General features: G+C 41.3%; 1 protein-coding gene, 1 long non-coding RNA gene and 1 pseudogene across 5 annotated transcripts; all 3 read left to right on the forward strand.

The window, feature by feature from the left end:
* The first annotated feature begins 15,205 nt into the window (after positions 1 to 15,205).
* Positions 15,206 to 15,669, forward strand: LOC119238281 (60S ribosomal protein L23a-like; annotated as a pseudogene).
* A 27,540-nt stretch (positions 15,670 to 43,209) lies between these two features.
* PELI2 (pellino E3 ubiquitin protein ligase family member 2) lies at positions 43,210 to 206,104 on the forward strand. Of its 4 annotated transcripts, none has more exons than XM_037503406.1 (6): positions 43,210 to 43,557; positions 95,944 to 96,073; positions 189,748 to 189,849; positions 200,546 to 200,743; positions 202,586 to 202,774; positions 205,305 to 206,104. In XM_037503406.1, exons 1-6 carry the CDS (start codon positions 43,481 to 43,483, stop codon positions 205,869 to 205,871), a joined length of 1,263 nt encoding a protein of 420 aa, XP_037359303.1. In that variant the 5' UTR covers positions 43,210 to 43,480; the 3' UTR covers positions 205,872 to 206,104. The 4 variants fall into 4 exon arrangements, with proteins under 4 accessions (XP_037359303.1, XP_054546620.1, XP_037359304.1 ...); XM_054690645.1 differs by lacking the exon at positions 43,210 to 43,557 and adding an exon at positions 70,054 to 70,499; XM_037503407.2 differs by lacking the exon at positions 43,210 to 43,557 and adding an exon at positions 81,066 to 81,664.
* Positions 206,105 to 218,693: 12,589 nt separating this feature from the next.
* On the forward strand, positions 218,694 to 225,960 carry LOC129145062 (uncharacterized). The gene is made up of 3 exons (XR_008550100.1): positions 218,694 to 219,428; positions 220,180 to 220,340; positions 225,569 to 225,960. It is a non-coding gene; the product is annotated as an uncharacterized LOC129145062 (long non-coding RNA).
* Positions 225,961 to 288,358: the final 62,398 nt, after the last annotated feature.

A 288,358-nucleotide genomic window follows, 5' to 3' on the forward strand; every position in this document is an offset into this window, starting at 1 on the left:
ATTTAGATGATGTTGCAAGATCAAGAAAGTTAAAGTTTACACTCTCTTTCTCTCTCTCTCTCTCTCTCTCTCCCTCTCTATCTCTCTCTCTCCAGGTCAGCTGTGTCTTCGTTCAGGAGCAGAACATATATTTAACTACAGCATCTTGTATCTTTCTGACTGCATCTTGTATCTTTCTGTCTCACACTGAGAGCTAATTCTCCAAATGCCTCTCAGAATAAAGCCTCATTTGTGACCCCACTCTCCTATTACTGGACCTGGCAATCCCAAAGCAACCTGTGCAGCAGCAAACCCTGCAGTTCCGAGCAGTGCCTTCTTGGCTCAGCCAAGTGTGGTGAACGGGCATGGAGAACGCGGAAGAAGGAGGACAAGAGGGAAGTGGAGTGAAGGAAGAAAAAGAAGAGAAGTTCCTGCAAAGAGGACTTCAGATGCTGCTGTCAGGTGTAGAATCACCTGTATGTTGCTCTCTCCTATGTAGGTAGAAACTATGCACTATCGTAATCTACTCTCATGTGTATTGCACTCTCACGTGTACCGCACTCATAGAACAGAGGTGGGTGATGTAGGAAAAACCATGCAGATGGTGGGTCTGAAGAGGCCCTTAAATGAATCCCTTCTTTGTCCCTTCCTTCATCTGCTTCTGATATTGAGAGAAACAGCTATGGCTCGAAGCCCTGCTCAGATCACCAGGATGAGGGCACAGACTCTAGAGGGAGGAGCTGTGGGGAAACAGCTGCCAAATTAGCCCTGGATTGTCTGCCCCCAAAGAAATAGTCCTCACTTGTCTAAGACACTATGTTATTTGGGGGGAGGGATCTATTATTATTCTCCAATAAATCCAATCCTATCAGAGACCAAACTTTTTCTGCGACAGCCTGGTTTCCTTAGCAAATTGAAATTTGAAAACCGATTACTAAATTATTACCATTATACATGATTAGAGCTGATGGGATCTTTCCTTCAATTGTATTTTAAATCTCAAAAGCAATTTTCTGCTTTCGAACAGTATAGTGATATTAGTAGGAGTGAAAATTTCTCTTCGAAGCTCTCATCTTTAGCTGAATTCCATTCTCAGCCTCCAAAAATGAACACTAAGATCAAGAATCAACTTTTGGGGACTTCTCTGGACCTTTACAAATGTATGCAAGGATTGTGATAATGTGATCCTACTGTGCATGTTATTCCACATTGGTTTTTTTCATTTAATAATGTAGTATATCCAGCCATACTGTTGTATTCTTTTCAACTACTTTGAAGCTCTCCATAAGTGTGAGTGAACCATAAATAATTAACCAATTGCTTCTGGATGGAGTTTTAGTTGTTTCCAATGCTAGGTATTGTAAGTGAAGTTTCAATCAGCAACCCTGTGCACATGAGTGAGATTTTGATAGGACCCATTTTTAGAAGTGAACTGACAGAGTTTTGACTTTCTGCCATGGACTTTTACATTTTTTAAGCATTGAAAGTCACACAGCAATTTTGTTATTTTGTTTTCCCAAAACAGCTACAAGATACAGAATTAAAGAATGAGAGAGTGTGTGGGAAGGCTGGTCTCCAGTTCAACCTCTTGTTTTCAGCCTTGGAAAACCAGAGGGAGGCGATGGGAGTCCTGTGAAAGGACAAAGGCTGTGGTTACATCTGACCTGTGGCCAGATGAACCCGTCACCCCCAAGTTTCTCCTTCATCCAACTGCATGCAGTGTTCTTTGTAACTTAATGACAATAGGGGTTTGGACTTCAGAAATCCCTCTCATCACAACTGAGTTTTACAAACAATTCAAACTCTGCTGAGTGATGTTTTTGCTAAGAGTTCCCTACTCGGGGATCAGTCTACACCATCACCTTGGCTCACGGTTCTCCTCTGCACAATTTCCCCCAAGCTCAATAAATGAAATCAACCCCAAGCACACTTTGAACAAGAGACTGGATCTATAACAGCCAACTATGTTGGGAAAAGGGCCAGAGGCTTTCTAACCAAACTGTACAAACTTCGTTTTCTTTTGCAGTCAACCATTTCCTTTTGGTCCCAATCTATTTATGGAGCCGCTGGAATAGGTCATATCCTTCTCAGCATATCATTGCTCAGCAGAAGTCTGTGAATTATTGACCAGTCCTGAACCTTCAAATACTGGATTGGAGATTCTTGACCTTTCGTTGGTCCATGGATATATTTGGCAGTCTGCTGAAGCCCATAAATCCCTTCCTTGCTGTTAAATATTTTATATAAAATACATGGGATTCCTAATGAAATAAGTCATCTTATTGAAATATTAAAAGTAAATGTGTTACATTATGCTTATGCTTTTTTGTTAATATGAAATAACTATCAGCACTTCTAATAACTTCTATTATTTTGAAGCAGTGATACAAGCAGTGATACATGTAAACAATATTTCAAGATGGCAATGATAACTGAAAATTGATATGAATGTATCTATGGTTTCTACTAGTAACAGAATTAGGGGTATTGTTAAAACCTGTGGTGTGTTGCCTTCATGCATAAAGAAAATATGAAATTTAACTTAAAAGTTAGGGAACATAAAATATAATTTTTTCCAATGCAAGCTCACAGATCCCTAAACTCTTTCACATAAGAGCCATAGATACTGCCCTAAAGTCCCACAGCAACTTCAGTTTAAAAAGTAGACTGAGGGTCTCCCTGGTGGCTCCAGGGGTTAGACACAGTACTATGAAGCTATCAGCAGCCACTGCAACTTGAGATCAATCCCTGGTCATGCACAGCAGACCTCTCCTAACTCACCCACTGCTCCCCTCAGCAGTGTATTTCAGTCAGTCTGCCTGTTCTGCTCCCCACTCTGTCTCTGGTGAATCCTCTCACTCCCCCACATCTCTGGCCTGCACCCCAGTTCTTGTATGCATAAATAAATAAATCTTTTTAAAAAATGAAAAGTAGAGTGAACTTGTTGTCCATCCCCTGCTCCTTCCACACTCTCTCTCTCCATAGCTACACTACCCATCGCCTAAGCCCCATCACCTAAGCTACACTACCCATCACCTAAGCCTGAGTTAACCCCAAGGCTACCTAGCCCTTCATTCTGGGTCATCCTCCTCCCTGGCATCCCTCAAACCAGACTCCTCTCCTCCCCTTCTGCTCCCATTCCCTTCATTAGGGAGACCCTGGCAATAGCCTGCCTCAGCTTTGCCTGCTGGCCCCTTCCTGCCCATCTACCTTTCACACAGCTGAGGGAGTGACTCTTCAGATACCAGTTTGTTCACAGTGTTAATGTGCTTAAACCCTCTGTGCCCATAGGATAGAATCTAGCCTTCACTGTGGAGCACAGGCAGTCTTTTGAAATCTGGCCCCCAACACTGTTTTGTCCTGTCACTTAATTCCCTCACTAATCTTCCAGGTCCAACTGGAAGGAAAAGGTGATACCCTTCTCTCTTCTCTCATGTTCCAGGGTGCTCTGTGCCTCCATGGACTCCTCCCTGGACTGCCTGCTTGGCCTCTGTCTCCAGGTCAGTACCAACTTGTCTTATCAACCTACACCACCTGCCTTTGCACACTCATGCGCACACATGCACACACATGTGCACACACCTCTATTGTTAAACACTGGCCATTTTCTCCTTGGTTTCATCACCACATCCAGGAAATACTTCCATCAATAGCAACTGTTAGATTTTATTTGGCTGTTTTGGTTTTTTTTTTAATCTATTTCTACTGGACAATGAGAGCCCTTTAAGGGCTGGTTCCATGGTTTTGTTTGGTCCTCTGATTCCTTAACATCAAGCACAAATTCTAGCTTCTAAAATATGCTTAATTGTAAGAGATTTAAAAAAAACATAAACCGAAGAATGAATGATTTAATGAAAATAAAAAATGTACCTACGATTTCTTGCATTAAAATAAAGTGTCAATTTTAACACTGATTCATATTAAAGAATGTTGTGGAACTGAGAACAAGGGACCTCTGTAATCCTATTTACTCCAGTTGTTCTATGGGGCATGCTCATCAGAGATAAAGGCTCTAGGAGATGGAGGGGACCTATATTCTATTTTATGTCTGAAATTTGGTAGAGAGTATCCAGGACTCCATCTCTCATACAGTTTCTGACTTGCTAGGAAATATGTTCTGAGAATTACAGGCATTGCTAGTCATAGGAACTTAAGTTTTCCTCAAGATGAGTGGGAATTCCAATTCTTATTTGGAATAAATTCCAAGTTTGGAGCTCATTGAGCAAAACTCTCATGAGGTCTCATGGAACAAAATCATAATTTTGGCTTTTTGCTTTCTTCGGTTTATGTTTTCTATTTTTGGGGAACCAAGTACTTAACATTCTCCTATAATGACCCATCTCCTCACTCTGAAGATCTGTATTTCTTCTTAAAAATGTATTTTTATCCCCATCTACCACACTAATTTGTAAGTAGCTGCTAGACAGTACTGACCTATTATGCAATTATCTACTGTTGCTGCAGAGTTTCTTTCTCAATGGTGTGTGGTAGGGGTGGGGTAGTGACAATTGGAGTTTTCTAGAATTCTTCTAAATGAGGTAAATTTGACCTTTTTGCTTTGTTCAGTTCTGGGCTCAGTATATAGTGTTATATGCTCAGGCACTATATATTCAGGGACAGATATCTTCCAAAACTTTACTACATTAATACTCTCTTACTATGTGCCCCTGATCAGCAGGATTCCTCTCTGACTAACTGTATGTGAAATAAGCAGGGGGAGGCAGTGGCCTTCAACTAGCTCACTAGAGCACTTGACTTCCTTGTTAGGAAGACCCCCATTATCACTAACTTGAGAATCACTGCCAGTTATAAGATAAATGTGTTGGTGCCACAGTCATTCATCAAGCGTAGGGAGCAAGTGACCTTTGTCATCCATTAGGAAGAGATGAAAACTCTGGAGTTAGCTCAGTTAAAATGGTACATATGCCCATGCCTACCCTTTCCAGTCCAGAGCCCAGGCATTGCTGGAAGCCATTTGACTGAGCTTTCTGCACCTGCACAGAGGAATAGGTTATATAACCCAGTCTGTAGTTCCCAAAGTCTAAATCCTCTCATTGCTGCCTGCCTGTGAAAGAATTCTCAATCAGTGATTTCTGTACTTTAAGGAGAGGTGGCAGCTCTCACTAAATGTTGTTGGAGTATTCAGGCATTTGACTACAGCGTCTTAAAAAAAAAAAAAAAATCTCCTAGCTCTCTTTAGTGAGGCTTTCTTTTTTTTTTTTTTCATTTTTTTGGAAACACAAGCACATATTTCAATGCAAGCTCAGAGATGAGGCAAGGAACCCAGAAAAATTTTAATTTGTAGAAATGTTTTGTTTTTGATGTATCCAAGGCAGTTTAAACACACACTTATCAGCAGCACGAAGGAGGTTGGGAAATGTTGCTGAGTTCCCAAAAATATTTGAGTGAGAAGCTTTCAGAGGGCCTAAAATCCTGGTATAGACATAATTATGGGCTAATAATAAAGATTCAGCAAAGGATATCACAGGAGTGGAGCCCATCACTGGACTTCACATTCAACTTGTTTGCTCCCCTCCTGCTAACCTATCCCCCACACCCACCTTAACCCCACTATAGGGACTGGATGACTTCTAAGGGCAAAACTAGAGCAAGAGAAAGCAAGGATGCCAACTGGGCTAAGGTGTTGCCTGCTCCCAAGGGAACAAAAATGGGTATTGCCACAGGCTGGGCAAAACCAGCGTCAAGAGTCCTGTGCCAGGGAGAAAGTCCAGGAATGCAGGTTCCAGAAGCCAGAACCAAGCATGAAGAGCTGTGGCCAGAGATGCCAGGCTGAAGGAGGGAAGGACAGGCGATCCCAGGCCACTAACTCCAATATCCAAAAAGGCAAAGCCTTATCCATGAGAGGCTCAGAGAACAGTGTAGGGGCTAAGATGAAATTGAGGGCACTTACTATTTTTCAGCTGTACCCTGCATATATTTTTTTATTTGCTTTTTTTTTTTAAGATTTATTTATTTTTATACAAGAACCGGGGCACAGGCTAGAGGCGCGGGAGGGTGAGAGGATCCACCAGAGACAGAGTGGGGAACAGAACAGGCAGATGGGGAGCAGCAGGCAAGACAGGAAAGGTCTGTCCCACCATGTGTGTTTCTTTCCGGCCAGCCGGGAATCGAACCAGCACTGCAGAGGTGAGGACAGCTTCACAGCGCTGCGCTCAACCCACTGTGCCACTGGAGAAGCCCTATACCCTGCATACATTAGAGTAAGGAAGGGCATTCATGAGTAGACTCCAACCTTCTTTCTTGTATCAGAAAGAGACCTCTCTACTCCAAAACCAAGGCCCACTTTGATGTGCTAGATTCCATGTCCTGCCATCTTCCTTCCAACCATGCTCTATAAACTATTCTCAATCTCTCTCCACAGACTCCTTCCTATCGTCTTGTAAACCCATTCCACTTTTTTCCCACCCCAGCAAAAAAAATGCCTCCCTAAATTCTGGCTTCCCCGTCTTCACCATAAAAGAAGAAATGAATGAAAGAGAGGAGGGAGAAAAGAAGGAAATAGTTTACACAGACTGGAGACACAGGTTGTAAAAAGTGTCTTTTAAAAGCCAGGAAATGATAACAACAAAGGTCAAGTAGGAGAGGAGGGAGACAATACACAGTAGCCTTCTGAGGAGGTGATAATATTCTCTATCTTGACCTGGGCTGTGGTCATTCAGCAGTTTCTTATTATTTCTTAATTGAACACATATATTATGTGGGATTTTCTGTCAATATGCTACATTTTTTAAATGTTATTTTGGAAATGCAAAACAAATTCTGTGCCAGAGATTCTGTCCTTTCTCCAGCTCTATTTCCTCCCATGTGGTTTGATTTCCCCCTTAGATAGTTTTATACACAACAAGAAAGCCTGATAAGGACACACCTCATGGTTTGCTATCCAGAATGAAAAAAGATACCTTTTCTCTAAAACCAATATTAAATCTCCAGGAATCCCTGCATGGGTCTGTGTGGATTTATACCCATATCTAGCAGTGAACCAGAAAACTGACTTTTGGTGGGGATTGTGAGGCGGGGCTGATTTATAGTGTTTGCCCATTTCTGCAGTGAACCCCCTCTCCCTCCTGCTGCCCCAACGCCATGGCTGACTTTAGGCTGACAGTATGATCCCACTGTGAGCTGAAGGGGCCAGCACTGGCACTTCCTGCCACATTGCTGACCAAAATCACTGTGGCCAGAGCGATGACAGGACATTCTACCCATCTTGGGGGAGGGCAAGCGAGGCTGGAATAGGACATCACGGAGATTTGCTTCTACAGAATTGCATGGAGTGGGGAAGGGTAAATGACTAAAGGATAGAAGACCCAGACCAGAAAAAAGAAAAAGCTGTGCAGTAAAAACAAAGCAGGCCCAGTGGATTCGTTTTTTTTCCTTTCCTCTTCTCATTCTGTGGGTTTCCTTTTTGTGATCTCTTCTATGGCTCTGGCATTAATGCTGGTAAAATAGTGATCTCTGAAATCTACATCTTCAGCCCTTACTTGACTGCTGAGTGCTAGCCTCATATTTCATCTGTCAATTGGATATCTTCATCTGGGTGGCCCTGGCAAGTACAAGCTGTGGGTATTCATAACTGAATTCATTCTCTCACTCTGCAATCACATTTCTCTGGTTCACAAGTTGGACGCTTCACAATCATCTCAAATTCATTTCACTCTCTCTGACTCCCCCAGCCTCATACGCAGCAGGTCAGCAAGCCCAGGTACTGTTGATTTGTGCCCTCACAATACCTTCAGAGTGATCTCTTTTCTCAGTGTTGCAGCAGAACATTGAGTGCCATTGCTCTAAGTCAAATCCACTGTCACTACCTTGACTTAATAATAATCTCTTACTTGGTTTCCAACCTTCCTCCCATCTGTTCAAATTTCAAACTACATAGCCTTTCAAAAATACAATTGTGTTTATGACCCATGCCTGGGTCTGACTCTTTCTAAGGTCCTGCATAGCCCTAGAGTAAAGCTCCAATTCCTCAGCCTGGTACACAGCCCTTTGTTTGACCTGCTGGTCAGTCTCCTTCCCTTGGTGGTAACAGGCACCCTCATATGCCTGGGTCTTCACATGAGTTCTTCTTTCTGTTTAGAATTTCTTCTTCCATTTGTGTGACAATGAACTCTTCTTCATTTGGCAATGCCCAGCACAAGTGTGAGTCTCCCTCATTACCACCTCTAACTCTAAAACTAATTGCTGCTTATTCAGTGGTCCCAAGCTTCTGGTCTAAACCTTAATGAGAATACTCACACTATTGAGTGTTTACCAATAATGGTTTTGAATGAATAAATCTAGAAAGGTATATGGGTCATATTCACCAAGCTCTGTGGTCCTGGTCTTTATTTCAGTGATCTAAATCCCTGTTCTGCCTTACAAACAATGTTAAAAATAATAATAATAAATCATCCATTCAGAATCTTGACAGTTAGGGCCTTACTCGCATCAAACAATTGTCTGAAAAAATGCTGACAGCTCAAGATCATTTTTCCTTAAAAAAAATTCTGGTTTACATCTCAGGTCCAATGAATACTTTTCCTCTTATTTCTTTTATAGTAAAATATATTTAATATTAAAAAATTATTTTTGAGACCACCTTCTGCTGCAACCATCTGTTAGAAGGCACAGTGCCACATGATATACCCAGGGAGTTTTTTTTGTAGAAAAGCTGGAATTACCGGGAATCCAGAGGCAATGTTAGCTTTTCATGTGACTCAGTTTCCTAAAGTGCAAAGACATTAGCCTCATTATCTCCCACTTTGATGAGAGATAAATTAAGGCACAAAAACTCAAATTTGACTTAAAGGGAAAGAATTTAATAAACACGCTCCTGTTCCTTGCTTTGGTTTCCAGGACACACTTGCTTTCTTTGGGAGGATTAAATAACTTCAAGTGGAAAATTAAGAGAGCTGATTACTAAAGCAATAAGCATCTTGTTGCCATATAAATGGGAAGATTTAAGGAGAAAAGCTAAAACACAGAACGAAGGATAAACTGCGAAGCAGAAAAGGAATCATCCTGGAATGTTGCCAGTTGTAAATCCTGTAGACAATATAGTTTTAAAGTTTAAAATGTCATCCTACTTATAAATAATTCCCTTTCTTTATATTGGCATTAACATTTGAGTATCTGCAACATGAAAATGAAAACCATCAATAAGCCTTGACTAAATTATAAGATCAAAGACTTGGCGGTTGAATGAAGTGACTTATGGCCCAGTCTTTGCCCACTATGATAAAGGCCTTCAGCAGGAATAGGAAATATATGGGGCTCTTTCTGATTTCCCCCTTCCTCCCATGCCCAAGGTCAACAGCAACAAAGAATTACAGCATTTGTTAGTGTAATCTGTATACCAGTCTTGGAATCTTCTGTACAGTGTTATTGGAAAAAGCCACTGATAATCCATCACTCTTGACTCATATTTCAGTCAGAAACCTGGCAGGGAGGAGATGATGCATGCATGGGCTTTGGGGGTGTTTAATTTGGGAACTTTTGCTCACCCTTGTCACCCCTAGGCTTGAAGGGACAAGTGGTTTAGGAAATCCAGAAGGCGTGGCTGTATGGTGAAAGGTTTTGACAGGAACTGTGATCTGTGGCAATAAAGCAGCCATGTCATTGCCATCGCAATCTGGCAGGGAAGGGCACCTGGGGAGGTAAATGCCAGGCCTCACTCCTCACCATCCAGCCTCCTGCCTATGTGTCCCATTAATCAGGCCCATTTGATGCATCTGTACAAGTCACACCCTGTGCCATAGGACCAGCAGGACAGAGTGAAGGAAAGACAGGAGTGGGTCATGGAATACATCTGATTGAGATCAGATTGAAGGCATTACAGAATCTATCTCTCTGTGGGCACTCAGACCAAACAGAAAGGATGGACTACCCATGCCAAGATGTTGTTGGACTTCACGTCTTCATTTCCCCACTAGATAGGCAGAAGTGAGTCTGTAAACCTCTGCGATGGATGGTTGCAATTCCCCAAGCTTAACATTCTCAACCAATTGAGCTGTTGGCGAGAGTATCAGCCCATGTTGTTAGAAGGATGTGATAGACGATGTTGTTTCTAAGCTGTCTCAGGCAAAGCACCCAAGGAATTTTCCTCCTCCTTTTCATCTGTCTGCAGATGGGATCCTTGTTTCTCTGGAGTCAGCTGCAAGTGTTACTGATCTTCCCATCTGGAAACCCAGCCAGTAGGGAAGTGTGAGCTTTCGGGAGAGGGTCTTTAGATCCAATCTGTATTTTTGATTGGACCCTGTATGCCGACTACAGAGCCAAGTTTTCTTGTGATCTGCCATCACCCAAATGTGTTTCTGAGGCTCCATCCCAATAGTGTTTTCTTCTGCTGCTGCTGGGATGTTGCTGGTTTCTTTTCTGTTGTGGAAAACGTTTTGTATGCCAGTTTTCAAAAATAAGAATTCTAAAACTTCTAGGAGGTGAGGAGATGGTCTTGTCCGGCATGGTTTCTGGCCAGTGTTTAAATGATTATGTTAGCAGAGCAGCTGGGCTTGAGCTTCATTAATTAAAACATATGTGGTCAATGCAAGGAAAAATGGGGAAAAAAGAGAGAACAACTGATATTAAAAATGAATTGAATAGATTGCTCTCCTTCCTTTTTTGGTACTAGGGTAAGTAAAGCAAAGAGGTGCAAATACACATGCTCCATATAATTTATCACCACTTATCAACAGGTCATTTAAATATTTATTCAATAGATAATTTATAGTCAGCTTGGTCAGCGTACCCTATTTGCAGTGTTTCATCAGGAAAAATAAAGAAATGTTCTATGGTTTTTTTTTTTTAGTTGTATTTAAAGATGTTTGTCACACTTTAATATTTAAAGACTACATATGAAACAATAAAATCCTTCTTTCTTTTTATTATATTTCATGTTTGAAGAGTTTCCAAACTTTATACATAATATACTTCCAAGCATATAAAATGCTTGGAATGCATATAAAATGCATATAAAGTGCAACCTTATTCTCTCTGGGCCAGGAAAATTGCATGAAAGAAGTAAAGACCCAAAGCTATGAGGCAGGATATAGGACCCCCTCTTTTCTATTACCTGCACCCCAGTGTACCTGCTAACTGTCCTTGCTCCCTGTTTCCCCAAGCAGTACCTGGCCTTTCCTTTTGCTGTCCTGTCTCAGTTCTCTCCCCTGATTCTTTAATTACTTCACTCTCCTCCCTTAGTTCAATTTTATTATTTCCTCCTTTGATTTCTCTTTAACACATGTTCCCTGCCTTTCCTGAGCTATCCCATAAGCAGTCAAGGTTAGAGGTACTTGGTGTCTGAATACTCACAAGACTCCACTTGCCCTTCCTGTCAGTTCAAATGCGTGCAGCATGCCATGAGAAATATACCACACCCAGCATGTGGGGGGGTAAAAAAGGTAATTAAATGGTCCCTATCTTGTTGAACTTAGAGTCAAATGAGAAACATACACACATACAGTAGTCCAAAGGATAATACACATAAGAGTAAGTGCAGATATGGGAATCTTTATCAAGAGAGGACCCCCTTTTCTGGCTAAGTAAGACTGGAAGGCTTGCTGAAGGAAGTAGCATTGAAGATGGGTCTCCACCAGATGAGGAGTAGCTGGGTGACCTCCAACCAATCAGAATAGTCATTGTGTGGGGACAGAGATGTAATTCTCTCCCAATAGGGTCTGGGAGGGAGCGTGGGGAAAATTACTGGAGACTGGAGGAGAACCAAGAATTCAGCAGAGGGGAGCTAAGAGATGAAAGAATTTCCAAAAGAGGTGATGGCTAATAATTATTATGAGGAATAACAACTCACCTTTGGGAACTATTGACTGACTTACAGGCTTTATTTGAAACTCCTAGCAAAGCTAAAAAAAGGCATAGTTAGGTTGCACCAAGGCCTGACTGAGGCTAACACTCTTAACTGCGGATGCTGAACAAAATGAAGACCTAGACCATGTCTGTTACCAAGGTGATTAAGAGGCCACTGACAACATTCCAAGTTGAGAGATTTTAGTAGGATGGTGGGACACGTTGTAATAAAAGGTATCAAATTTAATATCTCTTCCAAAAACTTGGCAGTGAAACTTAGGAAATGGGACAGTAACTTAGAAGATAAGAAGACATTTTTTAAAAGGGTGCTGTTTAATATTAGGTTGAATATGAAAGTGAAAATATGAGAGGAGATTCCCACGAAGAAGGAAGGAAGTGGGATTCTAGTCACACATAGAAAGACGGTCTTGGGTACAATGAGGGGCACTGCTTTGTGTCTCTGAGATAAAAGAAAGAAGAGGATGAGCACCAAACAAGTGAGCTGCAGAGGCTAGAGGAGGTCAGGAGCTTCTCCGGCACGGCCACCATCTTCTCACCAAGGATTGCTAATGAAAGGGGCAGGGAATTTGGAAAATAGCAGAGTGACCACATATTCTAGAAAAGCTGATCTGTTCAAAGTAGTAAATGCCCACTTGAAATGCCCAAGAATGATGTGTGGGCCACAGAGAGCAATGGTACTGTGAGTTAGGATGGAAGTTAGTTTTGAAAGTAAGAAGCCCAAAGACAAAAAAAAAAAAAAAAAAAGGCAGCTTCGCATTCCAGTTGATTGCCTTGACATCTTCCCCTGCTGAATTTTTTGGCTAAGAAAATAGTAACCAAATAGCTCTGGCATCTATATACCAGAGATACCTCCAATAAATTAAAAGTCACGTTGGCAGAAAGCAGCACTCTGAATGCCATGGCATGACAAAAGGTTCTTTGTAGCATAAACCCCATGAACAGGGCCTGAAGGAGCAGTTTCTGAATTACCTGATGAGCTAGCTTAGGTGCAGGGTGGGGCGGGCTGTCCTTTCTCACTTCCTGGTGTTAGCCTTTCCTAATTGATTATAGAGCATCATGGAGTGAAAAGATTACGGTTCAAGTTCAAGCCTGGATCTTCTACTGACTACTTCAAGGCTGTGGCAAGTTACTTATTCTTCCTGAACCTCATCTTCAAAATAGAGATTATAATCACATACATAGAGCTGTCAGAGCTGCATGACGAGACAAATACTTTCTCTCCTTTTCAGTGCCCAGACATTAAAAATCTCAATTCTCAGTTGTGGAGAAAGTTTATTTCTTATATCCATCATAGTTCTTTGGAATCCCCTCTCTAAATTTTAAGCTGGTCTTTTGATTTTTAATAAGTTAATTTATTTTTCTTAAGCCAAGAAAGAAATATCCAAATCTGTACAAATCTGAGAAAACCACTAAGCTGCAGGCAGCTGCCTGGAATTCCCTAGAGGGTTTGTTTTTTTTTTTTTTTTTTTTTTTTTTTGCATCTACTACCCACTACTATCGCCCCCATCGCATCCTCTCCTGAACATCTGAAAAGAGATTTGACAGAGGGGAACCCCACAGAAGAGAGACAAAATCAAGATAATGGAAGGTTTGGTGTCTCTCCCCACAGGAATGAAGCCTTAGGGATGTGAGGCTTCCTCAGAGTCATCTCATCTGGGTGTCAGTAGTTTGCTTATAAAAAGACAGCCTAGTTCTTAGAATAGTAGAGCTCTCTACTCTTCAGAGGTACGAAACTAATAATAGCAGCACAACCAACCATTGTTAGACTTTCCATTCACAAAATCCTTGACACCGACATTCCTCAGCTTTGCAAACATGTTGAAGAGCAACCTCTTAGCACAAGTGCACACTACTTCAGCAAGAGAAGCGCTGTCACCAGGTTCTACCTTACATATACCAGCCCACCTGTCTCTGGCCTCATCTCCACCTTCTCTCCTGTCACTATGATGAACTGTCCATGACAGTGTCTCTGCCTGGGCACTATCCTGTCCCTCAGTCCTGCCAGAGGTATCTTGCTCCATCGATTCTCCCTGACCTTCTCTCCTGTGCCTCCAATCTCTCTCTGCAGGACTATCCCCAACAATATACAAACATGCTGTTATGCCTAACATCTTAAAAATAACCCTCCTAGCCTGACTTCCTCTGATGTTTATACTCCTATTTTGCTTTCCCTTTAAAGAAAAGCCTCTTGAAAGAGGCATCTGTTCTTGTACCCTCCAGTTGCATCATTTTTGCACAACGTATGAATTTTCATCTTGGTTATAGTCCCCATACAATTCCCACCCCCCCTTATTTTGACCCTACTGACCCCTCCTGCCCCCGTAGTATGTCTCTGTCTTATAGTTGCTTGTTGATTTTGATTTTTACTTTATTATAATTAGTCTTTCTCCTGGTCCCTTATTTAAGCTGTGTTGAGATTCCTCAGTCTACTAAAGTTGGAGCTTCCATATGACCTGGCAATTCCACCCCTGGGTATTTAACCAAAGGACACAGAAACATTAATTCAAAAGGGCACCTGCACCCCTATGTTTACAGCAGCACTATTTACAATAGCTAAGCTATGGAAACAACCCAAATGCCCCAAAATAGATGACTGGATCAAGAAGGTGTGGTGCATATACACAATGGTATACTACTCAGCAATCAAAAAAGATAAACTCATGCAATTTGCAGCAACATGGATGGAGATGGAAGGGATCATGTTCAGCGAAATAAGCCAGAAAGAAAAGGAAAATTACTGGATGGTCTCACTCATAGCAGGAATTCAGTCCTCATCTTAATGGACCTCTAAGCAGCACTTGTCTCCAGCTTCTACCCTTGGTCCCCTGCAGGTTCTTTTGAATCCAACAGCCAGAGCTATCCTATTATAACGTAAAGTCCAGTCATGACACTCTGCTCAAAACCTTCCATGAGCTCATGGAACTGGCTCCTGACTATTCAAAATCAAAACCATGTCTACATAATGATGCACTGTTATTACATGATCCCTTTTCCTACTGATCTCTTTTACACAGTTACCCCAGTGAAGCCACACTTGTCTCTTTGCTGGTCATGCACCTGAAGTTTGCACTTGCTGTTCCTTCTGCTTGGATTTCTCATTTCTCAGTTTTTTCTTAATCACCCGATGCCTCATTTCCTTATTTGCTCAAATATAATCACCTCAAGAAAACTTATCCTACTTGTATGCTTCTATTCTTTTCCTTAACACTTATCTCTCTCTAACTACATATTTTATTTATCATGTTTACTGCTCTCCCCCACTTAAATATATGCCCTGCAGGATCAGAGATTTTTCAGTTTTTCTCACAGCTGTATTCCAGCACATAGATCAGTGCCTGGCACAGAACATTGCTTAAAAGATTGAATGAGTGAATTTTTAAAAATTGAATCTACTTTCTTCACAAACATGGCAGTGAAAATAAAGAAGGAGCCTCCGTCTCTCCCAAAGCTGAAGCAAAAGCGAAAGCTTTGAAGGCCAATGGAGCAGTGCTGGAAGGTGTCCACAGTCACAAGGAAGAGAGGTTCTGCGTTCCACCCTCCTTCCAGAGACCCCAGACACTACAATGCTAACAGCAACCCAAATATCCTCAGAAGACCACCTCCAGGAGAAACAAGCTTGACTACTTACTATCCATCATCAAGTTCCCCCTGACCACCCAGTCTGCCTTGAAGAAGATAGAAGACAACAACACACTTGTGTTCATAGTGGATGTCAACGCCAACAACTACCAGATCCAGCAGCCTGTGAAGAAGCTCTATGACATTGTCATGGCCGCAGTCAACACCCTGATCAGACCAGATGGAAAGAAGATGATGTAGGTGCAACTGGCTCCTGACTATGATGCCTTGGATGTTGCCAACAAAATTGGGATCATCCAAACTGAATCCAGCTGGCTAATTCTAAACAGAAATTTTTTCACCATTAAAAAAAAAAAACAGTATTTGAATAGACGGAGAGATTATCATCAAAGTTTTAAAAAGGCCTTTGGAGGAAAAGGTGGCAGAAACCTAGTGATCTGGAGTATTTGAATTCATGCCAGGGCTGGATAAGATATTACCCAGTAGGAACCTCACCCATGGTAATCAAAAATGAGATGCTCAGGGAGCATTTTCTTAGATGAGTGGTGATGGCAGGCCTCCAGTCAGAGAGCTTTCTGCACCCAATAAAGAACCAACATTGTGGCTGTAACACTGAATAAAACAATGACGATCACATTTACCAAGCAACGAATCCTGGGCAGAGTGGAACCACTCCAAATGATTTATAATATCAAAGTGATGGGATAACATCTCGGGGCAGTGAGGAAAGGCACCATATTACAGTCTTGGTTATGGTTGGGAATATGGATAGGATTTTTTTTTCTGTCAAATTTGTGACCCAGTCACATTTCCAAGCCTCAGAAACATGAACTGAATTGCATTTAATGTTTTGTGTGTGAGTGAGTGAGACATGGCCCTTTTTTAAGGAAGGAAGCCATATTTCAACATTTAAGGTTTAGAGATTTGTGGGTAATAAATCTAATGGAGCAACTGAACTTAAAAATAAATTCAAAAAAAGATTTCTTCCCTCCAAAATATTAATTAGATGATTATCTGTGGGATGTTAAGTAAGTCACTTGTGTTTTTAGATACACAGTGTCTGCATCTGTAATATGGAAAGGTGGGCTATATGATCACTGACATCAATTTATATTCTTAGATTCCTTTGCCATGACATTATCTAACCCTTTTCCTGTGAAATAAGACACTAATTTTTTTCTATATATTTCATATTTTGATTGTGAAAAACAAAGTAAATAATAGTTCCAAAGGCTCTTGGTAAATTAAAACATATGCTCCTGCAAAGCATTTATTGTTAGTATTCAATGTTAGTTTGATAAGATGTATTCACAATGTTATTGTCCCCAAAATATTTTTAGAAAATATAAAATTCTAGTAAAGAGCAAATTTGACAATACAAATACATAAAGTACTAGAAAATCATCCTTAGAAATAAAAAATTAAATTTAAAGCTATATCAGTTATGATTGTGTGGGTTGTATATAATAGGTAATATAACTCAAATCATGTAAAAACTTGAATAAAAATTGGAGAGTCCAATGGGTGTTAGCTTTATCAGGCTCCAATTTTATCACTATAAACTAATTACTCTCTTTTCTTCATATCAGTATCCTCCATCCAAGGTCTTAGATTCATGTCATCATAAAATGTCTGTAGCAGTTGCTAGGGTCACATTCTTAAGCTTAAATACAACAGCAAATCACAAAGCCTTTATATATGCAGGCTTAGCACCCTTCCAGTTAGCAAACATCATCTACAAATCTCTTGACTCAATTTCTGTGACCAGAGAAATATTACCTGTTGATTAGATTAAGCCCAGGTATAAGCTCTATCCTAAAATCATGGATAGAATCTTGCCCTGCCCTTCTGGACTAGGTGTGAGTAAGAGGCAGATTCACCACCTAAAACTGATCCACTGACCCAAAAAGAGAGTCTTTGCTGAGGAGTCAGGTCACATGTGTACATTTCATAAGAAAAATGTCAGCATCAACTCTTCCTATTGCTGCCGTACATTCTCCAGTTGCCCAGAGAGCAGCACATCCTTTTACTGTGTCAATGAGCAAGAAGACTGTTGGGACACCATATTAACTTTTGTTAATAGAGAGCTCTAGGTTTGCAGAGTAGAGCCAAATCTTCCTCAAAAGCCTGTGCAGCCAACTATGTTTTATCTTGTTCTTGCTTTCAGGTAAAGCTGCCTGGAAAAGATCAGCCATCCACCAATAACCACAAATGTGCTATTTGGTTCACAAGCTCTGGTACAGATGTCATCCACAGCACTGCAGTTCAGCCTCTCTTGCAAAGTTCAGGAAGGACAACTCACTCTATCCTCCAAGAGCAAATTAAACACAACTTTGTGGGTTTGGTGGTTAGCTGCCAACAAGAAGAGTGATCTCTGAATTAATAGCTCCTGACAGGAGGACTCTGGAGTTCTTGGCAAAAAAGCATTGTTTCCAATACTAATGCTCCTTACGGCAAGAAAAGGCATCTACGCTAAGTGGCCCATATTCACTGGTAGTATTTGCATGAAGGATCAGTTCCATTATCGTATTCAGTGCCAAGATTTCCCAGGATGAAGGAGACGGTGGATACTCCACATGAATATGGTAATGTAGCTGTGCCACTTCAAACCCTATAAACAGTTTAACTGTGGAGGATGTACCATCAACGTGACAGGTTTTCACATGAGATTACAGTCTCCTATGAATATGAATTTCCCTCTGTGGCATATGAAAACAGAAATCTTATAATGGAAGCCTTGCTACAAGGAGATTTGGTTAAGCTGTCAGATTGTTAAATAAATGGTCTCTTACAATTTGTTTATACCTCTACTGAGCACATTTCAATAAAGAGGGAAATTTTAACAGCCTGAAGGGAGATGGGAAAGACATTATTGAGTCTATGTTGGTGGCTGACCTTCATCTCATTTCAGGGACTTAATTTTTCTGAGCATTGAGGAGAAAATAATAAGAAAGTTGCTTCTAAAGATTTTTGGGGAAACACACATCTGTCAAAATAACTAAGGGAGTCCTCATTAGCCAAATCTGGTCTTTCCAATAATTTGTATTGGAAGTAGAAATCAAAGATTATAATATCAAAACAATCTTGTCTTTCTCCTATCTTCACTGTGCTATCTCTTGATTAATGTGACACTAAACCATCCCTTGTGTGAAGGCAAACATAAAGGACAGGAAAAACTATTAAGTATAAGGTTTGAAGGTCACATTCTTTTCCTTGCAAACTGTTTACCTCCTTAAAAATTTTACTTTTTTTGCTTTGAGTCTTACAATATTTTGTTCCAGGGTATTTGCCACCAGAACTACTACAGAAAAGCTAGGTTAACAACAAAATCTCAAGAGTCACTGTTCTGGTTAATTCTGATTTGTCCAACAGCCAGAACCGGTCGCTCTCCCTGAGACTCATCTCTGGCCATGTCTATACTCCTGTAGATAAAATTTGGGGAAGGGGTTGGGCAGAGGCATGTCATTGTAGCTATTTACTTATTTATAGTGGGACTGACAAACATACCTAAAGCAAACTTTTCCTTGAAAACTTCTAGGGAGAAAATTATTTGCCATTTATCAAAGGCAGACAGATGAGTGTCAGGGTTCAGTGTTCAGATCCTGGAGTTAGATGGACCTTTCTAAGTCATCTACTAGCTGTGTGACCTTATACAAGCTTAGTAAATCTCTCTGATCTCCAGTTTTATCATCTATAAATGAAGGTAACACTAATATCTAATGCAGCATTATCTTGATATTTAAATAAGATCATGCACATTTTTTTGCATAGTTGAGGTTCATAAACAGTACTTGATAAATGCTATTACTATTATTATTACTACCTAATTTATCTTAAATATTTGTTTTTGCTCCTATTTACTAAAGTCTATAAAGACAGAAAACCACTAGAATAATATTGGAAGATGCTTATCTGTATGTTTTCAGAAATGAAGGCAACCTATCTGTTCTTCTTAAAAATAAAAAATATTAGAAATCCAGGATTTTAACCAAAGGGGTAGTAAAGGATTTTAATTTCAGAGATTACATGAGGCTTATTTTAGGATTAGCCAAACAGAACCTATCATTAGTTTTTTGCTTTGTATATGTTATTGAAGAAAAGCTTCTAAAAATTGCTGGACATAACTGTGAAGATAGATTTCATGTGCAATATCTTCCCAGTCCTCATACAGACATCTAAGGGAGAACTGAATTTTCTTTTGACCAGAACAGCTACCTCCTTGTGCTACTTCTGGATTTGCTAAAATATTTCTTCTAATGGTAGTACACTTAAAAACATAAAAGTTTGGTTGTTATAGACTTAACAGAGCCAGTCATAGCTAGGGAAGGTCCACGGATCTATGTGGCTAACATGAAACCCTGAAGGTCCCAGTTCCCAGCAATCCACCTGCCAGCTCCCGCAGTCGGTGGAGAAGGTGAGGGAGAAGCACCAGGTAACTGCTGTGGGCTGCGCACCTTCCTTTTCACTAGCAGATGGGTCCTCCAACTCTCCTCTCCCTAAAGTGGTGTGGAGCAAGTGAATAGCAAATTACAAATACATAGATGCATGCTTGAAAGTGATTGTGTTGACACAGAAAAAATAAATAAGTAAAAATTCCCCTTGCCCTTAATGTAAGAGAAAAACCTCTCGTGTTTCCTTTCTGTGTGAGAGAGACGTAAGAAATATAAGTAGGGAAAATAGAAAGTGAGACAAAATTTTTTTCCTTGGTGTTAAAATGGACTTAAAACATAAAAATAAGTAAAAACTAAAGCCTACTTTGGCTTCTTTTGTGACCGCACACACTCGGAGTTACTGTCTGGTGGCCTCTGCAGGAGGATTTACAGGCGGGTCCTGGTCTCAGGTGGTACCTTGCAGGTCATGGAGGCTTTGGCCCACAAATGGAAGGAGACGGCCATTTCTCAGTGTGGCGCTTTGCTAATTAGTGGCAAATTTGGCTGGTATCTGCACGCGGGGAGGCCTGAACTACTCTGGCCCCATCTGCTGTGAAAATAATGATGACCAAATTTTGAGCATAGGCTTATTTTCACAGGGAAATTTTATTTGGCCTTTTACAGGAAAACAAGTTAGGAAGGTTTCGTACTCCTATCCTGGCAGGGTTTTGTTTGCTTGTTTGATTTAATGTACAAGGGCTGCTCCTCTATGGTGTTTTCTGTCACTGGGCTGGTTAAAGAGTCTCTCACATATGAGGAGTCTTCTGTTTCCTTTGTTAAGCTGATTCTCCCTCAAACCCCAAACCTTGCAGAAAATATTTTAGAGAACAAGATCTCAACTCTGCAGGGTAAAGTAGTTTCCCTTTATTGCATCTACCCCAGTTCATCTTTTCCTGCTGTAAGGGAGTCGTGCCTCCAACAGCTGATTTATTGGAGACCGACTTCTTAGAGAAAAATGTCAGGAGACCCTTCCTATTCTAATAGTGGTTCCTGAACTGGAAATATTTCTTCTTGAATCTACGTGTGTGTTTATTTTTCAGTCAGGCAGCAAATTTTCACATTTTCCTATTTAATTATATTTACCTGGGATTTAAAACTAGAAAAAAGTAAATAAACAGAAACCCCCCCCAAAAAAAAAAGCAAAACTATATATGGCTTTTCTCAGACTCCATATATGGATCCTAAAAATCAGTATGTAAGCAAAGGTGCAGACCCTTTCATTTTTTCTCCCTATTCCTAACAGACTGAGCAGAGAAATAGCCACTTTTTTTTCTTTTTATTGTTCTTGTGTTGTCTAATCTCTTCCTGGCTTTTCAAAGCGCTTTCATGCATAACCCTCATTAGCTGGATGCTCCTAATAACTCCCAGCAACTCATTTTCAGCAAGTTTTTTTTTAATCCAGTAAGAATGTGAGAGTCTTGTACCACTTACAGCAGATAACCATTTCTGTGTTAATTAAGTCATTATGATCTTATTGCTATGAGAAGGACTTTGTCTGTATATCCGTCCACTCTGTAGTCCAGAATAATAAAAACTCTGCAAGAACCTTCGCTGATGGGTGCACCTTTGAGTTTACAAAGATTAATGATTTTAAAATTGACTCTACAGACTACTAGTAATGAAATTGACCATATCCAATTCTGAAAGCCCTAAGACTTTGAAAGAAACTGCAAATTAGCAGGGAAAAAGGTACTATGTTCTTGGTGATGTGAAGCCCAAGCTGACATTGGTCCAGTGAAGTGTGGAAGAATGAAGCAGGTTAGGTTAATATTGGAGCACTAGGTTAAAGGTTGACCTGAATATGAAATCTATGGCAGCTCTAGGAAATACTCATTTGTAATCCTTGAAGAACTTGAAGTAGTAACAGGACAGTAACCATATGATTATACTAATTACAGTTATTAGTTATTATGGCCTACCAGCATGAGATATGAATGACAAAAAAAGGGAGGAAGTGGTTTAGGTTATTATCTTGCTTTTGTCAAAATAATAATAATGGTAACAACAATACTAGCTAATGCTAACATTTTCTATGTTCCAGACACAGGCTTAAGCATTTAATACACATTACTTCACTTAGTTCTCACCAGAATCCTAAGTGGTTCGCAGTATTGTTATTGTCCCCATTTTACAATGGAAATTAAATCATAGCAAGGCTAAATAACCTACTTGGTGTAATCAGCTGTCAAGTAGTAGAAACAAGAGTTGAACCTTCCTCTTTGATTCCCAAATAAAGGCACTTAGTTGATCTCTTTCCCTGCTTCTTGATAGAATACTAGTGTTCTATTTTATAGAATCATATGACTAGGCAGGAACTGCAACATGACCACTATGGCCATTTGAAGGTCTTTTAAATAACATCTCCTTCTTCTGATGAGAAAGTTTCTCTTTGCTTAATGACCCACTGAAGTTCCTCGTATTGTTTTTCAAACTCTTAGCTGTCCCTTCCTTCCCCCTGTAAATTAGAAGTGCAAACAGTATGATCCTCTTCCTTCTTCAAAGAAAATAGAAGCAATGTAAGTGTCATGGTCTCGACACCGCCATAGTTAGCATCTCCAACCTCTCACCCAATTCTCAGTGGGACTTCCTCATTATTGTATAACATTTGGGCACCTTCCTGGTGGAGGGTGTTGAAACTTACCTATGTGGAACTCAAAAGACTGGACCCATCAACAAGTGACTTTAAGTGAAAAGGTGCAAATCACTGAGACGTGATATGTGTAAGTTACTGTTCTTAGGTAAATTAATTTTCAACTTCCCCCTCATATATTGCAACACAGCATTTGTAAGTCAACTGAGAAGGATTTATTTATTCAAGTATTTTCTCAAGTACAGGTTCCCCTAGTCATAGTGGGTTAAAGGGAAAATGCTATTATAAATAAGTATCTTTATGAGATCTGAAACTTTTTCTGTCCACCTGTTTCTCTCCTCTCCTGTTCCCCATCCTATTTTAGCATTCCTCAGTGGCTTTATTCTCATCAGTACCACTTTTGTATTGAACACATGCTTTACAGTAACAGAAACTAAAGAGTGCTGTGTGTACTGTATTGATTTTCAATTGCTTTTCAAGAAAAACTGAGACAGCTTTGGCAGAAAAGAAGGACAACCAGAAATAGAGCATTATGCCCTTTTCTCTCTCAACACTCTCAGTGTTTGGTTTTTGTTCATTACTGTTTTCTTCTGGGACTCTTAGTACACATTTTGGGCTACAACCTCACTGCTACTGCTTAACACTCTCAGCCTTGGCTAGTGTCAAAGTGAATTCTACTTATGTGATAGAATATTAAAAAACAAAAGAAGTTTGTCAACTCAAGCACAAGAAAAGTGTTTCATGCCCGCTGTTGTAAACCTGTCTCTTCTTTCCCTCCCACTCCATCAAGTTTCAGAGAAGCTCGAAAGCCCAAGACCAAGTCTTCACAATAAATGAAGATCCTTTAAGTCCGGAGAACATAAAATGGAACAGACAAATGATTTCCTCAGACTTTACATGACAGCTTTATCAATTTAAAGAGTCCAATGAAACTGCAGGTTTGGATTTCTATCTCATGGAAGACGGCATAATTTCTTTTTTGTAGCCATGTCACCATTCATCTGAATGTGAATATGTGAGACATAAGAACCCAGAGTTAGATACTCTGGCTTATTTCTATAGCAACTGGAGTACAGAGCTATATAAAGGGAACCACTCGATAAATATGTGCCAACATCAGCACCTCTCAGCCTTACGAAGATGCTGGAATGCTTGAGCAGCTTCAGAGAGGTGGATGAGAATGTTGAGCATGAGGACAAGTGATGGGCGCTTGCTGATAGCTTAGCAGCCTGGAGTCTCTGTAAGTTATGTGGGTGTGAACTGATGTCAGCTTCTGACTGCTGCGGAAAATTTAAGGGGAATGCAGCGAATCCACCAGAAAGAAAACCTGCCTGAAACACACTGAAATATGTAACTGGAAGCATGATTGTTATTGAAAATTAGAGGATGGGGAACTGTGACCAAATTTTGATAATATCATTTAATTAAAAATACACTTAAGCACAGATGACAAGGATGGAATTAACAGCACTAATAAACTGTTCATTCACAGATTAGACAAGGACTAGGCTATGGTAGTGGCTCTGCCTGGAGGAAGGAAAACAGAAAGGGAAATAGGAAAACTGCAAAAGGCGTGTGTTTTTTTATTCGATGGTAGTTCAGGTGGCCTTGCCTCCTCTCTTTCTCAGATTCAGGTATGAAAGCTGGGGCTTAGAGGTCTGGAGCTCTGGATACAAAGCGGCAGACTGAAGGAAGTAGATTTGACCAATTATGCATTTGAAACCATAGGGTCCACTTGAAAAACAACATCAACAGCAAAACATTCCTCAGGGAAGCTGGTGGAATGAAAAGGCACAGAACTGTTTGAGTCCTAGCTCTGCGGCCTGGGTGAGTTACAGAACCTTTCTGAATTTCGAGGATTCATGTGTCAAGGTGAAATCTGATAACTACGCCTGCTGGCCTTGGGAATATTCATTGAAGTAATATACACAGATATACTCTGTGCATGGAAGGGCTTCTGGGCTTGTTGAAAACAAAGACCTCCCCTCCCCCACCTCAGGGCGCCAGTGCCTGGCCCTAGAAGCTGCTTGCAGGCAACACAAGTGGCAGTGGGTGGTGAGGATTTTACCACTGGGGCTCAGGCTGCAGGTGGAGGCCAGCAGTGATGGCTAACAGCAGTGTTCCCCTACTACACCACCCCAGAGCATGCAGCCCCTGGGTCCAGGCTACTGGGAGGAGAATGGGGCCCCACCGGGGCTCCTCCAGCTGCAGGCATTAGAGAGGCCAGTGCATTTGGTGCCTGGATCATAGAATGGACCAATCAGGTGCGAGTTGTAAAGTGATTGGAACAAGGGTCAATCAGCCATAGGATTGAAAATGGTCCCGTCAAACTAGTGGGTTGGAGGATGTGAAAGAGCTTATAAGGTAGGGCAGGAGCCATCTTGGGACTCACTCTATGCTTGAGAAGGACTCTGGCCTCCAGACAAAGAAGAAAGGAGAAAGAAGCATCTAGCAGCTGACCTCTAAAGAAAGAGGAAAAGCCACAAAGTTTTGCAGAGAAGCAAAGAGCTTCACAGGGGCTGGCCACACCTGCCGCCAGCCCTGCCTCTGACACCACCTGAAAAGAGCACCAAGACCCTGCACCTGGTGTCCCAAAGAGCTGTTTGCTGTTGTTGTGGGCCAGCACAACATGGTGACCGTCCGGCACCATCTTCCAATGCTGCGGCTCTGTTGCTGTCTGGCCCAGCATCTGGTGCTGTCCATCCCAGCCTTCAGACAGTTACTGTGGGCTGCTGCAGAGTCGTCTCAGGAGCCTGGCCTGTGAGCATGTCCAGCTGCAGTGAGGTGGGTCCTGGCCCGCTGCTGCCAGCTGCCACGAACTCCCTGCCCTTGTGCACGGGAGAGCGCCATCTTGGGTGAGTTGCCTTTTGTTTAGGACTTTTGTACTCTGTGGACAGTATCTGGGGTGAGAGCTGGCTACTTGTAGACTTGAGAACTCTGTTTCCCCTGTTTGTTAAATTAAACCCATTGTTTTGTCCCCTGAATCTGAGTGGTCTTGCAGTTGTGCATGTAGGTGAAAATCCAAGGACAGTGGCCTGTGCTCCACTGGGCACTGTCCTTTGAAGCTGTAGCCCCTCCATGGTCCCCCCATAGCACCTTTTCAGTGTTACTGGGTGTACACATTTCCTGGAGCTTTCATAAGAAATTATCACAAACTGAGTGGTTTTGAACAACAGTAATTTACAACTTTGAATGACTCTCACATTTCTGAAGCCCAAAATCCAGGTGCTGGAAGGCTCAGCTCACATTGAAGACTCTAAGGGAGAATCCTCCCTGGCCTCTTCAGCTTCTGGTGGAAACTTCTAGCTTCCAGTGGCTCCAGACATTCCTTGGCAGTGGCTGCATCACTGTGTGTGTCTTCACACCTTGTTCTCCTGTTTCCCTACCCTCTCTTTTTACAGACACTTATCATTTGATGTTGGGCCTATCCAGTTAATCCAGGATCATAAATCTCAAGGGTTTCCATATAACTCCTTTAGCAAAGACCCTTCTTCCAAATCAGTCCACATACACAGGTACAGGGTACAGACCTGGGGTCACAATTTAATCCACTATACTGGATATCGAAGTTTCAAGATTTGTCGATCATACATAACTTCCTGTGAATTTACCTAACCAAATAATAAATTTAGGTAAGGAATAATAAGAGGTATTGTTTCTCTAAAAAGTGGAGGAGAGCCATCTTGAAGTTTGGAACATTTTGGAATATGAAAGATGAGAATGGAGTAGCATGGCTGGTACCTCAGGATCTTGGTCGATTGTAATTGTGTAAAACAAACCATTTTGTCATTGAAGGAGGGAATCGGGTGAGAGGGGAATGGGAACACAGAACATCATCCTTAAGTTCATTTTCAGGGCTGGTGGCTATGGGTATAGCACAGAACGTCCCATCTGTGCTGCTTTGGCTCACCTGTGCCACCTGAATCTTAGATTTGTCACTTAAATGTGAAATATTGGTGTCCCTAAATATAAGTGTACATTTGAATGAGGCAGGCAAACCCTGGGCAGATGGGAATGTTTGTGCACATAATTAACATACCATCAGGGGAGCTCCTCAGTTTCTCACTATGATGAGCAGAAAGAAGAGTGTATTCTTGAGCCGATAGGAAAATGCTCTTTGTTAGCCCCCCATTATCACTGCCTATCCATTGGAAGCTGCAGCTAACACGTAGCACCTTTTAAACCAGTAACCCATGACTCATTAGGGTCCTCACAGGCAAAATGATTAGCACGTCCCTAGGTGATCTCAGGGAGGATATTTTCACCGACTTCCCCAGTTTGCCCATTTCTAACATTCCTGGAATAAGTCTGAAATTGAAAGGACATCTAAAGAAGATGGGACTGGATTCTAAGGCTCTTTCTTGTTCTAATATCTGGGATAGACGGTTATGTATTATAAATAAGGGCAAATATGCAGTGACTATACTGTTATACTCTAAGTTTGTTGTAGGTGCTTAGGATGCACTAGTACTTTAATTCTCATCAGAATCTTGTAAGGTAGGTGTATTGTGTTCTCCTCTTTTCAGAAACCAATGATCTGAGAATTTCAGTAACTTGCCTGAAGTCACACAACCTGTAGGTGGAGGATCCAGAAATCAAATCCAGGTGTTTCTAACTGCAAAGTCCTTGCTGAAAGCCACAGCCCCCAGAGGGTGACTGACGCAAGCAGTTTGCACAGTCGAAGGAAGTGGCGTGGGGTCCAGGCAAAAAGAAGTTTCTTACAAGGAGCAAGACTCCAAAACCTAAGAAATGAGCTCAGAGAATATTTAGAACATGTGGCGGGAACAGCTGTGTCACTGCTCAGCTTGGTCCTCTGCAGGGAGCACACAACCGCGCTAAGCCCTGAAGGCAGGGACGGTGTAGAAGCTGATAGTCAGGAAACATTCAGGTCAGCTCTTGCAGAACTTCCTGTTCAAATCTAGATAGCCCGAGGGAGGAGGGGACGGGAAGGGACAGATGGTGGTGCGCAGGAAAGCGTCTTTTGAGAAATGAGATTCCGTGTCCTGATGTAACACAGGCAATCTGATCTCTGGGTGTCTTGTATCTCTACCTCACTACAAGCATTCCGACGTCACAAATCTAAGACTGGCCTCTCCAGAGCGATGTTGCACAGAGTAGGCACCACTGGAGAACAGAAATTCCAGTGCATATATAAATGCTGCTTGATAGAGACCCTTTCACCACTGTAACAAGCTGCTGTGAATAATTCTGAATGTAAGACCACTAGCTATTTAAATGCTCGGTGATAATTGGATACAGCTGTTTGAACGTTTGTAAATGATTTCTATTTCAGAGTTAGGAAACACCAGAGAGACTTTTGTTGCTCCAGCTACAAAAAAAAAAAAAGATTTTCTTCTTGGGAACTCTAGTTCTAGCAAAATAGTTGTACACGTGTTGGAGGAGGAAAACCATGCAAACCTTTCTGACATGTAATATATAAACACCAGTTCCAGGCCCTGCCCATCAACTCATAAAAGAAAACCATAACTTAAAATGTCTATTTTTCAAATTACTTCCATAAATTATTAGAAAGAAGGTCATATTTTCTCTTCAACAAAATAAATTTTTTTCACGTGCTAACTCCAGAGAAGTTTAAAATAATGGACCTTTCTCCTTAAAAGAAAGTGTTCCAGTTACTACTGCTACATAACAAACTACTTTAAAATACAGCAGCTTTGAATAACAACCTTTTTAAACATGCTGATGGATTCCATGAGCAAGAAATGTGGGGAGGTGGTAGAAAGGAAGCATTAGTTCTTCACCATAAAGGGTGAGGTCTCAGCTGGGAAGGCTGGCAGCTGGAGGTGACTCCAAGACTGGGAACGGGGTGTGTTTCTCTCCATGTCCAGCTCCTGAGTTAAGAGGACCTGACGAGCCGGACTGCTGACCTGCACCACCCACACGTGGCCTCTCCACGTGGTTTGACTTTCTCAGAGCAGAGCACCTCGGGTTCTGAGTGCAAGTGCTCCAGCAAACAAGGCATACACTGAATCCCCTGTATCACCAACCGCTGCATTCCCACCACACTGCATTGGCCAAAGGAGTCAAAGCCCATCCAGATGCAAAGGACAGGGGACACCACTTGTTGGTGGAGAAGTAACAGACCACATTGTAGAAGAGCGTGTGAGACTGGAATTATCATTACAGTTGTTTTTTTTAAAAAACACAATCTGCCATAAGAATGAAAAAAAAACTTAACGTGTGCACTATATGCAGACACCGTTCCAAGTATCTACGTTTATTCAGCTCATCCTCAGTGGAAACTGAGGTTAAGTAATTAGCCCAAAGTCACGCAGCTAGAAATAAATAAAACCAGGCCTTGTACCCTGTGATTCAATCCCAGCTGCCATGTTTTAACTACTCCAGCTATTGCCTCTCCAGCCCAATGGAAGAAACAGGTAAAATGTAATGAAGGGCAAATTATAAATTGACATTTATTTCTAGGCCATCCAAAGGAATTAGGGACGAGTCTTTACTGATTGTTCACCACAGGACCAGGAATTATACTCCACATGCATAACCTCTCTCTTAATTTGCACAATAGCCCTATGAGGGGGTGTCACTACTGCCATCTCACAGAAAAGAGAAATGAGGTTCAGTGGAAAGTAGCTTGCCCAAAGTCACAGAGCTTGCAAACGGTGGCCCTGGGCTTCAAAACCAGATCATTTATTCAGCTAATCTGCTCTTTCCATATTTTCATAGCTTCATTTTCTCTCCTCTCAAAAGTCTTTGTGCCCCAGGGTCCATTTGAAATAATTCACCATTCGACTCTTGTTTTTCAATAACATGGCATTTGAGAGACTTAGTTGAGTGATTTAGAGCAGCTAAACTCCCTTGGTTTGATTATAGAGTTTGGGGGAGTAATATTGCAACATTTGTGTTTATATTTAAAATTCCTCCTGGACATGAACCTTGACTTTTTTCTTAGGAAGGTTCTCCCTCTCTCTCTCTCTCTCTCTCTCTCTCTCTCTCTCTCTCACACACACACACACACACACACACACACACACAGAGACTCACACACACACACACACACAGACTCTCTCTCTCTCTCTCTCCCACAAAATATGACTTATTGAATACCAGACATTTTCAAGAATTTATCCTTTGCCCTCTCAGATCATTAAAAGCAGTAACTGCACTGACAAGGTGTGTGTTTTGCTTGGTCTTCAGCCATAATTTGATAGGCAATCAACCATAACATGATTATGAAGCATTTAGGGAGGAGTGTATATCTGCAAGATGCTTCCTAAATTTTTTCTCATCTGCTTCTCCATGTCTCAGTCCTAACTGTGCTAAGGCCCTTAACTTATTCTATGAGAGTTCTTGAGCTCCATGAAAGAAAACGCAGTTTGATTTTGGAATCCAAAGATATGTATAAACTCTTCTTTATTCCATTAATGTGACTGACAGCTTCCTCTCTTATACCAGATTGCTTTCTTTGACTTGCTTCCTGTGCTGACAACTGATGTTTTAACCATCTCAGATCTGTGGGTTCATAGTGTTATACTGTTTGTCCTTTTCTTCAACAACAAAAATGGCACCAAATTCATCATTGCTTAGAGGCAGATAACATGCTGTCCAAGCTAGGACTTGGTGGGTTTCCTAGACCTTATCCACAAAGCAAGTTGGGAGTTTTCAGTTATCAATGCTCTTACCAAGTTATAATGACATTTGGAATCACGTCTGTTCCTAATGGGAGAGAATTTAAATTAATAACGGGAGTCCTGGAGAAGTCACAAAGATCTTAAATGGTTACAGAATCTATCAACACAACATTCAGGCATCAATACAAACAGGGATCTAATGGGTGAATGGTTTCTCTTCATCAGAATAGAAAATACATTTGAATGTGTTTGTCTTCATTTTCTAATACAATAGCTCCTTGATGAAGAGTCAAGGAGCTTTTAGTTTATGTTTGGTGCCTAGTGCACAATACATTTTTAATTGATATCTGCTAACTTGTTCAGAATCATGTAAAAAACGCTCATAGGACTTTGAACTTGAAAATCATTGTCAGAGAAATTTAAGAAAGGGATGAAATTTTAATTTGTGGCTCAAATCCCAAACTTCTCCAGCCAAGCTGTCCCCATTTGAAATCACCCTTAACATTCAATGGAGGAAGGGATATTATGCAACAACTGTAACTTATTCATAGTCCCACTGGAAACCTTATTTATAACTCACCTGATCTCCTTGAGGGTTCTGAACTGTTTGCAGTGCTTAGCACAAACAGTGGACACTCAATATAATTTGCTGAATGATTACAATGACTGAGTCATCCATCTTATTATGAAAAGCTTTTCTATTAAGTTCCATCTCAGTCAGAGGAGTTACTCATCTCATTCTGGAGAAAAGTGCTGTTCTTTGCAAATACTTAAGATATGCATGCTTTGGTGTCTGCCTTCGGAGAGCACTGGAAGGGTTGTAGCCAGCCCCTCTGTCTTTGAGGTATACTAAATGCAGTCTTCAGATTAAAAACATGCACATAAGAAACAGTTATTTTAATCTCATTACAAGAAAAAGAAACACTCTTAAGCAAGTCACAGTAAAGAGGAATTTATTGTAAGGATCTGAAGAAATTCTGAGTCTAGTGATATATTGAGGGACTTATGGAAACTCAAACATCGTCAGGCAGACCTCTTCTCTTAGTCTCTCTCTGAATATTGTCTTTACTTCCCTTTGCATATTAGCTCCATCTTCCTGGTGGAAACCAGCTACATCTACAGGCCTCTAATTATCTGCTTCCCCATAATTTCAGCTGCATTTAAATTTGCATTTAGTTATATTTTAATTTAGCTGTAAAGCCAATCCTTGCTAATTCTATATTACCTTATAGCTCTGGAGCCTAAAATGTCAATTGATTCAGTCTCTGTGTTTTCATTTTCAAAATTTCTAGAAGAGAGAGTTTGAATAGCTTGGTTTGAAACACATGCCCACTCCTAGTTCCATTACTGATAGCAGAAAAAGTTTCCATAAAGAGGGTAGGGGCAAGAGGAAATGACGGATAGATCTAGAACAAAAAAGCTAAAAATTACCATTAAAATCTGGCTTTGGAAGAAGAGATTCTTTGATTAGATTAATTGTCTTGAGACCATTAAATTAAAAATGATGCAAATTGATTCTCATTCTTTGTACCTAAGAGTACTTCAACTTTTATTGCTAAAATATATCTTCATCTTTGAGTCTTCTATTTCTCACCCATAAATTAACTTGAGAGGATAATTTTGTGAACCCTGACCTTGTAGGTCCTTCAGATGTTTCTTGTTGCTTCTGGGAGTTTCATTTTTAATGACTATTTGGCCTAAATTAAAGTGAGGCTGGAGAGAGTGGAAATCAAACTCCAGGGAAAAAAAATGAAAATGTTGGGGATACTTTTGAAGCTCAAAAAGATGAAAGAGATTGTAAGTAGTCTTGAACCTTCCTTTGATAATTTACTCATTTAAAAATCTGCTTTCTTCAAACATAATTCATGAATTTATTGAAGAATTAATTTTGTAAAATTTGGATATTCTTAACATCTTAACGATTAAAATAAACTCTAAAGTTTAAGATTTAAAAAATTATAATGGTGCCATTTTAATTTAATTGTATAAAACTTATAATGCTGATACCCTATCACCAAGAGCTTGCTTCAGTTTGGCCTCAAATGTCCCACTCACACTAGACATGTTTAGATTTCCTGTCAGTCCATAGAATCTTCTAGTAAGACAATTTCTATTTGTGAGAGGGAAAAAGCCATTGGCAGTCATGTTTTCTATTTGATCCTTTCTTACTACCGCAGCAGACGACCTGAAAAGATGACCCTGCCCACTGCTGACCTGTAACCTTTGACCTGATGTTCCGAAAGGATGTTGAGCCAACCATGGGGTGTCTCTCTCAGCAGCATGAACTTCTATGCCAGGAGAAGGAATTCAGGGAGTATTAAGAGCAGAAGCTGGACCATTATGGTATAGAGACACTTGATGTATTTACCCAAAGTCAAAGGGGGAAGAACATACAGATCAGCAGGGGAAACCGCTGGAGAGAAAAAAGAAAGGCAGCATTACATTAGAAATCAGGCATCTTCTGAGGGTTGAAGAGCTTGCTGGTCCCCAGAGCTGTTCCAGTTCCACTTTCAATACACATGTAAATGTATAGCAAAATCTCCCTTTTCTTAAAGTATCATGAGTAACTCTGTTTCCTATAACCAAAAGACCTTATCCAACACCATCTTATGTAGGGGCCAAGCAAAAAGGCCAAGGACTGCCAGCTTACATTAGGAAATGAAATGTGATATTTTGATATTGATGATTTTGACATTGATCTTCTCAGTAATGAAATTTGAGAAAATGTGGTGTTAACAGCAAAGTAAATAAAACATTTGCATGTTAGCCTGCCTTTCCAGAGCCTCCTCTGCAAGTTGCAGGCACACTTAACCCCTGAAGGCTCGCCCATCAACAGGGGAGTGCACACTCATGTTGCCCAGAAGTGATGGGGCCATTCTGGTCCAGGTTCTACTAAAGTCAGATTGGACGGTGAATGGGTGGCCTGTCCAGTCCTGAAAAATGCACCGGGGGCTCATTGGCAAAGCCATGAACTCCCGTCCTGGGAAGCAGCAATCAGAAGGGCACTGCTGTTGAATTATGCTCCTAGCCACCCTATGTAGCGTCGTCACCAGCAGCTGAGGCAGAGGTGAGGTGGGGGAAGCTGGATGTGCCAGTCCTTCTGTGACAGGGAAGAGAATGGATGTCTTGTCCCCCTGACTATGTTGGTGGGGCCTGGTACAGACCAGTAGCTGAACCCTAGCCCCTGACTTCTGGTGACTCCAAGCTGGAAGAAATGCGGCCTGCACAGTGCGTTAGTCAGAGCTCCATCCGGATCCTGAGCAAAGGGGTTGCTGGGGAGGGGGAAGAGCTGAGCATGATTTTGGGAACCTGTAATGGGATGATGCACATGAGTTTGCTCCTTTTTCATTGGAGCTGATGCAGATGGCAAACACCCCATCAGCGGCTGGTAGGTAGGTCTTGCTGCACCCTCTAACTTGTTGTTCCCTCCTCTCCCTTTATCTTATTGGTTAGAAAAAATTGGTGGAGTTTTTTTCATTTATATTGCAGCTAACTTTTATTTGCATTTGTGACAGTAGGTGGCTAGACCTGTAATCAGTGAGAGATGTTTTGACCTATGACAGCTTTTGGACTCCTTGCCAGGTAATAACTGGAGTGTCGTGTGTATTTGTATGTGTGTGCACTTGCGTGAGTACTGAGTGTGTGTGCATACTCAATGAGCCTCTAGCCTGGCATCCTCTGGGGGAGCAGTGAAGTTTCCTGCGTGCTCAAGGAAGGTGTTGGGTAGCTCTAATGGCAGCAAGAGGGTCAAGCTCTTACTGGAGGGTCTACCCAGACAGCTGTGGTTTCTTCATACAATACATCGTGAATAGTATGTTTGGCCCTTTGTTTTCGGTCACTTTGGTGCAGGGAGGTACATCCATAATGGAAGTGTATATATGACAAAAAGTGCTGCTGTTGATAGACATATAAGTATAGGTGTAAATTAAAATCCTTTTTATTTAAAAAAGCAATTAAGAGGCACCATAGCATATCACATGAATTCTGGAGCCATGTGTTTTGAATCTAAAGCCTGCTTATTATTACAGCTATGTAACCTTGGGTAAGGCACTTAACTTGTCTACACCTCCATTTCTTCATCTCTATAATGGCGATGATAATCCTAGTACCCACCTCATTCATTTGTTGTGAGGATTAAATGTTCTCATTTGTATGAAACCTGAACAGTAATTCCTGAACATAACAAACATTTGGTCAGTGTTAGTGGTGTTCTCTATTCCACCTCAAGTATAAGGCAGAAAGAGATAGGGACTTGTTAAGGCCGCATAACAATCAGCCACAACGGTCCTGTTTTGACACTTGTCCCTTTTTAGCCCTCCACAGTAAAACCAAGCTTTGCATTTTTCATACCTCTGTGAAGAAAGGATAATGTTACCCATACTTTGTTGTTGTTGTTTTTTTTAAAGACTTATTTTTTTTATATAAGAGCCGGTATAGGCCAGAGGTGCAGGAGGGTGAGAGGATTCACCAGAGACAGAGCAGGGAGCAGAACAGGCAGGCAGACCGAGAGCTTGCAGAGGACAAGACAGGAGAGGTCTGGCTTGCCATGTGGCTATCTCCCTGGCTGGCCGGGAATCAAACCTGCACTGCAGAGGCTGCAGACAGCCTCAACCTGCTGCATCACCAGGGAGGCCCACCCATACTTTGTCCTCTATTTAGGTGGCAAAAACTAAAGGATGAAAATTTTGCATTCAAGGTGATGTCCCTACCTAATTTGGTGACTGAGCTGTTTGGACTTTGTTGTCTTCCTCTCTGAAGAGCATATCATTCAGCAAAACTCACAGAAGCAGAATTCTTTGGCAGCCCTCCAGGTGGTAGAGAGTGCGTCTCTTTCAGATGCTCCGGAACTACACCATTAAAATAATCCTTGGGCTCAGCACCGGCCCTGGCACACGGGCAGCATTCACAGTCTGCTCATTTATTATAAGTGAATGAATGTCAATTTCCCTCCTGCCTTTTAGCCATCATCACCTCCTGTCTCAAAATCTTCAACAAGGCCTCTCATCCTCCAGTTTAAATTATTCATCCTTTCAGTGATCTCACCTGGAATGAACCTCCTTATCTCCTTTTAGTTGTCTTCAATGTTCCTCCCTTACTTCCCATAATGTTCCTTTGACTATGCTCTTCTTACACATTTTTATCCCACACGTATTACTAAATATAACTCTTTCTATACTTTGACATTTTGTTTACACTCAGATTTTCCTACTGGAATTACAGTTGTAGTAGACAATTTGGAGGTGTTCTCCCAGCCCACATCTTGTCTTCTCCAAACCTTGCTCCCATAGCAGCTCTATAACCTTCGCCCTTGACCCTAAGTCACTATGTTTAGAGGTATTTTTTGTTGTTGTTTTGCAGTTCTAGATAACTGATAATGACCATTATCCTCAGAAGTGCTTAATAAAATCTCTTATTGTGAATAAAAATACTCTTATAGCTATAGACATGTCAACTTAATAGTCATGATTTTATTGTAAATGATTATCACCAAATTTTTCCACTGTATATGATATATAGTACTAAATATATGGTGAATATGTGATAAATAGCAAAAAGATTATGAACTATAAAATGCCTAAGGGCAAAGGGAGAGGGCAAGGAATTTAGTTTTTGAAGCTTTTTTTTTATACTAGCTTTTAGCATCTGGTGGTCAGAACACAGAAGAAATCACAATTAAAGTATTTAATAGTTAAGAAAATGACATAATTTCATAGAAGATGTAAATTTGGTAATTCAGTTAAGATTTTTAACATCCCTGTTATATATTTGTGGCCTTGTTTTTGGCAACTGCACTTCTTTCTGGCAATATTGACTTTTATGAAGCACGACATAAGAACTGAGCAGAGATAGGGAGAGACCTCTCATATAATTGTCAGTGACCAAGCAAAAAAACACTAAGGAACTTAAATTTTCCAGGCTGGAGGATTTCTTGTGAATGAGCAGTTTTGAATTTATGAGTCTTAAACTGTATAATCCCCCATTACTGTGATGAAGATGTAGCCTTCGTTTAAGATCATCCTAAAGAAATGAAAAATGTCATTTTGTTTTATTGTTTAGTTTATGGAAGTGGTTATAATTCCTACCTGCTATCTGGTGCGCATTCTGACTTTAACTGTTGATAGTAGGGTAATGGAGATCAGGACACTATGCGTCATCTGCTGATTTTGCAGTTAAATACACCTTAATACTTCACATATGCAACTGTACTGGCTAAATTGAAAAGATTATGGAAAGGTTAGAATAAAATGAGTGCGTCCAGTATAATTTAGGGGCAAATGGATATTCATAGGCAAGTTGAAGATGGATGAAACATTAAAACAAAAATTTAGATCTAATTTCCTGATATCAACTCATCTTTAAGTACTTCTAGTAATAATGGACCTCACAGTTTAGAAAGCATTCTCATTTGGGATCATTTCTTATTTAGATTCCAAGGTCCACATTGCTACAACTAAAATATTTCACAACTAGCAGGAAAGCGACAGATCGTGTGGACTCTCTCAACCTGATTTCCACACCTTCCCTTACTTTTTCTCATTCAAGGGTCAAGATTTTACCTCTAAAGTATGAGCTCTGGGACTCTTGGCTTCCTGATATCTTACTTGCAATTGTGCCACTTGCCATATCTATCATAGGACCTTAAAGAAATAGATTCTAAATGAAGGTTTATCAAATAGACTTAATATTAAAGGACTGCACAAAACAAGTAGAGGGAGCTTTCAACACATCTTTATTAATTCATTATTATTTAATATTTCCACATCTTCCCACCCACAAAATCCTATTATTTTATTTAGAAAGAAAATACTGTAGGTATTTTAGTACTTCACGGTACAAAAATTATTGTGACATGCATTAGCTTATTTTATTTTCTCAAAAACATATGAGATATACAGATAGGAAATTTTTATTCCTTGTTCACAGGTGAGATAACCAAGGCAGGCATTAAAAGATTAAATGATACAGAACTAAGGTCTCTGTCTCCTGATCTACCCTTTCTTTGCTGTTTTAGCATGTCTGTCTCCTGCCTCAAGTTTAAATCTTTCCTTGACTCCATGTCTCACTTGTAAATGAGAGTAGAGAGTTCTTCTTACTGGAACCTCATTGGTACAAATTTCCATCATTGTTTGTAGTAATTTTGATCTTGGGCTAATAATGTAAAAATGAATTCTTTTATTCAGAAGTCATTTACTATGTAACTTCTAAAACATATGTATTGTCTCTTATGATATCTATGTAGGCAAAATTGTTAGATGATTTTTTTATTGCAATTATACCCAACTCTCCAGTGTTTTCCTATATCAAGGAGAAGTCAATTAAATATTCAAATCATTTCCCTGAGGTCTTCTATGCCCTGGCTCCTATCTACCTTTCCAACTTTATCTTAACCCCCTTTCTTGCCTATTCAATACACATGGATTACCTTAAATTTCTAATATATGCCAAGTACATTCCTACTTTGCTATACCTTCTGAATGGGATATAGTTTTTCTGAAAATATTTTACAGATCTTAGACAGTTTTTTTTCCTTCAATTAGTTTCATGTTCGGAGACCTCTTTAAAGAGATTTTTCTTGGTCTCCATGTTAAGTGAAAAAAATGTACATATTGAATAGTATGTTGCCATTTCTATATCAATGGTGAAAACCAGAAAAATTTTCCTTTAACATGAGGACTAAGTCAAGAATACCTATGCTTGTTGTCTCTATTCAGTATGATACTGAATGGTCTAGCCAGAACAATTAGGGAAGATAAAGAAATAAAGTAAAAGAAATAAAGGAAATGAGAAGTAAAATTATCTCTGTTCACAGATGACATGATTTTATATGTAGAAGATGTTATAGATTCTACAAAAATACTGTTAGAATAAACAAACTCAGTAAAGTTGCAGGAGATAAAAAATCAACATACAAATTTTTGTGTTTCTTTATATTAACAATCAACTATACAAAAATGAAATTAAGAAAATAATACCATTTAGAGTAGTATTTTTACTTAATATTGTTAAAATGTATACTACCCAAAGTAATCTAAAAATTTGGTGCATCCTCTATCAAAATCCTAAAAAAAAGACTCCAAATAGCCAAGAAAATCTTGAGAAAGAAAACTAAAACTGGATATCTCACACATTCTGGTTTTAAAACATATTACAACGCTACAGCAATCAAAACAGAATTGATTTATGATACACATAAATCAATGTAACAGAGTAGAGAGCCCAGAAACTAACCCAGGTACATAAGACAATGGATCCTCAACAAAGTTGCCAAGCACATGCAATGGGGAAAGGATAGTCTCTTCAATAAATGGTTGGGAAAACTGGATATCCACTTGCAAAAGATTGAATCTATACCTTTTCATATCAAAATAAAGCCAAAATGGATTAAAGATTTAAATACAAGTCCTAAAATTGTGAAAATCTCAGAAGGAAATAAAAGGAAGAAGATTCATGAAATAGGTCTCCACAATAATTTCTTGGATATGACACAAAAGCAGCAAAACCAAAAATAGAGAAATAGGAGTTCATCAAATTAAAAAGCTTTTGCACAGCAAAGGAAACAATCAAGTGAAAAGCAACCTACAGAGTTGGAGAAGATTTCTGCAAACCATTTACTGATAAGAGGTTATTCAAATATTTATAGAATTTATTTAACTAATTTAAAAAGCAGGCAAGCAGACTACATATCTCTCTAAAGAAGACATGTAAATACAACAGACATATGAAGATCGATCTCACTGATCACTACAGAAGTGCAAACTAAAACCACAGTGAGGTTATCACTTTACACCCATTGGGGTGCTCATTATCAAAAAAAGCAGAAAATAGAAAGTGTTGTTGAGGATATAGAAACATTGAACCCTTGTGCCCTGTTGGTGGGGATGCAAAATAGTGCTACTACTATGGAAAATAGAATGAATATTCCTCAAAAAATTGAAAATAGAACTGCCATATGATCCAGTAATCCTGCTTCTGGATATTTATTCAAAATAATTGATACCTGGGTCTCTAAAAGATATGTATATTCCCAGGTTCATTGCAGCATCATTCACAATAGCCAAGAAGTGGAAACAACTTAAATGTCCATTGATGGATAAACGGATTAAGCAACTTGGTACATACATTTGATGGAATATTATACTGCTATAAACAGAAGGAAATCTTGTTATATACTGCAACATGGGTAAACCTTGAGAACAATTTGCTAAAATTAAGCCTGTTACAGAATGAGGATAGATATCACATGATTCCACTGTATCTAAAGTAGTCAAATTCATAGAAGTAGGAAGTACAATGGTGACTGCCAGGGACCAGGTGAGGGAGAAATGGGGAGGTGCTGTGCAGTATGTATGAAGTTTCGGTTGTGCAAGATGATTTGCACCATTTGCTGTATGACTATGCTTATAATTAATATTGTACTATATTCTTAAACATTTATTGAAGGTAGTTATCATGTTATGTATTTTTGCCACAATGAAACAGGGCACCTCACAACAGCAATCAAAGAAATGCAAATGAAAAATTATCCCCTGTCAATTAGAAAAGATTTTTAAAATGCTGGGGTGAGTTCCCTAAGGCAGGCTCTCTTATCTCAATTTATACTGCTAACACCAGTATAAATTGGCACATACAATTGTTTTGAAAAACAATTTGGAAATATGCATCAGCGGGTCTTAAAAATGTTCATACCTTTTGATGTAATAATTTTACTTTCAGGAATCTGTTCTCATGTAGCAATAACAAATGTAAATATGTTTATTACTTATAAAGATCAAAAATTAGAAATCTCCCAAATATTCCAGAAGAGAGGAATGGTTAATGAATGTTGACACATATTGTGAAGCAATAAAAATAGTTTATGAAGTTCTAATGACAAAAGAAAACTACTCACAATATGAATTAAGTTTAAAAAGGGCAGGACAACAAACTGTATAAATGGTAATTATCACAATGGTAAAAAAAATACTTTTTCCCCATGTCTTCTCAACTTCTGACAGAGTTGTATAATTTAAAAGTTAAGTGGAATCTCAGATTTTGTGGGAAGAAGAAAAGATCAGTCTGTCCAAAACATGTTTCTGAAAGTATCATTTTACTCTTTCGTCTTTACAAACATAAACATGTAAGATAGAATGCAGAGTGACCAAAAATTAGACTCTTGAATTCTAAAAACACTAGGAAGTATTTGATTGATTTTATTTAAGGTATGGTTAAGAAAAAATGAATTTTTTTCACTAAATGTTTTAATTCTAACCTATTGGAGGCAGATATAAGAGGAGGAGACATCAGTAAAAAAAAAAAAAAAAAACCTTACATTTTTTTTTATTTGTGTAGTAAACATATGGCCTTTGGTAGCCCAAGAAATACAGGTACTCCCTCTGGGATGCAGCGGGTGGGTCTCCCTCCTCAGGAGTGGTTTAGGAGAGGCATAAATGGAAAGCCAAGTAGGGATGGAAGGCAAGGGTCTGCCCTGGCAGCCCGGTCAGCCAAACCCACCCTGGCTGTCAGTGGGTTGGCAGATGGCACAGCCAGATTGTCCCACCAGCCTGGAGCTTCTAACTAAAACAATTATATTCAAGAAGAGATAAATTCACGCTACAACCAGATTCCCAGTATTAGCTGCGGATGATAGGGGTAATGTTCTAATTGGCTTAGGTTGTGTGCAGAAAACTCTAATAAGAGACAGGCAGAGAAAAGTGCAAGCTGGCTTCCATAGAGACATAAGCCACCAGCTTTCAGAGTAAACCAAGTTTATGCAACTCTCTCCCCAGCCAAGTTTATGCAGCTCTCCCCTTCCAGCCCTGCTGTTGATTCCCCTTAAGAAGTGGTCTTTTGCCTTCACTAATATGCTTAATTAAAATTAGAGAAAGCAAATCTAGGGAACTTTGGCCCAATCTAGAAAATAGGCATGATTTGGGTGGGCCCACCCTGTATTAAAAAAAAAAAAAGGCACAAAACTTGCAAAAGTTGTCAACAGCTAAAAATGGAAAGAGATGGTGTAAGGTTTGGGGTTTAAAAATTAATTTAATTTAGCAACAGAGAGCTGGTATTGTCACAGGACAACTATCACCTAGTGGTGAGCCGCAGATGCCTGTTTTACATGGCATAGACTCACCAATTTACCACAGTCCTTACTCAGCCCATTTGTACATTTGGATTTCTAATCTTGTTCCTTATATGCATTCCTGAGGTTTTCAGAGCTTAGAACTATTCATGTAATTAGGACCTCTAGTCCTGAACTGCCTAGGGTCAAAAGCTTCACTGATATAAAAAACTCATTCAGAGCCACACTTCCTGTAAGCAATTCCAATAAGGATAGGCCTGATGAAGCATCCTAAACATGCCCAAAGACATGCTGGGGAAGCAGACAGAGAGAGATGGCCCTGTGGAACTCAGGAACACCATGGGCAGACAGCTAGAAAGGAGGGCCTTCAAACACAGGACATTCTAGGGAAAATTCTCAGCCTAGTGTTTGGAGCTTAGTAGGAGGTTAATAAATATTTGTTTCCATCTTCCTAAGAGCAGATGCAGAGCACAGCAAGGAGGAAATGGAGCCAGAATAGTGTAATGCAATACACAAAAGCACAGCATGCTTAGAAAAGGGAGGAGGTAATTGTAGTCTAGAAAGCAGTAGCAGCAACAGAAGCAGTCTAGAGAAATTAGAATGACAGAGCCAGGTTCTATAATAATGGGGGAATACCATACTGTGACATGATCCTGGTCTTTGCAGGCCGTACGTTTATTGTAAGTGGGAGCAGAGTAGAGATTAAATGAAAACATTTAATTGTTCAGAAATTCAGACAAATTCACACCAAGACAGTGGTGATGAGAAAGACTCAACCTTTTACTGAAGGATTCTTGGTTAAAACTGTGACACACTATGTCAATATGGGGACTATATAAAATATCTGTACTTAGTTGAAATAATTTAACTGTTTTTTGTGTTTGTGTTTGGCTTACCAATGGTGTGACTTCAGTTACTTGGGAATAATTTATGTCTGAAGTCTCAATTAAAAAATCAGTTACTCCCTGACACAAAGTGTCCTGAAGCATCATGTCACTAAGGTAAGAGCCTGTCAGGGAATGTTATACCACGGGGAAAGGGAAGGTTACAGTTGCAATTATTTTTTTCCTAGCTCTTAGGGTTATAGCCAAGCAGACACTGTTTAGACACATGTCAGCTTTTGCAGTATTTATTTCTTTAAATATTCAACAGTCTTGAGAGGCAGTGACTGGCAATCATATGTAGCATTTCTAGCATGTTATGACTACTTAAATGGTAAAACCATAAAATTCTGCATGATGAGAAACAGCAGTCAATAAATCTATTCTAAAATATCTCAAAACCAAGAACAACAGAGCACAATGACTAAATTCTGGTAATAAAGGAACTTAGTTCACTAAAAATTTCACCTAGTTTATTTCCCTTTAAGTTCCTGAGGGAGTTGAGAGAAGGTATGGCAAAAGTGGATAGACTATGGATTAAAAAAAATCCAACTTAATGTGAACTCTGCAGAGAACAAATCAGGTAGCAGGTAGCCACATTCTGTATCGGCTGCTCCAAATGCCTTCTCTCCAGCACCGCATAGCAAAGCCTCCAAAATCCTAGACGTCCGTCCCTGGCTCTGCAGCATTAGCTTTGGCGGAAGAGGCACCCAGGTGCGTGTGCGCGACACCTCCAGATGTGCGCCCCGAACTGGTGACACCGGAAAAGCAAATGGTTTTGTACCCGGGTAGGGTTCTTTACCTCCACCTAAACCCCTGACCGCTAGGGTCGGCGCAGGGACCTCGCCCGGGGCGCCTGCGGGCTCTCCCGCGCGGTCTTCGGCGGCCCGAGCTCGGGGCGGCCGGGGCTGGGGACCCCGCGCAGCAAGTTTGGGGGAGGAAGCAAGAAAAAAATAGAGCTGCTCCTTTAAGAACTTCCTTTCCCTTTTACTCTATGTTTACATAACACGGGGGCCGAGCCACAGCGGGGCCCGCGGGGGGCGGGGAGTGGGCGCGGGCGGCCCCACGCGCCGGGGGAGGGGACCCCGGGGGCGGCGGGGCTGCGCGCGGGGGGCGGGGCGGCTCCACCTGCCCGCGCGCCGGCCGGGCGGCTCCGGCTCCTGCCCCTGCCCCGCCCCCGCGCGCCCCCGCCCCCGCCCCGCCGGGTTCGCCGGCTCCTTCCCTTCCTCCCGCCCGCGGGGCTCCTGGCGGCGGCGGCGGCGCTCGGCGCGAGCAGGTCCCCCTGCTGCCCGGTCCCATTTGTTGCCGAGTCCGGCTCGGGGCGGTCGCGGCGCACGGAGCTCCGGGGAGCCCAGCGGGGCAGCCGCGCAGCCACGACGGAGCAGCCACGGGACTGGCCGCCCCGCGCCCCCTTCGCCGCGGTGCCCTTCCCCGGGGCGCTCACCCCCTTTTCGGGATGGGATTGTAGCGGCGGCGCGGACTCGGCGGGGTTCGCGGCGGAGGCGGCGCCGGCGGCGGCGACCGAGCGGGGCTCCATGTTTTCCCCGGGCCAGGAGGAGCACAGCTCCCCCAATAAGGAGCCGGTGAAATACGGGGAGCTGGTGGTACTGGGGTGAGTACGGCGATCCCTGACCCTGGGGCGCTGAGGGGCGGGTGGTGAGCGCTCCGGGCCAGGTGGCCGCGCGCCCGCTTCCCCCGAGCGGGGCCGGCGGGGCGGCTCTGGCTCCCTGGGGACCCCCGGGGCGCTGGGGGCGGCGGAGCAGCTCGGAGGGCCGGGGAGGCGGGAGCGGGATGCGCCCCCATCCGCGCGCGGGGCGCTGCGGCGGGCGGCGGGATGCGCTGTCCGCGCGGAGGACGCCGGCGGAGGAAGTGGCGGCGCGCCCGGGGCGGCGGCGGGGACTGGGGCGACCCAGCGCCCCGCGGGGCGCAGCTCTCGGGCACCGATCCCCGCGGCGGGCGGGCGGCACCGCCGGGGGCTGAGGCTCCACTTCCCGGCGCGCTCCGGCGGCGGCGGGCGGGCGGGCAGGGGGCGAGGCGAGGCGCCGCCGTCGCGCGCACCTCCAGGGTCGGGGAAGATCGCCCGCTCGGCGACGCCGGGCGCCCCCCGGGTCGGCCGCCAGGGGCCCCGCGTCCCCGCGCACCGCGCGCCCGGGCCCCGGAACTCGGAGTGCCGCGCCGCGGGCCGGCGGCGGGGCTGTGGCGCGCGCGGCGGGCGTCTGCGGGCGGCGCGCGGCGCATTGTTGTGGGGACCGCGGCGGGCGCGGGCCGGGGGCCGTCAACTGTCTGCGACCCGGCGGCCCGCGGCGCCCCGGCCCGCGCCGCGGCCTCGCGGATGCCCGCCCGGCCGCGCGGGGCTCGCCCGCCTCGCCCGCCTCGCCCCCCGCGCCCCCCTCACCGCCTGTGAAAACCACAGTCTGAAGATAGTAATTATCTGCGATCGTTAAACGGCGGCAATTAGAGACTTCATCTACTTCCTGAGTTTCCGTGTGACATTTCTATTGTTTACCCTTAATAAGCCGGGAGAGAGGCTGCGCCGGCTTAAAGCAGGATAAAGTGGGCAGTGAAAGGGGGAGCGGGAAGGGCAGCAACTCGGGCTTGGGGTCCGGGGAAGGGAGCATTATTTTTTCCCTTTGGATGTGTCCCTCCTGGGAACCCGCGCTTTTGTCCTCTGCGGACCTGTGTGGAGGACACCCTGGGTGCTGGCAGCCGGTCTCAGCCCACCCAGGAGGGATCGTGGGTTTGGAAAAACACAGGGAAGTGAGAAAAACGTGTTTTGATAACGGAGTCCGTGGAAGTAAGCGCCAACTTGAAAATCATTTTAAAGAGAAGAGTTTTTCAGAGAAGCTTCCAGACAGTTCAGCCCAGAGTTGTCTCGCCCTCTTGTTGCTACGGTCTTAGTGGAATATCATTGGAAGTCTCATCTCTTTTAAAGCTGTTTGCAGACCAGCCTTTCTCTCACTTGGATTGTAAATGCACTTAAAAGACAAATGTCCGTGTGCTCTGCAAGGAGGGAATGACAGGAGAAAAGCTTTGAGTTGGGTCTATCTTATGTAACCTCAGCCCAACCTAATTTTGAGGAGTTTGGTTTTGTTTGTGTGGCTGGCTTCAAAGTATGTTGAACATTGTGAACCTGACACGAAAGATTAACTTAGGCCAGAACTTTATTTCATTATTTCCTTTTGAGGAAATCATGGTTGAGTTGTTTGAGAAAAGCAGTGTGTGAGTGGGCCTGGAGAGGTTTTGTGTTCATAGCTGGAATCACAGGGCATTCCAAGGGCCCCAAATAGGATTTCTACTCTGAATTGTCCTGCTGTCCTAGGCTGTGAATGCATTACTAATTGCACATGCCTCCATCCTTTACTGAGGCTTTTCCAGGAGACTATGACATAGTTGGCACTTACTTGAATATTTTGGGTCAGCCACTCCACAGTTTTGTGCACCTACTATGTGCCAGCAACTTAAGGCATTGAGGAACCCAGCAGAGAACAAAGAGCTTTTGTTTTAGTGTGGAGTGGCAAGTCTAAACAGAAAGAAGCATGTAAACAAATGAATAATAAATGACAGTTTCAGGTGTTGCCAAGTTCTGAGCAGAAGTAGGTTAACTTAGGAAATGTCTTTAGACAGGTATTGCTTTCTTTAGCTAGGAGGTCACTTCTCTGAGGAAGTGATATGTTAGTTCAGAACAGACTGCTGAGAAGATGCTAGTCTGGTTTTTGAAAACTTGAGCAGTCTTGTGGTCTTTTTCTTTCTTTTTTGAGGGTATACTAAGATTCTGGCAATATTGACCACATTGAAGATTGCAGGGGAAATAGTGAGAAGGTAGGTAGACTTTACCTACTTTTTATTAATTCATATCTCACCCTCAGGACTTGAGACACTGCTCTCCCTTCTTCTTAAAACAACAGTAACACTCAAATAAAAATTCCTACCAGCTTTGCATGTCTGACCCTCTAGTACATAAATGTTGGTAGGAATTTTCATATTGGTAAAGTTAATCTTGAGATCTAAAAATGTCCAATATTGATATTGATAGAAACTTTTGCTTATAAAATACAGTGCTTAAAAAAATAACTCACAAAACCGTTGTGTGACTCCTTTTTGCTCTTTTCTTAATTTCATAGTAAAATATTACTGAGATATCTTGGGGAGCAGATGGAGAAACCAGATATGTACATATGTAGGTATGTACAGATGTAGGTATGTGAGGAGCTATCTCTGCCTGTCTACTTCCATATACAAATACTTCTGCATTATTTATGTGTTACACAATATTAAGGGACCTGCCAAGTAGTTAGGATTCTAGTAGGATCATCATTTTCTTGGCAGATCAGTGGAATTTAATTATTTCATGATCCTAATCAGTGACTGTATTATGGCCACAACTCTTTGTTGTACCCATTATGTAATTGAAGGTAGAGAAAATGACTGGTCTAACTGTCAGGAATTTTTTTTTTTTTTTCTATTTAAGTCTGGCTAAAATGTTAAGGTTGGGGGGAAGTGGGGAAGTGTATCATGAATTGAGAGGCATTTCAGTTTAGTAGAGAGGGCATGCATGTGCTGTCAGGAGTCCTGGAATGAATTCCTCTTTCCTTATTGACTGGCTTTGTGATTTTGGCTTAGGCCCTCATCCTACCTGTCATTAGCAATAATGAAATATATTTGGATTACAGGGGGCTTTGTAAAATCTGTAATAATCTCCATCAGCTCAAATGTGGAAAATGTATAATTAACAAATTTTAAGTAGCCCAGCATGGATTGATTTTGTATCCAGATGATGATGCTAGAATTCTAGAGGGAATTGTGTTTTAATAACAAAAAAGCCCAATGCTGTGGTTGATTTTTATGATATTAGATAAGTGCAAAAGAGGCTTTTGATAAAAGTTGCAGTGGTATACATATATTTGAGTCATCAGTGTTAGGTTGCACATGCTGGCATTCAGATTTGATAAAACTTTCTGTTCGAAGATGGTGAAAGAGGTTGAGGTTTTGAAATAAAGCTAAGCAGGCAGAAAGAAGAGAGAATCTGATGGTAGAAATTTAGAACTGGACGGGAACTAAGAAGTCGTGGCCCATGTTCAGCACGTTTATTTATTTATTTTTGATGAAGAAATTGAGGCTCTGGGAAGGAAAGATATTAGTTCAGCTTTACAGTTGAGCTGGATCACTGTTTCCCCACTTCAGGAAGATTCCACAATGCTGGTAGTTCCTCAAACCTTCAGTTTGTTTTTTGTAACTTGCGTGAGGGGGAGCTGAATCCCTTTCTGGATTTAATTTGAAGCTCTCTTGCTGACTAATGGCCCTTCATGGTTTTTGGAAAAATATTGCTTACTCTTAGTTACCCTCACCTCACACTTTAATGGATAATGCATTTTTGCAAGGCTTAATTTTCATTTGATGCTTCACTAAATACAGTTTTATTGGCTCTCTCAACCAAGGGTTTTTAACTTAGTGTCCACAGATGGGAGTTCAGGGAGTTTTTGGACTTGGTTGGGGAAAAATACATCTTTATTTTTACTCTATTCAAACTGAAATTTAACATTTCACTCTAAGTGTAGACAATAAATATATTTACTGACTCATATTATTTAATATATTAATATAGAAGTACATGTATTAATGAATCGCAGTTGGAAACTGTCGTGATAACTAAGTGTAATTGATTTCATTGCTCTTTTATGCATTTAAATGTATCTTCTTATATTTAAAAACACTTTTCTGAGAAGGGCTCACACTTTCCAGACTAACACAAAAGAGTTAAGGCCCTCTACAGATAAGACTAATAAATGAAGTATTTTAGTGGAAACTGATCAAGGTCTACAACAGGCTGAAGGTCAGGGGGTAACCTGCCTTTTTTTTTCCATTGGAGTGTACAGCTTTCTACCAGATAAGACACCAAGGACTGTTGCTTGAAGAGGTTATGGTCTTAATTTTTTTTTAAAGAAGCAGCTCCTTATTTCTGTAGGCTGTTTTTGTTTTAACCTTGCCTCTTTGCCTTGACCATCCTAGCCCCTTGGTAGTAATGAGAAACCTTAAAACATATACTAATGCTTTTCCTTTTCTCATCCTCTCTAATTTGGGACCAAAGACATCAAACACTTGTATTCTTTATAGACTAAAAGGTCTTTGAACTTTTTTTTTTTAATAAAACAAAATCTTTACTGTTACTCAGCATGTGGGGTGATCTGAAGACCTCAGATCTGTTTGTGTGCGCGAAGCGTCTGGTTCTGTAGGGTATTAAGGGTCATGATGCTCCTGGCTTTGGGTTGCTGTATTTTCCTTTACTAACTTTAGCCTGGGTTGGAGTATGTGGCTGGCTGTGTGGTTTCTCATCTGGCTTTCCCAGATATATTTGTTTCTCTCTTTAACACACCAAGACTGAAATCTTCATCAGGGCTTTTGATTTTGGGTTATATTTCACCATGTGATCAATATTTGGGATAGTTTCATGTAAACACAAATAAACCAGGTTGATCCAGGCCCCAGTAACTTTACTTAACATATTTTATCCAAAAGAGAAAACATATACAGAAAAGACCAAAACCTTCAAAACACACTGGTTGCTGTATTTAAAGATACCAGTCTTGTCGCTGTAGGGTTGTGGTTTCATGTCTGCTATCCAGGGGTCAGCGATGTGGCCTCCCTAAGTAATTATGGGGGGCCTTTGCAGGTTGGCTTCTGACAACAACAACTTGGTGGACCTTATTGGTATGGGAGAAAAATAACTGAAAGGAATTTTGATTTAAAGGCCTTTTGATTTAATTAAAGCTTTTTCCTGAGGTCTACAGAAATCTACTTTATAAAAAGAAAAGTTTGAATGTTTTAGTTACTAGTTTTTATTGAGCTTAATGTCACCTTTATCTTCTGGAAAATAAAATAATAAGAACAGAACGTGCCTCATATTTCTTCCCTTTGTCTAAATCAGCTATTCTCAACCATCATCTCAACCACCACCTCTGTGATGATCAATTTTGAGGTACGTGGTCAGAAATTTATGACAAGTGATAGAGTGTGGCTCTTTCAAATGATTCAGAGATGTCCCTTTAATAATGTCATTTTTCACCCATTTGTATTCTAATGTTTCCTTAAGTGCAAGAGAAAGGGGAGGTGTTACATCAGTCCAGCCAGGAATTTATTCATTCAAAAGATATTTGTTGGGTGCCTACTATCCCAGGGCAGGGGATGCAATTAGACAAGACAGTCGTGTTCCCTGTCCCTGCGAATTGCTGTCTTATTCTTGTCAAAGCACCTTAGTGAACAGCCATTACCAATATATAGTTCATTTGTTTTTTTTTTTTCCCCTACAAATATTTGCTCATCTATTGCATGTTAGATGCTGTGCTCAGCACTAAGGGTGTAGTGGTGAGGGAGACAGCTAGGTCCCTTCCTGCAGGGCCTACAGTCTAGTTGGGGGAGATGGCAATTTACAGAGTATAAGCTACGATGGGGGCTGAATTAGCAGGACCACGTGGCCCTGTGTCAGGATGAGAGGAAGGCGGCCAGGAGGAGGTAAGACGGAAAGGGTGTGCAGTGATCCAACTCACACAAGTCACAAGTGAGCTCTTGCTCCTGAGAGGAACAGAGAAATCCCCCGTGCCTAGAAGAGTGGCTGGATGAAATAAGGTAAGATATAGGTTGTGAATGGTTTTTAAATTATTGGAAGGATTTTGGACTTTGTGCTAAGGGACATGGGAGATCATAGCAGGGTTTTCAGCTCTGACACCCCAGTGGAGAAAGCTCTTTTGCAAAGGGGGGTGCAGTGGAGGTGGAGGTTGAAGCCGTGGCTGGAGCCCAGAGACCTGCAGTGTGGAGAAGGAGTGCGAGCAAGCGAGTCCTAGTCCCAGTTTCTGTTTCCTGTTCCTCCTGAGACTTAACTGCATCCCCTCCACCCTTGCATCTTCAGTCTTTCTTTCAGTGACTCAAAAACATTGCAGACTCAAAAACACAGACTGCAAAAACCTTGCTGTAGGCAGTGGGCTACCTGCAGAAGCAAATCAGAGACAATGGCCCTGCTAGTGGAGAGAAGTGACAGTGGCAAATGAGCCACAAAAAAGAAAGCAAAACGTCTAACTTCAGAGCACACTCTAAGGAAAATAAAGCCAGGATGGGGAGGAGAGTAATTGGTTGGGCAGAGGTGAGGCACTGGCATCGTGAAGTGCTGGTGAAAACGTAGGGATGCTGAAGGGGTTGGGGATGGCCTTGAAGGTTGGGGAGGCTTGTAGATAGCATAATCAGGAAAAACTTTTCTGGGAAAATATCCTGTGTCCTCTGAGAGCCTCCTCACTCCCCTACACCTTTTTCAATTTCTATGTACTTTTTTTCTGTCTAATCTATCCTGAATGGATTCTGCTCTTAGTGCCAAAGGATTCTGAGTATTCTATCAGTTAAGGAGGCAAAGTAGATAAACAGTTTACCAAACGGAAGACAGAAGTGTAAACAGATAGAAGAACACAGATTCAACATCCCTAGACTCAAGCACAGTTCTGTCGGCAGTGCTGCCTGCCACGTGCCCGGAGTGGTGATTGCATTCCACTGGAGTTCATGAGACTGTCTGCCCTCCAAGTTTGCCCCTTGAGGGTGAGGCTATGGACTTCCAGCCTCTTGGGAGTAGTGGGGTGCCCCTTTTCAGGTGTGCTGTAGGTACTCACCCCGTGTCTTGACGGAGTGGATTTCTATGGCACACAGAGGTGTGTCTGAGGCTGCGTGAACGCTTCCATTTGGAAGGGACATTTTGATTCTGTCACACAGCTGCAGTTTTGTAAACAGTCCTGCCAACCTTCAGGGCCCAAGTTAAGGGCTCCTTGGGATACTACCAAACGTGTACTTTTCTGCCATCAGATATGCCAGTTTCAACTTCTGTTGGTTTTTCTTTTTGCCAGTCACCTAACAGTCATTTTGTCACCTGCAGAAAGTTCTGCCTTGAAGGGAAGCAGGACATCTGTTCCCATTCCACCAGCTGCTTTGAGCTGCATTGCAGTGCGCCACAGTGGCGTTGAAAGCCTGTGGTCATTAGTGCCTGTTAATGATGGCTGAAAATACTATGGGATACAAGCCTCGTGGATGACAGACCTAATAAATATGCATCAGGGGGGTTTTCAGCAGCAGGTTTAAGACTATTGCAAGTCATTCTCAATTGAGGTTTTATTTCCAGTCATCCACATAATACTGCTCACTCTCAAACACTTAATTCTGTTTGTTCCCTGCTTTTCTGCTCATGCAGAATCTGGTTTTAGGATAAGAATCATTATTTCAAGCTTTGTGCTTCCATCCTAATTAATGCTGGTTTAACAGAATCCAACTGAAGCAGGCATTTGTGTGTTTGGCTTCTAGGCTGTTGGTGTAAAGCAGCTGTTTACCATTACCAAGCGTTTTGAGGAGCCTCAGAGGCACTGCCTCCTTTTTCACCCATACTTGGCCTTCTCGTGCATTCTGCTACCTGGTTATAGATACTCTCATGATGAGAACTTTGGATGAGTGAGCAATTAGGGATTTTTGGAGTGATTGATTGATTGATTACCTGGAGGAAAAGGGACTTTGTGGACAAGACCATAGACGCAAAGGAGTGTGCTTCTTGCCAGAGTCCAGAAAATTACCCAGACCAGAAATTCTATTAACATGGGTGTTTTTGTTATTTTTATTAACATTACTTTTGGGTGGAATTCAGAACGGAGTCTGTATTTTTGCTCTCTAGCAGGTATACAAGAGAATTATAGTACAGACAACTGGGCTGTGTTTGCTAGCATTTTCTGTTCTCAACATATTTTTCAGACTTGGACTATTTTTTTTAAAGAAGTTGTTTTTAAATTTTTGCATGGAAGAACTAGGTATAGGCCAGAGGTGCGGGGGGTGAGAAGATTCACCAGAGACAGAGTGGAGAGCAGAAGGCAAGACAGGAGGGGTCTGCTGCGCCATATGGGTTAGCTCCTTGGCCAGGGATTGAACTCAGGCCGTAGTGGTGATAATCCTGAGACTTAACCCCAGGCCAACAGGGAGGCCCCAGACTTGAACTATTTTCACTTAATCAGCATTTAGTTGTTTGACTCTTTAAACTGTCCAGTGAAAAAATTGTACAGAAGGGCCTTGCCACTTAGGTGGACATCACCCAACTTTCCATCTGGACCTTCAGTCACTGGTGATTCGATAAGAGAGCTTAGGGTTCGACTTCATCCCTTGGTCTTCCTCTGCTGTCTTAAATGTGCAGGGCAATAGTGTGTGGCAGCCCCTTTGTGAGGAGAGTCCCCTCCCCTCGAATCTGGGCTAGTTTTTTGATTTGCTCTGCCTGGTCCAAGTGACAGAAGTGATACTCTCTGACTTTGGAATGTTGCCTTGAGGAGTGGTGGTAGCTTCTGGTTTTGCCCTATGTATTAGACAGCACTGCCAAACAAAATACCAGGGACTTACAGCTTATAGCTTATACAACAAAAATTTATTTTTCTCACAGTTCTGAAAGCTGGAAGTCCTGGGTGAGGTTGGGTTTCTCCTGAGTTCCCTCTGCTTGGCTGGCAGGTGGCTGTCTCTCTGTCTTCTGATGGCCTTTCTGTGTGTGCCCATCCCTGGGCATGCTTCCTTTTCTTAGAATGACACCAGTCATGCTGGGTTCGACTTACCCACGTGACCTAATTTAACCTTAATTACCTCTGTAGAGACCCCTGCTCCAAATACAGTCAGGATTCTGAGGTGGACTGGGGTAAGAAGTTCAACTTATAAGCTCAGTGTGTAATTCCCACTCAGACAGCAGCTGCCATATTGCAAAGTCCAGCTTCCTTGCTGGAGGGAGTAGCTCAGGAAGATGAGAGATTCCAAAAGGAGAGGAGTCTGTCCCCAGCCATTCCAGCTGCAGAGAAGCTGTTTCCACCAAGTGCAGAAGTTGAAGAGTTGTGAGTGTCAGTCACTGTGTTAAGTCACTGCATTTTGGACTGGTTTGTTATACAGCAGTGGACAACTCACATCGTAGAGCTACATTTGTGTGGGGTTCAGTTCCCAGATCTGACAGACTAATATGAAATAAGCCACTGAGTTTTGCTGTTTTTTCTTTCCTTCAGATTAATGGTTATTTTAATAAGCACAATTCCAGCCTTTTAGATGAGTTACTCCAAACATTACATACTGGATGGTCTGAAAATGTTAGCTAAGAAAAAGCCTCTGTGGAATAACTTTATCACGTATATGTCATCTGTAAGTATCTTTGCATTTATTAATCTCCATAATCAGTATTATCTCCTGAAATTCATTGAGAGCAGGGCAGCTGAGGAATGCCTAGCTTAGCTGATAACAATCTCTAATATAAGCAGCTTTAACCTAGGGCAGAAAATGCATGACACAGATCTGGCTTTTACAGGCCACCTGACATGAAATAATAGAACTAACAGAGATTTGAGGAGGGGAGGTTGCATCCTGCAGGTATAGGGTGATGCGCATATAGGGAGTGCATCAGAAGACACAGAGAGAGACAGCCGCCTGCAGCTGGCCTATGAAATGACAGGATGAATGCTCGTTTATGTTGTGTTTTTTTTTTTTTTTTAAGATTTTATTTATTTTTGTGTTGAACTGGGGTGTAGACCAGAAGTGCAGGGGGTGAGAAGATTCACCAGAGACAGAGTGGGGAGCAGAACAGGTGGACTTACTGAAATACACTGACAAGGGAGCAATGGGTGAGACAGGAGAGGTCTGCTGTGCCATGTGTGGCTCAGCTCCTTGACTGGGGCTTGAACCCAAGCAGTCGCAGTGATTGTGCTAAGACTCAACCCCTAGGCCACCAGGGAGGTTCTTTTTTACATAGGGTGTAACTGTTTGTGACTGTTAGCAGTAAAGGCATACAGTTCCTGAAATATTTTACATGTCTCAGTCACACAATGGAGATCCATTATGTGTGGGTATGGAGCAAGCGAAGGGGGAAAACTGCCCTTGTGTGGCATGGTTTGGGGTGGGCCTGGGTGTGCAGGCAGCCCAGCTGCCAGCCAGCCACCTGCAGGTACTAGGGTGGAGAGAAGAAGTCACAGGTGTAGAATCCACAAAGGGGTGTAGAATCCACCACCTGCAGTCTGCAAACATTGCCTTGTAAAGTAAGAAAAAGATTCCTAGAGTATTGAAGTGAATGTAGCTCTGAAATGTTTTTGAATTCTGTTTGTCATTTTAATCAGAGGGACTAAAACATGAAAAGTAAAAACTTTGCATTTAAAATTGATAGGTTAAAAAAAATGTAAATGAGCTCCTGATGGTGTGTTTTTTAAGTTTGGAGCTTTTGTAATTCTGTAGCTTTAAAGTCTGAAACTACAATAAGACTTTTGACGACCAAATATAGAGATAGATATATTTTATTGCATGTGTATGCTGTATGGATATACTTAATTGAAAATGGAATCCTTTGTACATAGAAGAAACTAAGTATTATCTACACATACCCAGTATACATGAATCACTCAATAAGTGTCAGGCGATGCTGTTATTGTTGCTGTTTTGATGATGATGATGATTTCACATTGAGGAACCCACATAAGGAGTGCCCTCTAGGGGCATACCATCTAAGGTCAAAACATAACTTAGCAACACACCATATACGTGTAGAGGCGGTGTGGATGAGGGAGCTGTTATTTCAGGTGCACTGTGTGCCAGATTCTCTTGGGTGTTTTACTGGATCAGCCTCAGGCATTAGGTTTTATTATTTGGGAATCCGAGGCTCCTGTTCAGGTTGCTCACCTTGTCAGTGGTAGAACCTGATTCGAAAGTAGGTCTCTGTTGCTCTGAAGCTTGACTCTTTCCTCCAGAATGAAGGTTAGAGGCCTGGGTATTGCTAGGAGATTGGGAAAGCGTTTTTGGAGGAGGTGGCCTGTGAGCAGAGTTTCGAAGCGTGACCTGGGTTTTTGTAGGGCAGTAGCATTAAGGTAGGGGATATGTCCAGAAGCAGAAGTGCTCATGGAAGAGATGAAGTTGGGGTGGGATTAGTCAGTCAACAAAGACTTGCACTAGGAATTTAGTGGGTAATAGCAGAGTAGTCCTTGCCTGCATGGAGCTTACAGTGGAGCAGGAAAGAGGGACTTTATTCAAATTAAGCCAGTAGACAGCTGCCAGGAAGGACGGGGTATTAATTGTGCGAGGGGTACAGTGGGGGACACAGCTTGTTTTATATGGAGGGAAAGAGTCCATTTAAGGTGAGATGGGAGAGGGTGAGTAGGAAGTGGCAAAGGTCATCAGGGAGAAAGCAGTGCCCAGGAAGGTACTTTGAGAGATTACAGAGCTGAGACACCTAGTCAGTGTGGCAGAGGAGGGGTTAGAGGGCCACTGTAGTGGGAGGGCAGTGTGGGCGCTGTAAGGGTTTAGGGCTCTGGGTTTGGGACATCTTGACATTTCAAGGAGTTATTCTACCTTACCCTGGAGATAGCAGGCACAGTTTCAACTTTCAAACTAATCTTGTTTGATATCTCCAAAGGGGGCTGAATCTTCTCTGTTGTCATTCATTCGCCACCCCCCCCCCCCTTGAATCTTGTCCCTTCCCCTGCCAAGGGCCAGGGCTCAGGCTGACTCTGCTCTGCAAGAAGGTGGTGGTGGGACAAAGCGAGCATTTCTTCCATCAGTTAAAGTACATTCTGGAAACTTGTGCTGGGACCAGTGAATGTTTTTGGGTTAACCCCTGGAGCCCTTAGGGATCAGAGAATTCTTTCACACACACAGGCCACTGCTCTCAGAGCCTTGCTGCCAAGTGATGCCCAAGTGATTATGCCCATGCGCACCGTCCCCCGGCAAGAGGTGCGGCACCTGGTGCTCTCCTTTCCCTGCCTCCAGGATGGCTGAGCGAGCAGACCATGCAGTGAATCACCCACTGGGAGGAGTACTGGATGTTCCTGCTCTGGGCCATTATTGCAGGCCAGGGTCTTGGCTGTCTCATTGGCTCTGTTGCTGTGCCAGCAGCACACATGTGGGGACATTGTCCAGAGAGCAGCCCCTCTGGTGCTGTATTGATCCTGTTGCTGGGAGAGTAGAGCAGATTTATGTTCTTGTGATGTTTGCGGCGGGTGTGGGGTCTCTCATCACTGCCATTTGCTTCCCCTGCCCCATCTCACCCTCTGCATTGTTTCATTGGGGTGATCTCCACCTTTTGAATGGAAGTGGAGGTTCCTGGTCAGAAGCCTATGGTTTATTTTTTGATTTAAAGATCTATTTATTTATACATACAAGAACTGGGGTACAGGACAGATGCGGGGAGGGTGAGAGGATTCACCCGAGACAGAGTGGGGAACAGAACAGGCAGACTGACCGAAATACACTGCTGAGGGAAGTAGTGGGCAAGATAGGAGAGGTCTGCTGCAACATGTGGGTATCTCCCCAGCCGGCCGGGATTGAACCTGCACTGCAGAAGCTGTGGACAGCTTCACAGTGCTGCACTCAACTGCCTGCACCACCAGGGAGGCCCAGAAGCCTATGGTTTAAAGAATATGCATCCTCCTCTAAGTCCTTTTTCTTTTCTTTTGTGCAAGGATGTGGAAATTCCAGCTAGGCTGCTTCTAAGTGACCAGATACTATGTCTTTTGGGGCGGTGCAGAGAGCTGGCACGGGGGTGCAGCTGAAGATGCCCTGGTATCCTGTGTCCAGCGCTCATGCTCGGCCAGGTCCTGTGCGCAGGGCTGCCCTTCATGGCCACTTTAATCCTCAAGCAGGGACGTGGGTGCCATCACTCACCATCTCATAGAAGAGGGACCCAGGCCATGGTGCACGAGACCCTGTCCCTTGTCCCAGGACTGTTGTATGCCGAGCTCTGATTCGAACCCAGGCCTTCCTGACTCCAGCACTTGTTCTTAAAATCTGGCCACCACTGTGTGTGTGCTCACAGGCTGTTCTGCACAGTGTTTACTTATTTACCTACCGTCTTCATCATTTTCCATATTGTCATTTTCCTTAAACATAGGACACAAAACTTCATTTGTTTAATGAAGTTACCAGTAAGGTAAAAAAAAAAAAAATTAATGTTTATAACACACATGGGCTGTTTTGGGAAACGACCTGCACGTGTGCTTTGTCCACCTGTGTGATGTGTGCTTCGTATATTTTTCAAAATCAGATGTAGGATGCCTGGGAACCAAAAACAAGAAACTTGCTCATATCTATCTTCTTACTTTTCCTGAATCTATTACAGCTGAATTGATGCTGCAGGGGAAGACCTGCCTTTATAATCCAAAATAATTCAAGGCTCATCTACCTAGTTTTGAAGCCCATTGCTTCCTGAAGAGACTTTCTCTATCCTATCAGCTGTGGCTGGCAGCCTGTGCCCCAGGAGGGAATTCAGAGGAGCATTTGCATTGTGTTTCTAGCTTTGACAAGGGCCTTCAAGCTCTTTCCCTTTCAAGGGAAGGTCTGTCTTGCCTGGATACTAATGCCACTGCATGTTGATTTCTCCCCACCCCGCTTCCTGTCTCTTGCTCTTCCTGTTAGTATTGATTAAGGCAAAAGATCTCATAGCTCCTCTTCATCGCCTCACTAACAGTACTTAATACAGCTTGTTCTAGGAATGGTGCTAGTTGCACTAATTCAAAAAACTTCAGGCCAACAGCAGTTCAGATTAGTACCTTCTCTCTGCTTATTCTAAGTGTTAACTTAGACCAGATGTCAACATTGAGGCTTCACTGAAACTGTTGACTTAGACCCTTCTGGAAACCAGCGCAGCTTTAAGGTGTATAGTATCGGCCTCCCTGTGAGGGAGGCCTTTGGTTGCGTATGTGGTAAGGTGCGCGTGACCCCGAGTTCCTGAAAACACGTTCTTCAGGCATCCTGAGGTCTCACTTGGTAAAACACCGAAGGACAAATGTAGCATCTTGATAAGCGATATTAGATGTTATATGGCAAAAAATGCAGTGACTTGGAAGCTCTGCAGTGGAGTAATTCAATCAGGAGATTCTAATAATATAATAAACGACACAAGGGTGAAACTTGAGTGCTCTGCACACGCTGGAATGCCCTTCAATTGAATTATTATCTTATAGTGGTTGTCTGCCTGTGCACTACTATTTTAAATATTTTAAAAAAGCCCCAAATAGCGCAAGTTATTTTTCCCCCAGATGGAAGAAAAAAAGATACAAATTTTCATCACCTTAATCCTTTGTATGCGGCCCCCATGTCCCTCCCACCCTCCACATACACACCCCTACACCCAAGCTCATGTTTTGGGTTAGTTTGAAATCCTGTCCCAGATAATTAAGCACACAGAGTCCATATGTAATAAATATATAAAACTGCTCCTCCACTGTGCTTAGTACAGTTTGCTGTGGGGCAGGCCTGCATGGGGCTTGGGCTGGGGGTGGGGTGGAAGAGAAGAGCCTAGCTTGACTTTTGAGGAGCAACTAGGAGATGCTTCTCCCTTTGTATGTAGTGAGGAGGTGTGAGCTGAGGGGTGACACCCCCCCTTTCTGCAGGCTCCTGAGGGCTGTGCAATTTACCGGCTGTAGGAGGCAGTGCAAACTTGGGGCCCTTGCACAGCGTGAGAGGCTCGTGAGGGGCTTGAGCCCCTCTCCTGTGCCAGACACTGGATTTCAGCAATCCTCAGAGGACATGATGTCATCTCCTTTGGAAAAAGGAAGAAGCAGAGGGACTGGAGTTGAGTGACTCACTAACTAGCCTGTGCATTGAACAAAGGATTTGGAAGTTTGGGATTTGAATTCAGGTCGCAGATGCTAAAGTTTACACATGTACTACTTTTCAAAGTCTATAAATCTTATACCACCATCAGTGGAATTTTTGATGACAACGCGAAGGGTGTAGCTCTTAATGTTTGCCATTAGGTTCTGAAGTCATGATTGTCACAATAGAAATGCTGGCAATTTCCCACTGGACAGGCTGGGTTGGGGTGGACAATGGCGTGCAGACAGCGCTGCGGGAGCTGTCCCCTCCTCACTGCTTGATGGCTCTGCCTGGGAACACTTCCCTTTATGTTCCTCTCCTTGTCGCCCGAGGAAAGGGTCAGAGGATGCCTGCCCTTGTTTTTCCTGTTGCCTCCATTCAGATCAAATTAGACAATAGAGCTCCGTTCCCCCAGGAGAAGGGCTTTCGGTGGCCCTTCAAGCTCAGTTGAAGTGAGTCTTTCTCTGATCTAATTGGGTCTTTAATCCACTTGAAGACTCACTATGTTAGTATAATACATCACATACTCTCTGAGTTTGCTTGTGACATTATTTCACCCCAGTTTCTCCTAAGGCTAAGCCAGTTTTGAATTATGTGTCATAGATTCTTAGAACTTGTAGATATTAACACTAATTATTAGCACTAATCATTTGGCTTTCTTCCTCTGGTAAATTTGTAAATAGAAAGAATTTAAAGGCACACCATTTGTATGCATGTAATATGGTATTGATTTAAAAGGCTGTCTGGGAAAAAGATGATGCAGAAAGAATTTTTGAAAATTTTGGAAGGCAAATCACACAAGAGGCTAATATTGGTGCACACTCACTTCTGGGTACTGTCCATGCACAAAACTATTTTTATATACTTCATTTTACACAGTGCATATGCTGCTAATTGACCTTCATTTTAAAGACATTTAAAGCAGGCCAGGTAAAATTTTTCTTGAACAGAGCAAGTATGTGTTAATAGGTTGTCTAACAAAATTTTGCTTTTGATTTTGAGGGCAGTTTTGCAGTGTCAGGAGTGGCCATGTGATTTCTATGGTTTCTGTCCATTACATCCACTGTTGAGATCTTCAAAGGATCTCTGACCCACTAGTGGGATGCGAAGGGCATGGTTTCTGAAAGTACCCAGGTCTCTTAGGTAAAGAAAAGGACACTTTCCTGGACACTAAATTCTACACAGCTATCCTATCACCATGTGTATCCTGGACCGCTTACTTTCTAGCCCTTGGCGCCTACATCTGCCCTGTCCCCTCCTAACCCCTATAGAATTTTCCTCTTTTTATCTTCTGTGTTTTTTTTTTTTTTTTTTTTTCACACTCAGTTCCCTCTGCCTGCTGCCTCCTGCTCACCTGCTGGGGTTTAGCTTGGGTGTCACCTCCAGCTTGATGCCCTTCCTGTCTCTTCCTCTTTTTCCCTCCAACCAGAAGCAGTTGTTTCTAGGGAGCCCTCCATGCCTTGTAAAATAGGGAGCCTCTTCAGAAAAGGGTTGCGCTCACCTGCATTGCTTCTGCATCTCATGTGGTACCTGGAGCTTGGTGGGTGGTCAAGAACAGTGGTCAAATAGATGTTTAAGAAGTGCTGGCCTGGAAACACGAACAGTCTGCTGTGAATGACCTTTTCTCCTGTTCTTTGCCTCCTGCTCTGGTTTTTAAGAAAGGATTATTTCCTTTTAAATAGGTGTTTATCTACTTTTTAATTAGCTTCTTAAAAGTATTCTACTGTTGACATTTTTCAAGGTAAATTGCAAAGTACTTCAGCACATCACCATGATGGGCTCTCTTTGACAATTGACTGCTTGGCCCTGAAATGAGATGGTGGTGAATTTAAATTTTTTCCTGTTAAATTTTAGGAAAGAGAAGCTATTAAAGTGAGTTAGTAGTGGGATGTGATCTGACTCTGACAAGTAATGTCAGCTTTCAGCTTCAAATGATCTTTGTGTGAGTATTAAAAATCTCCCTAGAAAAGCCAACAAACGCAAACATTTTGACAGTGATAAATCTTTATTTTTACTCAAAATTAGTTGCTCCGGTTTCTTATCTCTCCATTCCAAAGTCGCAGAGAAATATTCTTTCCATTATTTTTTCCAGATACTATCTCAGCTGACTTTTGTGTTTGTATGTTGATGGGATTTGCTTTTTCATTCTGTATCGTCTACTTTCCAACTTCTTTTCTTTGATTTTAGAGAGCCTTTTGCTTATAATATATATGATATTTGCTGTTCAGCCAATTTTGATGTGTTCTTTTTTTCACATCCCAATAAACATACTTGCTATTGATTGACAGTCTCTATCATACTATGTTGAAGACAGCTGTTGTTATATATTTGAAGCAAGCAGCTGGATTATTCTGAAAGTCAACTTCAGTTGATTTTTTCGCCTACCTTTTCTCTCTCTTTCCTAAACAAATGATCACGTGGAACCAGAGATCTTGTCATTAAACTCTATTACTTTTTGCTGGAGAGAGTTGTGTATCACAAAGGAATATGAGCGCTCTTTCTTCCCTGATTTTCTTTTATTCTACCTTCTCCCTTACCCCTTTCCAATTTCCCACCCGCCTTATTCATCTCCTTTCTCCATCCCCACTCCAGTTCTTTTAGGGACCATAATAGATAATTAAATGTCTAAAATTCAGTTATTTGTGGGATTTATACCAGATAAAAAGGGAAATGTTGTGATATTAAAAAAAATTACTAACACATTGGAGAGCAGTGTAGTTGTATAAATTATTCTGAATTAAGTCCTTATTCTTCGTGGTGTCTCTGCAACCCCAAAGCTGTATTCTGGGTATGAAATATACACAAATCTGGTGCTATAAGCGCGTGCCCACCTCTCCACTTGTCAGCAGGCAGAAGGGAAATGGCCTGATGCTCAGTGTGTGCACACACATCTTTGGGAGTAAGCAGCAGTCCATGTGATATGTGAATTGCAGTTTTGTAAAGTGGCTTAATGAATTTGTTCATTTAGTTTTGGTTGGGTTATAATAAGAGACAGTCTTATGGTGTTTATTTGGCTGATTAATTTTGACTTGTAGATTTTCTTTCTGGTGTATTATGGGCACCTGCTCTCAATAAAATGTGATCCAGAAATTGCAGATTATTTTCACAAACTGAGAACCAATGTTCAGGAATGGGAGCCCAAAGATCTAGGTGGAATGTTGGTGGTTGATGCATCAATTTATTACTTAAGATCTCTCTAAAGTGAGATTTCTCCCAGAGCTAACAGCTTTGGCTTTCCATTACAAATGCATTAGCTTCACACATGGTGACTGTTATTTAGTGGGAAACAGCCTTTATTGTTTCGATAGAATATATTTCAAAAGCTGGAACTCTTGTCTCTCTGAGCCAGAAGTAACTGGGTAAAAAATGACTACATTTTCAGCTCATTAAGAAAATGTAGCTATTAGCAACATCAACTGTATACAGTAAAGATCTCAGTTAAACAGCATGTTTCAGGAGTAGTGTGCTTGTGGATTGTCAGAGTTCTAGGTTAGCTGATGATTAAGCAGAAATCTCTGTAGAGGGTTAAAAAAAATTCAGTTTATGATTATTCTGCTTTTTCCAAATATAATATGTGGGTCCTGCTTGAGCCCTTCTTTGATTGCCTTAGTCTAGGGAGTTAGACTAGCCTCATCTGTCCTTCTAAACATTTAGAAACCATTAGTAACACTGTAAATTTAAAAGGTAGAAAACTAGAACCCAAAGTAATCTCTGAAAATCTTTTACTAACATTTAAATATACACACACACATGCGCACACACAAACATATTTATTTATATGTAAATAAACCATACGTTAAAGGAAACTTATCTCTGTTAGAGCAGACTGTAGGGGAGGTGTTTCTGTTGGTTGCGAGTTCCCTTGAAAAGTGTCTTCGTATTTGGTGTTTCAGCCTCTCCCAGGAGGTGGGGTGGAATGTTGAGGTATGCAGTTTCTTTGGCCATATCCAGAGGCTCTGGATTTATGGATAATATGGTGTAGGGGCAGGACTGGACACAGTGCAGGTTTTCTAGGATCCCATGCAGACCAGGTAAAGGAGGAGTCAGAGTCGTCAGTGGCTTTTGCAGGTCTTTTATTGGGATTACCAGGTACACGGCAGGCAGGGGTACTGGGGGGCCGGGAGGCTGGCAGGCCTCCCAGCCCCCAGCAAGTCTTTATTCTTTCTGGGCTCTCTGCCGTTCTCTCTGCTTCTCTGCTCTGGGCTTCTCTTTCAGCTTCTTTCTCTGCTTCTCTCTTGGCTTCTGCTGGCATCCCCGTGACGCCCCCCTTAAAAGCCCAGTCTCAGCCCAGGTGAATCCCATCTACCTATGCCCACACCCTACTCCAGGTGCCCGCCATCAGGCATGCATTCAGGAACACAAGGATCCATCATCTATCCTGATGGCAGGAGGGCAGAAAAGCCTGACATTTTTTCCTTACCCTACAATGGCAACAAAAGAAACCCACTTCTGTGGAGCACATAATTTGGAAGCATCACTGCTAATTGCCAGATTACTCTTTTTTAATAAACATTTTATTTTTTTTAAAGATTTATTTATTTTTATATAAGAACTGGGGTATAGGCCAGATGCGCGGGAGGGTGAGAGGATTTACCGGAGACAGAGTGGGGAACAGAACAGGCAGACTGACGAAATACACTGCTGAGGGGAGCAATGGGCGAGACAGGAGACGTCTGCTGCACCATGTGGGATTCTCACCAGCCGGCCGGGATTGAACCTGCGCTGCAGAGGCTGTGGACAGCTTCACAGTGCGGCGCTCAACCGCCTGCACCACCAGGGAGGCCCTCTTTTTTTCTTTTAAAGATTTTTTTTATTTATACAAGAGCTGGGGTACAGGCCAGAGGAACGGGAAGGTGAGAGGATTCACCAGAGACAGAGCAGGGAACAGAACAGGCAGACGACCGAAATACACTGCTGAGGGGAGCAGCGGTTGCGACAGTCAGAGGTCTGCCATGTCATGTGGGTAGCTCCCTGGGCAGCTGGGAATTGAACCCGTGCTGCAGAGGTTGGGACAGCTTTACAGCGCTGTGCTCAACCCGCTGTGCCATCGGGGAGGCCCGCCAGATTACTCTTTTAACCTTTTAAAACTGATGGTTTCTCTTAATGCATTGAGCTCTTGAAACTGAGAGCAAGCGTTTTGGCCAAGGAGAACTAGGACCAGTAAGTGAAACTAGAGCCGTGGTACATGATATGTCATTCTGCAAAGCTGGTCAGTTAGAGAGCTGCCTTTTGTTGAAATAAGAATAAAAATAATTGACTATTTCAGCCTACATCCTCTCATGGAATTTATTGAGAGCCAAGTGTTTTTAATTGATATATATGAAACATGGAATTTATACAGGTTCCCTGCCAGTGGTCTCACTCTAAAGTTGAATGGGTGTCTTTCTTCTTTTCCTTTCTCTTCTCCTTCTCCCCTTCTTTGGCTCCTCCTCCTAACTTCTCTTCTTGTGGGTGTGAATGCACTTCATTTCTTTCCCAGGAGACCTTGGTGATTTGCCTCTGGCAGCTTCCTCTAGGGGTTGATGTGGAAATGAACCAACTATGTAGAATTGGTCTGTATTCCAGCCTGTACCTCTTTCCCCCACTTTAAAAGCTGCTTCATACTTCCTTGCCTTCTGGGTGGAGGTGACTGTGTTATACTGGTCTAGTGTCTGGTCCTGCAGAGCTGGGAGTTTGGTGGGCATTAGTTTATCAAAGTGAGTTACCCTCCTAGTAGAAACTTGTTCTCATTTATTTACTGTAGGAGAGTGGAGGAGTTTACACCTGAGGAGTCAAAGGTAGGTTTGTAAACCTCTTTAGAAAGTAGGGCCTCCCAGGTGGCGCAAGGGGTTAAGTGTCAGTACTATGAGGCTATCTGCAGCCACTGCAGCACGAGTTCGATTCCCGGCCAGGGAGGTGACCCACATGGTGCGGCAGAGGCAGACCTTTCCTGACTCGCCTGCTGCTCTCCTCAGCAGTGTGTTTTGGTTGGTCCGCCTGTTCTGTTCCCTACTCTGTCTCTGGTAACTCTTCTCATCCCCCACACCTCTGGCCTGTACCCCAGTTCTTGTGTGCTGTAGGGTAAGGTAAAAAGTATCAGGCTTTTCTACCTTCCCGCCATTAGGATAGATGACAGAACCCTGTGGTCCCAAATGCATGCCTGATGGCGGGCACCTGGAGTAGGGTGTGGGCATATGTAGATGGGATTCACCTGGGCTAAGACTGGGTTTATAAGGGCGGCTTCACAGGGACGCCAGCAGAAGAAGCAGAACGAATGGAAGAAAAGAGAAGCAGAGACTACTAGAGAAGGCCGGAGAGCCCAGATAGAATGAAGACTTGCTGGGGGCTGGGAGGCCTGTCAGCCTCCCAGCACCCCAGCACCCCTGCCTGCTGTGTACCTGGTAAATCCCAATAAAAGCCTGAAAACCCACTGAGGTCTCCAGGACTCTCCTCCTTTACCCGGTCTGCTGGATTAGAGATCCTGCCCTGTGTCCTCCTGCCGTTACATGTGCATAAATGAAATAAATCTTAAAAAAAAAAAAAAGTTGTTTATGGCTTCTCATGAACAAAAACCCATAGCAACTTTCCTATCCTTGGGTGAGGCTGCTGGGTGTGCACATGATTTTCTCATGATAAATTTCCTTTCAGTCATCAAAGTGGGTAAGAAGAGAAAAAAGCTTTTGGGGCAATGTAACAAGTAATTATTCAGTATTTAGGTTAAAGTGTTACAAAAGAAGAAGCTAAGCTACCTAGAGATCAGTGGGCCATTGGATCCTGTTTTGAGCCCGAACAAGTCTTTTCCACATTGATTCCCTCCAGAATGTTATTGATCTAAATGTCTTCAGTTTGATTCTTTTGCAGAAGATAATGTGCCTGTGTAGAAAAGGTGGCTTTGTGCATGCCCCTCCCTTTACAGGATATTCAGCTGTGTACTTAATGTCAGAAAAAGGACTAATCACATTCATGTGTGGTCTCTATCATCACTGGTTTGGAAAACAAGATTGCCTATGTCCTCAAATCAGAGGCTAGTCATTTGGTTTTAATTTAAGATTTTCAACTGTTCTAAGTTGCTGAGGTGCATTAGGGAGTTAAACACTGATTCATCATTGGAGGAGAGTTTAGAACCTGCTGTTCTCATAGCAATGTTATTTGATTGCAAGGAGTTTCAATTTGAAGTGGGCATGAAGAGCTGGTGGCTCTGGGATGCCTTTATTGCCCACCACCACTTTTCCTGTCTGGTTCTGGGAGGCTGCAGGGGTGCAAGTGTCCCCCTGGCTGCCACTGGCTACAGGCATCTGCTGGAGGAGCTGCTCTCTATGTTCCTGAGGAGAACAGGCCATGTGCTTGGCCCCAGCTGCCCCCCACCGCCATCCTGCTGCAGCCCTTCTGTTGCTATTCAACAAGGCATTAAGGTGTCAGAAAATTGCTTTCACCAAGAACTGGTTGTTTTTGTTTTGAATCACAAGGAGATAGAAGTAGTTTTAGGAGTAGTCTTTGAAAAGTGTGCATATAATTAGAAAAGGTGCTGAGTCTACATAGATTTTTGACACAAAATTCCTTCCATTTGGAGTTTTAGTCCTTCCATGGAGTTAGAAAAGGCATTTTTCAGGATTTAATCATTTCTTCCCTTTGCAGACCCCTGCAATGTTTTAATCAAATCAAAATGCAGGTGGTTCTGTTGTTCTTTTGTCTTGCAAAGACTGAAAATATTCATGAATTATTATTTCCTATGATAATTTGTACAGGAAATGGCAGCTGCTTAACAGGAATATTATATAATAGGGTATTGGCCAGATTTGAATTTGTAAAACTCTGATGAGAAACTTTGTAGAATGATCCATTTGACACATTTAAGAAATAGTCAGGTCTCATCATTAAAGATGTGTGAATAATGATGGAACATTAAAATTTTAAGGATTGGGTCGACCAATAATGGCATTTAATTTATTTCAGACTGTAATTGATTTGTGGCATAACTAAAAGATAGAGTGAATAAATTGTTTTCAATATCTTGTCAGCCTAGTAATGTCTGTTCATTCTTTCAACTTGTTTGAAGTCTCAACAGCGTGATTATGGGAATACGTAGTTCACATTGGAACAATTATTTCTCCTGTGTTGTTAGTGTGTTTGTTTTCTCAGGTGCCTTTCCCCAGCCTTTCACTTCTTTCCTGCTGACAAAGTTGATGAACATGGGGAAGGAGGAGGTTACGAGTGATTCAAGCTGGTCCTGCCAACAGGGAGCTGGAGGGATTTCAGGATGTAGGCGACACAGCCGCAGGGACAGCTGGGTGGAGGTGGACTCGTTGGATATGCCACAGAATCCTTAATTATTTAACTGCATGCCTTGCTTCTTGGATACCCTCAATGACAGGGCATTTCATACCCAGTCATATTGCTGGGTTTGGTGCTGGCTGGGGGGGTGGGGTGAGGACAGGGATATAGATGGGGTGGGGAAGGTGGAGCAGAGAGTAGAGACGCAGGCTGCTGACCAGAGTTGGGTCAGAAAAGCTTGGGTCTTCTTTGTATTTGGTTGTCTCATGATTCAACTCCTAGAGTAATTATGAAGCAATATGAAAATTGATTGGCATGTCTGTAGTTTATATGCACTTCTTTATTTTTCCTTATTTTCTAAGCAGAGTACCCTGTTTTGTTTTTTGTTTAGAGATATTAAAGTTCATTTCTCAGACTAATTATAATGTAAAAATCAAAATCAACAGGCAACTATAAACCAGGGGGGGAGAAGGGACTAGGATCAAAACAAGGGTGGTGGGAATTTTACAGGAACTATAACCAAGATGAAAATGCAGACATTGTACAAAAAAGAAAAATAATGTAAAAAATATATTGGAAAAAAGTTCATTTCTCACCAAACTGACTCCTTTCCCCCTATCTGTCTTTTCTTTTATCTTTGTCTACCATTCTTTCCTTTTCTTTGCCTCTTCTTTGGGAGCACATTTCTATATTGGTTCTTTTTTGAACCTTAGATTTCCTTTGAGTCCAGTGCCAGAGGGCAGCTATTTATGTTTTTTGCCTTTGCTATTCCAGCTTGCCTTTGTTGTTGTTCTTCCATGATGCCAATTGGGTTTTTTTAAGATTCATTTTATTTATTTATGCATGCAAGAACAGGGGTACAGGCCAGAGGTGTGGGGGTAAGAGAATTCACCAGAGACGTTGTGGGGAGTGGGGACCAGAACAGGCAGATCTACTGAAATACACTGCTGAGGGGAGCAGCAGGCGAGACAAGGAGAGGTCTGCTGCACCATGTGGGTCAGCTCCCTGGCCTGGGATCGAACTCAGGCCCATGCTGCAGTCGCTGCAGATAGCACTGACTTTAACCTCTGTGCCACCAGGGAGGCCTGATGCCAATTATTTTTTATAGTTAATTTTCTGAAAATATATTTTGGTAACTAGTGAGACTGAACTAGCACAGATAAAAACCAGGAAACTGAGAGAAATCCTGGCAGTAATCTTTATCACCCGCTACTCCATGTAGCAAGCTTTGAGTTGGTAAAATCTGACTTCTTTCTTTGGAAAGGGTGGTGTAAGCAACTTCCTCATTCCAAGGAAGAGTTGGGATTTTAGCATTTGAGGCTTGTCTTGGATGTGGCAGTTCGCTGATACTTAAATTGGTTTACATCAGAAATTAATAATTGTTTGAAATGGACCTTTTCTCCTCCTTCCTGCCTTACTTTTTCCCTCTCTTGTTACCCCCTTCACACATGTCAGAATGAAATGAAAATGCAGCCCTTTTGATTATGGCAGAAACATGCATCGTGCGTCAACGTGTGTCATTCAGAGGGGGGAGTCTCAGCTGCACTAGTATCTGAAAAGTTTTAATAACAAGCAAGGTGAGCCTAGCTGCATGGGAAGTGGCCAGTTAGGCAAATAAATGCCTGTGTCTCTTTTGTTTGTTAAGATCTTCCTGAAGTGGAATTTGCCTCACGATTTTTAGAAGGTAATTTGTTTCAGGGACCATATTCATGGATTTGAAGTATTTCATTACAAGGAAAATGCTTTGTATTGTACAAAGGTGTTGGCAAAGCTTCAGCAAATGCGAGGTATATTGCACGTAGCCATTTGTACTACTTAAGTGTAATTCTGGCCTTTTCCCATTCCAGAGAGGTTTCCCTGGGCAGTGATCTATAATTTACCGTCACTCAAGCTTACCCATTCTTTCAGGGCCCATGAGATATCTATGGGCTCATGAGCCGAACTTGAGATACTGACAGTAGCCACTCTTCTACCTTACAATTTTCGCTCACTCTTTTAATTTTTCTTCATGTCAATAAGCACCAAATATATTGCCCGCTTACGCTTCTGTGGAGTAGTGTTGGGACAGGCTACATCCCAGATGCTGCTGTCCCTACACTGGCTTTGCCCCTCCCAGTATGGGCCTCCCCTGCTGCCCCCACCCCCCAGTCCACTGGAGATGTGTGTCTTGCTCTAGCATTGGCTCCCCTTTATTTCCCAGTGATTGCCCTGGGATGTCTCACCATCTGTACATACTCAGTTAGCAGTTTATGTTTAGAAGTGACAACTTCTCAGCTAATCCTGAGCTTCGTTGCCTACAGATAGTAGAAACTCTTGGAGTATGTTTCAGGTAGTGCCATTTCTCCCCAAGAATGGAAATGAAATTGTCTCCCATCATTTCCTGAGCACAGTTACCAGAAGAAAGGGTTACAGTAGACCTTCTCAAGGTTAGTGGAGAGTTACAGACACAGCAGTGATAAATGGAAGTTCTTCCCTAATTTCTTTTTCCAAAGAATTGCCTTTCTTAAGATTTTAGCATGTGCGTTTTTGAAGGTGTGGAAAATGCAGAAATGTTCCCAAGGGGGAGATTAGACTCTCACCCGGGCCCCCACATGGAGGAGACAGCTGCAACCTATTCATTGTCCCCTGTCTGTGCCCAGATGCCTCCAGGCTCCTCTGCTGGCAGATGCACAGCAGTGGGGGGCTGGTGGGGAAAGTGGGGGGAGGGGTAGGAAGCATCACCTCACTTGACTGCTTGAGCCAGTCCTGACTTCACAGTCCTGGTGAGTCCCCTCCTGAATTCTCCTGTCCCCCGCACCCCACTCTGTAGTCTGTCACAGCCTCCTGTGTCCTTCATAGACCTTATCTTAGTTTGTATCTAATTTGTGTTTGTTTCTTTGGGTTTTGTCTTTCTCTTCTGGCAAGCCTCTGTGTTATGTAAGAGCTTAGTAGAGATTTATTAAGCAGTGGGCAAATGAATGAATCCTTCAGGCCCTTCTCTTTGCACACTCATATAACATCATTGCGGATACATTTGTCCCATACAAAATTCTTCACAAAATTCTCTTCTCCCCCCTCCCATCAGTAGAGTTGTTTTTCATTTGAAGGCAGAGGATGAGATTATGACACACTTAAAAAAAACTAAAGATTGATATTTATGTTACTTATTTTTAGTAAAAATAGCAGTACATAGTATTCCTGATTTAAAATAGAAAGGTCCAGACTACTGCATTATATTTAAAACTTTAAAAAAAAAAAAGTGGACCAAACTTAGATTTTTTTTGAACTGTAGCTCTTGTTGTCATGCTTTTTATTTTGAATGATTTTAGTCTTACATCAAGATTATAAAAATAGCAGAGAGTCGGTGTACTTCACCCTGCTTCTGCAAATGTCCAACAGCTTTCATAACCAGGAGAGTGAAAAACCAGGAGACTAACATTGATACAGTGCAGGTGGCTCCATGACAGACCTGGGGTGAATTTTACCATATTTCCCTTTAATGTCTGCTTTCTGTTCCAGGGTCTAGCCCATTAGCGACCTTGTCTTTTCCAGCTCTGACAACTCCTCGGTCTTTCCTGACCATGGCTGTCCCAGAGTTCTGATCAGTTATATTTGTAGAATGCCTCTTGATTTGGGTCGGTCTAGTTTGAGGAGGTGCAGGTTTTGTCAGGAGGTGGAGTTAAGTGTTCCTCTTGGGGTATCCGATCAAGAGAACATGAAAAGGTAATGTCTTGCCTTGATCACTTGGCTAAGGGGTATCTGCTAGCTCTCTTCTCTGTAAAGTCACTGCTTTTTCCTTTGTAATTGACAGACATCTTGGGGGAGACTTTGAGACTAGTTTTCATGTTTCCCCTTAAACTTTCCCTCACTGATTTTAGCCTCTGTCAGCATATCCTTTGATTCTTACTGTGATTCTGCTCAGTGATTTTGTATTGCCTTCGTTTCTTTTGTACTTACTAATCAGAACTCTTGCAAAAGGAAGATCTGTCCCTTCTTTATGTATGTGTTATTCACATCAAAATGAAGTTATGGATATTATATGGGTTCTAATTCACAGGTGTCACTGCTTTTTTTGCTGGATTTGTTATACTTTTGGCCTTTGGCCATAGGTCCAGGTTGGCTCCTGTGTCCTTTCTACAAGCCCCATCTTTGCCCAGCACTTCCTTATTTATGGCACTGCAAGATGCTTCAGGCTCATCTTGTGTTTTTCCTATCAGCACTGGAATCACCGCTTTTCCAAGGATCCTTGGTTGCTTTTATTGGAGGATGGTTTTAGAAACCAAGATCTGGGTGTTGAGTGAGCTCACTGCTACTACAGAGCAGTGCTCAGAGGTGCTTTCAGTGGGCAGAGCTAAGAAAAGCTTGCTTATGTGCTAACTGTGCCTGCAGGTGCATCTGTATTTACTTCTATATGTATCTATTCGTAGAAATATATGTTAAAACCTTTAGTTTCTACTGATACCTGTGATTCCAATAGAACACCACAAGTCTTGTTCTGGCCTGCCCTCCTTTCTTATTTATAGCTGAAAGCTGGTTCCCTTTATATTTACTTTGTTCAATCCTGTTGTGTCATTGAGGGCTCAACCAAAGAAATAGAACTGGTAGAATATATTAAACAATTTATTTCAAGGAATTATTGCATGTGATTGTAGGGTGGACTAGGCCAGTCTGAAACCATGTTGCAAAGGGCAGAGTGGAGCTCCTGGGTGTGAGGTGACTGCTGTCCCCAGCGGGACCTCTGAGAAACCTCAGCTCCACTCTTAAGACTTTTCAGTTGGTTGAATCAGGTCCACACTGGTTATCTAGGATTATCTCCCTTTAAAACCACCTGGTATGAATGTAATCACATCTAAAAAATCCATTTACAACAATACCTAGAGTAGCGTTTGATTGAACACTTGGTGACTATAGTCCAACAAAATTGATACGTAAAACTGACCATCAACACGTTGGCTGTGCATGAAATAGTTATAGTTATTAACCCATTCTTTGAGAAACAGATGTGGTATCCCAGGGTGGTTTCCAAGTACTTTGATTTCTTATGTAAAATTTATAGACATGATGGTGAATATCACAAGTGAATAGCACTTGTCAGAATCTCCAATTATCCCTGTTATTTATAATCTAGTTTATTGTTTGTCTTCCTCACTGGACCCTATTCAGTCTTGCCCTGTATGGCCAGGACTTGGTGCGGTGCCTGGTACAGTGATTAGCTGTTGAATGAACAAAATGAATGAGGCCATCCATCCTAATGTGTATTCATTACCAACTTTCCCCTCTGCCAGTGTTTCCATTAAGAGAGCAGAGTGAAGCAGAAGACCCAGCTGGGAAAGGATAGGAAGAGACCAGGATTCCAAGGAAATGTTTTACAGATACTCTCTTTATTTGAGTTAATACTGAAATTAGCTGAAAGAAAAATCCAAGCCTCTCTTGGAATGGCTGCATTCTCTCCGTCCCCCACCCCCCACTCCTTCTGCAAGTTTTGCTTGGTTGGTATTTGAACATTTGAGAAAAAGATAACTTCCCATAGTTTAAAGCCTCAAAATAGGTTAGTTCAGGACATTATCAGGCAGTAGTAATTCATGGTTTTACTGTTCTGGGTTATTAACATAATGCAGACTCTCATTTATTCAGCCATATTTCATGAGTGTTTTCTACTGTGCTGTGCATTTGGGCTACAAAGAGGAAAAGAATTGGACTCTGCCACTGAAGGGTATATGTTCTAGTGCACTGTTTTTCTAACCTGCATTCCCCATGTTGACACACATTACTTTTGAAATCATATTACTTAGGTATGTACAAACATAGAACTAGGAATAAACACCTGATGTTTATATCTCTTACAACTATGAACTGTAACCAATTTTCAGTAAAATGAAAAACTACAAAGTCACTGAAATTCAAATTAACTGTATTAATTTTATCTGACAGATGATATTGTTTGGCTAAAGAGAAGCACCCCCTTGCTATTTGGAGTCATGCACTGACACACGAGGGCCAAGTGTTCTGCCTGCCTCCACTGCATGGAGTGACTCAGGCTCCTGCCCTTTGAGACCCACTGGGTCTCCTGCCACTCATGTGCCATGTGATTTCTTTTTTGGCCTTCTGTTAGCCCAAATGCAACATGGCCATGGTAGCCCTGCCTCTTTTGCTTTGTTTTTAGTGCTAGACAATTAAATTCAAATTGCCCCTTCCCAATTCTCAGTGTACAAACTGGGACAGTTGAAAAGACGATAGAAAAGACACTTCTTGTTGTTTGTTCACATCGGTTCAGTAAAGAGGGGGCTGTGTAAACACACGGTTACTGTGTGATGACTCATTCCTGTGCCCCAGGTGCATGTACAGGTGTATTGGGGTGGTAGCAGAAGGGGTGAGCACTTAGGATGAAACTTGAAGCATGGGGATGGGTTAGAGAAGCAGCAGCCTGTAAAAGGTCATGGGGCTTAGAGGCCTGGGTCATCTGGTAGGGTTGGAATGTATCACAAGGGAGAACTTTTGAAATGGAGGGTACATTCTAATATAGCTCATCATGGAAGTCCACTGCTTACATGCTTGAGAAAGTTTGCTTATAACATGTAAGTTCTTCATTAAGATTAAAGTCTTCATTTTTCTGTTGATGAGTAACCTGTTCTTTTTTTATTGCTTCAGTGAGATTTAATTTGTGTGCCATACCCTCTGCCTATTTCACAGTACAGTTCAGGGGTTTGTCGATTTATACGTTCATTTGTAACCCCTTCTTCACAGTGCATTTTCAGAACACTTCCATCACCCCACCCTGTTCCTTTGTGCCAACTGGTAGTGAATTCTGGCTCCCAATCTCAGCTCAGGGCAATCACAGATCTGCTTTTTCTTTCTATAATTTTTTCTTTTTCTAGAAATTTCATATTGGTAGGACCATACAGTGTATCTGCTTATTTCGCTCAACAATGTTTTCCAGCTTCATCTGTGCATCAGTACTTCACCCCTTTTTATGACCAAATGATGATTCATCGTATGGGTGTTTATCCACATACCAGTTGATGGACACTTGGATTGCTTCCTGTTTGGGGCCGTTATGAATAATGCTGTTTATAGACATTTGCATACAAACCTTTGGGTGGACATATGTTTCAGTTTTTCGTTGTAGATACTTAGGAGTGGCATTTGTGGATCCTTTGATGAGTGTATGTTTGTTTAAGAAAATGCCAAACTGTTTCCCCAGAACGATGCACCATCTTGCTGAGCCTGTAGTCTTAACAGGTGAGAAGCCGGCGATGGTGGTCAGTTACAGTTGCAGCGCATGCGGCACATAGTGGGCAGAGGGGGGGAGATGGCGGTCACACTGGTGAGATGGGTTGTTTCTTTGTCTCCCATTTGAAGTTCTGAGCTCCTGCACCAGCACCAAATTGCACAGGATGACATTCTGAAGATACTGCTTTTTCCAAGTTAAATGGTGCTATCAATTTTTTTTTAATAAGTGAAGGAATGAAAATGAGTTTAAGGGGGTCACATGGTACAAACCTTCAGCTGTAAAATAAGTCCAGGGTATGTAATGTACAGCATGGTGACTATAATTAATAATGCTCTTCTACATATTTGAAAGTTGCTAAGAGTAGATCTTGAATGTCCTCGTAATCATGTATGGTGAGGGATATTAACCGCAATTGTGGCAGTGATCATTTTTGCAATATGTATAAATGCTGAATCAATATATTGTATATTCAAGCTAACATATTGTTACATGTCACCAACCCTCAGGTTTTATGCAAACTGTATTTCAGATACAGCAATCTGGAAAAGTAATCCCAACTAGGGCTCATCATTCCTTCCCATAACGTCATATCTTGCAGTAGAATACCTTGGCCCAGCTTGTAGAAAGACAGGGGGAAGCCAGAAATGTGTGGGAGGATGAGTAGATGTTTTAAGTGTGTGGTTTGGGTGTGTGGAGAAGGAAAAGGAGAGTGTGGTTACATTATTACCATGTAGTGTTTCCACGGCAGTATTATCAGAGTGACAGGTTGTCTTGGAATCAGATTTGGTCCAACACTGAATGTTCTGTCTGTCAGTGGCTGTGAACTGACAGCTTGAGGTTTAATGTTTTAAGAACATTAGCTGGGATGCACAGGTCACTTCCTACCTTTTGATCTTGACCTTTAAGACAAGTATCTCTCTTCCCTTTTAAAATCTGCCCCTTTCCCCTCGATTTCCTCTCTGGGTAGTTGGCACTACAAACCAGGCAAACGAGAGCCTGGAAGTCAGCCTACATCCTCCCCTCATCTGCCATATCAGATGGGTCACTAAGTGTTTAAAAACTTTCTTCTGTGCTTCTGATCCGATGATTTGTATCCCTGCCATATCTGTCACCTCCTCATTCCTTTCATCTTCCCCCCATTCCAGGCCAGCCTTCACAGTGCTGCTAGAGACATCTGTTAGTAATGAAAGCAACTTAGGTCACCTTTTGAGGATTTATATAAAAATGTGTGTGCTTGTGCGCACTGAGCACAGGGTAAAGTATGGACTTTCTGGGGTGACCCCTTTATTCCCCACGGACGGTCTGCAGCCTCCTGGACCTGCTCACAGATGCATCCCTGGCTCTTGAGCTTCCAGCCTTTTCCAGCAGATCCTGCTCTTGCCATCTGGGAGAACCCGTCCTTCCCCCCCATGTCCACTCTTGACATGTTAGTTTCTTCTCCCAAGACTTACCTGAAACCTTCCCAGACAGCTTTGCGACCCCTACCTTTCTCATCCTGCAGCCTCCCACGACTCTTCCTCTTTGTTCCATTTTCGTTCTGCAGACCAGAGTACAGCGACAGCATGCTTGCTTTTCTGGCACCCTGCGGGACCATGTGGCTCTTGGTCGTGGGCACTTTTCTGTTTATGGCCCTGGCATCTGTACAGTGCTTGACCCCCAAGCGTGCACTCAGTAAGGCCTTGCAGGTAAGCCTTATTGTGGGCTGAGTCTGGCCTAAAAGTGGGAGGGCAGCAGGTACTCTGAGAACTGAGACGGTGTCCCAGTGCATCAGGAGAAGGGGCGTTGGGTCTCTGTGCCTTTTAGGCAGGTTTAGAGCCAAATCTACCTCCTGATGGAAGGCAGTTCAGGAGAGATACCCCCTCCTCATATAATGACTTGTTCAGTAGTCAGAAGCCCTCATGCTCAGAGAATGCAGACTCATATTTTGTCCAAATCCCTTATATTTGGGTTTAATTACCTCCCTTTCATTCCCTCCCCTCCCCCCACCAGGATATCAGTCCTTCTGTGAGGGTAAATGAAACATTTAACCAGAGTTATAATAAAAATGAAACAAAAATTGTGAAATTTGATGCCAAGATATGTGACCCTATTTCTTTGATAAGCTTTACACCACTTATCCACAACTATTGCAAAGTCAGGGCTCTCTATGCGATGTACTTTCTCCTGTTTAACTTTCTCTCCAGGCAGACTCCTGCTCTATTCTGATTAGATATTCTGGATGCCACAGCTCCTTCTTTGTCCCTTTTATTTCTACAACTTGCCAAGTGTGATCACATGTAGACTCAGATTTTATGAAAGTGTCTGCAGGAGCCTGAGAGCTGCTGAAGGCAGCGCTGGGGGCAGAGCACGTAGGATGTCTGTACGTACCCACCTGTTTCTCCCTTTGTCTTCAGCAGTTCAGTTTCCTGGGAGACCAGAGCCCACCTTTTACTTTTTAAAAAGTGACATCACAGTTTTAAGACTCTTTCTGTCATTCTGCTAGGTTAGTTTTTATCTGACCTCCAGGAGTTAGAGTCCCTTCAGTTCATTTCCAGATTATGTCACTTTTCCCGCCTGGGCAGCAATAAGTGTTAAGATCTAGGAATAAGGAATAAGTGTTAAGATCTCTATTTAAAAATTGTGTGCTCTGTGTATCTGTTCCTGCTCTGAGAACACAACTGTCTTTGAGGCGGGAAATGCAAACATTTGGTGTTTTCCTTTTATTATTTTTAAAGGACATTGCATGTCCATCTTCTCATGTACAGAAGACACAGTTTCACTGCCTCTTCCTTTCTTGGCAGTGGTAGGAGATGTAGCAGGCCCTTCTGCCCTGTAAATTTCTGTGCTGGTCTCATCTTCATTATGGACAGGACTGATGGCTTATCTAGAAGACTGCAGGATAGACATAACCGATATTGTTAAGAGGACACTTGAATACCTTAGCCCTCTGTATTTATGCTTGCTACTCTCCCTGCCAAGGGAGGTGTGAAGACATTTAAGATAAAGTGCTTTGATCCCCTTGGAAAGCAAAACGGTTTTAAGAGGAAATATTATGGTAATTAGGTCCCTGGTGAAAGCACTGTGTTGCTGTCAGGTGTGTCTGGTGGTTAACATTAAGGCACTGTGTTAGCTGCCAGGATGCCAACTAGAAGGAAACCATTTCCCCATGTGGAGCCAAAGTAAAGAAGTTCATTTAAACAGTGTTTAAGGATGAAGATGGATTTTGATGAATGCCATGTGCGTTTATTGATCTGATAGTCTAGTAATTCATCTTATTATCTGTTGCTCTAAGACAGTTGTTTTTTTAACCATTTTTAAGTACCTTCAGTTGTCACCTTGAATAATTTTCTCAGGTTGACCTGTATTTGACACGATACTGAGTAGAATATTTATTTAATGACTTTGGGGTAACAGAGACTTAATTAAGAATGTTTAAATATCTGTGCCCATGTGTTATGAGGTAGTTTCCATGCTAGGAATATATCTTACAATCTTTCTATTCCCACAATTCTAAATATTTGAAAGACTGTCAGGTAGAATAGGGGCAGACTCATTTGCTTTGCTTAAAAAGACTTGAAGCCAATAAAACACTGGGTAGATGTGGTAGAGAAGCCAAATTTAACTTGACACGAGGAAGACTTTTATAGACACGTGGCTCCCCTGTCACCCTGCCTCCCCTGTGGCCCCGCTCCCTAGGGGACGGCTGGGTGGCATGGTCTCTCGGGAACAGAGTAGGCAGCCTGAACCTGGAGATACCCAGGCTTCTTTCAACCCTTAGATCCTGAGAAGATGAGAAGACTGAAGTGTAAGGAGATGAAAGATTTGCTTTTACATGTTAAGAACTTAAGAAAGTGAAAGGTTCAAGCACCTTTGTCATGTTTATTAGAAAGAAGTGTGGAAAATGAGACTGAAGGCAAGTTGGGTGCTGCCCTACAGTACTTGTAGCCTCTTGGAAGCATCTTTCGTTACTCCGGGAGCAACTGCAGGGCTTTATTGGGACATAGCCTTTTCATAAAGAGTCCCTCCCATGCCTCCCTGTTCCTGTCCCCAACCCCTGGGGAATGTTACTTCCACCAACGCATTGCTCTACAGCTTTCTCCTCTGTGAACTCTCTTTTGATCCTTGTTTCCCTTTACTGCATACGTAATCGGCTCCAGGCACACTTTTTAAGTGTTCCTTGACCTTGATAATACCTCAGCCATTGGGCATTTCTGTATAACTGGGACTTGAAGTCAGAAAGTTTGCATCTTCATGACAGCTCTGCTATTTCATAACTCTGATGGCGGACATAATCAGGACCCTCAGTTTCTCCTCTACTGGATGAGGATTTTAACTACTAACCTCCCCTTCCCCTCATAGGTGTATTAAGAAGATTAAACTAGTTAAAACATAGAAAGTGTCATAAGTATTTAACGAATTACAGTTATTATTTGATTCAAAGCTGAGAACTAGATTATTAAGAAACAATTATTGGGGCCTCCCCGGTGGCCAGCTGGTTGAGCATAGCGCCTTGAAGCTGTCTGCAGCCTCTGCAGATTCCCGGCCATTCAGGGAGATTCCCACATGGTACAGCAGACCTCTCTTGCCTTGCCCGCTGCTCCCCTCAGCAGTGTTTTCCATCTGTCTGCCTGTTCTGCTACCTCCTCTGTCTCTGGTGAATCCTCTCACCCTTCCTCACCTCTGGCTTATACCCCAGTTCTTGTATAAATTTAAAAAAAAGTCTTTAAAAAATGAGAAACAATTATTAGTAGAGTTGATTTAAGAAGAAAAAGCAGGTTTTGTATAAAACAAAAGTTTAAGTTCCTCTTAACAAAGATACTCCCCAAAACACCTAAATGACATAGACAATATGTGATAGCTGTTTCCTTTCTGCAGAAATTGCCTTCATGCTGCACCTCCTGGGGAGTTGGTCTCACTCAGTACAGTCTGTCCTGTCTCTCCTCTGTGGTCCAGCCCTCAGGGAAGAAAAAGTTCAGGGAAATTGTTTCAACTTTAAGTAGAGGAACCAGAAGTTGTGTGTATCATTTATGGTCACATCTCATTGTCCCCTAGATGCAAGGGAAACTAAAGGGGTTCCTACTGAGATGGACAGGTTAAATTTGTGGCTTTGTCATTGAATGGCTGTGGTACTTCGGGAAATTGGTTTAACCTTTCTTTGTGTATTTTCTTGTTCTTAGAAGCAGGGTAGTAGGAGTCCTGCCTCATAGAATTACATTAATGTACATAAAGCATTCAGGACAGTGCCTTGCTAAAGGGAGGCATACACATATATGTGCACACATACATACATACACGTATGTGTACATACATGCACATGTATACACACACAAGTGTGTGCCAGTGATTGGGGTTTTAAGAAGGGACGACTGACTTGGATATCAATGAATGGTCTCTTCCATGGGAGGAAACCAGAGAGTAGGGCTCTGTAGTCTGCCTTTATTAATTGAGGTTTCTGGGTATCCACAACTTTATTGTAATTGCTTTAAGTCCCAGAAACCAGTGCTATACAAGTTTTGTTTTAGGCCTGCTTTGGGTCAACATGAGGAAACCTTATGAATTATGTTTCTAGATCTTCACTGTAGCTTGTCATTAATATACCAAGGAAGTAGATTAAAGGAAGGATTCTATTTATAACTATATCAATCTATAATTATATTATTCATTTCTATAGTAGATCTGTTAGTAAAAAAATGACTGTAAAGTGAAGTTTCATATATTAAAATCCATTTCTAGTTGATGTCAATTAGAACATGTACACTAATGGGATCTACTGAAAACAACTGCAATCTGATGTTTTTAACTCCTGTTTTTTTCTTCAAGATCTTACCCCGTGTGTTTGTACACCTACTTGTAGGTTTGCACACCCACTTGGCAGTTCCCAAACTTTGCTGCATAGAGCAAAATTTCAGGAAATGATTCTGTGCATTCCACCATAGGGGGATATTAGGTCAAATCAATTTGGGAAATAATGCATACTGTGTCTTCCACTTGGAGATTCCTGAGGAAATTAGCATATTAAAAGCTATGAGAAAGACAGGGAAGACAACCTGTTTAATTTTCTTCAGTTCACTTGACAAACTCATTTGAAAATGGGCTTTTCAATTTATTGGTTTGTTTTTGAGTGACACTGCTGTAACTGTTCTGGAAAGCAGGATTCTGCAAATATGGGTTCTGGCAGTGTCGCATTCCCAGCCTACTTGAGTGTAGTCCTTACCAGGCCGCTAATTCTGTGAACTGCTGGCAATTTCTGCTCTTATTTGTCATAGAGTCAGGGTGTCAATACTTGTTTATCTGGAGAGAAAGTAATGAGAAGATGGTCTCGTGTGAGAGAAATGGAAGTTTGACATTGCCTGATGAGAGGTGCTGAGAGTTAGGAATTAATCCAGCAGCAGACAGTTCAGTTTAAACATTTCAAATGTCAGTGTCTGTGGGGTCTAGAAGCCAGTTTTGTACTCTCACAATAAATTGTTTGAGTTAAAACTTTGACTAAGATCCTGTATAAGAGCAGTATATCCATCTCAAGACTATCTAGCAGAAGAGAAAACTTGGAGGATTTTTTTTTTTTAGTTCAAGAAGAAATAATAGATGCAAAGATTTTTTGGTAAACCTCTCCAGCTGAAAAACCTAGTACTACAAGTGTGCCAGAGATAATCCACATGTAAGTGGTATCTGTGAATGTGGCCACTGAACAGTTTAGACAGATGGTGGTCTCCCGTTGTGTGTAAATTTAAATCCTCGTCCCATTCTGAAGATTGATTTTATTTCTGGGTCTTGTTTCATATCTAAATTGCGTAAAACTCTACCATTAGAAATAAAAACAAAACTGCTGTATAAACAGTCAAGCTACCCTATTCAATAAAATGTATGCTTTTTTAAATGTTTCATTCTGATTTTAAAATGTATACTCAGCAGACATTTAGAATATGCAGAACATCTTAAATAATAATTAAATCATGTAATTATACTGTATGGCAATAATCAGTTAATATTGGGTGTATTTTACTTTTTTCAGTTTCTCCTATCCATATTAATGTATTTTGATTATATTAGATGTGATACTATATGCACATTTTGCTTTCTGTTTTTTTGTAATCCTTTTTCATCACTATTAAGAATTCATGGTATAGCGGGTGGAGTCATATTTTATTACAAATCCTCTTCCCCACCAACATGTAACTGACCAATCCGGGATGCCCCTTCTTGGTTGGAATGTTAAGGGTGTGCCTTGGAGTTTGTTGTGATTGGTGTATCCATGGCTACTGGGCAGAGCCCTGTGGTGGATCAGTGCCATGGAGGGGCCGCCATTCTCTGGATCTTGGCTATAGGCTGATCCTTGGGAAGTTGGGTGAGGTGGTGATAGCACTGCTGTCCAATGGCTTGGGTCCATCACTCATTTTTTAGAGTCCCAGTGGGAAACAGTGGTGTGTCCACCTTTTTATCAGCTTAATGGCAAGTCTCTTATGTATAGACTTGTTCAGTCTGTTAGAAGTTGACTTTATCTAAGAAGTGAAAAGCAGCAGGCGGAAACACTGGCTGCGTGGATTGGGGGAGAAATGCCAACTTGTTGACAAGGTTTATGCTGCTAAAAAGAAGTGTATGCAGAGATGGAGACTTGTTTAGAAAGTGCCAGACTAGAGAAAGAGTCATTCAACACAGCCAGCCTTGCAGACACGGAAAGGTGATGAGGGTCAACTTAATTTTCCTGGAGGAACTGAATACACGGGTTCAAGAATTGAAGGAAAAGAGAGAGTTGTATAGTCAAAGCAAGAAAAGGAGATGGTATGGATCCTGTGCCCAAGTCTCTGGAAGAGCTTCTGATAAACACCACATCACGCCGACCACTTCTAAACTGCCAGGGGCAGGCGCGAGTCCTGTAGGCCCTTTCCCCAGGAGGGCACCTGGGTTTCAAAGCAGCACTCTTCCGGCCTTATGTTAGAATGCTGTGTCATTTCAACAAGGTGGCAGTTTTATTGGCAAATAATGAAATTTTGCTTTAGTTTGTATTTTTTTTTAAAGGCTATCTTTTTTTTTTTTTTTTTAAAGATTTATTAATTTATTTATACAAGCACTGGGTACAGTCAGAAGCGCGGGAGGGTGAGAGAATTCACCACAGCCAGAGCGGGGAGCAGAGCAGGCAGAAGGACCGAAGTACACTGCTGAGGGGAGCAGCGGGCGGCAGGAGAGGTCTGCGCGCCATTTGGGACCCTCCTCCGGTGGCCGGGGAGCAGCCGGGGATCGAACCGGCGTTGCAGAGGCCGCGGGCAGCTTCTCAACCCAGCGCTCAATCGGGGAGGCCCTAGTTTGTATTTTTTTTACTGATGAGATGGAACATTTTTCCGATATGGTCTCTAGCCCTTATATTTTTTCTGTGAATTTTCTTTGCCTGTTTTTCTGTTGTGTCGCTATGGGGATGTCTGTGTTTTTTTCTGTTACTTATGAAAACATATACCTATTAAGGATACCAAGTTTTTGTCATATTGTCAATATTTTCAGCAGTTTTGTTAGATGTGTGATTTTGCAGTTTTTGCTATGCAGAAATTTCAGATTTTTTGAAGTATGTGATTCCTTTTCATTGTTTCTATTTCTTTTTTGTTTAAAGCATTATTCCTGATTCATGGAAATGATAATCAACTTTATTTCCCTTTTTAGTTTAGACTTGTTCATATTTATTTCTGGAATGTTTTGGGACTTATTTTGTGATGGGATATAAAATGTAGCTCTAACCAGTCTTTTTCTTTCAAAGCAGCAACTCAGTTTCCCCACACAATTGATGAAATAATAACAATTTCTTTCTCATTGACTGGTGGTCCTGTCTTCATTTTATATATTGGGTTGTTGAAAAAGTTGTGACACATTTTTGCTTGAAAAACATAGAGAAAATACATCACGACTTTTCCGACACCCAATTCTTTCTAACATAGTCAAGGTCTGTTTCTGAATTATCTCTTCAGTCTCATTGGTTTATGGTTTTTGTTCTCAAGTAACACATTGATTTAATTATTGTAGCAACAATGCTAATTTTATATTTTCTTTTCCAACAATTAGTATTCCTTGTTTCTAATTCATGACTTTACTTAAGCCAAGATTTCTAGAACAATGTTTAGTAGAAGTGGTAATAGTGAACTTGCTTGTTTTGCTCCTGATTTTAGTATAAATGTTTTTGTTATTTTATAATAACTTTACAATACTTTAAAATAATTAAGACAGAAATATTTAACCCTTGGCTCTTAAAACTATTAGTCTGGAATGGATAAAGAGTTTTACCAAGTGCCTTTTAGGACCTATGTTATCTGAATTTAGAAGTTGTTTATGAAGTGAATTTTTATAAGTGAATCATTCTTAGCCAGTAACTTTACATTGCAGATTTCAAAACGTGTCTTTAGAGAAAATGCTTCAACCTTAAGCAAAATATATTTTTTGATACTGAAATGTTTCCCTCAAAAGGCAGTAGAACGTTTTCTTAATTACTAGATAGCAAAACATCTTCTTCAAGCAGAATGAGTTGAGAATATCTTCTTGGCCCTGGCATTATTCCAAGGGGCTCTTTTCACATTGTGCAAAAACTATCATTTTCTGCACGTTCTGAAATCAGAATTGCCCTGATTCAGGACACTACTACTGATTGGCTGTGTGACCTTGAAGCTGCCTCCTGCTCTGACTTGCTTGACTATACAAGACCTCTCCACTTGAACTTTTTATGGTGGAAGGGTTCTCTGTCATCATGGATGTTTGCCATTTACCACACGTGGCTGTTGAGTACCTGAAATGTGGCTAGCATGAAAAACCACACTTTAATTTTAACTGAACTTAAACAGTCCCAGTGACTAGTGGCTGCCATATTGGACAGTGCAGATCTGTACAATGATTCAGTGTATATCTAAGGTCATTTGTTTGTAACTCTCAAACTGTGCCTCTCTGAATATGGCTAGAAATTTTCTGAGAATCTTCTTATATTTCAAGACATGGAACCAACCTAAATGTTAACCATTCATTGACAGAGGAATGAATTAAACAAATTGTACAACATATACTCAGTGAAATACTACTCATCTATTAAAATAAGATGAAATAGTACCTTTTGGGACAAAATGGATGGATCTTGAAATGGTTATGCCCAGTAAAATAAGTCAGAAAATAAAAGACACTTGTCTGATGGTTTCACCCATTTGTAGACTATAAATGACCATAAAGAGAACAAACTAACAAAACAAGAATAATTCTTAAACTCTATGAGAAATTTACTGATTACTAGCGGCAATAGGGAGTGGGGGAGGTGGAACAGGGGTGAGAAGAAGATAGGATTGTGGCACTGGAGCTTGGTGGTGACTGAGTGAGGCATAGAGGAAGATATGAAGTTGTGCTCCCCAAATTAAACAGTTATGTAAATTAGTGGCAGCTAAACAAAACTTAAAAAAAAAGACATGTTAAAAAAAGAATTTGTAAAACAGGAGATTTTGGGAGGAAACCTGTATTTTGATTATAGAATTCTTAATAACATACTCCCTGTTTTCAGATTATGTACATAGCTATTGACTGGCTACTAATATCCATGTAAAAATAACTATTTGTATTATTTGTGGTTATTGACCAGTTAATGTGTTTTCATGGTGAATATCAAGATTTTTTTTTTCTTTTGCAGATGGTGAATTAATGCTCCAAGCCAAAATTAACTTCTAGATCATTTGCTTCTATAATGCTGAAGGATTGATTGGTTGTTCCAAAATCATATTAAGACCTTTTGTGTAACTGACCTGATTCACCTACTACTTTAGTATTATAAAGGGTTTTAGAGAGTGCTTCCACTTCTTGAAATAAATTTGATTTTGTATACATTTTTATTTCTAATACCTTCTAACCTTGTGTTTCAGCTCTTAGTTAATGTAGGTGTTCACATATAGAAAAATTATCTTTAGAAAAGTTATGTGAAAGCGAGTGAATCTATTTTGTTCCTGGTTGTAGTAACATCAGTGTGCGTGACATAAAGCCATGAATAATTTTATGCTTTGTAGATCATTAAAAAGTATTTTTATTTGGTATAAAATCATTCTGTCCCCCCCATCATGGATAATTGAATAAAACTAATATTTTTTATAAGAAATTGCTTTGGGAATGTAATTATTGCATACAATGTCAAGTACATTTCTCTTTGGTAATTAATTTATCATGGCATTACCCAGTGATGTTCAAAAGTTGCATTTGCTTACTCTGCATGTCTTTATTTCTAGGAATTTGTACAGATTCCCTGTACATACTGTACACGTTCAAAGGAAACAACATTAATAAAGTAAAGCATATATTAGTGTGTTTGTTTTTAGTAGTAAGCAAGCCATGCCATGAAAGTTTGAGGGAAAAGAGATTGGAAGTAATCATTTTAGTAGTTAGGAATAGTTATAATTAGGTATGATGCAGAAGCGATTCCAATGATGGTTTAAATTTCTGACTTTAATACTTAAACTTTGGACCAGTAATCAAATACCGCCAAGCTCTTTATTTGATATACCAGTAACTTGATGCATGCTTGGTAATGGACCCCATGCTGGAGTAAGATGCTTCTCTTTCAGGCAGCCTTTGAGTTGCTCACTTTTCAGAGATCTTTTACTATAGTGCATTTAAAGAATCAATACTTTTCCAAAGACGCAGTGTTTTTTCCCAAATTCTTTTATTTAAATTTCATTTTTAGAGATTAAGACCTTTGTTTGCAAATATACACTCATTATGTGGCTTCTTTGAGGGACAACAGATGTTAAATGACATGTTGATTTATAAAAAAACAAAAGAAAAATGAGATGTACAGTGGATATTACACCTCCTCTTGAAGAAGTATACACGTTTTAAAAAGTCCCATTTTCTTATAATGAATTTAAAAAGGGACAGATTTGACATTATCTCTAATTTTAGACTTCTTCCTCTAGAATGAAAGGGTATACTTTAGATGTGAAACTCCCTATATAGTATTTTGTGTTTCTTTAGTCCCAAATCTTTTTAAGTATTGATGAAGCTACTTAATTTGCTTTTGAAATACACACTATCACTTAACTTGTGTCATATGATGCAAACCCTCCCCAGACCAAGTGATTTTGCTTTATCTGCAGTTACTTTTGGGGCTCCTTCCAGTGTCTCAGCAGACCAGCTGTGACATATTCTTCCTGTGGCCATGACGGTGGGTGCCAGTGGTGATCTCAACTACCAAGCACCTTTCAAACTACTGCTTGGGTCACACATTTGTTAATTTCCTAGTGGCCCAGGCAAGTCATAGGGCCCAATACAAAGTCACAGACAAGGAAGCCAAGGAACTAGAATGTCTTGTAGAGGCCATGATTCAGGGAGGAGGGAAGAACTGGGGCTGATATTTCAATCTACCACGGACATTTGATGTGTCTATCTTAATTAAGGTGATCAAAGACTAAACTAAGCAAATGTTAAAGCAATGCAGAAAGAATACTAAGATTTAGTCTGCTTTGCAAAATTATTAATTGGTGAACTATGCAAAGAAGTGTGGAGTGTAAGGTGTTACTAAGTACAGAATAAGATTTAAGAATGTCTATCTAGTTCTTGTATTCTGCAAATCTTGTACTAGAGCAAATTCATTTCTCACTATCCTTTTTTTCTCTTCATTTGATATTTTCTTTTAGCAATCAAAAATTACTGCAGGCTAATACTTAAAAAATAATTTTCACCCATGGGATAAAAAACATTCTTTGATGTAAAGCACTACTATTATATTAATTCATACCTCAATGGAGATATTTTGGACTGTTGGAACCAATGGAAACATCAAAGAAGTAGTAAATATTTTAAGAGTGACACAAATAGCTTTCTTTATTCCTGATATTTTCCGTACCTTAAGGTATTCAGGGGAAAATGCTGTGCTGTTGGCCCTCCAGCAATGCTTAAAAATCAAAGAGTCAGCACAGTATAAACCTTTTCTGTTGTGATTCAGTGGCAGTGCCAATTTGAACTGAAAAAGGGAGGCGAAATATTTCCAAGAAGCAAGTAGCTAAATACTAGATAGTAAATATTATTCTTTTCATAAACAGTTCCTTTGTTTTTTAGGTAGCCTGGATTTGCTTGCTTTTTGCCTTATATGGCCTGATTGGAGGAAGAGACAAGTGGGAAGAACAGCGGTTGCCCAGGGCAGAGTAGAAGTGGTGCTGAAGAGGCTGCCTTATGCAGCCAGGGAGCTGCTTCTGAGCTAACTGGCTTTGCCTCATCTCCCAGCACCACCAGGCTCCAGAACCCAAGCCATTGACTGTGCCTTCCTACTTTGTGGGGAAGTGGGGTAAGGTTCTGAGAGGCTCAGAGACTTGTGCAGTCACATGTGGGGCAGGGTGCAGGCTAGGACCTGTCTCCCTCCCCCTCCACCTGCCTACCCTCTGGCTGCAAAGACTGGATGAGAGTGTGTGCATGTAAAAAAACCCAGAGCAGGGTTTAGAATCCTCTGAGCACCAGTGTTGTGCTGTGTTTCTGCTCTAGAAAACATTTTAACGTTGTCTTGGGAGCTATTTTGGTATGGGATAGCTGGACACCCTCACCATCAGAAAGGGGCAACCTGCAAGCTTACCTGGCTTCACTACCACAGCAGATTGGGAGCCTTTTCAAACTGTAGTGGCTTAGAAAAGCCCATAGCTAAGGGGGCAACCATAGCCTTCATCTGTGGACAGGATGCTGACATTTTAGTTGGGTGATCTTTGTCCATATTGAATTGAAATGTTTGCAAGGGAGTTGGGACTCTCTTTTATAAAACTGAATTTATAACTTTGTGTTGCCATCTGTGTAGTTGAGGAAGCTGAAGCTCTTCTTGGGTCTGAGTTCACAGCACCAGCATAGAGTTTGAGCTAGAACTCTTATCCCTGGAACATTAAACACACCCACACCAATATGGTGATTTTAGTGGGCCCCTCCTCAGTTTGAGGGGAAGGAGGGTATGAGAGGGAGTAGGGCACTTCTCAAAGGGCATCCAATCTAAATGGTGTCAGGTCAACAGAAGATAACCTGCATTGTCACAAAAGTCTGGTATAGAAACTAAGGTTCCAGCACACAGATCGCATGAATAGGGCACGCCAAGACACGGTCCTAATTCAAGACTGTCCTGATTCAAGATTAACTGTCTGATTTATTTGCTACAATTGTTTTCTAACTCACAGAGGGACAAGGTGTCTTTCTTATATCCTCAGCCCCTTAGCACCCAGCCCTGGAGCCTGACTCAGCCCATGTCCTCCACATAATGCCTTATTGAATGATACATGTATTTTTGCATACTCAGTAGATGTTAAATGGCTATTCAGAGCAAAGACCTTTTGAGCAAAGTCCTTTTCCAGCCAGAAATGGGAAATGGAGAATTTTTATTTTAAAGCCAAGTCCAGGAAGATTTTCTGAATGAATTAACGTTGGAAAGTTGCAGCAGGTTGTCACCGAAGGGAGTATACGGATATGATATTCCCATAATTAGTTCTCTGGCTAGAAATCCAAGTCTACTGTGTATTTTATGTGACCCTACAGCATGCAGTGTTTCTCAGGCGCAGAGAAATAAGCATTGCCTGTCCCTGGGCTTTGTATGTGAAGTTCATCCTGGCAGGGCAAGTCCAGATGTGTATGATAGACTAAGTCAGAAGAAGTTGGGACGTAATGATGTAAGCCATTGTCAGCCACTTACAGGTTTATGTGTGTTTGTGTATATACAGTTACAATAGTGCATTCACTGTTGTGGGGAGTTCTTGCAAGCTGCCTCAAGACAGGTGCCCCGGGCCTTCCCAGTGGCGCAACGGGTTGAGCACAGTTCTGTGAAGCTGTCCGCAGCCTCTGCAGCGCCGGTTCGATTCCTGGCTCGCCTGGGAGATTCCCACATGGCATGGCAGACCTCTCCTGCCTCGTCCGCTGCTCCCCTCAGCAGTGTGCTTTGGTCCTTCTGCCTGTTCTGTTCCCTGCTCTGTCTCTGGTGAATTCTCTTACCCTCCAACGCCTCCGGCCTGTACCCCACAGTGCTTGTATAAATAAATAAATCTTTAAAAAAAAAAAAAGACAGGTGCCCCTTTGCAGGGGTTTATCAGACTCTGTCCTGGCTTTGTGGTTTCTGTCCCATTCATTCACAGCACACAGTCTACACTGGTTGTAATTTCTTGTGACTTAGCAGTGACAGAGATGTTACTTTCCAGGGAGAGCCATGCCTTCAGCCGCAGTGGCGCCGCCATGGCCTCTTTCTGCTTGGCTGCTGCTGTGGGGCTCAGGCGAGATCACGGTCCAGTGTCATGCTGCAGAATGTCACTGGGCCTACTGGCGCCCCTCTGCTGCTGCTGTTCCCTATTGGAAATTCTTTTTGACAAATGCCTTTTTTGGTGGCAGGCATCTTCTCAAGGATATATCTTTAGTGTTACTCACCAAGAAATGCCTTGGATCAAAAAACTGTCAGTGCTGTCGACTGGAAAGAGGGTGATGTTTGGAGACAGAGCCAGTGTGGTTTTGCCTGCCCTTTCCTAGTTTTGCGAGTGTGTGTTAACCATTCACGCTTTTCATTTGTCCTCTGGGAGTGATAATATTTCTTTCACAGGATTTCTTGGCACATAGTAAGTGCACAGCAAACACTATTAAATTAACACTATGTCAATTCAAAAACCCATTATAATTATGTGAGGTTTTCTATACAGGTTTTTCATTATCCTTTGCAGCTTCCAAATGTCTTACCAATTAAGACCTACTATCGGGCATATAGACAAAAAGTTCAGTTTTCATCATATATTTCCTGAATAAGTGGTTGTTTTTAAGTCTTCAGAATTTTTGTTTTTAATGTGAAGTTTGAAATGTAACTTGTGGTTTTGAATCAAAATACCCCTGTTCAGCAGCTGAGGCAGGTGTATCAGCAGCATTTAGAACTCTTCTATAAACTTACTAAAAAGCTTGTCAGGTCAGGGAATGTTCTGACCTTTTTGGAAGGATAGCTTTCCTTTTGTAAATAAACCCTCTTTGCTGTCTGAGCTTTACTATACAAAGGTCAGTCTTTCCCTCATGTGGTCTACTGGGCGGCTTCCATGCCTACTGTGTGCACCACTCAGGTGCTGGAGAGGGACAGTGTGCTCCCTGGGAGGAGGTGGAGTCAGGTGAGGGAGGGAGTGCTGGAAGATTTGGTGATGGAGTTTCAGGTGCTTGACTTGAATTAGATTGAATTAGATCAGAGGACAAAGAAGTCATGAAGCAAGGGAGAGGGAGGGTGTACTGAAGGATTGTTTCAGGCATTTCTTACTGTGTAACCAACAACCCCAGGCAGGCTTAGTGACTCACAACAACCATCTTATTTATAGTACAATTCTTTGGGCCAGGAATTCTGGCCATGCTCAGCCAGGTGATTATGCTTCCTGTGATAGCAACTGTGGTCACCTGGGGGTGGGCTGACGGATGGGGGGTCTGAGACAGCTCAGCACACATCTGGTGCCTTAGAGGGAAGGCTAGCCTCAGTGGGGACCACCGACTGGGATGTCACTGTGTGGTCTTCCCAGCACTGTGGTCCTAGGTTTCTTATACATGGCAGCTGAAGGCTCCTCAGATTCAAGCCGAAGCTGTAAAACTTTCTCAGATCTGGCTTTGGAAAGGTCAGAACATCACTTCCTCTCCATCCTCTAAGTGAACAGGTCAGTAAGGCCATCGCAGGTTTAGAGAGAAGGGAATTAGACTTACCCCTCAGTGGGAGAAGTGATGTGGCTCTTTACCACCTTGTTCCCCGAGAGGACCGTCATCAGGAAGCTCTTTTTCGGGGTCAGGCTGGATGGGGTGGGGGTTCATGAATGGAGTAGGGGGCTGTAAAGGCAGGAATGGACGCGGTGCAGGTTTTCTGATCCCATGCAGACCGGGTAAAGGAGGAGTCAGAGTCCTTAGTGGGTTTTTGCAGGTCTTTTATTGGGGTTCACCAGGCATATGGTAGGCAGGGGTGCTGGGGGGCCAGGAGGCTGGCAGTCCTCCCAGCCCCCAGCAAACCCTCACTCTATCTGGGCTCTCTAGCGTTCTCTGCTTCTGCTTCGGGCTTCTTCTCTTTCGGCTTCTTTCTCAGTTTCTGCTGCTGCTTCTACTGCTCCTGCTGGCGTCCCCGTGACGCCGCCCTTAAAAGCACAGTCTTAGCCCAGGTGAATCCCATCTACCTATGCCCACACCCTATTCCAGGTGCCCGCCATCAGGCATGGATTCAGGACAAGGATCCATCATCTATCCTGATGGCGGAAGGGCAGAAAAGCCTGACATTTTCTTTACCCTACAGGGGCTTATGACATGTGGCCAAGTGTACTTTCAGATCTGAAAGTGAAGATCAAAGGGCAGTGGATTGAAGAGTTGGCAGTGCTGGGAGTGGGCGCATCCTCTTTCAGGATGCTCTACTGTAGGATAAAGTGGGCATGGCAGTGGAGGCCGAGAGATGGAGGGGTTTGCTTGTTTTTACTTTGTTTCAAAGATCACTAGTGACCCACTGTTTTCAAAATCAGTTGTGCTTTTCTGTGCGGCTGACTGGCCTCTTCACTTATGAACATCATTGAAATGCTCTCTTCTCTTGCTTTGGCAATATCACTCCTGGTCTTAGCCCTTCCACCTGTGATCAGGAATAGGTTTTTTTTTGTTTTGTTTTGTTTTTTAAAGATTTATTTTATTTATACAAGAACTGGGGTAGATGCGCTAGATGCGCGGGAGGGTGAGAGGATTCACCAGAGACAGAGTAGGGAGCAGAACAGGCAGACTGATGAAATACACTGCTGAGGGGAGCAGCGGGCCAGACAGGAGAGGTCTGCTTGCCATGTGGGTTGCTCCGAGACCAGCGGGGATCGAACCGGCACTGCAGAGGCTGTGGACAGCTTCACAGCGCTGCGCTCAATCGCCTGCACCACCATGGAGGCCTCCTAGGTTGTTTTTTCAAGTGGCTCTATCTTCCCAGGCCTCTCCTTGCTTGCTTTTCTCCTTTATTCTGAACTTCTTTTCTTGAGAAATCCCACTGCCCTTCATTTTAACTGTCATCTGTGTGGCTAGAAGCCTGTATGAAATTCTCTTTCTCTGTCCTGTCCTTTGTGATGCCAAACAGGTCATAAAGTACTCTTGCTTTTTGCCCTGCAAGCCAAGGTTCTCCACTGTGGCAGCAAGTAAGCATCGCCGTAGAGCTTTTAACAAATGTACACCGGAGTCCTGTCCCAGAATCAGTGAATCAGAATCTCCTGAGACTGAGGCATGAGTATTTTTATTAGGCTTCCCAGGTGATTGTGATACTCATCTAGCATTGAAAACAATTCTCTAAAAATTGTTTCTAATCCTCCAACTCATTTCCACCATTGCTCTTTTGGTTGGGACTTTCAGACTAGCCAAAAAAGCTGCAGTAACAAATTACCACAAACATAGGCTTAAAGCAGCAGAACTTATTCTCTGAAGGCCTCAAGCAGGAAGCCCAAGTGCTGAAAAGGCCCTGCTGCCCCAAGCGCTCTAGAGAAAGAGCCAGCCTTGCCTCTACTGGCTGCTGGTGGGTCCAGGCATACCCTGGCTTTCGATGGTCTAGCTGAAGTCTCTGCCTCCATCTTTACACGGTCATCTCCCCTCTTTCCCACGTGTCCTATAAAGACACTCGTCAGTGATTTAGGGCCCACTAGTAATCCAGGATATTATCACCTTGAAATCCTTAGCTACAACTATAGAAACCCTTTTGCCAAATAAGGTTGTAGTCACATCTTCCGGGGCATGGACATTCAGCTTGTCCTCTTCCTCTCTGGTTCTGCCCTCCCCTCTGACCATCTTGCCTCTGTCTGGATGTCCGTGCTCACTGGCTGCCCTGAAGATTATTCCCAATTATGTTAGTCCTTTGCTTAAATCTTGCCAGACTCCCTTTTCTCCTTGGGGTAAAACGCCCTGCCCCTGGCCATGGAGGCCCAGGCTGTTGTAATCTGGCCTCTTCCTGGCGCTCTCCTCCTTGCCTACTACTTCTCTTGAATTTTCTGCTCTCCTCGCCTTTGTGTGCACTGTTGCCTGCTCTTTAGTCTTGTTCAGATTTTAAGACAGTTCAAGCAGTGTCTCCTCCACGAAGGCGTCCCTAATGTCCTCTCTCTTGGGCTTTGTGCTCCTAGTGTATCTTGTTGCATGTGTCTTATCGTACTTGTTTTTGCATCTCTCTCTTCTTTTTAAGCAGGGAGCTCTGTGAAGACAGACGAGCTAATCCTGATCGTCATAGCCCTAGTGCTCGATGTTATAAATAATGAATGGCCATGTGCTTAACCTAATTAGTAACTTGTCTCATCATGACAGTGGTTTTTCCACTGTTATCTTAATTATTTTCAGTTGGATTGTTCACTGATTGTCATCTAGAAGTATCAAGCATGTTCTCTGCAAGCAGACTGGTAGGTTCCTCGCTTAACCAGCAGTAATTTCTGCATCTGTGCTCAGCAATTTAAATTAAAATGTTTCTGCATATGTTAAAGTTGACAGTTTTGGGTTTTGTGGATTTTCCTCCCTTTATATTAGATATGGCTTTGGGACTGTAAGTAGCAGAAATGAAGCTGAGTTCGCTTCGCTTAAATTAAAAAGAATTTGATCAAGGGGCAGTGTACATCTGGGCCAGTAGAAGCCCTTGAGGATTCTTCTTTCCATCTCTATTGCTTGTCTCCCTTCATCTGCTTCATGCCTCACTTTCTCTGCTTCTTCATCCATATAATGGACTGTGACAGCCTTGCAGCCCCCGTGCTTAACCCCAGCCTCCCACAGGCTGGTTGCTTGTTTCTCAGTTCCAGTGTTGTTTTCCAGGTGAGAATGTCATTGGCCAGCTTGGGTGGTGTAAAGGGGCAGGACTGGCCACAGTGCAGGTTTTCTGATCCAGCAGACCGGGTAAAGGAGGAGTCAGAGTCCTCAGTGGTTTTGCAAGTTTTTTATTGGGGTTCAGCGGGTACGTGGCAGGCAGGGGTGCTGGGGGGCCGGGAGGCTGGCAGTCCTCCCAGCCCCCAGCAAATCTTCACTCTATCTGGGCTCTCTGGCGTTCTCTGCTTCTGTTTCGGGCTTCTTCTCTTTCGGCTTCTGCTGCTTCTGCTGGCGTCCCCGTGACGCCGCCCTTAAAAAAAAGCACAGTCTTAGCGCAGGTGTACCCACTTCAGGTGCCCGCCATCAGGCATGCATTCAGGATCACAGGGTTCCCTCATCTATCCTGATGGCGGGAGGGCAGAAAAGCCTGATTTTTCACCTTACCCTACAGGCAGACGTCCACCTCTGGTCATTCAACCCCAGGATAGTGGGGAGGGTGCTGGCAAGGCCACTGCATTCAGTGTGGTGCTGGGGCTCACTGTAGGGGGACCAGGCATAGATTCCTGGGAGGGATGTCATGTGAGTGTCCCCCGCGCTCTTTGTAGTAGGTTAGATTCTGCTGACCAGGAGCAAGTGGTTGAGAGCGAGGCCACAGAGTCACGGACAGGAGCAGCCCAGGAAGCCCTGCCAGGTATTTTATAGTTGCCCCTTTAAATGTTCCTCTCAGGTGTATCAAGGCCTGGCTCTAGTTGATTCTCATGTATTGCTCAATACAGAATATTCATCTTGATTTCGGGGAATCTTGTGAGTGCAAAGTGGGTTTTGAATGGCTCCTCACCCATAGTGTTCATTATAGTCACCATCATAAATATGTTTCAGAAAATAATGTACCTTCTTCTGATCTTGTCTCAGAAAAAGGAGATGACTAAGACTTGAAATAAATCGCCTCTGTACTCTGGAGACACTTTTATGTAGCTGACATTCCTTTGTGATGGAAATGGAAACATTAAAAACACAGCAGGAATAACTTGTGATGATAGTTTAAATCCATTATCGTGCTGTAGCTGCTGGATTGTAAAACAAACATACAAAAGCCCTTCATTCTAAGTGAACCTAGGGTTCTCAAGTGACCCTCATGACCCCTCTTTGCCAAATGGGGGAAGCTTCCTCTTGGGGTGGGACAAGGGAAGTGGCAAAGGCCAGGCTGTTAGGAGAGAAGTAGTCACCAGATACGCTGCCCCTAACATTGATGTTCTGGGGGAGCCTAGAGCTGTCCTGTTTGTCCATGGAAATTTTAAGTGATTCCCTCCCCGTCTTTCAGTCCTCTCAGTTACTTCTTTCTGCCAACAAGGAGGTGGACTGGAGTCGTGGTAACGTGGCAACCTGGGGCAGTGGTCAGAGTACGTGGGGACCTTTTAATTCAGAGTTAGGAGATACAGTTGGAAACTGAAGTGTTAACTGACATACTGCATCACTTTCTAATGCTGGTATTAGCTTAAGATATGAATATAGAAAAGCTGCCTAAAGATGTGACATGGTGTCCAGGGGACTTAAAAGTAGACAATTTGTGAATTAATACTCATATACTTTTGGGCAACCCTCTTGTAGAGTCATAGTTTACATTTGATTGTTGCAAGGTGTTTGTTTTTTTGGGGGGTGGGCAGGGAGGCTGGCTAACCTCACAGTGTAGAGCTCAAATGGAAATGGGAATAAATGTAGAGAATTAAGAATTTTTAAGAATGCAAGTAACTAAATTTGGTCTTCTTACAAGTAAAGATCCTGCAGACATTAACATGATTTGAGAGTGAGAGATGAGGTTTAATTAGTATGCTATTTTCTAACTAGTTCATTTAAAAATATTTCTTGAGTGTTTCTCTGGGGTCCATTAGAATGACGTTTGCTGAATTGAGCCAGCACTAATGTGGCCTCTGCAGAATTCTCATTTGCTTATTTATACTCTGTCCTTTTTCAAAAAGATTTGAAGAGTCTGACTTTATAGAATGGGAAATGTGTAATTACTTTGTACATCACTCTTAAATTAAGTTTCTGGAAGTGATTTGAATTGTATTACAGCCGAAGTCTGTTTTGCCTCTATTCTTCTGTGGGGTGTTTAGCGGACAATTTTGAGTGACCTTTCCTGTCCCTTCCCTGATCCACCTACCTTTTGTTCTTAATGTGTAAGATTTGCTAATGAATTAATTCTTCCACCTCCATTTGTAGGTACAATGGTGCTTTACCCAATGGAGACAGAGGACGGAGGAAAAGCAGATTTGCTCTCTATAAACGGCCCAAGGCTAACGGTGTCAAACCAAGCACTGTCCATGTAATCTCCACGCCCCAGGCATCCAAGGTAGGTGGCTCCTGCAAAGGGACAAGGCCCTTGGCATACAGACAGGCTGTAATTATTTCCTGTCAGCTCCACTTCCTTTCAGTGTTGTTTCTCTGTGGGCCTCCACCATTTGAGGACAGATTGTTCTCTGTTGTGAAGGTTGTGAAGGGCTGTTCTGGCCCCTGTAGGATGTCTAGCAGCTTCTTGGGCCTTGACACACTAGATGCCAGTGGCATCTCACTTGCCCTCCACCCCTAACTGCCAGCTCCCTTGTGACAACAAAAATGTCTGTAGACATTGCTCAGTAAACCCTGGGGGTGAGATGGGCAAATCACCTTCCACCCCCGCCACGTTATGAACCACTGCTTTAGTGGAACAGGCATGTGTCAATTTAGAAGAGTTGTGGTTTAAAGAAGAATGATGTTCTTTATCCTAAATAGTGTTTTGGTATTAAGTCTTGGTAAAAGCCTCATTAAGATTTGTTGTTTTCCTACTGTTAATTGAGTTCAGTGGCTGTTTTCAAATAATCTACATGTACACCGAATTGAGTTTGTATGGTTATTAGAAAGACTGGAGGTAAGCAGAGCTTAGTGCTGTAGTAAGTTTACACATTTCCACTCTTTGAAGTAAATAAAATGTTAATTTTTAATGATTATTAATGTCTTCTGATTTTATATCTATATATAAGCATGTGTGTGGGAAATCTCAATTTCCATTTGGGTTTGATGTGTTCTACCTATTCCTATTAGATTTATGACAACTTTTCTTTTAATTAAATAGATTCGTTAATGTTTAACAGTTTCTTTTCTGTGAAGTAGTTATTTTTACATGAAGGACTTCACCACTAGCTCTACATGTTTATCCTATTGGGTTGGACCTCCTGGAATAAATGAGACTTGATTCCCATTTTTTTTACTGAAAACCCATGTTCAAAGAGGAATGCATAGTTTCACAGAAGCACATGTGGTATTTCTACTCAGCCTTAAAAACAGATCACCCCTGCTAATGTTTTTAGTAAAAAACCTCCTGTTGTTTCCGAAGCAGTGCCCCTAAGAAAAAACTAGAATACACCAGTTGTCTTGTATTAATAATTGGACTAGAGAATATCAAGGAGACAGGAAAGACTACTAATTAATGGAGAAGTTTTTGACTAGAGGAAGGGAAGTAAAGTAAAAGCTTTCAAAAGGGAAGGACACTTTGTAAGGTAAACAAAGGAAATCAGCTTTGCAAAGTCTGAACATAGGAGGAAGTGAAATCGCAATAGAATCTTGGAAGGTCAAGGAAATACAAGAACCATTTTATGATCTGAAAATATTTGGTAAAGAAGGGTACCCAGACAAATGTTTTTACACATATGGTGCATGCCAAAAATATTCTGGTATTACAGTTTTGTCTTGTGTTTACCTTTATCTTTCCTTCCTCTAGCTTTCTGTACCTCCTTATATTTAATTGTTATCTCAGATTTTATTTTAATACACTAGTTTCAGATACTAAGGCTTTATAGAAAACTTTGGTTACTCAGGCTTCTTATTAGAATATGAAAATGAGGTACTATGGATGATCACTGGCTCTTGAGTCATTATCCACTTCTACCTGCTTCATTTTTTTTTAGCCTTTGAAAGTTTTACCTTTTTACCTAGATTTTACCTGGAGTTATTTATATTCTATATCTTTGGTCTTTGTCTGTCTAAAGCTGTGTTTAAAGGGCCTCCCTGGTGGCGCAGGTGGTTGAGCGCAGCACTGTCTAGCTGTCCGCAGCCTCTGCAGTACGGGTTTGATTCCCGCCAGCCATGGAACAGCCCACATGGCAAGCAGACCTCTTCTGTCTCACCCGCTGCTCCCCTCAGCAGTATTTTTCAGTCAGTCTTCCTGTTCTGTTCCCCACTCTGTCTCTGGTGAATCCTCTCACCCTCCCGTGCATCTGGCCTGTACCCAGTTCTTGTATTAAATAAATAAATCTTAAATATATATATATATATATAAAGCTGTGTTTAAAAATGTTTCCCACAGTATTAGTATTTGGGCAAGTTGGGTTTTGGTCTTGAGACATTCTTTTTCCTCCCTCCCTCCTCCTGCCCCTGCCCCCGCCCATCTTGTAACCTGGGAAAAATATATTCTTGGCACCGATTTCCTCATTTATAAAATAAATGAACTGGCTAAAGGCAGATACCATATTGTGTCAGATAAGGTGCTTTGGTTATGAGTTTCACAAGTGATTCTGACTTTTAAAAAAGGCAAAATGGAGAAATTATTTAAAGATATGGTAGAAGCACATCTCAGAATGGGGGGAGGGGGCGGGGAATGAAGTAAACAGCTGTTGAGAACCAGAGGATTGATAGGGGTTAACACAGATGTACTTTCAAGTGTGTACAAAGTGACTTGGCCCCAACTTTCTTCCATCTCTTTCAAAGGTTTTAAATTTTCAGGAAAGAGAATCTGATTGGCCTAGCCTGGGTCAGTCAGCCATGACCAAAAGAGATGAGTAGACACAGTTGTGTTGTGGATTAGGGTAGCTGATTAGCTGCTCTTTATTGCCTTTCTGTCATGCATCTTATTTATCTTTGTACTAGTAACACAGAGTCTCAGACATAGTATGTGAGTCTCCTAGGATGTGAGTCACAGTTCCCTCACTCACTCCTGTTAGCAGGCAGAACGAGGGGCACCTCATTGCACACTCTCAATGGGGTCTGCCATCTGCGACATAAAAGCAAAATATTCTCTTAATGTGAAAGAACTTTAATAGGATTAGAGTGCATAGAGAAAGAAGGGAAGAAAAGATGTAGTTTTCCAATGAAACACCCAAAGTTACTCAAAGCAGGACCACTGAGGCCCAAAAGCTTGCCACAAGTCTAAGGTACCTTTTGGCAGGGAACCATAGGAAAGTGGTGGGAGGGACATGTTAAGTGTGGGATAAAAGGATCAGAATTAAAGTACAAATCAAGGTGATGGTTACCATTGTCAGCCTCCCCACAGGTCTCAAACCCACTGTCTCTTCCAAGTGGCTCTACATGTCTTGACTCCACGTGTCTCCTTCCATGCCCCCAAGTCCCTGGTGCAAGTCCAAATCCGAGAGGCAAGCAGGCCCTTTTCCACATGTCTCTCTGCTCCATGTGCCTCCTCCAAGTCTCTTCTCCCTAGTCTTCTTCACTTCTGGCTCAGCTCCACCTTTCTTTAGGTGGAAACATGGAACCTCCCCTTTTATGGTGATCACACTCTGTAACATTTCTGTTACCTCTCAGACTTCCATCCCTGCTCAGTTTTCCCTGTCAATTCTGCTAACAGTTCTGTTAGCCCCCTTGACAAGAATCTGTTGCATAAATATAACACATATGTTTAACCCTCTCTTAAAACACTTCTCCAACTGCCTCACTTGTTTTGTGTTGGTCTTGGGCTCAGCCTGTTGAGAGCGATGCTCTCATCTAGAAATTCATGGTGGCAGTCACCTGGACCCAGTGCATTTCCAGTGGCTGTTTCCTTTCATAAGCCAGTATTGTGACTGGACCAACCTTTAGGGTTCTAATTATGATTGCAAGATGCCCTTTAGCATTAAGCATCAGGAAATTGTTTGGTTAATGATTTATTATTTAAAAGATCTGGAAGTCACACAGCACACCTGGCCACAATGAGGTTATGGAGGTAGGGATGGGCAGGGACAAAAGCAGAGCAGGAACTGGAGTGGGCACAAGTACCAGCACTGGCCTGGGTTCCTGCTTTTATTGGCATTGAGGATGGTGAAGTCTAGGGTTTCCTGGGCTCATTCTTTTCGGGTGAATTTATATTATAAGAGGGAATTTGAAGCTTAGGCAGAGAGACAAAAAAGAAAGGAAAGCGGGAGAAACATAAAACATCAACATCATCTGGTTAGTTATCTAAATCAACTAAGAGGTGTAAGACCAAAGAGCCTCACTGGGGAAGACAGCTTGGCTCTTCGTGGCATCCTGTGACTGCCCAAGTGTTTACTCAAGTTAACCCTCCTTGAAGTGGACACTTCAGCATCAAAACCTTAGTCAGGCATTTGTATGACAAAAACACTTTTGGGGTTTACACTACACTTACCTTAAGTAAATCCTGGTTTTTATTTTTTCCATCTCTTCTGGCTTGTGAAACTAGAAATTATTTAATTTGGTCTTCAGTGTGGTCTCTTTTAAAACCCTACATTATTAATGTTAGCCACCTCTTTCCCTACTTCTCTTGATCTCACTCACCTACAGGTCATCCTTCTGCATACTGCAGTGACTCAGGCCCTAGCACAATCTCTGGTTCTTCCTAACTTCTGTTAAATTACATATCAGCATCTGTAGTTCATGGTGTTTTTTAACTCTTTCATTTTCAGAGACTGTCATCTCTCATCCACTTTTCCCACTGAGGTAGTGGTCCATAGTCACTTAAAAGTGATCCTAATCTCCAGTTCATTTTACTTTTGTCTATGAAGACATTGTTTTCTAATCTCCTCAAGACCTCCAGCCCTTCAGCCTGCCCTTGTTGCTACGGTCTTTAACCCATGTGGCTTATCCAGTTCTGTATAGACTTCACCCCAGAATCCCTTTTTCTGATACCTTTTGGCACCTTCTCTTTGTGTGCCACAGGCTCTGGGTGCCCCCAGGCCTTGCTGGGCTGTTTTTCTTCTTACTGACCTGGGGGCATCAGAACTCCAGGATATGTTGTGGGACTTGTCAAAAACTGTTTAACTTGAATCAGCAGTGGCTTGTCTGCTCTGAATTTTCTGCTTCTTCAGTATTGGTCTTGGAAGGGTCATCTTTGATTCGAGTTGTACAAGTGAAACCTAGGTGGACAGGTGTGGTATCACTAGTACATTTTGAAGCACTTGAGTTATTTCTTCTCTCTGCCATAATCATTCCCTCTGCTCCATAATGTTGGGGCAGAACAGGGAGTCCAGGATGGTAATGGCATCTGGGAAATGGCATCTCTTCATCTTCCTGAATGTTCTTGTCCCAGCCAACTCAGATGAGGATGGCAAGTGTATGCTATTGTTGTGTATTCTCTGTGTGTCTACACTTTTGCTCTTGGAATAGTAATAGTCAAAGATGCTTTTCTTATTATATAATGTGCTTTTTAAAAAATCCTAAAATCCTGTTTTGTTTTTGACCATTCGGTTACCTAGAGAGAGGGTATTTAGCAATTTATTGACGTTGTGAAAATTATGAGGGAGAAAAATAAGATGCTGTGAGAAGGGGTACAGAGTTTAACTTGGGTAGATAGGGAAGCATCTCTGAGGAAGGGGTTTGAGCTGTCAGCTGAAGGTGTTTGAAGCTGTCAGCTAAAGAAGAGCTAGTCAGGATAGCAGACAGATGGGGGCCTCTTCTGGTCTGGTTGAGGAATTTGGGTTTTTTCCTAAGGGGACACACTGAGGGGTGGTAAATAGGAAACTAGCATAGTATGAGAATTTAAGTAGATTCTTGTTTGCTTATTTACTCTTTACTGTGTGGGGCAACTTTGCTCTTAACCAGTATATAATATGATTATGGTAGTGGTGGCAATGGTGCTATGCCTGCTAGGTCAGTATTTTGCTAGCAATATGGTATAAATTTAGCAACATGGAAAATTCTTTGTGTTGGCTTTCCTTTCTTAGATTATGCTTTATTAAAATTTTTGGGGGGCATTTTTTTACTTCTAAAAAGTAACTGGATATCACATTTTTCAGTTGGTTTATTTCAGAATGGAAAATACCAGTGGTGTTGGAGGGCTAATTTAGAGAAAAGTTTGGGCTATTTAATGGGATTGCACAACTAGGACTGCTCTTCAACTGTTTATACTACTGGTTGATAAGATACTGGTATTCTTCCTTATCAGTCAGTGAATAATAGTAACTGTGGGAAGTGATGATAGTTCAAGTTAATTTTGTAGGCTAAGTGGGGCTGCTTTTGAAGTGCCTGTTGTTGATCTGTATGTCCAGCATGGGTCTTGGTGGCAACGGGTGATATGTCTTCCCTATGCATTCATTATGAAGCTGGAACTTTCTGTGCTTTAGGAGAACCATCAGTTTATAATTTTCATTGGAGACTACTTGCTACATTGTTATTGCATTTTTTGGGTTAATGGTGACTGGTCTTTTGTTATTTATATGTTCAAGAATGTATTTTATTATAAATGAAAAGACAGCAAAGCTTGGATAAATTTTACCCTTTCAGATGTTATAAACATGACTATAATTTATCAGAAGAGAAAAGAGAAATAATTAGTAATAAACTATAACCCAGAATATTTTTTGGTAATTTAGGAATGTATACCTAAAAGAAATTATATTTCTAGATTGAAACATAACTCATTTATTTCAACACAAAATATAAACATGAACAACTTAACTTTATACCTCAATGAACTAGAAAAAGAACAGACTAAGCCCAAAAACATGGGAGAAGGAAGGAAATAATGATGATCAGTGCAGAAATGAATGAGAGACCAAAAGTATAATGGAAAGATCAATGAAAATTAGAGTTAGTTATATGGAAAGAAAAACAAAAATAGACAAACCATTAGCTAGACTCATCAAGAAAAAAAGACTCAAATATACTAACAGGATGGTCAACCTTGAAGAAATGGATTTATTCCTAGAAACATATAGCCTGCCAAGACGGGATCATGAAGAAAAAGAAAGTCTGATTAGGTTGATTAGTAGGAAGGACATTCCATTAGTAATCAGAGACGAGGACCTAACAAACAAAAGTCCAGGACTAGATGGCCTCACTGATGAATTCTACCACATAGGTAAATAATTGGACCAGTCTTTCTCAAAGCCTTCCCCAAAAATGGTAAGGCAGGAACCCTTCCAAATTCATTTTATGACACCTGTATTACTCTGATACCAAAACCAGATAAGGACACTCAAGAAACAAGCTTAATCCTCAACAAAATATCAACAAACTGAGTCCAACAGTACAGTAAAAGGGTCAAACACCTTGAGCAAATGGGATTTATTCCTGGGATGCAAGGATGTTTCAGTGTCTGAAAATCAGTCACTGTGATAGAGCACATTAACAAAATGAAGGACAAGTATCCTGTAATCATCTCAATAGATGTTCAGGAAGCATATGACAAAATTCGAAGTGCATTTTATGATAAAAACTCTTCAAACTGGGTATAAAGAAGAATGTAACTCATCATAACAAAGGCCATATATGACAAACCTACAGCTCATATCATAATTAATAGTGAAAGCCTGGAACCTTTTTTCTCTAGTACCAGTAACCAAGCAAGGATGCCTACTCTGGCCACTTTCTAGTCAACATAGTACTGGAAGCTTTAGCTAGAGCAGTTAGGCAAGAAAAATAAATAAAGGCATCCAAATCGGGAAGAAATGAAGCTATCTCTATTTGCAGCTGATGGTTTATATCTATATAAAACCCTAAAAACACCACCCTAAGTTTGTTAGAACTAATAAATGAATTGTCAAGTTGAAGGATACAAAATCAGTATGCAAAATCAGTTGTATTTCTATATGTTAATAACAAATTAACAAAAAGCAGGTAAGAACATAATTCAGTTTATAATTGCATCAATGAGAATAAAATTCTTAGGAATAAATTTCACCAAGAAGGTGAAAGACCTGTACCCTGAAAACTATAAGATATAATGAAAGAAGTCAAAGGAGACTCAAATAAAGTGAAAGATACTCCTTGCTCGTAGATTGTCAGAATTCATATTGTCAAAATGTCTGTACTGCCCAAAGTAATCTACAGATTTAATGTGATCCCTGTAAGTACTTCTGTTGCATTTTTTTCACAGAAATAAACAATCCTAAAATTCATATGGAAGCAAAAAAGACCTTGCATAGCCAAAGCAGTCTTGTGAAAGAAGAAGAAAGCTGGAGACACCATGCTTCTGGGTTTAAAACTATATTACAAAGCTATAGTAAGAAAGTGTTATGGTATTGGCATAAGAAAGACCCAAGATCAGTGGAACAAAACAGATAGTCCAGAAATAAACCCACAATTGTATGGTTAATTTACAATATAGGAGCCTGGGATATGGAATGGTAAAGGATAGTCTCTTCAGAAAGTGATGTTAGAAAAACTGAATAGAGGCCTCCCTGGTCGCACAAGTGGTTAAGTCTCAGACCTATCAAGCTATCTGAAGCCACTGCAGCACAAGTTCGATCTCCGGCCGCGGAACTACCCACATGGCACAGCAGACCTCTCCTATCTTGCCCACTGCTCCCCTCAGCTGTGTATTTCAGTCAATCTGCCTGTTCTGCTCCCCACTCTGTCTCTGTTGAATCCTCTCACCCCCCACACCTCTGGCCTGCACCCCAGTTCTTGTATGCATAAATAAGTAAATCTTTAAAAAAAAAAAAAAAAACAAGAAAAATTGAATAGCCAGATGTAAAAGAATGAAACTGGATCACTATATTATACTATACATAAAATCCAATGCAAAATGGATCAAAGGCTTGATTGTAAGACCCAAAATCATTAAACTCCCAGAAGAAAAGATAGGAAGTAAGCTCCTTGACATCAGTGTTGGCATTGATTTCTTCATTTGACCCCAAAGCAAAGACAGCAAAAGCAAAAATCAACAAATGGAACAACACCAAACTAAACGGCTCCCGGCCAGCAAAGGAAGTCATCAACAAAATGAAAAAGCGAGAAAATGTTTGCAAATCACTTATCTAACAAAGGGTCACATGTATAAAGAGCTCAAACCATCCAATTAAAACATCCAATTAAAAATTGGGCAGAATATCTGCATAGACTTTTTAAAAGAAGATATACTATAGGTTAGTAGTTACACAGCAGGTGCTTCATATCACTGTCCAGGGAAGTGCAAGTCAAAATCACAATGAAACATCATCTCACACCTGTGAATAGCTATTCTCCTAAAGACGTGAGGTGGAAATGGAGAAAAGAGAATCCTTTTGCACTGTTGGTGGGCAACTGTGTGATGATTTCTCAGAAAATTAAAAATAGAAACATTGGGCCTCCCTTGTGGCATAAGGCTTAAGTCTCAGCACTGTGAAGCTACCTTCCACTGCAGCACGAGTTCAACCCTCGGCCAAGGAGCCAACCCACATGGCACAGCAGACCTCTCCTGTCTCGTCTGCTGCTCCCCTCAGCAGTGTGTTTTAGTCAGTCTGCCTGTTCTGCTCCCAACTCTGTCTCTGGTGAATCCTCTCTCATCCCTTTGCACCTCTGGCCTGCACCCCAGCTCTTGTATGCATAAATAAATAAATCTTTAAAAAATAGAACTATTATAGGATCCAGCAACCTCATGTCTGGTTATATATTGAAAGGAAACAAAAACAGGATCTTGGAGAGAGAGCTGCATTCCCTTATTCATTGCAGCATTATTCACAATATCCAAGAAATGAAAACAACCTAATGGTTGAATTGATAAAGCTGTGGTATATACATTGTGTTGCTTCACAATGGGGATGTGTTCTAAGGTATATGTCATCGAGTGATTTTGTTACGAACTTCCTAGAGTTAGCTTATACAAGCCTATGTGATATACAGCCTACTACACACGTAGGCTATATGTAAGCACCTCTGCCCTTTATGTGATCCATGGTTAACTGAAACATTTTTAACCATGCATAGCTGTATGTACACTGAAATATTACTCAGGCATGAGAAAGGACAGCCTGCCATTTGCCACAATATGGATGGAGCCTGAGGGTATTATACTATTTGAAATGTCAATTAGGGTAGGACAAATACCATATGGTATTCTTTATGTGTAGAGTCAAAAAAAAAAATGCTGAAGCAGAAACTAGAATGGCAGTTACAAGGGGTGAGGGATAGGGAAAATGGGGAGATTTGGTCAGAGTACAAATCTCCAGTTATAATTTGAGTAACTTTTGGAGCTCTAATAAGCAGCAAAATGTTTATATCTATTAAGACTATATCATGCACATGAAAGTTGCTGAGAGTAAATCTTAAATGTTATCACCATCAAAAAAGGTAATTATGTAACGTGATGGAATTGTCAGCTAATGCTATAATCATTTTCCATTAAATAAGTATAACAAACCAACATGTTGTGCACCTTAAATTTACACAGTGTTATATATCAAATCTCAAAAGTTGTAAAAAAAAAAAAAACTAGTTTCCAAAAAAATTGAAATAACAGCTTCCAGAAATTTTATTGCGTTTTTTAAAGGGAAATGTTTATGAAACACCAACATAATACATTGTATAGTTTTAAATAGTTTTTTGACTTACAGTATTTATTAAGGCTTCAGAAAATAGTTTTTATATGGATGCATCAAGGCAGTTTAGAGTTATATTCCTGATTATCACAAAAATGTATCTACTAAGATGAGAAAACGATTTTGGGAGAAACTTACAAATCAGAGCAGCAAAATTTTAGACATTATTGATAAAGCTCCAACCATTACACATAAAAGTGATTTAATAATTTACTTACAGTGCAATAGTCAAGACTTTAAAGATAGGTGATGGTTTTGTTGATTTCATGGAGCTGGAGGGAACAATATCTGATGTATATTACATTTTATTGTCATATTCAAGAAGAATTGTTCCAATGAGAAATATTTTCATGAAAACCTTATGAATTTTATACAGACAGTACAGTTTGCTAGGAAGGAAAACATATCACAGTTGAAATTGCAGAAGAACTTTTGGATATTTCATTTGATGCTGTCTTCCTTGTTATATTTAGTTATCTCTCTTGGGATGATGCCATAGAGAGATAAAAACCAAGTGAACCACTTAACATTTTTCTTGTTATTTTTATATTTGTTACTTTTGGTTAAATACCAGAGTGTTAAATAACATATGTAAAAACTTGGAATTGAAATAATGATGTGTTTGCCTTTGGATGGGCATCCTTTAGTACTGATGCAGGCTCAGTTTGGAAATCATATAAAGATGTGAATATTCACTTTAATAGGGATTGTGAGATAGCCTTTGGATAACTCAGTTGTTTAGAGATTTGATTTTGCTACATATTTTTAACCGTTCTTAGTTCTTTGGTTTTAGAAGAAAATTTCCAGTTATTAAAATGAGTAAGTTTATTTGATAAATAATAGGTGGCTGAACATATAAAATCAAATACTGGAAATAGTAATAAAGAGGCAGAGGATATTAGAGAAATAAGTTGAAAGAAAGCAAAAATATTTCCAAAGGAAAACTATTATCCAATAATCCAACTATTATTCATGAGTTGCATGAAAGTATACTTATTTGATAATGGATCTGAAGATATAATTAACTTTTAACAATCTCTTGAAAAGTAATAATTCTCTTAACCTATTGATTCTTGGAATTTGATCAATAGATGTTTTCAGAGCACTCTAAGTTGAAGGTGAACAGAATGTTGTAAAAACAAACCTAGGCAATTAAATGATTTTCATGATTTAGGAGATACTAGAAACAGTGAATATAAAAATTTCAATATTATAGCTAGAAAAAAATAGAATTGAATTTAATTTATTAGTTCAGCAGAGGGTAATAGACGGTTTATTATGTTATGGGAAATCTGTGTATCAAGATTCAATTTCTCTATTGTCTTTCATTTAAATTGGGGAAGTTATTGGAAAAGTTTGATTTGTTGTACTGAATCATAACTCAGACATTGTTTAGCTTATGACAGATAGAGTAAATAAAGGATCACATCAGTAAGTTATTATGTAAATTGTCTTTTTATTGACATAATTGGCAGCATTTTATTAGTTTCAAGTGTACAATATAATGATTTGATTGTGTATATTTGTGAAATAATCACACAATAAATCTGGTTAATAGCCATCCCTATACATAGTTATAAAAAATTCCTTTTCATGTGATGAGGACTTTCAAGATCTGTTCTCTTAGCAACTTTCAAATATGCCATACAGTATTAATTAACTATAGTTACCACACACTGGTGGTTTCTAACAACAGATGACTTGGAAATTTTTAGCATGATTTGATGAATGATTGATGCTCTCACTTGTTATCACTTGGGTATAGTTTTATACTATGGATATGTCATATTATTTAGAGAATAAATAGGAATGTTTTAAAGTTTTTGATTTATATATTTAATAATTCTTATAATTCTGATTGTTAAATTGTATCCTCCAGAATAATTTTTATAACTATATCTGTGATTAGGAGAGTAGCCCATTTTTTAATTTCACATAATGTTATAACATCAAGAATTGGTTAGTATTAACTACTACAGTCTTACTAATCAATACGTATTTTTCTAAAGTTTTTGATAGTTTTGCTATTGCAACTAGTGTAAATTATTTGTGAGCTGTTCTTTTCCCTTAATTTTTGGTTTAGCTTTGACTTCTGTTAAGAAAGGAAACAATAATAGACTTTCTTGTATAAATACATTTTCTTTCAAATCACACTTTAAATAAGATTTTCAAATCACACTTTAAATTGAGATTTTTCACTGCTGTGTTTCACAAGCAGTTTGACTTTTACTGGTTGAAGAGCTGAGATAGCATCATTATTTATCACCACTTCTCCATTCTGATTTGTGGGAGTCTTTTGAATAGGTTTTAAGATATTTTATAGAATTTTCAAAATTAAAATTTGAAGTGTGATTCATGGTACCTGTGTTTGAAGAGTTCATTCAGAATACCACATTTTTCTTAGTTTCTCCCATTAATGTAGTTCAACACTAATGTTTTTGTTTTCTCTAATCCTTCTAGCCTACATAGTTTCAGTTGCAAGCACTAACAACTAATGGTTTTTTGTGTGTATAATAAGCACAAGGTCATTCATTGCTGTCTCCTTTTCTGTTTATTGATATTTAACATAAAATCTCTGCTGTGCACTGGGGGCAGAAGAATTATTTATTATCCTCTAGCAAAAGACATTTATGTGTTTTCTGTTTCTATTGCAGAATAATTCATACCCCCCCCTCTCCCCAAATGCCCTTGCCTCAATTTCTGTGATCTGTAAATAATGTTACCTCACATGGCATAAAGAACTTTGCAAATGGAAATTAAGGTCATTGAATTTAAAACAGAGAAATTAGTTTGGATTATGGGGGGTGACCCCAATGTAATCAAGAGGATCCTGAAAAATGGAAGAGGAAGGTAGAAGACTCACAGAACTTGGAATGTACCATCATTTCTGAACTAGAACTGCTGTAATGATAAAATAAAAGAATATGATATTTATTAGTAAAAATGGAACTTGCTGTGGATTTAAGGATTACTAAGTCGTCCAATCTGAAAATCAGGGGTTGTGTAGAAAAAGTCCTTGTACAGAAGGAAAATGAGTGAGGCCTGAATTTAAGGAGCTGTTTTGTTTGTGCTGGTAGTTATGACAGCAAGTAGTAAAACACATTCCCAAGCTGCTGTGCAGCTGAAAAGGAGTCACAGCCCACGAGGAAGGGTCATAGCCTTATCGCTGACAGACTTGAATTTTCTGTGACCATTTTGTCACACTTTTGCCTTTCCCATTCAAGTGCACAGTTGACCTTTTATGAGGAAGCACTTCAGTCCCTTTGAAGTCCTAGGCTGCTGACTGATTCACAGGGATCCTGCAGATGAGCTCCGTGTTCTCACACCCAGGGCACAGGGGAGGCTGGGTGAGCTACTTCAAGGCCCTTATCTCTGTCTTAACCAAGTTGGCCTCTTGGGCTACACGGAGCCTGGGCGCAGGCGCTCTTGGCCCAATGGCTCCTTCTTTGCTATTTGACCTTCATCTAGTGCTCGGGAGTCCTGCTGGATCACTGCTCTCTTCTCTGCATTCCAGCCTAATTTCAAGTTAAATTTCCCAGGTGGTCATGCCTTTCCTCACTGCCAGGTTTTTTATGGAACGTGCCGCGCCGCTCCCACATGCACTACCCCAGACCCCTCTGTCCTTTAAAATGGCTCGACATCATTCCTCCTAAAACTCTTCTGACATGCTCACTTTCAGCCTCAGTGAGGACGAGGCCTGTAGTGAACTCTTTTTTTTTTTTTAAAGATTAATTTATGCATATAACACTGGGGTACAGGCCAGAGGCATGGGGGATGAGAGAATTCACAGTGACAGAGTGGGGAGCAGAACAGGCAACTGACTGAAATACACTGCTGAGGGGAGCAGCTGGCAAGACAGGAGAGGTCTGCTGCACCATGTGGGTCACCTCCCTGGCTGGGGATCAAACTCATGTTGCAGTGGCTACTGATAGCTTCACAGATTGTGTCTTAACCCCCTGAGCCACCAGGGAGGCCCTGTAGTGAACTCTTAAAGTTCAAAATTGTGTGTCCATCTCTGCAAATGCCCCCCACTGTTAGAGCGTTCACTGACTATCCTGTCACCCTAGGCAGTAGGCTCCATTGAGGTAGGAATGTCTTTCACGTCTGTATTGCTACCGCCCAGCAAGTCTTGTCCAGTGTGTGACCAGGTGTCGTGCCTGGCCCTGTGCGTGTGCTGGGACAGCTGGTTGTTCTCTGGGGTCAATAACTGATGGGTCGGTTTTCTGAAAATCCACAGGTGTATGCACAGGCCAGTTTATATATTTCAGGCATATTTGGTAAATATCTGACACATTTGATAAATTAAAATTAAAGTAACCTTCCTCTGTGTCCGTATTTTCTCTGTTATAAACAATATCTTGATAACCAGCTTTGCCCAAAAACTTAAACTCTTTCTGAGTTCCCCGAATCCAGCTGTAGATTCTTGAGCAAAATACTTTTCTGTGATTTTCTTTCCACTTTTTAAATCAGAGAGTTGTTCCAGTCAGAGTACTGGTTAGGTTGTCCTGCAATAACAAGTAGCTCCCATTGGATTTACAACAACGGCATATTTATTGTTCACATTTCAACCATCATGGATTAGCCTGTGTAGGGTAAGAAAAAATGTGCTTTTCTGCCCTCCTGCCATCAGGATAGATGATGAATCCTTGCGATCCTGAATGCGTGCCTGATGGCGGTCACCTGGAATAGGGTGTGGGCAGATGTAGATAGGGTTCACCTGGGCTGAGACTGGGCTTTTTAAGGGCGGCGTCACGGGGACGCTAGAAGAGGCCAGAAGAGAAGCCAAGAAGCAGCAGAACGACTGGAAGAGCAGAGAACCAGAGAGAACACCAGAGAGCCCAGATAGAGTGAGGACTTGCTGGGGGCTAGGAGGACTGCCAGCCTCCCGGTCCCCCAGCACCCCTGCCTGCCGTGTACCTGGTAATATAAATAAAAAACCCGCAAAAGCCACTGAGGACTCTGACTCCTCCTTTACCTGGTCTCCTGGATCAGAAAACCTGCTCAGTGGCCATTCCTGCCTTTACAGCGTGGCACTATTTTCATCCCGGAAACTCAGGGCCTCAGGTGGAAGCTTCAGAGATCACAGTGGGGAGGTAAGAGAGGAAATAAAACTCTTAAAGCTTCTGATGGAAAGTGACATACTTGCATTTCATTGACCGCAAGTCTCATGGCTGAGTTCAAAGGTTGGAGATGCATAATCTTTTTGCAGGGAGAGGTGTCAAATGTTTGCAAAGAAGAGTGCAATTTACCTCCAGTTAGTGACTAATAAAGGGAAACACTTGGAAGATATCACATGCCTAGTCTTTGGTAGCAATTGATTAATATTAGCTAATAATGTCAGTAAAGAAACCAGTTATATGAATTATAAATTGGCTCAGGAAATAATGAAACCTAGCATCCATACTTATTAAGTCTGATTATGTAAAAATTTATGTTTAAAATCCATCAGTAAGTTAAAATGAAAACTAACTTCATGATTCAAATATAGGTTTCCTCTATAAACTTTACTATTTTAATGTGTCATTTCCTCTAGATCATAGCATTAAAGGTTTAATAAAAATGAGTAGTTTCTGAATTATTGAACCCTTGGACTTTTAAAATCAGCGTAGAATGTACTTATGAATTAGAACATTTTGATAAGCATTTTTATGTGAAAATGCATCTGACCTAAACTAGTTTTGGTTCCTCATGCATTTCTTCAGACTGCCAACATTAGTTTCATAGGAGTAGTTCTGTATTTTTTCGATGATGAATTAAATCTTTGTTTCACATGGTTAGATAAAATAACTTAAAAACTCTGCAGTGCCTGGTTGAAATTGTTAGCATGAATATCAGTGATTTTTTTCCCCCAGCATTTAAAATAAATCATTTTTATTCTTTTACTTTGTAATCCGGTATGATAAATCCAAGAATACCAACTGTTTTTCACTTCTAAATATCGCTGATACTTAGATTTTATAAGCTAGGTAGAACTAGTGTTACATTTGAATGAGAATTCTGATAAACAGATCTGACAGCATTTTTTACTTTAATCATTATTTTAAAATACACAGTAGAACAGTATCCAGATCAAGAAACAGCATTAACAATACCCCAAAAGACTTGACACCCCTCCCCTCCAAGCAGTAATCAGTTAACCATCATTGAGACCTTCCCCCAAGGGGCACTTTTCTGGTGTACTTTATATAAATTGTTTTTGGTTCCTTTCATTTAGCGTTATATTTGTTTCAGACTTCCTTCATTTAGCATTATATTTGTGGATGAAATATCTCTTGTTGGACTTCATAGGATGATCACTGCTATATAGTGTTCTGTATGTGAATATTCATCCTATTATCCAATATGATATAAAGTTTTAATCAACTAAAAGCTCAGGTGAGTTTTGTAAATTATTATAGTTACTATTTTAAAGTTAACCATTTTATTTAGGATGTGAAATCAAAGTAAATGGAAGTCAGTTATAGCTGCTGACATTTACATTTATAGCTTGTGGAAGTTAAAAACTTCCTTGCCTAAGTGTAAACTGTGTCCTCACTGTCCAGCCTGCTAAAACAGTAATGATTTTATAGAACTGAGTATTTGGGGGGGAAGAACCAACTTTATGTTAAAGTTTGAATCTTGTGGTGTGCTGTTTTCCTCTCCTGAAAAACATATACCTTTGTCACAGCTAGGCCTCCGCACACCAAATTTACCTTAGTTTTTGTGTTTGTGAAATAGGGAGGCGGCTGGTACAGGAGGCAGGCAGAGCAGAGGCTAAGCCAGATGACGCGGACTAGAATCTTGACTTTTCTTTTTGCTAGCATGTGACAGGGTCAAACACAGAGCCCCTCAGGGTGGCTGTGAGGGCTCAGTGGGTGGGCGTGCACACCTCCTGGCCACGGTTGACTCTTGGGAATTGGTGACAGGTTTTTGTTACCTCAAAAGGGTATTTACAGATGTGATGGGATCATGGGGTCTCTTGAAAGCCACTCCCTGTGCTCCTCCAGGAAAGCAGTTTTTACTCAGCACACACTGACTCACCAATGTAAACACAGTCTAGTCAACTGAGAAGACTTTAGAGTGATGTCCTTTTTCAAGTTCCATGGATACTCACTCTCGTTGGCTGTGTAGTTGGAGTTCATCCTTTAAAAATGTAAGCACATCCTTAAGATTTAACTTCTTTCTTAATTGCATGTGAAAGAAATTAGCGTCCTTAAAACTTTATTCTAAAGATAACTGCCTTTTTCCAGGTGTCCTCTCCCTTGACATCTCTGTTCCAGTATCATTTCCCGACTTGAAGTAGCCGAGTCCTGGTAGCTGCCCTGAGCAAGCCCACTTGGGCCCGGAGGTGAATGTTCAGTAGCCAGGGAAAGAGCCAGAGCCATCTATGATTTTTAGGATCTGTTGTTTCCCACTCAAGTTTACATGGTTTCATGAAAGTGCAAAAGAATTTAATAACCTTTGCTCCAAGATAGATGCAAGCATGTCTTAGAAAATATATGTCTTTAGCATTCCAGAGAGTCAAATTGGTTGAAATGTTTTATTTGTCAAAGTTAATCTTTACCTGACATCCAAATGGAACCCTGAAATGGGAGAACGAAGTGTAGCTGGTTGGCAGCAGTGAGTCTTGTGGGTAGAGAGGATGTGGGGGAACAGGGTAGGGTTGGGGGCAGAGGTGGGATTGTGAGATTTGGGCAACAAGGGCTGTGGCTCTGTAGATGTTTGCACCTGCAAGAGTGGCTTGCCACCTCTGGGTGGTTTGCAGTAAAGGGTAAGAAAAGTCCTTAAGTGCTGCGGGTCAGGCCAGGTGGTCTGCAGCCAGTGGCCTTAACCTAGCATCCCGAGTTGCTCCTCTGTGCTGGCACCCTCTTGTCTGGGAGATTAGACAGATGATTTGGATTCCTCTGGCAAAGTCACTTCTCTACTGTAATCTTCAGAATTTGGCATGCCAAGCTCTGATTTTCAGACCTTTTCTACTTGAGCTGTGATAACAAATCACTTTTTATAAGATGTTTTAACTCTCGTTGCTACCTTTGTTTTGAAGTAGAAAACATTTATTTCTATTTAATGGGAAGGTGTTTTTGAAAAAATGGAATAAAGCTTTTAACACCAATTTACTGAATTATCTTCCACTTAGTCTTTATTACACTAATATATTTCTAGCATTGTATTTTCTTGTTCTTCATTATTCCCTGAACTGTGCCCTGTTTCCCACAGTGATAAAGGAGAGAAAGGTTGTTAAGTTTAGGAGTACTGTTGTTTAGATCAAGGTTTCTTGACCTCAGAAGGGCCAAATCATTCTCTCTGTGGGACTGCTGTCCATTGTGGGATGTTTGGCCTCATTCCTGGCCCCTACCCACTCAATGCCAGGAGCACCCTCTGACCCTTCTTGTGACCAGGCTGCTTCCGACACAGCCCCATCTCCTTTGGAGAAGAATGAGCCTGATTGAGGACTACTGATTACGATTCTGAAGCTCTGGGCTGTGTGGAATCTGGTTCAGACGCAGGCTCTGGAGTCGGGTTCAAATCCCCAACTGTTCTTTGGGCAAGGGCAACTCCTCTGTGCCTCTCCTCACTTATCTCTCTAGTGATGGAAGCATTACTCACCTCATTGCTTGGAATAAATGCATTAACAGGCGTTAAGTTCTTAGCACATTGCCTGGCACACTGAAGATGCTCAGTAAATGTTAACAGATTGTTACTGCTGCTTATAAGAATACTGGGTATTGTAGTTCCTCTTTCCTTTCTTCTTTTACTTCCCCCGCCGCCCCACTGTGTCACAGAATGGAAACCTAAGGGAGACTGAAATTGCAAAAGTTTTTCAGAGAATTCATCTTCATTTTTAAAAGCTGCATTGCCGCCTTTCTGGCAGGCACGGTGGCAAAGTGAATTGATGCCCGAGTCTCCCACAGTTTCCCTTTCCTTCAGTGATGGCTGCTGCTTAGCAGAAACCACTGCTCCGCGTTGGACTCCATGGAGATAGAGGGGGATGCTGTACAAATGACTCTCAATGTGGGGTTAATCTGGTTTTGGCCTGGGTTAAGAAGGGCTGGCTTAAACTCTGGTTTCTCTCTTCTCAGGGCTGGAGGCACCTTGAGAACCTTTGGTCCTCAACCCAGGATAGAGCATTGGGGGGGAGGGGGAGCACTCACTACCTGCTGGGAGCACAGAATGGAAAGAACACACTTTTCTCTATTAGCCTAGTTGTATCTCCCTCCTCTTTGAATTTAACTTGTTATCTAATCTGACAAAGACAAGTTGCAGCAGTGGTTACTAATTTCATAGAATTAAAAAAGCAGTGTTGGGCAGGGGGTGGGGTGCAAGGTTGACTTGGAGTAAAGGAGAAGGAGCAGCAGAGTTTTTGTGGGAAAAAAATTTCTATAAAATCTGAGACCGGAGAAGGAAGAGGAAGAGATGTAAACACATACATAGGCGTCCATTCTAACAGTGCCCGAAATAACTGAAACCAGAGAATCTCCTCTGATGATACATGCAATTGAATACACTGTTTTTAGGTTAAAAAAACCCATGAGAGTTAACCCTAAATGTGTTAATGACAGTTTTTTTTTTAACATTTTATTGAGTTTCTGATCTTTAAAATGTACTTTTAATAAAGAGTAGGAATTTTCAGTTTGGAAAATTTTTTCAGTTAATGAGATTGCATCGGTTAAGTCAGCTTCCTTTTTTGTCAAAATAAAGGTTTATATAATTTGTCTCTGGTTGTGATATCATTTGTCTGGGTTGCTTTAGGAAGATCCTAGTTCTGCCCAATCACTTTTCCCAGCTCAGAAACTGAGGCAAGTCAGAAATAAGTCAGTCTAGAGTGCCAGGCTTTTCCTGGGATTAGTTGTGGTTTGAGCTACAGCTCTTATTCTGTCAATTTGTTTGCTGTTGAATTCTTAATGTGGTTTGAGATGTTGATAAACATCTTTTACCACCTTGTTTTGTTTTTCAGATGATGTTTATGGAGGTAAAGTTGATCTATATCATTGTATCTGCTTTAGTGGTTATAGGTTTAAAGCTGTACACGTGCCCAAGTAGTAATTGTTTCTGAGCTTTTTGGACTCTTCTTTGGTGGCTTAAAAAAAGAAAGGCAAACCCTTACAAAAACATAGCTGAGCGTAATTTTTTCTTTTCCCAAAATGTGGAGCACTTACCTGGAGTGTTCCCCTGCAGCGGTGGCTGCATTTTCCAGCATGTCTGTGCCTCTTTCCCTGCAAGAATAGCCTTCATTCTGAAGCATCTGCTTCTCAACCTGCTTTCTTGCCCTCTGACTCTTCTTATAGTTACCTCACCATCTCCTTTGTAGTCTAAGTGTACGCAGTACATCTTGGTATTATACTTAACTTCCTCTCTCCCATAACACTCAGGCACTACATCTGACCACTGAACCCTGATCCTGCAAGATTTATGTCTACACCAGCCTTTTTTTTTTTTTTAAGTCTTTTTTTTTTAATAGAGGCATGTTTTATTTATTTATTTATTTGTTTGTTTTTTTGTTTATACATGCACTGGGTACAGTCAGAAGCGCGGGAGGGTGAGAGAATTCACCAGAGCCAGAGCGGGGAGCAGAACAGGCAGAAGGACCGAAGTACACTGCTGAGGGGAGCAGCGGGCGGCAGGAGAGGTCTGCGCGCCATGTGGGACCCTCCTCCAGTGGCCGGGGAGCAGCCGGGGATCGAACCGGCGCCGCAGAGGCCGCGGGCAGCTTCGCAACCCAGCGCTCAACCGCTGCGCCACCGGGGAGGCCCTACACCAGCCTTTTGCCCCCTCTTCCCCATTCCATTGCCAGCCTTGGTATTGACATTTGCTGTGGTTCTTGAATGGGTTGGTGGATAAAGCCCTTATGGTTTCCCCTTATGCCAGTATACAGTGTCTTCATGCCTGTTAGATGCCACTCGAGTGCTAAATAGGCTTTTAAGATAATGTGCAGCACCTCTCAGTCAGACTGCTGAGTCTGCCCAGTGACATCCTTCACCCAGATGAAACCTCGACTCATTCTCTCATGGGACCCCCACGTCCAGAGAACGGCACAAGGAGTCTCTCACAGAGCTGCTGCCGAGCCTTTCGGATGCCTTTTCTCCAGTTTTGTCCCTTTTCTCTCATTCAAAATTTAGTCAGTGGGGAATTGTAAGTGATTAACACATTGAAGATCTATGAAAATATGGACTTAAGTACTGGTCCAGTCATTAGATTCAGGGGCTAGCCAGGCGGAATGGAGACCTTCCTACAGTCTTGTGCGGTGAAGAAGACCTTCCGCATGGGGCTCTGGAGAGACGCCACGCCCCACAGATGAGATGTTTCTACCACTATAAACTGGATGCTCTGTAATTTTGTGTTATTCCTTGACTTGTTTCTGCAGCTTTCAATAAAGACATTTCAGGTCTCTGTAAGGTGGAAGGTTGCTTGCAAGTCAGAGATAAGTAAGCCTAGGAAATGAACATGGTTCCTTTTTAGTATTCTTTGTAACTATCCATTAAAAGCAGGAAACCCCCTTAAAAATAAAAGCACACCTCTAAAAGTTTTGTGGGGCTTACTTATACTGTTTATCGCAAGGCTATATCATTATTTGCTTCTTAACATTTCACCATTGCCTCGTTTTCTAGTTGTTCCATGAGTGTGGAAGGACAGGCTTGAGGAGACAGGAGGGAGCATTGCTTCTCTCCCCCACTGCTCCTGAGGAACCCATTCTTTTGTCTTCCCCACTTCACCCTTTCTCACCTTGTAACTGGCTTTGCAGCTGAAGCAGTTTCTAGAGCATCTGTTCACTGAAGCAGTTCTGGAACCAGTGGCCCTTTTAATGGCCATAAAACAGAATTAGTGTGCGAAAGACCTTCCTGTAATTTTGCTAAAGGCTATAGAGACAGCAGAGATATTTTCAGTTATGAAAATTATCACTAATGAAGCATGTGGGGGGATATCTTTACTCTAAATGCCCCCATTTTCTGTATTAAAATACTGCTGACTGGTCAGAAGAAACAGCTCCATGTTTACTGTTTTTTAGTTTATATTAAACTATTTCGTAGATTTTGGAGTGGTTTCACGAAAATTTTTTGTTTTTTAAATGTGAATCATACACAGAAAAATCTGCGGATTCAATGTAAGCTCAGATTCAGTGCATTCCTTATCAGAAGTATAGGTTTAGAAAAAAAGAATCCTAGGATTTATATTTAACCACAGATGACCCCAAATAGCCAAAGCAATCTCAAGAAAGAAGAATGAAACTGGAAGCATCACACTTCCTGATTTCAAACTGTTTTACAAAGCTATAAAAATAAAATCACTATGGTATTAGCATAAAAAACAGACACAATGATTAATGGGACAGAAGTAGAGAGCCCAGAAATAAATTCATGCCTAGTGGTGAATTAATTTACAGCAAACGAACTAGGAATTTTAGTCTCCTCAATAAATTGTGATGGGAAAATTGAAAACCACATGTAAATAAATGAAACGTTAGACTACTATCTTAAACCATACGCAAAAATCAACTCAAAATGAATTAAAGATTTGAACATAAGACCTGAAACCATTCAACTTTCAGAGAAAACAGGAAGTATACTCCTTGGCATTGATTCTAGCAATGACTTTTTGGAGTGGACGTAGAAAGCAGAGTTAACAAAACTAAAAATAAACAAGTAAATTATATCAAACTAAAAAAACATCTGGACAGCAAAGGAAACCAACAAAAATTAGAGGCAGTCTATGAAATGGGGGAAATATTTGCTAATCATATATGTGATAAGTGGCTAGTACCCAAAATACGTAAAGAATTATATAACTCAATTTCAGGGAGAAAAAAAATCTGATGAAAAAAAATGGACAGAGAAACTGAATAGATATTTTTTCAAAGAAGAAACACAGATGACCAACAAGGTACTCGAACAAGATTCTCAGCATCACTAATCATCAGGGAAATGCAAATAAAAATCACAATGAGGGCTTCCCTGGTGGCACAAGGGGTTAAGTCTCAACACTGTGAAGCAATCTGCAGCCTCTGCAGCAGCACCAGTTCAATCCCCAGCCTGCCAGAGAGAAACCCACATGGTGAAGCAGACCTCTCGGGCCTCGCCCGCTGCTTCCCTCAGTAGTGTATTTCAGTCAGTCTGCCTGTTCTGTTCTCCACTCTGTCTCTGGTGAATCCTCTCACCCCCCATATCTCGTGCCTGTACGCCAGCTCTTCTATGAATAAATCTTTAAAAAATAAATAATAAATCTTTTAAAAAATCATGAGACATCACCTCACACCTGTTAGAATGGTCTTCATCAAAAAAGACGAGATAAGCATTCGTCATAATGTGGAGAAAAGGAATCCCTTGTAATGCTGATGGAAATATAATTTGGTGTAGCCACTATTTTTTTCTCTCAAAAAATTAACTAAGATAGGATCCAGCAATCCCACTTCTGGGTGTATGTACAAAGGACGTAAAAACATGGGGAAGAGATATCTATACCCCAGTGTCAACTGCAGCATTAGTCACAAAAAAACAAGATATAGAAATAGCATATCTGTCAGTGGATGAATTGATAAAGAATATATGAGGTCTACACACACAGAGTCAGCCTTGAGAAATAAGGACATCCTGTCATTTACGACAACGTAGATGGACTTTGGGGGCATTATTCTAAGTGAAATAAGTCACATATAGAAAAACAAATACTGTATCATCTCACTTCTAAATGGAACCTAGAAAGGCCAGTGTCATAGAAACTAGTCGAATGGGAGTCTTCGAGGGGACAGGGAAATGGAGAGAGATGTTTGTCAAAGGATGGAAGCTTCCAATTATGAGTAAGTTCTGAGGATCTGTGTACTGCACAGTGACTATTAAGTAACAATACTGTATTGTGTCCTTGAAGGTTGCTAAGAGAACAGATCTTCAGCATTCTCACTACACAAAAGAGATGGTGTTATGTGAGGTGATGGTGGTGTTAGCTAATGATACGCTGGTAATCGCCTTGCAGTATAGGTGTATCAAATCAACCTGTTGTATACCTTACACTTAATGTTATGTGAATAATGTGATACATTAGTCATATATCAATGAAACTAGGGAAACAGCCTGACTCAGGTCAAAAAGCCTGATCTGCACAACTGGCTGGACATGCTGTGAGAGGTTAAGGACTGACACAAGCTGTGGTTTGCACGTGTAGTTGTCAGACAGAAAATGACTAACGCTCCTGACAGGAGAGAGCCGTTTCCGGAAGCATATTCATCTTACTGGGCAAGTAAAAAAGCATACAGAAATGCCTAAAATACAAACTGATTTTTAAATAGTTTTCAGGATTGTAGAGGTTAAATGGTATAAATAGAATTAATGGCAAGGGAATTTTAAAGCTAAAAAGAGCAGGAGCTTTCTTGGGAGTCATTGCCCTCAAAATAACTATGATTGTTTTCCTCCCAAAGATTTTTTTTTTTTTTTTTTGGCACAGATTGTAAATCCTGAAACTATTATGTTTGGTATTCATTCCTGAAGAAGGCACCTCTGAAACGTCTGTGTTTACTTAGAAATTGGAGCCATAGGAAAATGTCAGTTCTTGTTACCTTGCTATCTAGTAATGAGAACATAATTATGTCACTGTCTCTGGGTCGGCAGTCTTTGCTTTGGAAAATGTGTAATCCTCTACTTCAAACAAACTGGACTCTTTGCAGATGTGGCTGTAAGGAAAAGTCCTCTTCAGCCTTTGCTTCCCCACATCCCTTCCTGCCCCGAAGTTGCCTGCCCCTCTGCGCTGTGGTTGTCCACTACTGAGCATTTGAAAAAGTGAACAGTGGAGCCATTTTTGAATCATTATTTCAATCTTTGAAAATACTTTCCATTTTTATTTCAAAAATGTCAGTTTCAATTTTTGCCAATCTGATGGGTTAGGATTGGAATTTCTGCTAATCTCCTGGCATTTATTAAATGCTTAATGTTTAAATTCCTTGCCTAAATTTTGAATTGACTTTTTAAAAAATTACCAAGACCTTTGTTAGAGAAGTTATATATATTTTCTTGGTCTTTTAACAGGTCATGGTATCTAATCCCATATTTGAGGTTTTTAACCTTGACATAATCAAATCTAAAAAATTTTCACTTAGTATTGATTACTTTCCTGTTTCACTTAATACTTACCTATTCTGAGATTTTTGTTTTCCTATTTTTAAGTACATTTATGATTATACTATTTATATTTAGATATTTCTTCCATTTGAATTTTTCTTGAGTGAGCATCTTCTGTGTGCCTTCCCTGGGCTCTCCACTGGAACACGTAGAGCAGACATGGTTCCTGTGCTAACGGAGGCTGTCATGGCAGAGGCAGGCAATGAAAAAGGACCCAAAAATGTACATATGTGATTTTCATCTGTGCTCAGTGCTGTCAAACATGATGGGGAATACTGTGTGTGTCATGCTCACAAGCTTAAGCTAGGCCGAGTTATGGAGGGATTTAATCTTGCAAACAGAGAGGGAGTGTCAGCAGCAGCATATTCCAGTATCCTGACTTGAGGACTGGTTGGCACAGAGTTGGAACCTGGAATGAGATCAGGGTTTTAGAAGTAATGAACCCTTCAAGTTTTGGTAAGGGACTTTGGCTTTAATGTAGGTACAGTAGGAAGCTATGAGGAGTGAGCAGGGTGAGATACATGAATGAAGGAGTTCTCTGGCTTTGAGATGGAGGGTAAAGATGGAACCAGAGACATCACTTAGCAGCCTGCTGTGATAGGTTAGACACAGATGAGAGAGCTAAGACTGGTGTGATGGTTAATTTGACCTGCCTGAGTAGGCTTCAGGAACCTGTTTGTAGTCAGGCATTATTCTGGATGTTTCTTTGAAGGTGTTTTTGATTGAGATGAACATTTTAAATTAGTGGATGCTAAATAAAGCAGGTTACATTCCCTGAAGACTGGACCTCATCCTGTAAGTTGAAGATTTGAATAACACAAATTCAGCAGACAGCCTTCAGACTTGAATTGCAGCTTCAGCTTTTCCCTGGTCTCCAGCCTGCTGGCCCTACCTGTAGATTTTGAACTTGTCAGCCTCCTTAATTACGTGAGCCAATTCCTAACAACAACGATGAAAGACAAAAACAGAATTACTTTACACACATAAACACACACACACACACACACACGAGAGTGACCAGAAAAAAAAAAACTAGGATGAGAACAAAGAGAGCTTGGCATCCTGGGAGACAGGAGTGTCTCCAGAGCAGAGTGGAGTAGCTGACAGCTTCAGATACTGCAGAGTGCTAATACAGTAAGAGGGCAATTAGGAAGCAGCGACTATTAGATTTGACAGCCTGAAGGGTGGTGGTTACACTGGTTAAAGCACGGTTGGTGGGGGAGCGGGGAGCAAGGTGGAGAATGAGCAGAGGAGTGAACTGGAGATGAGGAAGTGACTCTGGAGAAAACGTGCAGTGATGGAGAAGAAGAAAACTAGGGGAGGGCCTTAGGAGTCAAGAGGGGTGGTGGTTTTCTCTATTAAGACTTTTTGATGGTGATAGAAGGGCAGGTTCATAAGTTGACGGAGATGGCAAAGTGGAGAGGGTGTAACTGAAGGAGCAGGTCCTTGGTAAAATGAAAGAAAATTCTCAGAGCACATGTAACTGCAGAGGGGAGTCACAAGATTGAAGGGGAGGGAAGAAAGGGGGCCAGCTGCAAGCAGGTGGGCATATTTGTCTCTGTGGAGGACAAAGGACCTCCCAGTTGATGGACATTTGTTCTCACCCCTATGAAAGGGAAAGAAAGTTTGAAGAAAGGGGTAGGAGGTAGAGGGTCCTGCAGGCACACGTACTGCCCTCTCTCTAGACCTACACCTGAATGGAGTTGCCTGGCAAAATGACAATCACATACATACTTGTTTGTGTCCTTTTTTATTGCCTGCCTCTGCCATGACAGCCTCCGTTAGTGCAGGATCTGTGTCTGTTGACTAAAAAAACCAAATTGCTAGAATAGTGTCAAGAACCCACTTGAGGGCCCAGACTGATTTAAGGTGATGCTGACCTGCTCATTTTTTTTCTTTTCTTTTTTTAAATTATTTTTTAAAATTTTATATATTTTTATATCATTTTTCATTTTTGCACACTGTATGCATTTTCATCTTGGTTATAGTCCCCATACAATTCCCACCTCCCATTGTTTTGATCCTGTGCCCTCCTCCCCACCCCCTGTAGTGTATCTCTGCTTTATAGTTCCATATGATCCAGCAATTCCACTCCTAGGTATTTACCCAAAGAACAGAAACATTAATTCAACAGGGCATCTGCACCCCTATGTTTATAGCAGCACTATTTACAATAGCTAAGCTATGGAAACAACCCAAATGCCCAAAAATAGATGACTGGATCAAGAAGATGTGGTACATATACACAATGGAATATTACTCAGCAATCAAAAAGATAAACTCATGCAATTTGCAGCAACATGGATGGAGCTGGAAGGGATCATGCTCAGCGAAATAAGCCAGAAAGAAAAAGAAAAATACTGGATGGTCTCACTCATAGCAGGAATTTAGAAAACCTAAATAAGGGACCAGGAAAAAGACTAATTATAATAAAAATTAAAATCAACAAGCAACTATAAACCAGTGGCCGTGGCCTGATCTTTTTCCCAAGGTAAATGCCGCGCTGCTTGGCTATCGAGTGGAAAAAGAAGACAATTAGGTTAGAGTCTGACAAGCAGGGCAGAGAAGGGAGGCTTTTGACAGGACCGATTAAATTAATGGCTGGAATTTCAGTTTGATGAAAACGATACCGATGGATAATTAAAGACTTCCAAGAACTGTGGTGAGAGGATTTGAGCGCGTAATCTGTGACAGTGAGGGGTTTTGTATGTTGGTGTGAGGGAAGGGGTCCAGCTGTGTTTTCAGGAGATGCAGCTGTGCCTCAAGTTCTTTTTGAATAGTCCTTCCTTTCTTCACTGGCTTAACTGGCCACTGATCCCTTCAATTAAATTTCCAAGTAAGACTGGGAGCCCTGTCTGGCTTTCTGTTCTGTTCCCCAGAGTCCTTGCTGGGTGGGCACACACATTTTTACAGTGGGGCAGAGAGTCCTTTGGGCTCACGAGCTGCCCTTGCTCCATATCTTCTGCCAGGTGTGGAGTTGCCTGGCAAGACGTAGTTCATCCTCTCTGGTGTTACTGTTGTCAGATTATTTTCCGAAATGTCTATAGCATTTTGCATTCCTACCAGCAATATGAGTTTCTGTTTGTCCACATTCTTACAAATAGTTGATGTTATCAAGTAGTTGTGTTTCAAAGAGATTTTGTTGACGACCTCTCTCCATCATGCTGGAAGCCAGAAGTTTGAAGGTTTTACATTTTGATGTCATCAGACAAATCTGTTTATTCCCCCTCTCCCCACCTTTTGTGTGCTGTGTTCTTGTGTTTTCCTTAAATCTTTTTCTGTGCTAATGTCATGGACATTGTTTCTGATAACAGTTTTTTAATAAGTTTTAAAGTTTTGCGTTTTGTAGTTGAAACTTTCAGCCATCTGGAATTTATTCTGTGTGGGCTGTAAGCTAATTAAAGATCCAGTTTTGTTTTTCCATGTGGATAACCCATTTTGTCTGCACTTTCCCCCTTTAACTTCCTCAGCCATATACTAAATTCCTGTATAAACACTGGAACCACATATACAGATGTATTCTTTTTCATGTGTCTGTTTATCCCTCTTCTAACACCACACTCCTTAGATTCTGAGCCTGTATGGTAAATGCTCATATCCAGTAAGGTAAGTTCTGTTCATCTTGTGTCTTGGTTATCCCTGGCCCTTTTCTCCTCTATATGAATTCTAGAATCAAATTCCAAAAGTTCCATCAAAAAGCAGGTTAGAGTTTTCACAGGAATTACATGTAATTTAATATGTTTCTATTTACTTAGTTCATTTTGCTTCTTTTAAAAGTTACATTTTGCAATTCTTTGTCATTAGTAAATTGGAGTGATAATGATTTTCTATATGCACATAGTTTTCTGCTGGGTCTTATTTTCTACTTAGTCTGAGGTCAAACTCAGTCATTTCATTTTTTTAAAAAAATTTTATATTTTGCTTGAAAAATCTTCCCTTTGTTGTGGATTTACTAATCAAGTTTTACATAATGTAAACCTATTTCTTTTTAATCATTTATATCTATTTCCTTTTGTGTCCTAATATTGGGTATTTTTGTTTTTGTTTTTCTTTTTTCCCCTTTAGATTCCTATCTTTTATTTTACTCATAGTTTCAAAGAGCCAGAGTTTGGTTTATTTTTTCTACTGTTATTTTCTTAGATTTCATTAATTTTAGCTTAGATATTTCTTGTCTCTGGGTCTATAAACAACAACAAAATTTATTACTGTCACGTGGGAGCCAAATGTTTTTATCTTGCTTCTCAAGGCCTTTCTCAGGGGAGTAATCACATGGCTTTTTCTGAATCATCCATAGTGATCATCCTCAGCATCTCCACATGTCCATGTTTGGAAACTGAATGTCTCAAATGCTGTTTGGACTCCCACAGAAGCCATTTACTGCTGTTCCATTTTGTGTTTATACAAGAGAGGTTTAGTCTGGGTCATTTCTTCTCTTCATGTGTTGCTGCTGAGATGAAATCCAGTTGAAGAACTAATCATGATGAGAATTGAAGAGTCCAACTAAACACAGATGATGGATTCTCAAACTTAATGAAAAACCATTCTTTATTATCAGGAATATTAAAATGGAAGACTATACTTAAAATAACACACTAACGAAATTCACCCAGGGCTTCAAGGTTCTTCCTGTTGACTTCTCAGAGCATGGTGAGCCATGAACCAAAGTTTTCTAACTGGCAAGTGTGAGTGAAAACCTCGTTACAAATAATTAAGCTTATTGACCAATTTGATACATTTATTCTGATCAAACCCAAGCCCTTTTAATTTTGCTCAGTTAAAACATATGACCATACATGAGGAAACCCGTCTCTTAGCTCTCTTCCCAAGATTCATCCCTATTTGCATCCAGCTTACTGGAATCCAAGGGTTGCTTTCTGTTGAACCCACATTCTGGTAGCACCACATACACAGGTGGCGCTTGATGGGTCGTGGGGACTGGATGTGTGCCCTGTGGACCTGTAGTCTACCTTCCCTGTATACTCCACCTTACCAGTGTGGCAATTCTTGCTCTGTCCACCCGGTAGACTCAGGACTATACTAAGCGAATGTTTTCTGGCAGTCTTTAAGTGTGTAACAAGGAGTTTGTGCAAAACTGGAAGCAGTGATTTAAAACCAGAATTCAACTGGCTTGAAATGTAGCGGTGTTTATATTCTTTGTAATCGAGTTCATAATTCATTTTCCAAATGTGTGGTGGTGTTACTGATGTTACTTGAGGAAAGCAACATGAACTTGTGGTCATTCCCCCTCATAACTACTGCCCACACTGCCAGAAGAGCTCAAATCTAGAGTTGACTGCTTGCAAGATACTGTGCTAGCAGCTTTTTGGTGTTTACTAATTTTCAGCACAACAGCCTCACAAGGTAGGGCTTTTCTCAGGTCATTTTCAGATGAGGCATCTGAGGCAGACAATGATTAAGAAACTTCCCCTAAATCCCACAGCTGATGAGAAGTGGTGTGGAAGCCTAGTCTGATGCCCCAAATCTGCCTTCTGGGTGACCACACTCTGTGTTGTTACCATATAGGGTTGGATCTGGGACTGGTAAATAAGAAGGAAAAGAAAACCCTATTACAAGATGTTAAAATAATAAAACCGCCATTTGACAAAAACTGATTGCTATGTGTCGACATATTGGAGTTTAGATTTGGGGAATGTTGATGCTTGTAAGTGAACAGAGCATAGTTCGGGCAACAGTGATTCTCAGGTAGCCTCCTTAAGTTCCTGACTTGGGTCCCTCCTGATCAGAGTTTCTGTTAGACTAGTTCTATTAGTGTAGCTGCTTGAGCATTTCAGACATTCTGATTGTTTGGCATACACATTTTTCCCTGGTCTAGAGGCCATTACTAGTTGTTATTAAATGAAACTGTCTAAGGATTTCACAAGAACGTTGAGATTTCACAGGCCTCCTCTTTTTTTTTTTACATCAAAAAAATTGCGTAGTCATCTAGTAATAAAACACTTCTGAGCAAGGCATAAAACACAATTAAAATAATACTAAATTTCGATATTTAAATGTGAACTCAAGAAGGAGCACTGGCCTGTGATTTGGAGGTCTGGAACTTGCTGCCTGCTTGGGACTCTCAACAAATGGTTCATGCTTCCTAGGCCTCAGCTAGAAAGATGTAAAATGTGGACCTCCCCTGATGGTGCAGGCAGTTGAGCACAGCCCTGTGAAGCTGTCCGCAGCCTCAGCAGTGCTGGTTCGATCCCTGCCAGCCGGCAAGGGTCCCACATGGCGTGACAGACCTCTCCTGCCGCCCGCTGCTCCTCTCAGCAGTGTGTTTCGTTAGTCTGCCTGTTCTGTTCCCCGCTGTGTCTCTGGTGAATCCTCTCACCCTCCCGCACATCTGGCTTGTACTTGTATAAATAAATAAATAAATCTTAAAAAAAAAAAAAAGATGTAAAATGAAAATTTATCTGAGTTCCATCTCCGTGCAGCTCTTCAGTTTTCATTGATGAGTCTGGATTTGCTGGTTATTGTTCCACAAGAGTGTTCACTTGGGAGAGATGTAAAGATAGAAAGAAAGAAGCTGGAACTATGACAGAGTTTCTCATTTTTAAGTAGGCTTGCAAGGTACCTCACCTTAATGTAACATAATCCTTCATCCTTGAGTCTTGGATAGGAACAATCCAGTGGTGACAGCCAGAGAAGGCTTAGAAATCCTTTCAAATAGCAGTAGCACTCCACTTTTAAGTTCATGTTCCTGTGTACAGTGACTTTTGCGTGTATTCAAATAACATTTCTTAAGGGCCTACCACAGAGCTGTTAGTATTTTAAGGAAAAAAAAATTTCTCCCCGTATAATTTGCTTGAATTGTTTTGTTAGACTCCACCTGTAACTGTTCGGTTCTCATAGACTCTTATCCACTTAGATGGCAGAGTGCTGTGAAACGGAGTGATGCGTTTAAACCGCTAAACACACGTCTCTCTGCTGTTCAGCGGGTGGCTCAATTGCTCTGCAGTTTACCGGACGCACTCAGGAATGTTTAACCAAGAATTCAGCTAGCTGGTTATTTACAATAATCCCATGAATTCATGGTCAGTCATTACATATTCTTTCTCTGCAAAGGCTGGACTCCTGTTACTGAGTCATTTAAAGTTAAACTAGACTTCTGAACCACAGGCTTACAGCAAGATTAACAATACTGTGATTACCAAAATGGGTTGAACATCTACTGTCATATGTATGGGTGGTGTCCTAAGCATACAGCGTGTATTAACTCATCTTATTCTTGTAAGCTCTCTCACAGCCATTTTCTAGATGAAGAAACTGAGGCAGAGGACACAGGAACTAATCTGCCAGTATCACACAGCTGGGAGGTGACAGTGCTAGGTCTCCACAGCCCATACTCATAACCATCTTAAAGTCATCCAACTGGGAACATTGAAGGTATTTTTATGAAGAAATACTCTCTTACTGTCACTAAATAACAATGGGGATGATTGTAAAAATGAAAGGGAAAAGTAGAATATCATCCCTTCAGAAAAAAAAAAGCTTTTTTGGGAAGTTTTGCCTTTAATGTAAAAATAACCCTGTAGTTAATAATTGCTTTTTTCTTTTTTCTCCTTTGCTTAGTTTTCAGTTTTTCCATAATGACCCCATACCTCTCCTCTTCCCAAAGAAGCATATGTCTCTCCCAGCATCATCTGATTCATCAGTTCCCTGTCAGTTCTGTTTCTCTTGGTGGTGAGGCCTTCCTGGTATCTCCACTTGTTAACTTCATTCAGAATTTGTTGCTGTCAGGATGTACTCACCACTTGCATCCTGCTTGCTCTGTCCATGTATCTATCTCAGAGACTTTTTCAGATGTCTAATTATACTAGATCGTCTCTTCTCCTATAAGGCTGGGGTTGGAGTCTGGGTATGGAGCAAGGATGGGGGGTCCTGTAGAGTCAGTTCAGCGGCAGTACAACTGAGTGAGGACAGAGCCCTGTTGTCTGGGGGTGTCTCCTCATCTGATGCAAGGAGAAATCCACAATATACCTTCTGGCACATGTTCTTGACTATATCTGTAACCTGAATTTGATCACTAAGAAACAGCCAGGCAAATTCATCTCATGGGGCATTTTATAAGACCCCGGTCTGGATTCTCAATAAAAGTCTATCATGGAAGCCTGAAAAATTAAGAATATTAAATTGCAGGGATGCTGTTCTTTTTAAAGTATATTAAAGAGACAGGACAACTAAATGCAATGTGTGATCATTTCATGGACCTGGATGGACCCTGGATTAAAAAAAAAAAAAAGCAACAGGTTTGGGGAAATTTGGATATGGAATATAAAGTAGATAATCATTGTATGAACAATAGTTTCTTGGGTGTAGTAATGATGTTGTGATTATGTAGAAAAATGCTGAAGTAACTGGAAGTGTAATGTCATAATGTTTGTAGCTTACTCTGAGATAATTCAGCCAAAAATGTGTGTTGGTACATATGGAGAGAATGAAAGGTTGAAGGAAGAGCTCAAGTGGGGAGGGAGGGAGGGAAGGAAGCATAAAACAAGTTAATAAACAAGTTAATAATTACAAATCCAAGTGTTTATTGTATGTAAGACTGTTTAAACTTTTTGCCATGGGACAAGGTGGCTTTGTTGGGGATTAGGTGTGCTGATCTCAGCCCACCGCCTGTGGATCTTCCCCTCAGCTCCAGGGAGGCTGGCTCTGGCTACGGGCTCCCTAGAACCAACAAGCTCACAAACCTGCCCTGACCTGAGTGCAGGCTGGGCTGGGCTTTTTCCCATTTTATATCTGGCTCTAGAATTCTGAATGGACCAATCAGGTGCAAGCTCAATGGACAAATCAGATTCTAGCTCACTTTTTTTTTTTTCATTAATTATTTGAGTTGAAAATGGAAAATGAACTGATTGGTGCTAAATGGATGAGTCAGAGGTTTAGAATTGAAAAATGTTTCAATCCGTCTTGTAGAGTGGGGGACCCTAAAGAGAGTATAAGACAGAGCAAGAGCCAGCTTGAGTCATTGTGCTCTTGGCCTCAGAAGAAAGAAGGATTCTGCTGCTCGCCTCCGAAGACAGTCAGCAGCCAGCCTCTGAAGAGAGAAGAAAGATTCCTTGGCCCACCTTCAAAGAAAAGGGATTTTGCTTTCAATCTCTGAAGAGAAGAGCATCGAGCACTCGACCTCATGGGATTCAGCAGACCTCCATAGGACTTCAAGACTCCAGACCTCCAGGAGTCCATAGACCTGTGTAGAGATTCAGCCGCTGCACCTGCCTCTGATGTCGCCTGCAAGAAGCGCCACCGTAGAGCTTAGCCCAGTATCTCAAAGAGCTGACCTCAGCCTCCATTCTCTACCTCCTGTTGCTAGTAAGTCTGTTGCTGTTTTGAGGCACTGACCCTGTAATGAGACAGGGCATCTGGCCCAGCCTTCAGACAGCTGCTGTGGGCTGCTGAAGCATCACCTCATCTTCCACGAGTGGCCTTTGTTTGGAACTTCTGGACACTGGGGTGAGATAACCGGCCACATGTGGCCTTAGAAATGCTTTCCTTTTCCTCAATCTCCTATTTGTTAAAAACAAACAAACAAACAAAAACACCCTGCTGTTGTTGGATCCTGAGCCTGAGTGGTCTTGCGGTTGTACACAGGGGTGAAAACCCATTAACAGAGGCCTGTCCACCACACTGACACTGTCCCTTAGTACTATTTAACACTGTTTGAGAGTCTTTGTACTGTTTCAGTTTTGAAAGTAAATAAGATCTTGTACCTTCAAATAACAGTCAGGTGGAGCCAAAGATGTGGCAGATACAGCATCTGGCTGGGCCAGTGCCACTCCAGGGCGGTGCCACTGGGACTTTTCATGGCTGAGGGAAGATGGCACCTGTGCTTAAAGACACTGCCGAGCTGGATCTTGGGGTTACGAAGTAGTGGGAAAGCGGGGGTGGGGGTGGGGGCTGGGCAGCTCATTAAATGCAGTTCTAAAAGGCTATACTAAGTTTCATAGATGTTTAAGGGGGTAATTGAGAATTGGATTTTCTTAGGGACTACTCAGTAACCATTATTTTGATACATGGAAAGACCACATGTAATCTACCAAATAGCAATTCGCTTTTAAGCAAATGTTTCCCAGCAGGAAGTGTGGCAGCTATTCAGACATTTCCTCTCTTTTGCAAAGGTTGAATACTGAAGTGACACACCTCATTTAGTAGGATATTTGCTGTAGGAAGGTGACCTAATTAGAACAAATGGTATAACATCAGGAACTTTTTGATTATAGGGTCAGTGCCTCAAGTTACTTCCCTTTACTTGATTGAAGCAGATTAGATGTTCCTTGTTACCAGAGTTCATCAGGGAAAAGCAAAAGTGGTGTTAGAATGTAGGATTTGCATATCACCTCTGCAAGGAAATGTTTTTAGAAGTTTATGAAAAGATCTCTTCTGCTTGGCCTCATCTAAGAACATTCTCTTTCACCAAGTGCATGATACTTTGTAAACATTTCCAGAGCTCCTTCCAGCTTACCATCATTTTTAGGCCTACCAAGGGCTCCTGTAAATTGTCATTTCAGAGTTCCATAAATGACCCTTTTTGTGTAATAGGCCGATGTGGAATATTTCCAATATTCCATTAGTGTTCATTTTGTTTTCTAACGGTTCTACGTTCCTAGAACATCTAGAGTGGTTTCCCCGCAGATGTTTTAAAATAACATAAAAATCCTGGAATTTATCATCAGCTTATGTAGTATTCTGTGACTTTGCTCTTTCCTCCTCGAACATTTTCTTCGTTTCCTGCTGTTCAGTGTTTTATCAATCTAATACCAATTTCCCTCTCCAATTATGGCTCCCATGCACTGGCTGTTAACCTTTGATGTGGAACTCTGTCAAGTGCTTTCTGAAATTCCAAGATCACTGCCACTCCTTTTATTAAATTTATCTGTACTATCCTCAGAGGGCCTGGCTGTCTGTTTTGTGAGAATGACTGGTCGTGCCTGAAAGCACATTGGCTGTGCCTAATCAAAATGTGCTCAACAAGTTATCAAGTAAGGGCCCTTTGTTGTCAGCAAATACATGGCTATTGAATTGTGAGTCTACAGTAAAATCTGGGATGATGGTAGAAATTTCGTAACAAAATTACCACCCAAGAGCTAAGGAAATAAAGGGTTTAAAATTTCTGAACTGCATCATTTCTCCTTAGACGCATACTAGATGACAGGATCCTAATAGTCTTTGCACATTGCCATCTAGACCAGTAGAGTAAAAAGTTACTGAATAATCTCTGTGTGAACCCTAATACTCTGTTCATCATATCAAAATATGTTAGAACAGCTTCTACCGTTGGCCCCTGTGTCCCAGTCACAGTGCTAAGAACCTCATTTACATTTTCTCATTTAATTGCCTCACCACATAGATTTTGAACACCCACTGTGTTCTAGGGAATGAGGTGAGTCCTGGGAATATTATGCCACTGCCCTACAGAAATGTATAGTTTCATAGAAAATTTCAGCAAGAAAATCAGAAGTACCGCTAGTATAAGCTTTTGCTGGGGTGCATTAGAAACAGAGCCCGATTTTCTACCAGGTTTATTTTCCTTTAGCAGATTGTATTTCCACAGAAACACAGTATCACATGGTGTGGATAAAGCACAATTAAGCTTTAATGTAACCTAGACCCTGTGGGGGAAAGAGGTGTTGCAGTTACTTCCAGAAAAGGGCTGATGAGGGCTGGAGTGCCATCCCTTCAGTGAGCACCAGCTCACTGCCAAAAGGGAAGCAGCTTGCGGGACATCTGAGACCTTTCTTGTCTGAGCAGAAGATAAGGCCACCTGCAGGGCGAGGATCCACTGGTATAGACAAGCTAACCCTGTTTCAGGGAATTACAGAGGGCTTTCCGGTGGGGATGACATTTATAACCTGAAGGATAAATGGGATGGGGAGAGGACTAGGAGAGAGGAAATGACTGTTCAGAGAGGCACAGCCTGATCTGCTTCAGGAATTAGAAGTATTGTCATTTGAATGGAAGTTGGTGGGAGAGGTGTCATTTGAATGGAAGGGCTGGGGGAGAGGTGCTGTTAGGGTAATGGTACATTTGCCCCTTCCCCCCATGTTGACATTTGCACTTGTGCATAACCAAACGTGGGTCAGACTTCGGGCAGCTTAGCAGGAAGCAAGGCAGCAGCTCCAAACTGGAGTCATTTATTCTTCATTGCACAGAGCACCTGCAGTCTCACTTGTTGTAGCAATAAACATTTTTATTAAATCTTGACCTCTGAGTGCATATTGTTATTATGCATGATGAAATGGGAAGTACATTTAGAGAACTTCTGTCACATGCCACAGTACCATAGTTACCTCTAGGAAAAGCACTTGTGCAGTTTGACTTCTAGCTTTTTGAGTGGAACAATATTTTTACTTAAAAGAATAACATATAAAAGTGGCATTTGAGGTAAAAGTTTGAAAAGATTTTTTTTTTTTTGGGCCAATGTCAGAATTCAAGCTTTCAAACAAAAATTAGAATCTTGGGCAACTTCAGTGTTGGAATGTATATTTCTAAGAATTTATCCATTTCTGGTCAAATTGACATTTGTCATACTCATGTAATCTTTTGTATTTCTGTAGTACCTGCTGTATTTGCTCTTTAGTTTCTGATTTTCTATCTACAAAAAAGGCTTGACAGTTCCTAATGCTTAGGACTTTCCTGGTGGTAAGCCCACATGGTTGCTCTGCGATGAACAAACTCATGAAACCTGGAAGCTGGTGCTGGTCCTGGCTGGATGCTCCTCCAGATGCAGAGCTCTCAGGGCGACCAACACTGATGATGGCCTTTTGGCCATCCCCTCCACCTCACTCTGGTGGCTGGAACTGACCTCAGTCTCATAAAGTCACAGCTGCCACAGGCAAGAAAAATATCGCCCGAGTTCAAAGACTAGGTCCTTTGTGAAAGTTGATAAATACAGTAACTTCATGCCCACCAAGTACTCAGTGAATATCTCCTCGGTCAGGACTGTCACCAAAGTATGGTGACCCTGTTTTTAAACACAAGCCCCAAAAGAGTAGCCAAGGTCAAGTTCAAGAGAGTTACCAGACTAGCAAGAGTACATGGTTCTTCCAGAACCTGTCAGTTTTAAACCTGATTTGTTTCAGTGACTAAAGATACCCCCTCAAAAAGAAAACTTTTCTGATGAGCTTAATGGTGATGTTAAAAGTGTGATCTTTAAATATATGTAATAAAATACCAACATTTGGAAGCTCTGCATAACTCAGTGAACTAGTATTTCCCAAATGACCAGTGTATGAAAAGTTAGACCAATGGATTTTAATGTAACAGAGTATAGAAAAAGCTCACTGATGTGATAGCAGATTCCACCTTTTAAGTAACCTTTAAGAAGTGGCCAGCTTTTGAGTTTTGGTGTCAAATCAGGAGAGAAGTAAGATAACAGTATCATGATTATATAGAGTAATCTTATAAGCATTCTAAAAAATGTTCTTAAAAGCATTCTAAAGAATGTAAGGGTGAAATGTCACATTTCAAGTAGTTTAGCAAAAGAGAAAGATGTATACATAAAAAGAAAGGGTGCATGCCAGTGTCAGCAGTGGGCAGCTACCTCTAGGTGAAGAGTGGATGTAGAAAGATCCATTTACTATTTTTAAAAATCTTTTTATGTAGCCTTGAAGCTTTTTAAGAAATAAAATGTTGAGGGAAATGTAGAAGATAAAAAAAAAAGATTTGGAAAATAAAAAATATCTCAGTGTATAGGATGGAAATTAAGAGGGATAGTAAATAAGAAATTAGGGGACCAATCTAGGAAGTCTAACATTCAATTAGTATTATATTAATCTTAAAACTTTAAGGAAAGGAGTTAGCAAAGGAATAATGAGATAAAAGAGCCCAGAACTGATATAATGAATCTACAAATTGAAAACTCATATTGTACCCAATATGGTAATGGAAGAACAGAACAAACACATCAAGGCCTATCACTGTAAAATTCAGAATTCAAGAAAAGAAAAATCCTAACAACTTCCTCAGAGAAAAGTCATCCCATGTGAAGGCCCAGGAGTTAAAAATGTAGTGGTCTTGTCAGCAACTGCACAGCCAAGCGATCTTTTCAAAATTGTGAGTGAAAATGATTCCAACTCCAAATTTTATTTCCTGCCAAACTATGATTATATATGGGAATATCTTCAAATATAAGAGGGTGCAGAGATGAACTGCCCTGTATCCTTTTAACAGGATGTTACTATCTAAATGAGGGATTAAATAAAGGGAATAAAGAGGAAGGCTTGGGATCCAGGTGTCATCCAACAGGAGAGGGAGAGATTTCCCAGGATGACAAAGGAAATCCCAGGACTACAGCTACAGAGCAGACCCAGAGTACACTGTCCAATTTGAAGCAAGAGGCTAATCCCAGAAGAAATTTGGAACCAACAGATTATGCATATGACTACATTGAGAGATTTATACACTGAGAGTCTGGAGATTCAATAATGATCAATACAAACAAAATAAATCAAAAGATAAAGCCCCAGGGAAAACAAGTTGAAGAAAGGCAATTTATAGTTCACTGTGGGGCCCAACTTTAAATCATGTTAACATAATCAAAATAACATCAACCACGGGTATTGATTTAATCAAAAATTTAGTGTGGTCCTGTTGGGAGAATGAAAAGTATCTTACAGTGAAGGGGATGGACTGAGGAGGAAGAGGGAAAGACATCAATCAGTGGATAATGTCTCAAATTGGAAAGCTTGCTGTTTCGAGCTAGAAAGTACTTAAGAAACATCCACAGACATTGAAAGCAGTTTTCCCTGGGATGAGGAAATCGATGTTGAGTATGGGGTGGGGCCGGCACGTCGGTGTTTTGTTTTAAGCCTTGTGGAATAATTACATTTTTAGGCTATGCACATGCATTTCTTAAACAAAAATTTAAAAAAAAATAAGGGGAAAGCGCTAGAGACCAATAGGGAGGGCTTGATAAATTTCAAAAGCAAATGTTGTGGAAATAACCAAGTGAAAGAGCTGAAAGAGGAGTTTTGTGATCAGATTGGTTCAAATGTAAGATTTCCATATGTTTATAAGTGATGAGGTTTCAAGGATGGCCTTGGGAGTAGGTGGATAGAGTAGAAAGTCTCTGCAGTTAATGAGGTCAGAGAATTGAAAGGCTAAGATTCCATCTGGCCACCAAGTGTTCTGGAGTTGCCCATGATAATGGCCAGATGTGGGATGCCAGACCGCCAGTGAGTAGGGTCCGGTCTGAAGCCCCATGATATAATTAAGGGATGAGAACACAGCTATTTCTCTTACCTTCTGAGTTTTCTCTTTATGTACATGAGAAATACACCTTTTTTTCTTCTTAAAGAGAACAGAATAAAGCATTTTATTGTTTTGGTAGAAAGTATTGCTCATTTCCTTGGTTTTAAGTGCCTAGAATGTTTGGGTACAACTAACACTCTCTGACCATATTGTGTATGCAATATTTGTGAGTCACTCAGAACTTTTTACAAACCAAAACAAAAACAAAAACAAAATCCAGCGTGTGATTCTTTATGAGGACCACAGTAAGGGAAGATGAGAAGATCTTTGCACATTTGCTCCATCCCAGAGCAGAGTCCTGTGCTCCTCCCTGGTGCAGAGGCAGCTCCCACCCTGAACCACTGAGTTTTGATGATTGCTACGATTGCATCGCACCGGCTCACCAGGTCTGGGCACAAGGAGGGTCATCGTGGCATCATGAAGTGATGGGACTTTTTTGTTGGTGATGGGTTGAGACCCGATCTCTTGTGAAACCTGCTTGAGTTTCCACCTTCTCTCTCCTGATGCCCACACGCCTGGCTAAATGCCCACCTGGTACATAGTGTGTGCCTGTCATAGGGCATCTCATATTTTGTGTTGTATATATTTTCAGAATCCTTATTAGAGTAGAGAGCATTTCTGAGTGATGTATCTTCAGCTCTAATCACAGTCCTTGGCATCTAGTGAGAAATAATTCTATTTTGGGTAGATGGATGGGTGACTGTAAATAAGAGACATTTGACTTACATCAGAATTTTAGAGAAGTTTTAGTACAAGACCATTAAACAGGCCATTTTCATTTATGTTATTTCCAGCTGACAGTGTTGCCAGATGGCTAAATTCCAAGTCAGTGGGGGGGGGGTGAAGGTACTATTACTCAATTTTTTATATTGACTATTTAGCTAAATCAATTCTTTTCCCTTTTTTAAGAGGAAAAATTCATACTACCACAACTCAGAATCCATAAAATGTAAACATGTTATCTCCTCCCCAGGAATGGGAGTGTTATTCTGCAGGATGTTGAAATCAAACCCCTAAGTCAAATAGTTGACCCGGACCTTCATTTGTTCAGCAACAGTTTATTAAGAGGAGCTTGGGGACTCCCTGGTGGTGCAGTGGGTTGAGTGCAGTGCTGTGAAGCTGTCCACAGTCCACAGCTTCTGCAGCGCGGGTTTGATTCCCCACCAGCCAGGGAGAGGAGATACCCACATGGAGTGGCAGACCTCTCCTGTCTCACCCGCTGCTCCCCTCAGCAGTGTACTTCGGTCCTTCTGCCTGTTCTGCTCCCCGCTCTGTCTCTGGTGGATTCTCTTACCCTCCCGCGCTTCTGGCCTGTACCCCAGTCCTTGTATGAATATAATGAATCTTTAAAAAAAAAAAAAAACAAAAACACGAGGAGCTTGGTATATGCTAGGAATAGCCCTGGTGGTCACTGCAGCTAAATAAAAAAATAGCTAGCCAACTGTAAATTATCACCAGAGAGCAAGAAAGTGATATCAGCTGGAGGACGGCTGAGACAATTTTCTTCGGACATTTAAATATTTGTCCAAAACAAACAATCCAAACTCCATAAAATAACCCATTTTCTCATATTGTCAGGTCCTGAGAATAATTGATTTGTTAAATTCTGCCCTATATTAACTTGCTTTCATAGTGTAGGGTCAGGAATGGGCCACTGAGCAGGTTTTCTGATCCAGCAGACCGGGTAAAGGAGGAGTCAGAGTTCTCAGTGGTTTTTGCAGGTCTTTTATTGGGATTTACCTGGTACAAAGCAGGCAGGAGTGCTGGGGGGCCGGGAGGCTGGTAGGCCTCCCAACCCCCAGCAAGTCTTGACTCTCTCTCTCTCTCTCTCTCTCTCTCTCTCCCCCTCTCTCTCTCCCCCTCTCTCTCCCCCTCTCTCTCCCTCTCTCTCCCTCTCTCTCTCTCCCTCTCTCTCTCCCCCTCTCTCTCCCCCTCTCCCCTCTCTCCCTCCCCCTCTCTCCCTCTCTCTCTCCCTCTCCCCCTCTCTCTCTCTCCCTCTCTCTCTCCCTCTCTCTCTCCCTCTCTCTCTCCCTCTCTCTCTCCCTCTCTCCTCTTTCAGCTTTTTTGGCTGCTGCTGGCGTCCCCGTGACGAAACTTATAAGCCCAGTCTTAGCCCAGTCAAATCCCATCTACCTATGCCCACACCCTACTCCAGGTGCCCGCCATCAGGCATGCATTCAGGACTGCAAGGATCCATCATCTATCCTGATGGCGGGAGGGCAGTTAAAAGCCTGACATTTTTCCTTACCCTACAGATAGATATTCCTGTGATGTATTTTATTTTTTCATTGAAAAAATTCTATTTCCTCCTGAAATCTCCTCCCACAGCTCACTTTTAGGAGATCACATACTCATAACCGCTGCTCCTTAAGAAGGAGCCCATGTGTCCCTTGTTTCAAGCGGATCCTCCTCAGCTAGCCCAGCGCCCTAAAGGGAGAGGCTCTTGCAGGGGAGTTAGTAGACTCTGCATACGTGAGGAGGAGGAGGTGGCAGGCAGCAGACTTCTGAGGACAAACAAAGCTACTGGTGCTGCTGCCTTGATCTTTTGGAGAGGATTCCAACCTTGAAGTGTTTTGTCACAGTCACACCAGCTCCCGCAGTGGCAGTCAATGTCTGAAGCTGTCGTGGAGAGTGGAAGCTTCACTGTAACTCTTAGCTCCCTTCTTATCTGCAAGTATCCCAGAGGCTGGAGCAAGCGAGGGCCACATGTTCCAGAGGCCAGTCCAGGCACCCACGAGGGGCTGCCCGGGAGGAGAGGGAGGCATGACCCATGGCTAAGTAGTCTGGTTGAGGAGTGGCCAGGTGCACCCAGAGGTGCCAGGGTGAAGGGGCTGGGAGCAGAGTCTGGAGGAAGTGTTTTCTGTTTTGGGGAGCCTGGCTCTGAGTTAGATGACACGGGTCTCTTCCCAGACCTGCAGTTTTCCCGTCATTGCCCTTCACTCTTCTTATGGACTCTCGTCCATCTTCACAATTTCTAAAACTAGAAAGTGGCTGTACAGGCAAACTGCCTGGACGATCAGATGGTTAAGAACGTCAACTCTGATCTTGGGAAACATCCTCATCACTTACCCAGGAAGTAGGGAGATCTCCTGGGCTGTTTTTCCTCCTCCACATGTGGATGAAGTTACAGTTTGTGTCATTAAGAATTACTTTTATCTCTAGTGTGCATCCTGCCTTTTGGGACCAGGCAGAGTTTTGCACAGCACAGGAGGAAAGAGATGCAGAAAGGAATTAGCTTATGGAAGCTCAGGGAGCGGCACACTCCACAGGCATAGGGGGCCACAGTCAACATTAGTGGCGTGGGGGTTTGGGGCGGTCTGTGGGGCAGCTTAGGCAGTATCTAGAGAGGGAGGGGACAAAGGCCAGACTGCAGAGGACAATGGAAAGCTGGGATTGGAGCAGCGGGTAATCTTTTCCCTAAGATGTTTGATAGTTTGGTGTTGAAGGGAAAAATAATGGTGGTGGTGCTTTAAGCATGGAGGGTGCAGAAAGGATTTTGGGGTGAGGTTAATAAGCAGTGGTATAGAGAGGGGATTGAAGTAGCAATAAGGGGGCTCAGAGTGAGCTTTTCTGTTAATGGGTAGGAAGATGCTAGCACAAAGCTTGGGTTTATTTATTTAGTTGACTTTCTCCTGTGGGCCCTATCAGTTTTCTGAATGATAAATATATGCCTCATTGAAGCGGCAGGAGGACACAGAGCAGGTTCTCTATGACCCGAGCAGACTGGGGAAAGGAGAAGTCCTGGAGCCCTAAGTGGCTTTTGCAGGCTTTTACTGGGATTTACCAGGTACACGGCTGGCAAGGGATGCCAGGGGGCTGGCAAGCCTCCCAGCACCCAGCAAGTCTTCACTCTGTCTCTGCTTCCCTTTTGTTCTCGTTCTCTCTGCATCTCTGCTCTCGTGGTTCTCTGCTTTTCATGGTTCTTCTGGCATCCCCGCGACGCCGCCCTTATAAGCCCAGACTCAGCCCATGTGTACCCACTTACGAGTGCCCACACCCCACTGCAGGTGCCCGCCATCAGGCATGCATTCAGGACCGCAGGGATGCATCATCAATCCTAATGGCGGGAGGGCAGAAAAGCCTGATACTTTTTCACTTACCCTACACTCATACAGTGGTAATTTTTAGGGACTCATTTACAAGACTTGTCCTAATTTCACTATAATACAATTCGGTAAAACTCATAGATCCCAAATTGGGAACCACAGGGAAGTATATGCTTAAATTAATTAGGATGCAGAAGTGGAAAATTGTTTTTGCTATGTCGCCTTGGCTGAGGGACAAGGAAAGCCAACGGAGAGGTTAGTCTGTATCTGGGAGGCAGGGAGCTTTCGGGGGAGAGGGGCATTGAGCCCTGGGCTGAGGATGAGTTTGAATAGGAATTGATGCTAGTTTCTGAGTTCATTTCTGGATGTTGCTAGAGCTCACAAGTTGCATTGATTGGGTCTGATGAGTATCACAAATGATACTCCATGTCATCCACAAATAATAACATGTCCATGGTCATTGCTTTCATAGGAAATTCTTATTTTTAGGCTCTTTTTTTCTTCTTCTCAATCTTCTTCCTGGGCAAATTCAGTGGGATCTTCTTGGTTCTCTTAGGAGGAGGAGGAGTCAGACCCACATGTCCCACAGGAACAGAACTTGGGTCAATTGTGATTCTGCGTCAGGGGCAGCCTTGGAAGGGGCTAGTGGACACGGCAGTCTCTGGAGTTTGGACGGTGGATATTCAACTTTTGGAGTGGAAAGCTGTATGTGTGGTGGTGGTGGTGGTGGTGTTTTCATCTGTAAGTTATTTAGACATCGAGGAAAACAAAAACAGCATTTTGAAGTACTTTGATTAGCAGGAGAGAAGGATGTTGGAAGGACAGACTTGGTGGGGGACACTGAGAATGAGTTGAGTGCCACACAGAGGATCCCGTTTCAGACATCTGCTCCTCCTTGTGGGGTATCAGGGACCTGGTCAGAAACGCTGGGGAAAGAGACAGACAGGTCTCACCCTCAGGGATATCATAGCCTGGGGAGAAATGGCCGAGGAGATAAACAGCACCAGCCCTGGGACAAGCTTTACTGGGGGGCTCATGAATGGAGGTGACTGCATGGGGCTGATACTCTACCTGAGCATCTTCTTTTTTCTGTCCCCCCCCCCAATTTAGTGTTGTTGGGAATTTCAGTCTCACTTTAACTTATATTTTGGGATTTTTGAAGTCAATAGTCCCACAGTCGATCAGTAGTTTGAGAAGAGAAGTGAGCGGAGAAAACAGCAGTGAAGACCTGCTCCTTGCTGAGCCTCACGATGCTGGCGCTTCTCACCTGCGAACCACACGTGGTGATTATCTGTGAACAGCCTCACCTGGTAATATAGATGATGGCAAAGTAGAGCTTCAGCTTTCTTTAAGACTCAACAATGGAAATTGTTTTTTCTTTCTCTCTTTAACCCTCCGTAGTATATTTACGCAATAGAAAATGATTCTCTAGTGATAGAAATCAATGTGATTTGCAGGCTAAATCCCCTTCACACAGCACAGAGGGGATTAAAGAGTGAATGTGAGGGTGTACACCCTCCCCTGCAGTTGCTATAGCAAAACACAAGGAAAAAGCAACTGAAGGGAAATGTTGCTCATTGCATTGTAAGTGAATATACTTCGGTGGTTTTTTTTTCCACCTGATTCTGGGTTTCCTCAGACAGGTAGAGGAAAATGACAGTTTTAAATATTTAAGATTTCGTTACAGCTTTTTAGAAACATCCTTAGTTCTTGAACCAAGACTAAAAGGATTCATCAGAATCAACATCATTTAAATCACCTGTTGAAAATTCATGTTTGGTATTAAGCTGTAATAATATTTTGATTGACGTCTACATTTTTGCAGAACAGGTGAGTTAGGGAGCATTTTAATTTCAAAATTAACAGGTCTTGAGAGTCACAGTCTTGAAATGTAGCCCATTTTTGCAAATACAAGTTTTAATTGAACTTATGGTTGTTAATTACACCTGTCAGGTCTTGTCACCCTCTCCAGGGGTGTGGGATTTCAGAACCTAGTATTTGTGAGTGTCGGTTAGCAGCTTAAAACATATGTAGTGTGACTGGACCACACCACAGCGACTTGCCCAGGCCATGCCATTTTACCTCGCAATCACACTGCATGTTATGCTGTGGAATACACTTATGTGTGTGCTAGTGTTGTGACTTTATTGTTATTGGGGAAATAAATGTGCATATACTAGGGAACTTGCTCTATTAGACCTATAGTTTACAGATATCATGGCTAAGCTTCCAGGGTAGCATTTAATTTTGTTTGCTTGTTTCATCAGCAAATATGGAAGAATAACCCACGGAAAACGCTGTGTGCAGTTGCTGATGCTCATGAAGCCATTCATTTGGTATTTGGTTGGGTTGCAGGTTCGGTGGATTCCTGGCTGCCGGCTGGGGTGGGGGCTGCAGGAGGCCTTCTGGTCACACTCAGGTGGACTTGTTTGCAGCTGTGTTGTTGCATCCCTGTCTGCCTTTGTTTTGTCTTGGAATTTAGCTGTGGAGTTGTGCTCTCCTCAGTCTTCTCTAGAAGACTATCTATTTCTTCATTGTAAAAAAATCTTAAGCTACTTGTTCAGCATGTGAGCTAACCTATAGTATAGTTGAATGTCAGGCAGGACTGTTATTTTATAAAATACATAGATTCAGTCCCAACAAAACATAGGCTGTTTGCTGCTGCAAACAAACAGAAACATTGGTGCTCCCAAAGGCAGACATTTCATGTCATTTGTGTCACTTTTGTCCAATGTATAATTCTGTGTCTTAGTTGCAGTCTCTGAGTTTTCATACATTCAGTGACAGTTTTTCAATGAACACTGCTAGGCAGTTATAAACCAGTTGTAATTGCATTCCTTTTAAATCTAATTCAGAGGAAAGGAAGAAAGAAAACTCTGCAGGCAGGGGCTGTGTTCAGAACTCCAGGGCTATCAGGATTCATGTCATCGGGGCTCAGTTTTCTGGCTCCTCTGAAAAAGCTAATTCAGTTTCTTTAGGCATTTATTTACCCAGCAAACCATTGGCTCTTTGCCGTGAGCTGTTGACAGTCACTGCTTCTCTGAAGGCTGATTAGCATGCTCTGTTACAGTGTCCCTAACAATAATTTTGCTTACCTATATAATAATTTAAGAATTTAATCATTTCCAAACATGTCCTAAGTTATTCAGTCCTTTGTCAGAATCTCAATTCAGTGCTAGAAGTTTTCTTTTAAGCAACCACTGTGGGCGTAATAGAGTGTTAAATACATTAAGGGAAGTGTTTTCGAATAGATTGTTGTTTCTAATAATAGAACTCCTTACATGCTTCTGCTGCTCTGAAGTCTCACACATGGCTCACTTGACAGCAATAATGGTCCCAGGAGGCAGAAATATTAGCAGCATTGTCTCCCCTTTCCACAGATGAGAAAACCGAGGCCTTGAGAGAGTAAGGGGGTGGCCCCAGCACTCACAGCTTATAAATGTTACAGGTCAGTCTGCAGGCCAGCCTGCCCTTCTGCCCCCCTGAACTTGACAGATGAGATTAGTGTTGTGGGAGGAGGAGGACCAGGGGTCCCTCAGCTGCCACTTTCTTAACAGCCTGGGCTGGGGTCATTCCTTCCCCTCCCTCATGCGTCAGGAGCCTTTCACAGAGGACGTTTCTGGCATTTGCATTTAACAAAGCATGTGATGCCCTTTTATTCTGTGCCACACTGAAAGCTGGACACACATTTCATTGCAGGAAAAACAAAAACCGAAAACGCGTGTACTAGAAAAAGGCAATTTATTTGTTTTATCGTAGTCTAACCTTTGAGATTTTAACATTTCATCAGGCTCCTGTCTCCTTTGCTGCTATTGTTTTGGGCCAGCGTGGTGTGCTTTCTCCTTATAGGTTTGCCTCGCGCTGGGCTCGCCCTGTACCAGCAGCCGTCATCAGCATCCAGTGGATCTTTTGGCAAATGCTATCTGTGTCCGCAGGCTCACACTCAGCTAGCTCAGAAAGAGCTATTTATTAAAGGGTCATTTGCCAAGCAAGCATTTAGTTAAACGTTTTTTCACGCAGTATCCGAGATCCTCCGTCCTACCCATGTATCGGTTGGTTTTCTAGCTACCCCCATTTCCTAAAGGGAAAAAAATTGAGTGTGGTAAGGGAGACTGCTCAGCTTTACACAGCCAGTGAGTGACAGCTGGGACCCGGCCCCTTTCATCTGCGTCCTCAGCCACTGGTCTAACAAACCTGCAGACTGACCCTGTCCCTGCCTTGGGCAGTTTTAGTAGCCTTGCTTGCTCATTGTTTCTGGGACATCTCTTTTCAGAGAATGTCATCTGTGGTGTTTTTTTTAATAGCTAGGTGAGTCTGGTGTTTAAAATATAAGCCAAGAATTTAGTTTTCTTCTTATTTATTCCTTTATGGTTGCTGAACAGAGAAATGATCCCAGGTGGATCTTGTGATCGTAAAAATGATTGGTGTTGAAACCAACACTGCTACTTCTGTAGAACTTGCCAACTTGGACATGTTCAAGGACTGCGTAGAAACCTTCTGTTGTGTACAAGTTAATATTTTGTGCCAAATTTTAAGGCTCATTTGTTGCTGCCTACTCTTCTGCCTCTCAGAAGTCTTCCTTTGTTTTCCCTAAAAGATGGAAATGTTGTTCTGCTTTGTGTTTCTGGGTAATATGTTTAGAAAAATCAGATCCAAGACTGTGTATATGGGAGGGAGAGGGGCATTAAAAAGAAAGAGGGAGGATTTGTTTTATCAAGAACATTTTAAACTAAGATACAGAGAGCAGGAGCCCTAAAATCATGCTATGTCTGTAGTGTGCATTATGGTTCACAAAAAGAAAATTTGGTCCAAATTAAATGTGATAAAAGTTTAGTTTTTTAAAGATGATCCATGTGAAGGGTTGTATGCATTGTAAAGCCGTGGGCTTTGGCCTGGACTTTCTAAGAAGCCTGATTTTTATGATCTCTTAGCCATGACCAATTGATTTCTCCCTCTTTTCCTTCACCTTTTTTGCTAATAGTTAAGATTCTTGAGAAATGAAGATACCTTCAGTATTAGCCATTCGGGGCATTCTTATCTCTTAATTCTTCATAGATTTTTTTTTTAATTAATGTTGACTTGCCTAAAGTTAAAAACTTTTCACTTCGTCAGATTCTAGTTGTTTTTAATGTTCAGATCCATATTCTTTAATCATCTATTCCTCTTCCAGTAACTGCAGATGATTTGTTTTGCCCATTAGCCATCAGCAGTTATCGTCATCTCTCACCTTCTACAGCAACCTCACCGTTAGTTTCAAATAGGCTGGAACAGCTGGACCTAGCAACGAAGGTTCTCAAAGGCCTCTGTGCAGGAGAGGCCCCTCCTCTCTCCCATGACTTATTTGCTGTTTCTGCACAATTCTGAACTACTGACTGATTATTCTATTTCCTTTCCTGTAGCCAATTTAAAAACAGAAAATTAGATGGGGAAAAAATATACTTACATTGGTAAACTAAAAAGTGATATGACATACATTCATTTTACTCACTTTGTTTCATTTGTTTATTCCTACATGTTTATAACTTGCCCTATTCCACAGCGGATTCGAGCATCATCCTTATAGAAAGAGACCCTTGTTGTGTCTTTAATGGATACTGGCTCTTTAAAGAAGCACCGGATTGAAGGAACTCCTGCTGCAGAACAGATAACTGAAGTGTTCTGCTGACACTTTTTGTTGCTCTATTAATGCTTGCCTTGGGAATCCTATCACAAACCAGCCAGGTAAACAGTACACTTTTAGAGCAGGCACTGAGAATCCTGTTTCACCAAACACGTTCCTTATCTGCAGGCTGCAGATACTTAGAGTTGTAGCATGTTCCTTGCTCCTGCATAGGACAGGAGTCACACCACGATGTGTCCAGGCTGCTGACTCCTGCCACAGAGCCGGGTGAGTGTAGTGAACCATGTGGTGGGCTAATGGCTTAACTCTCTGCAACTTTAAAATCAGATTAATTTCATTTGTGCAAAGGTGCACGGGCAGGGAATGTTTCACTGTTTGACACACAGATGACAGTCTGGCTGGAAGCTAGTATTTGAGGGAAAATAACTGAAAACAAAATGATAGTTTTGCAGCCATTTAGTTATAAGACAGCATGTATTTATCATTGTCTTCTGCAAAAGTAAAAATTTTCACCCTGGAGAAAACACCCAGAAGCCAAGCAGTGCACTCCCTGTGTTTTGGCATTTATATGACAGTTTGTATAAAAGGACAGTCCCTTATAAAGTGATTCCAGTACTTCTTGCTGATTTTGCCAACACCATGAGATGAAACAATTAGTACTTTTGTTCTTTTGATTTAAATTTTTAAAGAGTTTGACAGTGCAAAGGAAAAAATGTGGTATGGGAGAAATCTGCCTTGTGACTGAAGAGGACAGAGTGGTAGCATAGCTTGGAAATCCCCATCTCTGCATAAATAATTGGTAGAGAGCCCACCAAGGAGGGAGCATGAAAATGAAAACTAGGCAGGATGAAGCGTCACCAGATGGTCCCAGCCTTGGTGACCAAAACCCAATATGCTGTAAGATGTTGTGAAATATTAATACAGTTGTAAAGTTTGAGTTATGAAGATACTACATTTATTCAGAATTTTCAGAAACACACGGTCCTGTCCTTAAATCAGTGCTTTGAAGGAGATGAGGCATCTATAACATGGTTCATCAGTCAGAGGACATGTTAGGCCCTCTTCAAACAGCGGAAACACACCCCAGATGAAGCCCATTCTCACAACCAGCTGTGTGTTCTGGGAAGCTGAAGTTGCATTTTATAGACTTACCCTAGGACTTGAAATGTCTGATCCTTAAAAGAACAAACATCATGTGGAACACTTAATTCAGGAAGCTGAGAAGGTGAGGAGAGGCCTGCCTAAGAAGACTCTACCAGAAAGCGTGTCGCTCAGTCCCTGAGACATTAAGAGGAACAGCTTGAGTCTCCTGGTTAAAGACTGATGGAGCAAGTTGAGGTGGGTTGACCTGAAGTCACAGGGGAGAATGTCGAGAAGTGGGTGTCCATCTTCCTGGCCCCTGAACTATTGGGTTGGCAGCAACCTCAGGGATTGCCTGCTGACTGCTGCAGCCACAATGGAAAATAGGCTCACATTTTTTTTCAGTGTCCCAGTCTCCCCTTACCACAGTGCTCAGGAATAAGCATTCTACTTGATAAAACAAATTGCAAATGACTTTTGTTAGCCAGATCCCAAGTTTGGATGAGCATTTTCTCTGAAATATCTCTAGCTGCCGTAACAAAACCTTTAACAATTAAATTGTGAGACTAAAACACAAACCCAGAGGTGCCAGAGGTGTGATTTCTAAGAGTTCTGCCCTCTGTCCTTTTTCTTTTGTGTAAGTAAGCAAGGGAAAATTTGAAACAAGCCTTCTGCTCTCTGAAACCATCAGTGGATGAGTGATTCTGACTAGAAGACTTTATAAATAATTGATGGGGTAAGCATTCAAATTTTATTTTAAACTTCTTTTGGGTAGTTATGAGACCCTGTGTGTGTGTGTGTGTGTGTGTGTGTGTGTGTGTGTGTGTTGGGGGGGAAGCGGGGGTATGAAAGGGCTAGCAGTGCACAGCTAATTGTGATGCGTTTAACATACAGATCTTCGTAACAGGTAGTACCTAGGGGAAGCTCCCTGCCTCGTCCCACCACAGAGAATATAGAGCTAGAAGTCACCGCAGTGATGATCATCTTATAATTGGTGTAGTTCCTTTGCATAATGGCCCAGGGCTGCTCACCTCTTTTTAGGTTTGGAGCTTTTCAACCCCTTCCCCCTTCTTAACTTTTAAAAACGCTGAGCTCCTGCTGTATTACACTAGATGCTTTCATCTGTGTCCCCACATGTAATTTTAACAGCTAGATATCCTTTTCATCGGATCTCATATGTTGTGGCCTAATTAAATGCATTTTGCAGCTGTGATACATTTTTTTTAAAAATTCCAGCAGTTGTTTTGTTGCCTATAGATCAGAGGTAGGAAAGAATTCAGTCATCTTAAGTTTTTGGAGGTAGATTTCCGCTCCTCACCCCATCACTACTTAAAATAGTCAAGTTCTAGGTGAACCCAGCATTGCATGGCAGATTAAAAGGCAACAATAACATCTAAAATTTAGTTTGGAACTCACCATGTAACTGCCACATTATTCAGAAACCTTTTTGTGTTCACCTATTCCAGTTAAAACAGTTCTGTTTGACTTAAAGAGGAACTCTGCCCATGAGAAAAGGCATACTAATGTAACATGCCTTAAAGTGAAAAGTATTTTTATCAAGGAAACTTTTAAAACTTGTTTCAATGGAAGAACTGTCCACAAGGATGATGGCATAAGGAGGCAGCTCCGTACAAAGGAGAAACCGGTGCCCTCTCTGGGCAGACACCACTACTGGGCTCAAGACTGGGTGAATGGGTGGCGCTTTTGTGCAAAATAGACCCCCCCCCCCCCTTCTCTGGGTGGACACTGCCCGTCAGCAGGGCGTGCAGCTCAGGAGGCTGAGTGTAGGCTGGGTTTCAACTCCTGGATTTCCCGGTGCCTTGCAGGGCCTGGTCGAATGCACACCAGGTGTGTCGGCAGGGGGAGGTGCGGTGGAGAAGACTGATTTCACAGGAATCTTTTCACAGGATGATTTCAGAAGGGGACCATACAGAATGGGGCACATACAGAATGAAGTGGTTGCCCTCTTGTAACTGGGGGTTCAGTGGCAGCACTGAAGGATTTAATACAGATGATGGGGTTGATTGAATACCTAAGTGTATGAGGATGATAGGAGCCAGATTTCTCACTTCAGAGAAGGGATTTATAAATAGGTAACATGGGCATCCCTGGTGGTGCAGCACTGTGAAGCTGTCCACAGCCTCTGCAGTGTGGGTTCAATTTCTGGCCGGCCAGGGAGATACCCATGTGGCGTGGCAGACCTCTCCTGTCTCACCTGCTGCTCCCCTCAGCAGTCCTTTCAGTCAGTCTGCCTGTTCTGCTTCCCACTCTGTCTCTGGTGAATCCTCTCACCCTCCTGTGCCTCTGGCCTGTACCCCAGCTCTTGTATAAATAAATAAATCTTTAAAAATAAATAGGGAACGTGAATGTGTGGTACTGGGTTGGAATTAGAGAGGTGAACTCAGGACTTACCATAAGTATAGAAGCAAGTACACTGTGTCTGTACACTTGTAGACAGTTGCTGGCCCTGGCTGCTGACAGCCGGTGCAGTGAGAACACTGGCATACAGATCTCAGTTGCTGGATACTATTTTTCAAAAACAAGCGATTCTAGGGTTTGGGGAGGGAAGGTTCAAGGTGAGCCTGAATATGATGTGTGCTGAAAAGCAAGGTTGTGGTCAAAAATGATTGAGGCCTGTCAAAAGGACTCAGAAGCCAGATTGCAAGTTAGGACTATCAAGGAATCAAATTAAATAAGGAAATGCAGCTCAGAACCAGGGTTCCTTTCTATTGTGTCTATGGATCTAAAATGATTTATCACTCCTGATGTTCATGCTGCAATGTTTTAAAAGTCTGATCTGAATTTAAGAAGACCCTGCTTTCATGGATATCCCCCCATCCTGTGAAACAGTTACCTTTCAAGAAATAAAAGAGAAATCAATAACTATGTACCAAACACATTTTTATTTAAAATCAGTATTTTGACACTTCTAAATGTGACAGGGACATTATTTGATTCTTGCTAGAGTGATCGGTCTTGCTGTGACCTATGATCGGTCTTTTTCAGGATCATGTAAGTACTTGTTAAAGCCGTGGAATCTGTGGGTAGATCCACATATACGAGAAGGAAAAGAAAAAAAGGTAATAGGGAAGAACTAGGCTTGTTTATGTCTAAAATAATCTACATGTTTTTCTAAGCATGTGTAACATTAATATCCTTTATTCTTTAACCTTGTCAACAGTTAATCCTAGTTTTGTTATTAAGTGATTAAAATACTCAATAACTTTCTGTATTACAGGAAATGACAGAATTATAAACTTAAATTTTGAAAAGAGGGACTAAAAATTCTATTGAATTCTCATTGAATTAAGATGACAAAAGTAAAACCTGGTCAAATCTGCAAGTGTGCCAGCTGGCAGGAGGATGGAGAGTGGAGACTGGGGTGTGTGGAGCATGTGAGCTGGAGGGGCCCGTCCTAGGGAGAACTCTGGGGGAACCTTGGCGGGAGCCTGTAATTGCCAAGCTGCTGTTAGCTACTAGGAAGAATGATTTTTCCAACAGAGATGAGCACATGAACGTCCTCCCTCTTCTACTACTTAACTTCCTTTTCTGAGGGTATCTTGTGTGTTTCACATCTCAGAAAATTGAGACAAGACTTAGAAAATTATGCCAGGAAAAAGTGATAATCTCTACCTCAACGTTTGGTTGAAAGTTGCTGAACAAAAGCTGATGTAGTGAATGAAATGTTATCTGCCTCAGAAATAGTCATTGTCAATGTCTTAGGAAAAAATACTATAAATATAGCATCGTATATCCCCCAAATACTCGGGAACTGGCTTTCACATAAGGCTTTAAAAACCCATATGGTTCTTAAAGAGGCTATGAAACCTTAGTGTGATCTATAATTTATGACATGGTCATCTCTCTGTGGTGTGCTGGTTAACTTTGATTAGGCAGACTACTTTTATTTGTTTTTTAATGCATTCATCTCATGTATTCTAAGAGGGCTTTTCCCAAAATCAACTTGCTGAAAGATAACGTGACTGTTTGCTTTTGTCTTCCAGCAGTTGATAATTTCCTGCATTCTCTGAATGAAATATCAGTGGGTCCTTGTGAGTGTTTGAGCCTTCACTCGCCTTCCTTTAATTGAATCCTCTGTGTATCATGCCAACATCAGTTAATGATGATCTTGGCCTTGCTGCAGACACAAGTCAAGACTCCAGGGATGGTTGATGGTCACTGTGTTGTGCTTAGCATTCTCCTGATGGAATTAGGCCAGGTGAGGCTGGTAGGGGGAGGGGCATGCTGTCCCTGGCAACTTGGGAGAACTCAGGTACAGCTGGGCCTCTCTAGGTCCTGCCGATTCCCTTTGTGGATCTGCTCAGACTTCTTTCTCTCTGTCTCTGCTTGTGAAGTTCATCTGTGCACTAAGGGAGGGCATGTCTGTGTGACACTCCGGTGACTTTTTACAACCAGGCCTAGAGCCACTGCCAGCCCTGCCATGGACACCCACGTGCAGGTCGCGCCTGCCCCTAAGCAGTAGTGGTCTAGAGCGGTCTGTGGAGGGTTGCTTCATTCTGATGTGAAGGGAAAATGGCATCTCATTTCCTTACAGCGCTCCTTGTATATAAGCTTCTCTCCTGCGGAAGAGGGCTAGCTGGACCCTCATGAGCTCCCAGGTGCAGGTAACCCACCAACTAGGCAGTGCAGGGAGAGGCAGTTCTACATGCTTTCAGGTACAAAGGCACATCCTACTTCTGGATGGTGAGATAAGATCTCCACGCTGTGTTTTTATTCAGTTTCATGCACTTTATGAACAAAGTGCAAGGAATCAAATTTAGGAAACCCTTTAATACTTTGTCCTCGGAATTTGCTTTTGCTTCTGTTTTGGTGCCAGTGGGATTCTGCCCCTTCCCCCAGCACACGTGGGCACAGACCCACTTTCCTTTGTTTTTCTAGATGCCTAGTGGGCTGTGGAGAGGGTTGCTTGAGGACCAGTAGAAGATAACCTTTTAAACTCAGTTGAGCATTTTGATAATCTCGAAGTGCTACTTTAATTTTCGTCCCCATCCTAGCAAACAAGTTGTCTAATAAACCTGCCATCATTCATCTCTCTGATTCATCACCATCAACTCTGAGACTCATAATTGTGTTAGAACCATGATAAACCTTTCTAGAGAAACTCCCAGCCTCCTGAATTTCTAGCAGCATCAGAGACCTTTTCATGAGGACATTAAAACCAGTGAAATGAGTAAGATGCTGCCCTGGGTTGCCAGGACACGCTGTGTAAATGCACATTAGCACTAAAGTGTGAAAGTAAGGAAAGATTGTTGGGTACTAGAAACTGAAAGAAAAAGAGTGCAGATTTATTTTTTTTGTTTGTTATTTTCAACCTTGGTTAGCCTCTCCACTCTGTAGTGAAATTTCCCAGTGTTTAATTTTGGTTTAGTCCCACAGTCACTTAGCTTAAGTGTCTGACATGGAACCCATCCCAGCAGGACCATTTTCCACCTTTTTCTCACTGGCTTTTTGCAGCAAAGGTAACAAATGGGTGTAGAGCATTACAGTGGCTGAGTGGTTGTATCTGCTGCAGAATTCACAGAATTCATGTATCACTTTAACAAATTTTGTGTTTGTTCTAATTTTTTAAATCAGTTCTTTGTGAGGTTGATAAAAATAACTTTTTAGGGTTTATAAATTTGACCACTTTTAACTATGCTGGTGTGTTTCAAAATGAATATACTTGGTGTTGACACCAAGGTACTTACGTAGAAGGTCTAGCTACAGGTTTTTGTATCCTGATGAGCTGTGCATAATGAATAGTAAGAAAAGTCTTATTCTCAGGTCTTAATTTTATTTTCTGCAGCAACTTTTATGAAACTCTAATAGAAAATTTTGATGGAATTGGTGACTGTATCCGCAGTCTTATCTTCTGGTAGGTGTGGGGTGTGTAGTGCATGTTTCCTAGACATGCTTTTGCCTCGGTTTTGTTTTTGATAAATACAGTAGCTTAAGTGTTTACTGCTACGATGCTGTTCTCCTGTTTTTGCTAGCTCTTAATTGGTGTCTTGCTTCTTTGGGTGTATTTTACTGTTTATGGTAGGTTCATATTTCTTAGACTCTTATCTATGGAATCTTTGAGACCAGAGTTGAGGGTGGGTTCCCCCAGAGAGGAATTAATTGCCTGTACTTCTCCCAGATGACTAGAGTCACTCCCAAACCCCCAGGAACACTGGAAACCCAACACTGAATTTGAGGGTATTTTTGGTCCTCAAGTTATATCTGGCCACAAAGTTGTATAAAGACTAGCTTGTGGCTCTGGATTCTCGAACATGGAGGGATTGCCTCCATTTACTAGCACCAGAATTTGAGACAGGCTGTTTTCTTTGCCATTTTGAGGGGCCCATTGAATTCTAGTTTTCCTAAATGCCAAAAGCGTGGTCCTTTGGTGTGTCCTGTTGGATGCTCCACTTTGGGCAGGCCCTGGGCTTGCCCTGCTGCTTCTAGCACTTGCGTGAGACAATAAGCACAAGTTGAACTCATCTTGTCCAGCAAATGCTTCCATGGAGGAAACCTCCTTGAGTCCCCCTGCTGACCTTTTAGGAGTCCTACTTTTGCTTAGATGTTTGCTCCTAGTATTCCATGCTAATAACCAGGTCACATCTAGTTATCTAATTTTAATGTCTTATCTAACATGTTTAGTTTTCATTGTGAAGATTAGTCAAAGTACTTATGAGACAAACCCCCCAGAATGGAAGTCCTCAGTTAATTCTTAATATTGCTCATAACCTTTTTCTGTTTAGTGAATCTACCCTGCTTAAACTACAGGGCTGGCACCCCTGTTACAGGATTCGTGTCAGAGAGGCATCCAGACCCTGCTTCAATGTACAGTGCCCACTGTGCAGGGTCCCATTCTAGTCAGATAGCTCTGATTTTTAGATCCTTTTTTCTTCCATGAAACTAAATTCTAGCTCCCTTTAATTTCTCCTAGTTTTTCAATATTCTGCTCCTTGAAGCAACACAAGATGAACCTCCCTTTTCCTTGGGTCATGATTTGAGATCTCTGTGCCCGTACATCAGGATTGCCCGTGCTTTCCCTTTGCGTGGAGTCTCAGCTGCCGGCTCCTCAGGCACTGCCTGTCAGAACTGCATCCCATGTGCTGGATGTGGCCTGGCCCTGCCAGAGGTTGCAACTACATAGGTGTTTCTTTCCAGTGTGCTCTGTGGTTTTCTGTATTGATGACGGTTCAATGAGCTAATCTCCCCACCCCCAAATCTTGTCTTTTTCATGTGAACATTTTAAAGCCAGGTTTCTATTTATTTTGAAACTATGGCTAATCTATCTGTAAAAAAGTAGATAATGTGTTGTTACCTGATGCCTAGAAGAGGTGTGTTAAGCCCCTGCTATAATAGTGTTTATCTTTCCTTGAGAATAATTTGCTTGAATAAGAACTAATCTAGACTCTCATAACTACTAAGTTGTTGGTTTAAAAACCTAGCATATTGACTTGAAACACTGTCAATTCTGCAGCAGAAGTTGATAGATTTTTGGTTATAATTAATGATAACTAAAATCTATTGAATTAATATGTCTTTTGCAGTTACAGTGACTCTTAAAAGATATTTTAGAGGGATTTCATTTACTATCTTTAATTTAAGGGAAGAGATTAAAGTTCTTAAAATCTCATTTTATCTGGCATTTGATGTCAATTGCTGTTTTATATTGACTGCATTAATTAGATTTCCTGCTGATCTCAGTCTTCTAGTACATAATATATCAAAAAAATCTATTAGTTATAATTTAGATTATTGTCATAAATATTTTTAGAAGGCTGTTTAGCAGTTGTTGTAGCAGTTAAAGTTATTGGGTGATCTTAATCTATTTCTGTAATGATTTTGTTTTTCTCAGAATAAAACCTTGTTCCTTTTTCCTGACTTTTGACTGTGAGGCTCACTGTTGACTTACTGTGATTACATTTATTATAAGATTTGTTCTAAATTTCAGACAATAAATTTGGTGTGTAATTAATCAGTTACTGAGATGATTCATGAACCTAATTGCACAGGGACATTATTAAGCAAGTGTCTCAAAGCCAAATGAATGGCAGTTTTCGGTGCCTGAGAATGTATTTGACAAAGATGTTAACCAGGAGAATTTGTGGGCTAAAGTTTTTTTAAGGTTCACGTGAAAGGATTTTGCTCAGTGAATTAGGGGGAAAAAATCCTTGCCTAGAGATAAAAGAGGCTTAGAAGAGTAACAAGTTAGGAAGGTAACGGAAACTTCCTTGAAATGATTAAAGCAGTTCAAGAAGTAAATTAAACCTTCTTTATTTTTAATGGTGAAATGTTTTTTTTTATTGATTTTGATTGGAGTCACGAATGAACACTTTTATATTTTTCAGAGAAACAATATTAATAGTGACTTAGAGATATTATTTTAAAGTACAAATTCATCTTAATAAAATGGCTAAAATAAAGGAAAGCATTAGTTATTAAACCACTCATGATATTTGTTGCCTGCCTTGGTCTCTGTCATTTCAAATTGCAAAATAGTTATCTTTATTAGTTTTAGATGATCTAGAAAGATAAGAATAGTTATGCATTCGTTCTTTGAAATTGAGAATAAGGAAATACTCTTTAAGAAGAAAATATTTTAGAATATCTGATTTTAAAAATTTCTTGATGGGGCCTCCCCTGATGGCGCAGTGGTTGAGCACTGGGCTGCGTACCTGCCCGCAGCCTCTGCAGCGCCGGTTTGATCCCCGGCCACCGGGTGAGGGTCCCACATGGCGCTCAGACCTCTCCTGCCGCGCCCACTGCTCCCCTCAGCAGTGTATTTCATCAGTCTGCATGTTCTGCTCCCTGCTCTGGCTCTGGTGAATTCTCTCACCCTCCTGCACTTCTGACTGTACCCAGTTCTTCTATAAATAAATAAATAAATAAATAAATAAATAAATAAATCTTTAAAAAAAAATTTCTTGCTGGACTAATCGGAGAAAACCTGACTGTGTCTAGCTAAATTTAAGTGATTTTCTCTTTGACAGGTGAGAACTGTCTTTTATTACAGGGTAAACGGGAATGCTGCAATGCTGTCTTTGGTTCTGCACATTCCAGACTTTTACTTTAAAACCTGCCTTTATGAGTACTGATAACAACACATGTGGGCCTCCCCGGTGGCACAGCGGTTGAGCGCTGGGTTGCGAAGCTGCCTGCGGCCTCTGCGGCGCTGGTTCGATCCCTGGCTGTTCCCCGCCCCCGGAGGAGGGTCCCACATGGCGCGCAGACCTCTCCTGCCGCCCGCTGCTCCCCTCAGCAGTGTACTTCAGTCCTTCTGCCTGCTCTGCTCCCAACTCTGGCTCTGGTGAATTCTCTCACCCTCCCCATGCTTCTGACTGTACCCAGTGCATGTGTAAACAAAAACAAACAAACAAAACAAATAAATAAAACATGCCTCTATTAAAAAAAAAAACACATGTGTATATACTACTTTGCTGTTTTTTCCTCATTTGATTGGATTTGATTTCCATAAGAGTTCTGAGAGGTACACAGAGTATTCTGTTTATCAGGTAATGGATGGATTTGCATCTCTGAGGTAGCTCAGTTGTGAGTAGGAGCCCTAATCCCAAAGGCTGGCTGCTTGGATTTGAGTCCTGTCCTCAGCTGATTAGTTTCCTTTTGTAAACTAATGATCCATTTGTAAATGGATCATTAAAAGCAATACAATGTTTATTATTGTTATCATTACTATTACAATTATTTTTTATTCTATAATTAAAGCTATAATTTTAAAATCAACATGTTTCTTAAAAGTAATGAGAAAACAGAAACCAATAAGGGTTTTTTCTAAGTCACTGCTTGCTTAAATATTTTTCAGATAACCTATATTGTAGCATGGCATGTACATTTATTCATCATTGACCTTAATGGTTGGGAACTGGGCCCTCATAGGACTCAACGTGAGTAGCAGCATCATTTGTACCACGCAGCTCTCCTTTGAAATTCTTCTTAAGATTCCAACATATTCCACTCACTAGATGACTTTGCAGTGGTTCTTTGTAGTAATACATCTATAAGTCTTTAATTTTAAAAGTAATGCAAAACATGTGCATATTCTGTAGCAACAGGAAAAAATCTCCATAGCAAGACAGAGAGAAGAGGCTAAAGAACAAGATTGTAAGCAATCTGCCATCTCACAGCACAATGTGTAGTTTGTGGACAGTGGTGTGTGTAAGTCCAGGTGTTTCAGAGTGTCAGGTGAGGCAGAGTGTTCTACCTTTTTGCAGGGAGAAATACTGGTATTTGGAACTTGAAGGTCGTCAGAGAAGGGGTGGACATATTTTGCTTATTGTTTCTAGAAGATGCTTGCAAGAGAAGGGACTAAGGCCTTAGTATATTGGTATACTAAGGGTGGTGACCACTGGCTATGGTCAGAGTACATTTGGGTAATGACCCATTTTCAGGGTTTACCTGGGTGGTGACCACAGCCCATAATCATTGAAGGGAGGACTAAATATGGGTTGACAGCATGTCCTCCTTTGGGAATGTTTGCTGAGAGAAGAAAAATGGTATTATTGAATATAGGGGACCATGTGAATGTCCATAAGTTGAATAATGAGATCTTCAACTCTCTTCCCCCACTTGGTTCCTGGAACACTGGAAATCAGGCCATTAACATCAGTTAGGAGATGTGAATCAGACCTTGAGCAGAAGACCTCACAAATACAAGAGCTTGGGATTCTTTCCTCTTCATTGAAACAAGTGGGACTCTGTTGATTACTCAGAGTAGGCCTGCAGGAAAGAAAAAACTCAAAGCTAAATATTTGGTAACCAAATTAAATAGCGTTCAATGATAGAAAAATAAAGGTGAAAGAAATCTCCTAGACCATAGAACCATGAGAATATTTGGGCATCTGTTCAAGAATCCAGTGCACAGGCCTCCCTGATGGCACAGGGGCTAAAGTCTCAGTGCTGTCAAGCTATAGCCAGCCACTGCTGCATGAAGTTTGATCCCCCGGCCAGGGAGCTGACCCACATGGTGCAGCAGACCTCTCCTGTCTCACCCGCTGCTTCCCTCAGCAGTGTATTTCAGTAGATCGTCCTGTTCTGCTCCCCACTCTCCACTCTGTCTCTGGTGAATTCTCTCATTCTCCACACCTCTGGCCTATACTCCAGTTCTTATATGTATAAATAAATAAAAAATAAATCTTAAAATAAATAGAGAATCCAACACCCAGCTGAGGTGAGGTCTGGAAAAGTAGTGGGGAGAAAGTTAAAAGGAGTAATTTGGGGAAATGCACATGCATCTAGATGAAAAGGGCTGGGCAAGTATAGGCATGCCCGACTCTTTCATTCTACCTGGATTTGTTGAGCACCTGCCCTAGGATGGACACTGTTAAATGCACCAAGGTTCACAGGGGAAGGCAAACCAAACTGGTACCACCACAGAGTTCCATTCTCTTGGAATCATATTAAAATTTACAAATGACTCAGCCTTAGGTACTTCATTATGAAGTTTCAAAATACCAGAGATAAGGAGACGATAGAACCAGTTTCTGGTTCTTTGTGACTTTGAGCAAGTGAAGTCACATCTCAGTAGCCTCATGTATAAAATGAGGATAATAATAAGGTGTTGAGAAGAGTAAATAATTAAAATATGTAAAATCTTCCAATCACAGCATGGCACATGATAAACTTGTACCTTCTTTTCATTTTATATTATTCTTAGGTTGTTTTCTTTATCCAGTTCACAAAAATGGATCAGAAATTCAGAAGTAGTTCATTGAAGCATTAAAGGAGCTACAAAAATGCCAATAAGTATTATAATTTGAAAGATCATAAACATAAATAGTGAACAGAAACCCAGTGTCATTATAGAATGTGAATCTTACTGTCCAGGGATCAGTGAATCTGCCAAGTTGATAATTTCACTCAAGTGACAGAAAAAGAAAAATATTAACTAAAAAGTACTACAATGATGCTCTGAAAATTGGATTTTGCCTGACAGGTGATTATTTGTCCTTGGTCTCCAGTGCTTTCTCTGTTATGAAGCTTTGTCAAATGGTAGCACAAGACCCTCAACACCTTTGAGTCATTTTGAGACAAAATACAGTGGCCTTTCTAGTAAAGCACTGGAGTCTTCCCAGATCAAGTACAAATTTTTGTACTTGAATGAAGGCAGACGTTATGAAGAAACTGCTCATTAAAGATTTCTCTTGGCATCTACCAAAACCCAAGTCATCCAAAAAGCTGGGAGATGGAATGTTTCAACTTGGTATAAAATGGTGAATGGATTGTTCCTTCATGTTTTTGTGTGCATTTGCCTTAGTTTTTACATATACTTTTCCAGGGTGAAATTGATGTATTTGGTCGCTAAGGGCCCAGAATAGAACAGAGCCTCAGAGGCATCCTTCAGGTTCGCATTCATCATAGCAGAAGCAGATTTGCTGAGAAGTTTGCAGCATCAACCTCCCGTGGCTGATGGCAAACACACTCAAAGGGAGAGGGGAACAAGCTGTTGGCAAAAATCCCTTTATCAAACGCTGCTGTTGCAAGTCACATATTACTACGGGAGAGCAGTTGTGGGTGTGAGTGAGTACTTTATAGTTTGTTGAAATCACTGATGCGCAGAGCGTGAATCAACTCTTAGCATATATCTGGTAACATACATTGGAGAGAAGTTTTCAATGACTTTTCATCGAAAACCTTTCTTTCAGAAGGAGAGACTTTTTGAGCTGCTTATTTTGTGAGCTCTGAGGTGGATACAAAGATGCCCTGACATTTCTCATGACAGAGTGCCAGCTGAGCAAGCAGCCTCAGAGGCATTGCTGTGCAAATGCTTATCCACACCCCACCTTTTCCTCCAAGAGGGTGATGAAAACTCTGTCATTGAAAGTACATTTTCTACTGGGCTGTATGAAAAATTATTCAGCAAGTAAATAACTCAGCTTTCCTGCATTGAATTTTGCCAGCTGTCGAGAAGGTCTGTTTGAAATGGAATATAAAATATTTCTTCATGGCTCCAGTGCGAGTAGAGACCACTTCTGTGATATTACTTGGCTTTATCAGGTGATATATCACATAGATTTTTTTTTAATCTTTTCTAATTTAATTTATCTCTTCTGGTCATTGTCAGAAATAAGACACTGAGAACTTTTTAAAATTGATAATGCTGCCGACAACCTGATCACCAAGAATGTGGCATCTTACCAGCATATGTTGATTTTCCCCAGGACAACAATGAGATGTTGGGTATATGTAAAAACGAAGGCACAAATGCACGCAAAAACATGAATGAACAACCCATTCACTACCTTATACCAAGTTGAAACATTCCATCTCCCAGCTTTTTGGAGGACTTGGGTTCTGGTAGATGCCAAGGGAAATCTTTAATGAGCGGTTTCTTCATAATGTCTGCCTTCATTCTTAACACAAATATAAGTACTACTTAGTGGGATGAGATATTACAGCATTGCCAGCTGTCTGTATAAACCTCATTGTTACGGTTTTCAAATTTACTTGAACTAGAATATATTCATCAGGTTAGATTTGAGTCCATGCTGTTGTTCAAGCTAAATGTCATCGAACCCAGATGTAAGAAGAGCTGATAATGGAATACGTAATATTAACTTAAATATTGTTTTATTGATATTCAAAAGTTAGGATGAACATATAAAAATTTATTTCAACTGGTCGTCTGCATGTGTATCATATACATGTGAACTTGTAGTTGGCAAAATTGAAGAGTCATTACCTGAGAAGTTGGAGAGTTATATTCTGGTCTAGTGTTTGATGGGTATTACTTGACCTATATGGGAAAGTTTCCTTCTATTCGGGACAATTTCTTCATCTATAAAAATGGGACTAGCCAGATGATTTCACTCATGAAAATTTACTAAACTGGTAGGCCTTTTGATCTGAAAATCTCCTTTGAATGTCATAGATCCTATAAATCCTGAAGTAACAAATTTTAGGAATATTCAGTCATCCTTCCTCAAGCAATAGGAGTCTGCTCTGGGTCATACCTGGAACATTCTCTCTGTGAACTTTCCCCCATGCGGTGAGCAGAGAATGGGAAGCTTGCTATGACTTGGGAAGGATGGCAGGTCCAGTGCTAGGCAGCTGAGTTCTATTTTCAACTGCTGTAAACTCTTATAAGCTTTATAAATTTTTACCTGAATTTGGATCCTCTTTCCTATATAACTTTTATATATTGGTTTTGGTTCTGTGCATTAAAATCAAATAGAAAAAATAAACTTTTCTTTGAAATTAATAGCCTTTTAATTATTTAAAGTCAACCATTAATCTTTAGCTAAAACATCACTTTTAGAGCAAATTGCTCCAGTCCCTTCAACGCTTCTTTCTGTCTGACTCCCACCTCCTTCTTGGTTCTAGCCACTCTCTGTGTCTGTGTTCAGGACAATTATGGTCTACCTGTATTGATTAGAATGATTTTCTTCTGTTGTATAAGAAACATTGTTTGCTGAGGCAGGTTAACTTTGTATCAGGAAGTGTATGCTTTGGCACACACCTGTGTTGTTTAACCATGTCACTTTGCAAGTAGGCTTCGTTACCTCTGGTATGCCAGTAATGAAAACAAGACTGAAAATAGACACAGCCATATAAAGAAGGAAATTCTGCAGTGTGAAGCAAAATGGTTAGACGTTGAGGGTGTTATGCTGAATGAAATAAGTCAGAAAAGACAAATACTACTGTGTGATTCCACTTACATGTGGGATTTTTAAAAGCTGAAATCATAGAAACAGAATTGTGGAGAAGGGAACATGGAGAGACATTGGTCAGCGTGTGCAAACCTGTAGTTAAAAGATGAGTAAGTTCTGGGTATATAATGTACAGCACAATAACTTGTCGCTAACAATATAGTATTATCTACGTGTAAGGTGCTAAAAGGGTAGATTTTAAGAGTTCTCGATGCAAAAAATTAGTAGGAGTTAAGTGATGATGGATATGTGATATGTTAACTAACATTACTGTGGTAATTATATCCCAGTGTATCAAATCAACACACTAATACCTTAAACTATACAATGTTATATTTCAATTTAATCTCAATAAAACTGGGAGGGGGTTCTTTATAATGTCAGGCTAATAAAATCCCCTCTATTTCCTCCCTCCGCCCCCCAAAATACAACTTACTGGATGAGGGTAACACCACTTTAGAGATGGGTAGGCAAGAACCACTTTGCTGAAAAATAGATCAGAAGAAAATACCCAGAATAAAAAGAAATAATAGAATAACTTTAAAATTGCTTAATCTATTCAAAATAAAGTCTACAGAGTTACTTAAAATAGGGACATACCACAGGTGAAACAAATAGGAAATGTAAGACAAAACACACTATACAAGTAACTAAATGAATTAAATGTTAATTGTTTAGATGTTCCAATTTTTTAAAAAGATAAGAAAACATGTATGTGGAGTCCTTTAAAAACAAGAATGGGAACAGTTTGTGTATAATACCATCAATCTGATTTTATCACCAAAATCTGTCATAGACATTCTTCCACCATTGTATTTCAATCCACTATAGATTTTTTGTTTGTTTTTATAGCTACAAAGTATACTATATCCAGTTAATTTATTTCATGACACCCTTGTTGATGGATGCTTAGGTTGTCCCCATGCTATTGCAAATAATGGTGTAGGGACTAGTATTGTATATATATCTATATTGATGAGACTCAGTTGTCTGAACCTACGCATAGAAATTTACACTTGCCTCTTGAACATGTTTTATCTGGTTAGATTTGGGCTGCTTTTATGTTGTATTGTCATTGTATAGATTTTCACCCAGTTTTCCAGTGGATTCACTATCTGTGGTTTAACTTCATTTTTTAAAAATTGTGATCCCCCTATTCTTGACATCTTGAAAATCACTTATTTTGAAAGGCTCAATTCAGTAAAGTTTAGGACAGAATTTTTTATTTTCCATCAGAGAGTTCCTGTTAGGTTGAAAATGATTTTTTTTTAGGTATTATTATTCATGCAGATAGACATTTACTTTAGGTTGTTGTCTTCTAACTGTATATCTCCATTATATGTATAAAAATGTCACAACAGACCTACCTTGTCAGATGTCTTCATGGAATCTTGTTAAGAAAGTCATCATTCAGTGAGTAGGCTTTGCTACCCAGTCTGGAAGGATGATACATTATATATGGGGAAACTTGAAATATAAACAACAGATGTCTATAGTTTGGGAAATGGCTGAAAAAATGTTTAAAAATGGCCACAGTTTCACTCCGCATGTGCACGTGCATGCCTGTGTGCTCTCACACACGCACGGTACAACTGATGTTTGGATTCTGTGAGGCTCATCGCCACGTAATTGGCATCAGTGTCAGCATTACATTTGGAAATTTTTTAACAAGATAAAATGTAAGAGAATCCACTAAAATATATTTTCAGAATATTGGGTTGATAGAAACCATTAAAAGTGGTTGCATGAGTGAGAGCAAATTAGACACGAAAATAGTCTTCTGTGTCTATCACACTCACTATTACTATGCAGGGAGCATGCCTTAGGAGCCAGCTAAGTGTGTGACTTCACTGAACATGGTAAACAACGAGAACATTAAGTTGTGTGCACAGTTTTATTCATTCTTCAGCTCTGTAAGATTCCGGGCATTAGAACAACTGCATTTATCACCTCTTTTGAACCTTTTAAGTCTGAAGTGACAGAATGCAGATCATAACTCTCCTTTTTAGTCAAAGGAATGGAGGAAGCACAGAAATAAAATAACTGCCCAGAAAAAGGAGCGACGCATTCCTCATCAGGAGAGGCATGAAGCCTTCCCACAACAGGTGCTTTCACCGGAGCTCACCTTTGCATTAAAGGGTGAATGTGAAAAAGTTCATCTCAGCTGAGCCAAGGAAGAGAGTCCTGAAGAGCCGGTAGGGGTGGAAAGTAAGGGACAATTAGTCCAATGGGGTGAGGACAAAACCTAGTCTTTAATGCCAGGCCTCGGAATTTGGGATTGAGTTTGTAATGTCTCAAAACCAGCTGAGAGGATTAGAAGAAGGGAAATGACCTCAATCAGGGTCAGAAGTAGAACCCAAGAGTGTTGTTGCTGCTGGTTATTATTCAGAGGCTTGATTGTTTGAAACCCGTAAGTGTGTGTTAAGTGCCCGTGGTGAAGGACATGCATGTGCTCTTTGTGTTAGGTATTTTCTAAGGGACACAAGTCCCCTGCACCTATAGGCTTTACAGAGTCCTGTCTTCCTTTTTGAGGAAGCATGGGGCAACATGTCCCTCCTCTGTATGGCACCATATGTTCTCCCCAAATTTAGGCTTCTGGCTCTTTACTGTAGCCACCAGCATTGGCTAGACTGTTCTGTTCTCATGCATGCAAGCCCTCATGAAAGCCTGGGCCATTGTAGGGGGCATGACTGGAACACAGTGCAGGTTTTTATGGATCCAGCAGACCGGGTAAAGGAGGAATCAGAGTCCTTAGTGGCTTTTTGCAGGTCTTTTATTGGGATTTAGCGGGTACATGGCAGGCAGGAGTGCTGGGGGGCTGGGAGGCTGGCAGTCCTCCCAGCCCCCAGCAAATCTTCACTCTGTCTGGGCCCTCTGGCATTCTCTGCTTCTCTCTCAGCTTCTGCTCCTTCTTTCTCGGCTTCTCTTTTGGCTTCTGCTGGCGTCCCCATGATGCCGCCCTTAAAAGCCCAGTCTTAGCCCAGGTGAATCCCATCTACCTAGGCCCACACCCTATTCCAGGTGCCCGCCATCAGGCATGCATTCAGGACCTCAAGGATCCATCATCTATCCTGATGGCAGGAGGGCAGAAAAGCCTGACATTTTCTTTACCCTACAGCCATCATGGAAACTTTAGCATTTGCTGGTGGTTTTAGGACTTTAGCTAAGTGGGTCAATAGTGGTAAACTAGTGGTTTCTTAGTTAGGGTTGCTAGAGCAAACTTATGTATGGAATTTATTAAGGAATTGCTGTCAGGGGAAACCAGGAAAGACATAAGGGAAACAGCATAGAGCTGAAGAAGAAGCTGGAAAAATATTCTATCAACAGAGTCTCGCCTCAGCCTAATCCTCAGGAATTTCTGAAGCACGGGGGAACACAATTGTGCACCTGGAGGCTGGGACTCGGCCTTTCTTCCTTAGTGATGGGCTGCAGCTGCTCCTGGGGGAGACCATCATCTCCCAGGCATTTCAGCTGTGAAGCATTAGTAGCAACCCTCTGCTCCCCCATGCTCCCCAGAGCTGGCATGGGGGTGGGGGTGCTAGGCGTACTGGGCCACATGAAGGGTCACTGACAGAGGCTCTCTTCATAAACAGAAGCTGACATCTGTACTTGATGTGCTTCTTTCCATTCACAAGTAGTATTACCCTTCTGGGAAGTTAGTGGCATAACACGTGTGTATCACTTTAAACTTTAAAAGTCAAGATTATCTTATTTAATTTCATCCCTGCAAAAACCATGAGACCTGAGTAGGCTAGTTACTGATGCTTTACAGTTGAGAAAATTGTGACATTTGAGGGTGAGGCGACTGGCCTGATGACGACTGAGACCACCTTTGTGACTCCATACTCTGCTTTGGTCCCCCCACACACTGTACCCTCTGCAAGTGTTAGGCCAAACCCCAGCCCCCAAGACCATGCTTTAGACACCTACTGCTCTTGGAAAGAGGCCTCTGAGCATAAATGATGGGGACCCTTTGTAAAGGTCAGGAAGACACAGTGCAGGTTTTCTAGGATCCAGCAGACCGGATAAAGGAGGAGTCAGAGTCCTCAGTGGTTTTTTGCAGGTCTTTTATTGGGATTACCAGGTACACGGCAGGCAGGGGTGCTGGGGGGCCGGGAGGCTGGCGGGCCTCCCAGCCCCCAGCAAGTCCTCACTCTATCTGGGCTCTCCGGCCTTCTCTGCTTCTCTCTTGGCTTCTGTTCGTTCTCGGCTTCTTGGCTTCTGCTGGCGTCCCCGTGATGCTGCCCTTAAAAGCCCAGTCTCAGCCCAGGTGAATCCCATCTACCTAGGCCCACACCCTACTCCAGGTGCCCGCCATCAGGCATGCATTCAGGACCCCAAGGATCCATCATCTATCCTGATGGCGGGAGGGCAGAAAAGCCTGACATTTTTCCTTACCCTACACCCTTACAGATAAAATTTTAATTGTGTTTATTGTTTAAGCGAGCACAGCATATCAGTATGTTGGTAAAGCTCTGGGGTGGCCACAGGAGTCAGCACGTAGATGATACTTCAAGTCTTCAGTTTATATTCTTGTATTTCTGTCTAGTTTGACAAGACAGCTTGAGACTCCAAGCATTGTGTACCACAATTTTCTTCACCGCCCCCACCCCCACCCCCGCAGTGAGGTGTAAATGGATTAGATCGAACTTTGGGAGTTTTTGATTCATTTGAGAATGACACAAGGTAATAATGTCTCGGGCATTAAAAAGCTTGAGAGCATAGGCTGTGCTACGTTAACAATTTCCCCATTTTGCAAACACTGATTGAGGGCTCTCTCTACCTCAACAATAGGGAGCTGACAATTTATAGACAATAGTCAACCACTGTAACCCGGGACAAGGTGCTGTAACAGTAGTAGACTTGAACAAAAGATATTTTAGGCCTTTAAAATGATTTCCTTAGTTAATGGTAGCATAGGCCTGTTTTAGAAAAAGACTGCTGCCCAGAGTAATGACCCTTCTAATGCTGCATTTCTGGCAAAGTCTATTGGAACACCTGTCCTGTGTAAAGTACTTTCACCCAGTCCCATCGTTTCAGCAAACTTTGAAAAAAGTGTTGGAAAATGCAGTGGCAACGTTTCTGGAAAGCACATCTAATCTCTAACATATTATATGTATTCCGTGTGACCCTGGAAGAGTCAGTTTGGTTGGGAAAGACAGAGAAAATCGTTTCATTTTAAAATAAAAACTAATTACAAATGTCAGAAGCCAGTTGCAATTCTGGAGAAAGGGGGGTGGTATCCAGAAAATAGCTATTGAAATCTGATTGAAAATATACATATACATAAACCTCAGTTTGCTCCTGGATCTTTTAACATTGATTTCATGTTAAGTCCAAACCTGCTTTTCTTATTTAACATAAATTATGGTTAGAAAGCAAACATTTCAGAACTTCTTGAGATAATATATAGAATAAACAAAACCAGTAGTTCACCTAGTATATAACCTTTTAAATAGCAAAGAATTTTTATCCAAAGTAGATTTCAGACAGGTCTCTTCCTTCCATTTCCATATGCTAAGATTAATAAGGTCATACCTTTTAAGTGACAGCTGTTGAGAACTTGCACTCCATCCTCTGTGTGTGTCCTTCTATCTCCAGAGTCACACTAGCCTGTGCTCCTAGAACAGATGCCTGAGTGACTGGATAGATGGCCTGCATTGTTACATACTATTCACTTTGACAAACATTAAAGTATATAGTGTTGTTTTCCCTTTCAAAAATATGAATATGAATTCTTCTCTTTTTCTTAATATTGCCTGCATATGTATAGGAACCTATTTCAGTAATATTTCGTAGATATCAATGACAAGTAGGACATTAACCAAAGTTAGCATTTTAACAATTAGGTATATTTTTTTAACATGAGAGAAGCACCCTCCAAGTCAAAGACTCTATGTACACAATTATTTTTAAAGTGGTTATATACTGTTTGTGCCAGAAACTGTTCTAGATACTGGAGATAAAACAGTGTGCAACATAGAAAAAATTCCTGCCCTCTCTGAGCTGGAAGACACTAAACAAGTTAAATAAACAACTGTCAATCATTAAGAGCTTAGATAAAATAAAATTAGAACTAGATTGGAGTACTACTTGATATTTAATATTACAGGCAGTTTGAGTTTAAAATTACTATTTCTCTCCTTTCCCTTCCTTTCACCTTCCCTACCGCCCTCACCTAAAAGATTCTCTAAATGTATGTAAAACTGTTCTGTTTTGAACTGAAGAATTAACTGCTAGAGAAATTCCTTCCCTCTCCCTGCTATAAACAACTGAAACACTGGATAAAATTTTATTAACCATTTTCAGACATTGGACAATAGGCAACTCAGAGCTTTGATCCCCTAAAAGGGAAATGAATGATACAAACCCCCACCCCATCCCATTTTATTGCCTAAAGGCAGTTTCCAGTCCCAGGAACATAGATGAGGAACTAAATAGTCTATGATCTCACTGGGTTGAAGAAACAGAGATTACAGCTGAGGTAGCTAGAATTTGTAAAGGCGAGTACCAGAGATGAGAGGGGCTTCAGAGGCAGAAAGAGCTCTGAATAGCTGCAAAAGATGCCCAGACCCTACTGCTTTGCCCATAGATGGGGTAAAATGCTACAGTGTGGGAAAAAGAACCACTGGGAAGCAGTAAGCTGAGTGATTTCTGCATTCACAAAGGACTGGAGATTAGTTCGTGTTCCCACCTGTGGAGTGGAAAGATCTCATAATACAAGGGGAATAGGATAGAGTCTGCAGAAGAATATCACGTAAGTAATGAGAGTAAATTATCCCTAGATCAAAGTCTGCTCTGGACTTGCCCCAACAACACTTAAAAGCAACCCTTGAGAGAGAAACCTGATCCGAAGTAACTTACCTGCCTGCCAGAACAAGCCCAACAACTTTTAACAAAATCCAGCACCCAAAAACGTAAAATGAACAGCATCTAACATTCAATCAAATTAGCAGAAAGGCAAAAAAGCTTTAAAAAATTATCTGTTCTGGAGGACAGTGGATTAATAAGCAGAAACAAATACAAATTGCAGATGGACTAGTAGACAGGGTTAAAATAACTGCTGCAGTGACATCTCTGTGATCAGGACTATAGAGTAACATGTGAATATGTTGATGAGACATGAAGAAAGCACAAAGAAGACCCAACTAACACTCCCAAAGATGAAAAATACAGTGTCTGAATTGAAAAATTACACGGGTTGAGGTTAAGGGCAGATTAGAAAGTGAAGAAGAAGAGATTGTTGAATTTGAAAACATAGCAATAGAAAATATGGATATAGGGGCCTCCCCAGTGGCTCAGCGGTTGAGCGCTGGGTTGCCAAGCTGCCCGCAGCCTCTGCAGCACTGGTTCGATCCCCGGCTGCTCCCCAGCCACCGGAGGAGGGTCCCACATGGCGCACAGACCTCTCCTGCCGCCCGCTGCTCCCCTCAGCAGTGTCCTTCGGTCCTTCTGCCTGCTCTGCTCCCTGCTCTGGCGAATTCTCTCACCCTCCCGTGCTTCTGACTGTACCCAGTGCTTGTATAAATAAATAAATCTTAAAAAAAAAAAGAAAATATCCAATATAAGGCAGAAAGAAAAACCACTGGGGGAAAAAAATGAAGTGCTACAGTAAATTGTGGGAAAATATCGAGTGGTCCCAAATATGTATAATTGGTGTCTTAGGGGAAAAATGGAGGTAGGAAAGAAAAAGAATGGTCATTTTTTTCCTCAAATTTGATCTAAGATGTTCAGTGAGCCCCAAGAGAAAAAACAGAACTGTCACAGATCTATCACATTTAAGTTGCTGGAAACCAGTAATAAAAAGAAAATCTTCTAAGTATCTAGAGGAAAAAAGAGGCAGTATGCACAGAGGAACAAGAAATGAAAAAACTAACAAAACTTTATTAGAGCCTGCAAGCCAAAGACCAACATCTTCATCTTTACGACGAAGGAGGGACAAAAGGAGGGAGGGAAAAAGGAAAAGATTGTTAACCTAGAATTCTGTGTACTATTTAAGTATCTTTCAAAAATGAACGGAAAAACCTGTTTCAAACACACAAAACTGAAAATAGTTATCACCATCAAGCCATCCCAGCAAGAATTGTTAGTGTTTTTCAGGCAGAAGGAAATACCAGACAGAAATTTGAATTTACACAAGGTACCTCAGACATTGCAAAAATAAGGATAGTTACAGAACACATTTCTTTCATATTTTTGATCCCTTTAAAAAATAATTAATTGGTAAGGCAAAATTAATAATAATGCATAGCATTTATGACATTATGTAGAAGATGTATGACTCAGCACAAAGAATGAAATTGTAATAATCTTGATTGTTTACTCTGGAAATGCAAGGTTGACTCGCCATTTAAAAGCTAGTCAATATTACTCATCCTACCAACTTACTGGAAAGAAAACCATGATTGTCTCAGTAGATGCACAAAAAAGCATTTGATAAGTGAACACTGACTGATCATGAAATGTCTCAGGAAACTAGGAGAAGAGTAAACTTCCTAACTAGATAAAGGTAGTGTTTGAAGGACTCTCTTAGGAGAAGGAATTGTAGTATTTTTCCCCCCTGAATGTTCTGGCTACAGGAAAATAGATTTCTACCCACCACAAAGCTTCATAGTTTATTCAGGTATGACAGATTCAGGGAGTGGATGATAGTGACTAAGGTGGTATGTTGTCAAAGAGAGTCAAAAAACTTGAATACTATGTGCCAATTTCAACTTGTGTTAATACTTTTTAACTATATACTGTGATTGAACAAATTACTTCAGTTTATTGGTCTCCCTGATTTCTTCCTATGCAAACTGTCTGCCCTGCTGGCAGTTTGTCATTCTGACAAAGATAACTTTTTCTATGCTTTGCTTTTCTGGTTCTTCTCTCTCTCCTCTTTTTTTTTTTTTAAGATTTATTTTATTTATTTATTTATTTATACAAGCACTGGGTACAGTCAGAGCACGAGAGGGTGAGAGAATTCACCAGAGCCAGAGCGGGGAGCAGAGCAGGCAGAAGGACCGAAGTACACTGCTGAGGGGAGCAGCGGGCGGCAGGAGAGGTCTGCGCGCCATGTGGGACCCTCCTCCGGTGGCCGGGGAGCAGCTGGGGATCGAACGGGCACCGCAGAGGCTGCGGGCAGCTTCACAACCCAGCGCTCAACCGCTGTGCCACCGGGGAGGCCCTCTCCCTTCTCTTAAGGTTCTTTCTTTCCCAGGATGGAAACAGGATTTAATAGATGAACTGAACTACATTGCTTTCAGAGTGATTCCCAAAAGTATGATCTTGTACATTATAAGTGATTATGAAAGTTTTTATAAATCCCCTCCCCAAACCAGGGAATTCTATTGTAAAAAAATGGTGGAATGTAATGAGAGTGTGGAACACAATGCAGACTGTCCCCTTTACTAGGAAAATCACTTATCCTCCCCATCACTTTCCTTATTTCACAAAATGGGGAAATGTATATCCACATTGTGGCTCTTGGGGGAAACAAAAGATTATAAACCAGCACATGAACTTCTGTACTTTGGAAGAGCATCACATATACGGAGATAATTACTAATTTGGTCTCACTGCTGTGGCCCCACGTGGTTTTACTCTTAAAAGTTGCTTTTATATGTGGTATCTTTAGGGTTTACCATTCAGCATAGGCTTCATCCAATAGATAGCAACATATTTATTTGTGGAATTTATTTATATATTATCCCTTTCTGAAAATGCTGGAAGCAGGTAAGGCTTATTTTAAGTTATAATTTACAAACAGAGTCCTAAGGCAAACATGCCCTTCCAATGCCTCCCCAGTGGCGCAGCGGTTGAGCGCTGGGCTGCAAAGCTGCCCACAGCCTCTGCAGTGCCAGTTCGATCCCCAGCCACCAGCGAGGGACCCACATGGTGCACAGACCTCTCCTGCTGTGCCCGCTGCTCCCCTCAGCAGTATATTTCATCAGTCTGCATGTTCTGGTCCCCGCTCTGGCTCTGGTGAATTCTCTCACCCTCCCGCGCTTCTGACTGTACCCAGTGCTTGTATAAATAAATAAATAAATCTTAAAAAAAAAAAACAAAAAACATGCCCTTCCATTTGTCTTCCTTTAGCTAGGTAACAAGTATAATAATGCAACATTGACCCCAGTCATTTTTAGCTGCAGTTCTAGATGTTTCGCTCCATAGAATCACCCATGGAATAAATATTGTGTTATCTACTACATGGGGAGAAGCTTCTAGTCAATAGTAATACTGTAATTGTCTTAACAACCAAATCAGATCTGAATTTCCACTGTACCCAACATCAAGCCATTTTATTTTCCTATTGATTTTTTATGTACTGATGGGTTACCTACGGAGTTTCCATATCAGGCTATTTTCTGTGAGTTGTCCCTAACCCTAGTCCTGTTTTTCAGCCCTTGATTTCTTAAGGAATGTAATCTAATTTTAATAATAGCTGAGGTTAAGGAGGGTATGGTTAAAAATCAGTCTTTGCCTTGGATGGAAGGTACTTTATAATGGAAAATAGTCTTCAAATCTGTGCCACTCCTTTCCTCTTTTACCAGATTTGTTAGTATTCCTGTTGAGTTGGTGTTAGGGCAGAGCCTATTTATTTTTAATGGGCAAAAGATATGAATAGACACTTCACCAAAGAAGATACCTAGATGGCAAATGAGCACATGAAAAGATTCTCAAAGTCATTAGGAAAATACAAATCAAAACCACTGAGATATCACTACATGCTCAAAAAGATGGCTAAATTAAAAGATGACTATACTAAGGATTGACAGGATATGGGTAACTGGAACTCATTCTTGCTGATGGGAATGTAAAATGTACAACCAAATTTGAAAATTGTTTACAAAAAGTTAAAACATATGCCTACCATATGTCCAAATATTCCACTTCTAGATATTTATCTGAGAAATAAAAACATATGTTCATAAAATTACTTCTCCCTAAATGTTTGTAACAGCTTTATTTGCTGTAAACAAAAGCTAGAACTAACCTGAGGCCCATCAACAGTTGAATGGATGAACACATTGTGGTATATCCTTATAAGAGAATGTTACTCAGCAATAAAAAGTCATGAACTGGGCCTCCGTGGTGGCGCAGTGGTTGAGCACTGGGCTGCAAGGCTGCCCACAGCCTCTGCAGCGCCTGTTCGTTCCCCCGCCACCGGCGAGGGTCCCACAAAAACAAAACAAAACAAAACAAACAAACAATCAAACAAAAGTCATGAACTGTTGATAGACTTAACTTAATGAACCTCAAAATGATGAAACTGAGTAAGAGAAGCCATGCCAAAAAAAATGACACATAGTGTAAGATTCTAATACTATAAAATTCTAGAAAATGTAAATTAATCTATAGTGACAGGACAGAAATCAGTGGCTGTTTGGGCATGAGGATGGGTTGGAAAGGATGAATTGCAAAGAGGTATGGTGAGGAAGCTCCTATGGGTCACAGATATGCACATTCTTTTAATTAAATGATGGTTTCATAGGTGTGTAAACATGTCAATACTTACCAAATTGTACATTTTAAATATATTTTATTGTGTATCAGTTATACCTCAGTGAAGCTGTTTTTAATAAAAGACAATAGTAACAATATAAGCAGAAAGTATATTACATATTTTATACCTGTCAATAAATGTATGTGTCCTAAACTTACATGTTAAAAGAATTGGGTCACATAGAAAAAATACATTTATAGACTATATGTAAGACATATGATTTTTAGATTGACAGTGTAATTATGGAAGGGGTGCATACCAATGAAATACAAACAAAGCAGAAGCTATAATTTTAATATTGAATAAGATTGAATTCAGGTCAAAAAAGGTATTAAGAACAGTTCTATAAAATGCAAAGGAATGCAGGAACCTCCCCCGGTGGCACAGAGATTAAGTGCTGGGCTGCGAAGCTGCCCGCAGCCTCTGCAGCGCCGGTTCGATCCCCGGCCACCGGCGAGGGGCCCACATGGCTTGCAGACCTCTCCTGCCACGCCTGCTGCTCCCCTCAGCAGTGTACTTCGTCAGTCTGCCTGTTCTGTTCCCCACTCTGGCTCTGGTGAATTCTCTCACCCTCCTGCGCTTCTGACTGTACCCAGTTCTTGTATAAATAAATAAATAAATCTTTTACAAAAATGCAAAGGGATGCAATCTAATGAAGTTCTAAAGTGATTATGTAAGAAATAAGTACATAACTTTCGTTAAGCAAAATGCATGAGAAATACAAGGAAAAATAGAAACAGATTTTGTGTAGTATGCATGTAATATGACCTTTATACTGAAAACAAAACTATCTCTTCTTTACAAGCACTCAGACCTTTCAGACAAATGTTCAAGTAATATTTTTAAACATAAAAAGCAAAATCACAAATCTACTAAAGAAAGATGGAAAATTCTTTGCCTTGTCTGGGAGTAACCTTCTCTAATTACAAGGGAAGATCTGGAAACCATAAAAAAAAGCAAAACTGATGTTTCACTTCATGAACTTTGAAAGCATCTCCATGGCAGAAAAACAAAAAACACTTTGAGTCAAAAGAGAAATGGAGGGAGGGAATTTGCAACTCGTATCACAGAATGAGGAGGACCTGTAAAAATTTGATCTATAAAGATTGTCTGCGCATCAATAGCAGAAAAGAACAATAACCCAAAAGAGTGGGCAAAGGATATGAACAGTTCATAGTAAAGGAAAAGAGATGATTTTTTTTTAAAGCTTTTGAAAAGATGTGCAGCTTCATTCATAATAGCAGAATGCTATCGGGCCTCCCCAGTGGCGCAGGCGATTGAGCGCAGCGCTGTGGGGCTGTCCGCAGCCTCTGCAGCGTCAGTTCAATTCCCGGCCGGCCAGGGAGATTCCCACATGGTGCAGCAGACCTCTCCTGCCGTGCCCGCTGCTCCCCTCAGCAATGTATTTCTGTCCTTCTGCCTTTTCCGTTCCCCGCTCTGTCTTTGGTGAATTCTCTCACCCTCCCGTGCCTCTGGCTTGTACCCATGTTCTTGTGTAAATAAATAAATCTTAAAAAAAAAAAAAAAGCAGAATGCTATCATGTAATGTTAGAAAACAAAATGGCATTTTTCACATATCAGACAGTATACAGACAGACCATAATACCTAATAGTTCCCTATTTAATGAGGGTGGGATAAATATTCTCATACATCTGGTGAGAATTTAAATTCATGTAACTTCTATGAAAAGTATTTTGACAATAGCTGTCAAATTATGACATATGATCCAGCATTTTCATTTCTAGGAATTTATCCCATAAATATAACTCCCTATAGCCAAAATGAATACATGGATATTTGTTGCTGCATTGCTTATAAAACAATTTTTTAATTAATATTTTATTTTATATAATTCTTAAATCATTTTTCATTTTTGCACAATGTATGCATTATCATTTTGGTTATATTCCCCATGCAGTTGCACACCCCCCCCCTTATTTTGACCCTAGTCCTTCCTCTCCCCTGCGGGCCCCCCGCGCCCCCCCGTGGTGTGTCTCTGGTTTATAGTTGCTTGTTGATTTTGATTTTTACTTTATTATAATTAGTCTTTTTCCTGGTCCCTTATTTAGGTTTTCTAAATTCCAAAACAGAAAAATATTTATTAAATGGTTATTGGATCAATCAAGCTATAACCCTTTGTCAAAAAGAATGCAACAGCTCTAATTGCTAGGTGATACGTACCATTCTACAGGTTGGATTGTTATGTGAAAGAAGCAGGGAAGAGAACACTACCATTGCATATATGTGTCCTAAGCTAGTACAGTATAGACTTTCCCTGAAAGGATTAGCAGTAAAGTGATTCTCTCTTTGATAAAGACCATCCCACTTCCTGGTAACATTTGGTACATTATGCTTATGTTACCTATTTTAAGGTATTCTTTGTCTCACAAATCATTCAAGAGCCTTGAGGATCCTATAAAATTAAATTATCTGGTGAAGGTTATTAATGTCTTATTGATCAAAAGCTAAGTATAGCCATGATTATTCTATATTGGGCACTCTGGGTAGTTTACAGTCATTATCTCAGTTTTTCCTTCAAGGTAGTTGTAGTATTTTTAAAGGTTAGGAAATAGATTCAGAATATGACCCAAAGACATATAGATCTAATTGGAACCTTTTAAGAAGTATTGATTTAATGAGGCTTGAGGAGTAATATCCAGATATATCCAAGTTTCTACCAAACACCTTTATGAATGACTGTGTGATAGCAGGTACACATGTATATCTCCTTATATTTACAAGGAAAAACAGCCCTTGTTTTACTAAAATTTTGTATATTAGGATTGGAATTTGCATGATTCCAGCAGGCTCAACATCTTAAAAATACCAACTGCCAAGATCAATGTTAACTTTTGAGAATAAATATTTTCATATTTCTATACAACTGTGGTGTGGCCTTATTGAACTGGTTTTATTCCATATAGAAAATGAGATTCTTCAGCAGATGGATAAATTTTATTTTTTTATTATAAATTTTATTTTTATATTCCCCATACAATTGCAACCCCCTTATTTTGACCCCAATCCCTCCCCTCCCGCCCCTTACCCCCCATAGAGTGTCTCTGGTTCATAGTTGTTTATTTTGATTTTGATTTTTACTTTCTTATAGTTATTCTTTTTCCTGGTCCCTTATTTAAGTTTTCTAGATTCCTGCTGTGAGTGAGACCATCCTGTATTTTTCTTTTTCTTTCTGGCTTATTTCGCTGAGCATGATCCCTTCCAGCGCCATCCATGTTGCTGCAAATTGCATGTGTTTATCTTTTTTGAATGCTGAGTAATATTCCATGGTGTATATGTACCACATCTTCTTGATCCAGTCATCTATTTTTGGGCATTTGGGTTGTTTCCAAAGCTTAGCTATTGTAAACAGTGCTGCTATAAACATAGGGGGGCAGGTGCTCTTTGGAATTGATGTTTCTGTGTCCTTTGGGTAAATACCTAATAGTGGAATTACTGGATCATATGGAAGCTCTATGTTTAGTAGGTCAAGAAGTCTCCACACAGCTCTCCATAGTGGTTGGACCAGTTTGCACTCCCATCAACAGTGCAGGAGAGTTCCTTTTTCTCCACAACCTCGCCAACATTTGTTGTTGCTAGTTTTTTTAATATGTGCCATTCTCACTGGTGTAAGGTGGTATCTCATGGTAGTTTTGATTTGCATTTCCCTGATGACAAGTGATGTTGAACATTTTTTCATATGCCTGTTGGCCATTTGCATTTCCTCTTCAGAGAAGTTTCTTTTTAGCTCTTGTGCCCATTTTTGGACTGGATTATTTTCTTTGTTGTTGTTGAGTCTCATCAGCTCTTTGCAGATTTTTGTGATCAGTCCTTTATCATTAGTGTTGTGTGCAAAAATGTTCTCCCAGGGCCTCCCCGGTGGCGCAGCGGTTGAGCGCTGGGTTGCGAAGCTGCCCGCGCCCTCTGCGACGCAGGTTCGATCCCCGGCTGCTCCCCGGCCACCAGAGGAGGGTCCCACATGGCGCGCAGACCTCTCCTGCCGCCCGCTGCTCCCCTCAGCAGTGTACTTCGGTCCTTCTGCCTGCTCTGCTCCCCGCTCTGCCTCTGGTGAATTCTCTCACCCTCCCGCGCTTCTGACTGTACCCAGTGCATGTATAAACAAACAAACAAACAAACAAATAAATAAATAAATAAATAAATAAATAAATAAATAAAACATGCCTCTATTTAAAAAAAAAAAAAAAATGTTCTCCCAGTTGGTGGGGTTTCTCTTTGTTTTTGTTATTGTCTCTTTTGCTGTGCAGAAGCTCTTTAATTTGATGTAGTCCCAGCTGTTTATCTTTGCCTTCGCTATCACTGCTTTGGGTGATGTGTCTGTAAATATGTCTTTGATGTGCATATCATGTAGTCTTTCGCCTATATTTCCTTCTATGTACTTTATGGTTTCAGGTCTTATGTCTAGTTCTTTAATCCATTTTGAGTTGATTTTTGTGTATGGTGTGAGGTAGTGGTCAAGCTTCATTCTTTTGCATGTAGCGACCCAGTTTTCCCAGCACCATTTATTGAACAAACTTTCTTTGCTCCAATGCATATTCTTTGCTCTTTTGTCAAAGATTAGTTGACCATAAATCTGTGGGTTTATTTCTGGATTTTCTATTCGATTCCATTGGTCTGTGTGTCTGTTCTTGTTCCAGTACCATGCAGTTTTGATGATTATGGCTTTGTAGTACAGTTTGAAGTCTGGGAGTGTGATGCCTCCATTCCCTTCTTTTTTTTTCAGGAGAGCTTTGGCTATTCGGGGTTTTTGGTGGTTCCATATGAATTTCATCAATAATTGTTCTATTTCTTTGAAGAATGACATTGAAATTTTGATTGGAATAGCATTGAATCTGTATATTGCTTTTGGTAGAATGGCCATTTTAATAATGTTTATTCTTCCAATCCGTGAGCAGGGGATGTCTTTCCATTTCTTTGTGTCTTCTTCTATTTCTTTTAACAGTGTTTTGTAGTTTTCTTTGTATAGGTCCTTTGCCTCTTTTGTTAGATTTATTCCCAAGTATTTGATTTTTTTAGTTTCGATAATAAAAGGGATGGTTTTTTTTGATTTCTTCTTCTTTGGATTTATTGTTTGTGTATAGGAAGGCTACTGACTTTTGCATGTTGATTTTGTATCCTGCCACTTTACTGAACTGATTGATGAGTTGAATTAGTTTTTCTGTGTAGTTTTTGGGGTTCTCTATATATATTATCATATCATCTGCAAATAGTGATAGTTTGACTTTTTCTTTTCCTATTTGGATTCCTTGTATGTCTTTCTCTTGTCTTATTGCTCTGGCTAGGACTTCCAGTATTATATTGAAAAGCAGTGGTGAGAGTGGACATCCTTGTCTTGTTCCAGATCTTAATGGAAATGCTTTTAGCTTTTCACCATTGAGAATGATACTAGCTGTGGGTTTGTCATATATGCCTTTATGATGTTGAGGTATGTTCCTTGTATCCCAAGAATTTCAAGGGCTTTTGTCATGAATGGGTGTTGCACTTTGTCGAAAGCTTTCTCGGCATCTATTGATATTATCATATGGTTTTTATATTTCTTTTTGTTGATGTGTTGGATAACATTGATTGATTTTTGGATGTTGAACCATCCTTGTGTCCCTGGAATGAATCCTACTTGGTCGTGGTGAATTATCTTATGGATACATTGTTGGATTCTGATAGCTAAAATTTTATTGAGGATTTTTGCATCAGTGTTCATTAGAGAGATTGGCCTGTAGTTTTCTTTTTTGTGTTGTCCTTGTTCGGTTTTGGTATTAGTGTGATGTTGGCTTCATAGAACGTGTTTGATATTATCCCTTCCTTCTCAATTTTTTGGAAGAGTTTGTGAAGGATAGGCACTAATTCATCTCTGAATGTTTGGTAGAATTCATTTGTAAATCCATCAGGTCCTGGGCTTTTGTTTTTGGGTAGGTTTTTGATTACCATTTCAATTTCGCTACTTGTAATTGGTCTGTTTAGGTGCAGATAGATAAATTTTAAATTTAGGCCAAGTCTTAAAACTAAAAATCCAGATAAAATGGGGGATAGGGAGGAAAACATCCCACCCTCTTTTTACCTCTTTTAAATGTGGACTTCTGTTTCTATCACTATAAACAATAGGGTTTTATATTTTGTTTTGTTTAAAACAAGGGTACATTTCAGTCTTTTTATTCTTCAGGACTGAAGGGACCATTTTGACAGCTGATCAGCTGGCCGGCATATTAAAATAATTATGCAGCAGCCCTTGGGTATCTTAGTATAAAATTGATTTATGTCAGATTCAGTTGATAGCATCTGGAAGTTTGCCTGCTTGTGGCAACAAATTAGGGTTTCCATTTACTGTTGACTCTCTTCAACATTCAGTTTATGGTGGATACATGTGTAGTATTTATCCAGTGCTCTTTAGAAACATGATAGACCTTGTTTTACATAGTAAATGCATTATTTTTAAAAAGAAGTATGTAATGGAAATTATTGAACAATGGACTTTACTTTCAACTTATTTTGAAAAATGCTGTATTTTTATTTATAATTCATGTGTATTTGGGTTTATTCTTTCATTTAGCTTTGTTTCCTATAGAAGTGGCTCATATGTATGCAAATACTTAAATATTCAGATAAGGAAATGTAAGATGTTATAGACACAAATTCACATGTATCCTTTAAAGCATTGCCTAAATACATTAACTAAGTATCCTCCTTTAAGTTTACCAGCTCCTGTTATGTGAGACTATTTAGGTCTCTCTCTCTCTGGCAATGAGAGATCCTATCATTGTTTTAATTTTCACTGAGGTTGGTAGCTTCTTACATGAATATAACTATTATGTTGTCTTCATTTCTTCTCTTGTCACTTCTGTTCATGTCTAGAACCACAAACTATTCAAACCCAGATGCACTGCTGTCTTAAAGAATGAATTTGTTGTCTAGCAAGTGTGGTTTCTCCCATCTTCTCCAGGTGAGGGTGGTTCTGGCTGCAGGGTTGGAACCCAAGATTGCCTGCTGTTCACCCCTGCTGTGTGTACATTGACATTCTTGAGCTTTGCCTTATACTTTGAGAACTGTGTCCCTTGCTCATGCTGTCTGCTTTGTGGGAGCTGTCAATGTCGAGAGACACCTCCAGGATCTGCATTTAAGTGAGGTGCACTTTTGAAGTCACCATTAGAAAGAGTTAAGTTGTTGTTTGTTATGACTAGTAAACAGAACGTGCTTGGTAATGTGGACATGTTTTGTGACTAAAGTTGTGTCTCCAGGTCATGCCATTCCTATGTGGAAAGATTGCACATCATCCTTACTTTCCAAAAGAAAGGAACCCAAACAACAGCAAGAGGAGATTTTACATTGGGTTAACTTAACATGTCCTAAAGTTATGATGAAATAACCCAGCAGACTTGAATCTGAACCTTTCACTTGTTGGACACTTTGTTACAAACTGGCTGAATATAGAGGCTGAAGCATCTTTGCCCTTAGACAGCAGTGGTCTTTCTGGACACAAGACCGGTCGGTACCTGTAAGATGACCAAACCGAGACATGGAGCACTGCGGATACTGGCCCAGAGTCCTCAGCCAGTCAGTGGCGGGGATTTACCCTGGTCTGGGCCAGTCACCACACAGCATACCACCTGAGTTAAAGGGCGACTTAAAAAGACAGGAGTTCCTGCCCTCAAGGAGCGTTTCCTCTGGCCTCAGCGGGAGAATTCCTGGGACAGATCCTACAAAGCACATGAACATGTTCCTGCCCAACTTTACCTCTGCCTCTCTTAGTGTTTCATAGTTTCTAAACTTTCTCAAGCTAGGCTACCTCTTGTGACTGGTACCTTGGACCAAATCCAGCCTCACCGTAATTAAAATTGAGTCCAAATTAGAAAGAGTTTCTTCTCAAACGTCCTGACGTTCCCTGGCATCTATGTTTGCTGAACTGACTGGCCATATCTGCTACGTCCAGGTCTGTGCGTGCAGTGGATTCTCTGCCAAGGTTATCGAATGGCTCACTGGGCCAGTCCCAGACAGGCGTGGAAGTGCCCAGTGCCAAGTTCAAAACCGTTGCCTCTAACAAATAGGCTTATCACTGTGATTTATTTACTGAGCAGAACACTGTTGTTTTTGATGAAATCCAAGTGAGCCGTCGGTGACTTTCTAATCGCAGCCATGGTTCAGGCACTTGTTTGAAATATGGCTCCTTGAAAAGAGACTATATGTGAAAGAGTGTGTTTATGCAAAATAAATTATGAATTCCTTAGCCACCGCCTCTTTAGAAATAGTGCTCATACATATTTTATACATAAATTGACAAGGATGGCAGAGACCTCATCTTCCCTGTAGCAATTTGAACCACACTGATTGAGAATTTATAGCCTAATTATACTTGTCAGCCTGACATAAAAGTCATTAGTTCTAGAAAAACATGTTTGTCATACTGGGATTATCTCTAATTAATACAGTCAATAGCTAACATATATTTAAAGCCAAACAGAAGAGTAACCTGAAAGCAATTGTTATGGACGGCGACGAACTGACGGTAAACCCTCTGGGTTGCAGACCAGGGCTCTCTGTACAGGTTTGAGAAGAGAAGAGAAAATTTGAGAAGAGAAAATGCCAAACAAGCTGTGCATTGTTCCCTGAGCTTTGAATACGGCAAAATTGTGCTACTGACATAAACTCCCTGTGTTGACGAACTGTAAAGATGTCAGCTGAAGACTCAGATTATGTGGTTTGGTTATCGATGGTGAGTGACTGAACTAGGATTCAAAGCTGGGATCCAGTGTGTTGTTTTCTCAGCATCAGAGTCCACTAGGCTGTTGGTCTCTGCAGTGTACACATTGTCTTATTCGCCTTTCCTAAAGTCCATGTAAACCTGGAGCTCAGTAGGGTAAGCCAGATACATTGGGACAGCGTGTGGCATAAATGTTTTCTTCTGCCCACTGTTCGGTCATGTGCTGGGTTATTAGGGAGCACTGCAGCGAGGGGATGCTCCACCAGAAACCCCAGGGCAGCTGTCACATGCCTGTGGGTGCTGACACCCTCTGGTGCCCCCCACCCTGGCCCAGCCCCACAGGCGCTCCCAATGGTGAAATCAGTCAGCAGTTATTTCCAAGCTGCTGTGCAGTTCACAGCAAACTCATTCACTTGCTTGTAACGCTGCACGTTTCTGCCCTAAACATAAATACCAGAAGTTGTTTTCAAACACCAAAAAAAAAAAAAAAAGACTCATTGTCTCCATTCAGTCCTACCCCCAATCAGAGTCCATTATTATGTTTTACTGTACCAATAAAAATGTTGTTTCTATAGCAATACACCCTGTCATTGGATGCTTGAATTTAGTAACCAGAATGACCCTGAGAGGTCAATGTAGTTATTTTTTTTTTAAAGAGACATGTATTTTTATTTATTTATTTACTTGTTTGTTTGTTTGTTTGTTTGTACATGCACTGGGTACAGTCAGAAGCGTGGGAGGGTGAGAGAATTCACCAGAGCCAGAGTGGGGGGCAGAACAGGCAGAAGGACCGAAGTACACTGCTGAGGGGAGCAGCGGGTGGCAGGAGAGGTCTGCGTGCCATGTGGGACCCTCCTCCGGTGGCCGGGGAGCAGCCGGGGATTGAACCGGCGCCGCAAAGGCCGCGGGCAGCTTCGCAACCCAGCGCTCAACCGCTGCGCCACCAGGGAGGCCCCAATGTAGTTATTTTTCCATGCCATCAGGTCCTTGCTGCACTAATCACTTTGTGTAGCTATTTAGTTAAATTGTATGATGGACTGAAATTTTAGCTTACAAGTTAGAATTAACAAAGTGGCTGAAAATAAACTTGCCTGAAATGTTCGAAATAATCATCCGGGGAACTTGTTCTTACTCTACTATGCCTTAGCAAAGACTACCAAGTGTGACCATCAGTAAGAAGGCTTTTGAGAACCCAGGCTCATATTGTTTCTTAATGGAACCTAAAAGACTGAGAAGTCTCTGGCTTCCCAAGTAGAGGGTACAGGGCATTTCCTGGGTCTGTCCCCATCAGGCAGATTCAGGGTGATCTCTGACTTCTTCCTGATGTTTCATTGGAAACTGACAGGAGCTGGTGCAGTGAACAGCTTCACAGAACCTCTCCACGTCTGGATACATAATGCAGAGATCTTCAGGGCAACTCTGTGAAAACTTGGTATTTACCTGGAAAAGGTTTCTTCAGTGTAGGATGGGAGCTACACCAGGTGTTTGGACTTCTCTTCTGAGAGGTGAAAAATCACTAGTTGTATCTGCTCCCAAGGGAGGGGAACTATGCAGGGTGCTGTTTCCAAAGCCCCATGCATTGGATCTAACCCGACCCCACGTGTTGGAGCAGTAAGTGAGGTTCTCTGTGAGGCAGCTTCCGGGCCGTCTAGACAAGAGGGATCATTGAATTCTTGAGTCATTTGGTTCCAAGACAGATGTAGTAATAGAAAAAATAGGTGTGGATTTGAAGAAATGGAATTTCATTTGAGACTGGGATTTACAGGCACAGTCACAAACAAAATACTGCATTCCTTTAAACAAGGTAGGCCCTAGGTTAGTAAGGCGTGCCATGTCGGTATTACGCATGTGGTTTGGCCCAAGTTTAGCTTCTGACTTTACTATTATTTTTTGCCTCTGCCCTCCTGGTATCCCTTTTGTTTCTCTCCAACTGTGGAAAAGGATTGGTCCATGTAACATCCTGGGTGGCTTTTGCCTCCTCTGTGAATGCTTTGACTGCTCTACAGATTCCTTTTATATATTAATCTGTAAATGTAAAGACTAATGTAAGCTTTTCTTCATGTTTCAGTCATCTAAAAGCTGAAGATGATCACAATAAAAATATATGTTTGCTGTAAGCACAGGCACCCTTTCCGCATGCATTCAGGAGAACATGGAACTTCAATTCAAAATGTAGCCCCTGCTCTGTGTGGAGCTCTCAGGCCCCGTGCGGTGAGCACACCTTACAGTCCTAACAGCTTATATGTGACAGGTCATCTAACACAGGAAAAACGTCTGTAGTTGGGTAGCAGACGATGACAAAACTTGGCTGCTTGGCAAAAACCATTTGCTTTTGTTCACGATTTTATAGGTGAGGAATTAGGGGCGGGCACAGAGGGGCTCTGTCTCTGATGCAGTTGGCAAAGCTGGGGCAGCAGGAAGTGCAGGCTCCCCCAACAGGTGTATCCTTCAGCCATGGGCCTGGGTCTTGGTAATGTGTGGCCTCCCATCCCCTCGTAGCTTAGGCTAATGGGCTGGGGGGAAGGGGAAGGGCGGGCCCCGAGTAGTTAGACTTCTTCTGTGGTGGCTCAGGACTCCACGAGTGAGCATTCAAGGACAGCAAGGGAAGCTGTGAGGCTTCATTTGACCCAAGTCCCATATGTCACTTCTGCTGCCTTCTATTCCTCAAGCAGGTTACTAGAGGCAGCTGAGCTATAAGGGAAAAATGTATTAGATTGCACCTAATACTCTCCAGAGTAGCAAGTTATGGACTATGAAGGAGCTGGTTGTAAAATTCCTTTGGGGAATAAATCAGTCTTGTAATTGCTGGTTGCCTAACAGCTACTGGGTATTTGAGGAGAGGAAATGAAATGTTAACACATTGTTCACTCCACTTTGTATTTGACTTTTGCCTTATTACAGTAAAATCAGTGAGCCTGGCTTTGAGTCCCCATGGCATTAATTTTGATGGTAATAATGCTAATTATGTATGGACTACAGTGGCAAGAGAGGACTCAGAGATGACACAAAGCTTTAAGGAGGAGTGGCTGGGAATATGGTTTTTTTATCTAACTAAAATAAGAGACCCAGGAGGATAAATAAGTTTGAGGCAAACAGTATCATTATGCTTTAGACTGTGAGTAACAAAACCAGAAGTAGCCTAAAGCTACTTTTTCTCACAGAAGTAGTCTCGGGACAAGTAGTTCTCAGTTGGATTCTCAACTGTAAGCTATTGGGACCCATTCCCCTTCCATGAGAGTCTTTGACCTTCCTCTTAGATTGCAAAGTGAACACCCAGCTGCAAACATAACATTAATTTTTACTAACAGAGGAAGGAAAGAATCTCTCCTGATGTCTCCCATCTGAGGACCATCACCCCAGTTTCTCTTAAATGGTCAGATGGGGCCACATTTCCATGTGCCAGCCTTAGGGGAGACCAGGAGAGCCAGTCTTGGTATTTTCAGGCTTTTCCATGGAAGCCAGCCCAGCTTGCAGGGAGGAAGGCATGGGGTTGGTGACCAGCAGTGTCTGTCACAGCAGCTAATTCTGTTTTTCTCTCCCTGCACAGTTGATAAAGGCTGACTTAGCTTGGATTAAATGAGCTAAATCATAAATAGGAAGTTTGAGTATTTCCTCGAAACGAGTTAGTTTCTCAGTGGGCTTTTTCCCTTTTTACTTTGTGACTGGAAGCTAACTCCCTTGCTTCTGACAGCTAAAAAACTTGCTTCCGTTATACTTTTAAAGTTTGAGTGAAAGCTGTTTGGTTGCCATAAAGACTCATCTCCATCCCATTCTCCATTTTGCAAGATTGCCCTTTTTGGTAACAAAGATATTCTGTCCTTTTAAGCCTCTAAGTGTGTACCTAAGAATTTATAAGAGGGGGAAAATTCCAGAGACATTATGAACTGTGTTTGTATTGGAGTCTGGACCCTCACAGAACTTCTGGAACACTTGGTTGCAGTGGAACCAGGACAGCCAGGTCTCACTGTTCCCGGAAGAGGCCGGGGAGGGCAGAGCTGAGCAAGCCTGTGATGCTAGGAGTAAATCTAAGAAAGTAGATCCTCAACTGAGAAGAAACTGTCTCGGCTCACAAGGGCATTGGGGATTGACGGGAAGCTTTACTTGTTAAACTGGATAGAGTTGGAATCCTTTGCTCTGGATTTGTAATGGTCTCATCTATAATTGTCTAATTGTGAATTTTTGTAACGCAGTAATGTCCACACTTGTAATAAATTTGAGCTGAAAGTGTCACTGCTGATACCTGTGCTAGTCCAACACCCAAAAATAGAATCCAAAAACCTTCTCTTGTATCTGCAACATTCATTCATTCCACTGCCTGCCCTGTCCTTGGTGCCGGATGGAGGAGTAGCTAAAGCCAGTGTACCTATAAGTCACTCACAGTTGTGAGAGGGAGTGAGCAACCGTTCTGCCTCACACATAAGAAAAGAGAATGGGGGAATCAGCATTGTCTGCCAGGCAGGCTGGTTGGGCTGGTTTCCTTATAATTGCCAAGTGTTTAATTTCCAAATTTGAGTTAGTGTTGTAAAATCACATTACATTACAGTAATTGTGTTGGAACTGCATTATAGTGAGTGCAGAAAGAAGCCTTGCCTATTGTCCGTACTGATATTTTACAAATAGATTTCAAAATAACTTGGTGTCTTGGGAAAATTCTTATTTCAAAAGTACCTGAAATGATTGGTTTAAGTCAGTGAATCCCTATTGTACTGGTAGTTGTGTTTCTGAAAATCCTATTTTAAATGTTAAAAAAAATCATTCAAAAATGGATACTTCTAACAACAAAGTAAGTATAATGTCTCTATTCTTGCCAGAAACATAGCAAAACTCTCCTCATGCTTCCCCCAGTCAGCCAAATCTGACCTCTAGGCTCTAATGGGCAAACAGGACCATGGCAGCCCAAATCCATGTCGTTAAGGAAAGTAGGCCCCTCTCCGTTTATTTCTGAGGAGTGGCCATGGGTGTCCTGGTTTTGTCTGCCACCTTTTGCGCCAAGTCCCAGTGCTGGCTTCAGTCCCAGTCTCCAAGTCCAGCTCATCACCCTGCTTCTCCCCACGGGTGCGGACTGTTTGAGTTCTAGCGTGCAGGGCCCCTCACTGGCTAGCCTCCTGTCAGCCTGGCATTAACCTGTCTGGCATTAACCAAGGTAAACTGCACACCAAACTGAAAGTGACTTAAAGGTAGATATCACTCAGAGGCAAAGTTCCTCTGCCATCTCTGCTGTGGAGGGAGTTTTACCTGCTGGCTCAGAGCCATACACCACCCTCCAGGACTTGTTTCTCCCATTAGAATCTCTCTCTCCACTTCCTGTTTTCTCCAGATCCACAGGCATCCCGAGCCAGCCCCTGGCTGAGACTTTCTTAATCCACCAGCCTCAGAGAAGTGTCTGCCTAACCCAGAAGCATTCATCTTTCCTAACCCTGGTCATTTAGACTTCACCACATTTTTAAAAAACTGGCAGAAGTTCAAAGGTATACATTTTCTTTAAATGGGCTCAACATTCAAAACCTCTCGAGTCAAGCATTCAAGGCTTCAGAATGTCAGCACTTTCGTCCTTGTTTGGGGTATGGGAGGTCTTGTGCCCCGCTTTGTTGTGGGCAGTTCCCAGGCATGGTACCACTTTCCCTATAAATAGCCTTTTTCATGTGTGGTGCAGGCTTCCATGATAGTTTGGGTCTTAAGAATAGTTTTAGAATAAAACATCTTAGAAAAATTGTGTCTAGTTACAGTGTAGGGCCTATAAAATGACTATTTCCATTGCTTCCCAGATGTCTGGGGCTCCAGCGCATGGGGTGAGCATAGAAATTGTTTCTGGGCATTGATGTCCCAGAATTTTTGCAAGTGTTTATGTGTTCATGCCAGCAAGCATGTCGCTGAGTAGATTGTAAAATGTACTGTTTTAAGGTAAAGGGGTTTAAGCATGAGGGATTTCACTTCCAGGCTGTTCTATTCTGTAGACGTCTCCAGGAAGTTAAAGCAACTTCCATGGAAGTTTGAGAAACTGTAGTTAAGAAGAAAAATGTGTATATTTTTAAAAGGCATTCTGTTACAGCGCTTATTCACTCTTTTTGGGGATGATTAGTACACCACAGACTTTGTCACATTGTGTAACACGTGCCAAGAAAGTTGTGTTTGAATTTGCTATATTTGTAAATTGAATGTTTCAATGTAATAAGTACTTTTAAGGAATCCTAGGACAAGTTATAAGTAATCATCTTCTGATTATTAGGTTTTTTTGCTCGAGTTTACTACAATTATTTTTCTTCAAGTGGGTTCCTTTAAACATCCACTTAAATTAGTTATTTGCTTTCAAAAATTGTCACATATCAGTGTCATTGAATTGTCTGACAAAGACCGATGAATAATTAAGATTATATTTATTAGTGGAGTTGTGTAGTCTTAAGAAGTATTTTCAGATTCCATCCAGATTAAATATCTAAAATATTCTTATTTCTAATACTCATGTTAATGAAGCACATATAACATCAGTTCAATCACGAAGTTCCTCGGGGCAGATGATTAAATAACCATGAGATTAAGCAGGCTAACTTCAAAGTTCATTTAGAGTGCTGTACTTTATTCCTGTAAGCAATTATATTAGTCAGATGAAATTGCTTAGAGTACATTTTCATTAACATGTTCTGTATGTCCAGCTACTTCCAAATGCTTTCTTGATCTTCATACAGTGTCATCATTCAATGAATGTTTAATAGATGAAGTTATTAAAGTTTTATTTATTATATTTAATATAATAGTAGATGTGAAAATAAATTAGAATGGGTGAGGTATAAGTGAAATAACTTGGAGTACAATTTAAATACTCTTTTTTGTTAATATGGAAATTTAAAAGTATGTGACCACAACATAAGATATGTTCAGACACTTCATTGGGGAGAAAATAAGAATGATAATGGTATTACTATACATTTTCTAGATTATTTGAAAAAACTATTAGGTTTAGTCTAGGCTACAAATAGAAAAGATAAAACTAATTTAGCTACTTTATTAATTCAGTAAATATCTGGCTTAAGCAACTGCATAAATAAGATTTAAATAAGAGGCAGAACAGAGTTTGAGTATGATTATCATTGGCTAGAGTAGTACATTTTACACAGTATAGAAGTCTTCATACAGTATTTATAGGTCTTTTTTTGATGATTCTTTTTCTATGATCATCATCTCACATAGTGAAAGTATGATAGCAAAATGTTACCTGTTGTGTGAAATAAATTTTAAAATTTTAAATAAATCTTATTAGTCTAAAAATTCTATCACTAGATTAACATGTTAAGATTAACATGGAGAAAGTATGTGTGTGTTTCTAAAAACATGATACAAGCAACCTTGGAAACTAGTAAATTAACTTTATTTTTGACAAGTAAAATATTGTTCATACTGAGGTACAGTCTTTGGTAGAACCAGGATCGTGAGTGTCTGCTCTGTAATTCAATGCACAGCACAGGGCAGGCTGACTGTTAGGAAAACGCTGGCTTGTCTTGGGTTTTGTGGGTAGATTGATGTCTCTTGACTACAAATAGAATTGTGGTTCAGTTGCTGAAATGACAGTTTAATGAATTTTTGTCTTTTTTATCTCATTCTTAGGCTATCAGCTGCAAAGGTCAACACAGTATTTCATACACTCTCTCCAGGAATCAGACTGTGGTGGTCGAGTACACACATGATAAAGACACGGATATGTTTCAGGTAACACCATTCTTGTTTTAATAGAAACTAGCTCATTTTTCTTTCAAATTCTGATTTTGATAGGTAACCAGAAATTCTGGCACAGAGGTACTTAGTGAGGTCTAAGGAGGAAAAGAGTGAGGATTCCTATTTCATTTTTGAAGGATTAAGAAAATGCTTGATTCTAAAATTGCAAAAATAAATTATAAAGGTTACGTTTTCGGATCTCAGTGCAATAAAAATAGACTTTAATTAATGAGAATTTAAAAAATTTAAAATCTGCCACTTTTAAAATCCAGTATGTTTAAAATACTTCCAAAATAATACTTGGATCACAGAGAACATTAAAAACTACAGTTATAGGCCTTAAAAAAAATAACTCTGGGAACATTATATAGCAAACTCATGAGAGGTGATGTAAATTATACTTAGAAGAAAATGTAAAATCTTAAATGCTTTCATTATTTGTAAGGAATGAAGGGAGGAAGGACATAAAGAAACTAAAGGAACTTTCCAAAACATTCTTTTTAAAAAATGCTAATAATTAGAACAGGTTCAGGACTAGATTTAGTGGTATATAATAGAAAGACCAGAAATACATCAAAAGAAAGAAGAATAAAGTGGTAAAAATCATCAATTAACTATAAAAGAAAATGATTAATAATATATCCAAGATTTGTCACTTTAAAACAATAGAAATTTGAGATTGATGCTAATAAAGAAAACACAAAGCAAACAAGTTGGGATTGAGACCTTGGATTTCTATATGAAGAGTTTTTAGATATTAAATCAACAATGCTGAAAATGAATAATGTTAATAATTAAATAGCTCTTAAACATAAGAGAATATGCTCAACCTCACATATGAAAAAAGAAATATAATTTCAGATTACACAGGAATGCTATTTTTTATTTATCAGATTGGCAAAAATCCAAAGGTTTTGTCAGAGATGGGGGAAATAGATACCTCCTAAGTCCTATAATTGGTGCCCTCTGTGGGGGAGTAGAGCAGTGATTTGGAAATACCTATGAAGAATATAAAATGCTTCTTGGACTCAGCACTTCTCTTTGTGAAACTTTTCTCTTGCTAGAGATTTACTCCAGAGACATGCAAGATGACATTTGTACCAAGTTACTGCTTATAGCTTTTTTTTTTTAAAGATTTTATTTATTTATTTATTTATTTATTTATTTATTTATTTATTTATTTATACATACATACAATCATTGGGTACAGTCAGAAGCGCGGGAGGGTGAGAGAATTCACCAGAGCCAGAGCGGGGAGCAGAGCAGGCAGAAGGACCGAAGTACACTGCTGAGGGGAGCAGCGGACGGCAGGAGAGGTCTGCGCGCCATGTGGGACCCTCCTCCAGTGGCCGGGGAGCAGCCGGGGATCGAACCCGTGCTGCAGAGGCCGTGGCAGCTTCGCAACCCAGCGCTCAACCACTGCGCCACCGGGGAGGCCCTGCTTATAGCTTTGATTAATAGCAAAGATTGCAATCAACCTACGTATCCTTTCATAAGCACTAGTTCAGTAATTTTGGAATAGAGGCCTCCAAGACTGTAAACCAGAGCAAGAAAAAGCTCCGTGTACAAATATGAAAGGAACTCCAAACATTTAAAGAATTAAAGTTTAACATTATTAAATATATTGAGTCATTGATAGTATTATATTCAATTAAAATTACTTAGTATTAAATGTCAGTATATTTAAAAATCTATGTTTTAAAATATACTAGTGTATTTATTAAATTGGTATTGTTAAGTGATTTAAGTTGTGCTTGTGTGCATTAAAAATCCCTCAAAAGGTAATAAGCAAGGCATTAATAAAGTATTGACCTTTGTGGGAAGGGTGCTAAGCAGATGTACATAGAGAAGCATTTCCCACTTTCAGATTTTTGAATCATGTGAATATGTTAGCTGTTTTAAAAAATATGAGACAATTCTAGATAGAGCCATAGTCCTGTAGTTACATAGTCCTGTAGTGTCAGTTTGAAATCAAGTAAGATGTATCATCCTGAGACAAAATATTAAGTGGTTGTACTCTCCATGCCATTCTATTACATAATCTTTTAAATGTCCAAAGAAAATCTCTACCTACATAATTTCATACATATACTTCCCTGTCAATATTTGAATGGGATTTTATAACTATTTCTTTTTTTAAACTTTCCCAAATGATACATCTTCAATTTGTAAGATTTTGTAGTATAGTTTTAAATAGGGAATTCCCAGTGCTAAAAAAAGAGAAGCAAGAATATTTTACAGTTGTCAGTGGTACATTTTTTACCACTTAAAACCTAGTAACTGTGAAGGCACATGTAATTTTATGTAGTGTGTTTAGTGGCATGTTGTGACAAGGTACGTTCTTCACTGTTACGTGATCATACTCTGCTCAAATCGTTCACTTTCTTCTTTCCCGTCTCTGCAAATGCAAAACGAATGAAAGATTTAGCTGGATTTTCTCTGCTTCTGATTATTGGCTTTTTGTTGTGGTTGGTGGCAAAAACATGTCACCTAAAATGTACTCTTGACAAATTAAGTGCACAAGACAGTTCAGACAGTGTTGTGTGGCAGCTTGCTAGCGTTCGTTCATCTTGCATAATAAAACTTTCTACCTGCTGAACAAATCCCCCAACCCATTTCGCCTGACAGCCATTTACTGTTTCTATGAGTTCGGCTGTTGGAGGTACCTTGTATAGTTAGAATCATGTAGAATTTGTGCTTCTGAGTCTGACTTATTCCACTTAGCATTGTGTCCTCAAATTCATCCATGTTGTGTGTTTCAGGATTCCATTGTATGTACATACCACGTTCTTTTTTTTTTTTTGCAACTGCAATTTTACTTTCTTTTGTGAAAATAAACAACTGGGAGTTTAAATTGCTCCCCAAAAAAACCCATAAAAACAAAAAGAAATACACACAGAAGCATGTGAGGTGCATACCACATTTTCTTTGTCCATTCATCCGTTGATAGACATTTAGGTTCTTTCCATAACTTGGTTATGGTAAATAATGCTTCAAAGAACATGGGGGTAAGTTGGGGGTGCCATATGTCATTAAGATCCTGGTTTCTATTCTTTTGAATTAATAGTAGAAATAGGATTGCTGGATCACACGGTAGTTTTTTCTTTCTTTCAATTTTGTGAGGAACCTCTGCAGTGTTAAGAACTTTTAAGTGCTTTATGAATTCTTTCCATTTCAACACAGAATATTAAAGGACTCAGGATTTTTTATTGCTTCATCAAAAGCACACTTACATAAAATTAATTTTTTAACTACAAATTCATGGTCATGAAGAATACGGTGGCCATTAGGACAGTTCGGTACCACTGCTTTGATCCCTGCTAAAGCAACTCATTGCTTTAGAAGCATCTGGGCAAATGAGCATGGTGGGAAAGGCACATGGCCTGCATAGAAGTGGGCCTCATGAGAAGGTCTCAGGCACCTGCTTCAGAGATTCCTAGACCAGGCTGTGGTATACTAATCTCACAGTACAGCTGAGAAACCTAGTTTTGAAAGGGAAAGTAACATAAACTAAGGTCAAGAAGGTTTTAGTGGCAGAACTAAGATATTGTTCTCATGAGTTATACATTCTATACCAGTTCAACTTTTTTAAATAAAGTGTGGTAGTTTAAGAATGTATAGATTTATTAAGAGAACATATATTATTTATATTATTTTTACTAAAAGAGTCTGTTTCCATTAATGCCAGATCACTCTGATTAGAATTTTAAGCAACTCTTGGAAGGCTGAGAAAAATCAAGCTTGTTTTAAATTTTTCCTCCTTTCAACAAATGTCCATGTCTAAAACATATCACTGACAAAAATCTCTAGGCAAAGGCACTGTAGCATTCATATTTCTCAAGTTAGGGACCTTGGTGTTCAGGGCTATTCATTTTGGCCATTATCCTTTAAAATGATTTCTAGCTTAATTGAGCATTTAAAAACAGAACATCAGAATGAACCAAAAAAGAGTCTTGTGCTGCCTTTCCCACACTGGAATCAGGTAGCATCCTCAGAACTCTGAAATATGACTGCCTGGGGCTGGGGGGGAGGCAGGGGGGATCAAAACTAGATCTGAATTAGGAATGGATTAAATATGAGAAAGTATGAATTAATAATCAGGAAAATATCTTAGTAATTAGAATTAGGATGGGGTATTTAAATAGAGAGGCAAGAGAAAAGAGTAACTTGAGAATGTAAACTATAAAAGAAGAAAATAGTTTATGAAAGGAATCAAGAAAAGGGTGCTATGTCATGGAGAGTCCCTAAAGGGAGGTGTGATGCCCAGTAGTAGTACATTGTCATGATGGGGTCATGGAGCTGCAGGTCCCCTAGCCTGTGTTAAGGGTCCTTCCTACCCTGGTTTGCACAGGCCTCCAAACTGGGTTCCACAATGCTTTATGTTTTGGGGGTTTGGCTGTTTTTTTCACTTATTTGGTGTACAGTAATTTTAGGTGGTAATATTTCTTTAACATCTTATTTAAGAGAAAAATTACTAAAGAATATCTATTTTTTCAGTAGCTATTTCTTTAAACATTATACTTGTGCACGCGTGTGTCTGTCTGTCTGTCTGTCTCTCACGGGTCAGGCTCACTGTCCTAGTCCTGCATTCATCTGTCTCATTCCTTAGGCACCTACTATCAGCTGCTTGTCTAGTTACTGGGGAGAGAGAGCTAAGGTTCCCTTTCAAAGAGCCTGCATTCTAGAAGAGGCAAACTGACCACAAATAAGCAAATTTCCAGGCAGAAGAACAGGTCAGTGCAAAGACTTCAAGGCAGAACGGAAACAAATTAAGAAGAGGGGAAAGGGTAGAGCCTTTATGCCAGCTAAAGCTGTATACCTTTGGATTTAATTTTAGGAGTTTGGGAAAATTGTTGGCAGATTTTAAGTAAGGGAGAAGTATAATCTGATCTGTATTTTTGTAAGAAATCTCCAACTACTGTCTGGAGAAAAATCTAGGAGGCAAGTGTAAAAAAAGTAGTTTGGAACTAAGGTCATAAAATCCAAGTAAGAGTCGATGGTGATAAATGAACTAAGGTGGGAAGAAATGGAAGAACTGAAGATGTAGTCTGAAAGGTAGACCTGTCAAGCTTCGTACAGGGTTAAATGGGTACAGAAGACAGTAAAGAATCAAGGATAATTCTTGTGTGTTATTTTAGCTAGAGTGAATTGGATGCCAGTCATTGACATAGGGAGTCTAGAGGTTTTCTGGAGGATCTGGGTTCTGTTTGCAATACGTTACATTTGATGTGCTTATTAGACATTCATTTAGAAGTTGGGGGTGCTAATCTGAGGTTTGGGAGAGATATCAGGGCTTTGTGCCAGCTAATAGCATTTGATGAGATTACCTAGGCAGAGAATGGAAGGGCTACCAACAAGCCTGCAAGAGCTTCATTATTTTATTTCATGTATTTTTTACATCATTTTTTCATTTTTGCACAATGTATGCATTTTCATCTTGATTATAATCCCCATACAATTCCCCCTTATTTTGACCCTAATCCCTCCTCCCTTCCCACCCCGCTGTAGTGTGTCTCTGGTTTATAGTTGCTTGTTGATTTTGATTTTTACTTTATTATAATTAGTCTTTTTCCTGGTCCCTTATTTAGGTTTTCTAAATTCCTGCTATGAGTGAGATCATCCGGTATTTTTCTTTTTCTTTCTGGCTTATTTTGCTGAGCATGATCCCTTCAAGCTCCATCCATGTTGCTGCAAATTGCATGAGTTTATCTTTTTTGATTGCTGAGTAATATTCCATTGTGCATATGTACCACATCTTCTCGATCCATTATTTTAATACAAGTTCATAGATGTACCAGGATATTTTAACTGATCGTAAGCTCTGGATCAGGTGGTTCAGCAGAGCCGAATAGAGAGCAGCTGAGTTGGAGTGGGTTGAGAGAAGTTAAGGAGATGGGTAAGGAAATGGAGGGTGCTAGCTAGTGACAGGTTTTTAAGAAGTATTGCCATTTAGTGCATCAGAGAAAATGAGGCAATATAGCTTGGAGGCGAAGGAAAGCGTGTTTAAAGATGAGCAACTAGTCTAGAGCACGCTTCTCAAACTGTGCTCAGCCAAGCAGTGAAATGTTTAACAGTACACAATGAGATAAGTAGGAAATGGTGAGGAGGCGTTTGGAAACTAAATAGCACTTTAGCATTGTGGAAACATCCAATCAGATAATCAGTTTCTAATTCTCCTTTTTATTATATATTTTTAAAGTATCAGTGACATGTTTGAGAAGCTCCAGAATGTGTTTGCGAGCTAGTGGCACGAACCCATATGTAAAGGGCAGGAATGGCCACTGAGCAGGTTTTCTAGGATCCAGCAGACCGGGTAAAGGAGGAGTCAGAGTCCTCAGTGGTTTTTTGCAGGTCTCTTATTAGGATTACCAGGTACACGGCAGGCAGGGGTGCTGGGGGGCCAGGAGGCTCGCAGGCCTCCCAGCCCCCAGCAAGTCTTCACTCTATCTGGGCTCTCCGGCCTTCTCTGCTTCTCTCTCGGCTTCTGTTCGTTCTCAGCTTCTACTGGCGTCCTCATGACGCTGTCCTTTAAAAGCCCAGTCTCAGCCCAGGTGGATCCCATCTACTATGCCCACACCCTATTCCAGGTGCCGGCCATCAGGCATGCATTCAGGACTGCAAGCGTCCATCATCTATCCTGAGGGTGGGAGGGCAGAAAAGCCTGACATTTTTCCTTACCCTACACCATATAATAAGTAAAGTTGATAATTCAGGAGAAAGGGACAGACAAGATCAGGAGCCAAATTTGTTGGAAGGCTGGAATCTCAGGGTCCCAGGCGTCAGTGGAGCAGTGAGTCCTGTGTTCGGGCTGCAATCCATCATCCTATCAAAGGAGGAAAGTCAGAAAAAAAGGTTCAGATGTGGGGACACAGGTAGGATTGGTCTAGGAATTGTGAGGGAGGCCTTCCAGGTGCTTCAGCATCACCTGAACTGCACTGACTTCAACTAACATCCAGACAACCCCCAACTTTTCTTATAGATACAAAATTGGGAGTGCTGAATGATGCTGGGCCTAGGAGTGACAATAGTAGGAAATAAAATTTCCCCCTATCTACTATGTGAATATCCAGTGATGAGATTCTGATGAGGTGACAATGTTGGGATTTGGATGTGATGTTGGAGTTCAGTGAGTGGGATCCTTGGGTTCCCTATGAGAAAAGTTTGGGCAGAGTTCCCTTTCAGTGGTACATAGCAAGTTTACTAAGTTTACTTGCGCCACCAGGGAGGCCCCTATGTCAGTCATTTCTAACCCCATCTCTAGTATCTTGCCTTGCGAAGCCTCCACCCCAAATTTTCTGTGCTAAGCCTCCATCATCAACACTATATGAACATCAGATGAAATTCAGAACAGCTTGGCTCAGCCACATGACTGCCTTTAAAATAATGTCGAGTTGATCCAGTGATCCAAAGAAAAGACAGGCTGTAGGTTTTTCACATCGGTGAGTTTTCAGTAGGAAAGTGACTTAGTGTTTTCCTGGCAAAAGCAACATGAGGCTTGTGTCCTAAGTTACAAATTACATTATTGCTCTACAGGTTAGATTTACTTATATGGCCAGTCATGTAAGTATCTCGACTATATTATAGATAGTTGATCCTGGCAGTCTGTTCCAGTTGGAATAAAATGTCATGTTTTATAGTCATTTATGAGAATTCATCAAGACATTAATATATTGGGATGAAGTCAGTGTGACCTTTCTTGAAGAGCAAAATCTTGGTAGAGAAGCAGTTTTGTGTCACTGTACTAGGATGTAGCTTTATGGGTTATATAGGTTTCCCCAACTATCTGAAAGTGGATTCTTCCTACTTGGTATGACGTGGTAGGTTATTGGGGGTATAGGAATACTATTACCATTTATTTATAGGGAAGAAAATTTTGAGCATTCTGAGACCCCTCAAAATAATATCAAATCATACAAAATAGGACCATTTAGTTTTGCAGAGTGGGAAAAACCTGCAACAAAGCTTGAAAAGTCTTCACTCTCTTGTTAGAAAGGTTGATAGAGGTTGTTAGAAATTAGGCCAGAAACTGGTCATTATAGAGCTCTGGGTTTTATATGATGAGTAAGTAATTTTAGAACTTTCCACATTGCACTCCTAAGTGTCATTGGACTAGATGTTCAGCACAGCTTTGTTCCTGAGTTTGGAAAGGCCTTTCTTTTCTCCTATATATTTTCTTTTGTTTCTGAAATATTTTACAGTAAGTATTTGTTACTTTCTAATAAAAAAATTTTTAAATGAAACATCAGGGCCTCCCCGGTGGCGCAGCGGTTGAGCGCTGGGTTGCCAAGCTGCCCGCAGCCTCTGCAGCGCCGGTTTGATCCCCGGCTGCTCCCCGGCCACCGGAGGAGGGTCCCACATGGCACGCAGACCTCTCCTGCCGCCCGCTGCTCCCCTCAGCAGTGTACTTCGGTCCTTCTGCCTGCTCTGCTCCTCGCTCTGGCTCTGGTGAATTCTCTCACCCTCCCGCGCGCTTCTGACTGTACCCAGTGCAAGTATAAACAAAACAAACAAATAATAAACAAACAAATAAATAAAACATGCCTCTATTAAAATAAAAAAAAATTTTAAATGAAACATCAGATGGAGAAAGAAAAATAGAGTATGATATCACTTATATGTAGAATCTAAAAAAATTAAAAAACAGACTAGATAGTGGTTACCTGGGGGTGTAGGGTCTTGGGAGATGTTGGTGAAAGGGTACAAATTTCCATCTTTAAGATGAGTAAGTTCTGGGCCTCCCTGGTGGTGCAAGGGGTTAAGATGCAACCTATGAAGCTATCCGCAGCCCTGCAACACGAGTTCGATCCCCACCCAGGGAGCTACCCACATGGCGCAGCAGACCTCTTCTATCTCACCCACTGCTCCCCTCAGCAGTGTATTTCGTTTGACTTGCCTGTCTGTTCCCTACTCTGTCTCTGGTGAATCCTCTCACCCCCCACACCTTTGGCCTCTACCCCAGTTCTTGTGTGCATAAATAAATAAATCTTAAAAAAAAAAAAGATGACTAAGTTCTGGTGGACAGCAGGATGATTATAGTTAGTAATACTGTATTTTTTACTTATGGGAGAATAGAGCTTTTTTTTTTAAGGCTTTGAAAAAAAATTAGAGCAATCAGAATCAGAAGAACTTTTGAGTTACTCACCCAGCTTTCAAATGAAGCTAGCAAAGGGAAGATTCTGCAGCTTGAGAAAGATGAATTGTATGATACAATTTTATAATATTGCTAATTTAGATTTTATGTTGCCTTTTTAAACAAACTATATGTTTTCTAAATCTGAAATGCATAAGCTCAGGCCCTATGCATCTATTCAAGTTGATGAGCTTCAGTGAACCTGGCGGTTAAGTTTTTCCAGGCACATTTCATTAGGACAAGAGATTAACGGTTATAAAAAACAAAGAGAAAATGAAAATGAATGTCTGTTGTCTGTTGCTCTTACAGTGATAATCTATGCACGAGAATGTATATGTGAGATTTAGAAAGAAATTTAGTAATACTGCTCCAGGGAGCAAATAGTGCCAAATGACACAAGATATGTGTATTTTTCACTTTTATCCATTTGAATAAAAAGTATATTACAGCAATAGTTTTCAGTTGGATTTTAGATCAGGATAAAAACACTTGGGAAATTGACTTTTGGGGGCCTTAAATGTACACATCTGGGGCCTCTGTGTGTTCCTCTCACAGGCAGCTTCAGAATTACAGGCACTGTTGTTAGAAGAGAATATTAACATCATATTTAATATTAAATAATGATTTGAATACATAGAGATGCTTTTAACTTATAAAATCTCTTTGATAGATATAACATTTGTCACTGTTCTCCAGTTAGAGATTCATAGAACAGTATATAAATGTTTTAATAGTCCACCTTGAGGATTTCCTTAGTTGTAAAGAAATACTTAACTCTTCCCAGTTTACAAGACAGAACAGTACATGTCTTATTTGAATTTATTGACTATGAAAAGTTTTCATAGAACTCCAAGCTCTTGCTAATGGAATATATTTATTCTGACAGCCTTTAAACTTACCGAAGGAAGTAAGCCAGTGTAACATTAATGGCAGTATTTTAGACCTTCCCAAGTTTTTAAAAATTCCGAAATGGAAATGTGAAGACCAGTTTCTTCAGTCTTCCATTTGACCACACCTCAAACTTTAGCTGTCTTAGGACTGTACAGGACTCTGACTTACACTGGCATTTGGGGTGCATCTAGGTGAGAACTGTCCCTGCTCTGTGCCGAGTCACTGGTGGATTTACTTGATGAGGAAAGCTGTCCCCTGCAACAGGGCGAGAATAGGAGTCAAGAGTTCCTTTGTTTGTTGACTTCCTTTTTAATATCTTCCTTTCTTTTCCATCTGGAAGTACCAAAAAAAAAAAAAAAAAAAAAAAACAATTTGCTTTGAAAGTAAAGCTTCTTAGAGCTCAGTAAAATTTCTTAGCGTGGCAAGCTCTATATCTTCTTCCAGAATAGTAAATTCAGCTTTCCTCTTCACATTTAAATTTTGATTGGTTACTATAATAACACGTTTGCTTAAATAATAAAGGAACAGGACTGAAACTTTTTTTTTAATTAAAGTTTGACCCTCAGGGATAATGAATGTTAAAGGGATCCTGAACATTCATTTGACGTGAATAAAATATGATGACACAGTATTTTTCTAGTAAATCACATGTATATTTGATTTACTTAGGTGGGCAGGTCAACAGAAAGCCCTATCGACTTCGTTGTTACAGACACAATTTCTGGCAGTCAGAATAATGATGAAGCCCAAATCACACAGAGCACTATCTCCAGGTTTGCCTGCAGGATCGTCTGTGACAGGAACGAGCCTTACACAGCAAGGATATTTGCAGCTGGATTTGACTCTTCCAAAAACATATTTCTTGGAGTAAGTACTATTAAACAGTACCTTTTTTCAAGAAAAATACTATTCTTGAAGGTAATATTTCATCTCAGCCAACAAGTTTGCTTTCCACGATGCTTCCAGTTAGATTTTGAGTTTTCAGATGATCTGTTGGAAGAGCTGTGACTAAAAATCTGAAAGCAATGAAGTCATTTGTTACATGTGCTATATTAAATATAATTTGTACAGTAATTGCTTTTTAAAGTATATATAAACATTGTACATAATGTATTTATGTTAGATTGGAGGGGGTTAGTTCAGAGGAAAAAATAAATGGGTTCAAAGGAAATTTTAGTTATTCATTCATAAAAATGTATTGAGCATGTGCTGTGTTCCATATTGGATGTTATAGCTGTGATAGTGCAGAGTACACAGCAAATAAAGTGTCTGTTTTCATAGTTTCTCCATGTAAATGAAACCCAAAAGTCTTAGCGACTATTCACCTTTAAAATAGTTCCTTCTTGAATCAGGATATTTTTACAGGAAGAAAAAAACCATTCAGGGCCTCCCTGATGGCACAAGGGGTTAAGCACAGCACTTTGAAGCTATCTGCAGCCTCTGCAGCACGAGTTCAATCCCCAGCCATGGAGCTACCCATGGTGCAGCAGACCTCTCCTGTCTCTCCTGCTGCTCCCCTCAGCAGTGTATTTCAGTCAATCAGCCTGTTCTGTTCTCTATTCTGTCTCTGGTGAATCCTCGCACCCAACACACCCCTGGCCTACACCCCAGTTCTTGTATGCATAAAATAAATAAATCTTTTTTAAAAAATGGCCTAAATAGTGCTAACAATATATTATCCCATGTATCAAGAAGCACCAAGGAAGGCCAGCTCCAAGGCCAGTTAATCCCATGGTTGTCTGACACCCAGGGAGCCAGGTCCTTTCTGTCCTGCCTTCTGCTCCCTGGGCCCTTCAGCTCCCTCAGGGGCAGCCTTCTCCACCCAGAGAAGGGGGCCCTGCACTTCCCACGCTCTGACATTTCCTGCCATAGAGGAGGCAGCAGAGGGACTGTTTGCTCCTCCTCTCTCTTCAGAGCCAAGGCATCTCTCCCATAAGCATCCCAAAAGACCACTCAGGCCTCCCTGGCCAGCTCTTAGTCACATGCCCACTCCCAGCCAGTGTCGCCAGGGCACGGGTCGTCATGGTCAGGTCATCCCAGTCAGGGTTTACCCGAGTGAGGGGAACAACGTGGGCACCATCCCCAAGAAAGAAGAGGGTACGCTATGGCAAGGCACTCCAGGGTGTCTGTCCTGCCCCGGTATCCTTCTGCATGGGCACCCCTCGCCCCACAAGCACAGATTTGTGTGACAGCATAGTGCTCACCGCTCATTAGCTGAACATTTTTTGACATTTAGTGTGTTTAATAAAAATTGTTTTTCCCCATGACTATCCTTTGTTCTGTATCCTTCTCAGGTAAGTACATGTAAATGTAAGTGTTCTTAGATAATAGGGGTGAAGAACATGTCGCAGATTTCTGGAATCACATGGGGGCTTAAAAAACAAATCTCTGAGGAAGAGCCCACACGTCAGGCTCACGCTCGCTCGCTCGCTCGCTCTCTTCTCTCTCTCTCTCTTTTTTTTTTTTGGTAGCTCCCAAGATGAATATAATGTGCTTCCAGGGATACACCATTCATCCACTTTAGCACTTTTTCCCTATTGCCAGCATAATTGCATATTTTACCCTTCTGATTATTAACTTTAAATAGGAAATGAAAACTCATCACTTCCTGCCCCTCTGCCCTGCCCGGTATTGTCGAGAGATTCCTGTATCTCTTCGTGTTGAATGTCATCTCAGCAGGCATCTTCTGTTCTGTGGTCTCCTCTCCAGGAAAAGGCAGCAAAGTGGAAAAATCCCGATGGCCACATGGATGGGCTCACCACCAACGGCGTCCTGGTGATGCATCCAAGAGGAGGCTTCACCGAGGAGTCCCAGCCCGGGGTCTGGCGCGAGATCTCTGTCTGCGGAGACGTGTACACCTTGCGAGAAACCAGGTCGGCCCAGCAGAGGGGAAAGCTGGTGAGTGGACTTGACTTCACTCTGGAAAATGCACCAAACAACTAAAATCTAGCTGGAGGACTGTCGTTTTCCTCCCCTGCAGTTCCTGACTTTGTACAGGTGTGAGTGCTGTGCACCACTGATGCAGAGATTGAGAACTCTGCAAGTCTTCTCAGAGTAAGAGGGAAATGGCTTGATTTCCTTTAATGATCAAGCTTTTCCCATAGTGGAAGAAACTTAGCTTTTATTCCTTACTACCTTAAAAGCATGATCTTCTACTATACACATCACCACCAAATTGCACTTAAATTCACTTGAAGAAGGATAAATTTGTTTTGCATGTAAAACTACTAATTTGGGAAAATTCTGAACAGTCTAAGAGTAACTAGTGAAAATTATGTATTAGAATTACAGAATTATTTACTAGACTCTTTGGAACTACAAGATAATTAAATTAGCTCTCCCTGCCCCTTCAGCTCAGAGTAAGAAATCAATACAAATTCCCTATATAATTCACAAAAACCATAGTTATTGCTATTTGCTTGAAATAATTCATATAGTACATTGACTTGGCATGTTAATATTTTCCAGTAAATATTGCTTTTTATCCCAAATGCTCTAAGGCAGTTGCTTTTTAACCCTTTACTCCTATGGAGAATAATTATATCTTCAGTGGAGAGCTTTGGGGTTCTGATCTTGCCACAGCTGTGTAGGCACAGTGCCAAATTCTTAGTAAACTTTCTACTCTGGTATTTTGAATTGATTGTGAAGTAGAAGTTAGAACAAGAGATCAAATTTTTTTTTCCAAAACCCATAAAGAAACATACAGGGACTAGTGCTATGATCTAGCATTTTTCAGAAAGATGTTAACCGTATATTTCTAAAAGGGAGAAAGGAGATTGGAATTTGGATTACCAACCCAGTTTGCTACTTTCTGTTGGATTTTTGTTTTGAGGACTTGTTATTTTCATTCCTGTTTCACATCACATTACCACTGAGAATACCATTCTGCGTGGCCCTCAGATCCCACACCCAAAACTGAACTTCCAATTTTCCCCTCCCTCCTCCCTCGGTCTGCTACTTTTCCTATATTCTCTGTCCATGGAAAGCTCCATTCTATGTAGACAGTAAGATTGCCTGATATGTGAAGGTCTTTCTTCCTCACATCCAGAACTCTGGGGACTAATGAGTTCAATACCTGTGTCTCTGGTCTGTTGCCACTGATTGCCTCTTTTTGGGGGTACATACGTCCTCTTTGCCTTGAGAGAGAACTAACCCCAACTGTCTCCTCCACCCGTGGTCTTATGACCTCCAGTCTGCTCTCTGCACTCTGGAAAGGCAAATCTGTTCTCCCATAGCTGCCTAAAACTCCTCTTGACTTGCTCAGCTACATGAGGCCAGGCGACCCTCTAGCCCGGGTCTCTCATCCTGCACCCCACACCCCGCCCCCATCCAGCCCCATTCAGGCACCTGTTGAACTTTCTTCTGCCCTATTCACTGACTGCTGACATCTTTTTCAAATCTCTGTCCAAGGAGAACCCTTATCAAAACTCCCCCTGACCTATCATAATAGCAGACATTAACGCAATGCTTATTAGTTCACGCCAGATACTGTCCTCAGCACTGCACTTGTATTAACTTACTTAACCCTCACAGTGCCCTTATCTACATTTTACAGGAGAAGAAATTGAGGCACTTGGGGCTTACATAACTGTCCAAGGTCACAGTACTAGTAAGTGACAGAGCCAGGACTCCAGCCCAGCGGTGGGCTCCAGGCTCCGTGCTCGGGGCTGCTGTGGGGCAGTGGCTCCCCAGCACGCTCAGCACCTTCACTGACTCCAGCTGTGCCAGGTCTGCCGCCCACTACTGCACTAAACAAGCTCCAGGACGGGGGAGGCCTTATTGGTGTCTGTGCCCCTGGGACTTTGAGCACTGTGGCTTGGGGAGGCAGTGGTCGTGCTTCTGCTGACCACGTCTGACTGCTGCTGATACTCAGTCTTGTGAGCACCTGGCGTGCATAGCACAGACATCCTCTTAGAAATGAGGCTTTTGCTCCAAGTCTTCAGCATGCAGGATAAAGGAGAGATTGTAGGAAGCTGCGAGTCAGCAGTAATCTCTTGGACCTGCCGGAATTACCGCAGGAGCCCACAAGGGGCTTCTGGATTGACTCTAGTTAAAATGAGTGAGTCTTCAGTGGTTGAACTGGAGACTCTCTGTGCCTTAGGAGACCTAGGCGTAATTGTGTTACTGGCTTAAGAAGAAAAAGTTAAAATCTCAGGAGATGTGTGTTTATTAAAATAACTGTTACATTTCATGAACACCTAAGGTACGTGTGTCGTGCTGCGGGCTTGCAGACTCGGCTTGTGTGTGTTGTGTGTGTGTTTAAATGACGGAACCGGGCCTCAAGGAGGATAAGTCACTTGCCTGGTCCTGTTCTCAGTGGGACAAACTGCCTCCCTCTGTCAACTTCAAAGATGATTTTTGTTTATTTTGAGAAGAATGCTAGCTTGCCAAATTTTGCTTTTTAAAGGCATGTCTGTCGAACTTGTAGGTGGAAAATGAAACCAATGTCCTGCAGGACGGCTCCCTCATTGACCTGTGCGGGGCCACTCTGCTCTGGAGAACCGCCGACGGCCTTTTCCACACTCCCACGCAGAAGCACATTGAGGCCCTCCGGCAGGAGATCAACGCTGCCCGGCCCCAGTGCCCGGTGGGGCTCAACACCTTGGCCTTCCCCAGCATCAGCAGGAAGGAGGTGGTGGAGGAGAAGCAGCCCTGGGCATATCTCAGCTGTGGCCACGTGCACGGCTACCACAACTGGGGCCACCGGAGCGACACAGAGGCCAACGAGAGGGAGTGCCCCATGTGCAGAACCGTGGGCCCCTATGTGCCTCTCTGGCTCGGCTGTGAGGCTGGTTTTTATGTAGACGCGGGACCACCAACTCATGCTTTCACCCCTTGTGGACACGTGTGCTCAGAGAAGTCTGCAAAATATTGGTCTCAGATCCCATTGCCTCACGGAACTCATGCATTTCACGCCGCCTGCCCTTTCTGTGCCACGCAGCTGGTTGGGGAACAGAACTGCATCAAATTAATTTTCCAGGGTCCAGTTGACTGATGCCCTTGACAGCCATCTACAACTTTATTAACAAGTTACTGTGAAGATTTTGCCACTAACTCTAGATTTTACCTTTTTATAATACTGTTTATTAAGTGGAGGGGGCCTGAGGCTGGGAGCAAAGCAGGGACTCAGCGATCATACATGCCAGGGGTTGAGCGCAGTGTGGTGCATGCCCAGAACTGCAGCACTGCCACTGGAGTCTACTCAATTGAACATGCTAGCTTGGTAATGATTGGATTTAAAGCCCCACGCTGTCCTTTTAGCCGTGGGTTTTAAATAATTCTTTTCCTTTATAGACATGGACAAGACTTTAAATCCTATTTTACAAAATGTCAAAGACATTTTTCCAAAAGTGGCTGACTCTCCTGAGTACCTGTCCATGTTTTGTGGGGTAGGTGCTCACTGAAAGACGTGCAGTGTCTGCAAATCCTTGATACAGGCTAGAAGGGAACCAGATACCAAAGGGGGTGGCTCTCCAGAATGTTCTTTGTGAACAGGAGACCTTAGGCACCGGTGGTTACTTATTTTGCAAGGGGGGAGAGTATATTCATATGTCATGTTTTTTATTAAACTCAGTAGGGCTGGGTTACTTTATAGACACATTCATCAAATACCTTGGCATTTCAAACAAAGACTTCCCCATAACTTTTTAGTCTGCCTTTTGTTGTTTCTAGGACAGTTCATCCCTGATGTTTATCCTGCATAGCTAGATCTGTTTGCTTGATTAAAATGCAGCAACTCTTAAGATCCATTAACTGAAGATCACAACTGCAGCAGCAGACACAGCTAGGCACCATACTATCAAGTTTATTTGCTTCCTGGGTTGTTTCAGATTTAAGAGTGATTTAAAGTAAGAGTCTGTTTCTCAGAACCACTTACTGGGATTTCATAAGTTTGGTTTTTTTTTTTTTTTTTTTTTTTTTGTCTTTAAGAAAGCCAAAATCCTGTGAGCCTAAAAGCAACCTAGCACCACCATGCAGGCATTTCTGCTGTCTCCCTTCCCGCCATCTGTCACCTCCCCTTGCAGCTTACGGAGCCCTGTAAGTTTTGAAAATGTTTGCAAATCAAACTAAATTTAAATGTGATCATTAGATATACACACCACCAAGCGGTACATCTGCAGTGATAATTTGAAATTCCTGATTTCGAGAGAGCAAATGAGTGTTTACTGAGGAATAATTAAATCAGAATTTCATATGAGTTCTGCCATCCCTCTCTGTTAGTTTCATTTCACTTAGAATAATAATTCTTGGATGCTCATTCTCTGTACTGGGTACCAGCGGTGTCACTGCTCCCAGAATAGAAGAGTCTTTGAGGACATGAGACTGGCTGAGCTGGCCGAGCTGAAACAGATCTGTACCACATGGAAATAATATCGAAACACCCTCTTATATTGACCATGGCAGACTAGGGCTAGATTTTTTTAACCTTTGTAAAGATATATGATTTATATGCTTCTAATATACTATATGCATACTTGAATTGGTTTTTCCAAGTCTTGCCTATTTTCAATTGTTTTGATCTATTTTGAATAGCCTTTTCCCTAACATAAGATATATTGCCCCTGGTTGCTGCTGCTTAATTTGACTTCACATTTAAAAAGTTTAACCTGTCCATTTTAAAAACAGCTTTACTTTTCAATGGCTAAATTAAAATGGGGCATTTTGTTTTGGTAACTGCTTAGTGATGTGAAAACCCAACAGCAGTCCTCGTATTGATAGCTTCTCTATTCTCTCTTAACTTACTCTAACTGCAGACAGAAAATGAAAGAAAAAATGGAATTGCCCAAAATAATATAGCAAGTGTCTTTATTTTAGCCAGTCTCTCCAGTGATTAACTTTTACTAACAGTGTGCACCCTCTTCAGCCTGTGATTCTTTGGGCTCCACAAAATGACAAAGGAAAGCATGTGGCCCCTCTTCTAGCTGTAATGAGATTTCAAAAGTCTTGGTATTCTGAAAGCCTCTTGTCAAGAAAGTGGCCTTGCGTTCAGAATGGCTGGACTTTACCTTTAAAAAGATTTTTGTTCCCAGAAAGTCATGCTCTGATCTACTTTTCCATCTCAAGGACAGTTGACCCTGAACAGCATGGATTTGAACTGCGCAGGTTCTCTTACACATGGATTTTCTTTTTTCAGTAAATATACTGAGAAATTTTATTGAGGCTTGTGACTGAAAAAACTCATACATGAGCCATATAGAAATATCAAGAAAAGAAAACTTAGGGATGTGACACATGCATAAAATATATGTAGTTAATAGTCTGTTTTATCATTTACTACCTAAGATATACGCAACTCTATCATAAAAAGTTAGAATTTAGAAAACTTAACACAAACTGGATGTGGCATTGTTCACCATCCAGAGAAATGAGAACAAATGTAAAGATGCAGCATTAAATCATCACTGTGTAACTTACTACGAAGCATACTGTGCTGTAATTTCATGGCCACCTCCTGTTGCTGTCTCACATCTCGAGTAGCTCTTTCAAATGCCATGTGATGTGTATCATCTCCACATGAACAGCTCACCTCTGAAAAAAAGGTACATGTGGATTTTCGACTGTGTGAGTCAGGACCCTTCATTCCCAAGTTGTTCAAGGGTCAGCTGTGGATAAGTCCAGTAGTTCTGCATGCAATAATATATGTCCCCAAGTAAAGTTCTCTTCTACCCTGAAAAGTTTCTGACTTAGAAAAACTCAGAGAGCGAAGTACAAGTTGAAAGTTCCAGCTCTTACAAGGGGTGACAGTGAACGGCCTCTCAGTTCCTTTGACTTCCTAGTAAGGGCCTCCGCCTTCCCTCCCCCTCTGCCACCACAGAGAATGGCAGGTCTACAAGGAAGGAAACCTTGTTTATCTTGGCCACCTTCAGAACATCCCCTTATAAATTTGGTTAATGAGATTCCACCCCCCACCCCTACTTGAAAGCAGTTTAGTTTGTGAGAATAACAAATTCTAACTCACCAAAGTCAGATAATACAGTTCAGAAAAGGTGAAGATCCTTCTCAAAAGTTACTTCTGTGTTCATGTCCAGCTTGCTGTCACATGAAAGGGTGAGTCCCACCCCCTAGGTGTATACATAGGAAATTGCCAACTAATGATCTGACCTCAGCCTGATCAAAATGCCTTTTGTGAATAGGTTTCCAAAAGTATAGCCCCAGTGATGTATTCCCATAGATATTATTTTTTTCAGTTGTTTGTCATTTTACTACAAAAAAGAAAAAGATTCAGAGTAGGTGAGATGCAACTCTGAATATTTTTTTAATCCAGAGGTTGTTTTTTTTTTGTTTTTTAAACTACTAATAACCGGTGCTGCCAGGTCATGCATGCTGCAACTTTCACATTTCCCTTATTTGGTTTCACTTTTTGCAAATAAAAAGGGCTACAATTCACACTGCAGAGTAAATATTAAGCTTTCTGGGTTTGGTTCCCCCTCCCCAACTGTGGCCCAAAAGAATTAAAATCTTTTAATATAAATAGAGAGCATATTTATCATTCCTCGATAGTTAATTATAGAGTTTGGTACCTTTGTGCCTCAGGGAAGCCACGTGATATAACTGGTTATAGAATTTCAGGGTTAGGGTTTAAAGAAAGGAGAAAGCCATTGGAAAAATGATGGGCTCCATTAAGGAGACTAATGAATCTGGATGCAGAAATATGCCAGGAACTGGCATACACATGATTGTAGAATTCATTTCCAGTATCAATAGGGAAATTATTTTAAGTTATTACATATACTGTATTAGGAAAGTTGAGGAGAAATCTTCATCAACTTCGTTTTTTGCTTACATAGAAAAATTCAAACCCCTGTTATTTGGGATCTCAGTATTGTTATTTGGGCACTTTTGAGAGTTTAAGGAACATGTTTTCTCCTCAATTTAAGTACAACATAGGTTACAGAATTGTTACCTGCAGTACTTTGATTCTAATCAACTTTTCTTTTTAAAAGCCATTCTGTTCTTTGGGCTTGCATTAAAGGATGTGTGATCACACCATTGTCAGTGCTGGCTAAAAACTGGTTATTCTCATATCATCCTGCCTCTTCACAGTGGAATTTCTCATTAGACAAAACCACAGATCTCATTTTAAGCCGACTCCAACTCTGTTCCTTTGACTGTCAATCTTAAATCCCCACGGTTTAGCATTTATGGCTGAAGGTAGGAAGTTCCTCCTTCCACACTAGAAATAGAGCACGACTCTGTAATCGATTCTGTATGTTTCAGTCAAAGGCCAATGAGACAACTTCAGGATCTTTTTAATAACAAGAATGCAAGCATTACTGAAGCAGTAAAACGAAAGTTTCAATATTTCTTTTCAGTTAAACTTATGTTCTTTCAAATAAGTTTTCAGCTTCATGAAGACTTCCTAGAAGAAGGTAAGGAAAAGTAAATATTTTTCCAGTTCTACTTAACTATTTCTAAACAGAATTAATTTGATGAAAGGGAAGTTTTCTTGTGTTTTTTTTTTTTTTTTTTAAGCTGAGATGAACAATTGCTTCTCTGTATTAAATAGGCTAGAAGTTAAGGGGGTGGTCATATTTACCATGTATAGTGTTATGAGCAGTTAAATTTTATGGATATATTTGTAAAAACTCTTCTTTTATATTTCATGTCAAATTGAAAAGTTTATTTCTTCACTATTGTACCTGTGGAAATACAAGCCATTTTACAGGAAAAATCTTCAAAAACTATTAAATGGATCTCAGTATGTTTGTGAGTGGTTGTGTTCAGACTCTTCAATTGGCAATGGGTGCATCTGGACATTCAATAGGAAGTTGACACAAAAGTCAATTTCATTTTTGCATTTCACAAACGTCCAAGTTGGTCCCAAACAGTTTTGAGTTCATTATTGTTTTTTTTCTGCACAGTACATATTTAAATATAGATTCTGAAAATCCCCTTAATTTTTTATTAACAAAATTAGATTGGTGCTTATATTATATCTTATTACATCACTGTCAAATAAATCTAATATCCAGGAGAATTTTACCTTGTAGAATTAATAGGTTGTCTTCGCGATCATACTTAGATTACCACTTTTGTGACCATCTTCATCCAATTTTAACACAAGGATTGTGTATAAGCCTTTAAGCATTAAACTAAAATGTCTTTCATAAGGAAGTATATGTATTCATGACAGCTTTTTTTTCATCACATTCATATTCAAGGAATCTCAGTATAATTGCAGTGAGAGAGTTCGTTGCCAAAAAAAAAAAGAAAGAAAATGCACATTTATATAGCTTTTATTTCAGGAGTTAAGTGTTCCATACTTTATTGAATCTAAGTTGCCATGAATCTCAAAAAATGTAGCCAGTTACAATTGTAAGATATGTCCCATTTGACAAGGATGCCAAAACTCTTCATGGGGGAAGAATAATATTTTCAGTAGGTAGAGTTGGAGCAACTAGATATGCATATGCCAAAGAATGAAGTTGGACATTACCTCACAAAATATGCAAAAAAAAAAAAAAAAAGCTTAAAATAGACCAAAGGGCTAGAACTACAGAACTCTTAGAAGAACTATACAATCTTAGAACATTCACAGAGTGAACCTTCATGACCTTGGATTAGTTGATTTCTTAAATATACACCAAAAACTGTGTGTGCTCTATCTCATAAATTACACTATCAGAGTTAAAATGTTTTGTGCAAAAGAGACATTATCATGAAAGTAAAAACTAACCCACATAATGGGAGGAAAATATTTGGAGATCCTATCTGATAAGGTAAGTTACAACACATAACATCAATTATAAAACCCAGTTAAAAATGGTCAAAAGACTTGACTGATAGACACAAAAAGATGGTGAACATCATTAGTCAACAAGAAAATACGGATGGTCTCACTCATAGCAGGAATCTAGAAAAATAAGGGACCAGGAAAAAGAATAACTATAAGAAAAAATATCAAAATCATCAAACAACTATGAACAAGAGACATTCTATGGGGGGTGGGGAGGGGAGGGATTGGGGTCAAAATAAGGGGATTGCAATTTTATGGGGAATATAAAAATAAAATTTATTTAAAAATTAAAAAAAAGAAAATAAAAATGAAAACTATGAAATACCACTTGATAAGCACTAAGTTGGCTAAAGTCAAAGAGATACTGTAACCAGTATTGGCAATGTGTGGAAAAGTTAGAACCTTCATACACTGTTGGTAGAGTAGTAAGATGGTGTAGCCTCTTTGGAGCAGTTTGGCAGTTCCACAAATAGTTAATATATAGTTACCACATAACCCAACATTTCCACTCTTAAGTGTGTATCTAAGAGAATTGAACTGTGTGTTCACACAAAAACTTGTACATGAAGGCTTATAGCAGTATTATTCACAGTAGCCAAAAAGTAAAAATAGCTCAAAAGATAACTGATAAATGATAAGCAAAATGTGATATATATATATACACACACACACACACATATATATATAATATGTGTATATATCCATACAATAGATTATTTGGCTATAAAAACTAATGAAGTATACTGATACATACTACAACGTGGATAAATTTTGAAAACATTAAAAGAAGTCAGACACAAAGTTCATATATTGCAGAAATAGGTGAACTCATGGGACACAAAGTAGATCAGTTGTAGTTAGGTACTGAGGAGAGAAGATGCAAGAAGTGATGACATGAGACTGTTCCTAATGTACATGCTGGTGATGGTTGCATGTACATTAGGGCAACACTGAATCATATACTTTGAAAGGGTGACTTTTTTGCTATGTGAATTATATCCAAAGCTGTTGTTTTAAAAGATAAATCCCAGGGTCTCCCCTGGTGGCGCAGCGGTTGAGCGCTGGGCTGCGAAGCTGCCCACAGCCTCTGCAGCACCAGCTCAATCCCCAGCCGCCAGCGAGGGTCCCACATGGCACACAGACCTCTCCTGCCGCGCCCACTGCTCCCCTCTGCAGTGTATTTTGTCAGTCTGCCTGTTCTGTACCCCGTTCTGGCTCTGGTAAATTCTCTCACCCTCCCGCACTTCTGACTACCCAGTGCTTGTATAAATAAATAAATAAATCTTTTAAAAAAAAAAAAAAGATAAATCCCAAATTCAAAGATGTTAGACTGTGAAGATGTTGCTATTTAGTATTGAAATATAGGTACCATAATCTCTTATGGCCCTTCAGATGCAAATATTCAGGATCCCCAATTTTTGCCTACTCTGAAATGTTTTACAAAGTCTTAAACATAACTTCTTCCTTTTTATCATACTTCCAGTGGCAATCAGATAAGAAAATGTACACATGAGCCTGCTTATGTACTCATACTCTAAAAGACTGACTACCTTTATTGACTTAGGATGAAAAAGTAGAAATAGAATGCTATTCTAAGACCTCAAAGTCTGCTTTCCTTAAAAAGTGTTCTTATGAGTGAAAATAAATCCAAGACATGGCCATTGTAAAAAATTAAAAACCTGGGAAGGTATGAAGAATAAAAGTTATTCATAATTCTATACCACACAAAGATCACAATATTTGGATGTGTCTCTAAATTTACAAAAAGAATTTTTGTGACTTCAATTTTATTCAATTTGGTCTTAGTCTGGTCTTAATTTTAATTCTTTAATCAAAAGACTTCTGAAATGTGGCTGTTCCAGAGGGGAAAATGATTTGTTTGTAGTGGGTTTCTCAGTAAAGATTTACAGAAGGAAATTTTCTCTCCCAGAGCACAAAATGTGTCACACAATGGCAAAATGAGACCTTGGTGGTTATGGCAGCCAGAACTGTATGCATGAACAAACATATCAAACTTGTGCTCCCCTGAACACCCTCTGCCAATTACGGAATGTAGATTGATCAGGCTTTTCTTTTTTTTTTTTAAAGATTTATTTTATTTATTTATTTATACAAGCACTGGGTACAGTCAGAAGCGCGAGAGGGTGAGAGAATTCACCAGAGCCAGAGAGGGGAGCAGAGCAGGCAGAAGGACCGAAGTACACTGCTGAGGGGAGAACCAGGCGGCAGGAGAGGTCTGCGCGCCATGTGGGACCCTCCTCCGGTGGCTGGGGAGCAGCCGGGGATCGAACCGGCGCCGCGGAGGCTTCGGGCAGCTTCGCAACCCAGCGCTCAACCGCTGCGCCACCGGGGAGGCCCGATCAGGCTTTTCTTAAGCAAGATCTTTTATTATCTAAACAGCTTCTAGCTGAAGAATATTAAGATTGGGCCTCCCTGGTGGCGCAGCGGTTGAACGCTGGGTTGCGAAGCTGCCCGCAGTCTCTGCAGCGCCGGTTCAATCCCCGGCCGCCAGGCGAGGGTCCCACATGGCTCGCAGACCTCTCCTGCCACCCGCTGCTCCCCTCAGCAGAAGTATTTCGTCAGTCTGCCTGTTCTGCTCTCCGCTCTGGCTCTGGTGAATTCTCTTAGCCTCCCGCGCTTCTGACTGTACCCAGTGCTTAAATAAATAAATAAATCTTTAAAAAAAAAAAGAATATTAGGATTATTCTTATTGACTGAAAGAGATATAATGGACTCTTCTTGCCTAATTCCAGGTTTGAATGTGAGGTTAAATCAGAGAGCCCAGAGGTGTTTGCTTAAAATGGAGATTCCATAGTTGCCTCTACAGAGGCTGATTGTTCTAGTTTTTTAGGTTCTCCAGGAATTTATACTTTAGACAACCTACATGGTACAGGAGGTGATTCATAAACCATGCTTTGAGAAATCATTCTTCAACTAAAGAATTGTATCATTGGTGCCTCCAGCATAGTCTCCAGGGAACTTGAGATATGTGGTCCCACGTGAAGGTGGGAACAGGTAGCCCACCCTGTCAAGAATTCTTCCTGCCTGTGACATCAGCTTCCATTATCATGTAAGTGACTTGACCTGACAACTCCATCACCTCTTCTAAACTTCGATTCCCTGCACTTTACCATTGGTTTCTTTGGTTCATGCCTTTAACCATTATAAGTGAAAAGACTCCTGAAATTCTCCTATTAATTTGAGGAGTCAGAGTTAAAGATGTAATTTATACATAGTTCTGTGAGCTGGCTGAGCCCTCAAAATCATTTAACATGATGGAAACTTGCAGTGGGTCAGCAAACTGGGTGGCATCCTCTCAGTGCACTGCACAGGGTTTGGGCTCCTACCATTTAGTGATGTGTTTCTAATAGAACTTGAAAAGCGAAATTTTTGAATTCCAGAATTTGATTTCTTTCTGGAAATGTACTGCTATTTAGATTCATTCAGCTAAATAGGTAGGCAAATACTTCCTCATCTGTAAAACAGGTGATAATAGTGACCCCATCCCATAGAGATGTTGTGCACATAATATAATTACATTTACTGTGGTGTATAGTAAGTGTTCAGTAAATGATAGTGGTTTATATGTTCCCATGCAAGATCATTTCCCAGTATCATCTTTAGAACTTGAGTCCCAGTAAGTGTGTTGCAAAAAAAGACTATGTAACTTTGTAACCTTGAGAAATAAGTACATATTTACTTGACCAAATTAATTTTTACCACAGACTCCCCTCTTCCCTCCATTTAATGTAATTTTAATTCTTACAGACCTATTGCTATATATTCTCCAAATTACTATGTTTTTTGAAGTTTTCAGTTTTCCTCCTGCTATTTTATTTCCTAGTTGCAAGTATACCTACCAGCACAAAAGAACAAACCAAGCCCAAAGTTAGGAATAGAAAGTAACAGGATTAGAGCAGAAATAAATGAGATCAATTGTAATAGAAAAAAATTAGAGTTGTTTTTAGATATAAAATTGACAAGCTCCTAGCTAGACTAAGAAAAAAGAACACTCAAAAATGAAAGAAGATACATTACAACTGATTATACAGAAATTTAAAAAGATCATAAAAGGCAACTATGAATAATTATTCACCAACAAACTGACTTCTAAAATAAGTAAACAGGGCCTCCCCGGTGGTGCAGCGGTTGAGCGCTGGGTTGTGAAGCTGCCCGCTGCCTCTGCAGCGCCGGTTCGATCCCCGGCTGCTCCCCGGCCACCGGAGGAGGGTCCCACATGGTGCGCAGACCTCTCCTGCCGCCCGCTGCTCCCCTCAGCAGTGTACTTCGGTCCTTCTGCCTGCTCTGCTCCCCACTCTGGCTCTGGTGAATTCTCTCACCTTCCCGCGCTATTGACTGTACCCAGTGCTTGTATAAATAAATAAATAAATAATAAAATAAGTAAATATTTCTGGAATTATATGATTTGCCAAAACTAAGTCATGAAGAAATAAAAAATTGAACAGACCCTTAACTATTACATAGATAGAATCAGTAATCAAATATCTCCCAACAAAGAAAAAAAGCTCAGGACCAAATGGCTTAATTTGTGAATTACCAAATATTTAATGAATTAATGCCTGTCCTCTCAAAGTCTTCCCCAAATGATAAGGATAAATCCCTTCCAAATTCATTTTATGTGCCCAGCATTACTCTGATAATAAAGCCACGCAAAGAATCACAAGATCAACAAAAGAAAAAGGAAAAACACCAAAAACAAAAACTATGACAATTTATCTGATGAATATAGATGTAAAATCCTTAACAAAACATTAGCAAATTGATTGCAACAGTGCATTAAAAAGAGTGTATGCCACAACCAAGTGGGATTTATCCCTGAGAAACAAAATAGTTCAATATATGAAATCAATCAATTTGATATAAGAATAAAGGATTAAAATCACATGAGCATCATAGCAGATGCAAGGAAAAAAAAAAGCATTTGGTGAGACTCAATAGGGCAACAAACCAGGAACTGTTCTCTCTGCCTGTTAGGTAGGGAGCTTGACTCTGGGGTGCTTGCTCCTGTGAATATTCAGGTGCTTCCTCCCACCTCCATATGTGAGTAGAGATTTTTCAAAGGTCAATCATTAGCAATATCTAGCAATGCTATCCATTCTTTTAAATACTCATGTCAGACAAATATCAGCCAATAGAATAAGTGCCGAAACATCTACATTATGGTATCTTGCATAGCATCTAAGTAGGCAGATACCAAGCAGAGAGACCTTAGCTACAATTTTGTTACAAAACAATATTAATGGAAAACTAATGTTGGTAGCATTCTGTGTACATCACACAGTATCAACACTGTCCTTCAGAAGCCTGCAGTCAGAAAGTGGCCTGAATGCCAAACTACACATGCAACTCTCAATCCATTAATTTGGAGTTTCTGCTATTCCAATCAGAATGAGAGTCTGTCTCTCAAATTCTTTCTTTTCTCCCTAACGTAATGAATGCAGATAGCAAGTGAAAACTTGGAATATTTGGAAAAGAGTTTTTAACAAAGAAAAATGCAAATTTATGATAATATATTAAAAAGGAATTAATATTTGACTATGTTTATAGGATTATATATGTACCTATAATGGTGATATGCATATCACCTATTCTTTACAATCAATAATTTCAGGTAGTTTAACTTGTTTAGTAATTAAACTACTATATATGTAAATACTCTGGACTATTTGCCCTTTGCTAATGAAAGCTATTTCTCACCCTGAATTACCCTTTCTGTAGGCACTCTCTTAACTGATCTCTCCTTCGCCTTCTTATAGGGTGAACCAATGTTCTCTATGAAAGATAACCAAAGGATGCCTGTCGTGCTCGTGTGGATGGCTGCTGTTTTGCTGTCTTCTGCTAATTTGATACTTCGCCCCTACAAGACTGTCAGCTGGTTTCTTCACTTCCAGTAGTGAAGAAACACTTCCTCTGTGTCCAAAGACCAGCTCTCAGGCTCTTATTCTATATCCAGAACCCAGAACCTGCAAATGTTCCATGTGGCCAATAGCTTACCTCTTTGTGAGGCTACCCTCTTCAACATAGAGACTTTGTTGTAATGCATGGGAAGCAGCAGCCCTCTCACACTATTTAACAGAATATCATTTTTTATTTTATTATTTAGCCTTTCTAGTTAATCTTGGTGAGATTATTAGTCTGCTGCATGACATCCTACATGGGGCAGAAGTCTTGAATCTGTATTTGAAATCAGGGGGCAGGGAGATGTGTTCAACCAAGTGGGTTTTATTTATCCAATTTCTGTTTCAGAGCTCTAAAAAAAATATTTTCTGCTTAGAAAGTTAATGCTCCTGAGATCTGATGAACACATATAAAATTTATTCTTTTTTTCCTTTAGTGTTTAAATGTTATCTATTTACCAAAAAAATCCTTAAATCACAGCATTTAATGACTCTACTTTAAATGTGCCATTCAGAAATGATTTGTGAAATCAAATTTATTTCAACGGGGTTTGAGACCCACTTAGAGTAGACCAGAATTTGTTTTGGTGAGGAGATGCATCCTCTCCCTTTGTCTTCCAAAGGAGCCTTTGTGCATGGACACCTCTGTTGCAGTCCTGTGGTTCAGGTCAGGAAAGACGTTCAGTTCACTCTGAGAAGCTACAGTTCATAACTTTGTGCATCAAAAGTCAATGGATCCAGCTATTGGGAATCAAAATCCCAAACATCTGAATCTACAGAAGATATTTCATTGTCCTTAGTGAACTGTCTCAGCAATTGGCCTTCCTCTAAAGCCAGGACTGCATAAAGCTAGGAAACTGGAAACCCCTGCCCTCAGGGCTCTGGCGCTTGGCCCCAGAGTGCTGCCAGCGCAAGTGGCAGAGAGTGGTAGGCATATTACCTACCACTCACTGGCCCCATTGGGGCTCAGGCTGCACACCAAGGACAGCAGTGATAGTGGACAGCAATGGTTCCCCTACCACACCGCCCCAAGGCATACAGCCCCTGGCTCAGGGTTGCCGGGAGGTACATGGGCCCCCCACTGGCTCAGGGTTGCCGGGAGGTGCATGGGCCGGCTCCAATGCTGTGGCTCCTCCAGCTGCAGGCAGTAGAGAGACCCAATCAGCCATAGGATTGAAAACACTCCAATCAGACTCGTGGGTAGGCCGAGCCCTGAAAGAGAATATAAGGCAGGGCAGGCACCAGCGTGGGACTCAGAGACTCTCAGACTCTGATGGATTCTGTTCCTGGTCTCTGAGGAGAGACTCAGACTCTTGGACACACAGACTGACCTCTGAAGAAAAAGAAACATCTAGCAGCTGACCTCTGAGGAAAGAAGAGAAGCTGAAAAGCCTTACAGAGGAGCTAAACAGCTTCACAGAAGCTGGGCCGGCCACACCTGCCTTGGACCTGCCTCTGACATCGCCTGAAAGGGGCACTAAAGACTCCAGCAAATAGCTGTGTGTTGTTTGTGTAGGCCAACACCTCACAGAAAGCTGTGATCTTGGTGTATCTTACACCACCTGCACGACTGGCCAGTGCTGCCCAGCACTGTCTAGGTCATCTCTGAGAGCTGTTAACTGCTCCTGACCATCCAGCACTTCCTCCTGATGCTGCTGCTTCCGTTGCTGTCTGGTCCACCATCCAGTGCTTTCCATCCTGATCTCCAGACTGTGGCTGGGGCTGCTGCAGCATCAACACTGTGGCCCCACCTGTGATCACCTCCAGCTTCAGCGAGTGGGTCCTGGCCTACTGCTGCCGGCTGCTATAAGCACCAGCCCCTCATTGGCAGGACAGTGACATCTTGGATGAGCACCCTTTTGTTTGGGACTTCTGGACACTCTGGACATTAACTGAGGTGAGATAGCTGGCCACTTGTGGCCTTAGAAATTCTGTTTCCCCTGTTTGTTAGATAAACTCCGTTGTTGTTTTACCCTGAACCTGTGTGATCTTGCAATTGTGCACATGGGTGAAAAACCCATAGACGGTGACCTGTCCCCTATTGGGCACTATCCTTGAGGCTAGCCCTGCTGTAGCACCCCAATAGCATCTTTCAAATAGGCAAAGATTAGGCAAATGTGGAGGATAGCTTTCCCCAAATCAGAGTCCAAATAGGATTGAGGATTATAAAGGTGTCTAAAGGGCTTGCTCCTTAGCCAAAGTCAGGTTGACCTGGGAACTTAAGGAGTCTTGCATGTATATAAATTTCCACTAAGGAGAGTAAGGGAAAACGCTTATGGAAACAGTACCACCTTCTTTCACACCCTCATCCCTCTGCCTTCTTGGCCTCCAACCCCACTGTTACCCCAATCATCTGAAAGAAAGATCCTCCTCAGCTGACATGGTCCTTTAGAGAGATCTTGGATTCTTTCCATAGGCTACCTCTCTGAAAAGCAAACCTCTTGTCACACCCCCACAGAGCATTTAGATTTTATAAACCACACTACTATTTTCAGTGTGTGCCCTTGTGCTTGTAAGTGATGAGTCAGGATTCTCTTTTTAAAAATATACTTGGTATTCCTCAGAAGAAAGATCTACATATTTAAATGTTGCCACTATTCTATTCTAATCACAAAGTAAACAGTTGCTCCTTTTCTTGCTGCCCTCAGGCCCACAGAACCCTTGGGGCTTCTTCCTCTCCTCCCCTGATAATGCTCATTTCAAAAGCAACAGCCAAAGCAGATGCAAGGGAGAAGTGCTGGTGCTCATAAATTTAAGGAGCTAAAATAGCAACAGCTGTGGCAATTGCAGGATTTCAGCAGGTAATCAAGTAAGTGCCAAAAGCAGGATTTGAGAATTCTACTGGGGCCTGGGACAGAGGGTGGTGAGGCAGTGAGAGCTTGAACCTTAAGGAGAATCTTGCCTAGCTATCAACACAAATGCAAACCTGGTGACTTTACTCAGTTAAATGGCTTTGATATTCCTGGTTTTGACTCCAACCTCTGAACAGTAGGAATTCCTTTTCTATTCTCAGAACTTTTTACTTTCTTAGATCCATGTGTCCTATATTATACACCGTGGTTCAGTTTATTTGGGGTTATATTTATCACTGGTTCATATAGCATCTTTTTTTTTAAAGATTTATTTATTTATTATGCAAGCACTGGGTACAGTCAGAAGCATGGGAGGGTGAGAGAATTCACCAGAGCCAGAGAGGAGAGCAGAGCAGGCAGACTGACAAAGTACACTGCTGAGGGGAGCAGTGGGCAGCAGGAGAGGTCTGCGCGCCATGTGGGACCCTAGCCTGGCAGCTGGGGATCCAACTGTAACAGGGTGGTGCCCAGGAAAGGGGGAGGTTCCCTGCCCCACCCAAGGGAGGGTGGAGCTGAGCAGGAAGAGGAGAAACTGCAGAAGAGACTGAGGAAGGAAGAAGCAGGATGGAGCCAGGAGACCTGGAGGAGGCGCATGGAGCCTAGAGACATGTGAAGAAACTGCGCTTGTCTTGTGGTCGTGGACTGGGTGACACAGATGTGGGTGAGACCCATGGGGAGGTGACAATGGCAGCTTTTATCTTGATGTTGATTTTGCTCTTTTCCTTCCGGGGTTGTCTGGTTGTTTCTGACCCTTTGCTGTGGGTCCCCACTGGAAGATGCTTTAGACTTGTGGCAGGCTTTGGGGCCTTGCTCTGGGCCGATCCCATATGGATGGACTTTTACCCATGAGGGGACGGGTAACTTTGGGTGCTTCATTTAGAAACTAGATTCTTTGCCTTACCTGTATTGTTTCCTAGTTTTATTAAAGTTCCTTCCCATTAAAATATGCTATGTTTTGTGTTGATGCGGCGGATGGCAGAACCCATTTAGAATAGGCAGGTTTTTGGGGGTTTGGGCTGCCCCTCTCCCTGTCCTATAACACAACTGGCGCTGCAGAGGCTGCAGGCAGCTTCACAACCCAGCGCTCAACCACTGCACTGTGCCACAGGGGAAGCCCCATATAGCATCTTTTAATGGGCTTGTATAGTTATGAAAGGATGGGCATTTTCAAGGAGGAGTTATGGCTGAGGTTTATGGTTAGCATTTCTTCTGGAATATTCTTTCCAAGTCTAAATTAGACACTTGTATAAGAGGAACCTAGGTTTTCTCCATCACCTCGGAAGGTTAGAACAGCTCCTAGGGGCCAGCGAGGCACAGGAGGCATAGAAAGGAGAAGGGATGGGGTGTCTTGTTCTCTTTTGCTGTCAGACATAATTACAAAAGACTTTGCTGAAAGGACAGAGGGAGAGTCTAATGGATTAGCATAAGTGGCTGAGGGCACAGACTCAAGCTGGTTTAACTGGTTCAAATCCCAGCTCTCTCACTTACGGGCTCTGTGACCTTGGGCATGTATCTTGATTCTTCAATATCCACCTGAAATGATTTTGCAAGAATTAAATGATTAACTACATTGAAAATGCAAAGAACAGTGCATGCTACAAACACCTTCATTCATTTGCATAGAAATGGCTATTAAATGTTTCATAACTTATGGCACCTAAAACAACTGGGTGTGAATTCTTAGAATACTGTGTTGGGAGATTCTTAATTTGCACCCTTATTTACCTGCCTTGGGTGTGGTTTGAGAAGTGCTGGTCCAGACTCCTAGATGGTGCCTGTTTAAGAATCATTACCCACGAATGGAGGACATCGTGAATGGAGAGACTTTCACTTACAGCCATGTGACAGAACTGAATTTCCAAATGATGTGAGAATTAATTCAAATGACCAATTAGCACTGAACACTGGCAGGCTATATACTTAAGTGAGCAGCTTTACAACACCAAGAATGAGTGTTGAGAGACTGACTCATCTCCATTAAGAAGGACAAAAATGCTGATTTATCTCTTTCAAAGTCCCCTGGATCAGTATCTGGAAAATCTTACCTTGACACGTTTTACTATAAAACAACAAATAAGTACAAGAAGGTAACTTAAACTTTTCTTTTTCACTTTAGCTTTCTAATCAATTAGTAGTTCAAATGATGTATCTATGTAGTATCTGTGTTTTTTACCAATTGCTCATCAATGGCAGCTATTTTTTTAATTATTTACACAACTTCCTTATAAAGCTATATTTTACTCTGAAATAAAAGATGAAAGAATTATGTAGCCAAATTCTTATTTTCAAGCTTTTCTTCGAAGATTTCTTGAATTTGTTCTTTTTTTTTTTCCTATACTTTATGATGTTTTGACATCTTGAGAGCATTGTAAACCTGGAAAAGGGCTGCCCTTCAAGGGTAGTGCAGTCTTAGTGATAGCAAACAACTTGCCTGTAAACACACCTTTCAATCCAATGCAAAGTCCATATCGCCAACTTCCTCCTTTATCAAACACACACCAAACCAACATTGCACCTGCTTTACAGCACTCCAGGGACAGTACTAGCCAAGCAGAGATCGCCCATATATCCCAGCATCTGCCAGAATTATTCAAACTATCTGACCCGCAGCTTGCTCAAACTTGCCTACCCTTCCTCACCCACCCTGCCCCTAGAAACCACAGATAAGGCCCTGGGCCATGCTTATCCCAACACTCCTGCCTCAGGTCAGACCTAGGTGCTTCCCCTCATCTTTGCATGGCAAAGCATTTTAAAACACTCCCATAACCACAAACAATAGAGTAGAAGAAGAATATACAAAGAAAAAAATGCTCTCAACATTGAAGTAGAAGCAAAAATAAGAGAAAACTTTAATGCAATGTATTGATGTAATTTATTTTCCTTTTCCAGTTGTATTTTAAAAAGAAGATCCCTAGCTCCAAGCAGATACATATTGGAACTATGTAATTTCCATAGGGATAAATATTCATTTGCTGTGAGGGTACTTGTGAGAATTTTAACAAAATTATGGACAGTATTAATATTGGCAGAAATAACTGCTAATATAATCTTCAGCAATTCAGCAGTTACTTTAATCTCATCAAAACAGATTCAAACTTGGACCAATTTCATTTTTGCATTTTCTTTTATTTTCAAGAAACCTTTAAGTGCTTTCTCTTGGTTTTACGGCCAAATTTTAAAACATCAAGCCCTTGGGATAGATGTAATATGCCCATGTATAAAATTAAGCATCAAAAGAAAAGTCAAATTACAATGGCTTTTGATGGTAAAAAAAAAAAAAAAAAAAATGAAGAGGGCAGATGTGGCATGGAAAAGGGTAGACCTGTAAGTAATTGCAGAGCACATGCACCAGGGAGCAGTGTCTGCGGTCCCCTTTGAAGGGATGAGTGCAAAGCATGGCCAGGCAGGTGTACTTTGCACAGAGATCCTATGCACTGAGAAAAGAGGAAAACAATTTATAGGCCTATGAAGACCTGGAAAAATTTATCTATTTTTGGAGAAATCATTTGTGCTGAAGCAATGAACACTTTCTAGAGAGCTATTTGAGGAAGCAGATGTTTAGATAATATATTGCTGCTTTGCATTTCTATAGCACCTTCCATCTAAGAGCTGCAGAGTGTAACACAAACATTAACTAATAAATTAAGCCTCGTGGCACCTCTGCATGATCAATAGACATAATCGCCATTTTTATAGTGAACGGTAGACCTTTGCTCAAGGTGCTGAAGTCATTTTCTCAAGGTCATGAAAAGGAAAAATTGCAAACTGCTTCAAAACGGGGCGCCTTTGTCCCTCTACCCACATAATCAATGGGCTTGTTCTCACTAGGCAGACCACCAACTTGTAGAGCAAGAGTCCTGCGATGGGATACTGAGTGTGATGAAGGGCACTCAGTGTAAAGCCGGCTTTCACTTCAGGAGAGATCTCTGTTACAGGGAGATGGTTTTAAAATAAGTCTTGGATCAACGACTTCACTCCTTTCTGGTTTACCTAGAAATTAGTTTGTTTACTAATGCCGGTGTCTTTCCTGGGATGATAGTGGTCTTTAGCTCCAATATTACTGTTTGTGTTGCTTAATCTGATTATGCAAAGGACTTAAAATAGTGCAAGAATATCAGACACCACCAATGCATGTGGGTTGGCTTAATGTAATTATCTTCACTGATATTTTAATTTCTGAAAATGCCATACAAGCATCAGTAGCAATAGGGTGTGTCGTCTCACAAAAGACAGTGCCTTAAGACCTTAACAGAGGGCCTCCCCGGTGGCGCAGCGGTTGAGCGCTGGGTTGCGAAGCTGCCCGCGGCCTCTGCGGCGCCGGTTCGATCCCCGGCTGCTCCCCGGCCACCGGAGGAGGGTCCCACATGGCGCGCAGACCTCTCCTGCCGCCCGCTGCTCCCCTCAGCAGTGTACTTCGGTCCTTCTGCCTGCTCTGCTCCCCCTCTGGCTCTGGTGAATTCTCTCACCCTCCCGCGCTTCTGACTGTACCCAGTGCATGTATAGACAAAACAAACAAACAAACAAAATAAATAAATAAAACATGCCTCTATAAAAAAAAAAAAAAAAAAAAAAAAAAAAAGACCTTAACAGAAACTCACTAGCTTCTCAATAAAATCTTTCTGAGATTAAACTTCACTGTGTACCTTCCTAAATGCTACTTTTCTCCATTATCACAAGCATGGTTTGTAACAGCCTGTTCCAGAGTGGGCTTCTCTTTTTTTCCCCTTTCTCTTTGATAACCCCCACAATCTCTCCAGTGGTATAATCAGGCAGAGGGAAAACAAGGTGCTGAATTCACAAAGAAAATTCTGGTGCTCATAATCTCTTTTGGAAAGAAAATGGTCCCTTCTGTTGCACACTTATGGCTTCTACCTTAGTCCACAGGTTAGACTGCTGAGAGAGCAACTAAGCCACCTCCAAGCCACTTGTATTCTTACTTTCCATTTGTTTTCTCTTTTTTTATGGCAAGAAATAACTTTCTTTAATGAAGTGAGGCCTGATTCACTTGTCAGTGCTGAGCATTCAGCCTCCTTCTCCAGAGCCCGTCCTGAGCCAGTGTCAGTACTCGTTTCCAATAAGACTATTTCTCATCACACTAAAAATTACATTTAGACGGCACTTTGCATTGCCTGAGATGCCTCCTGTTTCCTGCTTATCTCTCTGATCTCACAACCCTTTACTGCAGGACTGGCTGGTGTGTGTGGATTTGACTACACTCTGAGGTGACAGAGCCAGGGAGAACCACCAGGTGCTGGGAGCACTAGGAACCATGTGGAAGTGGAGGTGGGTACTGCTGGGTGCAAACTGCAGTCCCAGGAACTGGGCATCCTGAAGAAACTTCATCATATGTTGCCCTGGTCATCTCCACAAGAAGTAGGTGCTTTTCTAAATGGGGGAGTCTTTCTAAATGGGGGAGTGTCCATGTGAGGGAGAGAGTGGCAGGGAATGTCCTCAAGAGAAAAGTGATTCTGATATAGCTTTCTGGGAGGTGATGAAAATTCTCCTCATAGACTAGATGTTTTAAGCATAGTTTGTTTTAAGAGTTAGGATGTAAATGAGCTTGGCGTATAGTCTGTTTCCTACACATGTGGGCAAATCAACAGAGTCAAAGGAGAGGGGGTGGAGAACGTGTGAGTGGAAATAGCACTCAACCAGTAGCCTCAGCTGCTGCACACGGGCGTTTTCATTTAGCACTTCTGGTCCCCACAATTTCTCAGAACACTACTGAGTATCAAGATTGCTAAACTTAAAGGAAGAACTAACGATCTGGTGATAGCAGAGAAGCTACCCTGCAGCCCTCCACAGTGGCCATGAGATCACTTCTCAGCACCAGACTCTGTGGTCTGGGCTTTGGGTGCTGGGTCCTAGTTGGTCTGAGGCTCATTTGTCTCACTTGAAGGATAAGCCCAGGGTTGTGTGAAGTAGCGCTGCTTACACCCTCGTCATTAATTTGGGAGTTTTACTGCAACTTTGAAGCACGCGTAAGAGAAAGGCAGAGCACATGAAATCATTGCTGATCTTAAGGGAATTTATATGTTGGGATAGAAAATTATTCCCTAATTATTTGCTTCCCTGCTCACCTGAAAACTGACAGGGTTGAATGGTTTTGTGACAAAAGAAAAAGGTGGTGGTTGTAACTTCTGTTAAGATTCTCACCTGAAAGCATCAGAAAAAAAAAAAATCAACCTTCTATATGGGATAAATATTTGCAATTCATATATCTGAAAAGAGGTTAATATTTGAATATATAAGGAATTCCTACAACTTAATAGCAAAAAAAAAAAATTAATGAAAAAATGGGCAGGAAACTAAATATTTTTCCTAAACAAACATACAAATGATACATGAAAAAGGGCTCATTATCGCTAATCAGGGAAATATAAATCAAAACCACAATGAAATACCACCTCACAGCTGCTAGAATGGTTAAAAAAAAGTGTTAGCAAGAATGTTGAATAAAGGAATCTTTTTACATTGTTGGGGGCTGCATTTTACATTATATATGTATGTTTATATACACAGATGTTTTTATATTTTAAAATAATTTTTTATGTTTATATTTTATATGTATCACATATTTTATATTTATATATATTTACATGTTTATGTATTTGTCGATACATTTTATGACTCACCCTAAACTTATTGTTTTAAAAAAGCTTGGCAGTCACTTTTTATATTGTGATAAAATATACAGAACAGGTAGTTTACCATTTTAGTCATTATCAAGTGGTACAATTCAGTGGTATAAAGGGCATTCACAATGTTGTGTAACCATCATCACCACCTATATCAAGCTAAATTCAGAAGATTTTGAATGACTGTGATCAGAGGAGACTGAAATTAATTCTGTAGAAATTCTGACGGAAAGTGATCCAAATGCTGCTCATGCTATATGGGGCTTTCAATACCACTCTGGTGTATTAGTCTGTAGCTGCTGCTTTACCTTGAGAAGTAGACTGCCCCTCCTAATCCTTTAGGTTAAGTGTGGCCCCTGACTTAGCATTGAGGTCCCTTCCCAGCCCTCATCTGTTGTTTCATAAAATAACTCCCCCGTGAAAAGTTAAGAAGTTGAACAAATTTCTCTTTTCCATCAAGTCCTAATAAGTGAAATTCTCTCTAGCGTAACCCCAGTAAAAACTGGACTTGGTAATTAAGAAATGATTTACTTATTTGCCAGTGTGTTCTCTCACTGTATTCTAGACACATTCATCACTCTTACCTGTCTAAAAGAGAACCCTTCTCTGGCCCCCACACTTGTCCCATTTCTAACATCACTGACGCATAAGAGCCCCATCCCTGTAAGTTCTCAGGCAAGGGGCTCATCATCTCGATGGCAAATAATATAACACAGAATCAGCACACTTGACAAAAGCATACAATTGATTGCATTGTTCCTAACCTTTTGGAATTTTGAAACTAAGTTGTTTAGATCCCTGTCATTAATAATATCCCTGGGATTGTTATGTTGTTCACATTTCCTGACCACATTAGGCAAATTATCTGCCTAATAAATAGATTTTATAAGCCATCAGTTTTCATACATGTATATTTATTTTTATATTTAGTTGAAGTATCATTGGTTTACAATGCTGTATGATTTAAGGGGATTGGTTCACACCTTCTCAGATTCATGTCACCACATCACACACCACCACCAAGCCCCTGTAGTCCTATACTATAGACCATTGGGCTCTCTGCCCACTTTGCTCCTACGTCCAGCCTCCCTCCCCTTCTAGTAGCCTCAGTTCTGCCATCTTATTTCCAGGGTTTGTTTTGGTTTAGTTTTGTCTGTTCCTTTGTTATGTTTTTCTATATTCTGCATAGGAGTGAAATCATCTGGTATTTATCTGTCATCTGATTAATTTTGCATAACGACCCTCCAGTCCCATTGTCACCAATGGCAAGAGTTTATCTTTTTCATAGCTGAGTGGTATTCCATCATGTATATCTTCTTCTTAATCCACTGCTCTGTTGCAGGCATTTAGGTTGCAAAGAGAGCTGCAGTGAACATAGGAGTGCATATATCCCTTCAAGTTAGTGTGGTTTTTTTCATTCTTTGGGCAGATACCTAGGAGTGGAGTTGCTGGATAATGTGATAGATCTATTCTTCATGGTTTGAGATACTTCTGTACTGTTTTCCATGGGGGCTGGACCAATCTACATTCCCACCAGCAGTGGACAATGGTTCTCTTTTCTTTTCCAGTATTTGTTGTTGCTATTTTTCTTTGTTTGTTTGTTTATTTGTTTGGTATGGGTGGTTCTCCCTGAAATGAGCTGGTATTTCATGGTGGTTTTTATTTGTATTTCACCGTGATGTTGAATCATATAATTTTTTTTTAAGAGTTATTTATTTATTTATTTATATAAGCACTGGGTACAGTCAGAAGCACAGGAGGGTGAGAGAATTCACCAGAGCGGGGAGCAGAGCAGGCAGAAGGACCGAAGTACACTGCTGAGTGGAGCAGCAGGCGGCAGGAGAGGTCTGTGCGCCATGTGGGACCCTCGCCCAGCAGCCGGGGATTGAACCGGCGCTGCAAAGGCTGTGGGCAGCTTCGCAACCCAGTGCTCAACCGCTGCACCACCGGGGAGGCCCAAATCATATAATTCTTTAAAAAGAGAAATTGGTACTGGTAAGAGGGTGAGAAAGATTATGCCAGAGAGCCCTGATTCAATGAAATTTGAATCATGTGAGGGAGAAAATGAAGAATTTAAAAAAGTTCTCATCAGTTGTGCCTTTAACAACAGAAGGGAAAAGAGAGTGGCCAGCCATATTCTCTCTGTGAAAGATGTGCAATCCCTGAATGGGGTGAGTTCTCGGTGTTTGATAAATTCCAATCCAGAATGTAGAGAGGTGCTGAGAAGGGAGCATGTGCCTACTGCTTTGTGAATTTGGTCCAGTGGCTTTCTCCTTGTTCCAGGTTGATAGCTGGCCTGTAACACTGAGTCAAGGGTGAGTTCTAAGGACTGGACAGAATCCTTCCCCTGGGGGAAGCACCTGTTTCCTACCATTCAGAAGCAATGATTCCACTTCTCCCAGCTTGTCGGTTTACGACAGCATCCTCTCACTGCATTCTCTCCCGTTTCCTATTGTGCTGAGAATCAGCTATTCAGTGGAACTGGCACTTTTAGGGAGCTTTAAAATGAAATCTTCCATGCCTTCTTACTATGTTTTTCCTCCACATGGTGAATAGCTGGTGAACAAAATTACAGAGGGCCTAGGTCACAGATTAACTTGATGTCTGGTGTTGATATTTCCCCAAATTGCTTGTTTTCTCCTTTCTAGGCTCCAGGCTTAGGAAGGTACAGAATTATAATTTGTCGGGTTATTATGGCAACCTGTATACATTCTTTTCATGGTTTCATAGTTTGATCCATAGATCAGAATCATAGATCCGTAGAGTCTGATTTGATTACAGGGATTTTTTTTTTTTTAAGATTTATTTATTTATTTATTTATTTATTTATACAAGCACTGGGTACAGTCAGAAGCGCGGGAGAATGAGAGAATTCATCAGAGCCAGAGCAGGTAGCAGAGCAGGCAGAAGGACCGAAGTACACTGCTGAGGGGAGCAGCGGGCGGCAGGAGAGGTCTGCGCGCCATGTGGGACCCTCCTCGGGTGACCGGGGAGCAGCCGGGGATCGAACTAGCGCTGCAGAGGCTGTGGGCATCTTCGCAACCCAGCGCTCAACCGCTGCGCCACCGGGGAGGCCCTGATTACAGGGATTTTAATGAATGACTTCCATGTCTTGCAAAACACATTTTTTAATTAATGAATTATACACAGAAACAGGTACTATTTTTTGTACCTTTGTTTTGATTAAAAGGTAGTTCATTTATTTAGATGTGCTACTTCAATTTATGTTGCTCAACTGGGTATTTTTTTAAATCACAAATCTTTGCCACTCACAAAGGATCCCCACTGGTGCAATAGATGGCAATAGAGGGAACCTATGAGGGGAAACTTATCAATAGGAAAATCTAGCAAATTGGCTTCAACACAATGATATTTGATATTGGTTCTTGTTGTCTCAGGATGCCATCAGTGGTTAGAAAATAACTGTATCAAGGAAGGAGAACATTTGCATTTAATATGCTTTGAAGGGATGATGCATAAACCTCTTCTGTTTGCACTTAATTGGCAAGTATTTGCTTGTTAAGAGTTATTACATGGAATCTACCCAATGAATTCCCATCACTATTGTTTGCTTTTTTATGATGGCCCAGTGGAAAGGGTTGGAGCATCTTGACTTCCTCACCATGCTGGGTTTATATGATTCTTGCCACATCTCCCCAAGATCTTATTCTTGACTTTTTCTGTTGCAAACTCTTGATACAAATATCCCTTATAGCTTTGGATGGTTTCAAAAAGGATATTATTTCAAAGAAATTTAGGATGATGGATAATTTCATAGCACCTTGGGTTGCAATCTTATTTGGTGGTTAAGGTGAATATCTCCTGGGATATGTAATTCACTGTGATGGGAATCTTCACCAACATACAGAAGCAATAAAGAAGCTGCATCAAAATTCTTTAGCTCCTGGAGTTTTTTTCTAGTGCCCTTTAGAGCCACCGGCCTCTGTCCCACCACCTTCATCCAAAAATGATTGAGAGAAGGAAGTCACATTACTGCAGGGTGAAGAGGCCGGGGGGTGGGGGTGGGGGTATGGCTTTTTACTGAAACATTGGGCAATTGGAGAGGGATGTTAGAGTTTGGGAAGAATAATAGTTGAAACAACCAACAATATATGGAATAGAAGGCCCCTAAAGAAATCTCCCCCACAAAGAGCTGTATAATTGTCATGACCATCATCCATGGAACTCTTGCCCTGTGCCAGGCCCTGGATGATCTCCTAGTCCTCGCAGCAAAGGGTGAGGCATATATGGTTGACATCTTCACTGAACCTTGATTTTATACAGAATGATAAGGTCACTTGCCCAGGATATACCATTAGTAATGAGCAGAACCAGGTTTCAAACCTAGATGGTTGGATTCTGAAATCTGAGCACTCATACAAGTGTTTTGTGTGATGAGATGATGAAAGTAGGACCTAAGATCTTATAACCTATGGCTACAGAGCTCTTGACAGCCCCCAGGAAATTCTAAACGATGTCCTATCTGAGGATTATTGGCAACTGACTGTCCCACTTCAGGAAAATCCTGGACCCTCACAAATTCAGGGCAGCCACTCCCCTCACATGAACCATTGCTCCTCCAGACTGTCTTTCTCTGTACACTCTGTTTGCCTCATGCCCTTGCACACATTATAGGACTCCTGTCTCCCTGTTTTACTCCTTACCTGTCAGAGTTCCGTGCCCCGAGCCTTCCTTCCAGAGAACCCATGATGTTTTTCTTGGCAGGTTCAATCAGGGATGGTTTCTGGTTTTTCAGTGCTGTACACATCTGCCTGCTCTGTCAACAGATATATATATATATATATATATATATATATATATATATATATATATAATCAATGGACTTCCTAGCATCAAGTTACAGAAAATCCATCTTAAATTGGAATTAGCAACAATGAAATGGTTGTTTCACATTCCTAGAAATCCATAGGGAGGGTTCAGATTGCTTGATCCAGAAGTTCTGCTTTTGTGATCCTCTTGACTCTGCTCTGCAAGCTGGATTCATCCTAACTCGTACACAAAGAGAGTCAGTTCTGGAAGTAAGAGACAGAAATTTTCGAGAAGCCCCTAGACAGCTTCTCACTGATCTAAGTGGCGTGCCTAGTCCTGAGCCAATCACCAGCCAGCTGAATGACACCCTTGTCAAAGCTACAATGGGGCATCCTATAATGTGGAATCTCCTCTGAGACATTACTTATAAATCACAAGTTCAAAGATAGAGTCACTAAAACTTTTGAGATGGTGATAGCAGAGCATTTAACCAAGCACAGGGTCCTTCTGAAGATGGGCCAACCCTGGGTAGGTAGTGATGTGAACAGAATCAGGGTCTTGTTAAAAAGGAGAGGGTAGAGAATGAATTCTCAACACTGTCCACCATTGGCATGCTCCCCATTTTGTTGATGAAAAATCAGGTGCTGTAAGATGTCATCTCTTTAGTTGTTATAAAGCTGATATTCAACCCCAGATCAGTCCCGAAAACCAGTGAACTCACACTGCAACACTCCTATTCTCATATTGATAAATTATAACATGGGGCTGCTTTCTCATCCTGATTGTTATGTTCCAGTGGCTTATCACTGACTAGACATTTATGCTTCTGGAAGCTCCACGGGAAGTAATTGGAATTCTGCATAAACACAGACACTTTCTAATGGTTTCTAAGGAATAGCGTTTAGTGTGTGTTTATTTCTTCAGTTTGTTATCACTGTTCCTATTGCTAGGAGATGTGCATAAAAGGAAGATAGATTCAAACAGTACATTAAAGAAAGCCTGTGAAAGCCCCAATAAAGGGGAGTCAGATACCAACAGTTTGAATTGCTTAGTCTCATTTTTTAAACATATTCAGTTTTTAAATGCCTGAACCTTAAGCCTGGAGCTTCTGCTTCCCCTTCTCCTGCTCATAACTTTCACAGAGCACTGCAGTGGGGATGTATTTCCGAGAATGATACTCAGGTATTGAGAAGTAAATGATGAATGAGCAGATATTATTTGGGCAATGCAGTTTGCAGACAGGGGCTGCAAGAGAATATATTTTTGGGTGCTTCTGCTAGTATTTAACTTGGAGACTATATATACAGTAAATCAGGAGGGCCGATAACGGTGCATAGGGCATGTTTGATGTATGGTTCCGGCAGCACACAATGGCTGCCTGGCGGGAGGGGTGTGGATTTATGGCTCCACATTTGCAGGTGATGGCAACTAATATGGAGCATGGTTTTCTGTCTATACCTGTGAGGGTTTCTTTTTTTGGTTTATCCTTAGGTAAAGACAAACTATGGAGTTTTGACATAAGAAATGCAACCTGTACAGAAATTGTGGAGATTTGGGAGGATAGAGAGTGTAGATACAGTGCTCTTATTCAGAGATCTTTGTGAGGCTTGGTATTTTGGTGGTGATATCACACAGTGGAAGTGGGTTTCTGGACTCTCCTTCCACTCTGGGGGTTCACTTGTTTTATTTGTGGGGCAGGACTAAATTGTCTAAGAGGAAAGTAGGCCCCCAACACTTTCAGAGGCCCACAAAATGTTTTAATTTCTTTTAAATATGGAAAAAAAAGTTGGTGAAGGTTTTCCTTTCCTGGGTTATAATGACACATTTACTCTATGGGCTATTATATAGCCATTAAAAACGGCCTCTAACTTTTTAAAAATGTGTAACAGCACACTGTTGGTAGGAATGTAGACTGGTCCAGACCCAATGGAAAACAGCATGGATGTTACTCATAATGTTAAAGACAGATCTACCATATGACCCAGCGATTCTCCTTCTAGTATCTACCAAAGAAATGCAAAGATACTCATTTGAAGGGACATATGCACTCCTATGTTCATTGCAGCACTATTTACAATAGCCAAGTTAAGGAAGCACCCCAAGTACCCAAAGGCAGATAAGTAGATTAGGAAGATAGATAGATAAGGTATATGTAAGTATATATATATATATGTACCACCTCTTCCTAACACACACGCACACACACACACACACACACACACACACAAACAGTGGAATGGTACTAGGCTATATTTAAAAAAAAAAAACAACAAGATGAGCTCTTGCCATTTGTGACAACATGGTGGAACTAGAAGGGATTATGCTAAGGGGAACAAGTCAGAAGGAGAAAAATCAAAACCAAATGATATCACTTATATGAGGACTATAGGGAAACATAACAAAGTGTCAGACCAAAGCAATGGAAACATTGGAAAACTGTGGAATCCTGGCTACAAGTAAGGGAGGAGGCACAAGGACCCTGGTAGAAGACTGGGGGCCCTGATGGTGTGGGGACATGCATCTCAGGAGGTATTATCTGATGCCTACAAGTTGCAGACCAATATTACTTCAAAAAAATGAAGAAAAAATGAATATAACAGTAATGCATATATAGTGATGATTCCAGCAAGCTTATACTTTTCTTGACCCCACTGAAGTTGTCAAAGATTTTTAGTGTTGTTTTTAAATGAAGGTCAAAAGTGCATCTGGCCCACGAGAGCCACAGTATCCCTGTGGTGGAGGTGACCCTGGTTTTCAGACCAACTTCTTCCGTCTCCCCAGGCAGGCACCAGAGACTGCCCATGGCACCAGGCATTTGGTGAGGATGTCCTCTTCCTGGGCCAGAACTGTCGCCAGAGAACTTTGGGGAGACTTGGGGGCTACCTGGGAGCAGGCGCCTGCAGCCAAGCATGCGTGCTCCCACAGTCTTGACTGTTTGCTCTGTACTTTACCTGTGAACTGACTCAAGATTCCAGATGATTCTTTGGGCATCTCTCCTGCTTAGTGCTTTCTTGGAGCTGCTTTCACAAAGCACCGCAAACTGCGTTGGGGTCAGGGTCGGAAATTATTCTCTTAGTGCTGGATGCGGGAAGTCTGAATCAAGGTGTGGGCAGTGTCAGTTCCCTCTGAGGGCTTGAGGAAGAACCTGTCCATGCCTCCCTCTAGCTGCTTGAGTGCCAACCATCTTAGGTGTGTTCCTTCACCCTGATCTCTGCCTTCCTCTTCACATGGCATTCTCTCTGTGAGCATACCTGTGTCCACATTGAAACAGCTCACTCCAGTATGACCTTGTCATAACTAACTATATCTGCAACAACTCTTTTCAAATACGGTTGCATTCTGAGTAGTGGGAGTTAGGACTCTAATATCTGATTTTCGAGGGTGGGGACACATCTCACTCCATAGCATCAGTTTACACTGACCTGCGATCTTAGAAGGGACCTTGAACTAGCACCCGTTAACACCTGAAGTTTCAGAAAGCTGTTCTGTGTGTCATCTGCACCTCTCACATTTCGCCTTCTCCTAGTTTCCATCAGGAGTTTGGTGTGTGCCTCTCACTTCCAGGAGTGTAATTCTGGGATTATTGTGCCCAATGTTTGCTGGAGATTGAAGGGGAAAGAAAGTTAGCCTCCATCCTAGTTGTTCATACCCCCAAAGACTGCTTTTCGGCCAGAAGAGTAGTAGAGAGTAGGCTGGAGAGAGAAGGTGGGAGGAGGGCACCAGACATGGGAACAGAGGGGAAGGTTGTAGACAGGTGAGTGCGGTGGGCTCAGCACCAGTAAATGTTATCAGATGGTCTCCGTGTCAACTACACATAACCCTTTTCTTTAGCAGGGTGGAGGACCCATTGTCGGCCAGTGTCTGGAGCATAGATGCCAAGTCTGAAATATAAGTGTGGGGGTGGGGTGGAAGGAGGGGGCATTTGGAGGGCTGGCATTGAGCCTGGGTTGTGTGGGAAGCATTGAACAATTCAGCAAAGCAGCTGTGGGCATGAGCCAGTTTACTGAATCAGCAACGCAAGCCCCCAAGGCGAAAGTCAGCTTTACACAAATGTTACAATGCACGAGAGTGGGTGTGTTGGCAGTGACTTGGAGGCCATCCAGTCCCAGACTCTTTGCCAGTCAAGGCAAACCCTTTGCTTAGGTTAGAACTAGGCAAATCAATTGTCTCCAAATCCTTGGAGATCAAATCTAGAGATTCTATTAAAAAAAGAACAGATATGGGAGTGAAAAACAGACCTGGATTAAATTCCAAAATCTGGGTCTACTTGGTATTAGGAAAATCAGTTTTATCTTTTTGGCCCAAGTTACAATACCTGTAAAATGGGAATGTTGCTGCTACTACTATGAATACTGCTGTTGCTGTGACTGCTATTATCACCTATCCCATAAGGTTGCTGGGAGCACCAGAGTCCTGGTTTGTGGTGGGTGATGAATAAATAGTAATTAGTAATGGTGATTGGGAGTCTTGTTTTAACCCAAATGCCAGCATAGTAGGCTATGTGGGTGAACCAGAAAGCAAGGATTAAACTTCCAGGAATTGTTCTTTAGTTCTGGACTTAAAGAGCACACACAAAATCACAGGAATTGTCTCTGGGTTAAAATTCTTATAAAACAAGTGCAATTTCCCCTGTCTAGTAGATAAAATCAAAAGGCGCCAGGTTTGCCCTGGGAGGTTTGCCCTTTATGAGGGTGCCCTAGGGGATACCTGCCCAGTTAGTGTTCTGGCACTTTGGCCTCTGCTCTATTCCGCTTGCCTTCAGAAATGAATGGGAAAGTAACAATAAACACTTATGGTGTTTACCCTATGCCAAGCCCTGTTCTTTATTATGCTATTTAATCCCCCAACAACCCTATGGTATCCCCATTTTTACAGATGATACTTGTTAAGGTACAGGAACACAAGGGACAATGGCTGTCTCATCCAGCGTACTCACACATGCATTGTATTGCTTGTACACTGTGACTCTGTTGCAGTGGGGTGCATGTATATGCAAGGGTGATAGAGGTCATTCAGCCCTATCTCCCAGCCACTGTGCAGAAGGTAGGGGTGAGTTTATTTCATTTCAGCCATTGTCTCTTCTGGCCCTTGCAGAACCTGGCCCTTGAAGGACATTAATATAGGAAATGAATGAAGAGGGGTTTCAAACAAAATTGAAACTAAGACAACTCTTGTGTTATGCATGTCTGATGAATAAGCCCTCACAGTAACTCTTTGGTACCAGACTTCACTCCCTGGAATACTAAGTGTTCAAGCATACTATAAATAACAGTGGCATAGCTCATTTTGTGAACTGTGTTGTGGCCATTTGCTCAAATATCTCTCTTCCTTTCCTGTGTTATAATGACACAGTAACCTTGCGGACTATTATATAGCCATTAAAAATGGCTTTTAACTTTTAAAATGTGTTTTTGGGAAGGGTTTTGATTGCCATTTCAATTTCACTGCTTGTAATTGGTCTGTTTAGATGTTCTATGTCTTCTTTATCTAGTTTTGGGTGATTATAGAGTTGTAGGAATTTGTCTATCTCTTCTAGATTGTTGAGCTTGTTTGCATATAACTGTTCATAGTAGTTTCTGATTATTCTTTTGATTTCTGCTGTGTCTGTTGTGATTTCTCTTTCATTTGTGATCCTATTTATTTGTGCTTTCTCCCATTTTTCCTTTGTGAGCCTGGCTAGGGGTTGGTCTATTTCATTTATTTTTTCGAAGAACCAACTTTTGATTTTGTTGATCTTTTGGATTGTTTTTTAGTTTCTATTTCATTTATTTCTGCTTTGATTTTTATTATTTCTTCTACTGGTTTTGGGGTTTTGTTGTGCTTTTCTAGCTCTTTGAGAGTAGGTTGTTTCTTTGAGTTCTTTCTTGTTTCTTGATGTGAGCCTGTATTGCTATATATTTTCCTCTTATTATTGCTTTTGCTGAGTCCCATACATTAAGGAAATTGGTGTCCTCCTTGTCATTTAACTCAAAGTATTTTTTAATTTCTTCTTTGATTTCCTCATTAGTCCAGTGGTCTTCTAGTAGTGTGGGTTTCAATCTCCATGAGGTAGGAGAGTTCCTTGCCTTCTTTTTTTTTTATTTTTATTTCTAATTTGATGCCTTCATGGTCAGAGAAGTTGGTTGCTAAGTTTTAAAATGTGTAACAGTGTTTACAATATGATGTTGAGTGAAACAATTAACACGCTAAGTGTATATGCATCCATTTTAACATGTGAATATGAGCACAAGACCCGAAGGACTTGGGAAAGGAAAATTTTTCCCAAAGATTGTGGACTTAATAAGTTTTCTGTTTACTTTAAAAAAATGGAAATGAAGCAAAATGTTTACCTGTGCCATCAGTTATAGACATTATACATACTCATGGATTTTTAGAACTGGGAAGGACTCTCAGATTGATAAAAATAGTTCTTAAAGTGACAGAGATTATATTGAATCATAGAAAACTTATTATAGGCCAAGTAATAGGCTTTCCTTATTCTAGTTGAAATTCCAAAGTGGTTAGAGAACTAGAAAGGAAGGAGGATATGAAGATGAAGAGTTGATCTTTTCCTTTAAAATGTTATCTCTCCGGCCTCCCCGGTGGCGCAGCGGTTGAGCGCTGGGTTGTGAAGCTGCCTGCAGCTTCTGCAGCGCCGGTTCAATCCCCGGCTGCTCCCCGGCCACCGGAGGAGGGTCCCACATGGCGCGCAGACCTCTCCTGCCGCCCGCTGCTCCCCTCAGCAGTGCACTTCGGTCCTTCTGCCTGCTCTGCTCCCCGCTCTGGCTCTGGTGAATTCTCTCACCCTCCCGCGCTTCTGACTGTACCCAGTGCATGTATAAACAAAACAAACAAACAAATAAATAAATAAATAAAACATGCCTCTATAAAAAAAATAAATAAATAAATAAAATAAAATGTTATCTCTCACTTGGTACAGATAATAAATGGGTAGCCTCAAATCCTTTGAGGAAGAAAGCAAGACATAAATAACAAATAAAATATGGACTAAATGAAATATTACTTAAGCATTCTCCCCAGATACATTTTTTCAATAAACCTGACACCTATTTGGTATTTTTTCAGTTCTTCATTTCCTTCACTAAACTTAAAGTCTTATTTGCCCTTGTTGCTTTGTTCTACCTTTAGTTCCTTCACTGCATCATCCATTGTCAGCTTGGAGCACTTGAGGTTTCCTGGAGTTAAATGAATCTTTTATAATTCAGCTCTGCTTGTTAATACATCTTTTTAAAGGTAGATGTTGAACATAAAGAGCATTTTCTTAAATGCCACTGTGATCTGTACTTCATTTGCTCTGTTGATCTGGGTTGGCTACGATTCCAATGCATCCTTAGTACTGATGCATCAGAGGACTCGGAGAAGTTAATCAACTGCGTTCCAGCATGGAGACTTCACTCCACAGGAAGTGTGGGTCATTAGCCAAAGCTCATTTCCCCATTTCAAAATGATAGAACATAGAAAGGAAAATGTAAATGAAATGACTTGGAATCCATCCAGTCCGAGACTAATTTCCATTCAAGGCAAACTCTTCAGTTAGGTTAGAGGTAAACAAATTAATTGTCTTCCAACTTTTGGAGGTCAAATCCAGACATATTCTTGATTGTTCCTGTTGTCAATATCACTGGAATAATTGATGTGTTCTTTGATTCCCCTTAAGGAACAAACAAACTGCTGAGAAGGCCCAAAGTGCACCCATTGTTCCTAAATAAAAAGATTCTAGTCATTATGGCCCAGGAGTAGGTCCCAGCAGAGAAGAATTAGCAGAGTTTGAAAGTGTTGATGTTCCCATCATTCTGCCTGTTGGCACAGCAGCAGCTAGACTTGCCATCATGTTCATGTGTGCTGAGCTAGATGTCTGAGCTCTGGGGGATTGTAGCATCACCTGGAGGCCCATTACAAATGCAGACAGATCCTGAGCAACATAAGTGGATTTTTGTGTGTTCACTTGGTGTCCTTAACAGCATCCAACACACACAACTGCTCAATGAGTGATTTCTCAAGCCCAATTTAAAACTATTAAAATCCCTTGAGACAGATCCCAAGAAGGTGCACTTTAATAACATCCTCAAATGGTTCTTAGGCATGGTTCAGTGTGAGAACCACAACCCCGATGGGCTTGGTGCCCACTAATACAGAATTAGGCTTGAGTGATCCCCTGAACACACCACAAAAGCTATAAGCCTAGAAGGTGAAGTGACCGTTGTTTCTAGCTCATGTTTAGATAGCAACGACTATTCTGGGACACTGTATAAAACATACCCATCATCTCTGGGCATTAGGTTAGGCAGTTATTTGTATCCCCACTTTACAGGTGGAGAAATTTGAACATATGCAAAGTCAAATCATTAGCAAAATAGGCATGTAAACCTACATCACCATACGGAGGTCAGGAAATGCTTTCAGCTCCCTGGGCAAAAGACATGGAGTCCATCCTCAGCATTCTTATTCCCAAAACTTTGTATGGCATTAGATCACTTTCCTATAATCACCATTCTCTTTATGAGATTTGAGGTTTAATTGGGGTTTCCAATAAGATTTTATGTGTTTAATGGATTTGGGTGTAATAATCAGACTGAAATGCTAGTCAGAAGGCCAGCTGACTTCTAATGAAGCTGCGTTTGAGGAAGATTTAAAAAAAAAATTACAAGTACATATTGCAGAAGGAAATATGCATACATGTAGGAGAAAAGTAGCATATAAAGTTTCTGATTATTTCTAGAACTTTGGGTACTGACAGGCATATGTATCTGAAACCTATTGCTAATGGCCAACAGGCATATGAAAAAATGTTCAACATCCCTTATAATCAGGGAAATGCAAATTAAAACCATGCTGAGATATCACCATACACCAGTAAGAATGGCACATATCAAAAAAAACAAGCAACAACAAATATTGGAGAGGATGCAGTGAAAAAGGAACTCTCCTACATTGCTAGTGGGAGTGCAAATTGGTCCAACCACTATGGAAAGCTGTCTGGAGGTTTCTCAGTCTACTAAAAATGGAGCTTCCATACAACCCAGCAATTCCACTCCTAGGGATCTACCCAAAGGACACAAAAACATTGATTCAAAAGAACACCTATACCCCTATGTTTATTGCAGCACTATTTACAATAGGCAAAACCTGGAAACAACCCAAATGCCCAAAAGTAGATGACTGGATCAGGATGATGTGGTGTATATACACAATGGAATATTATTCAGCAATCAAAAAAGATAAACTCATGCCATTTGCAGCAATGTGGATGGAGCGAGAAGGAATTATGCTCAGTGAAATAAGCCAGAAGGAAAAAGAAAAATATCAGATGGTTTCACTTATAGCAGGAATATAGGGGAACCAAATAAGACATCAGTGTAAAAAATAACAGTACAAAACACAACAAAGCAAAAACAGACAATTATAAATCAGAGACATCCTGCAGGGAGGAGGTGGAAGAGGGATCAGAAGGAAGGAGGAAGGAGCACAGGGCATTGAGGTGATGGAGCACAGGTGCGTTGGGGAAGGAAACTGGGGACTACAGCTGAGGGAGTAGGGGGGAAGCAAATATTGTTTAAAAATGAACAATGATGTAAAAAATAAATTAATATAAAAAAATGAAACCTATTGCTGACATAAGCAGTGATGGAAGTTGAAATGATGGATTGGCTGGCAGGATTTTTAGGATTTTTTTCTGCCTTTTTTCTGTATTTCTTTCTGTTGGTCAGTGGCTCCACTCCTCTGATGACCCAGAATGAACCTAAGAGTTGCCATGCACACACTCTCATCCTCAACAGCTACTCGAGAATTCATTGTTGCACTATTGGCTTCACAGCTATTTCCCAAGTACTTCCCAAGTCCACCCAATCCTCTCCACTCTAGTTTGGTCTCTTAATATCTCACATGCAGCAGTTGCAGCAGCTTCGTTCTGGCTTCCCCTGCAGGGTTCGCAATAGGATGCATGGACCGTTTCCCCATGAGCCACCTTCTCTGCCCTGAGCTCCTGACTCCTGACTCCTCATCTGGTTGCTCCTCCAGGTTTCACCGGGAAGCCCACCCCCACAATGGGAAAGACCCGATTGCTGCTCTTCCCTTCCCCCTTCTTTGCTATCCCCAAAATATGCACTCTCACTTCCTTTCATTACTTAATGAATTTTTCAACTGGGCACCACAAGGGAAAATGAGATTAACAAAAAGAATAAGAAATGAGGAAATTAAATATTACAGGGACTCTTCTATTTATAGCTATATCAGAGCAATATCCCCCGGGGAAATTTTATGGCATATTGCTGGCTAGGCTTTCCCAGCACTTCTGGGAATATTTTAAATACAAGACAAGCACTCTTCCCACAGATATATATTGAATTTAATGTACTTTGGATACCACTTAGTACACATCTGAAACCTTGCATGCTTTGCCTACACATGGGAACCCATGATTACTAAGTGACCTCACCCACTACCAACTACCCTTTGCCCTTCCTAAGGTGGGAATGTGAAACAAGGGTCCCTTTGCTCCTCTGTCCAGGCCACACAGCATGTGGTCTTGGGACTTTGCTGATTCTCTATGCCTTTCACAAAAATGTTAATGATGCTAATGAATTTCTTTATGCCCGCTTTTTTAGACATGGTGATCAGTGGTTCTCAAACTTTAATGTGCATGACAGAGACCTAAAGTACTCATTAAGAATTTAGATTCTTGGTTTTCAACCCCAAAAAATGATTTAACAGGCCTCAGTAGGGCCCAGGAATCTGAATGTGCTTGAAACAAACTCCTAGATGATTCTGAGGACCACTTTTTGAGCAATTGAACTGTAAATTCTGCCTGAATAAGTCCAGAGCCCTGTCCTCTCTGGGTTGGACACTTGGACCACAGCTGCTCGTCTGCAAGACATGAACGAGTCTCTGGGTCACTCCTTAGGGCCACATTCATTCCATGGCCACTCAAGTTTCCTTGGGTGAGCATTTGACTTTGTGCATGAAAAATTCTTTTTCCCTATGTGTAATTAATAGAGCTGCAGGATGCTCTATTAATAAAGAACAAAAAGTTCTTACACCTTTTCTAGAGGGCTTCAATTATTTCAATCAGTTGTCTAGCTTGACAGCAAAATTGGCTCATAATTTCAGGCCATGAAGCTCAATTTTGTCTTGACCTATTGCTCCAGTGGTCCTCAAAAACACTCGAAGCATCTGCAGAACTGGTTAAACCTAGGATTCCAAGCCCACCCAGGTCTATGCAATCACAATCCCTGGGATCTGAGTTCCATATTTGACAAACTTCATTGGATGTTCAGGTGCTACCAAACATCGACAATTATATAAACCAGTTATTCTCAAATGCCAGGTGTATTGGGATTATTTCAAGGACTTGTTTATCCAAATCACTGAGCTCTGCCTCACAAGTGTCTGACAGTAGACTGGGGTGGGGTTTGAGGATTGAGATTTCTATCCAGGTAATTTCTATCGGGTGATTCTGATGTTTGTGGTACAGGATCCATACCAACAGAACACCTAACTAAATGAATATCTGGGCCCGAGTCCTGCTCATAACCAGATGGCACCAACCTACCAAACATCACTGGCCCCAAAGCAGCTTCTTATGCTAAACACTTCCACTGAAACCCAAGAAACTCCTGTGTCCAGCCTGAGAGGACTTTTTATTTTCAGAACTCTGGCAGAGTAGCAGAGATGGTTGAGAGACACCATTTCTCTAGTTTTCTTTGCACTCTCTATAACCATCTGGAGAGTTGTTCTGTCACCTTGAAATTACCTTGGTAATAACAGGCCCAAGTGAACTTCTATTCCTTACCCTTTACTAGTTACAGGACATTGTCCAGTTCAGGTTTAGTCCTTTAGGCGTCTTTGCTCACTCACAGTCAGGTCCTCAATGATGGGGCCTCCTCTTATTCCATTCTTCCTCCCAAAATAGAATTGCAAAGGTATTACTTGGTTGTGTTGCATTTACAGGCTGTCTCACGGGAAGACAGAAAAGCTTAAATCACATATTGCAAAAGAAATCTTCATCAAAGTCTCCACCAGTGGACTCCTCTCCTCCATCTTCCTTGCTTTCTGCCCAGTTTTCTTTTTTTCTTGGCCCTTTCCTTTTTCTTACTGTGTAGAATACTTTAGGTATCCTTTCCCACCTACTTTGCATGCTTTCCTGGGAATAAACCCAACAACCCTCTGTCTTAGCAACTAAGGGATCCTCTTTGGGATCCTTCCTCTTTAGAAATACTCTTCCCTCTACCCCTGTCCAACCCTGCCACAAACTCCAGGAGAGATTCTCTTTCAGGAAAGATGTTAGCCTTTAGGGAGAATGTCATCCACACCTGTGTGAGCCATAACCTCAAAAGACTATCCAGCTATCCAAAGCCATAGTGATGTAATATGAACACCTGGAACCTTTTGGGGAGGGGAGCCAGGATGCATTTGGAGATGGAATATCTCCTGGAGCCTTTCCTAGGAGTTGAGGAGCATACACTGGAAATAGAATATGTATGCCTATATCTTTGGGGGGCGGAGGAGAAAGAAATGTGCTTTGAGATGCAATATGGACTCCTAGAGCCTTTCCTGACTGGAGAGGTTTGGGATGTATTTCAAAGTTCTCAAACATTTTGAGAGGCTGAGGTCCACCCTCAGTTACATCACCCTCAGATTTGGAGTACTCCTCTGAATGGCAACAGATCTTCTCCTGGATCACTTCTGCTGTGGTTCTTGAACATGACAACCTGTCCTCAAAAGATGAGTTAATGTGGAAGCCAGCCATAAAAGGTTAAAGCTTCTTTTGAGTCTCCTGCTGCAGCAAAGTTCCATGACACAACATGGAGTGACTCAGCAATGTCAAATGAGGACAGAGAAGGCAATCAAAGGGAATTATAATAATTTGGTTAGAGAAGTGGAAGAGACCACAAAGTTCATCTTGATAAAGATTGCAGTGCCACCTATTGGCTGGGGGGGGGGCTGTTTTATTGCTCTTGCATTGACCCTCTTCTAGAAGTTATTGTCTGGAGGCACTCTTGCTATCTTCCTGAACTAGACTTCAAAAGATGCCTACCTCTGTCCTTGAGGAATTTCAGTGAGTGAAAAATCAGAGGGATCTAAAACTTCTCAAAGGTGTTGAACATGTTGAAAGAAAAGAAAGAATACATATTAAACCTAGAAGCTAAAATATGTCCTTTTGATGTTTTGCATGTGCTTACAATTCTTTAGGCTACTACAGAATGATCACCAACTAAACTATCCATGTGATTGTGTGGAAAGCCACTTGCCCTTGTGCCTCTGATGGTTAAAAGCATCAGCATCAGTGGACCACTGTAACTGTGGACTTGGAATGATTCTCCCCGATTTGTTCTGCCCTATATTTATAGACATAAATGGTCTTAGATTTGCTATTGAAGATCATGTTTCAATGAAATCACCATTGCTGGCTGATGAAGGACTAATATGTGTCAGGCAAAGATTGACAGCAGGATCATAAAGGAAGCAGGAACACAGACTTATGTCTGAAATTTGTCTTTAAATTCTTATACCTCTAAGGACTTTACTGCTATGTCCATTTCTCTGCTGGGTGAGTGAGAAAATTTTGTGTGCACACAAAGGCTAACGCTCTTATTCCTTGTCTCCTAGAAGTGTTAACCAGCTGTACCTTTGCCTAACAGCTTCTATGAAGAATTTTGCTCTAACAGTTTGCTTGATGGATGGCACTGTCAGCATATTCTCAATCCAGAGATGAGGAGGCCATTGCCTTGCCTATCAACTCTATAAATCAGACGAATAAAAATTAGTAACAAGCAGGGCCCAGGGATCCTTCCTTACTTTAGTATTCTTCGTAGATCATAATTTTTGGAATGTGCTCCAAGAAAGAAAATACTTTAATGTTGTTTTGCTTTAAAGAATTAGCATGGATCCTCTACAAAATAACTGTTCATGAGCAAAACACCTGGAAAAGTCTGCATCATATACACAAACCTGTCTCTGGGGTTTGGAACAATTACTTTAAAAAGTGTTGGGGTTTCTGATCTCATGTGCAGTGAAGAAGATGTGAGAGGAAATAGTTACACTGACGCGGAGCTGGGTAATGTGGGCAGGACAAAGATGAGAGGTCAAGGTGTACCCAGGAGGGAGGAAAGCCTGTCTTCACCCATCAGAGATGATTGCTTCCACAGCTCCCAGGATATTTCTTTATAAATCTCCCTTCTTGTTTCCATGTCAGCTTCCCCCAGTAGACTCTGAATACCTCAATAGCAGGAATTAAAACTCATTCATCTTTGTGTCTCAAGCTTCCTAGTCCTGTGCCCTGTAGCATGGACTCCATGTGAAATGAATGAATGAATGTGTTCATTCATTAACAACATTATTAGGGTTAACCTGCAATAGGAAAGAACTACATAACCTGGCAGAAATATGTAGAAAAATTACCCAGATTATGAATATGCAAAAAGAAATTATGGGTACAAAATTCACCAGTAAATTCTCAACTGAGAAAACAAAATTTGTACATTGCAAACAGATGATGCTGTATTATATATCAAGTTCTTCACTAGGGAAAGGCATCAATTACACGACATTTTTCTAAGTAATCACATTTACTGTTTTGTCCTCCAAGTTGGCATTCATGGAATCGTTATTCTTTCCCGTTTTCCTGATGGTCATTGTCCCTCCCTGAGGCCTGGGAAGAGTTTTAAGTTAACCATGACAATGACACAGCTTCTAGCCCTGCCTGGCCCTCCTATACTCATGTTACTTAAGTTTCAGGGTCTCAATTGCCTATAAAATGTACGTGACAAGACTTGTGCCTTGGCTAAGCAAGACTAAGATGAAAAGTAAGATGTTGTCAAGGAAGTCTGAAAGGCGTTTGCCTGGCATGGATAAAAATAGCCAAAAGGCAGATAAATGCAGTCAAATATTTTGTCATTTGCTTTGCCTTAAAATGTTCGCTACTCTTCATGAAAATGGAAAGATGTCCTTTTGCAGGGTGACAGCTGCTGTTGGTGGCAGGAGGCTGCTGTCTGCTGCTGATAAACAAATGACAACTCCCCTGAATGGGTGCATATATTGCCTGAAGCAGATTTGTGATTAATTTCTGCTAGCTTTTCTTTGGACCACTGAAAAAAATTTGGCTGGAGTGGGTATATTTCCCTCTTGACCAAGTCCTTTTGGTGTTTTGAAAACTTTCCAAGTGAGAAAATGAATCCTTTTACCCAGTTTGCTCAAAACACAAGATAAAAATAGCCGCCAAGGAAGCTGCTGCACAGCTTTGCTCTGCCCCCAGCATGGTTAACTCTTGAGAGCGCCTCTCAGCCCAACAACGTCTCCCCTGCATCAGCCACATTGGTCCCTCTAGTTTTCGTTTGGGATGTCCTTGTTAATGACCCGTGCAAAGTCGCTTGTGATTATGGGAAGGAAAGTTGGATGTCATCCAAATGACAAAGTGCTTTTTCCAAACCATCTGTGTTGAGGTGCTTTCCCTCTTCAAAAGATCAATTTTCAGACTTAACTCTCTATTTCTAATAGTAGCTTATGCTCTCACTTCTCTCTCATGGGCAGTTTAGTAAATCTAATTAATTGGTAAATCAGTTGTAATTTAAAAAGTAGCATTGTCGATATTAAAAACTCACATTCAGTGACTGTGTGCCAGGAACTTTATATATAGATATGGAAACATGACTCCAAAATCTTCATAACAGATTAGTGAAATAGATATTATTCATAATCCCCATTTTACAGATGGAGAAAATGAGGAAGAGGGAGGCTATGTGACTTGCTCCAAGTCTCCAAGCTTAAACTTGGAGCTTTCTGCCCACAGTGTAAACCCTTGTGCCATGCTGAGTAAGTGACAATGAGCCCAGCATCCTTCACACCTGTTAGCACTGCAATTCTGGTTCTTAGCCTCTCCCCATAGAACCCTTTTTGTTTGTTTTTTTAAGATTTATTTATTTATACAAGAACCCAGGTACAGGCCAGATGTGCAGGAGGGTGAGAGGATTCACCAGAGACAGAGTGGGGAGCAGAACAGGCAGATGGATCGAAATACACTGCTGAGGGGAGCAGTGGGCAAGACAGGAGAGGTCTGCTTTGCCATGTGGGACCCTTGCCGGCCGGCCAGGATCGAACCTGGCACTGCAGAGGCTGCAGACAGCTTTACAGCGTGGCGCTCAGCTGTTTTTTTTTTTTTTTTTTTTTTTTTTTTTTTTTTTTTTTTTTTTTTTTTTTTTTAATAGAGGCATGCTTTATTTATTTGTTTGCTGGTTTGTTTGTTTTTGTTTATACATGCACTGGGCACAGTCAGAAGCACGGGAGGGTGAGAGAATTCACCAGAGCCAGAGCGGGGAGCAGACCAGGCAGAAGGACCGAAGTACACTGCTGAGGGGAGCAGCGGGCGGCAGGAGAGGCCTGCGCGCCATGTGGGACTCTCCTCCGGTGGCCGGGGAGCAGCCGGGGATCGAACCGGCGCCGCAGAGGCCGCGCGCAGCTTCGCAACCCAGCGCTCAACCGCTGCGCCACCGGGGAGGCCCGCGCTCAGCTGTTTTAATTTCAAACAGATGATTCAAGACTGAAGCTTGCTTGAATGCAAGGACTTAACTGACTTTGCAGTAAATATGAGAATCAGGTAACCAAAAAAGCTATCATCCAGGTTTCCTGGAATGCCAAGAATCATTACCGATCTGGAAAAGTAATAGTCATTAAGAAGAACATGGACTAGGGTTGGCATTATTCTTATTTGTTTGTAAATATCTAGCATTTTGGTTAGTCATACAACACATTGGACATAGAATATTCTTCTGGAAATTGGGGGTAAGTATTAAGCAACCCATTTGTCAGGAAATCCCAGTAGAGAGATTAAAGTGTCTGAATCTTGTGATGGGACACAGGTTCATAATCAAATTGGGGTGATTTTTCTCAGCTTTTTTAGTACTTGTTTGAGGGGGAATGGCAAGGCCACCTTCAGAAGACCTAGAAAGACTGGGAATCATTTGCAAGTCAGGTGACCCAAGGTTGAAAGAGTTGATTTCACTTGGATAGAGGTGGATGTGTGAAGGGAAGTCTCTCTCCAGCTTGGAGAACAAGAGGCTGAGAGAGCATCAGAGTCAGCACCTGTGAGTGGCCTGGACCCTGGGAAGTGCCCCCCAAGTCAGTGGGATTCCTAGGAAATGTAAGTGCCTTTTAGGGTCCTGGGTATGAAATTTAAACCATTGGTTTCATCTAAACTGTCTTACTTGAACTGAAGTTTAAAAGTAAAAATATAAAACCTGCATTTAGCTGATTGTCATGGAAATAATAGTATTATGAAATAACGAGACACTGAAGGTTAAATATGGAAGTCTAACAGCCTTCTTTTATTTCATCCTCTGTCTTTTTTAGGCAATGTTACTTATAGTATACATTTCTTAAAAATCTCCAAATCTGGAAAAATCTATGTGTTATTAAAAAAGTTACCATCCCTCCTCATTTACTGTTACATCTTTCTTAAAGTCTTAGTGGAGTTCCTAGTCTGTCTTGCTTGTTGTTTTCATATCTTTGGCGCTTTAGTGTTTTCCAGAGGACATCCTTCCCAACTTTCTAGTAACTTATTTAACATAATAACAATTTTAATTTATAGGATTTTACTTTTCCATCACTGCTTTTTTGATAGCAGCCTATTGTTCTTTTAAGGACACAAACGTCTCAACACTATGAGCATACTAGTGTGAAATTTCCAACTTTTTTCCTGTATCGCATATATTTCTATTTTCTTCAGAGTAAATTCTTCTTCTCCATGTCTACCTCCTCCTCTTTTCCTTCTTTTATCTTAGTATTTCCTCTTAATTCATAGTACCAGTACTCCTCAAATTTCTGATGACTTTGCTGACTGCCCATATTTATGTGGGTCTGGTCATGTCAGTGTGTGGGGTCCTCTCTTGATCTGCTGTCTGGCTTCTCACCTCTCTTGGTTTCTGAGAGAAGAGGGGTCATGTGAACAAATGACCTCCACTTTGGGCGCAGGTGTGGAGAGTACCTCCAAACTGCAGAGATGAAACAGACTTCACCTTTGAGCTCATGGTGTATGAAGTATTTAGTGCGTTTCCATTTTGATGGAGCTGCCTTTTTTCTTTCTCTGTTTAGACATCTGGAGTCCCTCAGGGTCTTCTCTGACTCTCCCTATGGCCCCTTTTCAGGCGGGCCGTCCATTCTGTTTACTATGACTTCCTGCGTGTCTCTCTTTGGGCCAGGTGGGGAACAGGAGGAAGGCAGATGCCAAGAAGTAGGAAGAACATCCTTTGCCTTGGCTGCCCCAAATGGAGCCTAGCTCTGCCAAGAAAACAGCTTTCTTCTCTGCCAGAGGAACAACTCTCCTTCTTGCCAAGCTTTCTCTACATATTCCAGATTTCTTTTCTATTGCTCCAGTTTATCCATCCATGCTATCCCCATTTACTTTCTCTTCAGGAAACTCATAAAAAATCCGATCCGCTAATGGCACTCTGACTGTTTTCATGGTTGTTTTTCTCCTGCTAAATTTTGTTAAATCTTGAGAGAGAGAGAATAAAATCAAATATGCTCAATTTTACCATAACTGCTATTGGGAGATCTCTTGATGATCAGGGATTTAAAATCCTGGGGGTAGGAGGGATCATAGTTAAAATTCTGATGTAGAAACCTCTGCAGTACTTCCCCATTTGAGATTTGACTACTTGGCAGTGTGATCTTTAAACTTGCCTCATAATGGAAGAGGGAGCTATTTTATTTATCTCCTTTTCTTCTCTGCATTATATAGATGGAAAGTAAATATTTTTCCCTACTCTGAAATATTTGACTATTAAGCTCTTTCTGCCTTGAAGAAAGGAAAATCACTCTCTGTTTGCTGATAATTTGGACTCTTGGTAAAGAACCAGAGAATACAGTTTCCCAGATAGAGGTATATTGAGGGGTAAAGGTAGGAAAAGCTGGTAATTGAGAAAAACTTGGGGCAGGTTGGAGGCCAAGGCAACATGAGATGGCTTTGACCTAGGACATCTTGGGACATCTTGGGACATCTTGGGATTGATGTTGGAAAAACTGCCCTAGAGGGAGAGACCCTGATTCTAGGGATGAGCTGTGAAGTGAGGGGCACAGAGTGCTCTGGGGTGCTCTGCTTCAGCAAGACAACAACCACAAACACGAACAATGGGAGTGTTTACAGATACTGAGTGTCCAGCTATTTTAAAAGATGAAATCTTTCCATCATGACAACACGGATAAACTTGGGCCTCCCCGGTGGTGCAGCAGGTTGAGCACAGTACTGTGAAGCTGTCTGCAGCCTCTGTAGAGTGGGCTCAATTCCCAGCCAGCCAGGGAGATACCCACATGGCGCGCAGACCTCTCCTGTCACGCCCGCTGCTCCCCTCAGCAGTGTATTTCGGTCCTTCTGCCTGTTCTGTTTCCTGCTCTGTCGCTGGTGGATTCTCTCACCCTACCGCGCTTCTGGCCTGTACCCTAGTGCTTGTATAAATAAATAAAATCTTTAAAAAAAAAAAAGCAAAAAAACCATGGATAAACTTGAGGTGGCTGTACTAAATGAAATAAGTCAGAAAAAAGTGTAAAACAATTACTGATGATTTTACCCATGTGTGAAATATTAAAAAACAAAGCCAGTAAACTAGCAAAACACAACAAAAATAATTCTTAGATTCTGAGGAAGATATGGTGGTTACCAGAGGGGAAGGAGAAGGGAGTAGGAGGAAAAGTAGAGGGGTTAATTTGTAAATGTGCACAAGTTGGTAGTGGCACTAGTAGAAACAGTGCAGTATATACACATGTCAAAGTGTGAAGCTATATGCACCAAACTTATATAATATTGCAAACTAATCAGAAATCAATATAATTTTATTTAAGAATAAGTAAATACTGAGTGCTTTCTATGTTCCAGGCACTGTACTAAGTTCTTTCTCCATATTGTCTCATATAATCCTTACACCTCAATGGGGTAGGCGTTAGGTGCTAGATATGATCTACTGCCATGTAGTGTCCTTCACATTCACATTCCTGTGTTGCTGATGTTAGAAAGCTGAAAACTACGTTTCCCACATTCCCTTGAAGCTAGCCAGATACAAGAAAAGATCCACCTGGCAGGGACAAGGACCCCAAAATTTGGATGAATTAAGGCGACTATTTGCTTGCAACTGTAAGTGCCAGCAAAGAAGATTGGGTGGATGTGAATGCTTGTGTCTGGTCACTGGCTTTGTGTGGTGAGAAGCAGCTGTGGCTGCAGTATTAGCAGCTTTGTGGCCTCTGGATGCCAGCACAGTTGGCAAGCCCTTGAACTTCATAGCCCATTGGTGGCTCCCCTTACTTCCACTATTTCAGCCCATCCTACAATTCTGTAAGCACTATTTCCCTGTATTAAGCCCGTTTCTCAGTCCAATACCTAGAATGGCTTTCTGCATTATGCTCAGGTACATTATTATCATCTCCATTTTATAGACAAATCAAATGAATGTTGAAGAGGTTAAGTATCACAGCAAAGGGCACCTAAATATTAAATGGTGGAGATGGAGTTGAACCCAGGTCTATCAGACTCCACGGCCCACGCTTAACCCATTCATCTTTACAGCCACTTGTCCTCCATCTAAATTTGATTCCTGGGCCTCCCTGGTGGCGCAGGCGGTTGAGTGCCCCACTGTGAGGCTGTCTGCAGCCTCTGCAGCGCAGGTTTGATCCTGGCTGGCTGGCGAGAATCCCACATGGCGTGGCAGACCTCTCCTGTCTCTCCCGCTGCTCCCCTCAGCAGTGTGTTTCGTCAGTCTGCCCGTTCTGTTCCCCGCTCTGTCTCTGGTGAATCCTCTTACCCTCCCGCACATCTCACCTGCACCCCAGTTCTTGTATAAAAATAAATAAATCTTTAAAAATAAAATAAATAAAATAGACTACTAATGCAGGCTGTTCTGACTTTAATATTCAATGACTTTAATATTCAACATCTAAGGATAAGCCAATGAGGGAGGAGATGTATTTTGAAAATTTCTATTTTCATAGGTTGGGAACAGATTGTTTCTATAAAGATATTTGTCATTTTAAGAGAAAAGAAATTATGATGGTGGCTGTTATACATTTGTTTGACTCACACTAATATTAGTAGCTAGGTTATTCACCATAATTCAAACGATTTTGGCCTCATCAAATCAGCTCAGATTCTTCCTGTGACTTTTCCAGCATGTGGAGAGAGAAGGGTACTCCTAGTGAGTGGGTATTTCATTTTAGATGGAAATGCCTTTTCCTGTAGTAATGCACTCATGATTCTGTGTGCATTTGAGCTGCTGAGCTCAGAAAAGCCTAGAGATTACATAGCTAGTGTTTTTAAGCCATGCATCCATCGTGTTGTGCACACACTAAAATCACAGATGCTCCACTTCAGATTGTAAGGAGCAAGGAAAACCTATTGTAATAGGGAAAAGAACTGAAGTCTGAGGTAGCAGAAGTCTCTAGTGGTTCTTATGGAGAGGACTTGAAGAGTTCTGAGTGTCATTCAAGCACTTAAACTGTTTATCTAATCTGGATGAACCAAGGGGCCCAAGACCTCACAGAGAGTGATTGGGATTAAGGACATTATGTGCTATTATATTAGGCACATGTATTGATGCATACAATGGAGGAAGGAGAGAGCGAGAGGGAGGGATTTGTGCAGGGTCAGAGGACTACAATAATAGATTTCAATCGGGTACTTCATAAAAATCAGTTTCGCAGTCCTACTCTAACTATAGCTAAGAATCACTCCAATTAGACCAGGAAAATTCTCTTTAGTCAGAAAATCATTCAGGAGTATTAAATGCTCATATTACTGCCAGGTATTTGTATGTGAAGGAGTCCTAAATATAGCTATTGTAGACTTCCATTTGTCAAGGGTCCAGTATGTACAGTGAATTTATTCAAATACAGTCTAAGAGAGATATTAGATCTGTTTTTGCTGTAAAAGGGCAATTTGTAATCTGAGCATAGGGTCTCAACATAATGGCATTATAGAGGTTCATTGTGAATTTATGAAAAGCAATATTCACTTTTCCAGGGGAATAAGTCATATTTTCCCTAAAAGGAGTTAATGAAAATCTCTACTCAAGTACACTCCAAGGATACAATTTTATCTTGTATTTCTGAACAATCTATTTTTTGGCAGACTCTGTCACTTATGTGAAAACATAGCTAGGAACTTGATAGGTAACAACAACAAAAAAAAAAGGGCCTCTTAGCAGCAAAATAGGGTTCACAAAGTCCAGGTACTTAAGGTCATGTGCTGTACTCACAGAAGAATCTTGTTGGTGCTTAGTGCAGCCACTTAACTCTTATTTTGCCCACAAATCAATGAACTAAATGATCTAGTTAGAAAGCAGATTAGAAGCAGCAAGTAGAATAGATGACCAGGTAGCCAATAGGTTGAACTACAGGAGTAGAAATAAAAACTATAAAATGTACAAATAAGGCTTCAGAGATCGCAGAGGACCAAGGCTATTTCCCTCATAGGAAAATGGCCAGCACCTTGAATTTCTCCAATAAGCTCTGGAGGCATATGTTACACCCTCTTATTATCGTCTTCATAATTAAAGTCTCAGGGTAAGGATGTGTTTTGATTTTTTTTTTTTAAGATAGAAGGGGAAAATAAAGCATATTTTAGAAAGCTCACCATCTAGAAGAGGTAAAATCTTGATTTTGGGGGGCTCCTCCTGTATCTAGATGAGTTTATTTCCCATGAGTGTCCCTTAGCCAACATTTCACTATATAAGATTTTACTTGGGTGAGAGGAAAATAAATTATTTCTTCATAGCTACAAGGTATGTATATATACAAACATATGTTTATAATTTTGCCAACATATGTGTGTGCACATACAAGCATATAGCATTGTCATACTGTTTTAAGCCAGTACATCTGGGTGTGCGTATGTGGTCATGCAATTCCTTCTGTGATCAGAAGGTTTTTGAAAAGTGAGTGAAGGTTTAGCTCTTATAATCCGGCTGGACTGTCAGTATTGCCACTACTTAATGACTCAGGTGAACTGTTTCATCACCTGTTTACCATGGCATCCCCCTGCCCATTAGGAAATTGTGTTCAAGATTCTTCAAACAGTCTACGTACAAGTTTTGGGAAAAAAAAAAGTGTAGAGATTTTGAACTTTAACAGTGGATTTCCCAGACTTATGGACCTGTGGCTGAAATGTAGGGTGACAGATAATAATAATATCTTGGTCACTTACAAAGCATTTTCAACTCTCTTTTCCATTTAGCTGATATGGTCTTGAGTCTTTTTAAATGTATAATAATTAATCAACCTTTTTTATTTAAGAAACTGAATAGAACCTCACAATCTAGATGAATCCATATAATGTCATTTAACAATATTTCTCTTGTCTCCATAATTTTGTAAACTAGTATTCATGCTAATCTTACTTAGATCCAGATTCATTTCTTTAAAAGGATACCTAATAGGTGGGGCTATGAACTTCCCATTGAAATCATCAGAAGGTTCATAATATCTGGCTGTCTTTCCATTAGTGCCTTTAAGACTCATCGGTCAAATCAAGTGTTGTCAACTTAATCCATCCATTATAAAATTCCCCATCAAAACTGCTTAATGCTTTGAGTAGTCATAGATCATTTCCTAAAATAGAATCATTGCTGCACTGGGGGTTCCAAAATGGTAATTTTCTGATTCTGCTAACCTTTATGCATTTATTAGCTGAAACTCTGTAAAGAAAACTTATCCTGTGAAAGTCCTAAAAAAAAACCAAACACTTAATACAGAAAATGCAGAGTAGCTTTGAAGCCCGTATGTAATCATTGGGCTATCCTTGAAAGATGCTGCTTTCCCAAAGGTGTGATCTGACAGGTCAGGCCTGGCAGAAGGTTGTAGGTGGTAGAGATTCTCGTTTTTAGGAATCAAGGGAGTCTATGCAGATTGAACAGGATTCCCTCGGCAAGAGGGAGTAAGAAAATAGGGCCAAGTTCTAGGGGGAGAAGGCTGGTGGGGAGAAGCCTGGCAAAGTGAAGGGGGGTTTTCAGGTCCCAGCTCAGGAGGCTACTGCAGGCCTAGAACCGGAGTGTGGTAGGGAAATAAAATAGACGCCCAGGAACTGAGACCAGGTGTACTGAATGTGGTTGAAGGAAGGAGGAGGAAAATCATTGATGGGTATGAGAAGGTCTAGGGTCTCAACCCAAGCCAAAAGGAAACTGAACCAAATGTGAGCTCCTTGACAGGGACAGAGAATGAAGAATAAATGTGAGGTTAGACCCTAGAGTGAGCACTCAGAAATATCTGTGAGGGCTGGGGTTTGGCTGGTGGAAGAATGGTGTGTCCCATCTTGATTCCAAGGTTTGGCAGTTGTCACTCTACATGGACCCTGACTGGGAAACTCCACTATCTTCCATGACAGAACAAAAGGGCTCTGATTTCCAAAGGGACATGGCCTGAGGAAGTGAGGCCAATACTAACTTGCCATGGCCAATGCATTCACCACTAGTTCAAACAGTGCTACCCTGTCATCCCAGTTAGGCCTGTGTCTGACCTAAGTCCTATCATAACCTCTGATAGTCTCAAAAAGTGAAGCTGGAGGAATTCAGCTTCCGAAGTCATGCTCTGTGAGCCATAAAGACTAGGATGTGTTAATACCATGAATTTTCAGGGAGTCTGTTCATCTCCTCAGCCCCTGACTTCTCTGCACTTGGTCGAGGGTGCGGGGGGTGGGGGGGCATGTTTGGAGAAAACCATACCTATTATTATATTTAGGAATTGAGGAAATGCTAAAAACCAAACCACTCCAACCAATTTATTTAAAATTTCTCTTCTTCCTGCTGCATTACTTACACACAAGAGCACCGAGAATTATTTTTAGATTTAAAAAATAGCAGTTTGCTGGTGCTTGCCATCCAATTTGTAACAGATTTCCAGAGATTAACACTTGCAAGGTTTTTGGCCACGTTTAATCACAAAAGTAATTCTGTATTCCGTCAATATGCTCAGCTTGAAGGATAAAAATAGCAATGCAATCTGGCTGGGTGAGTCTGGGCCATAGAGCTTTGCTTCCCCAGTTGCTGTTTTAATGTTGTTATGGAATTGCTGTCTCCTTTAAGGGCATGTGTTTGTAAGGCAGTGTACGAGGGTGGTGCAGGATCTGATGTGTGAGATTTAGCCAGGCTCTCAGCATGCTAGAAACAAGATCTTTCCACAGAGCAAATGAAGAGAGTAATTGTGTCTGATTATCTGGGCAGATTTTACAGCTGAGAAAGCGACATAATACATGCTTTTAAAAAAATCACTTTCGATAAGAAGTATTTCAGTGGGTGAAAACTATTCCATGACAACCATTGGGGATCTGGTTTATCTTGTGGAGTGGCCTCTGATCAACTCCTAAGGAGGGAAAGAAACTCTAGTAGGAAGTGCATAGAGTAGCACATGCCAACTCCTGCCCTGTTTCGTTTTTGGCTCTAGTCTGGCTCCAGCGGGCTAGACTTGCCAATAAGCCATGGTGTCCTGCAGGAAGTAAATGTTGCTACAGTCCATTTACACGGGTCATCCTGTGAAGGTTTGATTCTGGATTCTAGAAATCCCAAGGCTCCCGCCTCCATATTCCTACAGTGGATTTCTAAAGCATGAAGAGGGTTTCTATAGTTATCTACAGAGAGAAAATGGGAGAATCCATCTCCCTTTCTTTTTAAGAAACTTCAACCTCTGCTGCTTTTGCAACATCTATTTCTTTTTGTGAAGCCTTAAATTATGACCATTAATGTGAATTCCTAAGTCACATTGCCTGACCTTTAAAGAAGCCTTTGAGCTACATAGTTGGTAAAAATAGGTTTAACCCATTGTTTTCAAAATGTATTTGATGTTGGATACTTTTTTCCCCAGATGATTTTCATGAAATTCCTATAGAACACAATCCAGAAATGTCTACTCCCTCTCTTTCACAGAGAAGAAAACTGAGGCTCAGATAGTCAAGTGACTTTGCTAAGATCAGACTTGTTAGGGCCTCCCTGGTGGCGCAGGGGTTAAGATACAACCTATGAAGAAATTTGCAGCCACTGCAGCACGAGTTCAATTCCCAGCTGGCCAGGGAGAGCCCACTTTGTAGGGACAGACCTCTCCTGTCCCAGCTGCTGCTCCCCTCAGCAGTGTACTTCGGTCCATCTGCCTGCTCTGTTCCCCACTCTGTGTCTGGTGAATCCTCTCATGCCCAGCATCTCTGGCCTGCACCCCAATTCTTGTATAAAAATAAATCTTTTTTTAAAAAAAGATCAGGGCCTCCCCGGTGGCGCAGCGATTGAGCGCTGGGTTGCAAAGCTGCCCGCAGTCTCTGCAGCGCCAGTTCGATCCCCGGCCACTTGGGTGAGGGTCCCACATGGCGCGCAGACCTCTCCTGCTGCCCGCTGCTCCCTTCAGCAGTGTACTTCATCACTCTGCCTGCTCTGCTCTCCCCTCTGGCTCTGGTGAATTCTCTCACCCTCCCGCGCTTCTGACTGTACCCAGTGCTTGTATAAATAAATAAATAAATCTTAAAAAATAAAAAATAAATTAAAAAAAGATCAGACTTGTTAATATTATAGTTGAAACATGACAAGGTCTCACTTTTATAGTTTCATAATCATATTGAAACCATGACCCATGGTCTAGTCTTGGAGACAAGGCACATTTAAAGCTCTACCCAACAAGGAACTTTATTATTTCCATGTATGTCTTAAAGAAATCAAAGAGAACTTTAATGACAACACCAGGTGACTCTTTCCTCATTTCCCCAATTCTGTAGAATACTAGACTCAGAAATTTTTGGTTACTCAAGACTCACTGACAAAGCAAAAGCAGAACACCAGTCATATCCTAGTCCACAAAGCTCAGTCTCCCCACTCCCCTCTTTACCAGCTCTTTATTCTGTGTAGTGGTGATACCTCTTTCTAGAAGTCCTCGCAATCCTCCTTGTATCTCTCTGTATTTTCCTTGTATTTCTAAATTAACATCTGCTTTCTGATGCAATAGAAAAAATTCCAGAAGAATTTGTCTAGCAAAGATAAACTCTCCTCAGGGGCAAGAGTGGGGAAGGAAATTGCAATAGTAATGACAGGCTTCTCTTGGGCAGGCTGCACAAACCAGGATGTCAAGGACCACTCTCATGTTAATAAAGCTGTGGCTTCCTGCCTGCTAGACGTTCTTCCTTTTTCTGTATGTGTCTCTTAACCCTGCGTGTTGTAAATGAAGTCCTCATTGCTCATTTTCAATAGATCCCGCAGGGAGCAGATTCCACACCTGGTAATTCCATTCACCTCACAACCAGCGACACATCAGGAACGGCAGTCATTTATGACAACACACCTTTCTGAGGTGGTGGAATGTCAAAAATGTCACTGATAGTAAAAACTTACATAGGCAGGAGTTGACAGAATATTTTACTAAACTCAGGTTCTAAATGTACCATTCACGGCTATCTTCTGTCACCCTCCATTTTATTTCACAACTACCTCAGCGAGACCAAAAGTAGAAGGATAAATGTGATAACTTCTAGTTGAGAGTAGCCATTTTAGCTTTTCTTTCTTTCTTTTTTTGGTGTGGAAAAAAATTGTTAGGTACTTTATGTTGTTTCCCTTTTTCAAATATGTATTTTTACATCATTGTTCCTTTTTAAACAATATTTGCTCCCCCCTCTCCGGTGTAGTCCCTGTAGAATTTCCTTCACCAATGCACCTGTGCATGATCACCACCGTCCCCTGTGCTCCTCCCTCCCTCCCTCTGATCCCTCTTCCTCCTCCTCCTCTGCAGGATGTCTCTGGTTTGTAATTGTCTGTTTTTGCTTTGTTGTGTTTTGTACTGTTATACACTGATGTCCATTTCAGACTTTTCTATGTTGAGTACCCAGAACCTGGCCCTTTGCATGTGGCTTTGAAGATCTCCTCCAAGATCTTTAAAATCAGTGAGACATGTTTATGTTCTTTCATAGGTACCTTATGATAAGAAAAATCTTCGGGAAACCTCAGGATTCATGCCTGTCTTTCTCAACTCCCTCTGCCCCATCATTGTGATCCTTTAGCCTTGTCTCCTGTCCCTGATCCTAAACATATCTCTTGCATCTGAAAACAGAACTTCTCTTTTCTCCCTTGGTAAGTCCCCAAACATGCTTTGCTCTTAATACCTGCCTCTATCTATTTCCACTCTTCTGGTTACTACCTTGCCTCAGCAGGCTCCTAGAGCTGAATCTCTGTTTGTGCAAAACTCTCTCTGGCGCTGACAGAGTTCATCTCAAGGACAGGAATAGGAGACATTTCTGCAGTCTGGAGTCCAGAAATAATCTTACTTTCCTAAACTCCAAAGAATGTTCCTTTGTACTTGTGGAAGGAGCCAAAGAACTGTTATGCTGTTTCTCATGATGTCTGGGTTAAGAGCTTAAAGGGCTTTGGTGATGAAAGGTTCCCAAGCCAAGGACTCAGGTGATCAGGGTGCCAACTGAGGACATCATGTAAAGAAATCCAACAGGACAATTTGGCCATACAAGGATTTCTTCTCTTCCCATTTTTAATGCTTGATGTGAAATATCAGACATAGTAAATAAACGTGACATTATTCAGTGAAAAAGAAAATAGTCTTAAAAAAAACCTCAATATAAAAAAAAAACCTCTGCCATACAGCATTTCCTCCAAAAGAACCAGCCTTTGCGTGATTCTTATCAGGGATTTTTATTGAAGGTATTTCTGATTTGTTATTTTAATGGTTTTTCTGAAATCAGATGTGATGCTCATTATTCTTGCATGGTGGTTTTATTCTTGCATTTCTCAAACAAACAAGGGAGCCAGTGGATCTGGGGACACTAATCATTCTATAATCCTCATACCACAACAGCGGGGCTTTCAACTCCAGCATGGAAATGGTGGCAAAAATATAGCACGAAGGTCTGATGGAGGGTTCTCTTGGTCATGGGCTAAATATTAAAACAAAGTCTGTCTATATTTAGATCAATTCTGCAGCAACAGATTGTGTCTTCAGCCAATGCACATAACGGGTCCAAAGTGGATGTGGGTTCGCAGAGAAAGCATGGATGTGAAAAACAACAGAACCAGATGTCCAGAGTATTATCTTTCCTTTTTTATTTTTTTCCTTCATCATTCAATAATTTCCATTTGTTAATTGCAAGGACACCCCTAGTTTTGGGGGATTGTGAGTATTGTCTAAGATGTAAGTGTGATCTCCAATATATTGGCTCCCCACCCCCACCTTTCATTGACTTTTCAATCTCTACTTTGTCGCTGGGATCACATGTGCTCCATCCTCTGCTGGTCTAGCCAGCCATTGCAGAAGACATTTCTGAGTAGCATATGAATTAGACTAGGAGCTAACATCTAAAGAAGCATCTGGGGCCTGAAGGAAGATCTTGGCAAATTGATGTGGAGCATCCATGACAACAAGACCTGTGAGTTTGGAGCATAATTTCTGCTAAACAAAGGAAATCAAAGAATTCCAGTCAATTTGTGAATAGCTGCTTCCTGGTCCTCAGAACAGCCATGCTGCTTACCTTCTTTCCTCCTCCTCCCACCTTCCTGTCTGCCCCGACAAGTTGTCCTTGGTCATTTCCACTAAATAGTTGTGTTTATACCTCTGAAGCAGAGCCCACTCATGCAGCTATACTTTTGAGTATCTTATTTATCCACAGTGAAAAAAGGGAGAACAGAACAAAAGAAAAGAAGACTGCTCCTAAGTTGTGAGGGCATGTTTCAAAGAGCCACAGAGACCCAGACTCACTCCCCTGTGTGTCCTTTACTAGCTGTGTGATTCTGTGAAACCTCCTGATCATCTCTGAACCCTGGTTGCCCCGTTTTTGCAAAATGGGTGGAAGAACACCTAGATTCCGGGATTGTTGAGTTTTTAGCTCACAGCTGATATTGAGAATGTGACCACTAATTTTTTATGTAGCGTTATAATACAATTTGAAATTCTGCTTTTCTCACATAAAACTAGAATATGAGCAAAATTCTTTATAAGCATCATTGTATAGTGGTCCATCACATGGATGTATGTAATCATATAATTGCTTCTCTGTTATGGGACCATCGAGTTGGTTTTCTCTTTTCTTTTTCTATTATAAAGAATGTTACTGTAAACATCTGTAGAAATAAATCTTTATTTGCATTTAGGTGTGCGTTGTCTTTTCCCCTAAACATGAGGTTGCTATGTCAAAGGATATGTACACTTGTAAGTGTCTAGATATATATTATATGTAGATATATACATTGCCAAATCTCACTCCAAAACTCCTCCCAGTCGTGTGTATGGCCTGTCTCTCTATTGGCAGTCAGAGTAAACACCACAATTGCCTAATCAAGAATCATTATTTTCCCTGTTAATAGAGCCTGTTTGTTCAGATGTCCATGCTTCCTCTGAGAATAAATCTAGGTTAGTCTAAACTGATACTGACAATATCATTTCTCCTGCTGGTAACTAGTTAGAGGTGGGCATGTGATTCAGTGCTGGCTAATGTGGTAATATGTGAGGTTTACTGGATAATTTTTTCATTCTTTTTTTTAAAAGATTTATTTATTTATGCATACAAGAACTGGGGTACAGGCCAGAGATACGGGGGGGTGAGAGGATCCACCAGAGACAGAGTGGGGAACAGAACAGGCAGATTGATTGAAACTCACTGCTGAGTGGAGCAGCGGGGCGGGTCAGGAGAGGTCTGCTGTGCCATGTGGATTGCTCCCTGGCTGGCCGGGGATCAAACTCATGCTGCAGAGGCTGCAGAATGCTTCATAGTGTGATATTCAACCCTTTGTACCACCAGGGAGGCCTAATTTTTTCATTCTTAAGGAAAGACTAGAGAGGAATATTTTCCCTTTCACTGACTGGACATTGTCATGTCTTCATGTAACACGTGGAACTATGCAAGCTTGGGGACAAAACCAGTGAAGAATGGAAGCTTGATGATGCTGTTGAACCCCTGAATTAATCAATGTAGGAGCCATTCTTCCCTAGAGCTTCTTTTCATACGAAATAATATATTATTCATGTTGTTTGAGAGGTATGATTGGTTGTTCCACTACTGCAGCCTAAAGCATTCCAACTAGAACACCAGCATTATAATTACTAAAAACCTTTCTCAAATTCACATGCAAAAGCACCTTAATTTTGTTTGAATTTGCTGTTTTTTAATTACTGATGAGATCCTATATTTATTATTCATATGTTTGTCAATTTGCTTTGCCTTTTTCTAGATTGTGTGGAAATATTTTTTTAAAGGTCATTGTATATTCATGGGAGAGGATCCCCCAACTTGCAAGGTGTCTTCAGTCCAATGAGACGGGCTTATATCCAAAATATGGTAATGATGGAAATCAATCTTTCAGGACTGTGTATTTATAGAAAGTAGACCTTGGGAAGACTATCTCTCAACAAGAAGATAGGAAGTCTGGTGGGCTGAAGGAAAATGAGACTGTGGAAGTGAAGGAAATGTTGAGAGAAAACGTGCACTCACTGAGGCCCACTGCAAGAGTACAGCAGCGTTTCTCCCTGCTCGCCCCTGACTTTCCCATTACCCAGTCACTAAGGTCCCCTGCCCCACATTTCTACTTTAGCATAAGAACATTTTCATTAGAATTTCTAGATAGAGAAACATTTTCAATTATTTTGGTTTTGAAATAAACTTTGAACACAAGCATTGGATCAAGAGGCTCTTACTCATTTCCCAGAAAAATGAACATATGAAAATGATTCACACTCTCTTTTTATTAGCACATTAGCGTCACACAGTACTGAGTCATCAGGTTTAAGGTAATGTATAATGGTCAGATAATTAGAAATTTAAATGCCCTGGGTTTAATAGGAGGTTTTCAATATCATGTATGAATTGAAACCCAGCTGAGAAATGTACCCAATGAAATCTTGCCACTGAACGCATGTATAATACATGGGTAAGTTTGCTTTATAAGACATATTGACTTTCTGGTCAAGGTTCTCATAGCGTCCATCAAAGTCTTGTTCTAAACCATTGTAAATATACAGATCAATAGTTAATGGTACTGTTAGCCAAGTTTAAAGCCAAATAATTCAGATCCCAAGACAACTCAATTTTATTCATGTGTAATTTGGAGGCACTTTGGTAGACGAATTGATGTTTGTTTAGCCAATATGTATATGCCAAGGTCCTCAGTCTAACCTCTTCTAGTAAGCCCACAAAAACCATCTGTAGAATATGGTTCACGGACCCACAGCTCTCCTCTCCCTTGTTTCTGTAGAGTCCTTTTATTGTCTGTGTTCCTTCATTAGTGGCTTCTTCCAGGATTAGATCTGATCATATGTGGTAAGATCCTGACCAAATCAGAAAGTATACTCTTTACCAAAGTTGGGAGCATGAGGACATGAGTGAGAGAAAAAAAGAAAGTATTTTTTTAAAAGATTTATTTATTTATACATGCAAGAACTGGGGTACAGGCCAGAGGTGCAGGGGGTGAGAGAATTCACCAGAGACAGAGTGGGGAGCAGAGCAGGCAGACTGACTGAAATACACTGCTGAGGGGCGCTGAGGGTAAGACTGGAGTGGTCTGCTGTGCCATGTGGGTAGCTCCCTGGCCAGGGATCAAACTCATGCTGCAGAGGTTGCGTCTAGCTTCACAGTGCTGTGCTTAATCCCTTGTGCCACCAGGGAGGCCCAAAAAAGAATGTATTAAAAAAAAAACAGAATGTATGATATCTATGGGCCTATGGCCCATGTATGGATTAGTTGGGGTGTTTATGTCACTTCTTGTTATCTGTTGCACTACATGGTAGTTTAAAAAATAATATTGTGCTTTCTTTAATGTGAATTCTATTGGAGAGAAGAATATAAAGGAAAAAAAGTTAGACTATATGTGTTTCTGACTTCTCCTTTATATGCAAAATTATAAAATAAACAGAATCTAAAAATAGCACTTTGTCTTTTCTCACCCAAAGAGATCTTCCACTTATCTTTAGGTCATAAAATTCTCTGGTTTAAAGGGATTAGACAGTGAATTAGCTCAGGGGGGGCAGATGTAGCAGAAGGAGACCTTAAGACTAACTTTAATGGAGGGCTCAGATTTGGCTGAGTTTGTTTATATTTGTCAAGAAGGGTAATTTCTTACTTTGGGGGTCAGTGGTGCCTTTCTAAGGATGCAAACTCCACACTAGTGGTCATGAACTTTTCCTTCTCTAATAAAGCTCTAGGTGGACAATATAACTGTTGCTGCACAATTTAGCCACAAAACAAGTTAATTCTTTAAGACGAGCATGGTGCCTAGTCCTGACTAATGCCTGACTGCTAGCGTGGAGCCTTCAAGGCATTGGCTCTTGTGGCCTGAGGCTTCTCTCCTTTCTAGCCCCAAACCACAGGAGTTTGCTTTTTTAGGGCGAGAGCCTCAGTGATTCTTATACTCATATACTCAAAGGTACAGATGCTACATGAATGAGGGGTCTAGACTTTGCTATCATTTTCATTCAAACATAAGTTTTCAGCTTAAGGCTATTGATTATAATCATTGTTTGCAAGTGTTGGATGAACAATCCCATATTTTATACATTTTTTGTGGTTGCTGTTCTTCTTTCACAAGAACAATAATTTATGGTGATTCCAAGTAGGATCATCTTTGTGTTAACAAAAAAATCCTGAAAAAAAGAATATTCTGCTCAAGTTCTAGAAGTACCAGTTATTTTGGTGTCACATAGGTTCTATGTGACCATGTGACTCAGTTTGGGTCTTAGCCAAACTGGATACCCCCAAGAGAACTACACCGGTCACTTTATAATTATATATATATATATATATATATAATTTTTTTTTTCTGGGTAAAGCATAGGGTTCAACCTGTAGGTAAATAGGCCTCTTTTTTTTTTTAATTGAGATAACACTGGTTTATAAAGCTGTTTTGTGTTTTTGAGGTGTAGTATCTCCTCCTTCAGATGTTGTTACCACATCATACCCAGCACCAGAGTACCATAGTCCACCACCATATTCCATTCTGCTCCTTCCCTCTTTATTCTTTCTCCTTCCCTCTGAAAGCTTCAGTTCAGACTATCAGATTTTTAGGGTTTTTAATAATTTGGCTTTATCTGACCCTTCAGTTTGCTTTTCTATATTCCACATAGAAATGACACCATCCTGTCTTGTCTTTCTCCTTCTGACTTATTTTGCTTAGCATAATCCCCTCCTGTTCAATCCATGTCGTGGCAAATGGCAAGATCTATCTTTTTTAAATAGCTGAGTAATATTCCACTGTGTGTGTATATATACATCTTCCTGATCCACTCATCTGCTTTTGGGCACTTAGGTTGTTTCTGTATCTTGGTATTGTAAACAGTGCTGCAGTGAACGTAAGAGTGCACATTTCCCTTCAAATTAGTGGTTTTTTGTTCTTTAGGTAGATAGCTAGGAGTAGAATGCTGGGTCATTTGGCAGATCCATATGACTTAGATTTAAGTAAATTTTTAATATTTTGAGAAACTGCCATACTATTTTCATTCTATAGTCCCATCAATAGTGTAAGAGGATTCTTTTTTTCTTTACACCTTCAACATCATTTGTTGTTTCTTGTCTTTTTGATATGGGTCATTCTCATAGGTGTGAGGTGGTATCTCATTGTGGTTTTGATTTGTGTTTCCTTAATTATAAGTTATGATGAACATTTTTTCATGTTCCTGTTGGCTATCTGCATGTCTTCTTTGGAGAAGAAGTCTATTTAGCTTTTCTGCCCATTTTTTGATTGGACAATTTGTTTTCTTTTCATTGGGTAGTATGAATTTTTTGTAGATCTTGGATAGCAGCCCCTTGTCAGATGTATGGTGTGCAAATATTTTCTCCCTTTCAGTAGGGTGTCTTTTTGTCTTAGCAACAGTTTCTTTCAAAGTACAGGGCTTTTTAGTTTGATGTAGTCCCGTGTGACTAATCTTAGCAATGGACTGCACTGGGGAGCAGAGAAGCATGTATGTGGGTGGAATATGTAACTGAATAGTTTTTGGTTTTTTTTTTTAAACTTCCCTTTCAGCCTTGTCATCCTTCTCCCAGTGAGTTAGTATCACTGTCTCAGGGAAGGAATGACTTCACAGAAAGCCGATAACTCAGAGAGTCAATTATTAGCTTTTCAGTTTTTAATGTCATGGCCTCAAGAGGACAGAAAGAACTGTAATATGTAGAATATATGTGGGAAAAGCAATGATAAGTAATCACCAAGCACCTTCCCTAATCCACACTGCTCCTCCAGTGTAGGATAAAGTGCCACACCCTCTTCCACCAACCAGGAAATCAGAAAGGGAGAGGAGCTTAGAGGTGATGAGTCCTTGATGGAAAATATCTGCACTCGTATCCCTTCCTGTCATGAAGCAGGGAGAATGTCCTACAACAGAAACTCTAGATAGATCTGGGGATGAAGGTATGGAGGCAAAGATTTACTTTCTTCAGTAGACTCTAGGAAGGACGAAGACCCCAGTTAAGTGTGGCAGTCTATTCTGTACTGCAGACAGTGTCTGAAAAAGCCTCAGAGTAGACCTGTGAAAGAGGTGGGGAGGGAATCCTGGTGACACAAAATATTCTTTTGTACCTAAGTGTGCCACAAATATGACAAATGGCTGTGGGTACCCCCCCCCAGGTGTTTTTATAGCCCCAGGTGGCAAGAAAGCCTCAAAATCACCCAAGAGTAATTGCCCAAGAGTAACCCGGGAGTTAGCTAATCTAGCTCTATATCCAAAGTTGCTGTGAAATGCCCATGGGAGGGGTGACTGAGCAAGGATGTGCAAGTGTCCACATCCTATCTAAGAAGTTTTGCTCATCTGAGATGCTCCCTACCCAAGTTAAGTTCCTACTGACTGCAAGAAAGGGGGTTCATTTTAAGTATTAAGTCATAGAAAAATAAGTTTGCCTTGCTCACAATGGGGTTTGTTAACTGAGATTTACATGCTGCATATATGCAGACCTGCCCCTCATCAAATGTCTTCCCTTGTCCAAGGCCAGGCAGGAGCCCAATCAGGGTGGCAGGTACCCCTTGTTTTCCCTAATACTTTTCCATATTGCACCAACTCGAATTAATTGCTTTGTGTTGATTTTATTGCCATGACTGCCAGGGAAAATTTCTCAAGTTTTTCATTGTGTATTTTATGTGCCATTACCCTCCAGGAAACCACCATCTGCTCTGAAGTCAGTGTAATTGCATCACCTCTGTGTTCCTTTCATTTGAGACTTGACCTGAGGTGATGCGGACTTCTAATATCTACATGAGGCTAAAGGAAGTGTTTTTATCTAATGAGTCATGACCAACACATGGGAGAAAATTACTTTAAATAGTGATCCTGAGTGAGGTGTGGAGGGGCCTCCAGCTTTTTTGGTTTGCAAAACTGGATTATGAAAAAAAAAAAAGTAAAGAGAAGGTTCTACTGCCCTTCAAGAGAGCTCTACTCCCTTTTATGCTCTTAGAAGTCTGCACTTAGGCATACAATTCACCTCATTCAGTATAAGTTTGATATATTAGCATTCATTAATTTAAATTCATAATGATATAGCAGGTAAGATTTTTAAAATCCAAGTGATTGTATGAGCTAAAACATATCTCACTTTGTTTTTCTATACTTTTACATGCTTATTGTATTTAGGTCCCTGTCCCTTTTTCTCCATGGACATTGTAAGTTGGGGAGATGAGGCTTCTAGAGGGGGCAGGAGTTGTTTGTCTTTGGTACCACCTGGTGTTCCTGAGATGGTCGTAGCTGTGTCTTCAGTCCCTCGCTTGAATCCTATTATCAGATCCATGAACTCTGTGTACCCCTCTTCCCAAATGTAAGGATCCAGTTCTCCCCCACCCCCATCATCCCTTTGATGCTCTGCAGACCAAGGCAAACTCCCAAGAGTCCCAGGGCTGTGAAGGTTCTCTTTGGTTTCCCTCTTCTTTGCTGCACCATGCTGCCTGGACCCATCTTTGAGTACCATGTTCTTAAAAATCAAGTCTGCACCGGGACCTTGCTATGGGTAATGAAAAAAAGAAAAGCAACTTCCCTCAAGTCTGTGGTCTCTGCTCCAAGTTTAGACTATATATTTAGAAATTCAAAAGCAGAGAGTTGACTTACCTGTTCTTTCCCATTATTCCCTTCTCTGAGACCACACCACAGAGCATTGAGAGCGATGGTGATGATAATGACTATGATCATGGAAACCAAATACCAGCATGGCTGATGGACCCAAGAGAACAGACACTGGCTGTAAAAAACCTGCAAATGCAAAGCGGGTGTGCTGGCTGATGATCAGTGCTTGTGCACTGCCTGGAACAGTGCCTGGCATAGAGTAAGCAATTAATTAGGGTTAATTGCCAGAACCATGTCGCAGGTACTGGCCTGTTTTCTATTTCATTTAATTCCTGTGACAATTCTTTGAGACAGATGTTGTTCTATCAATATTTAACAATTGAGGAAAATGAAGTTGAGAGAGGTCAAGAGATGTGTCCAAGGTCACCAAGCTAAGAGGGGTCAAAGCTGGGTTTCATCCCAATGACATAAATGTTAGGGTCAATTACAAAATGAAAATTAAGAATTTTGAGAAGACAACAGCAGGACATTAAACCAAATATGAGGCCCTTTCAAATGTGGGATCTTCTTAGTAGAGGGTCCTTCTAATCTTGGGGCCATGTGCGACATTACAGTGTGCTTCTGTAAAGCGTGCACTGATTGTGTTCTTTCCAAAACACCAGGGTGTGCTGGGAAGAGAGCCAGAGTGAAAGAAAACCTGAGCACTCGCCTCAGGAATGAAAGGGTGAATATGAGGCAAATGTATATCTCCCCGATGGTCCATAAATGTCATTGTAATGTATTAATAGCTTCTAATGAGTGCAGGGGTCATTAATAAAATCAAGAATTCAAGAAGCAGAGAAAAGAAAAAGCCACCCATGATCTGCTGGAATATGGAATGCTGATGGACTTAATTCCATAGTGTGAGTTTATTGAATTGTCCTGGTTTTTCCATATTCCAGGGAGTGTAATTATGGTCTGAGTTAAATACCACTAAAGGCTTTTATATATCACACTTATTTTAATTAGAACTCAGCCACTTCTTGAAATCATGAGTCTTAACATGGACAAATGTCTCCAATTACTGACCACATTAGCTAATACTTTGAAAAATCCTGCTCAGCAATGAAGCTTAATTTCAACTTTGCCCAAGTAAGAAGGGGGTGAAAGTAAGTATGGAAAAGATGTCTGTGGAGTCAGGACCTGGACTCTCTCTTAGTTGCCTTTCTCAGTGTTCCTTCCCTGAGCCTGATGTGGAGCAATCTCCCCTGTGCTGTAGAGCCCCTTCCTAAGGAGGAAGTGCTTTTCTGCCAACCCTTGCCACTTTCAGATACTCAGATGCTGAATCCATCTCCCCAGTGAATTCACCTTTATATGAAGATGCTCAAACTCTTCAAATAGCATCTTTTCTTAACAAATGGGAAGCTGAGGCACCTGTGATGCCCCCCTAAAGTGCCCCATAGCACAGGCGTTAAGCACTGTTTCACTTCCATGTCATAGACTAAATTTTCATCAGCTCTGTGGTGAGGATTGAATCAATAGATCAACAAGCACTTATTTGACATCTACTCAATTTCTTTTTACAAGTGGAGCAAAGATTACAGAAAGAATCACCAGAGGAATGAAGGGATTCCGGGCCTTCCTGAGCTATAAACTCTCAGGTTCTGGGGATGGTGTGGGAGTGAAGGCCTCTGACTATTATCTAGAGGGTCCCCTCATCCCCATGGAATACTTAATGGACCCTAAGGAACTTGCCTTCAGGTAGAAGGCCATTGAAGGTGTGGGGTGACTGTAGTGAGATATGGAGAGTCTGACCCCAGGCAGCTATCCATAGGGCCTCCAGCTTAAACTCTTTAATGTAATTATGGGCAAGTTACAATGCACTTCCACCTCTTGGGGGATTTGTTTAAATAGATCTGTTTCTGTGTCCCTTCACTTACATTTCCTTTTTTTGTCAAATATTTTTGTAGTGTACCATTATAATTTCCTTGCTTTCAATACATTTTTAAAGTTAATTTCTTAGGGGTTGTCCGGGGAATAACAATAAACATCTTCAGTTAAAACACAAAACCAGATTATTTCCAATTAATAATCTGCATTTACAAAATATACAAATCAAATAATCAAGGGTGTACAAAACTCATGCTTGTTCTTGTGCAGCTCTACCCTGAGCTCTCCGCTTTGTGTTATTACTGTCACACAAATTATACACCATAACCCCAATGTTTGATTTCTCCTCTCAGGTGGAGTCCCTGTAAAATTTCCACCAACAAGTCACCAGTGAACCATCACCATAGTCTCTTGTGCTCTTCAACCCTGTCTTAACCCCCCCTCTCTCCCTCCCCTGCTGAAAGTCTCCAATTTGCTAGTTGCCTGCTAGTTTTGTCCTTTTCCTCCTGATGCCTTATTTGGTTACCCTATATTCCTCCTGTAAGTGAAACTACTTTTCCTTTCACCAGTGCATTCTTAAGGTTCTAGATCTATGTGGTTGTCTTTAAAATCATACAGTAGAATACATCTAAAATATACACTGTGTAATAAACCAATATTACCTCAATTAAAGCAACAATAAAAATAAAATCAGAAGTATTACTAACAAAACCACATTTAAACTATTAGTAGCTATTATATTTACCTATTTAGTTACCTTCACTAATATTTATCTCTTCATTTAGATTTGTGTTACCATCTAGTGTTCTTTCATCTTAGCCTGAAGGACTCCCTTTAGTATTTTTTATAGCACCAAGCTGCTTGCAAAATTTCCCTAACTGTTATCTCGGAATGTCTTAATTTCTCCTTCATTTTTTGAAGCATACTTTTCTGGATATATAATTCATGGTTAACAGTTCTTCTTTAACCTCTTCAAATCTGTTTTTTCCACTGCTTGCTGGTCTCCATAATTTCTGAGTTAGTGTTAATCTTATCGAGGGTCTCATGGGTGTGATGAGTCATTTTCTCTTGCTGCTTTCAAATTCCCTTTGCTTTAACTTTTGAAAGTTTGATAGATAAGTTTGTTGATTGCTCTTTTTTAATTCTTTTTGAACTTTTTGGGTTTTTTTGTATTAAATTTGGGAAATTTCAAATGTTTATTTCTTAAAATATTTATTCTGCCTCTTTCTCTTGCTCCTCCCCTCTGGGTCTCTAATTATACATATTTTGGTAGGCTTGTTGCTGTCCCACACATCTCTTAGACTGTTCACTTTTCTTAATTTTAGTTGTTTCTCAGACTGGATAATCTCTGTTGACTAATCAAGTTCATGGGTCCTTTCCTCTGCTGCTTTAAGTCTTTTGAATCCTAATTTTAGTAAAGTTTTCATTTCAGTTATGTTTTTTAACTCCAGAATTTCTATTGTTCTTTTTCTAGAATTTTTACCTCCTTATTAAATTCTCCCTATGTAACATTATTTTCATACTTTTAGTTTTTTAGTAACGGCTTCTTTTTAGTTCTTTGAATATACTTATAATAACTGATATATAAATTCTTTATACAATAAGTCCAAAATCCTACTAGGGACAAGGACATTGTCTTTGTCCTTGGATATGGCTGCTCTCTCTTTCTGTGTGGTCCATGTTTCCTGATTCTTTGCATACATTTCAATTTTTTGTTATTAAAAACTCACTCATGGACCTCCCCAGTGGTGCAGCGGTTGAGCGCTGGGTTGCAAAGCTGCCCGCAGCCTCTGCAGCACCTGTTTGATCCCTGGCTGCTCCCCAGCCACCGGAGGAGGGTCCCACATGGCGCGCAGACCTCTCCTGCCGCCTGCTGCTCCCCTCAGCAGTGTACTTCGTCAGTCTGCCTGCTCTGCTCTCCCCTCTGGCTCTGGTGAATTCTCTCACCCTTTCACACTCTGACTGTACCCAGTGCTTGTATAAACAAACAAACAAACAAACAAATAAATAAATAAATCTTTAAAAAAAAAAAAACTGGCGCTCATAATTAATGTAATTTGGCCACCCTGAAATCAGAATCCTACCTTCTCACTCCGAGTTTGTTGTTGCCTCTGCTCCTGTTTGTTTCCTGACTTTCCTAGACTAATTCTGTAAAGTCTGCACTTTTATTGTTGTGTGCAGTCAATGTTGCCTCTGCTCAATTAGCTTAGTGATCTGTTAGTGATTGGCCAGATATTTTCTAATTGTCTTGAACCAGTAAGTCCCACAACTTTGCTGGTGTGTGTGCTGGAACACATCGTCAGTGCTGGGGCAGTTTACAACTCTACCTTAGTCTTCACTTTCTGCTTATGCAGAACCTCTAGGTCAGCCAGAGGTGAGCTATTTGGACTGGCTCATCTTCTTTCTGGGCATGTGCATAACCCTGCATATTCATGTAGGCTCCTAGGTCTCTAGGAATGTGTTGAACCTTGCCCAACTTATTGTGAATATCTGGTCACCCAGTTTTCCCTTTAAAGATTTCTTGTTTGCTTCAACTGGTATTGCTGCCTAAGGTGGCAGTGATTTTAAGCAATTGTTGCCAGTTGTTTATGATAAGTACTCTAGGGATAGGGCTACTTACACAGAGCAAACTCTAAGGCAGGCAAGACAAGTAAAAACAAGCCCTGAGAATGGAACTTTTCTAGGAAGCTGCCAGGCAGGTGGAATAGTTAAAATTCTCTAAGGACGGTGCGATTGGGGGAGCTCCAGATCCATTGCTAGGCTGCAGGTATTTTACAGCTGCAATGGCTGTGAGCTTGTTCATTTTTAAGGCTACCTTGGCTGGGGAGAGAATAGGAAGGCCAGCTAAACACCACACCACTTGCTATTCTCACCAGGATTCAGCTGGTTTTCTTGCATAAATGCTCCTCATATTTTTGCATACTACTGGTTTCCAAGGTTCTGAAAGTTGATTGTGACCATTTTTACCAGTGTTCTTTGTTTTTATGGAAGAGTTTATTTTTGGAGGTCCTTATTCCTCCATTTCAGAAATGTTTCCCTAGAACTCAAAAGATCCACAGGTATTTGTAGGCACACAAATGTTTGAGAAACCCTGGTTTATAGGATGTCAATTGTACCCAAACTTTCCACAAGCCTTCATCTGTAGTTATTAGGTGGCTGTGGAATTTTCCAGCTTGTTTGTATTCTAATCTTATATAGATAACACCTACCATCAAAAACTTGTAGAGCTGGTTCTCTGTGTCCACGGTTCTGCAACCTTGGATTCAGTCAATTATGAATGGAAAATATGTACTATGTACTCAGGCCTACAATGGTTACATCTGGATTGAACTTGTAAAGAACTTTTCATAACAACTATTCACATAACGTTTACCTTTTATTAGGTATTATAGGTAATCTAGAGAAGATTAAAAGTATATGAGAGGGGCCTCCCCGGTGGCGCAGCGGTTGAGCGCTGGGTTGCGAAGCTCCCTGCGGCCTCTGCAGCGCCAGTTCGATCCCCGGCTGCTCCCCGGCCACCGAGTGAGGGTCCCACATGGCGCGCAGACCGGGCTGCTCCCCTCAGCAGCATACTTCCGTCCTTCTGCCTGCTCTGCTACCTGCTCTGGCTCTGGTGAATTCTCTCACCCTCCCATGCTTCTGACTGTACCCAGTGCTTGAATAAATAAATAAATAAATCTAAAAAAAAAAAAGAAAAAAAAAAGTATATGAGAGGATGGACATAGGTTATATGCAAACACTGTGCCATTTTATTTAGGGTCTTAAACATCTGGGGATCTCAGTCTTGAAATCAATTCCCTGTGGACATACACTGTCTTGCTAGACCCTATTATTAAAAAACAACAACAGAAAGCCAATACTCAGTCTCTACCTAATTTAGGGCTTATCTGGAAATGTTTGTAATAGCTTTAATGTTTATGTTTACTTGTAACTCACTAGTAAATATAAAAGTTGATATTTGCTGTAATATTTTGGGATCTTTGTATAAAATGTGTATATTGCTGGCAGTTCTAAATGAGTTCAAATCACCATATCTGCAGGCCTGAGAGCTGTCTTGATTTTTGGCACAAGATGAACAAAATAGTAGCTCTCCTGGCTTTTCTGTGGTTCTGGAAAACACTGATTTATTTCAAGGGGAAAAGCAAGAAGGGAAGAGAGTTTCCTTCTTTGACACCCTGTTGTCCTCTGGCTGGTAGGAGGTATTATGCAGAGCAGAAGCCAAGCACTAGAAAGGGACACAACACAGTCTGGTTTCCTTTTCCCTCTTCTAGGGTCCCCTCCCACCACTTCTATGCTTTTTTTTTTTTTTTTTTTGGTAAGATTCATTTATTTATTTATACAAGAACCAGAGTACAGGCCAGATGTGCCTGAGGAGGGTGAGAGGATTCACCAGAGACAGAGTGGGGAACAGAACAGGCAGACTGACTGAAATACACTGCTGAGGGGAGCAGTGGGCAAGACAGGAGAAGTCTGCCGCGCCATGTGGGACCCTCACCAGCAGGCCGGGATCAAACCGGCACTGCCGAGGCTGCAGACAGCTTTACAGTGCTGCGCTCAGCTGCCTGCACCACCAGGGGAGGCCCACATCCATGCATATTTTTGCCCGGCCTTCCTCCTCTGTCCTTCTTTCTTCCTATACCTTTCCCTTTGTCTTAGTCATGAAAAAACTCATTTACTAACCAGCTTGGATTTTTGACATCTCACAGAAATTTTGGATCTGAATTCTATTTCTGTTCTTGATTGTGTTGCCCTGTTTTTTTCCTGATACTTCCCCCTTTTTCCACCCCGAATCACCACCCTCCACCTTTCCTTATTGTCTCAATATCTCTAACTCAAGGGTTATTTATGTCTGCAGTACCTCTCCCCGCTTTGGACGAGGATGTACAATTTGCCAAATTAATTGCTCATGTCCATTCTTAGTGTCCTCAAGTCTGGACACCTTACCATTAGGGAGAAGCAAAATTTTTTTTCATTTAAAAGGGAGAAATTATGCTTTGAAGGAGAAAAATGCTTCACCACTTCAATTGTTAATTTTGCTGAAGTCGTCAACAAAAACAAAATAAAATGTAAATCAATATCTGCATGAAAAAGTAAAGGAGTTAGAAGGGAGCTGTCCTGGACAAGGAGACTGGTGGATATTGCCTGAGCTGAAATGGATTGGCTTGGATTTAACATATCGATTAAGCACAGCTCAGTGCCTTCAGCTGGTAAGAATCAAAGCATAAGGCTAAACACTAAATTAGCTGTGTGCCTGTGCCTCACAGCGGAGTCAAAATGAGGTAACGTTTTTTCTCCCTGCACCTCCCATTGCCTGCCAAAAAGAATTCAAAGCAGGGAAAAATATGCCTCCTGTTGTTTGGGGGAGGTACAAGACACATTTAAAAATTGATTTATGCTTTAATCGCTCCTGAAGCTTCATTATTCCAAGTATTAGTATGAAAGACCGTGTGATCCTACAGACTTATTTGTTAATGCACCGATGGTAGCAACAGATGTGATGTTTTTCATCTACGACCTGATCCGCTGGCTGATTCATCTGCTTCCGTTTTCATTTTCCTGTCATTGATTTATTAATGATGTCTTACTTATCTGTAGTTCTTTTATGGGGTAGGCTTCCTGTGGCATAGTCTCAAGAGAGATGTTTCGTACCCTCCCCAAGCATCAAAAACCCAGCCCCTTCTCCAGTGTTCTTTATCACTGCTCCAGAGATTAGAGACTTTAATCATTTAGTAACTGAAATAACCTCCGTGGCTTGCAGAGTTTATGGCCAATTTGTCTTCAGTGCACAGAATTCAACTGCTTTTTTCTTGCTGAGGGAGGAGCTGTGCATGTTACACTGCTTCTTTGTACTGTGGGAAATGTGCTTTCTCTACAGACTCAATGCAAGGAGTAGGTGGCTCTGAGCAGCTCCGGACCACAGGACCTGGCTCAGTATGACCCAGAGAACACATAACAGCCATGAGGATGTTAGCATGTTGAGTTGCTTAACAAGTTGATGTAGCGTAAGTGCCAAGCAGCAAAAAAGGAGGCTAGACAAGGAGGCTGAAATTCTGGAACCATTTGTAGAATCTTCCTCAGGGTCAATTTCAAATGCCAAATGGCCCCCATCTGTTGTTTATGTTAAGAAGAAAAAAAGAAAGATCTTGGTTTGTTTTGAAACTTGGGGCCCCCAGAAAAACTTAATTATGCTGTGTAATTAGGACTTACAAAGGCACATTTCACCTGAAGATTTGAAATTGACTTCTTGTTGTCCAGTTAAGGTTTCTAAAACTCCATGTATTAGTTGGTTCATTGGGGTATGGATATCTGGATTCCCTGTCCACATTCCTCAGGAGGACTCAAGCTCTCACTCTTTCTGTGCACCCTTCCCCCCACCCCCTCAGCTATGTCATTTTCTAGGACCTGCTCTGGGCTGCAGAGAGCCAACCAACTAGCTCAATATCGTGCTTCCTTCCCAGGGCAGCCCTTAGTGGGACACAGCTGTCCCAGGGCAGCTCTTAGTGGGACTCAGCTGTCCAATGCAGAGAATAAGGGCCTCACCTCTTCACCCAATTTGGGACCACCCTGTAGGGCTATCCCTGGTCCAGAACTCCTCTGTGGGAACAGCGGAGCCTCTGGTTGTGACTGCATCACTGTTCATTTTCTCCCTCTACCAATTTGCTTCCTCACTCCTCACTTCTTGGGTTGTTCCTAAGAGCACTTTCACTCCCTAATGAGCTTTCTGTAAATCTTTGTCTCAGACTTTCTTCCCTGGAACTGCCTCCAACAGTTGATACTAACAATGATAAGTCATAAACTAAAGGCCACCTGTGAAAGTGCAGACTGCCTCCTTAACAGCATATAAAGACTCATTTCTTGGGCGGAAGAGAAGCTGAGGAACAGGCCAAGGGCCTCATTGTAAGGTAACAGAGTGCTAGAGGAACCTAGGTGCTCAGCTCTGACAGGTCTGCTGGGCCGAGGGCAGGGGTGATACCTTGGGACATTAGAAAGGTATGTCTGGGTTGATGTACTAGAAAAACATGAATTCCCAGATTCCTTGGAATCCTCTGTGCCCACATATGTGGCCCATTCCTCTCTGTTAAAGGCCATGGCTCCTCCCCAGCCTCCAGAAGTTTCAGAGTCTCTGCTTGGAAGACCACACACTCTTCCTCCCCAAATCTAATCACAGCTCCTCTTCTGACCAGTAGACAAATGATTAAGGTTGAGTCACATTCTAATTTGGCTGGAGAAGTGCTAGGTTCTGCTAATGAGTAAAGGACCCAGTTCTGAGTAGCTGCAGGACCAGCCAACATGGACTGGCAAGAGCCAGAACACTAGTGATAGGCTGGGATGCTCAGAGTAGTAGAACACTGGGGGGCTGAACATAAAGTTGGGCAAGGGAGAGTGCATGACTATGGGAACACTCTCCAGTGGTAGAGAATTTAACATCCTGATGAGGACCCAAGCGAACTAACAGAATGTTCAGATGGCTCTTGGAGCCTGGAGAAATTGATGGCTTCAACTGAGCGATATTGGATTGCCAGAGCACCCAGGGGAGACAGCAGAAGGCAGGATCACAGATGCAGAGAAGCATGCATGCTTGTGCACGGAGCCTTTGTAAGGCCAGAAAGCTCTTGGAATATGCTGCCTCCTGAACTTAGGTGCTCATTCACTGGGCAAAAGGAGATATCCCAGCCCTTAGATACTGGTGGACTGGTGAGTTGATAAGGATACCAGATGGACTCATAAATAGTAGTAAGTGCTTGGCTGGTTATTTAGGGACCTGGAAGAAGAAAGATGAGAAGGTGGAAGACAAGGAGATCTGGGGAAGAGGGACTAGCTGGGAGAGAGGATACCCAGCGAGGATGGGATACCATCCTTCAGGTTGCAGGGTATTCTCAAAATGAATACCCTCTAAATGGCAATGCAGATGTATAAAGGCTGGCCTGCTCACCCCAGTTCACAATAATCCCACAGGGTCATCCAGTCCCTAAGGCCCCTGTGGGACAACGGAGTCTTTTCTTGTGACCATATCACAGTTCTACTCCACTGCTGAGTCCTGCTTCCGTCACTCCTGCACATGTACTGATTCTAAAGACACTCACAATAAACCACGTGCATGCAAATCAATCAATATAATACATAGTCCAAGGAAACCAGAGGGGGAAGTAGGAGTAGTCCCACTTCTTTCACTATGAGTGACACACTTGGAGAATTTGTAGGCTTTGGCTCCAATAACATGTACATAGTTTAAAGGTCCTGCGTCTGGGGGGAAATGCTTCCACAACAGGACACAGCAAGAATCCCACTGAACCTCAGGCTATGGCTTCTCCTTGGTTACTGCAAACTTCTCATGCCATGAAGACAGCAAGCAAGGAGAGGGGTCACCATCCTAGCGGGCTTATTGACCCAGATTTTTAGGAGGATGTAGGCTTCTGTCACATGGTGAGGGCAGGACAGCATGTGTGTGTCAGCCAGGTGCTCCGCTCTGGCGCCTCCTGATATTCTCCTTTCCAGTTTTGATGGAAAATGGACAAAGGCAGCATCCATGGTTCAAGACATGTATGGCGACCAGGGGCCCACACCCCTCAGAGATGAGGGTATGGACCACCCAACAGATAAATCACCTAAACCAGAAGTGCCAGCTAGAGTAGGTGGGGACATAGAACTGGTGGTGGAGAAAGGGAATGATAATTATCAGTTTAAGCTCCAAAATCAGCTGCAGCGACAAGAGTTGTAGTTCACGTCACTAACTTTTATCTTAACAGCTGTTCCTAGGAAAAGACTAAAAATGGATCTGCCATACAAACCAGCAATTCCACTCCTAGGAATCTACCCAAAGGGGAAGGAAAAAAACACAGATTCAAAAGGAAACCTGCACTCCTGCATCTATTGCAGCAATATTTACACTAGTCAAGTTATGGAACCTAATCGCCCACAACAAATGAGTAGATTAAGAGGATATGGTGTATATACACAATGGAATACCAGTCAGCTATTTAAAAAAATGATATCTTGCCATTTGCAGCAACATGATGGGACTGGAGGGGATTGTACTAAATGAAATAAACCAGAAGAAAAACAATTATTGAATGATTTCACTCATGTGTGCAATATAGAGAAACAAAATGAAGGAACAGAGAAAATGAAACCAAAAAAAGCCTTAGAAATCAGACTGTAGATTTGAGGCTACCCAAGGGAGAGGATGGGGGGTAAAGAACAAAACAGGGAGAAGACCTGAAAAACCATTTACCCTACAGACCTCCATAAAAACCCAAAAGAACAGGATTTGGAGAGCTTCCAGCTTGGTAAACATGGAGATTCAGGGAGACTGGCACGTTTGGAGAGGGCACAGGAACTTTGCACCCCCCTCTACATACCTTGCCCTATGTATCTCTTCCATCTGACAGTTCCTGTTCCTAAATTGTATCAGTTTCTAATAAACCAGTGATCTACTAAGTACAATCTGTCACTCCAGATTGAATGAGGCCTGGTTGAAACAAAATATAAGTATTTATTTGGGGGCAAGAAGGGTACTAGAACTTCACCTGGGCAACATGGTGGAGGATTATTGGGGATTTGGTGGGAGGTATGGTTTGGTCAAGACATCTGAAGAGGTGTGATCCTGTCTCTCTAAATCATACAGTGTTGTGAACCAATATTACCTCAACAAGAATTAATACAATTAAATAACTAAGTTGGTTATGCAGAAGAATTAAGGTCTCAGTTGAACTTCTCCCTTTTCCCGCTCCTGCCACCTTTGCTCCTCCATGGACAGTACTTCCCAATAATTCATCTCCATGAAATCTCCATCTCAGATTCTGTTTCCTGGAGACCCCACCTAAGACAATAGCAGGTGTGTTTTTATAAGTGGCATTTTTATTTACAAAACTCCATATTACTTTTAGTCAGACATGCAGGCTAGTATAAATGAAGCCAATGGGGAATCTGGAAAAAAAAAAAAAAGCTGTTATTTGGCCTGTCACAGAATAATTCAGTGACAGACCTTGTGTGAGCCGTAGCCCTGTCTAGTCAAGATCAACTTTTGCCCAAGAAGGCTCCAAGGGCTGCTCACAGTTTTCCCTGCACCCAACTTCCCCTATCTCTTGCTCCATGCCCTACAACCTGGCTTGTCAGGATTGCATTAAGGGATGGTAGAATAGAAAAGAGAACTGATGAAACAGCAGCAATCAGAGATGAACAGGAAAATTGTAAGTGGCATGTCAGCCCTGAAGTCCTGGTTCTGTGCAAATGAGGCCCCATCCCCCAGGGCCCTCAGAACTCCGAGGAAACCTTCATGCAGGAGTCCACCACAGAGCATTCCACCTCCATCAATTAAAGTGAAGATTATATTTAGGAATATACCCAGCCTGAAACTTAAAAGGCCTCTCATGAATCAAACCTCTTCTCTCCACCTAATAACACCAAGAGCTGATTGCTTACTCTGGAGTGCTGTCCTGCCTCCCTGTTCAGAAGCACTTGCTGCGGGAACGAACTTGCCACTTGACATCTCAGAAGAGCTGGGCTAGTTAATGGCCCGGTGTTTGGGTCTCTACTGGCCTCCTCTGTGGACTGGGTTTTCTTTCCGAGTCTTGAGGGAGCCCTGAGCAGTGACAGTTCATTCTTTCTATTGGACTTTTCTTATCCCAGTGCTTTGACTCATTTGCTATTTCAGTTTAAAGAGTTCCCTTTGTTTCCTCCTTTCTTGCTCCTGCCTCCTCAGATTCATCAATCTTTAGCTTCCTGCCTCTGCTTTTGGGTCAAACAAATGCAGGGCCAAACCTGGGGATTAAATGTTGCGATGACTTATTTTAACTTTTTCCATTTTTAATTTCAGGCTCACTTAATTGAATTGCTGAGTGAAATATCTATGTGAAGGGGACTTGGCTGATTTAAGATTGGAGAAGGGATGTGAAATTCAAATTCTTGCAGCTTCTTATTGAAAAAAATGTAATGATCTGCTTGGATGCAGCTGATGTTCACTCACCCCAAACCCCCAACTCTACTGGCTGCAGGGACAGACTCTTTTGAAGGGCCTAGTGTAATGAGACCTTGTCGAGTCAGGATGGGCACAAGGCAGGTTTTATGATACGACAGACGGTAAAGGAGAGGAATTCTGGAGCCCTCAGTGGCTTTCTCAGGCTTTTATTGAGCTTTACATGTAGAGTGGCAAACAGGTACACAGCAGGCTGGAGAGCCAGGGGGCCAGGAGGACGGCAGGCATCCTAGCCCCTGGCAAGTCTTCACTCTGGGCTTCTCTTGCTTCTTCCTTACCTTCTCCCTCCTGCCTCTCTCCTGCTTCTGCTTCTCTGAGTGACTGTCTCAATACTCCTCCCATGGCCCATAGAACTAAACAAGGTAGTTTGCAACAGTATAACAACTGCAGGTGCCCCATCAGGCAGGGCAATCCTAATGGTGGGAGAGCAGAAAAGCCTGAAAAACCATTTACCCTACAGACCTCCATAAAAACCCAAAAGAACAGGATTTGGAGAGCTTCCAGCTTGGTAATCATGGAGATTCAGGGAGACTGCAGCCCCCTCTGCATACCTTGCCCTATGTATCTCTTCCATCTGACAGTTCCTGTTCCTAAATTGTATCAGTTTCTAATAAACCAGTGATCTACTAAGTACAATCTGTCACTCCAGATTGAATGAGGCCTGGTTGAAACAAAATATAAGTATTTATTTGGGGGCAGGAAGGGTACTAGAACTTCACCTGGGCAACACGGACCCAAGAAGCACTTTAGAGGTCTGCCTGAGTTCCCTGGGTCAGGAGCACATATGAAATCCAAGGGCCAATGATATTTTTTTATTTTATTTATTTTTTTAAGATTTATTTATTTATTTATACAAGCACTGGGTACAGTCAGAAGCGCAGGAGGGTGAGAGAATTCACCAGAGCCAGAGCAGGGAACAGACAGACCGACAAAATACACTGCTGAGAGGAGCAGGTGATGGCCAGAGAGGCCCGTGAGCCATGTGGGATCCTCACCGGCGGCCAGGGATCAAATTGCCACTGCAGAGGCTGCGGGCAGCTTCGCAGCCCAGCGCTCAACTGCTGTGCCATCAGGGGAGGCCCCAATGATCTTTTTTTTTAAGATTTATTTATTTGTGCATATAAGAACTAGGGTGTAAGCTGGAGGTGCCGGGAGTGAGAGGATTCACCAGAGAGTGTGTGGAGCAGAACAGGCAGATCTACTGAAACACACTGCTGAGGGGAGGAGCAGGTGAGAAGGGGCAATGATTTTTAACACTCTAACCAAATCCAATCCCTAAACCAATCCCAACAAGATGACCAAGTACCCCACAACCTCTGTGCATGAGATTTAGAATTAGGTTCTCAACCCGGGTGGCTGTTGCTCAAGGAGCTGCAGTTTTCTCCAGTAACTCTCTCTGTGTGTGTTCCATGTAGCAGGGAGATTTTGTCCTGCTGTGGAATTTCTCTTTCTTCTTTGGCCTGGAGCAACCATGAACCATAGGGCCCTAGTTCAACTTTGTGACCATCTTCTTTTTTTTAAAAGATTCATTTACTTTTATACAAGAGCTGGGGTACAGGCCATAGGCATGGGGGTTGCAAAGATTCACCAAGACAGAGCGGGGAGCAGAACAGGCAGATGACTGAAATACACTGCTGAGGGGAGCAGTGGGGGCGACAGGAGAGGTCTGCCGCACTGTGTGGGTAGCTGGTTGGGAATTGAACCTGGCTGGCCAGGAATTGAACCCACAAGCAGAGGCTGCAGACAGCTTTATAGGGCTGTGCTCAACCCGTTGTGCTACCGGGGAGGCCCTCTGTGACTATCTTCTTAACCCTTCCTGAAGTGCTTGAAGCTATTCTGCTTCAATCAACCTGGACTTCTTGCTTGGAAGGCTCTGATGCTCTCCGTGTGCTTAGGGGTATTCTCTACATCTGGAGACACCATATACTAGCTAGACTGTTTGAATAATTGCATTGTGTGCAGGACCTGAACTTCCCATGTTCCTATATCATTCCTTTTGGGGGACTGGTCCTCTTCCTGAGAGACCAAGCTATAGCTGGATCGTCCCTCTGATTCTGACTCCCATCAATTCCAGTTTATCTCATTTCCCCACTAGTGCATCATTGAGGGGCTGGAATTGGCTGCAGCTGAACCTCGCTTGACTTGCAAAGAAATTTTAATAGGGACTGATCTTGAAAAACATGTTCCCATGTAGTCATACCCAGGCTAGTTTTTTTCCAGTTCAATTCTAGATTGGGTTGCTATATGATGACATGAGGTCAATGAGACTGATTTTCCTTACCCCAGAGCATTTTGAAATTAGAGATCACTTCACATGAAATGCACACCTGGTTCCCAAGAAAAGGCCATTGGCATGTACCTTGAGAATAAGTAGCTTAACCTGAGTTACTCAAGTAAAATGTATTTATATTCCTTTTCCTCTTGTGAAAGCTGTGACCTCAGAGAAGTTCCATACCTTAATTTTTCTGCCAGTGAAACTTTGGGTCTTAAAATTCTTGGGGATATTAACTTAACTGAGGTACTGACCACCCTGGAAGCTAAAATTCTAATGGATTTTAGAATCTAGGGGTGGGAAAGATAAGAGAGTTTGATCTAGACATTTTCTTATTTCCAAAAACAGTGATACACAGAAGGTTCTCTCTGGTGTGACTCATGTGACACCAAAGGGTCCAGTTCTGGGGACCGCCCTGGTGGCCTAAGGGTTAAGTCTCAGCACTGTCACTGCTGTGACTGAGTTCTATCCCCAGCCAGGAAGCTGACACATATATAGTGCAGCAGACCTCTCCTTTCTCACCTGCTGCTCCCCTCAGCAGTGTATTTCAGTCAGTCTTCCTGTTCTGTTCCCCACTCTGTCTCTGTTGAATCCTCTCATCCTCAGCACCTCTGGTCTATACCCCAATTCTTCTACATAAAAAAGGGGTCAAGTTCTGTCTTTTTTCTACTTTTTGCGTGCCTTAAGTATTATAAAGACCCCTTGTTTCACATTTACCCAGCTCCAGAATGTAATTAGGGTTTGATACCTACCTCCTATTGAGAAGAGAATCTAAGAAAGAGCATCTTATGAAAGTTGAGATATTTTACATATATTTTTGACTGTCTAAATTTACCAGAAAATCTAAGCTAAGTAAAATAGATAGTATTTAATCCTAAATGAAATATAGAACTTTTAAGCTATTTTGATGGAGATTATCTTAGTTTCCTATTGTGGCTATAACAAATGAACCTAAATTGTGTGAAATGACCCCCACACATTTATTATCTTTTGATCTCATGAGCTAAAGTCAAGGAATGAGTAGCACTTGTTCCGTTCTCTAGGTGCTCAAAGAAAATCTAATTTCTTGTCATTTCCAGCTTCTACAGGTCGCCCACCTTCCTAGGCTCATGACTCCCTCCCATCAGTAGTTGGTCTAGTCTTTCTCACATCCTATTGCCATTGACTCACTTATAAATACCCTGTGACATTAGGCCCACCCAGACAAGTCACTTTTGCCAGCGAAGATAACACAGGAACAGGATTTGGGAGTTATGACGTAGATATTTGGTGGGGGACATTGTTCTGCCAGCCTCCGTGGTATCAGACTGTGAACAACCTCATGTATTCTTTGTTAAATATTTTCATCCATTGTATAAGTGACAGGTGAATTCTTGAGAAAGTTTTAAAGATTGGCTAAGGTTATTACCCTCTACCATTCTGTTGCTTAGTCATGATTCACCCAATTTCCTGTGGAAAGAGCAATGTTTTCTGGATCTGAGACAGAGAGATAACTGCATACATTTCCTTTGTCACCTTCACTTTGCCAGTTGTTCAGTTTATTTGATTCTGTACAGAATTGGCATATTGCCCCTGGAAACTGGCCACTCCCTAAAATACTGCCAATTTGGGATGCGATGGGAAAGATTATGAATGTTTGCTTGAGATAGTATGGCTTGACTGAAGGTATATTATAACATTAGCAGCCAATAATACAGAGAAGGAGATCCTTCTACTGAGCGTTCATATTGGGGTTTTGTTTAAAACAAGGCTGACCCCTGCGTGCTTTGTGCTGCAGGGTGATTCTTTTTCTTTTGGTTACTGTTGCTCTGTTTCTTTTTGCAACACTCTACTTGAACCAGCTGACAAAAAAGTAGCCAGCAGCTGCCCCCATGTGTTAGAAATGCCCTGTGGCTTACCAGGGAGACTCAGGACTTCATTCATGTACCCTGGCTCCTCCGTTCCTTTCCCTGCCAGCGCAGCTGCAGCATCGCTCCTCCATCCAGAAACCTGGCAGCTGTCCCAGCCGGTGTTACCTGCCAACACTTTTCTGAAGACCAGCCAGAGGAGGGGAGAACAGGAGGGCAGAGGGCTGAGGAGGGAGGGAAGAGAGGATGCAAATCTAATTGCATTGGCCTCCGGCCTCTTTAAATCTCCATGCTGCAGAGGTGGTGACATATTACATTCAGCAGCCATCCCAGATCTTGCTTGTAAAGGTCCTATTTCGACATGAGCACGCTTTCCTGAGGTTTGAGTCTCTGGAATTACCCTAATCTTCCTCTATATTTTGCAGTTTTGGAGAACTAGGAACAGAGGCTAGGAATGGTGGCCTCCCATGCAGAAGAGTGGGGAGCTGGTGTTCTTAGGTCTCTTGATTAATATGTGAATTATTCAATGGTGTACCTTCCTTCCATCTCCATAATGAGCTAGCTACAATGCTGTCCAGCTTTTCTAGGATGAGGACCTCTTGTTAATGTCAAATCTGACAGCCCTCCCACGTGATGATATTTGTGCTTTAGTATCAGTTGATTTAAATATATATGTGACCAAAAGCATCTGAGTTCAGTGAGCTTTTGGACAAGTTTATGCTTTATTTACCACAACTGTATCTAATAACCTTAAAAGATCATGAGACTAGAGATGCTATAGTAACCTTGTCAAAGCACGTGCTCTGTGAATATGAATAGAAAGAATGACAGTGCTTGTGGTGAATATGGATTCATGGGCCTCTCAAATCACTCAGTACCCAAGAGAAGGGGTGACTTACAAAGGGGTTTCCACTGAAGGAAACAGAGAGCAAACTTTTCCAGTTTTGTGTGCTCATCAGCTGGGTAGCGGGGCAGCTCTGTCAGCTCTCAAGAAGAATGTGTGTGCCCTCAGGGGAGAGATTTCTGTTCAGAACAGGCCCACCCACAGGAAACCACACTGTGGAGATCCCTCCTTTCATGGTTCAGAATCTTTCCAAACAAACAAAGCTTCCCTGGAGGCTGGGGTTTCAGTTATACCCTTTTGGTTTATATTACAAACCTTACAAGGAAAGTGACCCCACAGCAGCTGGAACTTAGAGGGGAAACTATCCAAGTACATGAGACATCAGCCAGGACTGCTGGCTGGCCGCTGCTCCATAAATGGGACCTCTCCAGCGGAGAGTGTTTCAAGTTCTCTGCTATCCCATAAACAAGGCGGGGGCTGGAGAAGAGGCGTGTGAAGAGAAAACTGAGTAGAAACCAGAGTGATAATGTATTTAGAATCGACTTGGGCATGCTGATATAATTCCAGGGTTTCAGAATGGAGAACTAGCCAGAGTTTTTAAGAAGATCCTAAAGCATACCCTGCTCACTGCCCCCAACCCCCATGAGTAGGCTTCAACCCTTTGGTAGCTGGACCAAGGAAGGTGAGGGATTCCAAGGTGGTTGGGGTGTTCGTGCAGGGCCTCCATGCAGAGGCAACTTAGCATCTGGTAAGGAAGCATTTCAATATTTAACCACTGGAAAAGCTATACCCCCTCACACTGGCTGCTGAAGTCTGTAATCAAGAGCTCTAAAGTGGCTCATTAAGGATTGGGAGCCACGGGGAGAAACTATTGATAAAATCTCAGGCCTCCGTTTTTCAAAATCTCACCGTTGCTATAACAAATTAAAACCTAGACTCTCTTCTTCTGCAAGAATGAGACTTATTGATAAAAGAATCTTCCTGAAGTGGGAAGGGAAATTGCTATGTGTTGCATGGCTACTATGTGCCAGCCAAAGCTTGGGCTTTGCATCTATGCATTTACTTTTCCTCACCACCCTGGTGGGCATCTGTTACTCCCTTCTGACAGAGGAGCAGTCTGGTGCCCAGGGTCATATATCTAGAAAGGGTGGATCTAAATTCTGCCCAAATCTAACCTGACTCTTCTTATATCACAATACTCATTCTATTTCCATGAATTAACTCAGCTAGCAACACATTAATAAACCTAATCAAATTGAAGTTAGCACTTTTAATGGAGCAATGAATGAAGCCACATTGAACTTACCTGAAATGCATGCTTTCAGCTTTTGCTGTTTTACTTATGCCTCCTTATGGTCAAAAGTAAGAAATAATTTCATTAAAAATACACACATAAACACATGAACAAATATTCCCCAAAATATAAATAGTTGTAGTAATTCTGAAAGAATTCTTTGGGTTTTCTTCTAAAGCATTCCATTTTCAATGGAAATCAATTTCATGAACTTGCTGATATGAACAAGAGCCTCCTGGTGGAGATTATGGCCTCTCATGAACCATTTCTTTATTTTTCTTTTAAAGATTTATTTATTTATACAAGAACTGGGGTACCGGCCAGATGCGCGGGAGGGTAAGAGGATTCACCAGAGACAGAGCAGGGAACAGAACAAGCAGACTGCACTGCTGAGGAGAGCAGCAGGCGAGACAGGAGAGGTCTGCCCCGCCACGTGGGACCCTCACCGGCCGGCTGGGATTGAACCGGCGCTGCAGAGGCTGCGGACAGCTTCACAGCGCTGC

The sequence above is a fragment of the Talpa occidentalis genome, unplaced genomic scaffold (genome assembly GCF_014898055.3).
Source record: "Talpa occidentalis isolate TD23 unplaced genomic scaffold, MPIMG_talOcc4v2.1 talOcc4.11, whole genome shotgun sequence".
NCBI classification, from domain to species: domain Eukaryota; kingdom Metazoa; phylum Chordata; class Mammalia; order Eulipotyphla; family Talpidae; genus Talpa; species Talpa occidentalis.

Bases quoted from the DNA above. Each gene is read 5' to 3' on its own strand.
- PELI2 (XM_054690645.1), top strand. From the start codon at position 70,396: ATGCCTCTTGATTTGGGTCGGTCTAGTTTGAGGAGGTGCAGGTTTTGT. The intron at 189,850-200,545 runs GTAACACCATTC...TGATTTACTTAG, and splicing joins AAGACACGGATATGTTTCAG to GTGGGCAGGTCAACAGAAAG. The intron at 200,744-202,585 runs GTAAGTACTATT...TCTCCTCTCCAG, and splicing joins CCAAAAACATATTTCTTGGA to GAAAAGGCAGCAAAGTGGAA.